This window comes from Actinia tenebrosa, unplaced genomic scaffold (assembly GCF_029948245.1).
Source record: "Actinia tenebrosa isolate PJP-AT-01 unplaced genomic scaffold, QUT_ActTen_1.0 PGA_scaffold15__27_contigs__length_11533743, whole genome shotgun sequence".
NCBI lineage: Eukaryota > Metazoa > Cnidaria > Anthozoa > Actiniaria > Actiniidae > Actinia > Actinia tenebrosa.
The window spans coordinates 10009315-10291434 of record NW_028292575.1 but is presented as its reverse complement, the minus strand read 5'-3'; the positions used below and the strand labels follow the sequence as shown (position 1 = coordinate 10291434).

General features: G+C 38.4%; 29 protein-coding genes and 1 non-coding gene across 40 annotated transcripts in view; 15 read left to right on the top strand and 15 right to left on the bottom strand.

Annotated features, from left to right (window-relative positions):
* The window catches only part of LOC116287971 (uncharacterized), a 9156-nt gene extending 8073 nt beyond the window's left edge, over positions 1–1083 (top strand). Inside the window, exon 4 of the mRNA XM_031694687.2 lies at positions 125–1083. Coding sequence (XP_031550547.2) covers positions 125–209 — 85 coding nt within the window. The 3' untranslated portion in view covers positions 210–1083. The remainder of the gene's footprint in view (positions 1–124) is intronic.
* Positions 1084–1189: 106 nt separating this feature from the next.
* On the top strand, positions 1190–6052 carry LOC116287972 (tubulin beta-1 chain). Its single transcript, XM_031694688.2, has 7 exons — positions 1190–2260; positions 3412–3520; positions 3627–3737; positions 3836–4293; positions 4377–4643; positions 4800–5027; positions 5229–6052. Exons 1-7 carry the CDS (start codon positions 2096–2098, stop codon positions 5355–5357), a joined length of 1467 nt encoding a protein of 488 aa, XP_031550548.2. The 5' UTR covers positions 1190–2095; the 3' UTR covers positions 5358–6052.
* LOC116287973 (uncharacterized) lies at positions 5556–7402 on the bottom strand. The gene is made up of 3 exons (XM_031694689.2): positions 7221–7402; positions 6733–6939; positions 5556–5986 (listed from the first exon to the last, which is right to left on the bottom strand). The coding sequence occupies exons 1-3, from the start codon at positions 7282–7284 to the stop codon at positions 5703–5705; spliced, it is 555 nt and encodes a 184-aa protein (XP_031550549.2). The 5' UTR covers positions 7285–7402; the 3' UTR covers positions 5556–5702.
* A 363-nt stretch (positions 7403–7765) lies between these two features.
* Positions 7766–9395, bottom strand: LOC116287974 (cilia- and flagella-associated protein 144). The gene is made up of 4 exons (XM_031694690.2): positions 9158–9395; positions 9018–9077; positions 8770–8873; positions 7766–8275 (listed from the first exon to the last, which is right to left on the bottom strand). The coding sequence occupies exons 1-4, from the start codon at positions 9288–9290 to the stop codon at positions 8162–8164; spliced, it is 411 nt and encodes a 136-aa protein (XP_031550550.1). The 5' UTR covers positions 9291–9395; the 3' UTR covers positions 7766–8161.
* Positions 9396–13764: 4369 nt separating this feature from the next.
* Positions 13765–23797, top strand: LOC116287936 (ATP-binding cassette sub-family D member 3). 2 transcript variants are annotated; one of them, XM_031694643.2, is made up of 29 exons: positions 13765–13926; positions 14063–14099; positions 14551–14600; positions 14876–14927; positions 15157–15245; positions 15365–15434; positions 15704–15730; positions 15831–15901; positions 16041–16110; positions 16229–16282; positions 16522–16578; positions 16899–16951; positions 17061–17150; positions 17590–17659; positions 17729–17798; positions 18527–18624; positions 18870–18961; positions 19051–19163; positions 19235–19307; positions 19622–19685; positions 20080–20157; positions 20476–20541; positions 21288–21401; positions 21796–21846; positions 22197–22241; positions 22499–22603; positions 22679–22735; positions 23031–23149; positions 23566–23797. In XM_031694643.2, exons 1-28 carry the CDS (start codon positions 13781–13783, stop codon positions 23106–23108), a joined length of 2040 nt encoding a protein of 679 aa, XP_031550503.2. In that variant the 5' UTR covers positions 13765–13780; the 3' UTR covers positions 23109–23149; positions 23566–23797. The 2 variants fall into 2 exon arrangements, with proteins under 2 accessions (XP_031550503.2, XP_031550502.2); XM_031694642.2 differs by having other exon boundaries at positions 23031–23797.
* A 60-nt stretch (positions 23798–23857) lies between these two features.
* LOC116287935 (protein patched homolog 1) lies at positions 23858–40189 on the bottom strand. The gene is made up of 26 exons (XM_031694641.2): positions 39633–40189; positions 38030–38222; positions 35556–35745; positions 35158–35227; positions 34980–35077; positions 34433–34553; positions 33594–33686; positions 33280–33401; positions 32815–32968; positions 32477–32611; positions 32087–32245; positions 31834–31932; positions 31499–31624; positions 31132–31250; positions 30183–30858; positions 29853–30089; positions 29611–29686; positions 29269–29525; positions 28791–28860; positions 28579–28667; positions 27994–28185; positions 27557–27694; positions 27131–27273; positions 26768–26867; positions 25923–26420; positions 23858–25468 (listed from the first exon to the last, which is right to left on the bottom strand). Exons 1-25 carry the CDS (start codon positions 39693–39695, stop codon positions 25923–25925), a joined length of 4218 nt encoding a protein of 1405 aa, XP_031550501.1. The 5' UTR covers positions 39696–40189; the 3' UTR covers positions 23858–25468.
* An 11070-nt stretch (positions 40190–51259) lies between these two features.
* LOC116287959 (uncharacterized) lies at positions 51260–58521 on the bottom strand. Of its 2 annotated transcripts, XM_031694670.2 has the most exons (14): positions 58325–58521; positions 57587–57668; positions 55836–57294; positions 55399–55483; positions 54910–55166; positions 54131–54182; positions 53803–53887; positions 53641–53709; positions 53344–53403; positions 52833–52904; positions 52494–52613; positions 51959–52063; positions 51659–51750; positions 51260–51561 (listed from the first exon to the last, which is right to left on the bottom strand). In XM_031694670.2, exons 1-14 carry the CDS (start codon positions 58360–58362, stop codon positions 51423–51425), a joined length of 2715 nt encoding a protein of 904 aa, XP_031550530.2. In that variant the 5' UTR covers positions 58363–58521; the 3' UTR covers positions 51260–51422. The 2 variants fall into 2 exon arrangements, with proteins under 2 accessions (XP_031550530.2, XP_031550531.2); XM_031694671.2 differs by lacking the exon at positions 57587–57668 and having other exon boundaries at positions 58325–58518.
* A 408-nt stretch (positions 58522–58929) lies between these two features.
* On the top strand, positions 58930–70313 carry LOC116287952 (glucosidase 2 subunit beta). The gene is made up of 19 exons (XM_089030801.1): positions 58930–59083; positions 59775–59891; positions 60491–60586; positions 60876–60933; positions 61178–61235; positions 61560–61619; positions 61847–61910; positions 62206–62271; positions 63250–63334; positions 63617–63683; positions 64300–64392; positions 64985–65033; positions 66337–66492; positions 66762–66821; positions 67230–67299; positions 67642–67731; positions 68482–68556; positions 68864–68960; positions 69731–70313. Exons 1-19 carry the CDS (start codon positions 58972–58974, stop codon positions 69866–69868), a joined length of 1611 nt encoding a protein of 536 aa, XP_088886927.1. The 5' UTR covers positions 58930–58971; the 3' UTR covers positions 69869–70313.
* A 4994-nt stretch (positions 70314–75307) lies between these two features.
* On the top strand, positions 75308–97982 carry LOC116287951 (uncharacterized). The gene is made up of 12 exons (XM_031694659.2): positions 75308–75514; positions 75834–75910; positions 76030–76075; positions 76146–76331; positions 76785–76840; positions 77177–77339; positions 77517–77613; positions 95125–95200; positions 95401–95526; positions 96120–96287; positions 96516–96573; positions 96755–97982. The coding sequence occupies exons 1-12, from the start codon at positions 75308–75310 to the stop codon at positions 96896–96898; spliced, it is 1404 nt and encodes a 467-aa protein (XP_031550519.2). The 3' UTR covers positions 96899–97982.
* Trnat-agu (transfer RNA threonine (anticodon AGU)) lies at positions 95652–95724 on the bottom strand. Its single transcript has one exon. It is a non-coding gene; the product is annotated as a tRNA-Thr (tRNA).
* Positions 96466–100637, bottom strand: LOC116287961 (ubiquitin-conjugating enzyme E2 U). Of its 2 annotated transcripts, XM_031694673.2 has the most exons (7): positions 100523–100637; positions 100104–100219; positions 99913–99997; positions 99685–99777; positions 99037–99261; positions 97984–98385; positions 96466–97630 (listed from the first exon to the last, which is right to left on the bottom strand). In XM_031694673.2, the coding sequence occupies exons 2-7, from the start codon at positions 100167–100169 to the stop codon at positions 97482–97484; spliced, it is 1020 nt and encodes a 339-aa protein (XP_031550533.2). In that variant the 5' UTR covers positions 100170–100219; positions 100523–100637; the 3' UTR covers positions 96466–97481. The 2 variants fall into 2 exon arrangements, with proteins under 2 accessions (XP_031550533.2, XP_088886605.1); XM_089030479.1 differs by lacking the exon at positions 100523–100637 and having other exon boundaries at positions 100104–100348.
* A 500-nt stretch (positions 100638–101137) lies between these two features.
* Positions 101138–103037, top strand: LOC116287966 (radial spoke head 1 homolog). Its single transcript, XM_031694680.2, has 2 exons — positions 101138–101508; positions 102373–103037. The coding sequence occupies exons 1-2, from the start codon at positions 101303–101305 to the stop codon at positions 102863–102865; spliced, it is 699 nt and encodes a 232-aa protein (XP_031550540.2). The 5' UTR covers positions 101138–101302; the 3' UTR covers positions 102866–103037.
* Positions 103038–105263: 2226 nt separating this feature from the next.
* LOC116287939 (pancreatic lipase-related protein 2-like) lies at positions 105264–110698 on the top strand. 2 transcript variants are annotated; one of them, XM_031694647.2, is made up of 9 exons: positions 105264–105520; positions 105655–105763; positions 107547–107786; positions 108030–108338; positions 108765–108950; positions 109035–109277; positions 109621–109738; positions 109815–109964; positions 110304–110698. In XM_031694647.2, exons 2-9 carry the CDS (start codon positions 105670–105672, stop codon positions 110476–110478), a joined length of 1515 nt encoding a protein of 504 aa, XP_031550507.2. In that variant the 5' UTR covers positions 105264–105520; positions 105655–105669; the 3' UTR covers positions 110479–110698. The 2 variants fall into 2 exon arrangements, with proteins under 2 accessions (XP_031550507.2, XP_031550506.2); XM_031694646.2 differs by having other exon boundaries at positions 105652–105763.
* Positions 110699–111028: 330 nt separating this feature from the next.
* On the bottom strand, positions 111029–145438 carry LOC116287949 (hemicentin-1). 2 transcript variants are annotated; one of them, XM_089030384.1, is made up of 51 exons: positions 145329–145438; positions 141166–141447; positions 140771–141055; positions 140078–140356; positions 139503–139787; positions 138759–139037; positions 137757–138041; positions 137047–137325; positions 136676–136957; positions 135363–135653; positions 134907–135197; positions 133101–133400; positions 132732–133028; positions 132179–132478; positions 131798–132097; positions 131419–131718; positions 131049–131345; positions 130474–130773; positions 130093–130392; positions 129711–130010; positions 129329–129628; positions 129145–129247; positions 128025–128221; positions 127643–127942; positions 127262–127561; positions 126893–127189; positions 121095–121394; positions 120726–121022; positions 120149–120448; positions 119768–120067; positions 119398–119694; positions 118848–119150; positions 118467–118766; positions 118086–118385; positions 117717–118013; positions 117169–117468; positions 116799–117095; positions 116370–116663; positions 116012–116293; positions 115543–115655; positions 115156–115214; positions 114897–115075; positions 114282–114721; positions 113737–113932; positions 113457–113567; positions 113098–113273; positions 112775–112900; positions 112479–112549; positions 112311–112351; positions 112073–112169; positions 111029–111609 (listed from the first exon to the last, which is right to left on the bottom strand). In XM_089030384.1, the coding sequence occupies exons 1-51, from the start codon at positions 145369–145371 to the stop codon at positions 111474–111476; spliced, it is 12684 nt and encodes a 4227-aa protein (XP_088886510.1). In that variant the 5' UTR covers positions 145372–145438; the 3' UTR covers positions 111029–111473. The 2 variants fall into 2 exon arrangements, with proteins under 2 accessions (XP_088886510.1, XP_088886511.1); XM_089030385.1 differs by lacking the exons at positions 127262–127561; positions 127643–127942; positions 128025–128221; positions 129145–129247; positions 129329–129628 and having other exon boundaries at positions 145329–145437.
* Positions 145439–145776: 338 nt separating this feature from the next.
* LOC116296354 (hemicentin-1) lies at positions 145777–157799 on the bottom strand. The gene is made up of 22 exons (XM_089030386.1): positions 157662–157799; positions 156164–156451; positions 155672–155971; positions 155272–155574; positions 154483–154785; positions 153655–153954; positions 153110–153409; positions 152740–153036; positions 152307–152600; positions 151949–152230; positions 151615–151727; positions 151301–151359; positions 151042–151220; positions 150402–150853; positions 149953–150148; positions 149703–149813; positions 149261–149436; positions 148939–149064; positions 148665–148735; positions 148499–148539; positions 148276–148372; positions 145777–148093 (listed from the first exon to the last, which is right to left on the bottom strand). Exons 1-22 carry the CDS (start codon positions 157714–157716, stop codon positions 147958–147960), a joined length of 4479 nt encoding a protein of 1492 aa, XP_088886512.1. The 5' UTR covers positions 157717–157799; the 3' UTR covers positions 145777–147957.
* Positions 156976–167911, bottom strand: LOC116287948 (uncharacterized). Its single transcript, XM_089030173.1, has 19 exons — positions 167740–167911; positions 166304–166603; positions 165923–166222; positions 165541–165840; positions 165176–165467; positions 165119–165141; positions 164464–165039; positions 163320–163432; positions 163157–163215; positions 162305–162483; positions 161771–162216; positions 161418–161616; positions 160822–160932; positions 160550–160725; positions 160333–160458; positions 160132–160202; positions 159887–159927; positions 159306–159402; positions 156976–159114 (listed from the first exon to the last, which is right to left on the bottom strand). The coding sequence occupies exons 1-19, from the start codon at positions 167795–167797 to the stop codon at positions 158976–158978; spliced, it is 3606 nt and encodes a 1201-aa protein (XP_088886299.1). The 5' UTR covers positions 167798–167911; the 3' UTR covers positions 156976–158975.
* A 221-nt stretch (positions 167912–168132) lies between these two features.
* On the bottom strand, positions 168133–173846 carry LOC116287938 (RNA 3'-terminal phosphate cyclase). Its single transcript, XM_031694645.2, has 11 exons — positions 173172–173846; positions 172385–172554; positions 171619–171860; positions 170930–171068; positions 170602–170660; positions 169948–170089; positions 169749–169873; positions 169117–169175; positions 168749–168843; positions 168538–168642; positions 168133–168358 (listed from the first exon to the last, which is right to left on the bottom strand). Exons 1-11 carry the CDS (start codon positions 173599–173601, stop codon positions 168263–168265), a joined length of 1662 nt encoding a protein of 553 aa, XP_031550505.2. The 5' UTR covers positions 173602–173846; the 3' UTR covers positions 168133–168262.
* Positions 173847–174727: 881 nt separating this feature from the next.
* Positions 174728–176887, top strand: LOC116287947 (sterol 26-hydroxylase, mitochondrial-like). The gene has a single exon (XM_031694656.2). It carries the CDS (start codon positions 174770–174772, stop codon positions 176372–176374), a length of 1605 nt encoding a protein of 534 aa, XP_031550516.2. The 5' UTR covers positions 174728–174769; the 3' UTR covers positions 176375–176887.
* An 805-nt stretch (positions 176888–177692) lies between these two features.
* On the top strand, positions 177693–224004 carry LOC116287937 (uncharacterized). The gene is made up of 57 exons (XM_089030171.1): positions 177693–177901; positions 179891–180172; positions 180283–180567; positions 180982–181260; positions 181551–181835; positions 182300–182578; positions 183296–183580; positions 184012–184290; positions 184380–184661; positions 185053–185340; positions 185570–185857; positions 186531–186818; positions 187490–187777; positions 188264–188551; positions 188949–189287; positions 192950–193249; positions 194883–195182; positions 195661–195960; positions 196438–196737; positions 197215–197514; positions 197997–198296; positions 198370–198666; positions 202581–202880; positions 202963–203262; positions 203501–203803; positions 204258–204557; positions 204825–205106; positions 206076–206178; positions 206432–206640; positions 208082–208284; positions 208607–208745; positions 208906–209091; positions 209292–209479; positions 209673–209960; positions 210030–210063; positions 210475–210711; positions 210828–211162; positions 211274–211399; positions 211583–211734; positions 211800–211935; positions 212139–212212; positions 215112–215343; positions 215405–215552; positions 216314–217486; positions 217575–217853; positions 218228–218527; positions 218775–218883; positions 218960–219192; positions 219333–219671; positions 220177–220550; positions 220765–221052; positions 221128–221398; positions 221575–221909; positions 221987–222112; positions 222195–222346; positions 222451–222586; positions 222780–224004. The coding sequence occupies exons 1-57, from the start codon at positions 177847–177849 to the stop codon at positions 223458–223460; spliced, it is 15258 nt and encodes a 5085-aa protein (XP_088886297.1). The 5' UTR covers positions 177693–177846; the 3' UTR covers positions 223461–224004.
* A 439-nt stretch (positions 224005–224443) lies between these two features.
* LOC116287970 (cochlin) lies at positions 224444–227586 on the bottom strand. 3 transcript variants are annotated; one of them, XM_031694683.2, is made up of 4 exons: positions 226700–227586; positions 226180–226262; positions 225398–225757; positions 224444–225266 (listed from the first exon to the last, which is right to left on the bottom strand). In XM_031694683.2, exons 1-4 carry the CDS (start codon positions 226714–226716, stop codon positions 224938–224940), a joined length of 789 nt encoding a protein of 262 aa, XP_031550543.2. In that variant the 5' UTR covers positions 226717–227586; the 3' UTR covers positions 224444–224937. The 3 variants fall into 3 exon arrangements, with proteins under 3 accessions (XP_031550543.2, XP_031550545.2, XP_088886564.1); XM_031694685.2 differs by having other exon boundaries at positions 226489–227585; XM_089030438.1 differs by lacking the exon at positions 226700–227586 and having other exon boundaries at positions 226180–226374.
* Positions 227587–227919: 333 nt separating this feature from the next.
* LOC116287969 (uncharacterized) lies at positions 227920–230284 on the top strand. Its single transcript, XM_031694682.2, has 2 exons — positions 227920–228996; positions 229678–230284. The coding sequence occupies exons 1-2, from the start codon at positions 228192–228194 to the stop codon at positions 229749–229751; spliced, it is 879 nt and encodes a 292-aa protein (XP_031550542.2). The 5' UTR covers positions 227920–228191; the 3' UTR covers positions 229752–230284.
* Positions 230285–230575: 291 nt separating this feature from the next.
* LOC116287945 (intraflagellar transport protein 25 homolog) lies at positions 230576–232716 on the top strand. The gene is made up of 5 exons (XM_031694654.2): positions 230576–231251; positions 231353–231459; positions 231577–231645; positions 231723–231766; positions 232359–232716. The coding sequence occupies exons 1-5, from the start codon at positions 231160–231162 to the stop codon at positions 232461–232463; spliced, it is 417 nt and encodes a 138-aa protein (XP_031550514.2). The 5' UTR covers positions 230576–231159; the 3' UTR covers positions 232464–232716.
* Positions 232713–238787, top strand: LOC116287943 (endoplasmic reticulum metallopeptidase 1). Of its 2 annotated transcripts, XM_031694651.2 has the most exons (9): positions 232713–233617; positions 234405–234902; positions 235019–235248; positions 235515–235925; positions 236492–236638; positions 237497–237693; positions 237773–237888; positions 237964–238139; positions 238344–238787. In XM_031694651.2, exons 1-9 carry the CDS (start codon positions 232849–232851, stop codon positions 238518–238520), a joined length of 2721 nt encoding a protein of 906 aa, XP_031550511.1. In that variant the 5' UTR covers positions 232713–232848; the 3' UTR covers positions 238521–238787. The 2 variants fall into 2 exon arrangements, with proteins under 2 accessions (XP_031550511.1, XP_031550512.1); XM_031694652.2 differs by lacking the exons at positions 237773–237888; positions 238344–238787 and having other exon boundaries at positions 232820–233617; positions 237964–238095.
* Positions 238670–243543, bottom strand: LOC116287944 (uncharacterized). Its single transcript, XM_031694653.2, has 3 exons — positions 243424–243543; positions 240995–241672; positions 238670–240877 (listed from the first exon to the last, which is right to left on the bottom strand). The coding sequence occupies exons 2-3, from the start codon at positions 241653–241655 to the stop codon at positions 240573–240575; spliced, it is 966 nt and encodes a 321-aa protein (XP_031550513.1). The 5' UTR covers positions 241656–241672; positions 243424–243543; the 3' UTR covers positions 238670–240572.
* Positions 243544–244209: 666 nt separating this feature from the next.
* Positions 244210–247288, bottom strand: LOC116287963 (visual pigment-like receptor peropsin). Its single transcript, XM_031694676.1, has 2 exons — positions 247066–247288; positions 244210–246666 (listed from the first exon to the last, which is right to left on the bottom strand). Exon 2 carries the CDS (start codon positions 246658–246660, stop codon positions 245587–245589), a length of 1074 nt encoding a protein of 357 aa, XP_031550536.1. The 5' UTR covers positions 246661–246666; positions 247066–247288; the 3' UTR covers positions 244210–245586.
* A 2779-nt stretch (positions 247289–250067) lies between these two features.
* LOC116287964 (visual pigment-like receptor peropsin) lies at positions 250068–251508 on the top strand. Its single transcript, XM_031694678.2, has one exon. The coding sequence runs from the start codon at positions 250344–250346 to the stop codon at positions 251382–251384; it is 1041 nt and encodes a 346-aa protein (XP_031550538.1). The 5' UTR covers positions 250068–250343; the 3' UTR covers positions 251385–251508.
* A 25-nt stretch (positions 251509–251533) lies between these two features.
* LOC116287965 (GTP:AMP phosphotransferase AK3, mitochondrial) lies at positions 251534–254695 on the bottom strand. The gene is made up of 6 exons (XM_031694679.2): positions 254243–254695; positions 253038–253144; positions 252892–252957; positions 252539–252589; positions 252397–252464; positions 251534–252286 (listed from the first exon to the last, which is right to left on the bottom strand). Exons 1-6 carry the CDS (start codon positions 254586–254588, stop codon positions 252187–252189), a joined length of 738 nt encoding a protein of 245 aa, XP_031550539.1. The 5' UTR covers positions 254589–254695; the 3' UTR covers positions 251534–252186.
* Positions 254696–254873: 178 nt separating this feature from the next.
* On the top strand, positions 254874–259586 carry LOC116287954 (pumilio homolog 3). Its single transcript, XM_031694663.2, has 19 exons — positions 254874–254914; positions 255055–255308; positions 255390–255510; positions 255782–255857; positions 255956–256049; positions 256292–256358; positions 256459–256528; positions 256609–256713; positions 256837–256940; positions 257035–257110; positions 257179–257277; positions 257360–257413; positions 257487–257567; positions 257656–257798; positions 257871–258016; positions 258094–258167; positions 258547–258634; positions 258715–258811; positions 259335–259586. Exons 1-19 carry the CDS (start codon positions 254892–254894, stop codon positions 259459–259461), a joined length of 1899 nt encoding a protein of 632 aa, XP_031550523.1. The 5' UTR covers positions 254874–254891; the 3' UTR covers positions 259462–259586.
* Positions 259587–259923: 337 nt separating this feature from the next.
* On the bottom strand, positions 259924–263038 carry LOC116287953 (5'-3' exonuclease PLD3). The gene is made up of 6 exons (XM_031694661.2): positions 262455–263038; positions 261486–261694; positions 261244–261391; positions 260957–261152; positions 260596–260758; positions 259924–260337 (listed from the first exon to the last, which is right to left on the bottom strand). Exons 1-6 carry the CDS (start codon positions 262948–262950, stop codon positions 260083–260085), a joined length of 1467 nt encoding a protein of 488 aa, XP_031550521.1. The 5' UTR covers positions 262951–263038; the 3' UTR covers positions 259924–260082.
* A 58-nt stretch (positions 263039–263096) lies between these two features.
* LOC116287934 (uncharacterized) lies at positions 263097–269106 on the top strand. Of its 3 annotated transcripts, none has more exons than XM_089030154.1 (5): positions 263097–263177; positions 267177–267256; positions 267788–267831; positions 267960–268073; positions 268575–269106. In XM_089030154.1, the coding sequence occupies exons 1-5, from the start codon at positions 263103–263105 to the stop codon at positions 268745–268747; spliced, it is 486 nt and encodes a 161-aa protein (XP_088886280.1). In that variant the 5' UTR covers positions 263097–263102; the 3' UTR covers positions 268748–269106. The 3 variants fall into 3 exon arrangements, with proteins under 3 accessions (XP_088886280.1, XP_031550500.1, XP_088886281.1); XM_031694640.2 differs by having other exon boundaries at positions 267788–267883; XM_089030155.1 differs by having other exon boundaries at positions 267960–268096; positions 268575–268801.
* The last annotated feature ends 13014 nt before the right edge of the window (positions 269107–282120 follow it).

Below are 282120 nucleotides of genomic sequence, written 5' to 3'. Positions count from 1 at the left end.
TTGTTTTCGTGTCTATAAGCACAGCACTTTGATTGTCGTCTTCTAGTTAGCATGTTGCAAGCTTTTTTTTGCCACCCGTTCGTCAGAGCGATAAGAATGACTGATTTATTTATTTATTTTGAAGGCATAGTTCTGAGCCCCAGTCCCCAAGCGAGCCTACGTTCCAAGTAGTTGGGTATCGAAAAGTCATTCAAGAACACTACGTCTGACACAGCGTCTGGCACAAAAAATAATGAGAAACATCGGCTACTCAAGCCTGCTAAACAGGATATACTAGTTAAACAGGCTTCCTCGTCCTAGTCTTTTTTTCTCTTCAATGTGCTTCAATGTTCGTTGAGGTCGCACTGTAACGTAATGAATTATTACGATTATTGAATATCGATAGAGACTCATAACTACTGCCACCTCCCTGCTGGTCGGTGAGTCGCATTAAGTTTCTCTTTTCTTATGATGTCTTTGTCATTTTTTTCCTATCAAACACGCTTTTTTCACGGATTTTCCTAGCTATTTTCTTTTCATTTATCATTCATGAAAATGAGTGTACAATAATGTTCCAGTTAGAATACTGCTAGCCGCACTACACCACCGTCTCATGCAACTTTGATAATGAAATCGATATGTTCCCAGACTCTTTACCTTTCACGTCCAGCAAAAGAAGAAAGAGCCTGGTGTAGGTATTGTATTAGTGATATCGGCTAAAGCTAATGAGCTATATTTGTTTGCGAACCATAGTTGTTTCACGTTCCAGCCATTATTTTCACTCAAATATTCACCTGCATTTACGCACTTTACGAGGTGTATTTAACAATTATTCACCTGAGTTGAGGTAGAGAGTCCTAATTTATTGACTCATACTGATATTAATTCATAAGTGAATAACGCTAAATACTTTTTTTTTGATAACCAGAGAAAATATTTTCTATGTCGCGTGCACTTGGTTCAATTAACCGCCGTAAATATCGCCCAATATCCACCTGTATAGTATTGGATATCTATTCCACTTGTTTATATCCGAGAGGTGTAAACTTTGTACTGTATTTTTATGGTATTCTTTTGTAATAAACTGTGCAAAATCTTTTGTAAGTACGAGAACTGTTTGAAGTTTGATAGTATTCTAGATTTCTTGGGGGGAGGGGGTGTGCATGTCAGGGTTCATCATCATCGTGATTGATTCACATGACTTCTCCTCCTCCATCACCTGCTTCGTTATGGGAGAGGTGAAAATTGAAATCACTTGAAAATCTTATCATTTCTAGTGACCCGAGAATCGTTCCGCACCACTAGAAGTTGATATCCTGTCAAACGCAAGTACTCTTTTATCCTTAGGTCGACTTTTTAAGAGAAGCTTCAAGGTAAGGCTCAGGTCAAACGTCGAACTGCACATGAGCCGAACCTAATTGTAACAGTGGATAACAATGCGGTCTTCTTTGATGTCATTAGGTTCGGCTCATGTGAAGTTCGACGTTTGGCATGAACGTAATCTGAGTTGATACTCAGGTTAACATGAACGTAATCCACTGAAGCTTATGGCATTCCTGTCAATATCTTGTCGTGACGTTACACTCCAATAGAAAGTACTAGTCATGATAAGCACGATTATTGGCGGACGTAAAGTCATTCATAAAGAATTAACTCCGCCCAATTGGAAAAAACTCAATCCGCCAAAGGCATTTTTACTGCATATCAAATATTGTAATATGTTTTGCTTGGTATTTTCTTAAGTCCAATAAACAAATGAAATGTTTTGGTTTTAACAGAACAACACGAACGAAGACATTGTTAACTGACTGACGCTGGACATTCTTATCATGAGATCAGTGTTATCCGATTTACAATGTCGACTGATATCATTTACAATATCGAACAACAAAATATATTGAACAGAAAATGACGGCAAATGGTTGTGTTGACTTATTCCTATTTGAAATGACGAATATTGTTTCTACAAATATTATTGGAATCTAGCATGGTTTTGGCACCTAACAGCGAATCGATCGTGCGTACATCCCATCGTTGACACCATGGAACTACCAAACCGTTAAGGCAAGGACATGATGTAACTCGTAACTGATTGGCTGTTACATGGTGCTATAGTATGATAGCCTTCAAATCAACTGACCCAATCAACTTGGACGTCCTTCATTCTGTTTATTGTGAAAACAAGTCAAATATCAAATCTTTGGTGGACTTAAATAAGTTTGATATGAGAGACATTGTCCATCTGCAAGTTGGTCAATGCGGGAATCAAGTCAGCACCAAAGTTAGTATAGTAACAGCGTTTTATAAGCATAAACGAACAGACTTTTTTTCCAGTAACATCTTAAGGCCAACTTGGTAAACAATACAATGAGTGTAGAAAATGGTCTTTAACTTTAGCTTTCAATAACTGAAAACAGTTACATACAAGCTCTAGAAATAAAATACATGTTTTTGATCGATTAATCGCCCTGCGGTTTGTTTGAACACAACCACATTGTTCTCGTTCACTTTTTTCATAAATGTTATATTTTCTTCATTCATTCGTTAGATATTTTGAAAATAATCCTATTGTCTACAACTACGGTTATTGTAATTTCAACTTAGTGTGAAGGAACATAGTTGAATAAGGTGGTAACCAGTTTTTCTTTCAAGATTTTGAATGAAAATAATTTTAAACCATGCAGACAAAGCGTGTAACGTTGGGGGAGCATCACGACTTAGTGCTCAGTTTAGAACTAAAAAAATTTACTTCCCTATCTAGATGTTTAAAAATTTCATTTAGTAAGCGGGTACCACAACTTGGTGTTTAAAATCAGGAGACGCAAAAATCGGTCATAGTCAATAATATTTATACGTTTTTAAATCAAATTTTATATCTTTAAAACTACTACGGTTTATTGTTTTAGGGATAGGAGTGAAGAGTTATAAAATCGTATTGTTCGTGTTTATAATATTTGTTATAGAAGGCGTTTCACCTTGGTGTATTTCTTCATGCTTGAGAAATCTGAGACCCCAGCAGCAGGTGCTTGATCGTTTGCCTGCTGTGGAATGTAACACGCGTTCAACGTCCATGTCAGAACAGATATTTGGACTTTGGAATCCCTTTAGTTCATTTTAAACTGATGAAGAAATTTGCCAAATTTATTAGATTTTAAAGGCTAAAATTGTGCTTTGTAGCATCTAGCTGGAATGGGCTGTCTTTTATCTAGGGGCGTCGACTTAAACTAAAATGCATGAAAGCGTTGATACCGTAGCTTGGCTTAACACAGATTGAGTATCTGCGGGTGACCCGTCAAAACTCCAACAAGAATCTGGGGCTGGATGAATAAATTAAACTCTCTGAAGTTGAAGTTCAGTTATTCATGATGAAAACATATAAACATTTATTATCACCATAAATACTTCTTTAAAATTTATATATATTGGAAATAGTTTTGGGAGGTTATCGCAGAGGAGCATGGGATTGATCCACAAGGTCTTTACCATGGAAACGCTCCTGCGCAACTGGATAAAGTCAACGTGTACTTCGACGAGAAACAAGGTACGGAAAATTTGTCTGTAAATTCTCCTTCCTATTCTTTCCCATGTATTAATAAATTTTCTTTTCTTTTCTCATTTCTTTCCTTCTTTCTCTCATTTTTGCCCAGATGGTCGTTACGTCCCGCGTGCAGCCTGTATAGACCTCGAACCAGGCTCTATCGACTCGTTACGATCGTCACAATATGGACACCTATTCAGTCCTGATAACTGTATCTATGGTAACGATTATTGGTCGAATAATCATCAATTATTTAGCATTGATTTGATATAGAACAAATACAAGCTGAGTTAGTTGTCGATTCTTTTCCTTGTGCAGGTCAGTCCAGTGCGTCAAACAACTGGGCAAAAGGTTTCTACACCGAGGGTTCAGAACTCCTTGAATCAGCGATGGACTGTATAAGAAAATTAGCAGAATTTTGTGACTCGATCCAAGGCTTCCAACTCGCCCATTCTCTCGGCGGAGGGACTGGGTCTGGTTTAGGATCACTTCTGATATCAAAGCTTCGTGAAGAATATCCCGATAGATTGATATCTACCTACAGTGTTCTCCCATCTCCCCGGGTATCGGAGACTGTCACTGAGCCGTATAACGCGACATTAAGTTTCCATCACCTAGTAGACTTGGCGGATGTTGCTGTGTGTGTTGACAACGAGGCTTTGTATAGTATTTATTCTGATGTATTGAGAAAGAAAACACCGACATACAGCGAACTGAACAAACTGGTAGCCATTACCATGAGTGGTGTTACTACGTCGCTAAGGTTTCCTGGTCAGGTAGCATTATCTCTTTTCATCAATGTGGTTAAATAACTAATAAGAAAGGGATGCGGTCTCATTTTAGTTTTTTTCATTTCCAGTTGAACGCAGATCTTCGTAAACTGGCAGTAAACATGGTTCCTTTCCCGCGCCTTCACTTCTTCATCCCTGCGCATGCGCCACTCATTAGTCAGCGGTCTGAGATGTACAGATCATACAGTGTATCTGAACTGACCAATCAGATGTTTACGTCGCAAGGGATGATGGTAGCATGTGATCCTCGTCAAGGAAGGTACTTGACTGTAGCTTCCATGTTTAGAGGTCAACTGTCTATGCGTGACGTGGAGAACGCAATGCTAGAAATGCAGGTAAATCTTAAATCAGTGACGTTTTGTCAAAATTTCACCAAAAAATAAAAACTGTGTGGTTAGGATCCAAGTTCCGTGTAGGACGCCCACTGTTGATGTAAGTCAGCGGTCATTCAGCTAGAAAGACTCGACCCATTCTCTATCTCATTTTTTTAGGACGTCCATTCATCTTCCTTCGTGGAATGGATCCCAAACAACATAAAGACAGCCGTGTGTGACGTACCACCAAAAGGAATGACGTCATCAGCGACATTTCTGTACAACAGCACAGCCATTCAAGAAGCCTTTAAAAGATTTACTGAACAATTTGCCGCCATGTTCAGGAGGAGAGCGTACCTTCACTGGTACACTGCAGAGGGTATGGATGCGATGGAATTCACAGAGGTACCATAACCTTGTGTCACTTACTAAATTAGTATTGTATCAACCCCAACCTACCCCGAAAGAAAGCTAGGCGGGGTACATGACGCGAGGAGTGACCCGAGGAGGGGAGGGGTGAGGGGGAGTTGGGTGGAGTTTCAAGGCATTATTATTAAGATTAGAAATGTATTTGATAGTGAAGAAGGTTTTGTTTGTTTGTTTTAGGCTGATTCCAACCTTAGCGACCTCATCTCTGAGTACCAACAGTACGAGGAAGCTACGCCAGATGATGTGGTGTACCTGGAAGAGGAGAGTAGTGAAGAGGTTGAAGACTTGCAAACTGATATCAACTAGTTTCTACTGATAGTTCGTATTGCCTGCCGGACGGTGTGCATAAAAGTATATTCCACTTCGTACAACAGCTATAGCTTACCTTCAAATCCTGTTAAAGTCAATGCCCTGCGCTGGATTTCAAAAAAATGTTGGGCCATTGGATGATCCCTGTGCTCAGGGTTCTGTATTAACGGTTCTAAGAATTAAGATACACAGAAAAACAAGCCTGGATACCCTTTATTGGCTGCTTAACATTGTCAAAGACTTACGCAACATACAACCCCCAATTAACGATCGTACCCAAAACCTTTAGAATTTTAAGCACAAGACTGACAATCTCGGGCCCAGTGCCTTTTGGGTGGCAGATCAAAGCCCATGTATATACACATCTACACACACTCGACCAAAGTTGTCACTCTCGTAATAGTCTTTCAAATCCTCTCCGTACCAGATCTTCAGCGTCGAGTGTTGAGGGAAAAAGAATGGGTCTAGATAATTGGTGAATACCAGTTCCTTGGAGTAGAGAGTATGGATGAACGGGAGGTTGTACCAGAGACCGCCTGCATGGTTCTTGCTCATGTATTTTTGTAGTGGGTACACGACGTTGTTATGCTTGTCTGTGACTACCACATTGAGAAGATTCAGAGAACCTAGAAAAATGAATTTAGTACTAAAATAAGATGTTTGACTTGAAAGAAAGAGTGTACGGAATCCTATATAGATGTATTGTTCTTGTCTAACTTCTATTGGGAATCTAGCAATTGAAAAAGGGGGGGGTTCCAAAATGGCAGCCACGAAAAAATAGCTGGTAAAGTTGACTTCACAAAAGGAGGCAGGGGCGGCGGAAGCGGGGGGGCCGGGGGGACACTGGCCCCCCCACTAGATTTTTTGGCCCCCCCAGAATATAATGCCTCACACACACACAAAAAAAACCATGAGACTTGGTTATGATTACCATTATTTATTATTTTGATATTACATAATTTTCTGTATCTAAAAAATATACGATATATGTAGCGACGACTTGCATCATTTTTGTGTCTCTCAGCACAATTGCAAGTGGTTTAATGCGCGCAAAATGTTACTGATTGAAATATCACACATACACGTTTGTAATCAAGCTAAACAGGGAGGGGGGGGGGGGGTCATTTCAAGGTACCGTGAAATATTGGAGTGCCCCCCCAAACTTTTTCAGCTTCCGCCGCCCCTGGGAGGATTCAATTTCATTCTACTAAGCGTAAAGAAAATGATTGGTTTCACAAGATCTCATAAAAGGGGGGTTCCAGGGAACCCACGGAACCACTAAATCTGCCACTGAACGTATCAGTTACTGAACTTGGAAATAAAGAAATGAGTAGCCAATTGCTTAACTAAAATAAATGAAGTCTTACTATACCGGGTACGTTACAGCCCCATTTGCTATCATATGCCGGATTAGCAGCGCATCGTATAGTGCCACTTTGATGGACCAGTTTCATTGCACCAACTAACACATTACTAGAGAGATATGTGAGTTCGCCTGGTTTATTCCCTTTTGCTTCAAAACACACTGGAAGAAGGTTGATCTTCTGCCATAAATCATCTTCAGTTGGCTGTGTTTGACCTGAAAGTAAGCATTATCAAAGCTTTTTCATCTACTTAGATTCTTAGTTGAAACTTAATAAATTTGCTTTAACTTTCATTTATGTGGCCTATTCTCCGCATTTTTCAGAAGGAACTTTTTTAAACTATCCCACTTTGGTTGGCGGAACATTCTACACTTTCTATTCTCTTCCTTCTTTTTTGTTTTCAACTTCGTTTTCTCTTTTCTCCTCCTCAGGTGTGTACATCCTTGCCTCTTCCTTTTCTTTTCTCTTGATAAAGTCTTTTAATCAAAACACTAACCTTGAGATTGTGCGAGAAGGACAGCGAAGGCAGCAGCCACGATTAATTGAAATGAATGGACCATCTTGGTACGTGGAATAACAGACCTACCTTTAAGTCTTTTATTCGGATGCACTTTATTAAATACGCAACAAAAGCGAGATTTCTTCAATGTGAATTGAAATAATGCGGGATTGTTCGTCCCTATGAGAAATTTAAAAAACTCTTCAAAATGTGTGCTTCAATATTAGCTTATTAGAAGAAAAATTTGAAAGGATAAACTGTCTAAAACTAACAAACAGAAAAATTATTTCCCCATAATTCTGTATTTATTAATGGTAACTATGGCAACCAAGTGGGATGCAATATGATAGAGCAGTGTTCTGATTAGGTGGAGATATAACTAGCTAAAAACTAGTGTGAGCTGCGTCAGTGTTTCTAATGAAACAGTAATGATGAAAAGGTAAATTATACACCGTTTAGGTGGAGAGGGAAGTGATGGCACATTTACTTTGATTGCTTGTAACTATTACCAGTCATAAGAATAAAGACAAGTATAACCACTGCATGCAAAACAAGTTTTTAAATATTTTCTGTCTTTTGACATATACACTTGTTCAAAACATAACCATTTTCAAACAATCTTCTAACAACTTTGTTTCCTTTTGCTTAATTACGATTCGTTCCTCATTAAATTCTAGCTCTGATTGCTTTGTCAAGCCATCAGTTTGTTTTTCATATTTTTCTTTGGTCAACGAAAACAAAATATTCGATACTAATGAAATATACATCATATGAATGACACTTGGTATGAACAATGCATGCACAAACAAATAGCATATCATATAAAATATAAAATATTCGATACTAATGAAATATACATCATATGAATGACACTTGGTATGAACAATGCATGCACAAACAAATAGCATATCATATAAAATATTCAATCTTCAATTATTCTAGTTCATATTTTCAGACTGTTCTTTTACTCTCCATGCCGCATCCATGTATTTTGTGATCTCAGAATGTGTACGTGGATGGTGAAGACGCTCGTCATACCATGTCTTGTCAATCTAATGAGAATGGGAGAATGATTAGTAAGTTGCTATAGCAACTAGAAGAAATATTTATGTCATCTTTAACTGTCCTTTTATATTTAACACTACTCCATTCACAGTTCCATTCAGTAACCATGAATAATAGTTCCAAGCCAAGGTTGGAGTTGCCAGGTGTAAAACTTATCAATCTACGATAACTGTTTCATTAGAAACACCGACGCAGTCCACGCTAGTGTTTACTAGCCATCATCAACTTGGAACTATTATTCATGGTCACTGATCACAACTGTAAAATGGAGTATGAAGGTGAAGTGAATATGGTTTTATAATCACTGGCTGCTCAACCAATCACAGAGCAAGGAAAGTTATTATAGTCTAAAATCATTGGGATTACTGTTTTATAATAACAATAATAATAAGAATCTTATAGTACATCTTATTTCCAGGCTTTTCCTATTGACTGACACACATTGCATCACACATAATCTGTATAAAAGCCAAATACGTACCAGAGGTGCAGTATTCCATCCATATTCTTGTGACGATGTTTGTGGGAATTCAAACTTTTCTACGGGAGTCTGGTGTGCTCTTTTGATTACCTTTAAAAAATTATCTAGAAAAAGAAATATATCTCTCTGTTAACTTTACTACACTGAAAATATCAAACGGTACGTTAATTTTAGTAAAGAATTGTGTGAATTTGTTTTCAAAATGTCTTCATCTTCCTGTGGATTCCGAGAAGACAAAATAACCTTACCATCTTCCTCGCCGTCCGCAGAATCATGCACTGAATTCGGCTTTCCAGTTAATGTGTACACTGAAAATAAAACAGACGATATCAAATTAATCTCAAGATTCTACTAAACATCAATGTAAGAACACAACCAAGTGACTTACTTTTCTTGAACGGGTTGACGCTGTAGTTGGTGTACAGCTGCTGGTTACGCTGTTCTTTCTGGATTGTTTCGCATAAAATTGCATTTTGATGCACGAAGTTAATTTCTGGTCTCTCTGCCTTCTTGGATGCCATATCTTACAGCGATCAATGCTAAAATTTCAATAAAAAAAACAGAACAAGTTTTCTTTGATGTTCTACTGAATCCTGTTGTTACAAAATGGCGTCTAGCAAAATAATGGTTGCCAAGCAACTGTTACATATCAGCTGGTAGTACCCAGTAATGATGAAAAGGTAAATTATACACCGTGAAAAGATGAAAAAACTTACTGACGTTTCGGACGCTAGTCCTTCGTCGGAGTAAAAGAGAAAGAAGTGGTAGAAAGGAGTGTATATATGATAGAATAAGACAAAAGAAACCAATGAGAGCAAGGTAGGCAAGGAAACAAAAACAAACAATCAAAAGACAAAAGAAAAGGTTAGTTGAAAATAAAGCGTTCATTAATCCCGTTGGGACTAAGAGTGCCCAATAGGTGAATAAGCCGCATTTCTTTGGTCTTGCGACAATCATTGTTGCCGTTAAGCAAAGAAAGACCGAAAACAATGAAGTCAGAAAGAGAATGGTTAGCTAGATTAAAATGGCGGGAAACTGGTTTGGTGGGATCGTTATTGCGAATATCATAAAGATGATTGCAAATGCGATCACCAAGACGGCGGCCAGTCTCGCCCACATACAAAAGATTACAGCGGGTACATTTAATACAATATACAACATTAGAAGTGGTACAAACAAAATGGTCAGTGATTTTAACAGTTGATTTAGGACCGACAACAGAAGTGTGAGAGACTATGTGAGGACAAGTATAACAACGTTTACGAGAACAGCGAAAAGTACCAGGTTCTTTGTTAGAGGGAAGAACTCCCTTGACCAAGAAAGAACGGAGATTACGATCACGTTTATAGGAAAAGAGAGGGCGGTTGTTGAAAATAGCAGAAGTGCGAGTATCAGAGTCAAGCAGAGAAAAGTTGCGGTTAACAATGGGTTTAATGGAAATGTTAATAGGATGATACGTAAGAGTGAAAGGAATGCGGTCATTAGAGGGACGAGTGTGAGGAGTGAGAGCGGTGGTACGATCAATAGTAGAAACTTTAAGAATGGCGCGATCAATAACATGAGCAGGATAATTACGCTTAAGGAAGAAGGAACGCATCTCAGAACATTTAACAGAAAAATCAAGATCATCACTACACAAACGACGAAGACGAAGAAATTGCGAGAACGGAATAGCGTTAAGAGTGTGCTTAGGATGAGAAGACGAGTAGTACCCAGTTTCGTTCTGTCTAAGATCCACAGGGAACCCAAAATGGAATTGTTGTTTTCAAAAATTTGAAAAATTAGAGATAGAATTATTGATTAGTTTGTTTAGTGATTTCGCCACGACCTGTCGCTGAATAAGAGGAATCTTTTTACTTATTTACCACAGGTAACCCATCAGGACGATCCAGAGTTATCGGGCTGTATGCAAGCTAACAATATTCGTGTTGTTTCGTGGCAAACAGATTATCATAAAACTAATTTGTTTTAGGCAAAATCAGATAATATAATCACTCGATGATCTTTTGTCTTGTGGATGTCTTAACTTTGCCGCTCCACTTGATATCATTGTATCGTTGATTGTTAATTAAGAACGCGTTATTCTGCTAAATATGATATACCTGACCCACGTACCCTTTCGTCATACTGATAATCATGAAGGTCTATAGGAGACCCTGGAAACAGTAGATCAAGATTGGTTTGTTAATGAAATGTGCAAACTTTAAACCATGTTCTGCATGCTTCGTCAAATTAACTAATAATGAGTAATCTAGAGCATGTTAGTTTGAACTAGCCAGGTAGTACATGGTGCTAAGTTCTCTCGATGCCAATCCAAACATTGACTAAGGACGTTAGATACTAAAGTCATAGTACAAAGGTACGAACTCAAGATGAAGTAACGTTCCGACAAAACAGAGCTAGTGACTCCGCCTGGACAAAACTAGTGCTATCTGCACCTGGTAATCTAAGTCAGTGCTAAAAGAGTCGGGAAGCTCAGACATTTTATCCTACACACAGGCTGTAGATAATGGGTCAGCAAAAATGCTCCATCGAAGAGTACCAATTTCTTGGCCTTCGAGATGGTATTCTTAACACAAGTGACTTTAATCCTGACCAGAAACATAAAGTTCTGATGGCATTACAGAATGCAAAGTGTCATAGACCATCAATCTACACTAGTGCTAAGATCAACTACAACAAGAACTTGACAAGTCGTATCAGGAAAAGATGCGTACAGCAGCAGAAGTTAAAGCCCATTTTTAACAAGCTAAAGGAGGTAGAAACCTTCAAGAAGAATGAGGTAACAAAGTTGAGAGGACTAGAAGATGAGAAATTGTTGACAAGCTCTGAACAAGGAAGGAAATCAAGCAGCCTTACGAACACAAAAGACATCATCAGAAAGGCAAGAAATGATGAAAGTCATGCCATCACATTAGAAACAACCTTACAACCTGAAACTTTGACAAGAACTTTTGGACATTGTGTCATAACGAAAGAAGAAGAGAAAAGGCTATTCAGGCATCTTCTTTCGCTTCTCCAAGAAAGAAAGAAAGCAATGAAGGAGGCCGAGCGCAAAATTTTGAATGAACTTTGGTGCAATAAAGTTTGCCAAAGAAAGGAATCTTTAACAATCGCTAAAGAAACGACCAAACAGAGAAAAGCATCGGAAAAGACTGAAATTGGTGACAACCAGACTGAAGTTAGCAGAAAGGCTGAGGAGACACAAGCCAATCAACTTCATGACTGTCAAACTGATCCAACAAAACAGATGGAAAATCATTGCAGCGATGCTGAAACAGATGTCAACGCGTCTTCAAAAATTAGAGAAACGATAAAAGGACAAGAGCCATGGAGAATACAACACCGTCTTTTATCGAAGAAATTCAGTCAAACTTCAGCAAATACATTCTATGATTCTCTTTTGCTGTACAAGGAGAGGCCTGGTTCCTGCAGAGAGAACGATATGTCAATACAGGTTGATCTTCCACGCCTACCGCTAACAAGCGCACGTCAAGTTTACATTCGTCATGGGTACAGCGAGATTTCTTCTGTACGGGAAGAATGGGATAGCTTCAAATTACCGTTAATTGAAGGCCAAGATCATGTAGCATGCTGCCAAAATAGCCTGTGTTCTAGATATACAGGGGGGAGCCCAAAGAACTACAGTACCTCGTGCGACAATGCTGCGCGCAATAATAACGAGGAGGAAAAGGCATCAGGACAATCAGTAGTGCAAGAAACAAAACACAGCGAGAAGATGTCCGCATTCCTACCTCCTATCTATACTGAGCATCATTCCTTAAGGCAATCAGTCCAAACAGAAAACAAACAAGTGAATAAAAAGCTTCTGGCGAAGAATTCCGGCAAAAAGGATCCAAGACATCATGAAGGTGATGGCATTTGCAGGAGGCGCAGTGGCGAGAGCAACTACTTTCCACTTAGAAACAAAGAAGATGAACAAGGAAAAAGAAAATACTCCATCACAAATTCGAAATACAAAAAGCAATATGATGATAATAAAAGTTATCTACTTATGAGTACTAAACAAAAGCGACTCACTACACCCCTGAGGGGATTCACGCCTCTGTCTGACGAGTGCTTTGAGTCATCATGGCTTTTGGGTTCATTTAATGATGAAAAACTAGACTTAGCTTCATGAATACTAAATAAAAGGCGTTTTAATGTGTTTTACTACTTTTCTTTAAGGTGTTATCAGAAAGACAATTCATATATTAGGCAGGTTCAAGCCATTGTATCTGTTGTATAGAAGTTTTTACAATTTATTTTTTATCGGTAATTGAGATATTATAGTACAGAATTTGATCGATTTGCCTTATACTGGAGCATAAATAAATTACGTGTCAGGCAACTACTTCTTTCTCCTTTTCCTTGTCCTTTGTAAATTGGTCTATTTAAAAGTTAAAAATATATTCTAGCTTGGAAGCAATTTGTTTTTGGGAAAAGGATTAGATTCTTTTTATTGATTGACTAATTAAGGACCATACCTCCAGACCCTGTGCTGAAGCGCAGTATGGCAGCGCGAAGCATTTACGGCTACGCCGGAGATTTCGACCCCGACACCGCTATCCCTGGATTTACAGACTGATCAGGAAGCTCGGCCGAAGCCTAAGGGAGAGGTTAGTCGGCTCCTAGACCATAGATGATTAACCCCTTGCTATGAACAGCAGACCCGTTGAGACAATTATATCGATGATGGGTAATCATACATAGAAATTCTTTTCCATGTGGGACGCACTTTGAAAAACTAAACTACATATGCATCAGGGGAAAATTCAGATCTGCTTGCGCCTCGCATACAAACGTCAGCGCTCGATTTAAAAGTGTCCCAGCGTATTAACTTAATAACTTCTACAAGACAAAGTTACATTAAGGATAGAAAAAAAAAAAAAAAAAAAAATTGACTTTTTATTTCGATGCGCGCACTTTGCGTCACAACTTTTTGTCTTCTCCCCAGTCTCTCTCTGTTTTCAACATTTGGTCCCAGAATCATTCGACAACGCGATCCAAGATGGTGGCCTTCAGTAAGATCCTCTCGACTAACCCTTCTTCCTTCATCACTCCTAAAGTATCTGGCGCTCTTGTTACTGCAGCTGCTGCTACAATCTTTCTACTATGGAAGAAACAACTCAGGGACCACGAGAAAAGAAAGAAAAAGTATGTTGAATGAGAAGAAATTGCTTCGTCATTGTGATGCAAGCTTATGAAACAAGTTTTGCTGCACTTTTTCTCTTGCTTTCTTTAAAATACCTTAAGTTGTTTATTAGAATAAAACCCATATCTTGTCTTTCAGGATGGATGCTCTGGATTTACACATATCATTAGAGCAGGTTAGCTTCACAGTTTGATAAGTAATGTTAATTAAGTGAGCTATACAACAAGTCTCTATTAAATATAAGAAAAGGTACATCTTTGGGGGGCGGCGGTAGGCTAGGTGGTGCTCAATTGGTTTCAGAGGGGAGGGTATCTGCAGATAGCAAAATTGTTAATGTCTTTAGTTGGGATCTAAAACTTTAAAAAATCTTCAAAGCACTTATCAACTCTACACGTGACGGTGGGTTTTTAGAAAGAAATGTGCCAGATTTGTATCCCATCTGAAGCTCATAATCATTTCCTGAGCTCTTACTCCATATGGTTACCATTATTTCATTTTGATAATGGCAGTGTTGTGATGTGGTAAATTAACAGCTGATTAAAATGTCTTGTGTGTATGCAACATATAGCAATAGACAAGGCTGCAAAAAATAAATTGATTAAATGACTAATTTCTAATGGTTTCAGGACAAGGCTGCTAAAAAGGAGAGAGCTGCAGTTGATGGAGTATTCTTTAGGTATCAGTATTTGTAATTATTAATTATATTACACCCAGGAAGGAAAAACAATGAAAGAGATGACTGAACTTTCACATCACCATTACCCTTTGCTTCAACAAAATGAATGAAAAGAAATAAAAATGAATTTTATGTAGTTTAGAAAGATGAAAATTATAAAATTATTCTTAATGTCTTTTCACCTGTACCAATTTTGATTGGCCCATTCCATCATGAGTTCCCATCTTGCTCTCATTATCCATCTTTCAATTTCATTTTGGTTAGCTAACGTACAGGAGGTTGATGAGAATACTGAAGATCCTTATTCCTGGACTACTCTCACCAGAGGTAAATGACATTGTTTTATTGTCTTATACTTAGAATTTAGTTACAATACAGTGTTGGATGTTCTTTGGATTGAACTGGTACTACACAGACAATGTGGCTTACAAACTTGCTTTGATGGCTGCTCTCTTAAAGATCAACACAGGGATCCCAATAGCCCTCAGGGCTCCCATGATTACAGTATAGTACACAGGAGCATAAATGTATATGTTATGTTATGTTATATTTTCAGACAGGATATCTGTTGCTGGTAGCATGTTCTCTGATCGTAAGAACATACTGCGATGTATGGATGATCCATAATGGAACAGTTATTGAAAGGTACTATTTTTTTTCAGTTCCATATTGCTTCTTAAATGACCACTGTTAAATGTTGTCTTTGTTTTGAGCCTATATTCCTTGGTGACAGATGCTGCGCATTGTGTTATTTTCTTTTTTAGATCAATTATTAGTGGGAATTTTAAAGGATTCAAGGATAATCTTTTGGAATTTGCCTATGCCATGCCTTTAGTAAGTTGCTAAGTTTGTATAATATGTTGATGCTGGTTACCATGCTGTTATCAGACTTAAAACTATAACTAAAATATATATATATACATCTATTTGCTTCTCACTCCTCTATGCCACATAACCATTTATCAATTCGCAGGACTTGTATCGTTGGTGTTCCTATAGTCTACGTACAACACACACATATATGATTGTACTCATGATATAATGAGAATGATAATCAAAACACAACTTTATGGTAACTAAGCTCTATTATTATTCCGTTACAGATATCAATAGTCAATAATCTGTTAAAGGTAAGCGACATTCTGGTCTGCCCACTACGGTATACTCAACAGATTCCCTTTTAGTAGTTTTTTTGTTTTTCAAATCCTGAATATTGTTTATTCATTTTAGTATGGCCTTAACATGTTAAAATTGAGATTCAGGACACAGCTCACATTACATCTTACTGGCAAGTACTTAAGGTATGTGACAGTTTTTCATTTCTCTTAAGGAATTAATAATATTACTTTTGTTTTATTCACATTTTAGTATAATTAATATTTCAACATCAATAAATTGCAAAACTTATGTAAAAATCTTGAAACTGTGTTATTTTCCCAGTGGATTTACATATTACAAGATGAGTAACCTTGACAACAGAATAGCCAATGCTGATCAGCTTCTTACTCAGGTTAGTTGAAAATAAATAGAATGGGTTGCCTGTGGTGGGTTTTCCATTCCTCAAGACACAGGAAACCCAAGCATTTATTTTCCCCATCTTAATCTTTTTACATTTTTTTCATTTTCAGGATGTGGACAAGTTTTGTAATTGTCTTGCAGAGCTTTATTCTAATCTCAGCAAGGTAAAAAAAATAGTGTTAAAACATCTAGACTTCTTGTTTTAGAAAAGGGTGGATATAACATTCTGTTCTTCAGTTTTCCTCCATCTGTAAACCCTGGGGTTAGAATTGACCCAACTTTGATCAGCTTGTTTTATTCCTGTGTTGTGACTTTAGCTTGTGCCAGAACTTTCTGCACTAATATGGAATATATATCTGGTCACACTTTATAATCTCACTAATTTTTTTATCATCTTGGACAGCCGTTGCTTGATATCATAATATATGTCCACAAGCTGAGTGGAGCCATTGGAATGCAGGTAAAGCAATTGATTATTAATATGTGTCCATATTTACTTTAAAATACTTCTATTCCAAAAGAGAACTGAACTATAAGCATAAGGTTTATTATTTGCATTTTTTCCTCCGTACATTTTCCTGTAATTACATTATTTCCATATGAATATAATACATTTCAAGTTAAGTAAGCAACATGCAACACGTAACATGCAGCATGCAACATGCAACATGCAACATTCAACAAAACCTTCAACAACCTTTTTGAAATAGTCGTATTGCAGAGCTATATATTCTATATTCATTCATTCAAGTATTGATGGTTTATATAATATATATTCAGGGTCCAGCAATGATGTTGGGATATCTTGCTTTATCTGGTATAATTCTGACAAGGTATGTCCTAAATCTTTCCTCCATACTGCTGCATACAGTTAGAGCATATTACAACAAAGGTTTTGGTATTCTATCAGTCATTAACCCTGATATATGGGCACTTATTTAGACTTCGTCGTCCTGTTGGTAAAATGACAGTAGAGGAACAACATCTGGAAGGAGAGTTCAGATATGTCAACTCCAGACTTATAACAAATAGGTAACTATTAGTGTATAGCAATCAATTATTATCAACATAAATATCATCATCATCATTAGCAGCAGCAGCTGCTGCATCACCAGTATCATCACCACCATCATCATAAATAGCATGACCATCAGCATCAGCATCAGCATCATCATCAACCATCATCATCACCGATATCATCATCAACATCGTCATCATTATCAACATCATTACCACCACCATCAGCAGCAACATCAATATCATCAACAACACTATCGTCATTATCAAAATCATCACCACCATCATCATCAGCATCATTATCACGACCACCATCACCCTAACATCACCATCAACATCATCAATATTATCAGCATCCTCATCATTATCATCATAATTATCACCATCTTCATGATTAGTAACACCATTCTTATATGCATATTATTGATCAATATTATATTAATTATCTTTTCAGTGAGGAGGTAGCATTCTATCAAGGCAACCAGAGAGAGAAAGTCACCATTGAATCTACCTTTGGAAGGCTGGTAATAGCACTTGAGTCAGCAGCTTCTATCAAACCTCTTGTAATGACTTGTTTTATTTGTCTGTCATAGGTTGAACATCTCAAAGATTTTGTCAAGTTTCGGTTTAGCATGGGAATTATTGATAACATCATTGCCAAATGTAAGAAGTATTTTAATATTTTTCATTATTATGACATATCGACATTTCATTTATCATGATTATTATTATCATTATCATCAGTGATCATCACAGTTTCACCCACATCATTATCATCATTTTATCATCATTACTGTCACTGTGATCAGTGATAATCATCACTATAATCAGTGATCACCATCACCATCATTATCATCACTCATCACTATCATCACTCATCCCCGTCATCACTCATCCCCGTCATCACTCATCATTACTACCATCACTGTGATCAGTGATAATCATCACTCATCACTGTCATCACTCATCCCCGTCATCACTCATCGTTTCTACCATCACTGTGATCAGTGATAATCATCACTCATCACTGTCATCACTCATCCCCGTCATCACTCATCCCCGTCATCACTCATCGTTACTACCATCACTGTGATCAGTGATAATCATCACTCATCACTGTCATCACTCATCGTTACTACCATCACTGTGATCAGTGATAATCATCACTCATCACTGTCATCACTCATCATTACTACCATCACTGTGATCAGTGATAATCATCACCATCATCACTCATCATCATCATCAATATCGTCAGTGACTATCATTACTATCATCACCATTATCACTCATCATCGCTATAATCAGTGACCACCATTACTATCATCAATCATTGTCAACCTGCTGCACCTAATACTATTCCTATTCTAATATTGTTGTGTTGTTTCCAGATGTTGCTACTATCTGTGGTTTTTATGTGGTCAGTAGACCATTCCTGTCAAATTCAAACCCTAAACTAAGAAACAGTGCTCATGATGTCAGGATGGAGGTATGGATGCTTTCTTTTAAGGAACCATTTTGCATCTTTCCCCTTTTAATATTTGAGAGAATGGGAAAGTAAGGTTTAGCTAACCCTCTTCCTCCTCCCCTCCCCTCCCCGTGCAACTGAAGTGATTAAAGAACACATTATAAACCTACAAAATGAAAATTAAATATTGTCAATGCACATGTCTGTACATTTCTCTTGTTGAAAATGGAATAATAGATGGCTTGGTCTGTTGTTTTGATTACCAGGATTACTACAGAAGTGGTCGTATGTTGGTCAAAATGGCTGAAGCTATTGGTCGGTTAGTTTTAGCAGGCAGAGAGATGACAAGACTTGCAGGGTAAGTTACTATATGTCCTTGGTTGAAGGCATTACATACTAATACAGCTGTATTATACAGTCATTAACTGCATTTATCTGTCTTGTTAGGTTCACTGCCAGAGTGTCAGAGCTGATGGATGTGTTGAAGGACCTTAATCGTGGGGTATATCAAAGGACATTGATTGAAAGTAAAAGAACAGATGACGATGAGAAGATGGGAGGTATGTGTAATATATGTACAGCAAACAACAGAAGAGGTATCTTATTCTGAAGTCTTGATTTCTTGATTCAGTGGGCAAGAAAATATCTGCATCTGAGTTGACACGAAAACGAGGCGAGATCATAGAAAAAGACTACCTTATAAGGTAAGATGAAGTCACATGTAACCCTCTATATCTTATGATAAGATGGTCATCCGAGCCACGTGAAGTCTAATTATTTGTAGATGTAATTACAAAGGCAGTACCTTCTACTCAGTTATTTTAAGACCCTGAGCGTTGGTCTGGCCAGGCTTGAACCTATGACCTCCTCACACAACAGGCACTGTGCTCAAGCAACTGAGCCAACTGGGTGGCAGAGACGTTATATGCTGGCTGTGAAAAATACACAACAGCACCTTGCCATTTCACAACCATACAAAATACACTTTTATCTCATGCTTAATTGTGTTTTTTTCCAGGTTTGAGAAAGTCCCTCTTGTAACTCCTAATGGTGATGTACTGGTAGATGATATGACGTTTGAGGTCAGTTTGCTCAATATACCATCATATTCCACACTTCATTCTTCAGATATTCTCACATCTCCTTGTATTCCTTCGTTTCCCTCTACTACACCCCTCTAGATATTATCTCCCCTACTGCCTGGTTTTCTTTTCCTAATGACGTCCCCTGTCTTCTAATTTCCATCATGTTCCTGAGTTCCTCTGTTGTTCATCACTCTTTGTGCCTAATTATCTCTATATTATCCCTTCCCTATTTCACTATGCTGCTGCTATCCCTTCCCTATTTCAGTATGCTCTTTCATCCGTTCCCTATTTCACTATGCTCTGCTATACCTTCCCTATTTCACTATTACTCTTCTATCCATCCCCTATTTTCCTGTAGTCTAGCTCCCTAACCTCTGTATTGCTTTGTCAGGTCGGGTCTGGTATGAACGTGTTAGTGTGTGGTCCAAACGGCTGTGGTAAAAGTTCTCTCTTTAGGATACTAGGAGAGGTAAGAGAGCCGCCTTCCTATGGATGTTAGGAATGTAACGTATGTTATTGTACGCATGGTAGGGTCTTGTGCCATGCTGAGATTATAACGTACATAATAGTTTGAAGACTCGAAAAAGACTTCTTGGTAGAATCAAATTGAGCAACCAGAAATCGAGTTAGGATTTATTTTTACATTTCGAGTCTATATCAGTGTGATAAAGAGCCTATCAGTGAAGAGATAGGATGTATATCAAAATGAAAACGTTATCAAGCTCTTAATGTCTGATAAATTGATCATGTTTAGCTAACAGCAAATATTTTTATTAATCTTTTTCAGCTTTGGCCCTTATTTGGAGGCAAAGTCACCAAGCCTAATCCAAGTAAACTGTTTTATATCCCCCAGGTATGTCTCGTAGTCTTATTAAACCATATCTGATTGTAAAACAACTTGCTGTGATGTGCCGTGCCGTGACTTTGACGATACGTTATCCAAGCATTATTCATTGGACGAGAATTGATCTTGCGCGATTTGATTAGTGGCAAGGATGTTTGTTGAAAGGACGTCATATAAATTATTATATTCTGGTAGTACAAGATACGGTCAAGGTTTGAGATCACTGGACATTGGATCTTGCGCGCTTTGATTAGTGGCAAGGATGTTTGTTAAAAGGACGTCATATAAATGTATTATATTCTGGTAGTACAAGATACGGTCAAGGTTTGAGATCACTGGACATTGGATCTTGCGCGCTTTGATTAGTGACAAGGATGTTTGTTGAAAGGACGTCATATAAATGTATTATATTCTGGTAGTACAAGATACGGTCAAGGTTTGAGATCACTGGACATTGGATCTTGCGCGCTTTGATTAGTGGCAAGGATGTTTGTTGAAAGGACGTCATATAAATGTATTATATTCTGGTAGTACAAGATACGGTCAAGGTTTGAGATCACTGGACATTGGATCTTGCGCGCTTTGATTAGTGGCAAGGATGTTTGTTGAAAGGACGTCATATAAATTATTATATTTTGGTAGTACAAGATACGGTTAAGGTTTGAGATTACTGGATATTGGATCAGCAAGCTTGCATTTATACACCATGATCATATGAACTACTAATGATGTTATTTGTGTTTGTATTACTACAGCGACCCTACATGACGTTAGGTACACTACGTGACCAGGTCATATACCCTGATACCAAGGCAGACCAGGATAGAAAAGGAATATCTGATAAAGAGTTAGAAGAATTCCTTACTCAGGTAAATCTAAAGTACGCACATGTTTACTAGATGTACATCCTTACGGGAAGATACACGGGTGGTGCGCACTGCTAATGCGCCGATTCTCGCCAACGAAGTCAGCTTGATCTATGGACCAGCGCTGCCTCCCAAAAACTCATCCACCACTTTTTGGGGTCCAGTCTATCTGTCAATTAATGTAATCTCATTTCCATCGCTGGCGAAGCTAAATAAAATAAAAATAAAATACTCTTCTACTATTATCTTCTACTGTCATCTTGCTATGAAGATGCTTCGATTAACGACGCATTTTATGCCAAAAACGTTTTTTTCGGACATGTCAATGAAACAGGATTAGCTTGTCGCACACTATTCGTGTAACGACGCTCGTGATTTTATCTTCACTTCCTTGCAGGTTCAACTGAGTTACATACTGGAGAGAGAAGGAGGATGGAACAGTATACAGGTACGTAGTACAATAACGAATAATATTTACTGGTTAATCCTTCGTTCAATGGCGTTGAGAGATCGAGAAAATAGACTCTGGAATTAGGGAGGAAAATGAAAGGTCACTCGGAACGTCGCTCAAGTTTCGCATAAAATTTTCAAAATTTTACAATTTTTTTTCAAAGAATAGTTTTGGCAAATTTCGTGCAGTGCTGACAAATGCACTCGTCGTTCTCAGTGTTGCACACCAACACAGGGCAACCCATTGTAGTGTTTTCCGGGAAGACGACAGCGCTCAAAGGGTAGAATTTATAGAAAGCTCATTGGTCACTTTTTTCTGACGTGAGTAACATGGTCTTGTTTTCTCAGGACTGGATGGATGTGCTCAGTGGAGGAGAAAAACAAAGAATAGCTGTAAGAAACTTATCTTCATACCTTGAATTGTATATCAAAATTATGTGTGTGTGTTGGGAGGAGAGGGTGGGGGAGAGGGTGGAGGGGAGAAGGTGGGGAAGAGGGTGGAGGGGAGAGGGTGGGGGAGAGGGTGGAGGAGAGGGTGGAGGGGAGAGGGTGGGGGAAAGGATGGGGGAAGAGGGTGGGGATGACTGGGAAAGATGCTGATGCGTTTATAGATAAGATTACTGACCGATCTTTTGTCATCATGTCTTCAGATGGCGCGGTTATTCTACCATAAGCCACAGTTCGCCATCTTAGATGAATGTACCAGTGCTGTTAGTGTAGATGTGGAAGGGTTCATGTATACTCACTGTAGGGAGGTCAGTATTGATCACCAAATATTTCACGCAGATTTTCAAATTAATAAGACTAGATGTTAAATCCTAATTTTTTAGGTTGGTATTTCATTGTTCACGGTCTCTCACAGGAAGTCCTTATGGAAATATCACGAGGTATGTAGTACAGCTATGATGATGGTGATGGTAGTGATGACGGTGATGGCGACAATAATGGTAATATGATGATCATGGCGATGATGGTGGTGATGGTGGCAATGATAATGATGGTGATAACGTTGATGATGATAGTGATGAGGATGATGATGGCGATGGTAGCAATTATGATGATGGGGATTCTACTAAATAGTTATCTATATTAGTAACGCAATCCAAAGTTTACAGTTATACCCTTGAGTATTCCCAAAGCATTACGCAACATTTGTCTTGATTGTTGTTGTTGTTGTTGCAGTACGTGTTGTACATGGATGGTCGTGGTAGTTATCAGTTCAACCCGATGGACAAGACATCCATTGACTTTGGATCCTGAAGTCACGTGTCTGCATGCAATCGAGTCTGAGAGGGCAACATGTAAATATCTGTGTGTTACGTCCTCGTGTGGATCAATCATTATTGCACTGTAAAAATGTGTACTATTTCATGTGCATTGGTTTATAGTTTCACCCTGTTTTATTTATCAATTAATAATTTAATGATCTACACAATCAATGAACAACAACTTCCATTCAATCACGACAAAATATTCCAACACTTTAGGCAAAAATCGCTAAAATATCCGCTAAATTTTGACCAGACGTGTAAAAAGTTCGGGTCTAGTTTCGACTTTCCCTTCTGAAAAGTTGAACATCCGATTTTTTTTGGTTTTTCTCAATGGCCGAGACTTGCAGTCGTTACCTTTTGGTTCATACGTCTTGTACTAGTCGTCGTGGGTGTTTTTATGGTGATCATATAAATACGCTCCTCTCCTTAACCTTGGCTTCTGCCAGGTCCAAACACCTGACCCATCCCTCCCACCTTCTTGTGATGGTATCCTACAGTTTTGTACACAATGGTTTCCATGGTAACAGGACTTTGGTTCCTTGGTTCAGCTCAACGCATGAAGCAAGTGCTGCCGGAAGAAAGTCAACGATTTCGTTCGTAGTTTTTAGAAATAGAATATGATAGAAATTCAACCCAATTTGTAATGTTGATGCTTTTATTAAATATGTTGTACTACTATAGGGCTGTAATGTTATCGGTAGGAAACCATTTAATAAGTTAACAATAGTTGAATTAATATTTCAAGAGTATACAAGATGATATATTGATGATCTGCAGTACTTAATAAATAACGTATGACTAACAAACTATCTGTCAGTCCTTCTCTTTCACAGTCAATACATGATACCTGATGCCTTTGTTGAAAGGAAATCATTCGTGCTTCTATCACTTTGATAATACAAACATTCACTAATTATATTTCCTTTTAGAGTTGGAGGAAGAGACCCCAGAAAAGGGTTTCCTTCAAGGCTGTTGGATTCTCATTGATTCAAGCAGCCCTAGATTCTCCGCTCTGGGGTATAACTCACTAATTATTTCACTAAACTTAGAAGTATGTCTGAAATCTCTTTGAAATCTTCTTGAATCAGACCAAGACTGAGAACCAAAATCCTCCTGTACGTAAAAGACCTTATCTACTAGTAAATTGTTTTCTAATTTAACTGGAATTAAATTTTCAGTATATTAACTGTTTTGCAATTTCTCTGTCTTAAATTTTGAAATATTATATATAATTGAGGTACATATATTTGTGAGATGCAATTTGAATAGTTTTAGTTATTTCAAATATGATATTCGATGAAACCGGTTATTCTTGTGAACAGTCTTCCTCATCCAACATGACGGCGATGACGTCACATTCAGCACAGAGTGACCATGGAGAATGTAACCCGGCCTCTTGATACCGTCCTATGATTCCTTTTCGCTTCAGCCAATATCAGGTTTGAATATTCTCGTATTTTTCTTACTATATTGTAGGAATTAATCAATTTTCCTCTTGGTCCATACCGATAAACATTACAGAGGTGACAAACTTGTGTCAGTGTTGAGTATCTAAACGATTCGTCCAAGCTGTCTTATATATGGGATCAGTTTTTTACAACTTATTTACATTCCACTGAATAAATAAATTATACTTGCTTCATAAATCATAATATTTTGTTTCTACTCATTAGGCTAGTGTGTAACGATAGATGGGTGTTTTCCTACCATCTGTTACTCTAAACTGTCATGTACTCCATTAATAATGTCATTGTGTTACTAACAGAACGGGATGTTAGTTAGTGCCGATACGATTGTCTTCAGTCCCTGTTGATGGCTAAATAAAGTAACCATACAGAATCCTTCAACAGTATATGTGCTGTACATGATAGATAAGTATTTGTAGTGTTTTCCATCTTACAGCACTTTATATTCACAATTCAACGCATCTTCAGTAAAATCTAAACATTTTCTGTTTTTCATTATTGTCTTGCCTTGAGAATATTCCAATCCTTGATCTGTAAGTTTCATTGCAAGTTTCTATCCATCTTTGTAGATATTGCACCATTGTATAATATAATCAGTATCATGTTACTTGTTCAATGATGCTGGCCAATAAGACGACGACCATCTTGCATAGTTGGTCAATACTACGTATATATATGATATAAGTACACGTCCATGCATGTAGTATGTACTGTTGCATCACTGTAGTTTATTGTACATGGCAACTTGCTTCACCCTTCCAGAAAGTGTATTATACTTATGGGAAACACTTTATATTTCGTAGGAACCAGAGGTGGTCCAGCTACGCCCTCCGCTTCTTCATTTGCTATTTCCCTAATCCTTTTTGGACGACTCTGTTCCAACCTGTAAAATAGTTTACTTGCTTGTTATGAAAGCAGATACTTTTAGGGAACAAGTTATTTCAGCAATTTATCAGTAGAGTTTATCTTTACAGTATATTCAGTTGCGCTAGATGATTTTCAAACCTAGTTTATCGGTACCCTGAAACAACTTCTTGGCTGATCAAAGTCAGGGCACGGCTCACTAACAGATCGATAGCGTGTTGGGTTTTACAGAGGGAGGGAAACCGAAGAACTTGGAAAAGAACTTCAAGGAAAAAGACCTAAAATTGTAATGTCAGGTAGCGACCCTTAAAATCCCAAAATCCCTTCTATTTACGCTAAGCATTTTCTCTTTCAAGTATAAGATTGTCTCTGCCCGTTTCTTCTCAAGAGTTGGGCAAAACCAGAAATTAATACTAAATGAAACGGGAGGCCCTGAATGTAAAGCCGTTAGGACGTGTTGTAGAAGTACCTACCTATTTGACTTGAGTGTGTTCTTCTAGGTCTTCAATAGTAATCTCTCCATACTGGATCTGACCTGCTGCTTGAGTCGATCTATGAGACGACGACTGTACATTATCCTGAACGCGTTCACAAATCGTCCTTTCATTGGGAATTTGTTCCGCATGTACCTGAACAGTAACCGTAGCTGTTGCCGTTACCCTAGCAACAACAGAACTAGAAGATTCTAGATCATACGTCACTCGTGATGCCCGCGGTGAACTGTTAGATTTATTGGCATTAGACGCATGAACGCGCCGATTGTAATGTCTTTCACCTCTTGGTCGTTTACGATGATGATGCCGGCTATTATCAGTCTTATCGTCTTGTTTGCTGTTATGGTAACCTGAGGTATCCAGGATGCAAACCTGCGAGTCAGTAGGAGGTGTTCCTCTTCTACATGATGACACTGGTAGAAGTTCACGTTGGGATCCTGCTGATGATGCGGTGCCTGGTGGCCGTACTGCTTCCACCTGGAGGGACAAACAAACAACATTTACATTCAATATCGTTTAATAACTTCCGTTATATTGGATGGTATTCAAAAGATGACACCAGTATCAAGGAGTATTTGGTTGACGAAATGAATTCAAAAACTAGTCAGCTTGAGTCTGTTTTTCGTGTCACAAGTATGCTAAAAAAAAAGATCACTTGACGTGCAAATCCTATCGGTCATGTGACGTGTAAGTCCTTTTCAGTCACGTGACGTCCCAGTCCCATCACGTAACACATCAGTCAGGTGGATTAAAAGAAAGTCCATACCATATCATGATACCAACGGGCAGTATTTTTCAAGGAGGGTGTTGTCATGTATACTCACCTCTGGCGCAGGTCCTGCCATGGACAAGAAGACAGGGAGTAATACTAAACCATTTGTAACTCCGATTACGATCAGCGCACAAAGAAGATGAAAGAAATATCTGTAGAGAACAAATATCAAACTTGAGTTTCATTCAGGAATCACTGTGTATATTATAAGTATGGTAAATAAGGTGGAGTAACTAGTTTTGTAAGTACTTTGCACTATGTAAATAATAAATAGTTGGTATCCCTTAGCTCCAACATTACTTCTTCAAAAAATATCAGAAACACAGCTACACTGACTAGAGAAAAAGATCAAGAAAGTAGTGGTTGCTTAACTATATAATCGAATAATGAGGCGTCGTTGAGTATATTTACTGACCTAACGATGAAATCGAAGTCAGAACCAGCTAGCATCACGACACCCAAGAAGGTCGAAACAGCTCCATCCAATACAGGAGAAAACACTTGTTCAATTGCCTTCTGCATTCGAATGTTCTTTTCACCTGTTGCAGATAAGAATGCCTGAAAAAAGAAATCATGGTCAGTCACATTGGCTTTCTCATTCCACAACATGTGCCTTACATCCAGTCAAGTCATTACGCGGCTCAGGTAAAAAGGCGGGAAAATTATGACCCCCATGTTTTATTTCAAGTAATTTCATTGGATGAACGGCTTTTTACTCATTCTGATTGGTTCGATAAGGAAGCCATTCCGGTGTTGACAGATTCTCAAGCATTGTGATTGGATGAATGATATATTATCGCTCTCTGCTTGGTTGAAAGTGGAGCCAATTCACTTTACTCACCAGACACATGTGAACTGTAAACTCGACACCGACTCCCACAGAAAGGATAAGAGTAACAGCAGGAACTGCGCTTAGTTTGATCCCAGTCAAACCCATGAAACCAAATACTTGTACTGTTATCAAGGTAAGAGCGAGAACCTGAAAACGAACATACAACATTGACATTCCATAAAACCACTTTCTTGTACTATATTATCATGGCAAGAACGCACCAAAGCAAGGTCCCAAACCACAAAGCAGCAAAAACAATTCAGTCTGCTGTCCTTAAGTCAGAACTCAAGTCAGTATTTTCGACGCTGTCATGAGCTATGACCATCAGAAGTTCACGTACAAACCTTGGCATGGTTGCATAACACTCTCTTTGGATAAGAGCAACTAGAGAGCTTTATGTAACTGGGCCTAGGAGAGCAACTCCTAAAAAACACTCGATGACTTACGATAATGGCAGCAGCCCACAGGTTACATAGGACGATTACCATGACGATGAAGCTGACTGCAAGGATGACAATGATGGCGATAAAAAGGTTGTGTCTTAACCAAACGTACTGTTCCCAGAAGGTGAAGGGTATTCCAGATGGATACGTTGATAAACCTTTCTCTTTGAACTCGTCACATATCTCACGAACTTCCTGTAACACATCAATAACACATCCCATGAGTTGACTGTAAGACAAAAGGGTTCTCCTCTAATGTAATAATCGTGTCCATCCTTCCATTCCATTACCCTCTTTTCTTTCCATCCTTTTTATTCAATCCAATCATGTTATCTTCAACCTACATGTTCACTCCCTCCTTACATCCTTCCATTTCATTTCTCTACTTTCCATCCATCTTTTTTTGTTCATTACAGCGTTTTTCTTTCTTCAACTGTTACCTTTCTTTTCTCCTTCCATTCCATGCATTATTCATTCCAATTATATTATCTTCATCCTGTGGGTTCACTCCCTTCTTCCATTCCCATCCCTCCCTCCCTTCCATCCATCCATTTCATTCAGATATCAGTAAACTTCAACTAAATGTACCTTGATAACCTTGACGAAATCTGCTGTGTCTTTCATGTTGACCAAGTAAAATGGCAGCTGTGAGAATTCTAATGGTTCGGCAGGCTCGACTGGTGAAAACAATTTGATTGATTGGTTACAGGAACCGCCATCAGTACGACATAGGCATTACCTTCAATGCCTATATGGTGTAAACAATCATTATAGTAATATAAGTATAGTAAGAATCTTACTTTTCATGTTTCGAGGTTCTTTTGAGTCTCTGTTGTTGTTCCAGTTGCTTGGCTTTGGTCTAACATTCCCCTAAAATCAAGTGCAGTACATAAAGGTTATCCAGATGTTGCTCTTCGTAACACCGTTCTTTTGCCCGCTCTCCCCCCACCCTGAAGATAGACAAAGGAGACTGTTAGGCTTGCATCTTGGCAAGTTTGTTATGAGAATTTTTTCGAGTTCCCCAATCACCACTATGTTACTTGATTAAAGACTCGGAGACAACCCTCAGTGCAATGCCAAAATATGCAGCAAAACCAAGGGTAAAGTAAAGAATGCACAACTTCAACGATACAAACATTTTGAAATTCCACGGACCTTCACTAGAACGCTTGAATATTCTCAATTCTAAAGTTGAGTCTACTTCCGTTGAGTCGGCCGATTTTCCTCTGACCACAAACAAGAATACATAAGGATGGATATAGAAGATCTTGAACCTACCTGTGACGCCGTGTACCCCATGGTATCCACGTTATACCACACAGTCAGGTAGTGATAGAACACTTGAGGGCGTATGATACCTTGATCATCAACAAGGCGCACGGAACGAACTTGAGATCTATTGACAGGATAATTTTCATTGCCTGTCTGTGCCAACATCTTGTAACCAAGGATACCACTGTCGCTTGCATTTTCGTACCAACCAGAGTATGTTATGGTTCCTGATGCCCATTCTTCATCGAAAGACGTCTGAACATCTGTCAACACAAGAAACAATGACGGAATTATAAGACTGGTTTTTTAAGGGGAACCTCCCTACACTGGTCCAGGAAACATAAATACCTTTGAGCCAGTCACGAAAGTACATCAACCAAAATGGCTGCAGTTCCATCTCGGGTGTCTTTAATACATTCGATACCTGTAATGAATGTGAAGAGGAAAAGAAATGAGAATTGGAACAACAAACAATCTTGGTATTGAGCAAGAACAACATTGCGGGTGAGTAATGAAGTACTGAAGCAATGATATCGGTCAAGCTATTGATTTGGACGAAGATAAGGGTTAATTAAGTGACCAGTACATACTCGTTTGAAAGCATCATGGTACTCGTACATCAGATTCTGTTCTTTGCTGTAATCAAAGTTTTTCATCGTGACAGCAAAGATGGAATAAAAGGAGAAGTACATGTACTGAGCCGTAACAAACTTGTGCTCTGTGCTGTTCTTGGGGACCAAGTCTGTCAAGTCCAGTCCATCACGTACCAACAGACACCCGTAAGCACCAGCAACTAACATAGCGATGAACAGTAGTATCACAACAGTCTGCTCCAAAGAGAAAACACAATACACATCAGTATACAAGAAAAACAGTCATGTGAAGAAAAAGAAGACGATGACATGTAGAACATTACAAACCTTTGTGGAAGGCTTCTGCAGGAAGGGTCCATAGTAGTGTTTGGCGAAGTATGCAAGAGATAAAACTCGTAGCTTTTTTTTCATTTTCACCCATTTTGAGTCCATCATTTTGTTATGTGATGAATTCCTTGAAGAATCGCGTAACGATTGATCAGAACTGCGTCCCACAGGCCGAGAATTGTGTTCTATTGTTCTAGTATTTACATTATTATTCCTTGATACGTGCTTCTTGGGTTTCTCTTTGTTATCGTAACGTACAGTATTGGTTCTGTTAGGTACTACAACGTCTATGTTTGTGTCAGTGGGATGTTCACGTAATGTGCTTCTTTCAACGCGACAACCAGCACCCACGGCGGTTCGCCCATCTCCTGCACTTACAGTCAAAATATCTTGGCTGTTGAGTCCGCTTACCGATAGAGGAAGTATCGTGTTACACACTGAATTACCTCCATTACTTATTTCAGCAACAGCAGAAGCCTGTACTGTAACAGCCCCAGGAAGAGAAACTGTCCCCAGCGCAGTAGCTTGCATATTACCAGGTAATACAACAGCGCCTGCATTGACACCAGAATTCGTTACAGACGACAACGAGCTGCACGAGTTGTGGAATCTACGAAGGACCATTGCACTATCTGTTGTTGAGCTTGGTGTGATTGAGATCCTTTGAGGTACATCCCTGGACAAATAAGAAATCATATAGATTAGAGATATATCAATCTACTTCTCAGTAGCAGTATACATTCCTTGATCGATAGGAGCGCGTGGCAAGGCAGTTCAAAATGACTGATTATTCAAGCTAAAGAACTAACAAGCTCTTGTTTGAGAATGCAAAATGTGATGCGCTGAGACAGAATAAGTAGTCGGAACGGTTAGTAGGAATGTCACAAGTATAAATGATGTGTCAATAAATTAGAACTGTTTTTACCGACAGATTGAGGAAAGACTGTACCTTTGTATGCAGCAGCATAAGTCGTATCTTTGGTCTCGTTTTCTTTTCACATCGATGGCGATCATCGCAGGAAAAACGATGATAATCGCAAAGTAGTTGAACATCACGATAACAGCTGCCTGTAAAACAAGAATATGATAAGTCAATCCTGTGCTATTTGTAGGCATATCATCGACAAGAACAAAGAACATTTTTTTCGATGACTGTTCTACAAGATTGACTGAGAAACTGATGAGATACCATAGCACTCAAATGGCTTCCACCCTGAACCAATCAAAGGTCATAAAAAATATCAACCAAACCAATCACTGCGCTTGAATTTGGAAGCCATTTAACAGTGACGATGATGCAAGGTTAAATATTTTACCTGGAAGGAGAAAGCCCTTAGGGCTGGGATTGGAATGATAACAGCCATGAGGAACGCTACCATGTTGTTGAAGGATGTCAGGAAGATACTGACACCAGTACGTCCTAAAGTATATCCAACTTGATCCTGGAATAAATCAACAAATACATCGTCAATAACATGTTTTATCGCTTAGACAAGAACAGATATTCGCCACAGTCCCCTAGATTAAATGCGGGCCGAGGAAGACTGGTGAAGAATTCGTTTGGCAAGAAATTGTAGGAGTTAATAAGACTCGAGCAAGCATAGCCCATAATACCCTGCGGAAAGGGTTCCGTATCACGTGTCAGACTTACTGAAGGATGGATTTCACCACGTTCTGAAATCGAAGCATAAGTATGTGCCAACAGAAACATGTCGTCTACTCCAAGACCGAGAGCAAGAAAAGGCAAAACCTGCAAATAAGAAGAAACCAAATAAGAGGAACGCATAAGTAAATAACACATAACGAACCAATCAAATTACGAGATATCGTACATCAACCAATCACAATGCTTCAATATTATTCTTAGATACCAAGAGTCTATTAACACATAGTGCGTGGGTTACCTGTGTGGATGAAGCATTGAAGGCAATTCCACAAAATGTACAGAAACCAAGTCCAGATACAACAGCTACGGTTACCAAGACAACGCCAGCAACCCCTAAAGCACCCTGGGATTGCACTGCGTTATTCCACTTCTTTAAAGTCAAACCCGAGTAGATGAGCTGGAAGTGAAGTGAAAACTTGTTACGTCACAATACAATTACAAATGTACAGTAGAGATGACAGTTTGCATCGCCTAGACCCCGTACATATTTCATCAAACCGTTCAAAAAGTCTAGAGAATCGTATCAATATCCACGTTTTTCCATGCCAAGGTGCTTTGACTAGTTATAGTCGAGTTGTAGTTCAAAGGTGCTGCAATACGAGACATAAATATCATAATATCCACGTACCATCAGCACATATCCCATGGCAAGGCGGACAGTGCTTGTCTTGGAGAAATCTTTCAGGAGTTCGTTGAAAGATGCTGACGTGAAGGCCAGAATACTGAACTCTTCCTCGGTCTCATCGGTCACCTCGTTCATTACCTGGAAAGTGCAGCAAAAATAAATGAGACATTTGATCATTGGTAGAGCTGATTTTGCTTAATTGAGAAAATAATTAATAGGTCTAGGGTGTCGTGTTGTGACTATGACGTTGCGCGCTATGATTGGTTCAACGATTACTTCCCTACCGTGACCGTGTCGTGTTTTCATAGTCAAAGGGTTTTTTTTTTGAGCTGGTAAAATACCTTGGTGAAATTCTTTTGCCATGTCTCCAGAACCTCCCTTGCGATGTCAACATTCCACTTATAAGAACCATCTCCCTTCCAGTATCTATCTTGATGGTAGTCGTAAAGGTTGTTTACGCCCATTAATAGCACTACACTCTGTAGAGCTGAAGCACTGCAGACACAAAGAAAATACTCATTAATTATCAAAGCTGTGATCTGCGCATCCAGCATGGTCTATCACTGGTGCTCTCATGATCATCAAGATGAATGGGAAGAATAAGCAACAGTGCTGTTACATGCTACATCATGCATAGTGTTCTGCGCATCCAACAAACATATGTACTAGAAGCAGTAGTATGTCTACTCTCGATCACTTGACTAGTCAGGAGGATAATCGGCAATACACTAACTCACTCTTACTCATTGCATGATAGAAGATAATGACTGAGAGACATTGAAGGAATACCAAACTGAACACCTTACCTTCTAATCGTTCCTGATCGGTTCTTAATGACACCACCCACAATAATCTCTTCAGGCCACTCCATAAATTTAGCAGCGAAACCATGGCAACCACCTGTTAATTCGGCACCGATGTCTGGAACCTAATATTGATACATTACTGCACATTAGTATTTGATATACGAGTCTGGGGGGAGGGGAGGGGGGAGAGGTAGGGTCGCGGGAAAACTGAGATGAAACGTGAAGCCAAGAATGAAGGGGAGACACGTGGCTTAGCTATGCACGCATAAGGTTTACAGTATAATGAGATCATTAAAAGTGCCATCTACTCATACCTCCTTTGAATGAAAGTTCGGTGCTAATCTGGGACATCCGGGATCTTTAGGGTTGAGACACGGCTTCTCTAAATATCCAGTGGTGATACCAGCCTGTTGACAACCATACAAACCCGTTAACCTTGCAAGAAGGCCTTAACATGTCAAGGTAGCGTGATAAAAACCTCTTGTCTGACTACATTATGATCATGAATTACCACGATGCATGGAAGAAAATGTTACAGATAGATCGTCATAATCTTTGTGGCAGCCTTCTCGTTGACCCTGTCCTTCATTCTTTTGGAGTATCAACAAAGGTATGGACCATGATCCCTGGAATTTTATCTTTGTTTTCCAAGAAAAACGATTTTTGATTACAATTTAATTATATTCAGCCTTTGCTGAACTTTCTGGGGAGAGAGAGAGAGAGAGAAAACAAAACGAAAAAACAAACAAACAAACAAAAAACAAACAAGAAACAAAACAAAAACAAAAACAAAAAACAACAAAAACAAACAAAGACGATAAAATTTAACGTGATATCGAAATAAAGCGAGTCTTTGATAATGCTCGAATGACAGCTAAAATCCACGAATAGGTTTTCCTTGTGACGTTGATTAATGAATGACGAATTCCTTATGAGATTGTTATTCGTTACGATTATTTTGGGAAAACGAAACTGAAGATTTTAAGTGAACCTCCGCACTGATATACCCAGAAGAAATCGTACAAGACCGCGTTACAGATGAAATCCTTTTGCGAAAATCTCAACAGTGCCACGACGATGCAGAAAGAGATGATAGATCGATTGAATGCCATGAATTGTTGCTGATGAAATTGTAGTTATTCTTTCTCGTTACCTCCTTGAACAATGTACGGAATTTCTTCATTTCCCAAGAACTAAAAGATTCCTGGATCTTGTTCAGCAGGTCGATTGGATTTAAATCGGTCCATTTGAGGTAACTTCTCTGTGAATCATCCCTGTAAGAAGGAGACAACGAGAGGTGGATTCATTCATGTGTGACTGGCATCTCAACGACATAAAGATACACTACACAATACGAATAGCAAGAAAAGTTCGAAAACGAGGATTGAAAAAAAGGCGATAGAAAAGGAAAGTAAAATGAAAAAGAAGAACTGAGAAAGAAACTAGTAAAACCAGAACAGGAAAGAAGGAAACTGTGAAAGGAAGGAAGGAAGGAAGGAAGAAAGAAAGAAAGAAAGAAGGAAGGAAGAAAGAAGGAAGAAAGAAGGAAGGAAGGAAGAAACGAAGAAGGAAGGAAGAAGGAAGGAAGGAAGAAACGAAGAAGGAAGGAAGAAACAAGAAAGGAAGAATGAAGGAAGGAAGAAGGAAGAAAGAATATGAGTGAAAGGATAGAATTGAAATGAAATCTATCAATAGCTTACGGTAAAGTCATGTCTATTTCAGGCCCATGAACCTTTGCACCCTCCCAGAAACAGTCCATCGGCGTTATGATGGTACATGGTATTAGATGATGCATTATCTGAAACAGAAAAAAAAACTTATTCAAACGTTACCAAACCACGAGCTACAACATTACAGAACACACTACACTACACTCACCTCCCCTAACATGCTATTGTAAAAGAGTGGAAAACTAGGAGCATAACACAGATCCTTGAGAGACCAATCTCTGCAAATATCAAAATGCTGGTTAACAGAATAAATGTCTGACAATCTTTGCAAATATCAAAATGCTGGTTAACATAATAAATGAGTGCGTCAATGTTGAAGACAAATCCTGACAAACTAGTGGTTTAATATACTGATGGAATTTACCTTATTATAACTAATATTGATCTACACGTAGAGATACATACGCGCTGTAGAATCTTTATAGATACTACTGGTAGAATAGACCTGAGTTTATTAAGAGTCATATAAATCCTTTTCCTATGAGACATCAATGCGCATGCTTAAATATGCCCTAGCGGTATACAAATACATAGAAATCACTTTACCTATTAGCAACATGGACTTTGAGTTTTGCTGCTTGCTTGAGCGCCTTTTGATGCAGCAACATGGCTTCTACTGTAAGAATATTTGTTCCTTTAGAGTTTGGTGTTTGAATCACGATTTCCTGTGTGCTACCGAATTCTTTCCCAAGTGCAGCTTCGGTATAGCGCAGTTCTCTTTCTAATCTTCCACCGGCTGCAAGAACAATCAAACGAACACATTAAGTCAAGGAGTATAAGGTTTATTATCAGCAATATTATCAATTAATCCACGGGAATTCATTTCATAACAGGGACCTTCAAGTCAAAACTATCTTTAAAACTATTAATGCATTATCAACAATGCTAAGTATTTATGTTTCCAATGTCTACAGACTAATGTGTACGTTTCGCGCGAACCAGATTCATTAATGAACTTATGTAAACACAGAATTGACAGAGATTACTCTGGTTGTTGGTTTAGTCAACTAGAGGTGACCAAAGAAGCACTAATACCATTAAATGAATATTTTCACTTCAAACACTAGTATTTCTTCATCAAACTAATCACGTTGATTAAGATACGAAATGTTCTCTCAAAATAGGACTGACCAGTCTAAAGATGGGATAGCGGGGATCTTCACTTCATTGGAAGGGGAGGAAAGGTTGGAAGGGTATCTTTAGTGATGGTAGACTGGATGGGACAAGATAGAGAAAGAGAGGTAGTTGGTGACGGGTTTGGTGAGGTAAGGGCTGGTGCATATTGCTGGGTCAGCTATGTTTATGGTATGGTTGTGGTATGGGTTGTGTAGATCTAGTTTGGCCTTCGGAGCTAGACGTCCAAGGTTCGATCCTTAGGATCTTCACGTCTGTTTCGACTTTTCTCTAATCCGTGTAGCTTCAGCTTTGAATACTCATAAAACAGAGAACTGATGGAGAGAGGGGGTAAAGTGCGCACCGTCGGCTTCCATTGATAGCAGTTGAATTTCAACTGAAGGAACTACCGACGTTAAATATAGGTCCTTAATCCTTAGTCTAGAGGCAGTATGGACAAGCAAAGCGTGCGTTAATATCACTATGGGGTTTAAACCATTTTTATCCACTACAAACCACACTCGGTATTTACAGCAATGGAAATACTTTGGAAAGCATTAGCAAATAAATACCTCACATTAAGAGAAACGACCTCAAACAAGAGCAAGTGTGTTTCGCCTCAAGGCAAGACTAAATAAACACGAACTAAGTCTGAATCAAGCTCGTCAAGTTCACTTTGCATGTGTCAGTTGTTCTAGACGATTCGTGACCTGGATTTGATGGGGACATATAAAAAATAAGAGTTCTAATTTAGTTAGCGATGAGCTCAAAGGTGATGGTTTTCTTTCAAATATCTTAGATATCCGATATCTTTACGAGCGAGAGCCGAGCAACATCTTCTCAATTCACTTTAGTTTTGATCTAAACACATCTCAAGGTGCTCTCATATGCCGCAAAAGAGAGACTCTTATTACCTCTTTAAAAGCACTATCTATGTCTATACAACTTGAGACAAATGATGATGTCGAATTTGTCATTATCGAGAAGACATTTGGATCGCAATTGGAGTTGCCAACAAATCTGCAACATGCTGATTTGGCACGATAAGCTAAAACACTTTCCTGGGCTTTACATTATGACATACACTACATGAATTTAAAGAAGTGTTCTTTGCTTGGGACTTGCTAGAGGAATGTTGTTTGGCGGTCAGTGAAACGACACGGGGTCATTTTTGACTTGATCTCTTCTTGTAACATTAGTTCTATTTTTGGACAAATTAACCGGAACTCCACCAAACGGCTAGTAAAATGATTACAAAATGTACTAATGAAATAATAGCCCGAGTAACGTTAGTTAAAGGGCTGTGTACGAACGCCACAAGTATGTACGAGAATATATCTTAGTATATTTGAAAAAAAAAGGTAGATGAAATAGCGAAACGGTTCTAGTTATGAAGAAATATGATCTGGACGAACGAAGCCATAAAGTATGGCAGTTCTAGCAAGTGGATATCGACTATGTACGCCTGCTTGATTATTGATTATCGACGGCCTTACGGAAAAGAAGTTCAAGAATAATAGGATATGTGTGATTTGAGCAAAGAAAAACACAAAAAACCATCAAGGATCAACTTAATTGTCTGATTGTGAAATGAGAGTCGATATAAAGTATTACTAGTGACAACAGCATTGTTTATACGGGTAAAGACTATTGCATATTCATCTGTTCTAATATGCCGCAGTCTTTACTCTAAATGCTTATAGAACAAGCATGGAAATCAAGCGGTTGCCATAGCTAAAATAGAAGGATAATACGCTATTTTCATGCCGCAACAGAACAATAACAATACCAGCTACCAAACAAAACAACCCTGTTTATTGATCTTACTATAAGCAAACAGCAATACGACTCCTTACCAGAACTTCTGTCTACTGAACCTACTTGAGCGAGCTTAGCAGTCAACTTACCTTCGACCCATAACTTCTCTGCATTCGTTTCTAGCTTTGCCCGTGATAATCCAATGGCGAAGATAGACATTACCAGAAATCCAAAAAGAACAATTTTTCCACAATGACGCTGAGACAGGCATCCGATACTAAACAAGGCGCTCTGGATACGCGAGCGTATTTTTAGCGCTAAGCGGTTACCTCTCGCACGACCCTATATAACAAGAACAAACAAGAGTAAACGCATTAAAATATAATATAAAAAACACATCCACATTCTTGACTAAGAAAAATTCTAGTCTTATTTTTCGTGCACTACATCATGAACTGGCTTTCGTCATTGACTTTCCTTCGCTCATTCTTATAACAGAAATATTTCCCCCCTCTCCTTGTAATTCCATCGTTTGCTCCAATATCCTTTATTGCTCTCTTTTGTTGCCTGTATTTACTCGAAATCAAGCCTTATTTAAGTTTTGACATCAGAAAACATTATCCATGTAAGTTGTTTGCAGATATTTGCATTTAACTTGGAAGAGTTAGCAGGCACGTGCCAGGTAAGACCACCCAACTGCCGTGTTATGTTATGAAAGCCGAGGAAAATATTGCTTTAGAGTCTGGATAGGAAGAGGGCGAGGCGAAAAGACAGGGCTTTAAAATCCAAGGATATTATGAATATCTCTGAGCTTGACTACAGCGTTTTTAAACCATTCCATCTGTATAGATACTGCATTTACTCGAGAAGAAAACCGACTTTTAGTGGCGCTGTTTCTCATTTCTATCTTGTGCGCTCATGTGTAAACACATCTTAACTTGATCTCTGTTATTACAAGCCCTAGTACAGAACTCTGCCGCCTTACATCAATTCGGCCTTTAAGCCCTGCTTGGAACAGCACTTAGTACTAACTTTGAAATACACCAGAACTGATCTACTTTACACCGTGTACTTTAAAATTGAGTGATTCATCACCAACTGAATAGAAACGCCAAGAAAACGAGCAAAACGTCGAAGATTAGAGTATAAAACGGCTGTTTGTGCCTTTGACTTGGCTTAATCTTTGTTCCATTTTGGTAATTATACTAAACGAGGTGTTAGATCCTGGTTCTGGTGTTGCTAATACCTAAGCTGTGAGGAATTTTCCTAACCGCCAACGAAGCTTGTTTAAATCTTTCTTCGTGAACCTGTGCAAAGTGAGTAGAGTTCAATCCACGAACAGAAATATGTGTACTTAATGCACGACCTCCCTGTAGAGGCTCGATTCCATTCGTTTCCCTAAGCGGTTAGCGATATCTGATTCTAAGTTCGATTTGCTGAAAGTGTATCAACGCTGCTCATTATGATGGTTTTACTTTCATTAGGGTTCTAAAACTGACTACAAACCCTAACATCTACAGCAACAGAATGCATTACAATGACCCCAAATACCAACATAACACTTTTAAATAAAGAATCTAGGAATCCGTTGGTCAGATAATCAGTAGACTTAGCAGAAACCAACGTAAACAATATGAGTGCAATCTAAGACGCTACACGGCAACAGTTTCATGATGTTCTCTGTACGGGACGACAGCTAAAATATGAAAGCTATGCCCTTATGAAAGCCTCGAGTAGTTAGTATTAACCAACCTCATCGATATCTTGAAGCACTTCTCTAGCCCATGTGTAGTTTTCAGGAGTCGAACCACTCATGCTGTCCACGGAAGGTCGATATTTGTCTTCGTTCCACGCGCTCAATGTAGAGCTTCAATCCAACACTATAATCACTGCCAAAAATAACCATGTAATCTTTCCAATTCGCCTCCAAATCCAAGTTAGATGTGTTGGTCGAGTAAAGATGTTGTTCTTTGGAAGAAATGAGCCTTTTGTGATGTAGATTCCATAGTTTGTGAGTTGCACTTAGCATAAATGTGCAGTTCCCCTCAGAATGTGTAACATGACCGCTTAGTCAATGCTCCAGAAAGCTAATCTCTATACATTTGGACCTCAAAACGTCACTAACGCGCTGTGATTGGTTGTCGCCAACGAATTAGTCATTGGACTTCTACACAGGTAATGAATTAGGCCTTTTAGGGACCACACACCACGCGTTGACCAACTTGTCAAAACTACAAATGTGTATCGACTAAAGATGCGAGATTGCAAGAACAATAACCGACAAGATGACGAGAAAATGGCTTCAAAATTACGTCAATCCAAACACAACTAGACTGGAAGTAACGCTTTATGCTTCTCTTCGAGACTTAGAAATGAATCTAAAGGTGAATGTATAGATGGATTGAGGTAGAAAGGGTTTTTTTTAGGAAGGTATCAAGATCTGTCAGAGTAAAGGTATCGATGAAGAGTAACGTCAACAACATATGATGGCGCCGGTGTGTGCGCCGGAAGGCAAACCATCTACTCATTGGACGGTAACTGTATTCCAAAGAAAACTGACCTTATCTGAACTCATTTAGGATTTTTACCCCTTATACGAGTTTGATGACTCACTACGTGATGTTGTGACAGCCTGCCCCCACCACTAGTGGGCTGGGGTGCCTTTTGCACTTTCTGCCCTTGGGGTTTGCTCGCATTTCTTCGTGTAAAATTCATTTAACATAAAATCTATAAAAGTTACCATCCCTGCTAAGTTGTTCAACAAGGTTAATCAACTTCGTAGATAAAGAAGAAGATCTTCTGTATGTGTTCTCATTTGTGAACATTTATGGTGTCACTTTTTTTCATTTAATCCAAACAGTAGTCCTGACCTACACCCCCTTAGTAGAAAACTATCCCTATCACTATCCCTCCATTGTGTATATAGCACACGATTACCCTTGAACGCATCCATTTAATTATCGCATTTATTTCCTCATTTCTACTGGATATCAACTACTTAGAATGATGTATGTACCATGATATTGATTTCCATCTCGATAACTGTTCAGTTCAGTGTCTGGTCTCTATGGGGTGGTAAATTAGAAATCAACTGATGTTCAAACTGTATTTGATCTACTATTGGGAGGCTAAGGTAGGGAAAGTGAGGCCTAAACATGAATACTATAGAATACCCTAAAAAAAAATATAAAAAAAAAAAAAAAGACCGAAAAAAAAAACCACTGACAAATAAACTGTCAAAAACCGGGCGATCGAACCCCTCGACATCGACCACTTAGCCATATGTAGATTTTCAGATTTTAATTTTAAAACATCTTTAAAATGTTCTGTACGGTGTGCAATATGTCATCTCATTTCTTTCTTCCTTTCCCGTTCCATTTTTCTTCCATCTTTTCTTTAGTTTACCCATCCTCCCCCGAGGTATACGAGAGCGCGCTACTTTTCTTATTAGGTTAATCACATACAAGCATAGCTGCTGCATTAATCTAATTTGATCAATAACTGACCTATAAGCTTACTCTTATTGAATACCTCTTCTCTCTCCCTGCACCTCGCATTGGATTTCGTTTACATAGAAACTCGACCTTGATTGCACTGATAGTAGTCAGCGATATTATACCACTAAATATTCACTCTTTGAGAATCATTTAGTTGCTCTAGCCCCGGATATATAGAGGCAAACGTTCCCCCTCCCCTCCCCTCCCCTTCCCCTGATACTGGTGGAATTCTTTTCTCCTCAGTTTCAGTCAAATACGCCCGAAGCTAGCATCTTTTATTTCATTATTATTTCTTACGGCTTGAATCACAGCCGGAAGAGTATTGCATGGCTACTGCTGGAATTCCAAGAACGCTGTAAAATAATTAGCCGAACAGGAATCTTTGGTTTCGTAGCCTACTTCAACCTCCTACCAAGACAGAAATTCCTTGCGTGAACGAAATCCATACGAGTAATTTTCGAAAGGCTTCCACTGAGGGATTATCTTGTCGGCCACGTTTCTCGGAGATAAAAAAAAGAACGAGTTTAGTTGGCGTCTAAAAAATTATTAAATTGTTCAGTCAGGAATAAAACACTTGAGATAACGAGTGACAACAATAAATGAATTGATTTATTCGTTGATTGGTGAAAAACAAAAATGGCTGGCTGCTGTTAAGTGGTTTTCCAAGGACAGCACTTGAATGACTTCTTTTCTCATATAACAGCATTTCAACGGCTTCCCCAATCAAATCATGCGTATTTTTCAAGTATGTATTGATACTTTAGACCAGTAAAATAGGCTTGTACTTTCTGCCAAAAAGTTTAATTTTAAAATCTTTTTTACGAAAGAGCAAAATTAGCATCCAAAGGGCTTCTACCACGGACATCAAGAGCTTCCTATTCGCATTCATGATACCGCCTGTCCATTATTTCAGTCCAGTCCGTACTTGCAATGAATTGCATGTTTGTCAGTAAACGATTCGAATGCTCTTGACAGCACCTGAATGGAATCCCAAACATTACGAGCTTGTACAACCTATTTCCTATCATTAGTTTTGTGGTTACAAGACAATGTACCGTGTGGCAGAAAACACTTGCCCAATTAACTGTCAATACACATTCTTTCCTTTTTACTTCTCTTCGAGAATTAATGTGCTCTTCCGTAACATAAAAATCCCGAGTCTTAAGTGCGTTTTGATAGGATTGAACTTAACTTGGACTCGTGCGACAGGCAACGGAATGAAGCTGTTATTTCTATTTATCCTTTGTTTCTTTCTTTCTTCCTCTCTCTCTCTCTCTCTCTCTCTCTCTCTCTTATTCTCTGTTTCTTTATTTTCTTGCGGTCTGTTTACCAAGAACTGTCAATTTTCTTCACGAATACTGTTCAAATTCAGACCAGAGATTAATTGATTTTTTTTCTTTTTCGGAGACACCTCTTCACAACCGACCAGGCGACCACCTCCCGTTTCCGATCACATTGTCAGTCACGTGATACCTTCGTAAGTCACATGGTTTCTGTCGTCATGTTGCGCCTGCCACGTTTATAGATCACAGTTTGTTAAAAGACTTTGTGTTTAAGATAAAGGGATTCGTTTCCTGTCCTGCAGATCAGTAAGTCAAGAATGGAGTGTTTTACATTAGACGTGTACGGTGGAAAAGGTTAAGACGTATTAAAACCACAACTATTTGAACGAATCGTGGCGTGTCTCCGCCAGTTTTTATAAGATATCTTGTCTTTAAAAAAACACTTCTTAAAACGTTTTACAGATTGTCCAATAAGAATGAATATGGAATAAAGTATCGGCCGATATTTGTTGCAATATAGAGGAGCTTCTCTTTACTTATTTATTTCTATATATTTACTGCACTGAGTCAGTTAGTCCCCTGGCACTTGAGATATTTAGAAAAGCATCTTTAAAATCCATCACAGTTATTGCCGTAGTATCGGTATTTTGAGTAATATTGTATATGAGTCATGGATGTGCTTAAAAGAGGAAAAAAACTAAAGACCGTCAAAGGGTAGGAAAAAGATGATTCACTCAACTACTGTTGGTCAAAAAATGAACTTGAAATAAACAGTTTTCACTCTAACCCTGTATCAGGTGGACGTAAAAGTCCCACTGAAGACGCCTGGTGACGACCATCTTCAATGCCTGTGCTCATTAGAATTATTACGTCTTTTTCCTCACGGGAAAACGCTAATAAGATAAAAACTAGAATATACTTCATTAAAGCTAGTTCAAGACAATAGTTAGACACAATAAGGCTGATAGATTCATCACGACCAGACATAAAACCTCGAAGACAGTCCACTCACCTTATGACGTCACATGTTTGGTTTGCAAGGTTGAGTCGTCCTAATCTCGTAATTAAAAAGAAGTGTTTTGATAAGATATAATCGACCTTTTCCTAATGCTGTTATCGATCATCTGATATTTTAATGGTTGTCTGATTTGGAAATTAACCTGTCGACATTTTTCCAGGTTTAATCAAAACCGCACAGATAATCGTGTCACGTGACTGACGTCAGTTCGTCACCTCTCTTGGTAGAAAGTGTATTTTTTTTTCAGGGGTTACTAGACAATAGGTTAGTGCGTGCCTGGTGTTTTTATTAGTTTGTGCAATATATATTAATATGATTTCTATATAAATCGCTTCAGCAAATTTCAATCTTTGGGCTTTCACATAGATTGTAGCTTCGCTCTGTTGTGATTTTCCAACTGAATAAATTTCTAAATTAATTCAAAGCTATTCAAACCGGGTTATATTAAAATATGTACTAACAATACACAGGGATCCCACGGTAGAGTAACACTAAAACTACTTGTTATAGTATGATGAGTACACAGCACACAGGGATCCCGCGGGTTATTATCACCCACTACGAGGATCCTCTTGCTGGATTATGGTTGAGCGGTCAACCGAATATACATGCTCTGAAGCTGGTTACATCATCAGCTTGTAATAGAATCAGACACAGAGTTCCATATATCAGTGAGATTCGTGTGGCACAATTTGAAAATGAGGAGGAAAGGCCGTTTCTTTTTTAAGGCTTTTTTAGGGTGTTTTTGAATCGAATGCCACAAGGTCATTTACAACCTTAAACAGGAGGACTAGCTCTACGATGAGCAAGAGATGGTGAAGTTACTGGTTTGGTATTGGTATCATGGTACACGGGCATGCGACTAGTGTATGATAATAATGATAGCCATGAGACACTGAACAAAGATATTCCTACTTGTGTGTTCTCGGTATATTGGTACAACATCAATGACTTATGGAACGACCTTGTCACTAGCTATCTGAGATTCATGATCATATCTGAATCCAAAACTACTACAGACATGCATCAGTCCAAGGTGGCCCCGTCGGATTAAACCAAATACTCCACTTAAACTTTATTCAAACATTTTCCATTTCAAAGATGTTTCAGATTTTCTCGTGGTAAGAACAACGTGACCGGAAGTCGTTTGAGCAAAATGTCACGTGTTCGTTAAACGAGCACCAATTAGAAACCTTCAATCATCTGAAGTCACGTGACTAGGTGTTGACGTCATTTAGTGACACACAGGATGATGGTGATAATGGAGTGGGAAGCCAGTTGTGGAGACAAGAACTGAATGAAAGAAATAAAATGAAATAAGAATGGAGAGAAAACAAAAAATACATAGAGTGATAATGAAATGATCCTGAAACTGGCCACTTGAAGGTAGAGGTAGTCACGTGGGCATCACTAGCCACGTGTCTGAAGGCTGGTCGACTGTTCAAGTCAATTATTGCTCATCAATATTACATCACTGATCATGGCTGTAGCTAGATGCGGTGAAGATTGTGAACGGAAAATCTGCGTGCTGATTGCATGTAATAGGAAGGCCATAATGTAAACTACTGGGTAATCTATGAAGCTAAAGACATAACACTTATTATTATTATTATGAAAAAGATAAGCCCAGGCCGCTAAATCCCTGTCTCATGCAGGTAATGTATGTATGTGGTATAAATGACGTGCTGTTGTCTGATATCGAGCTCAGGTCGAGTGGTAGGCGGTATGTTCTAAGTGTTTATCTAAATCATATACGGTAAAATTCAAAGACAATGTCAATCCATCTGGAAATCTTATCAGCAGACGAGGCTTTTGCTTTTATTCTTCTGTTTTGTGTGTTTACGAATCTTACTTGCCTCTTACGCAATCTTGCTGTTCGGTCTGATGATACTTTTCATTCGTACCTCTTCAGACTGCTAAAGGTGACTCTGTTAAAGGGTGACAAAAGGGAGATCACTTTTCTTCAATCCGGTCCACGCGACGACCATTAAAATCCTTTGAATGAACCGCACTAACTCTCCCCACCCTCCCCACCCATCCCAATAGAGCAGTATTTTAGCTCCCCTGACATGAACTAATTAAACAACGATCGAGGGGTCTTTTCCATTAGCCATGTCAAGAATAAAAACACAATCAGATCAGATTTTGGCGGTGGAGTGATTTGAATCTAACATGAGGTTTGAGTTTGGTTCAATGGCTGGGCAGACTCCCATCGAGCTAGCGCCTCAGGGGACAGCAGCCTGGTATGCTATTAGGATCGGTGAACCACACGAAATGTCTATTGCCACCGCGGACTTTATTACTTGTTGAAAACTTATTAATTTCCAAAGCGCTTGTTGCCATTTCTCGGGCAAAGATTTTTCTGGCTTCGTCGTGACGTTGTCGGTTCAACTTCCAAATATATCTGCGGTTGTTGTAACCGCGAAACTTGTTTAACGAAAAAACATACAGTAATACAAGACATGACTAAGTTTCTAATTGTGCTAAAGTAACTCACATTTAGCTTAATGATTAATTACAGATATCCCGACATGGATATCCTGCTATCGAATTAGATATGATTCACATCAGTCGTAGTCTGGCTCTATATTATCACACTACGGTTTAAATCAGATCTTTCAAACTTCTTATTTTCAACTTTTTCCTGGCTTGTTACTTTAGTAAATGACTCTAAAAATGTCGAATAATTTTTAGATTGGAATTCTCCAGTTGTATTGCGAACGATTATAACTATATAAAGGTGACACTCCCCCCGGAAGTGCATAATAGAAGCGAGCATTACATCTCGGCACGCAACCAAGAGGCATTAACCAATCCATCGCCTACAGAATAAATCATAACAGTCCGGTGGCTAACGGAAGTGATGAAAGAATAGACGAACCATGTCAAATTTGACAAATTGAGTGATTAAATATAGATGATCGTAGCGATGCACAGGTATTTGGCTCTTTTCATCCAAAGTATTTTGTTACGTCTTTGAATGTTTGAAATATAAACTTGCTGGGATGTTGGTGGATTCATTGGAATGATCCGATGAGCAATCAGAAGCGTTTCTACTTGACCTGATGATATACTGTGTACATCTCCTGTTTACCATACCTGGTAGTAACCTATATCAGGTATTCAAGTCACCCGATGAATACCCATAACGCTGTGCACGCTTCTGGAATCCAAGATGGTGCCCGGCAAGTTGGAAATCACTTGGTACTGATTGATATCCCCGGGGGGGGGAGATACTACCACCCCAACTTGGGTAGGGGTGTGCCGCCAGGACCTCAAAACCCTGACCCTATCCCAGACCTAAAATTCTGATTTTACATATCCTATCCCAGACTAAAACTAAGAATTATACACCCTATCCCAGACTAAAAGACGGAAAATACGGTTTTACAATCGATTGCAAAGTCAATATTTAGTAAGATTTTTATTGTTTTGGTGTCGGCAGAAAGCGTGGCCTATTCGCCAGACAAAAACGACCAAAACGCTAACCCTATCTTAGACTAAAATGATACCCTATCCCAGACAAAAAATGATACCCTACCCCAGACACAAAAGCCGAAAAACCATACCCTATAGGGCGGCACATACCCGTATAGCAAATATAGGGGAGTACCCACCCCGGGTTAATATCACCACCTACCTAATAAAACTGACCCAAGTTTTGCACAGTTTTGTCTTCAGGTGAAATATTATATAAACATTGGAAAAAAATTGGTAGCAGACGTAACTTAACCATGTGGGATGTCATTCTTATAAAAAGACCACTCCAATCACCCATGCGCAGTTAAACTAGAAAGGTAGGTAGGTAGGCATGGTTATGATGTTCGATTCTTATCAAAGAAACATAGGTAAGATCATTAGCCATAACCTGTTTAACCTATTATAACAAATTATGATTAGTATTTTGAGAATGCGCGCGCATGCGGTACTGGTCACACAACGACTAATTCATTCTCTAAAATGAACAGAGAAATCGACTTACAAAACCTATGAAGAAAAGCGAGACAAGCCTCGGGGCCTTACAGACCGAGCACACGCAACACGTCTAGCATGACTATCAAATGGTTACCACCCTGACCAACCAAAATACAGGTATTCGAGCATGCACCAACCAATAACAGAGCTTTACAAACGCATTAGAGGGTTGTGGTACGATAGGTCTTCCTCCGCGCCATATGCAATATATTTTCTATATATGGATAGAAACAACGACTGCCTCGTAAAATACACTTGAATTATCATCTAATTGCTTTGTGTTTTCATCACTTGGATTGCATCTTGATTGATGATATGCATACTACACACCCCTCCCCCCTCAGTAGAGGGAGGAATGGTTTCAATTGGAATAAAACGCATTGCATTGCTTTCATTTATCATCATCTATTATTATGTTAACGTTAAAGCTAAGCTCTGCTCACTTGGGAACCCTGTGGCAACTGCCGGTATCTGATTGGCTAGCTGGACCTCCAACCTCGTATGGATCGTTTCCAGCTCATGATATTTACCATAGCTTTTGTTCGTTCCTATTAAAACATATCTAAAGCTTAAAATAGCATAAAATCTTCTAACTCTCGATGGCACTCCAATCGGCTAGGCTACCAGTCAACCAGCATCTGGCCTAGCATGTTGTCATTAGCGTGTAGGAATCTGAAATATGTGAGCATTTGTTCTTATATCTCCTCTGTCATCTTTATTTAAAATACTCTGCAACCTTTTGTTCCTGAATTAGTGTTTAATATGTAATTAGAAATAATGTATTAATAGAAGGTAAGACCGTCTCGGGAGGTCTTTGCTGTCTGTGTTCTAATTCTGTCCATTGGAAGTGAAGTGGTATTGCAACTTATCAGATGGTTTATTGTGACATTCATCAATCAGATCAATCTTCTAATCTCTTCACTAAAACTTGGATCGGACGTAGTAGTCGGCGCGCGCCCTCTATCCCTTGTGGTTTACCAGCTACAACTAATAGCCACCAGCTGCGATGATCATCAGTATTAACTACTTCTAGTTTTTCCTTTGCTTGGGGAATCCGGCGCGGATCCAGTTGGTGTGTATGAACTAGGAGGAGTCTTTAAATAGCCTCTCAGGTATTGATTCTCACTCTCGGCCGTCCATTCATAGCGAGCTGCGATTCAGCATTACATCATAGTCAGAACTGATATGTGCTTTTGTGGAAACAAAGTTTCAAACCATTGATTTTTGATATTTTCTTTTCTTTTTCTATTTCTTTTAAATTCTTTTTCCATTCCCAGTTTGGTCTCCATGAGAAGAGCGAATACTCCTTTCTGACCTACTAGACTATAACCGTCGGCTCGCGGTTCTGCACATCAGTCAGTTGTGATTCAATAAGTCCATTCTGGTTTTTAGTTTTTATGACCAGCGAGCCGATTAGACCACCGGTGAACTAGTAATAGCATGTAGACACGATCAAACAGTGATTTATGTATGAGCTCACTACTTCTAGATAATCTATAACCCTGGGCTACTTTGTGTTCTGCTCAGCTAATCAGGGTAATGAAGGAAGAACATCGCGTTTTTTTTGAAGTAGAATAATTATTGTGATGGGGATTTCATTGATATGACTGAACGTCCAGTCCAATGGTCACCGGCCGCCCCGCGAATTACGCACCATCATCGACAATGACAACTTTTGTTGAAAATTTTGTCGTTCTTTTCCCTTTTCAGGTTCTAAAGTTTTTCTTCTTTTCCCTCCACCCATCACGTGATACATCAGAAACCCTTTCATTGCCTACGCAGGAAACCTTTCCACTGCTGTTCTAGTCAGTAAATCAAAAAATCTCATTCTATCGAGCTGATAAACCTATCAATCGATTGTGGAAGCATCTTGAACGAAAAGATGAGTCTTATCCGACATCAGAACATCACGCAACAAGAATGCGAAAAGACAAAATGACTGACCAAACACACGGCGCGCTATCTACGCTACTTCAGCAGCACCAACTCTGAACACCCTTCAAAACAATGGAAATATCAAAGGAAAATTTAAAAAAATATCGATGGTCTTTGCTCTCAACCTTTTAAATAACCCCTTGTACTTGTTGAACGTTTGATTGCGCAATGTGGTGTATGCCGGGAACGTTTGTCAACTGATAGGTTACGAAACCTAAAGAATAATCATTATTGGGATATTTTCTGGTTATCTGTAATAATATTTGATTTCTAGTCAGGTTCTTGGCATACCTATATGTTCTAACAAGACTTTAATCCTACATAAGTGTTGCTTTTCATTCTCAGTGAAGTGGTGTTCTTGACGGCAAATCTCGACAAGACAGCCACCTGACACTAACCTCAAAAATTCCTCATTCAGTGAAATAAAAATGATAAATTCTAAAGCTTGTTAATCTTTGGCGAAGTGTACAAGATTTGTAAGGATTTTTCGTCAGGTGTTCATAAGGCAGAGTGTACGTCAGACTAGTGTATTCAGTTCTATATTCCTGTCATAACGCAATTTGTATCTCGTTGACATGTTGATAACCGGACGATTAGATTCACCGGCGCTTACCCTAATAGCTCGTGGCGCCGTTCAGACGGCACGAGAAACGAATCTACTGTTCTGAATGACATAAAACTTACAGAACACTCTTATGTGGTATGTTGCGTAAAGGCAAGATTAGGATGTTCGCACATGACGCAAAAACTGTCGAGATTGCGTGACACTGTGGTAGTAACGCAAAGGATTCCATTCGTTGTCTGATTTTGCAATTGAAAAATCATTATAATCTAACAGTGCTGATAATGCGTTGGTCTAGCGTCTATTCCGTGGCTTGATCAACGTGTGGTTAGCCCGCACGTTCATCTATCGAAAGATCGTGTTGCACTTTTTAATTGTACACCACCTTTTTTACCTTTGATCTGCCGACGTGCCCATCAGTAGATTTATGTTATACATTGTAATGGGATATTAGAGAATGTGTTATGACTTGGGTGGCCAAGCAGCTGCTATTAACAGCACAACACTCGACACGTCAACCCCATTCAATGATATCAAGTACCTGCGCACAACACATGAACACAATATAGCGTAGTGCAGTGTAGGGTAGTGTAGTGTAGTGTAGTGTAATGTAGTGTAGTGCAGTGTAGGGTAGTGTAGTATGATGTAGAATGCATTGTGTTATATATATACTAGTATATTGGCATGTAGTGTAGTGTAGTGTAGTGTGGTGTGGTGTGGTGTGGTGTGGTGTAGTTTGGTGTGTGATGTGGTGAGGTGTGGTGTAGTGTGGTGTAGTTTGGTGTGTGTGGTGTGGTGCGGTGTGGTGTGGTGTGGTGTGGTGTGGTGTGGTGTGGTGTGGTGTGGTGTGGTGTAGTGTAGTGTAGTGTGGTGTAGTGCGGTACGGTGTGGTGTGCTGACATAGTGCAGTGCAGTGTAATGTGGTTTGGTGTGCAGTTTATGTGCAGTGCAGTGCAGTGCAACTAACAACAATTTGTACGACTTTAATAAATGAAGCAATATAACAATAATTACAATATCACTTAAAAACATTTTTTCTTCACTATTTAACTGGAACTGTTCAATAATTTGTTGCGTTTCCATGGAAACAGTCAAAAATACACATGAAATTTTAGCATTTTGCTAGTTTATTTTCGATTGTAATATCAGTGAAAAACTCTTTCAATCAAAAATAATTTTGGCTTATCTACCTTAAGTTGAATGAATCTATGTTTACCAACCAACTACTGTCTATATCTCGAGCCTGGCACGTTGAGAATTACCGCTGAATGCTTATCTCCTCTTTTTTCTTCGCTGGCGCTGCTGTCTGTTTCCCTTATTGCCATGGTTGCCATGGTTGCCATGGTTGCCATGGTTTCCATCGTATCGATCAGGTTGTCCAAATAAGTCACGCCAAAACTCCTCCTCAAATCTTTCAAGACCAGAAAAAAATGTGTTGGTGAATCAAGGAATTCTTTCTGTTGTAGTTATTAATCATTATTTTGTAGTTATTTTATGTTAAGAATTACCTGGATGTAGGAGGGGTATGATGCCTGGATCTTGTGCTGATCCTACCCAAGACTTTGTGTGTATTAGGAGGAAGAGAAAAGCCATTCCGTTCCTGTGACAAACCAGAATATTTATCAACATTTATTATATATCTACCGTGCCTTTTTCATCTTATAATAAACTACCCACTCTGCCTTCTATATATCGTCATTCTAAAATGTCACATACTTCCCCTTCTATCCCACTAATTACTTATCAGTTTTTTTGTCCCAGATTTCCCATGCACACTTCATGACCAGTTTCCAAGATGACAGACTAACCTGACAGTGGCCCCATTCAGTAATATCATAGATTCTTCCTTCCATACAAGCGTAAAATTTGGATCTTCCAAACCCTAAATAAGTGGATTCTTTCCAGAAATCGCCCTGTTAAAGGAGGAATAATTATCATATACGAGGGTTAAAAGTATATCAAGTCGATGTCACCATGGCCAGGCTTAATGTGATTTGAATTCTCAAGGTTTTTTGTCTGGGTTTTGAATTTTTCTTCCCTCTGCAAAATGTCAGCACACATATGGAACATGGATTGATGTAACAGCTTTGTTCAGGGCCATAGCAAGGCCTGGATATCTCGGGGGAGGAGAGGAAGGGTGAATATGTCACAATGTCATTTTGCATTGCTTGACTGTTTTGCATTACAATGTTGGTGCTGATCATATAAAAAAAAAAACAAGCGAGCCTGTCTCCCTATTTGCTACAGTCCCTGTTGTTAGCCACTGGATATCTAGTATACGCCTCATAAATCAAGAGCCATTTACTATTAGTACAGTTAACTAGAATAGATTTAATTACAGACCTCTTTTGTTGGGTGCATCCTGTTGCAATGGTAACAGCGTCGGGCATAAATGACATCTCTATCTGTCAGTATTCTACGATGTCTATCTTTACATACATCACATGACAGGCTTTCTCGTATCTAAAACAAGTTAACAATTGAAAAGTTTATTGAAAACATTTTACAAATCTACAATATTACAGACTGTAACTGACTCAAGGTGTAATTGATGTACAGTCATCCAATAATTCTTGTTTATCGCCCAATAAGCTCTTTCTAGGCGAGGCCAATATGGGAGAGCCATGCTAATCCTATAGTGAAATGGCATCATAATCATTCATTGAGAAAATGTGTACTAACTTCTTCCATCTGTCTTATGAATTCAGCAAAAACTTCTCTTGGATCTGAAAAATCTCTTGGAGGATTATGGCTCTAATAAATAGAAAAATGTAAGAATATCTGCTTAATTGATTCTAAATAAATCAATTATCACACTGTAAATTATGACACAATTGACAAGGTACCAAATATTTGAATTGGAATTTCAAAATTAATCATTGAAGAAAGAGGAAAACCAAAGTACCAATAGAGTAACTTTTGAGGCATAATAGCAGGTCTGAGGATGCAGCATACACTAGTTGTTATGTAGTTATGAGTTTCCTGTGTTGCCCACCCCATAATCCCTTGCGTACTACACACTGCCTTGTGGTATTTCAGGCCGAACTTTGAGGGTGTAGTTTTGGTTATTTTCTCAGTAATAAAGTCCACTTTTATACTCGAATACATCACACTAGTAAAAGGCAATGTGTTGGTTAACAGTGCACACCCAATGTGCTTTCCCAAAACTAGCATCAACTAGCTAGGTACATACTCTGGAACCCTGGAAAGCTTCTCTTCTTGCAACCTCTCTGTCAAATTCAAGACGCTTTTCCTGTAGAGAGAAAAAGTTTAGTTTTCTGTGCAAAACAAATTTATTGCTTTTCATATATCACTCCTTTAAGTATTATATTTTCTTTAACAGCATCAATTCTCAACAAGATGGCTTCTACTGTAAGCTATTTTCTCCTCAATCCCCCCTCTACCTCCCCTTTCGGCTAGTAAAAAAGCTTGAAACATTTATATGGTAGCTGTACTACATTACGATATCCTAATATATATTAAAACCTACCGGGTCACCAATGATATCATAAGCACCACTTAAAACACGAAAGGCGTCTGGAGCATGGAGATGTGAATTCTGTTTAAAACACAAGTATAAACATTGCTATTAGTGTAGTCTACAGCTACAGTAGTACATGGTCAGGTTGTTGTTTTAGATGACAATATGTACCTTGTCTGGGTGCACAAAAACTGCTAGTTTCCTATACTGCTTTCTTATGTCATCGTTACTCGCATCATTTGGAACACCCAGGATACTAAACAAACAGAAGCACACTCTTAATCTTGCTTGCCATACATTTAATATAATTTAATACAGCTTAGATAGTATGCATATGCATATGAAAGTATCATTGTGTGCGGTTTAGTAAAGAAATGCACTTCTTTAGTGAATGGAGCTCACAATTGCTGACGTCATCCTTAACAGCAAACATTGCAAAACAATTGTAAGAAAATGCATCAGAAACTACGAAAGATTATTTTTCTGTTCCATATTGTACCTGTATGGATCACTATTTCTTTTCAGTAACAGCTGTTGTATGGCATCTTCACCTTGAATGAAGAAAAATATAATCTCAAATCAATGTTCACACTGTAGCATACAGATATAGAGGTTCAAGCTTATGTACACATACATGTACCATTCTTGGGGACATCATAATAATTTAATGTCTATTTATTTTATAGAGAACATTGTTATTACTACTGTATGTTAAAAAAAAATGTATTCGATAAAATTATCTCTATAGAACTACAGTGCGGTACCTAGTACCAAGACCTATTTGATTTACATTAATGTTTCTTAGGTCCCGTCCACACGTATCCGGATATTTTTGTATCCGCAAATTTTTTTTTTCTGATACAAAAATGGTTGCGTCCACACGCAGCGTATTCGAATCGTTTTCAAATCGTTTTCAAAGTCTACATGTAGCCAAAAGTTTCATGATCTGCCCTGATGCACGCTAGTGCCTAGTCCCTTTGTCGGATAGTTTTTCTCATTGAGCATGCGGAAAATCATGTTTACGTCATCGTATTCGAAAATTTGTGGATACAACTGTCCACACGTGTCCGTTTTCAAAAATTTCCGGATATGGATACAAAAATTTCCGGATATGTGTGGACAGGGCCTTATATTCATATTTTTTCTCATAGTGATGCTAATATGGTAATCAAGGCAAACTCTATATCATAAACATTTGATTGGCAAGTTTTTGGTTTAGTGTTTATTAATCAGATGGACAACCATGAATTGTCCTTCTGTAGTATCCTATCTGAATACCTGAATTTGGTAGATTGTACGTTTGTGCAGGTCTTCCAGAACCAAAAAAGAATCTTTTCACACCCAAAGTCCTTATTCCATAGTACCATCTGATGCACCTTGCTTTACATGAATAGTATGACCCAATAAACCACACTAGCAAGACTATGAACATTGCAAACAACTTTCCTTTCAGGAGAGATAACTTGTTCAGCACTATAATGGAGATTCTCCAAGACATTATTATTTCCATGAGAAACTTGATGATGGAGAACAAGCTGATAGGAAAAACAAGAATAACAATGTGAGAAAAATCTTTAACATTAAACTTGCTTAAGCTTAAATAGTATGAAATGAATAAAATCTGTAAATCAGCACAGGGTTCTGTTCTCTGAGAGAGCACAGTTTTTAACCAATCAGAGAACACATAGTAAGTAATTAGATTAGTGATGCGCTGCATGTCAAGATGAGTGACCATTTCTTTTAAAAGCATAAATAATCAAAACTCACCACTTGAGGGCAAATAACAGTGCAATCAATAGGATTATGACAGCATAGTAAACCATCCACAGGAGAGCAACACAACACTTTTTACCTGTGAAGAAACAAAACAACAATCATTCAAGGCATACATGAATAAAGCTTGTAACATGGTATAGTTTTCTTACATTTCATGCTGTTTGGACAGGGTTTAAAATAACAGCCACACCAAGGACAATGTCCGTCCAGAATTGGAACTTGTCCGGTCAAGTTTTTTCCTTGCCGGTCATTTTGACAAGTAATGTTAAACCAGAAACGAGGTATGACCAAGCTAAAACTAATTTGGCCTGTCATCATGACCTGTGACTTACTAGCAGTTGTTTATAGTGTAATTAGTGCTACTGAAGTTCTTCCGCACACTTTTTCAATTTAAAGGTACATGTTTTCATGACTCCAAAATACTTTACCTGTCTGCAGCCCATTCCATTCCTTTACTTCACTAGTCTCACTGTGGTTGGGTATCTTCTTTTTAACCTTTTCTTCTTTCGTCATTCTGGTTGTTTTCTCATTTCCAGCAGTTTGCTTGTTTTCTTTGTTTTTTTCAGAAACATTGTGTTTTTGTTTCTTACTGAGCTTTGTTCTAGTGGTTGTCTGTCGGCCACTGCTGTTAACTTCCGATGCAATGCTATTCTTGTTTCCTTTCTTGCCTTTCCTAGTATCAGAGGAATTTCCCCTTTTAGGTATTTCAGCCTTTTCAGTAACTTTCTCTTGGTGTTGATCAAACATCGTTTTTGACTTGTGAGTGTTGCTGCTTCCTGTATCGTGCCTCTCTTCAGTCATCAGAGGTGTACTCCTGTCTGATTCAGATGATGGAATCTTCTTTGAAGGAAACTTATCCTCTTCATCTTTGGCAGACGATGGTTTTTCACTTGCATCAGAAGTGAAGTGTTGCTTTGTTGAGCTTGTTTCTTTCGAAGCAGCTTCCTTATTTCTATTCATAAACTCAGACTTGGAGTCATAAACATTAAAGTAAAATCTTAGATTTTTATAAAAGTCATTTTCTGAAGGGTCCATCTTTGGTTTGCTGCTGGTTGGTTTGCTCTTCGTTGGCTCGTCACTCATGGTATCAGCTGCAGCAGAAGGAGGAATTCCATATAATCCTTTTCCATTCATGAAATATAACCTTTCTTTATCATCATTTTCTGAAGCTTCCTTTCTGCTCTTCGAATGTGAAGAAAAATTTTCAGAACTTTTCGTTGTTTTACTATTCTCCTTACAAGAGGAATTAGGTTCAATTCTTGACTTCTTTTCTTCATCTATTTCACAGGTTTTTGATGAAGAAATGGTTTCACATGAATGATGGGTGTCATCAGCAGAGCATTCATTAATGCTTCCAATGTTCTGGACATTAACATCATCATTATCGTCACTTCCATCACTAGTATTCTCATCATCTTGGCTTACATCACTTAGAAGTTTCATGTAAGTATCCCAACCATCTGCATTTTCTCTTTGCTTACACACTTCTTCAAGAAACCTAGCATCAATATTAAATCCTTCCACATTATACTTTGCAGGATTAGGAAACCAATGTGGTTTTTCACAGTCACTGTTGCCATTCTGCAACTCTTCTTCTTTGTCAATATCATTGAAAAGAGATTCAAATTGTTCTGGATTTTCTGTCTCAGAACTAGATATATTGTGTTTCTCCTTGCAACTAGATGAACATCTTGAACACTTTTTATCACTTGAAATTCTTGGGGAACGAATGTAATTTTCCTTCAAAGGATGACAAGATTCTTGTTTAATTGAAGATGGCCTCATTTTAGGACTTTCACAAGAATCTTCCATACTTGATAATAGAAGCTCCTTCAAGTATTCAGAAAATTCGATAAAAAGTTTATTTCTTGGCTGAAGATTAATAGCCTGAAAAATAAAGAAAGAAACAGTATCAGCTGGAGGGAACAAAATTTTGAGACTTGGTACATGTATGTCTGGTACCGATATATAATTCCTCTTCTTTGAAGTACCTCTGTCCAGTCCCCCTCCCTGCTCTGTCTGCTCCATTTTTCAAACTCCCCATTATTGGAGGTTATGTAGATTTAACACATTGTTGATAATTATTGTCTTAACCTTACATATATTGCAACTTGGATATAGCTAACTACTGGGTGCATGAAACCGTAACCACCCATATAGTTTTTACTGATCAATATACCTTTTCAATTGCCGTAATAGCTTCTAATAATTCATCTTTATCTAATAGATTTAAACATATTTCAAAATGTTTTTTCGCATTTCTGCAAAATATGAACATAATAAATAAATAAATAATAATAAATCAATCACTTTTATTTAAGTGTCTAGTCGTTCTAGCGCTTTCGCACTAATTTGTGTGTGTTAGCAGCAGCTGGTAATAAACAAGCTGGTAAAACGACCACCAATACAGCAGCATCTATTGCTAAAAACAAAACAAAATAAAACAAAATATAAACTGATTAAAGCACATAGCCTACATGTGACGTCAGACTCTTGGAAAAGACACACAAGACTTGGAATAAAACGCAATTCCAGGTGTGATAATAAACTTGGATAATGCAAATTCTCTCTCGATAACACTTATTCACCAAAGAAAACATTCAAATTTATAATTCTTGTTTAGGAAAATAAATACTTTTGTTATTAGTGCAAAGATAAAGTCTCCCCTAATAAGGCCACAAAGACGAATGTAGAACGAGTAAATGCAAAGTATGGCCGAAATATATTTAAATCTAAGTTAACTTAGGCCCTTCCTTCGAACTAAAATCTTCAACGGATCTCTCATTAAGGGAATAAGCTAGACAAAATGATCAAAAATGACTGAATATCAAGATGCTAAGCAAAGTAAAATTAGCGGAAAACGTCGAAGTCTCACATTACAGTAGCACAAGAAGAGAACTTTTCTTTGGATATCCACCTTTTGTTTAACAATTCCTCGTTATCCAACACCTCCATAGACCTCCATCTAGTGTTAGGACTTTGGTGAATTCATAAAGAAACTAATTTGACGAAGAGTATTCCCTCCAAAGTAGGCTCAGATCACAAGATTCTAGAACAGAAACCGCTTGTCTGCTATTATTTTCCTTGAATTTCCTGATTTTAGGTTAACTCCGACCACCGCGCCCGTCGTTTCTATGGACAGCGGTATTTTGGCGCCAATTTTAATTAACTAGTTCCAGTCTCCAAATATTTTGCAATGATTTAACCTCAATATTTCTATAAAATTTAGAATCTTCAAAAAAACTATGAATTCATTTCCACATCGAAATAAGAAGTGACAATCTAATGGAAAGGTAATATTTTTTTAATTAAAAAATACGTCCAAAAGTTCTTTTACTATCTAGTGTTAGAAAATTTTTATCCTTTAAATCCTATAAAATTATAATTTATAATAATATTTCTTTTAAAAAAATAATTTATATAGAAAAAAGCTAAATAATAAAGACACTAAAATACGACAATGTATCGATTGCAACGAAGATGTATCGATGTAACCCGAGTATATATGGTATCGAGGCTGTGTTCCCGACCAGGGCGCGCGCGGCACCGACACGTGTATCCAACATGGCGTCCAACATGGCGGTCTCTAAGGAATTTTCATTTTTTCTATTCTTTCTTCCTTTTTTCTTCTTTAAAACCACCTCTAGCCTAACGGTACGAGGAGTAGCTTTAACCAGTAAGTAATAGCGACATGCTAAGCTTTTTCTGTAATATTCATATGTGTTTTTATGATAGAAATTTGAGTTTCCAAATGCGTTTATTGGCAACCTCTTTTGATCTGTCACTGCGAGTCACTAAATTTAAATTATACAAAACAAATCATTGTGTTTCCTATAATTTTATCATTACTTTGAAAGTTTCTCTGTTCTTGAAAGTTTCTTTGACGTAAACTCAGATTTGCAATCTTTATGTATCATGGAGATTATTTTACTGTATTTGTGGTACAAGCGTACATCAAAGATGAAAAAGCTAAACAATACCCAGAACAATATTAATTGTATCCGCAGACTTCAAGCTTATATTAAGTTAGGATAAACTCAAAACAAACCAATAATACAAGGTTCTAAGTGTTTCTTTATAGCTTCAAGGGTTTAGTACCGAAAAGAAAAGAAAAAAGAAAAAACACCACAGTGGTAAAAGACGGCGCGTTATAAGCAGATTGTGAATAATTAAGCTGCAAGGGGTCTATATAAAAATGCAGAGTACTGTCCTATAGTTATTTTTTTATATTCATGTTCCCTTAGAGACATACACCCAACATTTTACATGCCGTTTTTCTCTCATGCTTGTAATTAGACAGATACCTTAAGGCTTTAAATATTTTCATTTATGGACTGATAAAAGGATATTGTTTGTTGTTGTTTCAGAGCTTCCATTATATGATAGTTCTAAAGACTTTACTTGTTTAGATGGTTCATTAACTATTCCTTTTGCTAGTGTAAATGATGATTTTTGTGACTGTAACGATGGCTCTGATGAACCAGGTAAGAACTAGATCAACAACTACACTGTACAGTATAGTGTGGTTTCTGACGGGGGTGGGGGGGTACACCCATATATGGACTATATAGGGATGATCCGCTGAGCAGGGTATGGTTTTTCGAGCTTCTTATCATAAACAGGGTATGCAATTTCACTCAAGTTCCAAGTTCTTCCTGAGTTTCCTGTCATATTCAGGGTTTCTACTTTCATATTGACCGAAACTGGTCATTATGGTCATAAAAAAACGATACGCGAGCTGACATGATAATTGAAACAGGAACTCAGTGCCATAAATTATATCTTGTCATAAACAGGGTCCACAAATTTGAGTTTTTTAATCTTAAGCAAGGTACCCCTTTCAGAATCCCAGTGGAACACCCCTACCCAAATTCTGGCCCCCCTGAGGGTTTCTGTGGTTCTAGAATAGTATGTACACTATGTACACAATACATCTCGCATACTGTAGTGGGTCACGATAAGACCCATGACTAGAGAGGGAAGGAGAGATGCATTACAGAGCACTAAACTCATGCATCCACACTTGAAATCCATATACAGTTCATATATACAAATTGTAGTTCATTTTGATGTCATTTTACAGGTACAGCAGCATGTCCCAATGGATTTTTCCATTGTACAAATGCTGGCTTTAGACCCAGAAATATTCCTTCGTCAAGAATAAATGATGGTATATGTGGTGAGTGTCTACACTACATACTTACATGCTTGGTAATGTCAGCTGTGTTATTGAGCCTTCATCATTCATACATTGCATTGATCTTTGATTGTTTCATGCTAATAACTAAGTCAAATTTAATTTTCTGTAGCATCCAATTGGTTCAGACATCACACTTATCACATACAAATTGCAAACGCTTAATGCCTGGAAAATTGGTTCAGCATCAAGAAGACAGAATGCTTTTTGTGTGTGTGGTTATAGAAATGCTGTTAGGCATTAGGGATTTCTTAACACCCATCTTTTTCAGATTGCTGTGATGGTAGCGATGAATATGCTGGTTTAAATAATTGTCCTAATAATTGCAAGTAAGTACTATTGTTTGCTTCATTTCCCTTCCTTCCTTCCTCCCTTCCTTCCTTCCTTCTTTCCTTCCTTCCTCCCTTCTCTTCCTTCCTTCCTTCCTTCCTTTCTTCCTTCCTTCCTTCATTCATTCATTCATTCTTTCTTTCATTACCATTCTCATTCCAACACCTAAAAACAGATTTTGACTTAGCAGAGTAGTAAATCTATCTCATAGTTAATTGTACATACTTCTATTTCTTTTTCTAGAGAACTGTACAAAGAAGATTATGAAAAAAGAAAGCAAGAAATTCAGTTTGCTAAACAGGTGAAAAAGCTGTTTTTTGCATTTTATTATATAGTTACTAATTTTATTTCAGTATTAAATTTATTTACGCAAAAAGAAAGGTGGTTATAGGATCTAGCAGCAGTTTGTGCGTGCAGATGGCATCAGCACTATGCTCCGTTCACTAATAAAGGATAGTTTTTTGACCAATCAATGAGCACATACTATCCTAACTATATAATAAAACTAGTTATCTCACTTCAGTCTGTCATTATCTCTCTAAACTGACCATGATAGCTAGTTTATTGCATGTAAAAACATGTAGACTGTTCTTATGAAATTGTTTTTGTATGTGGTCATGCACAGGGTCTAGCTAAGAAACAAGAACACATTGAGGAGGGAAAGCAGAAGAAAGCAGAGAGAAAGGTATAAGAAATTTAAAAAAAAGTAATGCATGTTGCACACTGCCAAATTCAATCAAAAGCTTAACAATATGTACAACATGTTATTGAGTAAGGATAATTTTTGCCTTTGCAATGATGAAGAACTACTGTAGTTTACAGTATGGCAGTGTATGGAAAGAATATTGTATCATAAGTGGTCAACTTGAGTTTTTTACTAATCGTGGGTGTGTGAAAATTTCTATGTTTTAGCAAAAAGTGGAGGAACTTAGAGTGCAGCTTGATGAAAAAACAAAAGCATTGGAGGAATTGAAAGGTACTTGAATGTTGGAGCTTTATCATCCACCAAAGTCTCTAGTTATTCAGTAAATTCTTCTGATCCACCATGTTATAACACACTGCATGCTCATGAAGGACAAGTGCTGTCCTGGAGTACACTTCTAATTCATCAATTATTTGAAACCAGTGGTGACAGAATTGATTCATCATCATACATGTACATCGCGGTTGCAACTTCCACATGCACTTGTTGTTCATATGTAGAGGTAGATATAAAGGATATTGATAATAATGAACATCACATGTAAGGAAGTTGTGTGTTGTGTATTTAGTTGCCAAGGAAACAGCAGAAGCTGAAGAAAAAGAATTGAAAGATAAACATGAGAAGGCATGGGAAGGTAGGTTCATGTCTTTATAGCTTTCCATGTATGATATAATTATTTGCTAAACAAGCATAATAATAATAATAATAATAATAATAATAATAACTTTATTACTGTCTCTATTTCTTCTAGCCGTGCCCTACTAATCGGGGAGACAAAAAAAAAATAAATAAATAGATAATTAAATAATTAAATAGATAAATAAATACTATATGACTATATATATAATTATAAAAAAATAAAATGAAATAAATAAAAAATAAAATGAAATAAAATAAAGATAGATAAATAAAAAAATAAAAAAATACTATATGACTGTATTTATGAACACTTTTCTGGAATATAAATTGAAGAAAGTGCATGTACTATTTGCATTTGTTGACACTAAAATCAAGATGTCACTTGAATCACAAAGCATCCAGTTGCATTTCTCATGTGGTCAATATTATATTTTGTTTTCAATCTTTAGTTTCATGGGGAAATTGTTGTAAAAGGCATATATTCTGTAAGCACATTTTGACTTGTAGTCTGCTTAGTGTGAGGTGTAGTTCCTTTGGGGCCAAACCTAACTGTTGCCACTCATCTTATTTTTTTACTAGTTCACCAATCAGACAGCAAGAATTTATTCATTTGCATGTGAAATCAATCAGCGTGACTTCAAATATTTAAAATTGTTTCGACAAAAACTTAAATAAATGGCTAAGAATTTGCGTACGTGATACCTATTTTGGTCCTTTTGCTGGCTAATACTGGATACTTTTTTAAAAAGTTTTTTAATTGATGGAAACACTTGGCAGGAAATGTTTTAACGGCATTTGTAAATAAAGTAAGTTAGGTAGCAACAGCTAGGCGTGTCGCAATGTAATGTACTAGGTACTATATTCTTATAAAAGAATTAAGACAGACCAGTGAATTCATTATGATAATAATACAAAAGAGTGGGTGATGATACATGGTTTGAAATGACAGATAATGTGTTCATTGCTTTTGCAGAAAAGAAGGCTGAGATTCTTGCTGAGAGAGAGAAAACTGCAGCCCAAGCAGCTTTCACCACCTTAGATATTGATGAAAGTGACAGGTACACACAGAAGCAGTGAACATTATACATGATGACTGCACAAATTAGTTTTCATAGTTTGGTCATACCTTGTTTCTGGCCCAACATTAGACATAAAGTTTCCAATCCTTGACATGCATTGTCCGATTACCAGCCGTTATTTGTAACCCTGGCAGGGTAATTTAAACTACTGTGATTGGTCGATTGGTGGTCCATTTCCTATAGTACAGATGCTGCACACAGTTTAAGAGTGACATACTTTTTGAGTTGAAGATTTAATTTTAGTATTTTTACTATGATCAGTGTTGCAGTGAATGAAATCATGGACACAAAACACCTTGATAAAGAATACACAGCAGAAGAAGCCAAGGTAAGCAACTGTGTAGTTGTAGTTCCAGATATTATCCATACCATACCCCCATCCATAGGGTGGGTGGGGGGGGGGGGGGAGGGAGGTCCGAGAAAGAACACAAATTACAGAGTTCGTAAGGAACAAAATTGGAATTTCCAGGGGTAGGGGGGTGCCTTAAAAAATTCCTCGGGGGGGGGGGGGGGATGGATAATTTTTGGAACTACACAATATATTTTGGATGGTCTGCAATTAATTTTTTTTAAGTACGTACATATGTTTTTCATTCAAATGTAAAACTAGTACATATGACAACTGGTCTGTTTCTAATTTATATGTATCAATGGTATAAATCCTTTCTTTATAATCGCACTCAGTATGGATCCATATTCCTTACCTGAGCCGAGAAGAGAAAGGAGAGTAAATCTTTCTGGCTTATTAATATTCACCAGTATTGATAAGTATACTGGTGCACAGTAACTAGAAAACAAATTACAATGTATTTGTAAGACTTAAAATTTTTGTGAAGTTGGGATTCCTGTGCCTATGTTGATATGAAAATGGACTGGACCCCAATCTCTTTTGCAACACAGGTAACCCATTTTCACATTAATTATTCTATTACCAATTAATATAGGAACTCTTGGGAGGTAATGATGAAGTTGACTTGACAAAATTCTCAGAGGAATTATGGAAGAACATCAAAGACAAGTACAAGGCTAAGCTTGAGGTAGTTATTCATATTATCTACAGTGTATATTGAATGTGATAATGCAAACTTATGAATATATTTTATGGCTGGTTTGTTCCAAATTTATTTATATTAATGTTATGAATCCTTTCTCTATAATCGCACTCAGTATGGATCCATATTCCTTACCTGAGCCGAGAAGAGAAAGGAGAGTAAATTTCTCTAGCTTATTAGTATTCACCAGTATTGATTAATATTCTGGTGAACAGTAACTAGAGAACATCTGCCGCTGCCCAGTTGGCTCAGTTGATTGAGCATCAGACTGTTGTGCAGTACAGTTATAGGTTAATTGTAGGTTCAAGCCCTGGATGGACCAACACTCAGGGTCTTAAAATGACTGAGGAGAAAGTGCTGTCTTTGTAATTACATCCACAAATGGTTAGACTTTGGAGTGACTCAGATGACCACTGACCACTCCTAAATGGCAATCCTGTCTCTCAACACATCATAATTTCTAACCAACATTGGAGGGATGTAAAGTACCCCTTCTTCCTTTTAATAGTTATTCTTGTGATATATTTTGCTATCTTGTGATAGATTACTAAGTATATATCATTGATTTGATTTTCAGGAACCCAAAAAAGAAGAGGAACAACCGGTCGAACCTCCACCAACAGATGGTAAAAACCCCTTTGATTCCACTCATGTGTTAAAGAAGTAATAACAATCAACATCTCTAAGATTAATTCTTGTTGTGGGTGGTGTGCAATGCTAATCTGCTAATGCACCAATCAACATCTCTAAGAATAATTCTTGTTGTGGGTGGTGTGCACTGCTAATCTGCTAATGCACCAATCAACATCTCTAAGAATAATTCTTGTTGTGGGTGGTGTGCACTGCTAATCTGCTAATGCACCAATCAACATCTCTAAGAATAATTCTTGTTGTGGGTGGTGTGCACTGCTAATCTGCTAATGCACCAATCAACATCTCTAAGAATAATTCTTGTTGTGGGTGGTGTGCACTGCTAATCTGCTAATGCACCAGTTAACATCTCTAAGAATAATTCTTGTTGTGGGTGGTGTGCACTGCTAATCTGCTAATGCACCAATCAACATCTCTAAGAGTAATTCTTGTTGTGGGTGGTGTGCACTGCTAATCTGCTAATGCACCAATCAACATCTCTAAGAATAATTCTTGTTGTGGGTGGTGTGCACTGCTAATCTGCTAATGCACCAGTCAACATCTCTAAGAGTAATTCTTGTTGTGGGTGGTGTGCACTGCTAATCTGCTAATGCACCAATCAACATCTCTAAGAATAATTCTTGTTGTGGGTGGTGTGCACTGCTAATCTGCTAATGCACCAATCAACATCTCTAAGAATAATTCTTGTTGTGGGTGGTGTGCACCGCTTATCTTCTAATGCACCAATCAACATCTCTAAGAATAATTCTTGTTGTGGGTGGTGTGCACTGCTAATCTGCTAATGCACCAATCAACATCTCTAAGAATAATTCTTGTTGTGGGTGGTGTGCAATGCTAATCTGCTAATGCACCAATCAACATCTCTAAGAGTAATTCTTGTTGTGGGTGGTGTGCACTGCTAATCTGCTAATGCACCAATTAACATCTCTAAGAATAATTCTTGTTGTGGGTGGTGTGCACTGCTAATCTGCTAATGCACCACCTCTCACCAATGCCAGCCAGGTTCTATCCCTGAGCTCCATGTTGTATGTGAGTAGAGTTGCTTTTTGGTTCTCTCCTGTGCTTCAAATATCTTTTCTCCTGGTACTTCAGTTTTTCCTCCATCCTTCAAATTTAACGTCTAAATTCTACAGCTAATTTGATCTATTACCTGCCTTATTATTGAAGTGGCTTGTAAAACGTTTTAGGCTTTCCACCATCCACCCTTGAAAGGTAAATTCTTTTAGTGAATAGTAGTGGTTATAGTCAATAATGTTCTATTTCTCTTTGTCTGATCAGAACCACCAATAGAACCTCCTCCTGCACCTCCATCAATCGATGACACCATTGAAGACAACCCTGATGTTCCTGATGTTGATGGAGATGATGATGAAGATGATGAGGAAGATGACAAAATACAAGAACCAGAAAAACCAACTCCTCCACCTGCTGATGGTAGGGCACTGATAGAGGCACTGTAAGACCCAAGTGTTTCTGCTGAAGACTGTATGCAATGCAATTATATTGGCTAAGACTCAAAATGTGTGCCACTGAGGCTGAAGTGAAACACATACACAGCAAAAGGCTACATAACTGTTGTGTAGTACAGCAAAAATATTAACTGACAAGTGATTGAATTCTGTCCATCAACTATACAACAGACATGAAGCTAAGTAAAGATCTTCAAAGTGACAGTATAATGTACTGGAATTTTTTATTTTTAGAATCTGAAGAGGAATTGAAAATGCCTGAGTTTGATGAAGAAACAAAGGCGAAGATTGAAGGTGTGTGTATTTTCTTTTATTATCATCAGTGTAAGAGGGGCATTCATATCATAATATTCCTTGCTAGTATATATTCTTATCCATTAAAAACAATGACGTACATGTATGCAAACAGAACCTCGTCCCTTCACTCTTTATTGCGAGAGGGGGGTTGGGCATTTGCTGTCCACTTATGGAAGTCCTGAATTACAAAGAATCTGTACTATTTTTTTTCTTAATTTTGTAGGGTTGTCTTTAAAGTTTTTCCAGTTTTAAAAATGTAGGGGGGTTTGAAAAAATAATATTTTACCAATATTTCCTCCATCTCCCTCCCTTAAAGATGAATTTATTTCCTAATATTGAAAGAAGAGGGCCAGATAAAGTGCCTAAAGGATGCAGAATAAATTCATTGTTATTATTAATTTCCAGCTGCTGACAAAGCAAGAAAAGAATATGATGAAGTAGAAACTGAAAAGAGAAATATTGAAAACGAAATAAGGTACAATATGATATAGATATTTCTAGGCAACCATAGTATTATCAATGAAGGGCATGTTTACTCAGCTATAAATAATAGCTAGCTAGTTACATGTAGTCGCCGATCATGATGACTATTCTATTAATTAGTTTTAGCTCAATCATACCTCGTTTCTGGCTCACCATTTTTGGCAAAAATGAACAGCAATGCAAGGTTTTGGCTGAACAAGCTCCAATTAATGACCTGCTGTTAATTTAAGCTGTGTATGTGCAGACCAAAGTTTAGGAGATCGTGCCCTCCTCTCTTCCTTTTCATTGAATTATGCTATCAATAATATCAATTTGAGGAATAATTTTCTTTCAGTGATATTGATAAAATGTTGAATATTGACTTTGGTGAGCATGATGAGTTCTCTCCTCTAACTGGCAAGTGCTTTGACTACATTGACAGAGAGTAAGTATGACATGTATAGATAAAATAAAGGTTGTTTAAGACCCTTTCTTTATAATCGCACTCAGTATGGATCCTTATTCCTTACCTGAGCCGAGAAGAGAAAGGAGAGTAACTTCTATAGCTTATTACTATTCTCATGTAATGATTTATTTACTGGTGAATATAAGCTGGAGTACATTTCATGTAACACTACCCGAAGGTACAGTAACTACTTGACAGAATATGTGGTAAAAGAACGTCACCATAATCATTATCATTGTCATTATCAGCACCATTACTATCATCATCATTGTTACAGCATCTCTTCATCATTATCGTACCACCACCATCATCATCAACACCTCCACCATTATTAGTATTTATTTTTATTATTATTGTTATATTATTATTATTTATTACCAACATCATTATTACAACCATCATCATTATCAGCATCAATATCATAGTCATCATCATCATTATCACAACAACACCATCACCATCATCATCATCACCACCACCACCACCACCATCATCATCACCATCATTATTTTCATCATCATTCACAATCAACATCACCATCATCATCACTGCCACCACCACCATCATCACCATCACCATCATCAGTATCACCATCATCATCGCCGCCACCATCATATTATAGTTATTATCTCCCAGTAGTTTTGGGGTCCTAAAAACATTGAAGTGATTCATTTCTTTTCTGTAGTTGTCTACAATATATTGACTTTCTATTTTGTTTTATTATAATAGATACCTTTATAAACTGTGTCCATTTGAAAAAGCATCTCAACAACCAAAAGATGGCGGCAGTGAGACGTCACTTGGGTACGCTATCCTTATTGCTGTTATTGTAGTTTTAAAAACCTTTAGATTTTATCCCTGAAACAACCTCTTCGCTGATCAAAGTTAGTGCGTGGTGAACTCACAGATCAAACTTTTCTATCCTATGTTTCAAGATTTCTTTCCTCAAATATGATTTTCCGCTCTAAATTTGAAATATTTTTCCTTGAGAAAAATTAGGTTTTCCCCTTAGGAAATTTCTTTTCAAAAGTAGATTTCCATTAAGACCACTTTTGCCTCTAAGGTCAAACAAACAAACAGACTTGTCATTCTTGTTGGATTTTTCCCATAGGAATTGGGGTCACTGGTCTGGTGAAGGTGACAAGTATACTAGAATGAAGTACACAGGTGGTCAAAACTGCTGGAATGGTCCTGATAGATCCACTGAGGTATGTGCAAACCATATCGTGACTATGTTGAGTGTGTATTCACAACTTCAATGATTGATTTTTGGGTTTTCAGGCTTTGCCTTGCATAGATATGTTTTGCTATGTTATGCTACCCTATACTATGCTATCACTATTGTTGTGCTCTGTTTACATTGCTATGCTGTGATACTCTATACTATACTTTGCCATGCTTTACTCTTTATGCTATGTTTTGCTGTTCTATCCTTTGCTAAACTTTGCTATGCTATCATTTTTTCTGTACTATCATTTGCTATGCTGTGCTTTGCCATACTTTGTTTTACTGTGATGTGGTTACCTTGCTATACAGTCGCTCTATGCTGTCCTTTGCTATGCTATTCTATATTATACTATTCTATATTATGCTAATCTTATGCAACAATATGATTAATGGACTAATCATAATGCACTATGGGTCATCCCGTGGGCAAATAAAGTTACAGTAAAAATGCCAAGAAACTACAAAAAAGATAAATTAAGATGGCACATCAATCACCTTTACCCATAAGAGAAAGACAAATCTGTATATTTTCTGTCATTTCTGCCAAGATGGCCGCCATATAGTCGAAGTAGTCCATTGCTAAAGTATACTTTCCTGTTATCATTTGCTGTGCTATGCCTTGCTATGCTACCTTTTGCTTTTCTATATCTTCCTTTGCTGTAATATGCTAGTGTATACTCTTATTTACTCTGTTCTCCACTGGTTTCAGTCATTGAGTGATTGTCTAATACCAGATATATCTTTTTATCAGGTTATCATGTCCTGTGGCAGTGACAATCAGTTAATAAGTGTCACAGAACCCAGTCGATGTGAATATAGAATGGAGTTTAAAACTCCTTCAATGTGCCAAGACCATCATACTGTCCACACCGACCATCAAGAATTATAATGCAATATGTTTGCAATAACCACAATCAACCAAATTCTCCATTTTATACTTGAAAATTAAAACTGAATTGGAAAATATGTAACTAACTATAGATAGAACTTTTAAAATTTTGTACAATTTGTTCTTGTCAAGTTTTCAAAAGCACAAAATATGCAGAAGTCAAAAGGAAAATATGAATACTTATTTGCATGTGACGCACAAAAGATACTTTAGTAGAATACAAAACAAAAACTTGCTTGCATGAGGCACAGTGAAGGTTATTCTTGCCAACAAATTAGATCAGGAACTGTGATCAGTAGCAATCTTGAATAACGGGTTACATACCTTACAAGATATTCTTGAAACACCTGCCCATCTATTTGTCGTTTCATCTACAGTTAATATTATTCCTTATACTGTATGATTTATTTGTTTGCAATGAAAGTAAATTATTTGCTGATATCAATTTATGGTTAACTCTAATGATACTTCATCTTTCACTTAAAGCTTTATCATTTACCTACAGTTTGGGGTAACAAATATGGATCACATCCATCACATTTTAAAAACTTGAAATTCAAAACTAAGTATTTGAAATAAAACCATGGGCTATAGTCCATGCTTTTTGGCTAAAGATGACCCATTTTGAACATTTTATGAATAATGCATGTTTTTGAAAAAGGTGTAAAAAACACAGCAAATCCATCAAAACCATGGGCTATAGTCAATGCTTTTTGGCCAAAAACGACCTATTTTGAACATCTTATGAATAATGCATATTTTTGAAAAAGGTGTGAAAAACATCCCAAATCCATCAAAACCATGGGCTATAGTCAATGCTTTTTGGCCAAAAATAACCCATTTTGAACATCTTATGAATAATACGTTTTTGAAAAAGGTGTAAAAAACACAGCAAATCCATCAAAACCATGGGCTATAGTCAATGCTTTTTGGCCAAAAACGACCTATTTTGAACATCTTATGAATAATGCATATTTTTGAAAAAGGTGTGAAAAACACCCCAAATCCATCAAAACCATGGGCTATAGTCCATGCTTTTTGGCCAAAAATAACCCATTTTGAACATTTTATGAATAATGCATATTTTTGAAAAAGGTGTGAAAAACACAGCAAATCCATCAAAACCATGGGCTATAGTCCATGCTTTTTGGCCACAAATAACCCATTTTGAACATTTTATGAATAATGCATGTTTTTGAAAAAGGTGTGAAAAACACCCCACATCCATCAAAACCATTGGCTATAGTCCATGCTTTTTGGCCAAAAATGGCCCATTTTGAACATCTTATGAATAATGCATATGTTTGAAAAAGGTGTGAAAACACCCAAAAACGCTCAAAACCATGGGCTATAGTCCATGCTTTTTGGCCAAAAATAACCAATTTTGAACATCTTATGAATAATGTATATTTTGAAAAAGGTGTGAAAACACCCCAAAACGATCAAAACCATGGGCTATAGTCCATGCTTTTTGGCCAAAAATGGCCCATTTTGAACATTTTATGAATAATGCATGTTTTTGAAAAAGGTGTGAAAAACACCCCAAATCCATCAAAACCATGGGCTATAGTCCATGTTTTTTGGCCAAGAATGACCCATTTTGAACATCTTTTGAATAATGCATGTTTTTGAAAAAGGTGTTAAAAACACCCAAAAACGGTCAAAACCATGGGCTATAGTCCATGCTTTTTGGCCAAAAATGGCCCATTTTGAACATTTTATAAATAATGCATTTTTTTGAAAAAGGTATGAAAAACACCCAAAAACGATCAAAACCATGGGCTATAGTCCATGCTTTTTGGCCAAATATAAGCCCATTTTGAACATCTTATGAATAATGCATGTTTTTGAAAAAGGTGTGAAAAAAACCAAAAACGATCAAAACCATTGGCTATAGTCCATGCTTTTTGGCCAAAAATGGCCCATTTTGAACATTTTATGAATAATGCATGTTTTTGAAAAAGGTGTGAAAAACACCCAAAAACGATCAAAACCATTGGCTATAGTCCATGTTTTTTGGCCAAAAACGACCTATTTTGAACATCTTATGAATAATGCATGTTTTTGAAAAAGGTGTGAAAAACACCCAAAAACGATCAAAACCATGGGCTATAGTCCATGCTTTTTGGCCAAAAATAACCCATTTTGAACATCTTATGAATAATGCATATTTTTGAAAAAGGTGTGAAAAACACAGCAAATCCATCAAAACCATGGGCTATAGTCCATGCTTTTTGGCCACAAATGACCCATTTTGAACATTTTATGAATAATGCATGTTTTTGAAAAAGGTGTGAAAAACACCCCACATCCATCAAAACCATGGGCTATAGTCCATGTTTTTTGGCCAAAAATGGCCCATTTTGAACATCTTATGAATAATGCATATTTTTGAAAAAGGTGTGAAAACACCCAAAAACGATCAAAACCATGGGCTATAGTCCATGCTTTTTGGCCAAGAATGACCCATTTTGAACATCTTTTGAATAATGCATGTTTTTGAAAAAGGTGTGAAAACACCCAAAAACGGTCAAAACCATGGGCTATAGTCCATGCTTTTTGGCCAAAAATGGCCCATTTTGAACATTTTATGAATAATGCATTTTTTTGAAAAAGGCGTGAAAAACACCCAAAAACGATCAAAACCATGGGCTATAGTCCATGTTTTTTGGCCAAAAACGACCTATTTTGAACATCTTATGAATAATGCATGTTTTTGAAAAAGGTGTGAAAAACACCCAAAAACGATCAAAACCATGGGCTATAGTCCATGCTTTTTGGCCAAAAATAACCCATTTTGAACATCTTATGAATAATGCATATTTTTGAAAAAGGTGTGAAAAACACAGCAAATCCATCAAAACCATGGGCTATAGTCCATGCTTTTTGGCCACAAATGACCCATTTTGAACATTTTATGAATAATGCATATTTTTGAAAAAGGTGTGAAAAACACCCCACATCCATCAAAACCATGGGCTATAGTCCATGTTTTTTGGCCAAAAATGGGCCATTTTGAACATCTTATGAATAATGCATATTTTTGAAAAAGGTGTGAAAACACCCAAAAACGATCAAAACCATGGGCTATAGTCCATGCTTTTTGGCCAAGAATGACCCATTTTGAACATCTTTTGAATAATGCATGTTTTTGAAAAAGGTGTGAAAAACACCCAAAAACGGTCAAAACCATGGGCTATAGTCCATGCTTTTTGACCAAAAATGGCCCATTTTGAACATTTTATAAATAATGCATTTTTTTGAAAAAGGCGTGAAAAACACCCAAAAACGATCAAAACCATGGGCTATAGTCCATGCTTTTTGGCCACAAATGACCCATTTTGAACATTTTATGAATAATGCATGTTTTTGAAAAAGGTGTGAAAAAAAACCAAAAACGATCAAAACCATTGGCTATAGTCCATGCTTTTTGGCCAAAAATGGCCCATTTTGAACATTTTATGGATAATGCATGTTTTTGAAAAAGGTGTGAAAAACACCCAAAAACGATCAAAACCATGGGCTATAGTCCATGTTTTTTGGCCAAAAATGACCCATTTTGAACATTTTATGAATAATGCATGTTTTTGAAAAAGGTGTGAAAAACACCCAAAAACGATCAAAACCATTGGCTATAGTCCATGCTTTTTGGCCAAAAATGACCCATTTTGAACATCTTATGAATAATGCATGTTTTTGAAAAAGGTGTGAAAAACTCCGCAAATCCATCAAAACCATGGGCTATAGTCCATGCTTTTTGCCCAAAAATGACCCATTTTGAATATTTTATAAATAATGCATATTTTTGAAAAAGGTGTGAAAAACACCCCAAATCCATCAAAACCATGGGCTATAGTCCATGTTCTTTGGCCAAAAACGACCCATTTTCAACATCTTATGAATGATGCATGTTTTTGAAAAAGGTATGAAAAACACCCCAAATCCATCAAAACCATGGGCTATAGTCCATGTTTTTTGGCCAAAAATGACCCATTTTGAACATTTTATGAATAATGCATATTTTTGAAAAAGGTGTGAAAACACCCAAAAACGATCAAAACCATGGGCTATAGTCCATGTTCTTTGGCCAAAAACGACCTATTTTGAACATCTTATGAATAATGCATATGTTTGAAAAAGGTGTGAAAAACACCCAAAAACGATCAAAACCATGGGCTATAGTCCATGCTTTTTGGCCAAAAACGACCCATTTTGAACATTTTATGAATAATGCATGTTTTTGAAAAAGGTATGAAAAACACCCAAAAACGATCAAAACCATGGGCTATAGTCCATGCTTTTTGGCCAAAAATGACCCATTTTGAACATTTTATGAATAATGCATGTTTTTGAAAAAGGTGTGAAAAACACCCAAAAACGATCAAAACCATTGGCTATAGTCCATGCTTTTTGGCCAAAAACGACCCATTTTGAACATTTTATGAATAATGCATGTTTTTGAAAAAGGTGTGAAAAACACCCAAAAACGATCAAAACCATGGGCTATAGTCCATGCTTTTTGGCCAAAAACGACCCATTTTGAACATTTTATGAATAATGCATGTTTTTGAAAAAGGTATGAAAAACACCCAAAAACGATCAAAACCATGGGCTATAGTCCATGCTTTTTGGCCAAATATAACCCATTTTGAACATTTTATGAATAATGCATGTTTTTGAAAAAGGTGTGAAAAACACCCAAAAACGATCAAAACTATGGGCTATAGTCCATGTTTTTTGGCCAAAAACGACCCATTTTGAACATTTTATGAATAATGCATGTTTTATAAAAAGGTGTGAAAAACACCCCAAATCCATCAAAACCATGGGCTATAGTCCATGTTTTTTGGCCAAGAATGACCCATTTTGAACATCTTTTGAATAATGCATGTTTTTGAAAAAGGTGTTAAAAACACCCAAAAACGATCAAAACCATGGGCTATAGTCCATGCTTTTTGGCCAAAAATGACCCATTTTGAACATTTTATGAATAATGCATATTTTTGAAAAAGGTGTGAAAACACCCAAAAACGATCAAAACCATGGGCTATAGTCCATGCTTTTTGGCCAAAAATGATCTATTTGGACATTTTATAATTGAAAAAACATATAATGATGGTGATATAACTGCAAAATCGATTTCTTTTAATCTTCTTACTTAATATAGATCGTTTTCACGCAGTCCTGACAGATGTAAGGGACAATAGAAATGGTAGCCATTTCGATGTATCAAAAAAAAAAAGAAATTAATGACAAAGTTTTTTCTCATAGGCATACTAATATGGCGGTATTTGCCGTCATGTGAAAATGATATAGGTCATTGATGAAAAGGATTAAATTCAGAAAGAACAATAAAAGTACGTCATAAAGAATATCTCCATGACAATTGAATATTACGTCATCAATCACGTGTTAAGTTAAAAGGAACATTATTAAAAGATGGCTCCGCCAAAAGAAGATGGAAAGAAGGAGACGATTCAATTTATTGATCCTGTGACATCCGTGTCGAAGTCAGATGAATTAAGGGCTCACCTTCAAAAGATGTCACTCAAGGGAGACACAGAGGAACCTGTTCCTATAAGCTTTGAGGATATATGTGCAGCAGCATTTCGTATTTGTAAAGGAGTTGCCAAAACCCCTTGTGAGGTACATGATCATTGCTTGCACAATTCAGCGATTGTATTCTATCTTCTATATATAAATTTTACAAAAAAGGCACGGAATCCATAGGACGGCGCGAGCACACTGCTTCATCTATTATTTTCTAGAAACCTCATTAGAACTTCAACTATGGTTACCACTATGGCTCGTGCCTGAAAAACCTGCTCCCGCTGTCACATTTGTGAAAATTTTTAACTAAATCATACAAGTGCGCGCTGCTAGCATTAGACCAGCTAAAATTTCTCTTCGTGTGTTAACTCAACAATTTCTATTTAAAACATTTTGTCGCTTATCTTAATAACAGAAAGCAAGCATTTCGAACTCTGAAGTCGCAGATATGGACATCTTCTTCAAGAAAGAATATCTTCACCCCACGGGAAGGTAAGATGAGGAGAACACATCATACCCGCCCTTCTTTTTTCAGCGCTATTGGTTTGCTCGAAACTTTGCGAGATTTTAGTATTTGAACTTTTTAATGATTGCTCTTTTACCTGTTTTAGTTTCAAAGAGCGCGGAGCTCTTAACACACTTCTTCTTTTAAGTGAGGTAAGCTTTTTTGAAGACCATTTATCGATGTTGTTTGTAACTTATGTCCTCAATACCTTTGGGTCCTCAGGAACAAAAGCGTCGAGGTGTGATTGCGGCGTCGGCGGGTAACCACGCCCTAGCCTTAGCATACCACGGCCACGCCCTACAGATACCAGTGACAGTCGTCATGCCTGAGAATGCACCGATAGTCAAACAAACGATGTGTAGATCATATGGAGCTAACATATTGCTTCAAGGACACAACTTGTATGAGGTCAGTAGGAATGATCCTTTTCTCTGTCTTTCGGAAAAAGATTTGTTTGATCATGAATACATCCAATGAGAAGCGAAGACGTTTCATACCCTCCAATATAATATTACGACTAATATCATGATAAAGCTCGCATAATCTTCCTATCGTATTATCCACAGGTATTAGTACTGTAGTTAGTAATGGATGCTACACGTTGTTGTGACTTAGGCCCCGTCCACGGAAATTTTTGTATCCGCAAATTATTTTTTTGCGGATACGAAAATGTTTGCGTCCACACGCAGCGTATTCGAATCGTTTTCACCGTCCACACTTATCCGTTTTCGTAAAATTTGCGGATACGGACACAAAAATTTGCGGATACTTCCCGTCACAGGACGCATTTTAAGCAAGAAAGGGTAGTGAGGATAAGTTCTTAGCCCCTAGTATATTACTAACTGAATGTCATTTGGTTAGTCTAAGGAAAATGCCTTGCTTATGGCCCGTGAAAAAGGCTTGGTCTACATCAATGGGTAAGTCCATATAATGGGTAAGTCCACTTGACGGAGGGTGAAAAGGATTATATAGACGTCCCTTTTGACTTGGGTGTAATTTTGACCATTTCAGACTACGTGTCATTCTCTTGAGAGTAAGATTTTTTGTTTTAGTTGTATCCATATTCATGTGTCTACTCATGTGCAACCGTTGGAAAAAAAGATGATACTAGCTCTAGTTACTTGAATCTCACCTGGTCCGAGTGGAAAAACATTACACCCAAGCATAAGAGGTTTAATCCCGGACGCGAACCATTCCAAGCAATATCTCTAATAGTAACCATAATCAATTGAGAGTATTACCTTTCTTCACAGCTACGACCATCCACACATAATAAGCGGCCAGGGAACCATTGGCCTTGAGATCATCGATCAAGTTTACCCACTTGATGCCATTATTATACCCGTTGGGGGAGGGGGGATGCTAGCAGGAATAGCAAAGGCTGTCAAGACCGTCTACCCTCATGTCAAAATTATTGTAAGTGAACAACTTTTCCGGCTATTCTAGTATAATATTGATTGTCATCGTTAATATACACAGGATCCGAGAGTAAAAGTCATAAAAACAGCTGCCATAATTCAAGCAGCAATCATTGGAAACAAAAATGAAATCAACGATTTTAACGACATTTTTAATGGTTTTCTGTTGAAAAAGGCCGTGGAATCTGAGCGTTGCCCCAGCTTCAAGGCAGCCATGGAAGCAGGAAAACCCGTGAAGGTAGATGCGCATCATTCAGAGACATTAGCTGATGGTAAGTTCAACTCTCCTCTCCTCTAGTAGTATAGGGAATGGGGGTTCCAGCGCAATCTCAACACGGGGCAAGACCCGTGTCAAAAATCCACTTACGGACGACCCCCACTCCAAGTGTGGTTGAGGGCAACAGCGCACTTAAATATGTTAGTCTATATATGGAGTGCGAAGAATGTAAGAGAACTTTTAAGAAAGAAGCGGATTTGAAAAAGCATTTGAAAATGAAGACGAAGTGTATGAGCAGTTATGATTGTGGATGTGGTAAGAAGTTTGAGACTAAGGTTAAATTGTTTTGGCATTGTCAGGACTGTGAGTACGACTACGACGACCTAAAAAGTGCTTGGTATTAGGTATAAAATATTTCCTATTATATAGATGGAATCCCAAAGCAACTTCAGCACGGTGTCAATACCCGGTAACGGTGAGATTGACGTTAGACAGTTTTGGCGTCAGTCAGAAAGGAAGGTTAAAAGGACTCTCCGAAAAGGTATAGAAGAATTAGGAGCCCTGAAAGCGAGCATAATGGTAGAAGTAAGTTTGTCAAAAGACGAGGTAATGACGACAGCAATGTTGCGATCAAAGTCGTTAGTGATATTAGAATCCACGAATCTGGATAGGTCACTCAGTGAAGCCTTAGAAGCAATAATGGAGTCGCTGTCTAACTACACGAAAGAAGGATCGGGTTGGACAGTAGAGGAGGTTGAAGGAATAGAGATAAGTATAGCTAGGTACGTACCCATACGAGGGGGGAGTTACGTACCGCTACCAACGTGGGTAGAAAGGAAGAAGGCTATTGTAAACGTGAAGAATGAAGACAATCGATGCTTTATGTGGGCAATCAGGTCTGCACTGTATCCAGCAGAGAAGGATCCCTGTAGGACAAGTAAGTATCCCACAGATGATTTAGAGTGGGATGGTGTGGAATTTCCCATGCAGTTGATAGACATCCCCATATTTGAGGAAATAAACGATCTAGCAATTAACGTTTACGGAGTCAGAGAGCAGACGATAGTACCGTTAGTTCTGTCAAAAAGTAAAGGAGAGCGCGTACATTTATTCTACCACGGCGGACACTACTCATGGGTTAAACACATTAGCAGACTATTCTACAGACATACTAAGCACAAAGGCAAAAAGTACTTCTGTGACTGCTGCTTGCTGTCATTTACATCCTTAAATGCCCTAAAGAAACACGATGAGATCTGCCGCGGAGTCGAAGAAGTGGCGCAACGGATCCAGATACCCACCAACAAAGAGCTTTCATACGCAGACCATCAAAAGCAGATGCAAGTGCCTTACGTGATATATGCAGACTTCGAAGCGTTGATAACTAAGGAAGAGCAGAAACGTGGTGCCACGAATAAGGTAGGATTACACGAGATCTGCTCCTTTGGTTACATAGTAGTCAGATCAGACGGTAAAGCAAACCCTCCTGTGATTTACCGAGGTAAGAACGCAGCTAATGAGTTTCTAGAAGCATTGCGAGAAGAGGAGGGGGAGATTAGAGAACAATTAAGACGTCCAAAGAAGATGGAATTTACCAAAGAGAACCAGGAGGCTTTTAACAAGGCAAAAAAATGCCACATTTGTCAACATACGCTTCTTCAGTTTGGAAGACGAGCCAAGAAAGCGTGGGATGAAGATGGAAAGTATCTAGGAGAAGCTCATTTTAAATGCGGGAAGTATGCTAAGAAAGGTGAGAAGCCGGGAAAGCCCTCCACGCACTGCATTCACTGCCACAAAGCATTTGTTGAGGATTTCTATGTGGATAAGGTTAGGGATCACTGCCACATCACTGGTAAATACAGAGGAGCGGCTCATTGGAAATGCAATATAAACTTCAAAGTAAATCCAGACATGGAGATTCCGGTGTTCTTTCACAACCTCCGCGGTTACGACTCCCATTTGCTACTACAAGGAACAGACGGCTCCGACGTCAAATGCATACCCAACAACAAAGAGCGCTACATGTCCGTAACTGTGGGTAAGCTAAAGTTCTTAGATTCGCAGCAGTTTATGGCGGACTCCTTAGCAAACCTCGTAAAGTATAACACCAACTTTCCCATTTCCAGTCAATATGGCGCGGAAAGGAAAGGAGTCTACCCATATGAATACATGGATTCCTGGGATCGATTCAAAGAGTCCCTACCACCCAAAGATCGCTTCTACAGCACCCTAAACGAGTCCGGTATAAAGGATGAGGAGTACCAGCATGCGTTAGACGTGTGGGAAAAGTACTCCTGTGAGAACATGGGGGACTACCACGACATCTACCTAAGGTCTGACGTAGTGCTGCTTGCAGATGTTTTCCAAAGCTTCAGAAAGATGGCTATGGAATATTACGGATTGGATCCCGCTAATTTCTACACGGCTCCTGGGCTCAGCTGGAGTGCTTTGTTAAAGAAGACAAATGCGCAGTTGGATCTCCTAACGGAGTACGACATGTATCGGTTTATGGAAGACGGTATTCGTGGCGGCGTATGCGGACCCAGCCGACGTTACGCCCGCGCAAACAACCCCTTAGTAGAGCACGACCCAGAGAAACCAACCACATACATTTACTACCTGGATGCGAATAACCTTTATGGTTGGGCAATGTCACAGTACCTACCTGTGAGAGACTTCGAATGGGATCCAGTGAAGCCGATAGACTTCTACATGCAGGTAGGAAAGGAGGAAGACAAGGGCTACGTTTTAGAAGTGGATCTGGAGTACCCAGAGCGCCTGCACGACGAACACAATGAGTTCCCCTTAGCACCAGAAGCGATAGAGATACCATTTAAGCAGCTAAGTCCGCTGCAAAAGCAAATGTGCCCTGGTTACAAACCGTACAGGAAACTAACTATGAACCTGATGGATAAGAAGAAGTATGTGGTACATTACCGCAACCTGCAGTTCTACGTGCGACACGGAATGCGCGTAGAGAAGATCCACAGAGTCCTAAAATTCACGCAGGAACCCTGGATGCGCCCCTACATTGACTTTAACACGCAAAAGCGTACCGCCGCGAAAAATGACTTCGAGAAAAACCTCTTCAAACTGATGAACAACAGCGTGTTCGGAAAGACAATGGAGAACATCCGCAAGCGCGTAAGCGTAAAAATAGTCAGCACCAAAGAGGAAGCAGAAGCATACGTGTCACAGCCAGGCTTCGTTAGATACGTAGAAATGCTGAACTTCTACGTGATTCACATGAAAAGGGCAAACCTCTTACTAAACAAGCCCGTTTACACAGGCTTTACGGTGCTGGATCTATCGAAGCTGCTTATGTACGAGTTCTACTACGATAAGCTTAAGCCAAAGTACGGAGACCGCTGTCGCCTCCTGTACACAGACACCGACTCCCTAATTCTAGAAGTGCAAACGGAAGACGTTTACAAAGACTGCCTCCCCGACATAGACGAGTACGACACCAGCGGTTACCCGAAGGAGCACTTCCTTTACTCTGCGAAGAATAAGAAGGTAATTGGGAAGATGAAAGACGAAATGTTAGGAAAACCCATAGTAGAGTACGTGGGTCTGAAACCCAAGATGTACAGCGTGCTAAAGCTGGATGGTGTAGAAAAGAAAGCTAAAGGTGTAAAAAAATACGTGGTTAAGAAGGACATAACCCACGAGTCCTACTTGAAGGTCCTGCGTACGCGTAAGGAACAGCGGCATAAGATGAACAGCCTGCGCAGCTACGGACATCAAATACACAACGTTACACAGGAGAAGGTGTCACTGTCTGCATTTGACGGTAAGCGATGGATGTGTGATGACGGAGTGCATACGATAGCATTCGGACATCACACGATAAGCAGTTCTTCCATGACGAACCCACGTGTGGGGCCATCGTGAAGATAATACAAGATGGGCTGACCCTTCTTAGCTATTACGCTTCGGATCTGGTAAGTTTCCAAAGACCAATTAGGATCCGTAGCTCTTTTGGATCCTCCTTCTAATTCACCCGGTCCGTAGAGATATCGGACTGTGACATTACCTAATTTTTTTTCATGGGGGAAGACCGCCCTCGAACTTCTGACGTAGGACTTGTGCTCCACGTGTTTCTTTTTTATGGCATCCTTGGGTTTTATTCCCGTAGCCCTGGCCGCCTCGTTGTTCAAAGCCGCGATGACCTGGGGGAGCCTCTGAGTCCATTCCCTGTTGCGTTTGGAGGGATCTTCCAGCTCTTTCCAATACTGGTACCCAAAGAGACGCTCGGCCAAGGTCTTATTGAATCTTTCGACGATGCTCTGACCCCTGTGGTACTCAGCTTTGGCTCTCCTAATCTTAGTGTCGTGGTCTTTCAGGGTCTTGGTAACCACGCCCATGAACTCCGTTCCCGCATCCACTTGCAGCAGCTTAGGCCATTTCAAGACGCGCTTATAAATCCTACCTAGGGCTTCTGCGACTTCCCCAGAATCCTTGCTGGTTATGGGTTCGGCGTCCTTGTATCTGCTTGCGATATCAACTACGGTCAAAGCGTATCTATAGGTCTTTTTTCTCACCTTGTCATGTGGTAAGAAAAGCAAGTCCGCCTGATGAACTTCATTAGGGACATTTACGGTAAAGCTGGGCCTGGGAATGTACTTGGGCACGGGAAGATAAACCTGCCAGAGGGTTTGTTTTCTTAGCCAATTCTTAGCCGTTTCTTCTGATACCCTGGCCGCGGTCGCGAGTTTCTTAATAGCCGACGCTCCTTTCCAATAGCCTTCAGGCCCATAGTAAATCCTCTTGAGTTTGTCCTCTACGCGGCCCATTATATGAATTCCAGGACGAGATTGATCTTGCGTCCGTTGAAATCCACCGTCTTTCCGTCCACCTTAATGGTGATGTTTATGCTTTCTACCAAATTAGACAAGTCATAGCTCAAAGAAATGGGAGTGTATTCTACTGGGTCAAATGGATTACCTTTGGGTAGAAACTTGGACATAAGAGAAGACTTTTCTCCATCGTTGTAACTATGGACCAAGTCGCAATAGACTTCGTAAGAGGATGCGACTTTCCATTTCACAGGTATGGCTGTGTCGGTAATTGTCTTGCCTGAGGCACATAATAATGACCCCAATGGGTCAGACTTTCCAAAAGTTACTGAATAGTTTGGCATATTATGTTTGAAGGTCATTTCGTGCGGCAATCCTGTGGTGAGCGTATAACCGTGTTTTGCTAATTCCTTAGCAAGGGTGATTGGTGTGTAATGTCCATCGGGCAGCAATACGCCTTGATAATTGCCGCCGCCTTTATGCTCAGTGATCAAGGCATTGACTAAATTATACCAAGAATTGTACAAAGAACAACTAACCAGCCTAACCTTATGGGCTTTGATGGGAGGATTCAAGTAAGTGGTAAAGTCATTTTTATCGCTTTCCAAAAAGACGATCATATATTTCAGGAAACACAGTTCCCTTCGTTAGAGCAGATACGCCAAGGCCACGCCTCCCGCCAGCCCTGCGACTCCTACGAAGACCAATTCGCTATCTTTTTGTTTTTTAGAAGGCTGGTAGTAATTCTCGAACTGAGGCTTTCTTAACCTAAAGTCGGGGTGTGCTTGCGCATAGAGCTTAAAGGCGTAGTCTGTATTTTCAAAGTTCTTATCCGCCTGCATTTTGTCTTGGTAGTTCTTGTCCAACCAATCCCTGTAAGCTTGTCTTTTTTCATTCCAAGCCGCCACGTCTCGCTGATATTTCTCCAGCGCTAAGTCGTGTCTCTTCCTTTCGGCGGCTAATTCTCCGCTTTTGTCGCCTCTGACTAATCTATCCAAATATTGACCACCATAATTAGCTCCAGTGAATGCTAAAGCTGCAATGACTCCACCTGCGACTAAGCCAGCCATTATATATTACGCCGTAGGCAGGTACTTTTCCTTTCGTAGGTAATCCTTTAGCATGATAGCCCCGCCTACGGCAGCGGTCATTTTAGCAAAATTAGCGAAGCTCTTGCTTGGGTCTTCAGTAAAGTCTTCTTTGAGCACTTTCTTACCTACCCAACCAATACCCGCAACGATGGAAGTAATAATAGCTGCTTCTTCAACAGTTTTTAACAACGCGGTCGACATTATATTACAGAGCGAGAAGGAAAATCTAGGTCGCCACGGCACGTGGTGATAAATCTACTCCATTTCAGGGATCTTACTTTTTCTAACAGCCGGTTCCACAGGTGCGTGCACGGGCGCGTGATATGTTGGTGGTTCTACTTTTGGCTTCGTAGCCCGCCATTGTAAGTAAAGGCTGCCTGCTGCTATAGCAACTCCTAACGCGCCGATGACGTACCCAGGATTAATAAAGGATTCCTCTTCTCTTTCCTCCACCTTTTCTTCTTTTTTGGCTTTGTTCTTCCTATTCATCTCCGCGAGCTTCTTTCCGGCAGCGACTCTGCCTGGAGATTTAGCCTTGGTAATCTTCTGCTCCTCTTGGGGCTGCTCTACCTTCGACTCTGGTTCCATTTATATCTAAGGACTTGAAGGACTTGATAAGTAACTTAATATGACCTGAGCAAGTACTTAAGGACGACTTGACTAAGTACTTGAGGACGACTTGACTAAGTACTTAAGGACGACTTGACTAAGTACTTGAGGCGACTTGATCAGGTACCTCAGCAAGTGCCGCCTGGAAGACCTTTTCGACTTCTCTGTCCTTCTTGAAGTCCTTCCAAGACACCAGTACCTCCTTCAAGTCGACGTGCTGAGCTACGTGAAGTGCCGCAGAGGCGACTGCCATTAACTTACCGCACTTCAAAGACAACCAGCCGCAGGTTATCTTAAGTTCCTGGGCGATGACATAGTCCTCGCTTATGTCCTTCCGCAGTTGCTCCACGTCGTCTATGGGCAGTGCAAGTCCAAGCAATTTAGTCGCAAGTCGGATAGCGGAGTCTGCTACGGCGTCCGTGGTCTTACTTGCAAGGGCGGCCTCGTATCTCTTATGGAACTTCTTAACTTCCTCTTCTGACAACTTATTAACTTGCTCATGGGTAAGTTCCTTACCTATCATTTCTTTACACTTCCCCGAAGACACAAGGATGTTAAGTTGTTCCTTAAGGTTACTTTCGTCTAACTGCGCGGGGACTTCATCTAAGAGCTGCTCAATGTCCATATATCTTTATGGAATACGGAAACCTCAAAGGGAAGATCATCTTGGAATGTTGGTGCGTTTTTAGGTGCCGCATGTATTCGTGTAACTGTTCCTTAGATATCTCACCGCCGTAGTCGCTTAAGATGGTTTCCAGGTCTGACTTGCTCGGAGTATAAAATACGACAAGTGAACCTATGTTTTCCCTGAAGGGCTTAGAGACGCTGGTAAGCTGCTGGGAAAGCAACCAAACGCTGATATTGTCGTGTCTACCGCTGAAGGCGAGTTTAACGAGCTCGGAAGTGCGTCTTTTTACGTCGTCCCCACAGGCAATGTCATCCAGTATAAGGAGGGTTTGCGTATTCTTGGGGAATTGTTTGTGCCAAAACTTAAGATGGCCGGATAACTCGTTAGGATCTAAGATATCTACAAAGAAGTCGTCATCTTTCACTCCTATGCCCGTCCAGGTGCGGTTAGTTCACGTAGGTGGGGCATAATAGCACGACGTAGTCGAAACGGTATCTAAAGGGTCCTAATAGCTGCTCCACTACGAATTGGGTCTTTCCGCAGCCGGTGGGTCCTACTATCAGGGCATTGCAGGGAATATGGTTCGGATCCATTATATATACGATGGACCCAGTGGACGCAGTAAGAAGGATTGCCGGCGACGCAAAGGATAAAAGAGACACCATAGAAATGCAAAGGGAGGAGATCGATCGGTTAAAAGAGCGCGTGCAGGAATTGTACGATGAAATGTGCGGCCTGAAGCGCGCGGAAAGGTTTGGTGCGCTTTTGACGATGGCCGGTTGGGCTAAGGAGTCCGTTAAGGACTTCATGCGATATCCCCCGTAGAATGTTAACAATAAGGTTAAATCTTTGTTAAGACACCACGGAAACTATTTCAAAGAGTGTCTCAGAATGTTGACAATAAGGTTAAATCTTTGTTAAGGATGCCTGGAAACTATTCCAAAGAGTGTCTTAGCTTTACTATTTTGAATCCTGCAAGCGCCCTTTAAAAGGGGTCCTTATTTTTATTTATTATTATTAAATATCCTTAATTATTCTTAATAATAATAAATAAAAATAAGAATGGGATTTGAGACTCTTTGCGCAAACCCTACCTTACTATCTTAAGCCGCCTACTAATCCTTACGGGCTTTCCAGGCATCCTTAACAAAGATTTAACCTTATTGTTAACATTCTGAGACACTCTTTGGAATAGTTTCCAGGTATCCTTAACAAAGATTTAACCTAAACGTCAACATTCTGAGACACTCTTTGGAATAGTTTCTGGCCGTTGAGGACTTCATGCGGTATCCCTTATAGTGGTTATTAAATCCTTATTATATATGGAGTGTGAGCGGTGTAACAAGGAGTTCAGCTCGAAGCAAATGTTAAAATACCACCTGGAAAAGAAGGTGTGCGCTAAGAAGGCACGCGAAAGGCGTTGTAAGGAGTGTAATCGCCTCTTTAGCAGCGCGCAGATGTTGGATTACCACGTTGATAACCGCGTTTGCCTAAAGAACGTATGTGAGCGATGCGAGGAGGACAAGAACGATGAATGGCACCGACATCGGTGCCGCGGCAATTACGACCTACTGAGCGTAGCCTGTGAGGAACACGGCGACGTTGCTGCACGATGTTGCCCAAAGGAAACCCAAAGGAAGTTAACGCGCCGGAAGAAGGAAATTGACCAGCGCTTTGCGGAGTTTGACTGCGTCGAAGGCGTAAGGTGGGAAAACAGGGAACATTGGGAGGCGCTTTGTGAGCGCTGCGGCTGTCAAAGAAGTGACCAACATATTTGGCAGTGCCTCTACGACGGTCAAGGCGGCTTTAAGGAGTACTTAGATCGCTTTGAGGCCTGGCATGCCGGCAATGAGGCCGCAAGGAAAGCCCGTAGAAGTTAGAAAGGACCTAAGATAGTAAGATAGGGTTTGCGCAAAGAGTCTCAAATCCCATTCTTATTTTTATTTATTATTATTAAGGATATTTAATAATAATAAATAAAAATAAAGACCCCTTTTAAGGGCGCTTGCATAATCTAATAATAATAAATAAAGATAAAGACCCCTTTTAAAGGTATATGCTAGCCTACGCAGCTGCCTTTCTGGGAGGCATTCTAATTACCCTTTCAATATATGGACTGTATTACTTGCGAACTACCTGCCGACTGCATTACCCCTCGTAAGCCGCGTAAAAAATACACCTGCCTTCATTGCGACAGGGTATTCTCCGAAGGATCCTTTGTGGGGCATTGGTGCTCCGCGGATCCTAAAGCGCAGCGGGCGCTTAACTACAAAGAGGAGATGGAGTGACTCTTCTTTCAATGTCAAACTTCCATCGGCCATTTACCTTACCATAGCTGCGTAAGTGGGTGAATTCCTCGCCCTGAATTACGTACCGCACGCAATCCGGCGCCCAAAGGGAATATTCCTTACCTTCTAAGTCTTTGAGGACTAACCATAAACGGTCGATGTCTTCGAAGACGACGTAATTTTTTATTTCGTATGCTTTACCGTGGGCAAGATCACGCCAGTGAGCCAAGTTGAGCTTCATTATACCTATGGAATATCTTTAGGTGTGTTTTCAAAGTGTTTTCAAAGTGAGCCAAGTTGAGCTTCATTATACCTATGGAATATCTTTAGGTGTGTTTTCAAAGTGGCGTAGGACTTAAACCGCTTCACACAGCCCCTACAGGGAATACGAATGCCATCCGCGTAATCCATCAGGGCACGGCAGATAATGTCGTAATCGTTGCTAACCATCGTTAGGTAACCATTTACGTCAAGCTGTGAGATTTTCTTAGATTGCTTCGCGGATAAGACGCCGTTTCCTTTTGGGGTTTTCAACTCAATACACAACCCGCGGTATTTCTTATGCGCATTTAGGATTAAAAGGTCGGGTTGACCGGCTTGGTAGCCTTTTCGCCAGCAGGTTATTCGCTTGCTGTCTGAATCTTGAAGTTCGCCAAGACCCGGCGCTATGATGAAATCGGGGTAAAACCTACGTATGTAGTCGACGACCTTCGCGTGTAGGTCGGCTTCGTTTTCGATCTTAAATACTAACTTGTTTGGACCGTCAAACCGCCTTTCTATTGCATATTTACCCGTTTTCCTTAGCGCGGGTAGGACTTCTTCGAAGACCCAATCACGAAACTCCACAGCTTTGGGTAGTTTGGAGCTAAATATCAGTTCATACAAGCCAGGTTCGGATATAAACACGGCATTTGGTTGCGTAGTAAAGGAGCGGTGATTCGCAGCCCCTTGTAGATCAACCCATTTTTTCTGGTATTTCTCAGATACGTGTGCTCTAATTGCATCTCTAGGGCGCTCATAGCCCAACGCCAAAGCCACCTCCTTTGCTTTGAAGTACAAAGTTTCGCCTTGCACTATGCATTGCAGTTTGGTGTCGTTGTTTTCAAATACGCGAAGCATTGTATATTAGACAAATATTTTATCATCGATGACTTCGTTCCTCAGTCATCCTAGTACGCGACGCTCTTTAGCTGATTCATTTCTACGCTCAGTTGCGCGTCAGACACGACGAAGACGTAGCAGTTTATTTTGTCGCCGTCGCCCGCGGAGGCATTCTTGGTGCGTTTGATCTCCAATGTTATACCATCCTGCGTATTTACTAGACGTAAACCCTGACCATGTAGGTCTTCGTCGTTAATGGTGCGCATATCAATCCACAGCGCGTACTTATCCTTAAAGAATTCCTCGGGGCTAATTTGGTCGCCAAACTTGCGCATGGCCTCTCTGTACACGTCTGCGGGCTTTATCCCCTGGGAGTAGACCTTGTTTGGAACGCCGTTGATATTCACGCCAACGTTAGTAATGTTGGGGTTGTGAAAGGCTTCGCTGTCGCGCTTACCAGCCTCATAGGGCTTAGCAAACACCAGCATCAGCCCCGTGAGACTTCTTCGGGGGAGGTTAATGCTTTGGTTGATAACCTCATCCGTCTTATCCAGGAAGCTGAACGTCTTATACATCACTACGTGGTCGTATAAGAATGCCTTCCCGGAGCTGTATTCCATGCCAGCGCTACGGGCCAGCTCTTCGCTGTACACCGTTTCGTACTGTAGCTCTAAGTTGGTAATAGAGTATGGGGTTGTTGTGGTAAGTGCAGTGCTTAGCCCACCAATGATGTTATTAGCATCTGCTAAAGTTACTTCAAACTGTAGCTCGGATAACTGTCTTGGGTAATACACACCGTGATTCGTAATCACTTCAAAGTCCAGTGGTATGACATACTTGCTACCATAGGCGGTCTTTATTCGCTTTGCGTCTGCCACTGCGGTTTCTCCGCTGCCGTCAGTAGGTTGCGTTTTCGTAGGTGTGCGAACCTTACGTAGAATGACACTACCAATTCCTTGTTCTATCCTTTGCGCGCGGTCAAATGCTGTTAACCACAGATCCTTATAGGTGGTATACAGATCGTACCTATTTAAGTCCAGCAAGGATTCCCCAGCAAACTTGATTCTCATCTTAGAAACGATGTTGCGACCCACGTTGTTAACGATAATCCTTTCATCTGTGGGGCTTGACTGCACCGCTAGGTCAAACCTCAAAGCCAAGGTGCCAGGAACTAAGACTAGGTTATCCGTTAGGCGGGGCACGCCTACGTACAGGGTTTCCCCTGGCTTAGCGCTGCTGGGGGTAAAGGTGACCCGGTGAAAGGTGCGTTCTGCTTTCAGCCCGCCAACCTGCTTAGGTAATACGTTGGGATTTAACTTTGAGCTTATCATATATAATGGAAGTAGAAGGAACAGACCCCGACTTTGATCCCACCACTGAGGAAGGTCAGGCTGACATTAACGACGGCGATGAAGAACCGCTGCTTCCCACCCAACAAGTCGACGATTCACTAAGGGATAGGATTGCAAAGGCCCTAAGACATCCCAAAGCACGCGAGTACACGTTTCCGCGTGAGCACATAGAGCTTCAAAACATGGGCGAGCCGGAAGCAGCCGCGCGGGAAACCGTAGAGTGGGCAAAGCAGGAGCTAGAGCTGCGCTACACCCACCTTGATGCTGATGAGGTAAGGCTCACGGAAAAGGGAAACAAAGTCCTAATAAGCGTCCAAGACCTAAGATTTTCTGACAAAGACCGCTGGACGAAACCACAACCCCTCTTTGATGATAATGGTGACGTTAGGGGCGACGTCTCAAGATTAAAAGGCTTTCAGCAGGCTACTAGGAGCATGTTAGAAAGGTTGCAAACCCTGAATGAAAAGGTTGCGCTAGAAAAACGCGTCGAGGAACTACAAGAAACGTTAAAAGAAAGGGAGGAAGAATACGCAAAGCAAACTCAGCTAATTGTCGATGCTGAAAAGAAGTTCGGCAACGAAAGAATGGTAGAAATGAGGAACCAGTTGGATAAAGCCCTGCGTGAAAGAGATAAAGTACAAAGGAACCTGGAGGAGGCCAAAAGCTCAGGCGCCTCAACGGAAGCGCTGCGGGAAACGCTGGAAGAAAGGGAGGAGGAATACATGAAGCAAAACCAGCGGCTTGCCGACGCGCATAGGAGGGAGGTCGAATTTAAAAATCAAGAAATAGCTGAGTTGGTAGACCAAAGAACCCAAATTCGACGTGAAAGAAATCAAACTCAAAGGGCTCTTAACCTCGCCCTGCAAGAGTTAGACTTAATTAAAGACGATACCGATAACCTGCAAACCACCATAGCCGGCTCTTTAGTGGAACGGCGACGGTTGATGGCTGAAATCAATGCTAAGGAGGAACAAATCCGGCAAAGAGATCAGGCCATCGAAGACCTGGAGGGGCAAATAGAGCGGCAGCAAGAAGTAATCGAGGACCAAACTCGTCCCGAAGAGGAAAGGGAGGCAGCCCAAAAGGAAGTAGATACGCTTGAAATACGCCTTGCGGAATTACGGGCGCAAAAGGAAAAGCTGGAAAAAGAGCTCGGGCTTACCACCAAGGAAAAGGTAAAAAGAGCCCTTTTGAAGTATGGCGTTCCACTGGCATTTGCGGTTGCTATTAGTACCGTAGTAGGAGTCATCCTATCCACGCTTAAGGCTACAGGCGCGGGCGTAAAGAAATTAGGTAATGGACTAACGGACTTGGGAAAAAAGATGGCAGCCGGTCTTCCTGGGCTGCTTGGTAGCGTTTTAAGCCTGGCACTGAAGACCGGCGGCGAACTGTTGAAGTTCGTGGGGAATAACATTTGGATCTTGGTCGTCGCTATTGGCGTGGTCCTTTTGAAGAAGATGCGGGGTTGATCTTATCCTTGTGTATTACTGGCGGCTTATAATCGTCGTCGGGTGCGCGGGGTGTTCTCGACTGGGGATAAGTAAAGATAGTATTCGCACCGCCTTGATAATGCGGAACTAGCGGTATGGCAGTCATAGTAGAAATGGTCTTATGATTAAAAGTAGAATCGCTTGGCGCAGCTGATTGTGAAATAACAGCGTTTATCTTAACTTCGACATTAACGTTAGATGTTGCGTCAGTATTGATCTGAAGCTTTGCGTATTGACAATTAGCTACCATGTGAAAGGTTATTGGTACTATATCGTCTAGACTATTTGGCGGTTCATATGAAAAATGAGCTGACCGTCTAGTATTTTTCAGTGTTCTGTATGGTAACAATGGATCGTTATTCTCATCTACTACTCTAAATCCAATACCATATTCCTCCCTTACGCTAATACAAATTGTGCACATAATCAATCCCAACCCACCAACCTTCACCCACAATTCCGTGTCAACCCAATTAGCATTACGCAAGTATCTATCTTCCTCCAGAAAATAAAGGAATGAATCCTCCTTAGTATGTGGGTTCATATATACCAGCAAATAAATTTGCTTCTAGAGACTCATTACCGTAAGAGTGCAAATGGTTGCGTGGTTATATTTTTCATCTCTCTGATTTTCTATGCTATTTATGCAAACGCTCCCGGTGTCATCTACGCGCATTTGCAGCTTTACCTTCCCATGGCAATCGGCGACCATATGAAAAGTCCAAACCGATAAATTCTCAGCGCTGTCGGTGTTCGGCTCTACGGAGAAATGCACAGGCTCCCTGTTGTTTGTCTTCACACGCATAGGCTGCAGTACGCCGTTGTCATCCAGGAACCTAAAGCCGACGTTGGCGTGACTGCTCGCGCCCATGCAAATACTACAAAGGATCAATTTCTTTCCTGAGTAATTCAAATTCACGGACATGCCCGTGACATCAACCCAAGATGCCTGGGTGTATTTTTTCTCACCTGTGTAAGTCGTATAAACGCAATCTACTCCAGCCATGTAGGGGTTACTCACCGCCATATATAATAGCTCAGACCAATGCTTGCAGCTGCTAAGCCGGCCTTTAGTAAGTTATGGTCATATTCCTCAGGTATCGCAGGCAGGGCCTTCTTTGATGGTTTCTTAACTACGGGTAGCTTCGTTTCGTGTGACTTTTTTGGCTTCTCTACGAAGTGAGGAATGTTCCTAAGAGTGTCAGAGTTCACGTCGTTCACCCCAAACTTCATATCCTTAGTAGCTCGTTGAAGTTTGTTGTTGTATCCTACTACAGAACCAGTATTAATAGATAAATTACTAGGCATTAACCAACAACCCGGGGCTACTGCATAGTCCAACCTCGCCTTAGAATTTTGTATAGCTAGTTGGTAACGCTGTACGCCCTTGCTAATGTCGCCCTCCAAGATCGAACTTTCGAATAAGATCAAGGCTTCGGCTCGCGTCTCTTCTGCGGCGCCCGTATTTCCAATTATGCTTGATCGGGTATTTACTTGGGCTCCAAGGATAGAATACACGTAAGCTTCTATGCTGCGGTTCAAACGGGCAAGGCCGGCTCTAGTTAGTCCTTTACCTTCTGGGGGTATGAAATTAAGATATTGCTTCGTTTGCTCGTCGTTGGTAATCTTAATAATCAGCGGGTTAGCCCCTGCATACTTACCGCCCTCGTCTTTAAACAGAGGCCCGTCTCTGACTTCCTTAGTGGCTTTGGCATTTGGTTCAAAGAAGGTGCTACTGTCGTGAGTTTCCTTATGATATCCCGTGTTCCATCGCAACTGCAGCGCATGAACTTCCCTGTTGCTTAGCTCGTGCCCACCAATCCCCCAATAAGCCCAAATGTGCCCCAAACCATTGTTAGCACCGGTAGTGCATCGGAAATCCTTCCCTACAACACCGAACTCCTTACAAAGTCGGTCGTAAGCAGGAACGTTGTATTTATTATCTCTTGGATAAAACGTGGCATCTCCCGGTAATGCAGTAACGCCCATCTCATGCAGTATTCTTCGGACGGTAAAGTGGAAGTGAAACATAAATATCGAATTCTTCATCAAGTTTGCACTTACACCGCAGCCGCTAGTGGCACACCAAACCGCAAAGTTCAGCTGCTGCGGCCAATAACGCATGTTAGGACCACTTAACCATTCGTGGGCTTCTTTTGCGGTGGTATGATTGATGGGCACGTTTTTGAAGATATCTCGCACCTTTAACGGAAAGGAATGGTTGTTAGAGATCCGCATGTTCAACGTTAGGTCCAAACTTGGATGTTCATCAAATGAAACCGCGGGTATCGGATAAGTACCGGTACCAAGCAATAATTCCTTTGACCAACCTTGCACGGGTTTAGGCTTAGGATGCTTCAGCTGAGAGTCTATCTGATCGACCAGCGTAGGTTTCAAATCCTCATTGCTGTACATCCTAGAGCCGTTATAGTAAATCCCATCGGGTCTCCTTTCGAACTTACTAGGGTCTGCATGCGGAAACATCTTCCTGAAGGCCCTCCAGTTCCAGTAATCCCGGTTGTCGTGATGTGGCTGCTCCTCAATATCATTCCCAAAAGCGTCGTACATTAGTATATATAATGGATGTTATACCATCAGCACCTAAGTTGTACCCAGATGTTCCCTATACTACACCTAACGAACTAAACGGTGAAAACTTTAGGCTCAACAAAGCAAATTTAATTCTGGCTTACTTGGAAGGGCAGGCAAAACACTACGAAAAAGTCCGAAAAAAGTACGTCAGAGCCCGGAGTACGCTACATAAGATTTCGATAACTTTGGGGTCTATATCTGTTGTGTTAACGGGCTCCGGCGTTGCTACTTCGCTTACTGGGCCGGGAATAATCGTTGGAGTTCCTTTGGCCGGCGTTGGGGCAGCCTGTGGTATTATCTCGGCTGTTGCTACGGGTATTATGAAAAAGCTATCCACGAAAATATCCAAGCATGACACGACAATAGCTCTGTCTAGGGCTAAAGTAAATACTATTACCGACCTTGTCTCAAAGGCTTTGCGTGACAGAAAGATAGACGACGTAGAATTCTCGCTTATTCTGACCGAAGAAGACAAATACGAGAAACTAAAGTCGGACATAAGGAACAAAAAAACAGTCGTAAAAGATCTTTCCGAGGAATCTCGCAAAAAGATCTACCAGGAGGCAAAAGAAGAGCTTCAAAGAAAGCTTGCTCAGTAAACATCTGCTTTGAAAAAAGCAAAACAGGATTCTATTTACATATTGAACGCCGGCTGTCTGGTTCATATGCAAATTAGTTTCACAAAATATTACGCAGCCTGCATCGTTTTCACAAAATATTACACAAATGTGAAAAAACTTGTGTAAAATCATCTTCTCGGAATCCATTCTAACAGCGGGTGACTGGGGTCTATTTTATAAAATATTTCGTAAATTACGTCAGGATAATAAGGAATATCCTTATTCAGCCGACAAAACATCCACTCGGCTTTTGTCATATCAGAAACCTCAGGAATAGACTTACCGGTAATTTCAGACAAAAGATAGGGAATAGCTTTGTAATATTTCCCTAGCTTTAATTTTTTCAACGTTTTCCGTAGACTTTGTGGGGTTGGCTCTTCTAAATGGTCTATGATTTTCTTCTTTACTTCGTTGTCTAAATATATCGGATGTAAACCTTGGATATGACTCATCCAGTCCCTGAAGTATTTTATTCTCTTATATGGCGTTTTCTTACGACCTCCATTGGCGTAATACTGCTCTCTGGTAGCATTTGGTACGGCATTACGAATATTCTTACCACACTCGTAACACTGTGCTGACGTGTCGTCTTCTATTTGCATTTTCTTACCACAACAAACATACTTATTTGGCTTAGTAGGTACAAACTTGGGTTTCAAGCACTTTACACAGAAATCATAAGCAAACTCTTTACAATCTTCGCACTCCATATATAGACTAACATATTTAAGTGCGCTGTTGCCCTCAACCACACTTGGAGTGGGGGTCGTCCGTAGGTGGATTTTTGACACGGGTCTTGCCCCGTGTTGAGATTGCGCTGGAACCCCCATTCCCTATACTACTCCTCTCCTCTCCTCTCCTCTCCTCTCCTCTCCTCTCCTCTCCTCTCCTCTCCTCGCTCAAACATAATGAGGTGAGTCTCTTGCCTTGGTAGGAGGGACTTTAAGAAAGTCTGCCGGCTTGTGGTTTTTTTTTTTTTTTTTTTTTCAATTCCAGGTCTGTGTGTACCTCAGGTGGGAACCTCTGCGTTTGCTAACTCGAAAGATCTGGTGGATAAAATTATCACCGTCAGGTATACAATGAATGGTTGCTAAGAAACGGCTCAGTAGTCGCATACACGCTATAATAAGTTGTTTCGAGTATCTGTATGACATTACAGTGTAATCCCGAATCCCGAACATGCTGTGCTGTCGTGGACATCCCTGTGGTGAACAAGTGACATTATCCGAACTTTTTTTATCAACTAATTTTCCAACTTTTTTTCTTTTTAAGTGAGGATTACATAGGTCTTGCTATCCTTTACCTAATAGAGATGGAGAAGGCTGTTGTTGAAGGAGCTGGAGCGACTGGCTTTGCTGCTGTTCTCTCTGGTCAACTACCAGAACTCAGTGGTAAAAGGTATATATGACAAATTATTTTAAGATTACTTTTAGAATTTGAGCCACAAAAAGTTAGGCTACTTTTAAAACAGTTCAGAAGAGGATTTGTTGGTTGCATGCTATTTTCTGAGGATTCGAAAAGTAAGCCTTTGGAGAGACTCGAACTCTCGACCCCTGGTTTACTAGACCAGTGCTCTAACCACTGAGCTACAAAGGCCCGGGTTGATTGGAAGTGTGTTATAATAGTACAGATCCTTTTGATAACTCGTGCCCGGTTTTTAACTTCTCTAATATTTTCAATTTCTAATTAAAAGCGTATGTACGATAATAAATTATTATTATTATTTGAGAAATAATTAAATTTTTATAAAATCACTTCATCTGGTAACAATAACAATGCGATTTATTTATCTATTTTTATATGGAAAGGTTAAATCCATCTTAAAAAGGTTAGTTATCAAATTATTTTTTGGTTTTCTATCCAAGAAATTCATATTTCACTATTAAAGTTCTTATTTTAAAGTTTAGATGGACTAAAACATTTTAGCGCGACTTTCGTATTGCGTGACGCTAAGATTGATAGTAACGCATTCACCACTACTGTTTTTGCAGGGTTGTAATCCCTTTATGTGGAGGTAACATCGATCCAGCTGTAGTTGGTAGATGTATAGACAGGGGTTTAGCTACTGACGGTAGGCTGGTACGGTTTATTGTGACAGTCAGTGATCGACCCGGTGGTATTGATAGACTTGTCAATGTTTTAGCTTCATCTGGGGCAAGGTACGTGAAGAAATCCAATGTGAAATTTTAAATACGTTCTCAAATCAATGAATCTCTAAGCTAAATACTGAAAAGGATTATAGAAAAGAAATGGAATAGAATAGAAAAGAAAAGGAAAACAAAAAGAAATGAAAAACAAGGAGAAAGAGAAAATGAAAAAAAGAAAAATCGTGGAACATTACATTGTTATGTCCTATTTTTATTTTGCATTATTTCCTTAAATCTTAGCATTAAAGACATGTTTCACGAGAGAGCTTGGTTGAAAAGTAGTGCCTTCAAAGTACAGGTAAATAACATTTAGGCTGTGGGTCAACATGCCCTTACCCACCCCACCCCCACAAACACCAATGTACACTTATTCTGTCTATAACTATTGATGCATGCTTGTTTATTTATAGGATTTATGATCAATAATAATTATATATACCTGAATTTAAATTTGCTATTATATACTGTTAAATTTCTAGTGTAAAGTTGTGGCTGAAGTAAGAGACGGAGATCATGCCAGCATGTTGAGAACTCTACTAGAGAAGATGTACGATGATGTGCACTGGAATACTGACCATTCTTCAGCATATACTAATGACCCACCATACACTGTCGATACATGAGCACAGATTTACACACTAATATGACACACATATACTGATTACAACCTCTACAAAACCTTCATCATAGCTGATTATACATACACCAATGACACATTACACACTGGTTCAACACCTATATACTGATAACAACCTATACAAACCCTCCATGATAATAGTTACGACAACCCACTGGGCAGCTATACAAAAAGATAGCATATACTAACCATCATAATATGGAGCCAGGAGTTCTATAAATCAGAGGAAACTGGCAGCTTATACGTTTCATACTAAAGATATGACATGATGCTCAAATGGAGTCTTGACATTACTGAAAGACACTATTAAATGATGGCTTTATTTAAAGTATTTACACATATATCTACAGTAATAAAACCTATATACAGTATATTTCAAAATACAAAGTTATGACCCATTTTAATGTATGAGGATCGTTGGGTCTTTGATGTTACCTAACCAATGATGGGAACTCCACAAATGTAATGTACAGTACTTGTTGCTATGGTTATCATCATGATTATAAGGTGTTACTATGTCCCATAATAATATTATCGCCATGGTAACCTGAACATCTCATCACATAACTTCATGAGAATGCTACATCATTGTTGCCAAGGTTACTAGACCAGTTTAATAAGTCTTGTACCTCCTGTTCTGAGGGCTCGATCTCTTTTGGTATTGATGCTGATAATGATGCAGATGAAGGCTCAAGAGATTGAGTAGATTTATCTTGACCTGGTTTAACATTGATAAAATAGATCTGCGTAAGATTTAACATAACTAACTGAGGGGGAGGGGTAAACATCAAATTCAATACAAATGGTAAGCAAGAACTTTGTTTGAGGGAGAAAACTAAGCAGTGTGGGATGCACGATTTTAATATTAGGGGTTCCAGCAGCCACAGGTAGCCCAAAAGAGAAAAGTTTTACCATCCAAAACCCATCCTGATTCCTAGTAGTGCCCCTCAACCAAATTTTATGCAAAAGATGAGTGGGTACTAGAAACAGGGATGTGGTTTGTTGAATAAAATGATAAGTCTGGTAATATATGTACTAAAATAAGACAAAATAAAGTGTTGTAAAGTGTACCTTGGTGTTTTGGAAGATAAATTTGCTTGAGCATATTGATTCTAGTAGCTTTTAACTCCTCTAAATCCTTTGCTTTTTCGGTGCTTTGATCAAATTTTCCATACATGAGTGAATTATGCTCAGCTATTTGTTTTTTTATTTCCTCTTGTAATTCTTCCTGCTCCATTCCAAAGTGAGCTGCTTGTAGCTTTGAATCAGATTTCAACATTTCATTGAGTGGGTTCTTAGAGCTTGGTACAGGTCTAGTGGTTGCTATACCACTCCAAAGAGAATGATAATCATCGAATGATATCTTGGCAATCTGAAGTCGTTTATTACTTTGCTCCGTGTTTTTAGCCGGTTGTTCTTGTTTCTCAGGTTTTGTCACTTCAATTTCATTCTCCAAATGTGGCTTCAAGCCAGCTGAAAGAGTTAAAAAGTAAATAATCAAGTCAAGTCACATATGTATCACCAAGAACGACAGATTAACAAAGAGAATTAAGTTCTAAATCCAGATTTAGTCATTGCTTAAGTTGCTCTAGTTTCAACCAGACAACATTAGCCCCCTTTAGCTTGGGCTCAATGTTTTCATATTACTGATCTCATTATTCCTTTGAGAATCAGATTTTTTTGTTTGAATTGTATCTACATTCACATGTCTTCCCATGCACAAAGATGAAACAAAGGAATGATATATGTAATGAGGCCCTGTTAGGGGTAAAGTCAAACAAGTGAGATGGCCTTGAAACAACAACATGAGAGTCACAAACAAGAGATCAATGACAGTCTACTCTAATGAATTATCAAAAGTGATGCCCTGTTAGGGGTAAAGTCATCCAAATAACACAAGAACCTTCTGAAATCGCAACATAGACAGTCGTGAAATTTAGACTGTGGACATAGGTACCCCCCTCCCCCTATAGGGCCTTTGTAATTGGAAAACATATTTGCACCACAATTAATAAGGTCTATTTGGAGCATAATGTTTTTTTTTGTTTGTTTGTTTCCCTATTGAATCATTGCTGTACATCCTTAAAGGTAATATCCTAATGGCATCACATAAGCTGAACCTACCATCAACTCTTTTACTGGCCAGAACATTTTCCAGTATCATCTGCTTGTAAGCACTAGGAGCAATGTGACACATTTTGGCAGCTTCTACATTCACAGAGTAGTCCAGGATTGGGTTGGACAACATCATTTGTATACTTAGTAGCATGTAGTTAATGGAGTAATATTCCTTCCATTCCTCTTGATTGTCCAGGAAATCTATACATGGGATCCCTGACACTGGATCGACTGAAGATAATATATTTATCCATCAATAGCTTGTAATGATAGTTAATCATATTAAAAAAAGGATACTAATTTGCTTGTAAATAAGAAACATAGTTACAGTACCCTCTAAACCCTAGGCATCCACCCCCCTCTCCATCCCTACACATTTTTACTCCTCCTCCTTCTCAATCCTCTCTGTGACTCCCTTTCATATGTAATCATGTAAACATGCTTTCACTGTAATCCCTTCTTGCATCCAATGTACCTTCTTATCTCTGAATGTATGATTGAGGAGGATAGCTGAGAGAGAATCATGGAGGAGAAAGTTCTCCTTAACTGTGCCTTATATTTATTTCCAGGTTTTTTTCTGTTGACTTGTTACAAACACATTCACCACAGTTAGGACAGCAAGTCTAAAGTAGGCTGGCTGATGATTATACTCACCATTAGGATGGAAAGGCACAGTATGGAAATATATCTTTGGAGGAATACAATTGTAGTTTTCATTAAATTGTAAATATAGCTTGAATATTCCACCTGAAAGTCGAAACATTAAAATATATCAATAAATTGAAAGGGCTGGCGTATGCATTGCTGTGTGAAGACCGTGTTTGTACCATGAGCATTTTACAGTCATACATAAACATACTGCTCTATGATGCTAACACATACCTTCCCATAGAGTATCTTTTGGTCCTTTAACAGTTGCTTCCCATGTGAACCAGTCATCTTCGTTAAGAGGCTGTGCTGTTATTCCCTGAAACAAGAATACAGTACTGTAGTTCATTCGATATCAGAACATTTAACCCTATAGACTCAACATATTACTCTTAGATTGTTCTTAGAAATACTACATGACTTACCCATACTGGATCTTTCTTCATTTTAAACTGTTCCTTTTCAAGAAGCAAACGAGCCCTGGACTGCATGTTCACACTTCTTGTAATGGTAAAAACAAATGTCGAAGTCTTTTCTATATCTTGGAACCACAAGTGACGAAATAAGAGTTACATTTTATTTTGGTTGTAACAAGTGAGAGATAAAGTACGACATACTTTAATAGACCATCCAAGTCGTTTGGGAGAAGGGAAGACTGATAAAAAAATTAAGTTAAGTTGGGCAAATACCACTACTAAACTAGGGGGACTAGGGAACTATAAAGTCATAAGTGCCTTATTGAGCTCATTTTTTCCAGTTTTCTTTTTGACTCAAATGATTAATACCTGCAGGCTGTAATAGAAATGTCTACCTTAATCTTCAAAATCCTTATTTCATTACATACCTATTTATTAACGGACGTTATCTGCAAAGAATTCATGGAATAAAGACAAGAGAAGCTTCTTGTTGCTCGTCCGCCATCTTGGATGGTAATATTAACCGGTTGCTAAGCAATTACGCAGTCCCTCGCTGAACCATATACCACAGGAACTCCAAGAGTAATATTACAACAGATAGGCAGATATGGTAACAGTTATAGATTAAAGTAGGTCTCCACAAAACCCTAAAGAATGTAAAACATTTTTGACTAATAAAATACAGGGGTTTAGGGGTTGTTTTCCTTTTTTTATTCTTTTTATAGCATTGTGGTCAGGATCTGTGCGTTGGTCCACTGTCCCGGCAGCAAGCCACGTTAAGACCACATCCAGCACTTAGTAGATCTGAAAAAAGCCTTTTTTAATGATCATCGAAGATAATCCGTGATTATACGATGACGTCGAGTTAGGATGGCCGTGCAGTAGCCTTGTCTAGCTTATGCAAATGAAAGAAATCCTAAAGTCAATAAACTTGCTTCTGGAAGCCATTGTGATGTTACGCATTATTTGTTCATGTCGTCTTCTCGTCCAATCAACATCTTTTTCTTATTTACACATTTTTGACGCTCATGAATTCATATTCAGTGTGTTTTCATTCCTTAGAAACAACACATAACAACTGCACAGTTTATAAACTCAAAATTTAAACAGCAGTTTCTTCATTGCCGAACAAACTTTAACTCACACTCCATCAAGCCGACCGCCGACCGGCTCAGTTTATTACGATCGAAGTTTTTCAGTCTTTTCTTATGGTTGTTAAATTTTCTCAAGAACAGCCAATGTCTGATTCAGAGGAAGAGTCGGTGGAGGACGAAGGATTGTATTTGGGTGAATACGAAGGAGAAAGAAACGAAGACGAAGAAAGACATGGTAAAGGGAAAGCTACTCTACCTAATGGTGACGTTTATGAAGGACAGTATGTGCACGGTAAAAGACATGGTCAAGGAACGTACAAGTAAGTATGTTTAAATCAATCCGATTTGGCTCCCGTTGTTTGGCGGAGGGACTAATCCGCTTTTAGTTTAGCATTATAAATATCAATAAATAACGCTAGAATTCTTTGGTCAAGCCCGGCAAGGGATGCTAATGAATTGGTCAAAGGTTTTTTGAAACTTATTTTGAAACATCCGTTCAGCTAGTGTATAAAAAAATCAGTCAACAATACGACTTCCTACGCTTATATTCTTCATGCTTAGCTGCCAGAAATAGTCTTGTTAATGATCTTGGTGACTTAAAAACAGACAGGTGACGTGTGCGCCAAATAGTACCGTTTTCCTGAGATACGACCCGTCGCGGCAACTTGCTGAGAGAAACAGTCTTGATGAGCAGTGAAAATAGCCCTAGAAGAGAAAGGAAAGAAGAAAAGGAAAAGCCGACTAAACTATTGCTCATCGCTACAAGTTGAATTGCTCTAAATTGCACTAATTACAAAAAAAACACAACAATCTCCAATGCAGAGCCTTGAGCCATGACCTCAGCTGGGAGAGAAAAAAGCTGTGATAAATGATGCTTGACTGTTTCTTGTCTTCTTTGTCAACACGATTTACAATACTGCAAGTATTCCTAAGAGCCTATTCACACCACTTTGCAGATTTTGAGTGACATACTGATTGTTCCGTTACAAAATTCAAGAGTGTAGACGGAATAGGTCTCTTCTCAATTTGTGACTGACAAACCCACTATAATTGGCGAAAGCTGTTGTGGTGTCCCTTCCATTCAATGACAGGCTATATATTTTTACTGATACTAAATTGATTCAATTCGTAAAAGATCGAAGTTAAATGAAAAAGAATTTTATCATTGTTTGATTTATTTCCAGGTTCAAAAAGGGAGGCAAATACGTCGGGAACTACGCCAATGGCAAGAAGCATGGCGAGGGAACATTTTTTTACCCCGACGGAACCAAATACGTAGGGTTCTGGATCAACGACGAGAGGCACGGTCAGGGCACTTATTACTATGCTAACGGTGATACGTATGAAGGAGAATGGTCCCAAAATCAGCGTCATGGTCAGGGCGTGTACACATATGCAGAGACTGGCTCAAAGTATAAAGGGACGTGGGTGAATGGCCGTATGGAGGGGGCTGGTGAGTTGATCCATACAGATCACCGTTACACCGGTATTATGCAGCAGGACCTACCAAAAGGAAGAGGGAAATATACGTTTGACTTTGGATGTGAACAGAGAGGAAAATATGAACTCATTGAAGTCGTGCTAGAACCAGAAGATCAATTTGAAGGCGAAGAACAAGAAGAGATGGTTGTTCTTGAACCCAAATGGAGATGTGAAGATCTGGTACAAATACAGTGACTGAAATGACTTTTTTCTCATACTAATCCCTGCCCGGCCTATGCATCATAAACCTTCGCTCAGTGCCCCATAAGATAGTGCCTATCGGGCCAAGAACTGCTTTAGCACTACTTACTTTCAAAATGTTTTCAGATAACAGCCTAAAGAACCGCAATAAAGTCATTTTTCCTTACGCGTACAGGGTTAATGTCAGTCTAAATCATTACATTTGTTGACCTCTTATTCAGTAATATCGCTCGTTATATTATCGTTATACGCGCTGCTAGTATATTTGTGCAAATCATATTTGTATCATGTACAGTGAGAAAAAAAAATTAAAAAAAAAAAAAAAAAAACCAGTGAGAAATGGGCCATCGTTTAGTACACCTATACTCTTTTTTCTTTTACTTTTTCTAGTCTTGTCTTCTTCTTCTTCTTTTTGTTCTTCTTTGTCTGTCATTGGTTTGCTCACCATCAACTAACCTCTTCGCGCTCGGTCTATTCATTCAAGTATATAAAGATGTTTTCAGAACCTTTACTGTAATGGAACTCATAAAGTTTCATCTATCGGAAGTCCTCGCTTAACATCTCTAATCCCATTGTTCAGGCCCATTGTCTTGCCCATTGTCAAACTTTTTGGAATATTTTCACGTGCACTCCAAATGACAAATCAAATTTTCTAGTGACTGGGAAACATACGGTATTGTCACTATTCATACTATCCAAATACCAATGCGTAAATGAGCGATCCATTTCCCGTGTGTACCATCATTAACATCCGTTATGCCGGAAAAACCCCCTGCCAAGCGGAGATTAATCATAATAACTGTCAGTAAAGAAGAGTTTTACGTCCACAAGGAAAGTAATAAATGTTCGTGTTAATCAGCTCACATGTAACGACGGAAATCCTACAACTTCCTGTTAGGCGTGTGCCATTCTCAACTGTTAAACATCGCGCGTCCAAGAGGAAGGTAGTGTTCCAAATCGGGAGGCCAAGAGAAGATTTTAGAAACTCAGGAATTTGTCTTAAATTTCAACCCGTTAAAACTAAGTTGCACCACGACACAGTTGTATCACAGTTGTATGTGTACTTGATCATGATATATCAATAGCGCACATCAAATGGAACAGGCAATTGGCCAGGCATTGGGTCATCATGATAAATAATATGTATCAATCACAGACGGTTCTGTGCTAAAAGTACCTTGTCCCTTAGGGACCTAGGGCTAACCAGATCCAACACCTTGAGGCGTCGAGTATCATCTACAGATTAAACGCAGCTTGAGAGCAACTCTATCTGAGGGCAACTCTACACGTGCTTCCATTTATTGTATAAACTTCAATTATAAGTCGTGCCACTTTGGCTAGTAATCATAGGCATCACTAGACGCAAGGAGATTTGCACTACATCTTTCCATTTAATAGATTATTAACACTACTCAGTATAACCACAATATCATAAAAAGGCACATCATCAACATCACATTAGTGAAGTCTTCATTTAGATTACATATTGACCTTTTATACACTAAATACGCGCAGCTATCTCTATTCTACCAAATGATACTATCATACACTCGACGGTACTGACTGTGAGACAACAGAAGACCTTTCTAATCATGAGTGAACGTGACCGCTCTCTTTTGCGCATGCTTGGAGAAGCCTTCCTTCTGAAGTGTGACGGAAAGATCTAGCAAATTAGTCAATTTTTATAAACTCATGAATTTACAGATAATTTGTTTTAAAAAACTATGAAGTGGCATAATTCCTCTTTTTCCTTCTATTCAAGGTAAAAATACAAAGGAAAAACTTGGGGAACGTGCGCAAATTTCCTGTTATTAATACTGCAACAAGTGATCCACGTAACGGGAAGTTCACCTCATTGTTTGAATACAATGTGTAATTTTAATACTAGGCATCCGCTATAGGGTCATTATCAGCATTTCAATTCATTAACTAATTAGTTTTATCACACTATTAACGGGATTACCTATTAGTTTCATTACTTCCTTCCATAAACACCAGGTACAAACCGCTACTGCTGTTGGCGGTTTGTCGCACATCCTGTGCAAATAGTGAGAAGACCTTGCTGGGGAAAAGGCATACTTGATGTTATTAGGTCTAAAAACAAAATTAGTAGGCTGCACGGTTCGCTTTCAAGCTGATTCTCTGAATAAATCGGTTCCGAAGTTTAAAAAGTTGCTTGTAGCAGTATTTTTTTTTCAGAAGAATTTATAAAGTTGTAACCATTTGAGTGGTAAACGGGCTTGTTTTTCATCCATTTTCAAAATTCCACTAGCTAATCTAAACCATTTTTGTAGCGTATTAAATTCGGGAAGGGCGAAAATCCTGATCGCCAAAATATCGATGGCAAAAGGTCACATACTTCTATAAAAAGACCTTTAAGAAACGACAACCTTTCTCCTGCTGCTCTAGACGTTGTTTGGGTTCGTGATTAATCTAAACCAACAGCCCTTGAAGTGTTTTATTTGTCCTCGGAAAACATTATCCGTAAACCACTCCAGTCATCAACAGCCCCAAACCAGGATGCACCATACTTGATGAGTACATGTTTGGAATACCCAGAATATTAATAAGATCAACTGTGTTTGTGCAGTGGAGTATATCAACTACAGACTTGATCGACTGACAGACCCCAACTCAGTGAACAGACCAGTAAGTACATAGCCATGATTTTATCTCATAGCTCATTGGTAAAATACTGAAATCAGTGCAAGGATTTAGCTTTCTTGAAGTTTGAGGCACGTCGTAAAATGTTATTAATTGCTGCCTCATTTAATTCACAGTAGATTTAATACTACAACATGTCATGTCGCTGTGGTTGGACGCGAAGCATCAGAAGTCTACCACTCTGTGGTCTTGCTATCCTCACAATTTTAGGATTTGATGATGTGAAAGGTAAGCGATTTTCCTGTATTTTACGACAATTTTCGTCAAGTGTTTTCCTACTCTGCTGCCTACTATTAAAATATCTTAAGTTATCTTAAGATCCCGTCCGGCCCCAAGCTGGTCAGTATGCACCATCCAGTGATAATAAAGTCATGACATTGTACAACAGTAATCCAACTATCTTGTCATAAGTTTCTACTATAATTGTCACTTTAGGTGACCTTTTGTTGTACGCGAATCATAGTGTTTCTTGCACTCCTCTGTTCCCTGTATATCCTTTACTGCACGCATTAGACACGTAAACACCGTGAGCTAGGCTCTTTCGTGCTTTAAATCACCTCATCATGCAGTAAAGCCGTCGCTGTTGTAGTCATCAAGAATCACATCAAATTAGCATTTTGCCTCAAGGATTCTACACGCGTCACTAGTTAGTTTATGTACACATTTTTCATCCATCTTATAAAACGCTATCACACATGATTTTGATTTAATCATTTACTAAAATTCCTTTTGCAAGAACACCGTGTATTCTTCGTTGGTCATGAACAAAGAAGTCGGGTCTTCGTTCATACTCTATGATGTCTGCTCTTTTATGTCGATCTAGGTTATCGTTATTAGACCGATTACAGTGATTCTGTATTTAAACATACGAGCTCTTTTAAAGAAAAATCGAAAGAAAGCAATAGCACAATAAGAACCCTACTGTTAAAGCTATCCATCACGCCGGGTATAATAGCGCCCACCTCAGTACTTATTCTAGAAGAACAATCCCATTGAAGTACCCCGAGACATCAGTGGTGATGATACAATAAATTAGTATATGTAATAGGACTTCATGCTGTCCAATTAAGAAATAACTGGACGAGGAAATTCCGAGGACTTCCAAAATTGGATGAGGCCGTAGGCCGAGTCCTATTTGGCAGTCAGAGGAATTTTTCGAGTCTAATTATTTCTTGATTGGGGAGGATGAAATCCCATTACCTATTAATTATATAGCTGTCTAATTAATCCCATATCAACAGACCTGTCTAATTAAGAAAATAATTGGACGGTTACCTATATGGGATTAATGAGAAGCTGTATCATTATTGAGAGTAATTGTGTAGCGTTTTTCCATTTACCATCATCACTTGATATGGTCCACTTTGCTTCTGGCAATACTCCTACGCGCCTCTTTACTCTGGGTCTATTTTTCTGAATGTCTTTGGGGCGCATGTGTAGTATAATATTCTAGAGCCAACTTCTTAATTGCATTCTATCATGTATTGCTATTAGGACTATAAGTAAATCGGCGCTAAAAGACTACGTTCGCTGATATCGATGCTGTGTTGTTCCTAGTATTTCTGTTGATTCTGCTCTGCAAACAGACTGAGGCATTCAGTCAAATCTACTCTATTATATTTCCTGTTTCCTGTCATCATATCTCACCGAGTACAGTCATTCGCATTATCCCATGAATCGAGTCTTGACATCACTATGACCTCCTTGTAAAACACTTGTAAGAATCACTTGTTACATGAAGAACGTATCACACAAAAGGTCACGCATGTTTGACCTATATGTGGTGTTACACTTTGTCTTAGGACTCGTAATATCGAAGAACTTGCCACACAAAAGATTCGCACGCTCGCAATGCATCATGGCCTAGGAAACACGATTGTTTAGTAACGTCGTTCTCAACACTTGATATCTAGTTGTACTTGCTTCGAAAGTCACATGACATGAATACCAGAATCCTTTGTGCGCGACTAAAATAGGAAGCTTATATCGGTTTTTGTTGATGTTGTTTCAGGTCAGGAACCTTCCGTCTGTTATGATTTGTTTGGTTGTTTTTCAAACGAGTACCCGTTCAACAGGACGCATATCCCTCTACCTGAATCACCAGCAGCTATCTCCACCAGGTTCCTACTGTTCACCAGACAAACAGCTTATCGCGGTGAATGGGTTAATGACATCCAAGCCATAAGGAACTCACATTTCAATGCTTCACGCTCTACTGTTGTCATTATCCACGGATTTGCTGGTTTCACCTGTGAGTACATATAACTGTCTTCTTCGATATTTCTCTTAGTTGTTATAGTTGTACTTAAACCAACAGTAGATCACCAACTTGGAGGATTTTCTCGCTCATAAGCTCTTGAATAACTTACAATGAAATACCAAAAGAACGACGGCCATTTTAAAACCAGTCGACAATGACGTCACTTTATTAAGCAATGATGTCACACTTTAGCAAAAACTTTGAGGTTCACGTGAAATGCTCTTTTTTTCATAGTCAAGACGAGTATAACCCAGGAAGCTGATTGGTGGGGAGTTCCTATGAAGAACCAATTACTGATCAAAGATGATTTTAACGTCATCATCTTGGACTGGATGCGCGGGGCTTGGTTTCCGTTTACTCGGGCTGTGGCAAACACTAGGCTTGTTGGTTCTCAAGGCGCGCATTACCTAGAGACATTAGAAGAGCTCTATGGACGTCGCTTGCCGTTTATTCACATCATCGGGTTCAGTTTTGGTGCGCATGTCGCTGGGTACATTGGTCAGCAGATGAAACGTAAGGGACGATTGATCAACAGAATAACAGGTACTAGCTGCTCATACGTACAATAATACGCTAATACATCAATAGTGTAGATCGGTAACAAAGCAATAGTAGATCGGTAAAAAATCAATAGTAGATCGGTAATAAATCAATAGCAGATCGGTGATAAATCAATAGTAGATCGGTGATAAATCAATAGTAGATCGGTAATAAATCAACAGTAGATCGGTAATAGATCTGGCACTAGTACATTGGCCACTAAATCAATAGCACTTCGGCTACTAAATCAATAGCACTTCGGCTACTAAATCAATAACACTTACATTTTTCGTCCGTCTTCATTTTCTTCAAGTTCTAGATTATTGATTTTTTAACGAGATTACTTTAATATTTAAATTAAGACAAAGAGATTGCGCGTACCTCTATTCGGCTTATCAATATAGTGGATTTTGTTCAATTCCTTATCAGGTCTGGACCCAGCAGCCATGTGGTTTCACGGCCAACACGAGGACGTCAGGCTCGACACAAGCGACGCTTTCTTTGTTGATGTCATTCACACCAGCGGTGAATATGGAATCACTAGTGGCATTGGTCACGTGGACTTTTTTCCTAATGGCGGGAAAAAGCAACCCGGATGTAACACCATTTTAGCAGGTAAGGCATTTGGTTTCCATGACAACACATCAGAGACAAAAGTTTAACAAAGCGAATCCTTGTGTTTCAATTTTTTTTCTTCAGGATTATCCACGTATCTGTTCTGCAATCACAAAAAGGCTCCTGCCTATTTCACCAGTTCCATCTTATCCCAGTGTCCACTTCATGCCTATGACTGTCGACTGGAGAGTGAATTCAATAGTGGTAAATGTCTAACATGTGAGGGGCCGTGTATCAAGATGGGATACCATGCTTATGAACAGAACAAGAATGGAACAATACAAGGCAACTTCTACCTTACGACTAAACCTCAATCTCCATATTGCTGTAAGCGGATATTTAACTTTTGACAAACGAGGTCGATATGCACCGAATCGAAATATGGCGACCAATTTGAATTACTATTGTTCTGGACTGAGTAGCCTCTCATACATGTGAGAACGCTTTTCTTTTCGCGTGGACACGATGCTAGTCAGTCCAGAACAATAGTTATTCAAATTGGTCGCCATATTTCAATTTGGCGTATCTGAAACTAAGTTCTGGTCTAAAATATAATTTTGATTTCAATTTTCCAACAAGATATTGTTATTGGTGAAAGTCTTTCCTTTTCCCACATTCTGGTTTTTGGAACATTTCAATGCATAACTTTTTTCGTTTTCCCCCTCATCAGTGTACCATTATCAAATATCCTTCAAAACCCTGGATTCCTGGTTTGCTGGTGTTTATGGACCTGTGTTTGTGAAGCTCAAAGGAACCGATGGCAGATCGTACACCACCAAGTCAATGAAGTAAGTTTTGTACTCCGTCCCAGACCCTTATGCACCAATAAACGTTGAAAGGTCTTTTTTCTTCCTACACATACAGATACATCCCAGGCTGTGCCGAGATAACCTATCTTTTTACTTGTCCATTCAACCTTGGAAAACTAAAAAGGATTACCGTGTGGCATCACGGGATATTCCAGTCCTGGGGACTGGATCGAGTTATTGTGAGGCCTGCCTGGAATCAATACAGGTATGACTTGACACCAATGTTCTGGTAGACATTTTTCATTTGTTTTTTTACGGAATTGACAACATCCTTTAAACCAATCACAGCGCACGGGATCACTGATCAGCCAATAAAAAATGCTCACGACACCGTCACGGTCACGGTAATGCACGGCACGGCACGGTCGTGAGTTTTTACAGTACGAGATATTCTCATATTAATTTCAACGTATTCTGCTGAGATTTATATGGCACTAAAGGATCTTTTGCGTGTGCATTTATATCTCCGCTTGACCGCTGGCCAAAACATCAATTAAAACTAATGCCAAATAATTCTGTGCTAAAGTATTTTCCTGATTGGTAGATACGTGTCACGTGTAAACGAATGGTTACGATACGGCAAGAAAATCAGCAAGCACCTCCTCACGTGGGAGAAAGATAAACGACGACAGAGGAAAATGAGTCGAAGAATGACTGAAAAACTGAGAAAAACTAGAAGAATGCAAAAGAGTGTCCAAGAAATCAATACAAAGGATTAAAGTATATAATCTATCACATGTGCAAGGCCTACAAGTTACCGTCCAAATACATAATGTTGTGAATCGCGGCCAAGACGTCAAGCCTAGAAGAAAAGTGAACTTAATACTTCGTTGCTTCTAGGTAACCCGTGAATCGAAATATATGCAGTAATAGCGACCGTTAATCATCTTTTAAGTAGAGAAATCGATAACGGTGAAGAACGGGAGGACTCTTTTTTCGAAGTACTTTTCCACAATACTTTAATACTGCTAGGAACGTCAGAGTGAATCGAAATATGTGCAGTAATAGCGACCGTTAATCATCTTTTAAGTAGTGAAATCGATAACTGAAGAAGGGGAGGACCCTTCGAAGTACTTTTCCACAATAGTTTAATACTGCTAGGAACGTCAGAGTGAATCGAAATATATGCAGTAATAGCGACCGTCGGAAGACACAATACACAATAGTTTAATACTGCTAGGAACGTCATAGTCTTCTATTGTTATCTATTTATATTTATATTAACGATAATACTATTCTATTAGAATTGCAATAATTGCAATAGCTTCATTTCCATTTCAGTTTACTTATTGATTAAGATATTAATATCTGGTGACATGGCATATCTCTTCTCCCTTCCCCCACATCAAAATTTCTACTAACAGCCCTACTCTCTACTCTATATTGAGAAATATCAGCCATAAAGCTGTTTATAGTTATACAGAAACTTGTCCGTCCTTAATAGTTATATAATTCTATAGAAATATGTAAATATGAAAAATAAACTATGTAGCTAATATAAAAACTGTACTATAAATAGTTTCCAACATGATGTCATCAAGATGACGTCAGACTACATTAAAGTATATCAAACACTAGAGGACATCTAAGTTGTGCATTCAATTAAACATGGAAAGTTCTCTTTTCTTTCTAATCATCATACGCATCTGTAGTATATGATATTTGATTAAGGAAGTCGTAAAAACAGACTCCAACATGACGACACCTTATTGGACTAAGCCATAGAACTGTCCAGGTTGTTTTCGTCGTTTCGTCTCAATTGCAGCTGTCTGTCCAGCACTGTGGCGAGGAGGTCAATAGATGGACGTTTGAGAGGACTGGAAAGCCAGCAACTCATCATTATAGCATATCTTCAAGAAAAAAGCCAAACATTGATGAATTCGTCCATCAGCAGCAGTATTGTTGCACACAATCAAGTTTGATTGAATAGAAATGCACAAATTTGTATCGCGCACATTAATAGACGACACGCTTGATTATAACATCACCTTTTATCATATTATACGATCTCGTACCCAGAGCCTGCGTTTCTTCTGGCCTGCGGCGAAGAACGAGGGCTCTGGCATAATCCATTTTTGGAGACAAGGTTTTCTTAGACTTTCGGCATAACGGCGCACGCGTTCAAAGACTTGTCAAAAATTAAAAATATTTTTTCCCCCGATTTTCAATTTTTACTTTGATTTTGACTTTCCGAAAATTGCGCATGCGCCAAAATATGGATTATGCCAGAGCCCTCGTTCTTCGCCGCAGGCCAGAAGAAACGCAGGCTCTGGGTACGAGATTGCATATCATATCATTATATTCATTGCTTACATTTCATCTGAGCAGTCGACCGGCTGGCTTAGTCTTGTTCCTTTCTTAAGTGTCTTAAGAACTTCTTTTGCTGATAACTCAAGATATGGCAGCTTACCTGATAACAGTGAGAAAAATATAAGATGAGCTATCTTTCACTAACACGGGTTCTTTTAGTTAATTTTTATCATCCATTGGTATCCTAGAGAGTGCATATCTTTCGATGCATCTTGTAAAATATAAATATAGGAATACACACCTCCAGTATAGATTTCCCACATCAAAACTCCAAACGACCATCTGAGAAAACATAATCATAAAGATTATACAACAAATCAGCTACAAATAAAGAAAAACTACAAGCTAGGAACAACTTTGACTGATTAGTAGAACTGGAATAAGAACATTTCAAACGGCCAAGACTTACATGTCACTCTCCTTAGTAGCCACCATCGTCTCGATAGCTTCGATTGACATCCATCGCACTGGTAACTTTTTCTACAGAAGAACGCAGAAGATAGGAAAAACGATATTCGTGATATATGTCAAAGATATTTTTTCATTGAGCTCTTATTGGATATCGTTAGTGGTCAGTTCCGCGCAGGCGCATTATGAAACCATCTAAACTGTAACTGTAAATCAAAGCCAGAAAAAAGTCAGTGAGACACTGGCTTATTTTCTTGTGTTTTCTGGTGGGTGTTTTGCACTAGAATCATACAATACCATGTTTGATAACTGCTGATAGTGTCCTCTTTCATACACATCTCTTGCCAGTCCAAAGTCTGACAACTTAGCAGTCATGTTGGTGCCAAGCAGTACATTCCTTGCCGCCAGATCCCGATGAACGCACTACAAACACATAAATATTAAACGATTAGAAACGTATTGTTATTTGGATTATTGGACTCCCAAAACCATTAGCAGTTCCGTCGCGCGACTCTCTCATTCCCTTCTGTATCGCGAGAGTTTTTTTCTGCTTCCAGAAAAAATAACACCTCCAAATTCCAAACCGACCGTTGGAATGAGGGCCACAGTTTAGTACTTACCCTATAACCTGCCAAGTGTTCCAGTCCTCTAGCCACATCACGGCTAATCCTGATCTTTTGTGATTCAGTTAAAATTGACACCTTTTCTCGATGGCTGATCGAGTACATCTGGTTGTTACGAAGAAAATCCAACAGACTGCCATACTCTGCGAGTTCAACGACCAACCACACTGGACCTGTTACACGCAGAATCATAGAGCGTGGAATTAGCTATTAGACTACGTGGCCACTTCACAACCAATCACAGAGCGCGCGATAAACCGTTCCAACCCTATGTGTGAACACTGACCTCTTGACCAATTAGAGAGTAAGTGATCATACACTAGCCACGGGTATTGCGTTGTATTATTGATATTTACCTCCTCGTGTGCAGGCACCAATGAGATGAATGATGTTGGGATGTTCCTCTATTGAACTCATTATATCCAGTTCGTTCATCAAATCCATGTAATCTGTATTAGAGGCATTTTCTGGGGGAAAACAAAGAAGTGAACATAAGTGAATATTTACTAGTCGTCAAGCGGCAAACAAAACATTCACTGACTATCAATGAGTCTGAGGCAAAGTATGGTAACATACACAACAGTGAGACGTCATTCCATATATAACTGTTTCGATGGATAATTCTTTGTTCAATACCTTTGAGCATCTTTATAGCGCAGTGCTTTTCATCATATTTAAGGTATCCTCTAGTCACCAGGCCAAACTGACCAGATCCCAGTTCTTTTCCGATCATGATCTGTTCACGTGGTATCTCTCTAAACTTCGATGCGAGCTGAGCCATCTCAAATCCGCTGTTCATGAAGCTCTGACCAGGTATGTCGAATTTATCTCGCTGAAAGAGCATAATAATGGTTTATTCGCCACAACAAGAATCACGTCACCTATTGGTAGGTATCTGCTATAACTTATAGTAAACAACATAGGGGCCCCTGAAGGTGTGTGCTAATCCCATTTCGCAGCACAAAATTTTTGCATAATGCTATTCCGGCCACGTTGACAATGTACATCAAGACCGCTGACCAAAAGACTCGCGGGAACTAAAAAGGAGACTTGACGACCGGAAGACGTAACTTCTGACTCTATTTGCCATTCGTAATGGCTAAATTCCAGTGTATTAGATGCCAGCTACAATTTTGCCCTTTCAGGACCCTCAAGATTAAGTATATACAAGTATTACGTACGTTGCTCCTCGTGATCTGTTGCTTCATCACTTTTGTTTTTTGTCTTCGTCTCCGGCGACAACACAGGAATATCCCCGTGAGGACAAGAAGAAACAGGACAATACCAACAGCTACTATCACCCACTTGTATTCTGTCCAAAAGCTCTGTCTATCGGTTCTCACTTCTAATTGGTTGCTCGGGGGACCGTTACCTCGTTTGTTAACTGCAACTATTTTCATTAAATATTTTGTCTCTTGTTTCAGATCGTTGATTACATAGTCATTCACATCTTTACCCTGTACAGGGATATTATTCCATTCTTCACCGGCGAACTCTTTGTATTGTACTTCGTAGCCCGTAACACCGTACGTTTGATGGTATTCAGGTTTATTCCAAGTAATAGAAATCTGTTCAAGTTTGACCTCCGTCTTTGTTAGATTTTGAGGTGGTGGAGGTGGAACTAGAGAACCGTTAAAAAAACGCATTATAATCAGATTTTCATTCAGATTATTCAGAAACATATGCTCTTACTGAATAACCACCTGAGTATGTATCAAAGACTCAAATGCGGAACATGGTGGTTACCTCATGTCTAATTCAGGCAAAATAGAAGTTATCAGTAGGATTCGACTCACCCAAAGGAGTAAGAGAACCGGGTTTGAACTTCAAAGTCCCAATGAAACCATTCGTCTTGGAAATCTCCTCGATTGCGGTATTGGCTACTTTCTGTCTGACATCAGTTGGCGGCTTTTCAATTGGTTTATTGACTTTTATTTCAAATATAACACGAAAAACTACTTGAACGCTGCCATTTCTGAGTGTTGTGGAACAAAAGATGAATGACCGTGGATTAGTTATGAGATAAAGAATAATGATAACACGATCAATACTCACGAGAATCCAAGTACTTGTACTTCTTTGAATCCCTCCATGTCTTTATAAATAGTTGAGATCTAAAAAAGAATAGTTGGTTTGCTGCCCATTAACTTATAAATCATTGCTTCATCCTTAAAATGCACCCATCTGTACGAGATACTTCTAATCGATTACTATTAGTTTCTCCTCTATGGTGTAATGTATATATCATGATATAAAGCATGATTTACATGGTACGATGTAGAAGTACAACTGTCACATGCCATCAGCTACGCCATTATTTACCCACATCAATTACATGTTGTAAAACAAACCTACGATTTTATTCGTTTGCTTTAGAGGACGAAATATAAGTTGTACGATTTTAAAGGTTGATTTGGTACAATGCTGATCAAACAAACAAACCTCTTTCTTGAAAGTGTTTGACAAGTTCTGGAACCGTGGTGAAGACTTGTTGTTGAGTTCTGCTGAAAACTCCATGTTTTCTACTGTGATATCCATATCGACTTCGATGGGTACTATAATATAAATATTACACTATTACAAAGCAAAATAAGTAGGAGTTGAATAATCTATTTATTTTTTGAAAAATATATGCGAACCATCAAACGTCCAAACGTTATCGATAGAAATGTTGGTACGCGCTTTTTGTTGCCTGAAAACTGCCTATGAGCCTCTTGTGTTTCGCGCAAAATTTCGTGCCCAATTTCGTGCGTACTCAGCGCGGTATTTTTTGTTCTTATTTTCTGTTATGCGCTTAATCTCATGCACACTTTATGTTTCGCGAAATTTTATCGTACGTGTGTACGCTTTGTCATGTTGGTGTTTTAGGTTCAAGAAGCAAAATCGGACAATAACACAACAGTTTCCTTACCGCTTACAACAAGAGTCATCTGTGTACTAATAGATCTTATGCTATTACTTGCAGTACACGTGTAAACGCCTGAATTCTCCGCCTGTACATTGTTGAATGTCAGTTCTGCTTCTGTTCTTTTACCGCTAGGAATAGCCCTAATACGAGTCGCTTCCATGCTCTTCCCGTCTCGGTACCAGGTAATGTCAGGTGACACGCCCCACACCTCACAGACAAGGGTTACATTTTGTCCTACAGTTACCGTGAAGTTGGTTTCAGGGTTTACGAACCATAGGTCTAATGCTAACCAAGAAAAAAGTAAAAAAATGTTAGAATAATCATCTATTCGTCCAAACAGACGCTCTAGATGTTTACTTACAGATAATAGTTAAGCGTCCAGGGAACGACACCGCTGCATTCAGTGTATTGTTCACCATACACTTGTACGTGCCCTTATCACCCACAACAAGATTACTGATGGTCAACGTAGAGTACACTCGCCCCACGCTACTCGGCTTAGTGATATTTATTCTCCCATCATGCACTATCGTCCCTTCTCCTTTCTTCCACGTGACTTCAGGCACAGGGTTCCCGTCTATCCCACACAACATCACCATTGAATCTCCTTCCCTCTTCGTCAAGTTTAGTGGATTTTGAAAGATAACTGGTGGATCTACGATGATTCAAAAGATGGTGCAAAAATATTTGTAAGTGAACAGTGACCAAGAGAAATAGAGGGACTGCTTACAGTCCAATATGGGGCACGGTAGTTCAACGATGAAAAATGTGTAATACGATAATAACTTACAGTACACTGCTAAAAAAGCAGGCGTTGACGTCCGTTCATCAACGAAGTTGTTAACCTTGCAATTGTAACTACCCTCATCTGTTCTCTTCAAGCCATTGATCGTCAGATAAACAGCCGTCCTGTTGTGTGTAGTGGGTTGAGTGACGTTCATCCTACTCGTCTCTATAGTCAATGGGATATCGTTTACAAGCCAGGTTACATTAGGAGCAGGTTTGCCTTCCACTTCACATGTAAATGTGACCGATTCTCCTTCAATCCTTTTCTCGGGTTGTGGATTCACGAATATGGTTACGCCGTCTGCAAGAATAATGTTGAACATGTCTAGGACCACTTTTACACATCAAAATAGGGATACTTGCTTGTTACTTACAGTTGACTGTCAGCAATGCTCCAGATGAGGTATCATTACCGACATCATTCACAGCCTGACAAGAATAGTAGCCCTCGTCAGTACGTTTCACATTAGTGATAGTAATTGTAGCTCTTCTTTTATTGACTGAGGATGGTAGCGTTACAGATATTCTGTTGTCATTAGCGGCTATGATTGGGTGACCATCTTTCAACCAGGTTACTTTAGATACTGGTTTGCCTTCCAAGTAACACGTAAGGGATACACTGCTTCTTTCAACTACTGTTTTATTTGTTGAAGGAACCAATATCTTTGGAGGATCTGAAGAAAAAAAAAATTATTTGATGGTTATTGAATAGAAATAAACGTTGACACCATCGTGATTAAAGAAAAGTTTAAAAGGTTTAGCACGAGGAGTAACGTATAGGACTTCTTAAGATCAAATCAAAGGTATTGTGAATAAATGTGGCGGTACACGTTTGTTAACCACTCACTGATTGACTCCCAGAAAGCAAAACACCATTAGGGGACCATTCAGTTTAAGAACTTTCATTAAGATATACACTTACAATTGACCGTCAATGCTGCAGCAGTTGAATTCTTTTCACCATAACTGTTTTTCACGTTACATCTGTAACTACCCTCATCTGTTCTCTTCAAGCCATTGATCGTCAGATAAACAACCGTCCTGTCGTGTGTAGTGGGTTGAGTGACGTTCATCCTATTGATCGATTTAGTCAATGGGTTGCCGTCTTTAAGCCAGGTTACTATGGGAGAAGGTTTGCCCTCCACTTCACATGCAAATGTGACCGAATCTCCTTCATTCTTTGACTTGGGTCGTGGATGCACGAATATCGTTACACCATCTGCAAGTAGAATGTTGAACATGTTTAGAACCTGTTTTACACATCAAAAACGGAAGATGGTTCTTTACTTACAGTCGACTGTCAGTAATGCTCCAGATGAGGTATCATTACCGACATCATTCAAAGCTTGACAAGAATAGTAGCCCTCGTCCGTACGGCTCACATTGGTAATAGTAATCGAAGCACTTGTTTTATTGACTGAGGAGGGTAGCGTTACAGATATTCTGTTGTCATTAGCAGGTATGATTGGGTGACCATCTTTCAACCAGGTTACATTAGATACTGGTTTGCCTACCAAGTAACACGTAAGGGATACATTGCTACTCTCAACTACTGTCTTACTTGTTGGAGGAACCAATATCCTTGGAGGGTCTAAAAGAAAAAAATATTAAACGAACGAAGACTTAGGTAGACGGAATATAAAAATGCAAGTTTATCTTAACAATTACTTACAGTTGACTGTTAGCAATGCTCCAGATGAGGTATCATTACCGACATCATTCCAAGCTTGACAAGAATAGTAGCCCTCGTCCGTACGGCTCACATTGGTAATAGTAATCGAAGCACTTGTTTTATTGACTGAGGAGGGTAGCGTTACAGATATTCTGTTGTCATTAGCAGCTATCGTTGGGTGAGCATCTTTCAACCAGGTTACATTAGATAACGGTTTGCCTTCCAAATAACAAGTCAGGATTGCATTGCTTCTCTCAAGTACTGTTTTACTTGTTGGAGGGAGTAAAATCTTTGGAGGGTCTGAAAGAAAGCAATATTGAGATAACGTCAAGATTTAGGTACCCAGAACATAGAAATGCAAATTTTACGATTAAGCCTTACAGCTCACTGTCAGCAATGCTCCAGATGAGGTATCATTTGCGACATCATTGACAGCCTGACAGGAATAGTAGCCCTCGTCAGTACGGCTCACATTAGTGATAGTTATCGCAGAACTTGTTTTATTGACTGAGGAGACTAGTATTACAGATATTCTTTTGTCAAAAGCGCCGGCTATGATTGGGTGACCATCTTTCAACCAGGTTACATTAGATACTGGTTTGCCTTCCAAGTAACACGTAAGGGACACATTGCTTCTCTCTACCACTGTTTTACTTGTTGGAGGAACCAATATCTTTGGAGGATCTGAGGAGAAACAAATTCTTTGATGGTTATTGAATAGAAATAAACGTTCACACCATCGTGATTAAAGAAAAGTTTAAAAGGTTTAGCACGAGGCGTAACGTATAGGACTTCTTAAGATCAAATCAAAGGTATTGTGAATAAATGTGGCGGTACACGTTTGTTAACCACTCACTGATTGACTCCCAGAAAGAAAACCACCATTAGGGTGCGATTGAGTTGAAAAACTTTCATTAAAATATACACTTACAATTGACAGTCAATGCTGCAGCAAATGAATTCTTTTCACTATAACTGTTTTTCACGTTACAGCTGTAACTACCCTCATCTGTTCTCTTCAAGCCATTGATCGTCAGATAAACAACCGTCCTGTTGTGTGTAGTGGGTTGAGTGACGTTCATCCTACTCGTCTCTAGAGTCAATGGGTTGTCGTTTATAAGCCAGGTTACATTTGGAGCAGGTTTGCCTTCCACTTCACATGTAAATGTGACAGATTCTCCTTCAATCTTGGACTTGGGTCTTGGATTCACGAATATGGTGACGCCGTCTGAAATAATAATGTTCAACATGTCTAGAACCTGTTTTACACATCAAAATAGGGATGGCTGCTTGTTACTTACAGTTGACTGTCAGCAATGCTCCAGATGAGGTATCATTTCCGACATCATTCACAGCCTGACAGGAATAGTAGCCCTCGTCCGTACGGTTCGCTTTAGTGATAGTAATTGTAGCTCTTCTTTTATTGAATGAGGAGGGTAGCGTTACAGATATTCTGTTGTCATTAGCGGCTATGATTGGGTGACCATCTTTTAACCAGGTTACATTAGATACTGGTTTGCCTTCCAAGTAACACGTAAGGGATACACTGCTTCTCTCAACTACTGTTTTACTTGTTGGAGGGAACAAAATCTTTGGAGGGTCTAAAAGAAACAAAATGTCAAAAGAACGAAGATTTAGGTAGGCAGAATGTAAAATACAAGTTTTCCATAATAATTACTTACAGTTGACTGTCAGCAATGCTCCAGATGATGTATCATTACCGACATCATTCAAAGCTTGACAGGAAAAGTAGCCCTCGTCACTACGGCTCACATTGTTAATACTAATCGAAGCACTAGTATTACTGACTGATGAGGGTGGAGATACAGATATTCTGTTGTCATTAGCAGCTATCGTTGGGTGACCATCTTTCAACCAGGTTACATTAGATACTGGTTTGCCTTCCAAATAACACGTAAGGGATACACTGCTTCTCTCTACTACTGTTTTACTTGTTGGAGGAACCAATATCTTTGGAGGATCTGAAGAGAAACAAATTCTTTGATGGTTATTGAATAGAAATGGAAAATATATCACGAAATAAACGTTCACACCATGGTGATAAACTAAGAAAAGTTTAAATGACGGTTTTTAGCACGAAGCGTAACGTATATGACTTCACAAGATCAAATCGAAGGTATTGTGAATAATTGTGCAGGCGGTACGTTTTTCTCAAGCGCTCATTAATTGATTCTTAAAAAGCAAAACACCATTAGGGGACCATTCAGTTTAAGAACTTTCATTAAGATATACACTTACAATTGACCGTCAATGCTGCAGCAGTTGAATTCTTTTCACCATAACTGTTTTTCACGTTACATCTGTAACTACCCTCATCTGTTCTCTTCAGGTCATTGATCGTCAGATAAACAACCGTCCTGTCGTGTGTAGTGGGTTGAGTGACGTTCATCCTATTGATCGATTTAGTCAATGGGTTGCCGTCTTTAAGCCAGGTTACTATGGGAGAAGGTTTGCCCTCCACTTCACATGCAAATGTGACCGAATCTCCTTCATTCTTTGACTTGGGTCGTGGATCCACGAATATCGTTACACCATCTGCAAGTAGAATGTTGAACATGTTTAGAACCTGTTTTACACATCCAAAACGGAAGATTGTTCTTTACTTACAGTCAACTGTCAGTAATGCTGCTGACGAGGTATCATTACCGACATCATTCACAGCCTGACAAGAATAGTATCCTTCGTCAGTACGGTTCACATTGGTGATAGTAATCGAAGCAGTTGTATTACTGTCTGAGGAGGGTAGCGTTACAGATATTCTGTTGTCATTAGCGGCTATGATTGGGTGACCATCTTTCAACCAGGTTACGTTAGATACTGGTTTGCCTTCCAAGTAACACGTAAGGGACACACTGCTTCTCTCTACCACTGTTTTATTTGTTGGAGGAACCAATATTTTTGGAGGATCTGAAGAGAAACAATACAATACAATACAATACAATTTTATTTGCTCATACAAGAAAATTTACATGAAATGTGAAAAACAACTATAGAAAACAACTAAGAAAATAAAGAATAGATAATTGTCAAAAGAACATAATTCAGAGCCTGGGGTCTAAATTAACCATAAGGTTTTCGAGTTAGACCCCAGCAATTTAAAATTTAACATTGGAGTAAACTGAAGAAGAACCAAGTACATAAAAAATAATTACAATTTAACTGAACAATAAAACTGTTAATCCACAATTAGAGTAATGACATGTATGGTATATATTAACATATATGAAGAAAGAAATAGAATATTTAGAAAAAGGAAAATCTAAGGAAGAACTAAATTTTTATCTGTAATTGGTCGGCAAGTAAAGAACTTTTTAATTTTTTCGCAAACGAAAATACATTAACATTTTTTAAGTGGTTAGGAATTTGTTCCCAGAGTTCAATCGCCATATTAGCCGTCATTTGCTTGCCTATATTGGTACGCACTTGTGATTTATGCAAGTTTTGCTTTGCTGCGTACCTGGTATTATAAGGATGGATATCTTTTGCATATTTGAAAAAAGAGGAAAGTGTCTCTGGGAGCTTACCTTTGTGCCATAAATGAGTAAATTTTAAAGCATGAAGACGATAAATATTATTTACTGTGAGAAGCTCCAAGAGATTTAGCAAGGGAAGAGCGCTTTCGGTGTTTTCGCCAAAAGATACAGCAAAGAACATTATTCTTACAACTATATTCTGTTTGACTTGCACTTTCTTAATGTGCGTTTTATAAGCGCTTCCCCAGGCCAATATTGCATATGATATGTAGGGATAAACAAGGTTGTAATAAATTTGTTTCAGTTGATGAATGGAGAGATAATGCCGTAATTTTGATATCACTCCAATATTTCGTGAAATTTTTGAGCAGACATAAGAAATATGGTATCTCCATGATATGCAGTCATCAATTATGACTCCTAAATATTTTATGTGGTCTTTTCTTTGTAAAGAATTGCTTGAACCATCTCTGTTTTGAAATTTCAGATCAATTACCGCGTCTTTCTTTTTACTTGATTTCACGATCATGAAATTTGTTTTTGTATAATTAATTGATAGTTTATTTGCGTCACACCATGTCTTAACTTTTTGGAGCTCAGAGTTCATTAGTTTTTCAAGTTCCCTTAAGTCATAGTGCGAGGCAAAGACATTCGTGTCATCAGCAAATATTCTAAATTTCAGAGTATCAGAGCAGTTTGGCAAATCATTAACATATAATAAAAACAAGAGAGGTCCAAGAGAGCTACCCTGAGGAATTCCACAATTCATCGTTTGTTTTGAGGATACGTTGTTACCAAAAGCAACATATTGTTGCCTATTTGTTAAATAACTGGTAAACCAATTTAGCGCAATACCTCTGACTCCATATAGTTCTAACTTTTCTACTAGAATTTTGTGATTAACAGTATCAAAGGCCTTTGAAAAATCTAAAAATGCACCACAAGTATACATTTTATTGTCTATTGCTTTCCTTAGGTTGTCCGCTATTTCAGTAATGGCTAGTGAAGTTGAGTGGCCTTTTCGAAATCCAAACTGAAACTCGAATAAAAAATTGTGTTTTTCAATGTAATTGATCAGCTGTTTGTAGACGAGCTTTTCGAAAATTTGAGTAAAAGCTGATAAAGTTGAAATTGGGCGATAATTAGCTGGATCCATGGCATCTCCTCCTTTGGCGACAGGTGTTACCTTAGAAATTTTAAGAACATCGGGAACAATACCTTGAAGCAGGGATTGATTAAATATTATTGTTAATGCTTCACTAAGGTGGTTGCTCGATATTCTTATGCACTTTTGCGGAACACCAATGCATGATTTGTTCAATTTCAGGTTTAGAATTTCATCGTGTACCTCATTTGAAAGTATCCCACGAAACATGAAGCTACTTGGATTCGATGTTTTTATGTATTGGCTTGGATTGACATCAACCTCCGGTATTTTCCCAGCAAGATCTTGGCCAACATTTATAAAATATGAATTTAACTGATGACAAATGCTAGCTTTATCAGTATGACATTTATTGTTATGAATGATCTTTTCGATACTTGTTACTGACGATGCTTTTTTCCTTTCGATAATCATACCAATGAGCTTCCATGTAGTTTTTAAGTTTTCTTTGTTTAAATCAAACTGTGCTCTAAAGTAATTTGTTTTAGCAGCTTCTTTGATTTTATTTAATCTATTGTTATACGTTTTATAATACTTAATTTTTTCCGGGTCATTACTTAAGAAGTGTGTTTTAAAGAGCTTTTGTTTTTTCTTAATTGAGTTAAGTACAGCAGCGGTAATCCATGGTCTTTTCAATTGTCTTCTTTTTTGCTTAGTTACCTTCCGTATTGGAGCGTGACAATCAGATATCTTCTGAAGCGTTTCAACAAGTCTATTCATACTTTCGTTAACATCATTTGTAATAAGGCTTTTAAAATCAACATTTTTTATGTCTTTCAAGAAAGCATCATTATCAAAGTTCGAATAATCTCTATAATACTTATTTTCGCCTGTCACAGGGAGCCTGTTTGATACTGTACAAAATACCGGAAGGTGATCGGTAATATCAGCTAAACAAATTCCTGCTTTCAATATTTTATGAGGTACATTCGTATAAATGTGATCTATTAAAGTTGAGGTATGATCCGTGATTCTTGTTGCTTTAGTAATAAGAGGAAAAAATCCAAGGTTCAACAACATATCAAGAAACTCGGATGTTTGATTATCGACATTATATTTCAAGAAGCTGATATTTATATTTCCTAAAATAAATACCTCATACCCCTTATTGTTAAATTTTTCCAATTGGTCCTTCATAGTTTCACTAAAAAGCTCACGGTCACCAGAGGGATGCCTATAGATACAACCAATCATAATGTTTTTTTCTTTCTTACGCATAATTTCAATCCAGCATGACTCGACGTCAATTGTTGATAATTCAAGGTCTTTTCTTCGGACAAATTCCAATTGATTAGACAAATAAAGGCCAACACCTCCAGCCGAAGTTTTGGAATTTGTATTCAAGAATTCGTATCCTGGTATGCTAATATTTAGCCGACTATTTTCGTTAAGTTTCGTTTCAGAAATAGCTATAACATCTGGAACCTCTTTTGTTATAGAAAGAATATCATGCAGCATAGATATATTTTTAGATAGACTGCGTATATTGCAATGTATCATGGAGAATCCATTCTTCCTGCTGGTCTCAGTGAAAAAATTTCCCATTTGTTTAATGGTATAATATTTAGATTCGATATTACTCCCATAATCCTGAAATCCTGGATCTTTATCTGGGCTTTCAATTACATCTTGGAAAAGATCTTTTGAGTCTAGCAAAGTGGCAGAGGAATGATAAATCCATGCCCCAGTTGCTTTAAGAAACTCTTCTAAGCCTAAACCGTAGAAAGGCAATTCAGAAAGAAAGTTATCCGCCGTTGGCATTAAGTGATCTTAAATTAAATTAAACCTGTTATATAAACCTTTAAGCACATAATAAAGAAAGAATATTAACAGTTATAGTACCTTATACTCTTACTTGACTCGATATTGGAATTTTAATAAAAGTTCACAGCATATGTACGGTGCCCATCGGCGTTCAAGCTTGAAGGATAGCAACTGTATATTTCTATTCATATCGTGATTCAAAGTTTTCAAAGTCTTCTTCGGTGTCAAAACTGTACGTTGGAGTTCCCTCTGCTTGCTTTAGAAATATTCTTCCATTCCAGGTCCAGATAAATTTCCAGTGCAAACGTTTTTTCAGCTTATTCACATCGCCAAAAAGCTTTTTCTTGTACGGGGTTAAAGATTCGGATATGAATACACGATGGTCAGAAGTTAATTGAAGATCTGGTAGATCTTTGATCTTCTTATTTGCAAGGTTCTTGCGCTTCGAATAGAAATTATTCCTAACATCTCTTCGAGTGAATTTGACGATGATTTTTGGGGGCGCATCTTTGTTATAGGAAGGTAAAGGATGTGCGATAGAAATATCTTCTTGTGTGATAGGCACACCAATGGCTTTACCAACCGATCCGGCAATGGCTCCAGCAGTACAATCCCTCGTTGCTTCAATCCCAGATATTTCTAGGCAATCCCTTCTTAGGTACTGGGCTAGCTCTTCTATTTGATTCTTTGCTTCTGAGGCAGATTTTTCGACATTTTCCATTTGAAGCCTCATATACTTGATACTCGAACTGTGAGTAGAGATTTTCTCGTTCACAGATTTGACTTGAGTAAGTAACTCATCGTATTTTGCCGATAGAAATTTAACAGTTTTGTTCATTTCATCGAAGGTTTCCTTCAAGTTTTCTAATGTAGAATGAATTGGCGATAGTTCAATCTTCAGTAACTCCTTTATCTCTTCCAAAGATGCCATAATGGCCACTTAGCGTCGTTTTTTAGGAGGAACGTGTTAAACACGTCCATCCACCATTACGACATATGCTAATCGCCAAACAAATTCTTTGATGGTTATTGAATAGAAATAAACGTTCACACCATCGTGATTAAAGAAAAGTTTAAAAGGTTTAGCACGAGGCGTAACGTATAGGACTTCTTTAGATCAAATCGAAGGTATTGTGAATAAATGTGGCGGTACACGTTTGTTAACTACTCACTGATTGACTACCAGAAAGCAAAACACCATTAGGGTACGCATCGCCAACTATTCCCGCTATGCGCCGCTCGCCAAGTCAGCGGATATCATGTATAAAATAAAAACCACAGGAAGCCCAAGCTCTCTCAGGCCCGGACTTAGAGAAACAAAACCTTTTGCTACGGTATTCCTGTGCTTTAATAGGCATCCTATTACAAACGATGGCAAACGAGAGCTGAGGATTCAAGCTTTATTTTGGTACCAAACACGCCGTATTTTGCGAATAATTTTCAAGGTTTTTGCTTCACAAAGTGCCTGTTCTTGAAGCTGGATCTCACAAATATTCGTCTCAAATCGGAGCTTTTTGAAAGTAAAAAACGAAAAGTATAAATTCGTTCAATCGACCACAGATTCGACATCAGTAATTTAGAATGTGTGTATTTTAAGGATCGACTCCGGCAAATGAGGTAACTAGTTCTGATTTTGAGAAATCCTGTTTATAATATTTGACCTTTTTTTTCTTTCTTGCAATTTAATAAAGCACTTATGGCAAGAAGGCTGTTAAAATCTAACTATCGAGACGAAAAGGTTTTTCCAAACAAATTAAAGTATGTTTGGTAAAAATCAAATGCTTTAATGTTATATATTGTTCTTCTACCCCGGTAAGTGCAAAACTGTTTACACAGAAATTTATAAATCCAAAACTATCTTGACTCTCTATACATTTCTTTGTAAAATCTGACTTAACTCGCTTAACACTTTCAAACGACACCGCTGCATTTGTACGCGGGCGCATGACCGGAATAGTTGGCGATGATTCAGTCGAAAAACTTTCATTAAAATATTCACTTACAATTGACAGTCAGTTCTGCAGCAGTTGAATTTGTTTCGCCATAACTGTTTTTCACGTTACATCTGTAACTACCCTCATCTGTTCTCTTCAGGTCATTGATCGTCAGATAAACAACCGTCCTGTCGTGTGTAGTGGGTTGAGTGACGTTCATCCTATTGATCGCTATAGTCAATGGGTTGCCGTCTTTAATCCAGGTTACTATGGGAGAAGGTTTGCCTTCCACTTCACATGCAAATGTGACCGAATCTCCTTCATTCTTTGACTTGGGTCGTGGATCCACGAATATCGTTACACCATCTGCAAGTAGAATGTTGAACATGTTTAGAACCTGTTTTACACATCCAAAACGGAAGATTGTTCTTTACTTACAGTCAACTGTCAGTAATGCTGCTGACGAGGTATCATTACCGACATCATTCACAGCCTGACAAGAATAGTATCCTTCGTCAGTACGGTTCACATTGGTGATAGTAATCGAAGCACTTGTTTTATTGACTGAGGAGGTTGGAGACACAGATATTTTATTACCATTAGGAGCTATCGTTGGGTGACCATCTTTCAACCAGGTTACATTAGATACTGGTTTGCCTTCCAAGTAACACGTAAGGGATACATTGCTACTCTCAACTACTGTCTTACTTGTTGGAGGAACCAATACCCTTGGAGGGTCTAAAAGAGAAAAATATTAAAAGAACGAAGACTTAGGTAGACGGAACATAAAAATGCAAGTTTTCCTTAACAATTACTTACAGTTGACTGTTAGCAATGCTCCAGATGAGGTATCATTACCGACATCATTCCAAGCTTGACAGGAATAGTAGCCCTCGTCCGTGCGGCTCACATTGGTAATAGTAATCGAAGCACTTGTTTTATTGACTGAGGAGGGTGGAGACACAGATATTTTATTACCATTAGCAGCTATCGTTGGGTGACCATCTTTCAACCAGGTTACATTAGATAACGGTTTGCCTTCTAAATAACACGTCAGGATTACATTGCTTCTCTCAAGTACTGTTTTACTTGTTGGAGGGAGTAAAATCTTTGGAGGGTCTGAAAGAAAGCAATATCGAGATAACGTCAAGATTTAGGTACCCAGAACATAAAAATGCAAATTTTACGAATGAATACTTACAGTTGACTGTCAGCAATGCTCCAGATGAGGTATCATTTGCGACATCATTCAAAGCCTGACAAGAATAGTAGCCCTCGTCCGTACGGCTCACATTAGTGATAGTCATCTTAGATCTTGTTTTATTGACTGAGGAGGGTAGCGTTACAGATATTCTGTTGTCATTAGCGGCTATGATTGGGTGACCATCTTTCAACCAGGTTACATTAGATACTGGTTTGCCTTCCAAGTAACACGTAAGGGACACACTGCTTCTCTCTACCACTGTTTTATTTGTTGGAGGAACCAATATCTTAGGAGGATCTGAAGAGAAACAAATTCTTCAATGGTTATTGAATAGAAATAAACGTTCACACCATCGTGATTAACTAAGAAATGTTTAAATGCCGGTTTAGCACAAGGCGTAACGTATAGGACTTCTGAAGATCAAATCGAAGGTATTGTGAATAAATGTGGCGGTACACGTTTGTTAACCACTCACTGATTGACTCCCAGAAAGAAAAACACCATTAGGGTGCGATTCAGTCGAAAAACTTTCATTAAAATATTCACTTACAATTGACAGTCAATGCTGCAGCAGTTGAATTCTGTTCACCATAAATGTTTTTCACGTTACAGCTGTAACTACCCTCATCTGTTCTCTTCAAGCCATTGATCGTCAGATAAACAAACGTCCTGTCGTGTGTAGTGGGTTGAGTGACGTTCATCCTACTCGTCTCTATAATCAATGGGTTGTCGTTTACAATCCAGGTTACGTTAGGAGCAGGTTTGCCCTCTACTTCACATGTAAATGTGACTGAATCTCCTTCATTTTTTGACTTGGGTTGTGGATTCACGAATATGGTTACGACGTCTGCAAGAATAATGTTGAACATGTCTAGAACCTGTTTTACACATCAAAATAGAGATGTCTGCTTGTTACTTACAGTTGACTGTCAGTAATGCTGAAGATGAAGTATCATTTCCGACATCATTCACAGCCTGACAGGAATAGTAGCCCTCGTCAGTACGGTTCGATTTAGTAATAGTCATCGTAGATCTTGTTATATTGACTGAGGAGGGTAGCGTTACAGATATTCTGTTGTCATTAGCAGGTATGATTGGGTGACCATCTATAAGCCAGGTTACATTAGATACTGGTTTGCCTTCCAAGTAACACGTAAGGGATACATTGCTACTCTCAACTACTGTCTTACTTGTTGGAGGAACCAATACCCTTGGAGGGTCTAAAAGAAAAAAATATAAAAACAACGAAGACTTAGGTAGACGGAACATAAAAATGCAAGTTTTCCTTAACAATTACTTACAGTTGACTGTTAGCAATGCTCCAGATGAGGTATCATTACCGACATCATTCCAAGCTTGACAGGAATAGTAGCCCTCGTCCGTGCGGCTCACATTGGTAATAGTAATCGAAGCACTTGTTTTATTGACTGAGGAGGTTGGAGACACAGATATTTTATTACCATTAGCAGCTATCGTTGGGTGACCATCTTTCAACCAGGTTACATTAGATAACGGTTTGCCTTCTAAATAACACGTCAGGATTACATTGCTTCTCTCAAGTACTGTTTTACTTGTTGGAGGGAACAAAATCTTTGGAGGGTCTAAAAGAAAGCAATATTGAGATAACGTCAAGATTTAGGTACCCAGAACATAAAAATGCAAATTTTACGAATGAATACTTACAGTTGACTGTCAGCAATGCTCCAGATGAGGTATCATTACCGACATCATTCCAAGCTTGACAGGAATAGTAGCCCTCGTCCGTGCGGCTCACATTAGTGATAGTAATCGAAGCACTTGTTTTATTGACTGAGGAGGTTGGAGACACAGATATTTTATTACCATTAGGAGCTATCGTTGGGTGACCATCTTTCAACCAGGTTACATTAGATAACGGTTTGCCTTCTAAATAACACGTCAGGATTACATTGCTTCTCTCAGGTACTGTTTTACTTGTTGGAGAGAACAAAATCTTTGGAGGGTCTAAAAGAAAGCAATATTGAGATAACGTCAAGATTTAGGTACCCAGAACATAAAAATGCAAATTTTACGAATGAATACTTACAGTTGACTGTCAGCAATGCTCCAGATGAAGTATCATTTGCGACATCATTCAAAGCCTGACAAGAATAGTAGCCCTCGTCAGTACGGCTCACATTAGTGATAGTCATCGTAGATCTTGTTTTATTGACTGAGGAGCGTAGCGTTACAGATATTCTGTTGTCATTAGCAGGTATGATTGGGTGACAATCTATAAGCCAGGTTACATTAGATACTGGTTTGCCTTCCAAGTAACACGTAAGGGATACATTGCTACTCTCAACTACTGTCTTACTTGTTGGAGGAACCAATACCCTTGGAGGGTCTAAAAGAGAAAAATATTAAAAGAACGAAGACTTAGGTAGACGGAACATAAAAATGCAAGTTTTCCTTAACAATTACTTACAGTTGACTGTTAGCAATGCTCCAGATGAGGTATCATTACCGACATCATTCCAAGCTTGACAGGAATAGTAGCCCTCGTCCGTGCGGCTCACATTGGTAATAGTAATCGAAGCACTTGTTTTATTGACTGAGGAGGGTAGCGTTACAGATATTCTGTTGTCATTAGCGGCTATGATTGGGTGACCATCTTTCAACCAGGTTACGTTAGATACTGGTTTGCCTTCCAAGTAACACGTAAGGGATACACTGCTTCTCTCTACTACTGTTTTATTTGTTGAAGGAACCAATATCTTTGGAGGATCTGAAGAAAAAAAAAATTATTTGATGGTTATTGAATAGAAATGGAAAATATATTAGATAATAAACGTTCACACCATGGTGATTAACTAAGAAAAGTTTAAATGACGGTTTTTAGAACGAGGCGTAAGGTATAGCACTTCTTAAGATCAAATAAAAGGTATTGTGAATAAATGTGGCGGTACACGTTTGTTAACCACTCACTGATTGACTCCCAGAAAGAAAAACACCATTAGGGTACGATTCAGTCGAAAAACTTTCATTAAAATATTCACTTACAATTGACAGTCAAGGCCGCAGCAGTTGAATTCTTTTCACTATAACTGTTTTTCACGTTACAGCTGTAACTACCCTCATCTGTTCTCTTCAAGCCATTGATCGTCAGATAAACAACCGTCCTGTCGTGTGTAGTAGGTTGAGTGACGTTCATCCTACTCGTCTCTATAGTCAATGGGTTGCCGTTTACAATCCAGGTTACGCTAGGAGCAGGGTTGCCCTCTACTTCACATGTAAATGTGACCGAACCTCCTTCATTTTTTGACTTGGGTTGTGGATTCACGAATATGGTTACGCCGTCTGCAAGAATAATGTTGAACATGTCTAGAACCTGTTTTACACATCAAAATAGAGATGGCTGCTTGTTACTTACAGTTGACTGTCAGTAATGCTGATGATGAAGTATCATTACCGACATCATTCAAAGCTTGACAGGAATAGTAGCCCTCGTCAGTACGGTTCACATTGGTGATAGTAATCGTAGCAGTTGTATTACTGACTGAGGAGGGTGGAGATACAGATATTCTGTTGTCATTAGCGGCTTTGATTGGGTGACCATCTTTTAACCAGGTTACATTAGATACTGGTTTGCCTTCCAAGTAACACGTAAGGGATACATTGCTACTCTCAACTACTGTCTTACTTGTTGGAGGAACCAATACCCTTGGAGGGTCTAAAAAGAAAATATTAAAAAAACGATGACTTAGGTAGACGGAACATAAAAATGCAAGTTTTCCTTAAAAATTACTTACAGTTGACTGTCAGCAATGCTCCAGATGAGGTATCATTTGCCACATCATTCAAAGCCTGACAAGAATAGTAGCCCTCGTCAGTACGGTTCACATTGATAATAGTAATTGTAGCAGTTGTATTACTGACTGACGAGGGTGGAGATACAGATATTCTGTTGTCATTAGCGGCTTTGATTGGGTGACCATCTTTTAACCAGGTTACATTAGATACTGGTTTGCCTTCCAAGTAACACGTGAGGGATACATGGTTTCTCTCAACTACTGTTTCACTTGTTGGAGGGAACAAAATCTTTGGAGGGTCTAATAGAAAAAAAATATCAAAAGAACGAAGATTTAGGTAGACAGAATGTAAAATACAAGTTTTCCATAATAATTACTTACAGGTGACTGTTAGCAATGCTCCAGATGAGGTATCATTACCGACATCATTCCAAGCTTGACAGGAATAGTAGCCCTGGTCACTACGGCTCACATTAGTGATAGTCATCTTAGATCTTGTTTTATTGACTGAGCAGGGTAGCGTTACAGATATTCTGTTGTCATTAGCGGCTATGATTGGGTGACCATCTTTCAACCAGGTTACGTTAGATACTGGTTTGCCTTCCAAGTAACACGTAAGGGATACACTGCTTCTCTCTACCACTGTTTTATTTGTTGGAGGAACCAATATCTTTGGAGGATCTGAAGAGAAACAAATTCTTCAATGGTTATTGAATAGAAATAAACGTTCACACCATCGTGATTAACTAAGAAATGTTTAAATGCCGGTTTAGCACAAGGCGTAACGTATAGGACTTCTGAAGATCAAATCGAAGGTATTGTGAATAAATGTGGCGGTACACGTTTGTTAACCACTCACTGATTGACTCCCAGAAAGAAAACCACCATTAGGGTGCGATTGAGTCGAAAAACTTTCATTAAAATATTCACTTACAATTGACAGTCAATGCTGCAGCAGTTGAATTCTTTTCACCATAACTGTTTTTCACGTTACAGCTGTAACTATCCTCATCTGTTCTCTTCAAGCCATTGATCGTCAGATTAACAATCGTCCTGTCGTGTTTAGTGGGTTGAGTGACGTTCATCCTATTGATCGCTATAGTCAATGGGTTTCCGTATTTAATCCAGGTTACTATGGGAGAAGGTTTGCCTTCCACTTCACATGCAAATGTGACCGAATCTCCTTCATTCTTTGACTTGGGTCGTGGATCCACGAATATCGTTACACCATCTGCAAGTAGAATGTTGAACATGTTTAGAACCTGTTTTACACATCCAAAACGGAAGATTGTTCTTTACTTACAGCCAACTGTCAGTAATGCTGCTGACGAGGTATCATTACCGACATCATTCACAGCCTGACAAGAATAGTATCCTTCGTCAGTACGGTTCACATTGGTGATAGTAATCGAAGCAGTTGTATTACTGTCTGAGGAGGGTAGCGTTACAGATATTCTGTTGTCATTAGCGGCTATGATTGGGTGACCATCTTTCAACCAGGTTACGTTAGATACTGGTTTGTCTTCCAAGTAACACGTAAGGGATACATTGCTTCTCTCAACTACTGTTTTACTTGTTGGAGGGAACAAAATCTTTGGAGGGTCTAATAGAAACAAAATGTCAAAAGAACGAAGATTTAGGTAGGCAGAATGTAAAATACAAGTTTTCCATAATAATTACTGACTGACGAGGGTGGAGATACAGATATTCTGTATTCTCTCTACTACTGTTTTACTTGTTGGAGGAAACAATATCTTTGGAGGATCTTAGAAGAAAGGAATGTAGAATCGAGAAATGCTGACTGGGTAATATTTATGACTCAGTTTTATCAGTTCCTAATCTCAACCCTATTACCCTAGATGGAAAACGAATGGAAAACTGGGTACTAATCTGGTGCTTGGAGACTTCGCAAAACATTTGGGTATACAAGAATAGGTTACGGTATTGCGAATAAGCCTGAAGCGAGATGACGTTTTACCCCCGTCTCTAGACCATAATCCTTTTCACACTGTTTTTGTTCTTCAATTATGACTATTGTTTCTGTATTCTCTTAGGAATCAAAAAATTTAACATGAAAGAATTTTAAAAACTATTATGGTATAGAGTCGGGGGTAAAACTTCAGGCTTATTGCAAGCATCATTAAAGTCCAAGATTTTCCAATCGGACAACGGCTCCATAAAATCAACGCAACAATAGCCGTGCCAGGAAAACAATGCGTGAGATAACCTAAAATATCCCTTCAAATCGATGTGCCTAGTGCGCGACAAAGTGTAAGGGAAATGTGTATTTATGGTCTAAGTGGCCGGCCAGTCTCCCCTGATGCTTTCAAACTATAACATTATTGTCTTGCGTAATTCACACATTTGTTAGCGGATCGGCCTTTTAAATTGCCGTCAGCTTCGAAGTCCATACGACGCCTCAGCTTCTTATTATAACATTATAATTCCAAATCATAATATTAGTACCCTGTGTGATAACAATAAGCAATTATTTGACTTCCAAGTCAATCATTGCTTATTAACACAGAAATAACCAATAAAAAGTTACGAATATTTTCTGATGTTTAGTAAAATTAAAGCTATTATTTTGATATTCATTTTTCATCCACCACACGGTGGGGACTGATGATGATTCATTGTTTTTTTAAAACAGACAGCGGTTTTTCCTTCGAATAAACACGTCAGTGTATGATTGCTACCTTCCTTCAAGGTTGTTGACTTGGGACTTTGAAGGAAACTTGGTGAATCATTTTGTTTTTAATACCAAAAAAGACACCATCAAGAAATGTGAAAACTAATGCAGTACAAAAGGCTAGAAAATGCTGCGAATAGCTAAGAAAAATCAACACTTACACTACCGATCCTAAAAATAAAATAAAAATCCTCAGTGAGAATAGATGAGTAGCGAATCAAAAAACGTGGAACAAAATAAAACAAAGTCAGTTTATGTCATTCTAAAAAATAAACCAATATTTTTTATTTATACAGTAACCTTGAAGCTCGTGGGCCCGTGTATCCTCCATACAAACTCCCTACTAAGTTCAAATATCCTATACACACGACTCTCAAATCATGTGTTGATTTTTATGGAGGGAGTCTCGGTACTTACAGTTGACAATAAGCTGTGCTGATAATGATACAACACTACCGACTTTGTTGGTTGCTTTGCAACTAAAGCGGTTTCCTTCGTCACTTCGTACCACAGCAGTTATGGTTAAAATCCTACCATCACCAGAGACATCGAACCTTGAAGGTGCTGTCGTGTTTAGTGCAGCGTTGTTTTTCAGCCACTGGATGGACGGTGAAGGCTTCCCACCAACACCACAGGTAAATGTTACTGTGTCTTTTTCCGTCACTTCTTTTGTTCCATTTGGTTGAATGCTTATCAATTCTGGTCGATCTGTTTAAGTGGGAGGACACCACAAACAATAAAAATTTTCAACAAGACACTGCATAAATGTATACAAAATGATATATAAGACTTACGGATTGATCATGTAATAGATCATTGACAGAATGAATACAAAACCATTGTATAAAGTGCGCATGTCTATGCAGTACTTACAGTTGACAATAAGCTGTGCTGATAATGATACAACACTACCGACTTTGTTGGTTGCATTGCAACTAAAGCGGTTTCCTTCGTCACTTCGAACAACAGCAGTTATGGTTAAAATCCTACCATCACCAGAGACATCGAACCTTGAAAGTGCTGTCGTGTTTAGTGTAGCGTTGTTTTTCAGCCACTGGATGGACGGTGAAGGCTTCCCACCAACAGCACAGGTAAATGTTACATTATCGTTTTCCGTCACTTCTTTTGTTCCATTTGGTTGAATGGTTATCAATTCTGGTTGATCTGTTTTTATCCAAAATCAACAGTAACAAAACACGTATTTCTAGTTGTATATAGGATAGATAGGGTTATATCATAGACTGACCACGTAGGGATAACTACGACACGTTATGGATAAGTAAGAGCGTTAGTTGAAACTGGATAAAAGAGTTGTGCCACACAACCTTCATGGGTCTTTACTTGGCGCGGTTATCTTTAAAAACTAATCATTTTTTAAAACTTTTAAGGGATTAAGAGCATATGGTTTCAGCTAAGGTGGCTGACTTCTTGGTAAATAATAAACAGAAAATTGAAAATTGAATCTTCTTTAACCTGAAATTTAATGCTGATTTCAAAAATGGAAAGAAAAATGGGGTGTCCCCAGCTTGTTTTTGAGATAATCACTCCGGAATGACATGCGTTTCAAGTATAATTTTGGAAGAAAAATAGCGAAATTCATGCTCTGTATCAAACGGAAACTAAGGAAGAAAGATGAATAATTTTTTTCCGAACACGTTACTTACGCTATATTTATAAGATATTGATAAAAGTTGTTTTAATAAACTATTGTAGACATTGGAAAAACCTCTTGTGTTCAGGTTCTACGGTGTGCAAGTTATCGTAAAAATGAGTAAAAATAAAAACAAAACAGAACGATATTTTACATTGTTCTGATAAACAGAAATGTCTTAAACTTTGAAAAATAATGGGATATTACCTGTTATTCTGGAAAATAACAAAGAAATATAGGGTTTTGCCCTCTTGAAGATTAAAACGTGTACGTATGGTTCTTCAATAAAATCGTGAAGATTATTCAGCGGTTCTTGAGCGCGCGCACATCGTGGGCTCAAATCGAATGTTGAAAAGTAGTCAGCCACCTTAAGCGAAAGAATTCAACATTATAATAATCATTAACCAATGTCATGATATCTTATTATTATTCTCTGAAGTAATTGTTTTAGGTTTAAGTATTGAATGAAAGACAATTGTGTTGATCAATAATATGCCATAAAATAAGTATTTTACACCTAAGTTATTGTACTTACAGTTGACTATTAATATTCCTTGAGTTGATTGTATTGTCTTTTTGTTGTTGTGAACGAGACACACGTAATATCCTTCATTTGTTCTGTTCACACTCGTAATGTTGATTATACTAACAACAGAATTGCCACTCTTTGTCTCGTGTGAATGGGATGTTACATTTGTTCCGTTCTTCTGCCACCAAATAGTGGGTATTGGGATCCCTGTGGCATGGCAGCTGATAAAGACCTTGGTTCCCTCGACTGCAGTCTGGTTGGCTGGATGAGCAAGAATGGCTGGATTTGCTAAAACAGTGAGATAGAAGGATAACAGGAGGTGTAAGTAATCATAAAGAAAACTAAATAACAATCTTATACTTATGCTAATTACTTACTGTGGACAGTCAACCTGCCAGGATAAGACTTCACACGTACACCATTATCAGCAACACACACGTACGATCCTGAGTCTGAAGGTTGGACTGCTGTTATATCGAGCTGTTTACCATCAATACTGTAGTGAAACCTCTCGTCTGACGAAACATTGAAAGGACTGTCATCTTTTTCCCACGTGACCACTATTGGAAGAGTTCCAGTGACGTCACATGTAATGGTTGCGTTTTCACCTTCGACCTTTGTTTGATTGGCGGGATGCGAGGTGACTTTTGGAGCGACTATAGACATTGAAAGGAAACAGTTTTGAGTGTATTATATCGAACTTGACTTAGTACTGTCACTAAGAAATCCCCAGGTAAGTTTCTTTAATTAACCCGTCAGTGGATCTTTTCTGTCTCTTTGATGAAAGGATTCCGTTAGAAAGATAAGACAACAAAAACTACACCCTCTGTTTTTTAAATGCAACGATTGCTGCATGTTCTGGCCACAGATTAAACCAGACATGACGAGTAGACAGTGGAGGATCGAGGAATTTTAGAAGGGGGAGGGGGGGGGGGGGGGGTGGGGGGGGGGGGTGAGTATTACAAAGGTTTTACTAGGAATGCGAGGAAAATGGGATGGCTTACTATGGATAATACCAAAACAATTGAGCAAAAGGGGAGGTGGCTAGTCACGGCCTTTACGTCCCTGGTAGATTAAAAATACTCACGTTTAAGGGTTAAGGATGCAGTATTGGATGTCACACTTTTATCGCCGCTCTTTGCAACACATGTGTAGTTTCCTTCATCTATGGTTTTGCTGACCTTGATTATAGTCAGACTACTCTGTCCGTTGGTTGTTTGTATTATCAATCTATCACTAGATGTAAGAATCGTTCCTTCTTTTTTCCAGGACAAAGAGGGTACTGGGTTCCCTGTGGCCTTGCAACTGAGTGTTGCATTGGTGTTTACGAATATGTACTGGCTGTTGGGGTGGGTTAGAATCGAAGGGTTTGCTGAAATATACCAAATGTGAGTTAGATGAAATGTTTTTCGATAACGAGCAATAATGGCAAAAAGCGCAAAAAAATAGACTTTCGTATGAGTTTTGTTCCAATTTTCGTTTTGGGTTAACACTCAAAACCTTTTTTTAACAGTTAAAAACTGATGTACTTTGATAAAATGCCTGTTTGAAGCGATATTTTCAATCTTACAAAGATGTTTTGTTGCATTTGTGTTAGAATCTTGCTTTGTCGGGTTTTTTTTATATAAAATATATGGGAAATTAACAAATGAAGACCTAAACCTCATTTACGAATAAAAGTTTTGCCTTGGGTTAACACTTTGATTCCACTTTCATCGGTCATCTCCGGCCACTTCCAATCAAGTTCAACTTTCTGAATAACGAGATTTTAGCCTTGTACAACAGCCTTTCTTCAAGAAAATAGTTTTTGGCGCTCACTGCTTGAATACGAAAAGAATTCTCTCTCAATATATCGAAAAATAAAAAATGAAAGAACGAGAAATGAAAGAAAGAAAAGACAGTTTATAGATTTGTTAAAAGACGAGAAACTTCATCAGACACTCTTCGCGTGACTTTACTTTGCGCGGTTATCTTTAACAACTAAAGAATGGCTGGATTTGCTAAAACAGTGAGATAGAAGGATGACAGGAGGTGTAAGGAATCATGAAGAAAACTAGATAACAATTTTATACTTATCCTAATTACTTACTGTGGACAGTCAACCTGCCAGGATAAGACTTCACACGTACACCATTATCAGCAACACACACGTACGATCCCGAGTCTGAAGGTTGGACTGCTGTTATATCGAGCTGTTTACCATCATTACTGTAGTGAAACCTTTCGTCTGACGAAACATCGAAAAGATTGCCGTCTTTTTCCCACGTGACCACTATTGGAAGAGTCCCAGTGACTTCACATGTAATGGTTGCGTTTTCACCTTCGACCTTTGTTTGATTGGCGGGATGCGAGGTGACTTTTGGAGCGACTATAGACATTGAAAGGAAACAGTGTATTATATCAAACTTGACTTAGTACTGTCGCTAAGTAACATGGAAGGGGAGGGAAATCACCGTAGCAGCCAACAGAAATTCCCTTGGTAAGTTTTTTTAATTAACCCGTCAGTGGATCTTTTATGTCTCTTTGATAAAAGGATTTCGTTGGAAAGATAACCACAAAAGCAACACCTTCTGTTTTTTAAATGCAACAAATGCTGCATGTTCTGGCCACAGATTAAACCAGACATGCCGAGTAGACAGCGGAGGGTAGAGGAATTTTAGAATGGAAGAGGGGGGAGGGGGGGTGGGGTGAGTATTACAAAGGTTTTACTAGGAATGCGAGGAAAATGGGCTGGCTTACTATGGATAATACTGATAAAGGTGAGCAAAAGGAGGTGACTAGTTATGCCCTTTACCACCCTCGGATCCGTCTCTGGCAGATTAAAAATACTCACGTTTAAGGGTTAAGGATGCAGTATTGGATGTCACACTTTTGTTGCCGCTCTTTGCAACACATGTGTAGTTTCCTTCATCTATGGTTTTACTGAACTTGATTATAGTCAGATTACTCTGTCCGTTGGTTGTTTGTATTATTAATCTATCACTAGATGTAAGAATCGTTCCTTCTTTTTTCCAGGACAAAGAGGGTACTGGGTTCCCTGTAGCCTTGCAACTGAGTGTTGCATTGGTATTTTCGAATATGTACTGACTGTTGGGGTGGGTTATAATCGAAGGGTTTGCTGAAATATACCAAATGTGCATGACTTAGATGACTTAATAATATATATATATATATATATATAAGAAATAAAAGAATGAGAAATGAAAGAAAGAAAAGACAGTTTCCAGATTTCTTAAAAGACGAGAAACTTCATCAGACACTCTTCGTGTGACTTTACTTTGCGCGGTTATCTTTAACAACTAAAGAATGGCTGGATTTGCTAAAACAGTGAGATAGAAGGATGACAGGAGGTGTAAGTAATCATAAAGAAAACTAGATAACAATTTTATACTTATCCTAATTACTTACTGTGGACAGTCAACCTGCCAGGATAAGACTTCACACGTACACCATTATCAGCAACACACACGTACGATCCCGAGTCTGAAGGTTGGACTGCTGTTATATCGAGCTGTTTACCATCATTACTGTAGAGAAATCTCTCGTCTAACGAAACATTGAAAGGACTGCCATCTTTTTCCCACGTGACCACTATTGGAAGAGTCCCAGTGACTTCACATGTAATGGTTGCGTTTTCACCTTCGACCTTTGTTTGATTGGCGGGATGCGAGGTGACTTTTGGAGCGACTATAGACATTGAAAGGAAACAGTGTATTATATCGAACTTGATTTATTACTGTCACTAAGAATCCCCAGGTAAGTTTCTTTAATTAACCCGTCAGTGGATCTTTTACGTCTCTTTGATGAAAGGATTTCGTTGGAAAGATAAGATCACAAAAGCAACACCCTCTGTTTTTTAAATGCAAAGATCGCTGCATGTTCTGGCCACGCGTTAAACCAGACATGTCGAGTAGACAGTGGAGGATCGAGGAATTTTAGAAGTGGGGGAGGGGGGTGAGTATTACAAAGGTTCTACTATGAATGCGAGGAAAATGGGCTGGCTTACTATGGATACTACTGATAAAGGTGAGCACAAAGGGAGGTGACAAGTCACGCCCTTTACGTCCCTGGATCCGCCCCTGGCAGATTAAAGATACTCACGTTTAAGGGTTAAGGATGCAGTATTGGATGTCACACTTTTGTTGCCGCTCTTTGCAACACATGTGTAGTTTCCTTCATCTATGGTTTTGTTGAACTTGATTATAGTCAGACTACTCTGTCCGTTGGTTGTTTGTATTATTAATCTATCACTAGATGCAACATTCGTTCCTTCTTTCTTCCAGGACAAAGAGGGTACTGGGTTCCCTGTGGCCTTGCAACTGAGTGTTGCATTGGTGTTATCGAATATGTACTGGCTGATGGGGTGGGTTAGAATCGAAGGGTTTGCTGAAATATACAAAATAACAAACAACAAATGAAAGAACGAGAAATGAAAGGAAGAAAATATAGTTTATAGATTTGCTAAAAGACGAGAAACTTCATCAGTACTGACTTACATTTTACAGTTAATATCGCATCGTTCGATGTTGAAATATTTCCGGTGTCATTAGCAACACAAGAGTAATTGCCTGCATCTGAAGCAACGAGTCCAGTGATTACCAGTGTACTCGATTGATTGTTTGATGTGACATTATATCTAGAGTCAGAGGCAATGTTTGTCGAGTCTTTCTTCCATGTGAATGTAAGCGTTGGGCTTGCTGTGGCAGAGCAATTAAATGTGACGTCGAACCCTTCGAATTGTGATTGGCTGATTGGCTGGGTTGTTATGACTGCATCACCTGTGTAAGAAATCGCATGAACAGTTTTGAATATATAAACATTAACTTGGTGACTTTGATTAAACAAACAACCGACCATGCATAAATAAATCATCATTAATCATAACTTTTACAATTTCCTTAAATCCAATTGGTTGATCCTATTGAGCATCAAAACCTTATAGTTTTTTGAAGGTAAAGGAAGAATTCCGATGGAGAAAATGCTCAAAACTTTGAGGATTTTGTTCTGCTTTATAATAATGTTTGGGACTCACAAACTTGGATGAAGAGAGCTCGCTTCGGACGTCATCATAACGTGTTCGAGCGCGCGATTATAATTTTTTCTCGATATTTTTTAGGAAACAGACATCAGAATTTTATGTGTCTGCCCTCTTATTGACGATAAATTGCGTCATCACATTGTCAAATGACATTGTAGTATACATTTATACATTTATACAAATATCTAATGAGATGCATAATACGAAATAACCATTTTTAACGCTTAAAACCAACTGATTTATAATCTGTACGATCTAATAGACAAGAAAAAAATGTTTTGACAGTCATTGAATGAAACAAACAATAAAGCGATTTTTCTGTTTTGTAATGTCATTAAACATACTGAATAAATTAGATATATGTATAAATGTATACTACAACGTTTCTGCAATCGAGTGTATAAATATATATATAAATGATGCTTGATAAGAAAATTGGTAAGAAGAAGAAGAAGAAGAAGAAGAAGAAGAAGAAGAAGAAGAAGAAGAAGAAGAAGAGAATGAGAATGAGAATGAGAATGAGAATGAGAATGAGAATGAGAACGAGAACGAGAATGAGAATGAGAATGAGAATGAGAATGAGAATGAGAATGAGAATGAGAATGAGAATGAGAATGAGAATGAGAATGAGAAGAAGAAGAAGAAGAAGAAGAAGAAGAAGAAGAAGAAGAAGAAGAAGAAAAGATAATCAAAATAAACCCCTCAGAGTCCCCCCATTCAGCCTCCACCCCGCTAGTGTAATAAATTACCTATTATTAAAAAACAACGAACCACTATTTATAAATTCTGTCAAAAGATAAGTCAAGAACAAGAAGAGAAGCCAGTACAGGATCAGACAGTACAGTAGCCAATCACATCACACCTATTCATTACTAGTGCGCTTGCTATCACGCAATCGCTACACGCAGCCATCGAGCGCACAATCATGAGATTCCCTTAACTTTTCTGTTGTTTTTTCCCCCACCAAAATATTACATTGCCTTTACTGTCTAGTACACAGGTAACCCAGGCTATCCACATTTATGAAGAAGTGTCTGGAGTAAATAGATTTTGCTAAAGTTTTGTAGGTTTTGCTAAGATTTAGGAAATAAAACTTCGAGTATGTAAAAACCAGAAGTGTCTCTGCCGTTTCACATTAAATGTTTTCGATTTTAAGCGTTTTTTTTTTTAGCGATTTTAGGTACCCCTCCACTTCTCCTCCCTATATAATCTGAAGGTTGGAAACTTTGGCCGATTCCAACTCCAAGTCACTCTACTTAAACTCGATTTTTTCCACCAAAACGCGGTCTCTCCGAGATTTAGCGAAATGTGGAAGATTGATGCCTATGCCTTTTTATTTCAACCAGAGTCTGGCCTCTGCTTTTCGAGAAAGAGGTCGTGGTTTTGGAAGAGCCTTTGGCTCAATCTCGTACCCAGAGCCCTTATTTCTTACTGCGCATGCTCGACGAAATAATTGGGCTCCCAACTGACATCATTTTACTAGTATAATCTAAATCACCGTACTACAAAATAAAACGCTATTGAAAGAACTGCCATATTATGGTAAGAACTAGGCGTCTTAATTGATGAACACCTAATTGGAAAAACCACATTGATCTCTTGTGTAATAAAATTAGTGGGATTGTTGGGATATTATCAAGGCTGAGACATTTCTTGCCTACTGGTATTCTACTTAAAATGTATAAACCATTACTACATCCTTTACTTTTATATGGAATAAGCATTCGGGGCCAAGCAAATAAAAAGTATATAAACAAATTGTTAATTCTCCAAAAGCGAGCTCTCAGAGTGATTTTCTTTAAAAAATCAACTGAAAGTGCAATACTCTCTGTTTTTAGAAAATAACATCTTACCGGTTACTTGATGTTCGATGTTGTTGGTAAAATAGCACTTTGCATATTCGAAATATGTTTGTTAAATTAGATGTTATACATTCTTATAATACCAGATCTCGCACAGCTAAAAGATTGTATTGTAAATTTTCAAGACTTGAAATACAACAGCGTTCTCTTTCACGTGTTAGCGTAAATTTGTGGAATAAAATTCCAGGATATTTAAGAAACAGTACAAAAAATTCTTTCAAAAAAGAATTTAAAGATACTTTACTTAGGGATTTAAATTTAGACGGGTATTTTGTTGAAATCTCCAAGCTTAACTTTAATTGAATATTAGTGATATTTATATATACAATATATTATGATATTATTTAATTTGTATTATATGTCTGCATGTCCTGCCAAGGGCATTTGATATTTTTCTCTTATTCTCTCTACTTCATTATATACACACCGAACGCATAATTTATTACTACTATATATATATATATATATATATAATTCATAATTTACTTCAATTGCCTTTAAAATCAAAGCAATAACAAAACAAATTTAAAAATTTGCAAATCATGTGCAATATCATAACCGTCCTTTCTCCCAATACGTTTATATTATTAATTATCATAAATCTATTTTTCAGTAGTTGTAAATATTGTATTCCTATAACCTTCCTCTTTTCCAAAGACATATACGCGTATACACTTATATATTATAAATTATTTATTAAGTAGTTGTAAATATTGTGTTCTTATAACCACATAACCTGCCTGGACTATCCATAGCTACTTTGCAGGTTACGTGTAATTGTATCTCGTAATGACTTCTTGAATAAAGTAAAAGTCTATTGATGGGTTACAGGCATTCCCAAGAGAGTTAGAAGGCAATAGCATGGCGGCCATTGTGGTGCCGTTAACAATGGATGCTAATGAGAAATCTTTTGTTAAATGGCACCAACGCTCCCCCGAGAGGCCGCGATGACGTAACGTGCAATCGAAGAATAGTAAAGTAAAAGTATTTAAACAAATCGGACAAAATAAAGATGTCCAAAGAGTCCTAGAAGTATTTTTACCAAGCTTTATTGAGTTTTCAATTGTCGAAAGACTTCCAAGAGGTCACAGACAGATGAGTGCTTCCTTCCGTGAAGTGTCCCGTGGTCAATGTACAAACAATCATTATGCAAATGTGAAAATAAGTCAAGTCAAAATAAAGAACCTATAAAACTTTAGTCAAATACTCCCCCAAACTTTTTCTTGAGCTGAACTAACTCTAGCACATCTGGGCCAGTGAGTAAACTTTCATTTTGAAATATGTTGAAGTGCTTCAATGATGAATGACTTTGGGTCGTATGATTTCTTTATGGAAGCAGGAAATAAACTTAAATATTTCAAAAATGCAAAACAATTTGGAGGGAAAAAAGGAACCAAAACGAATGAGTATGCGAGTTTTTCAGCACAAACATAAAATCTGATCGAGTTATCAATAAATTGAGATATAGTGCAATATGCATGCATAGTAGTGCGCATGCAATATATCCGTGAGACAATTACTAGCTATTTATTAAGGACTTAGTATTTAGTTTTTATCAACTATTTAGTTTGCGAATTCACTCGGAGATGAGCTAAACAAAGACGAGTAGTGGTATTTGCGTTTGTTCCCAAACTTCTGCTCCAATAATCTACCATTTCGTACAAAATAGGTTCAATTAGACATTGCATTTTGAGTTTCGTTTCACGGATATATCGCGCGTACTCTATTACTATAATTTATAACTCAGTCTACTTCTTACCTTGAAGAGATAATGCTAATAGTATCACGACAAACAGCAGCATGATCGTAGTACTTTACAGACTTGACTTTACACACGCGTAGAGTTTGTTTGTCCGCTCAATTGCAGCCTTCACCTATCTGGTGTGCGCGTGTGACGTAAATCATTCATTCTCTAGGGATCCTTCTGGTACTCTGCTTACCATGGCGTGACATAAACTGTCCGCGCTCTAGTTGGTTGAGGACGTTCATGGGCAAAAGATCCCATTGTCAGATTTTTTAAAAACTTTGCATGATGAACGTACATTATTACTAGAAGTAAAATAAGAAACTAAAAAAATGGGAGTCACCGACTTCGGTTAGCAGTCAGAATACGTGAACGTATATGCTTTTTACGGTATAAATGCGCGAACATCCGGGTAAGTAAGGAAAGCTGTCAAAGATAAGCCATATTTTACTGAAAAGATAAATCGATCGGCCTCAATGTTTTAATATAACTCAAGAAAATAACCAAATAATAAGTTTACATTTAAAATTTGCTTTAGAAATGTTAGAAATATAAAATGTTATTGGGCTACAAGCGTGGACTTGGAGCCTTCACGTTACGTGAAATTCTATTCCAATTATGCACAAATTATGTAAGTTCGATTGGATGCTATCAATATATTTTTTAAAGTTTTCCTCTAAAGTTCGGTATTATGGAGTACTTTCGAAAAACGAAATAAAAAATGAGGGTGCCCCATTTCGTTTTAAATTGTAAGAGATAAGAGACGTTTCCATGTGTTTTATCAAAATATTGGAATGACGTCATCACGATGAGCGCGCGCGCACTAAATTCATGCATAGAAAGGATGCACGCGAACAATGCCTGCAAACGTCGCTAAATACTAATTGGTAGTTTGTAAGGTTAGGAGAATTAATATTTTTTTAAAGTTTCCCGTTCTTATTAGCATGTATATTTTTTACGTGCGCCAAGCATGCGCAGTAAGAATGACATGGCTGAATAACCTAAGCGGATGCGCTAAATGTATATATTAGAATGCGATAAAACGTAACGATCAATGACCAGACAGAACTGAGCCAAGACCAAGACTAGAAAGGAAGTGAACTTAATACTCCGTTGCTGCTAGGTAGGTAAAATGAATAGAGTGCACGCACTAAATCCGTGAACATTAATTAGTACTAATTAGTACTATTTCATACAGAATCCTTTGTTTTCTATTGTTTATTTATCACTAAAAGTTAGTATTTGTTTCACGGGTTTAGTGCGTGCACTCTACAGTAGTAGCGACTATAACTCATCTGTTGAGTAGAGAAACCGATAAAGAACAGTAGTACCCTTTGAAGTGCTTTTCCACGTCATACTGTCTTCAGTGCATTCTATTGATACATATTTATATGTATATTAACATTACTACACTACTATTAATACTATTATTCTATTAATATTCTATGCTATGCTAATATTCTTTTTTCAGTAATATTTCCATTTAAGATTAATAGCAGACATTTTAATGTTAGACATTTCAATATTCTGTGACATGACCAATCTCGTACCCAGAGCCCTTATTTCTTACTGCGCATGCTCGACGAAATAATTGGGCTCTGGAAAACTCCAATATTTCCTGTGCTGTGATTGGTTCTCGAGAACGAAGGAAGATACCGGAAGTAAAAATTACAGTACTAGGGAAAATAAACAAGATGCCGTCTCGAATTAAGTACACCAAAACAGCCTGTAGGGCCGGATTTTTCAAAGTTTTGCCGGTTTTGTAATGGAAATTGTATTGATATCCATCCAATAGATATTTTCGGAGTTAATTTAACTGAAAACCATCTTCAAAACCTAATTTTCCAAGCGCAAATTCACATGCTCGTTGAACATCGTCCGCCATTTTGAATTTACCTAGTCTGTCATAATGCGCATGTGCGAGAAACCCAGAATCTGGGTCTTCCGGTTTGGAGTTTTTCAGAGCCCAATTATTTCGTCGAGCATGCGCAGTAAGAAATAAGGGCTCTGGGTACGAGATTGTGACATGACATTTTTACCCCCACACTCCCCATCTCATTTCTTTTCACCTTTACCCTCCCTACCCCCACAGCAAATTCCCTAATTACTACTCTACTCTATATAAAAAAAGCCAACCATGAATGTACATTAACAGTTGGTATGAAAATAGAAAATACAGATAAGATCGGATTACGGATAAACGCCAGCAGTTCAACGAAATTCAAAATGGCTGACACGCGATAAAACGAATACCAGCTGACCAAAATAGATTGCTCTATCCATGATATTTAAACCATTCTATAAATATTTGTATATATGAGTACATCAAATATAAACTATGTAACTAAAAATAAACACTGTACTATTAATAGTCTTCGCCATAACGTCATCAAGCTATTCAAGTTGACGTCTGACTACATTTGAATATATCAACCACTGTGAGGACATCTGGGTTGCTTAATCATTCAAGGAGCTAGTCTCGTACTCGGCTATGCCTCATGCGAATTTTAAGCTACCTTCGTGCTAAGCACCCTCCGTGCACCCAAAACTCTATAAAAGCAAGTTAATCAATGGCCAATCCTTTTATATTTGCTTAAGATAAAAAAAAAAAAAACAGACTCCAACATGACGACACCTTATTGGACTAAGCCATAGAACTGTCCACGTTGTTTTCGTCGTTTCGTCTTAATTGCAGCTGTCTGTCCAGCACTGTGGCGAGGAGGTCAATAGATGGACGTTTGAGAGGACTGGAATGCCAGCAACTCATCATTATAGCATATCTGCAAGAGAAAAAAGCCAAACATTGATGAATTTGTCCATCTACAGCAGTATTGTTGCACACAATCAAGTTTGATTGAATAGAAATGCGCAAATTTTTGTTGCGCACATTAATAGACGACACGCTTGATTATAACAGAATGAACATCAACGTTTATCATATATCATTATATTCACTGCTTACATTTCATCTGAGCAGTCGATTGGCTGGCTTAGTCTTGTTCCTTTCTTAAGTTTCTTGAGAACTTCTTTTGCTGATAACCCAAGGAATGGCAGCTTACCTGATAACAGTGAGAGTTGAATGAGAGTTTTAGTTGAAATGTATGACTGGCTCTTATCATCCATTGGTATCCTAAAGTGCATATCTTTCGATGCATCTTGTAAGATATAAATATAGAAATACACACCTCCAGTATAGATTTCCCACATCAAAACTCCAAACGACCATCTGAGAAAACATAATCATAAAGATTACAACAAATCGGCTACGAATAAAGAAAAACTACAAGCTAGGAACAACTTTGACTGATTAGTAGAACTGGAATAAGAACATTTCAAACGGCCAAGACTTACATGTCACTCTCCTTGGTAGCCACCATCGTCTCGATAGCTTCGATTGACATCCATCGCACTGGTAACTTTTTCTACAGAAGAACGCAGAAGATAGGAAAAAAGATATTTTTTCATTGAGCTCTTATTGGATATCGTTAGTGGTCAGTTCCGCGCAGGCGCATTATGAAACCATCTAAACTGTAACTGTAAATCAAAGCCAGAAAAAAGTCAGTGAGACTCTGGCTTATTTTCTTGTGTTTTCTGGTGGGTATTTTACACTAGAATAATACAATACCATGTCTGATAACTGCTGGTAGTATCCTCTTTCATACACATCTCTTGCCAGTCCAAAGTCTGACAACTTAGCAGTCATGTTGGTGCCAAGCAGTACATTCCTTGCCGCCAGATCTCGATGAACGCACTACAAACACATGAATACTAAACGATTATATACGTATTATCATTTGGATTATTGGACTCCCAAAACCATTAGCAGTTCCGTCGCGCGACTCTCTCATTCCCTTCTGTATCGCGAGAGTTTTTTCTGCTTCCAGAAAAAATAACACCTCCAAATTCCAAACCGATCGTTGGAATGAGGGCCACAGTTTAGTACTTACCCTATAACCTGCCAAGTGTTCCAGTCCTTTAGCCACGTCACGGCTAATCCTGATCTTTTGTGATTCAGTTAAAATTGACACCTTTTCTCGATGGCTGATCGAGTACATCTGGTTGTTATGAAGAAAATCCAACAGACTGCCATACTCTGCGAGTTCAACGACCAACCACACTGGACCTGTTACACGCAGAAAATAGTCCAATAGTTTTGCATGACTGGAAAACATATTTATAAGATATAAAGCATGGTTACATTCCTGAAATGATTACAAGGCAAACTGCTCACTTTTCATTAAGTCATTAGCTACACAAGTTAAACCCAGAACGCTTAACAATTAGATTGAGCGGATCACTTTTTAACCAAGATTACTCGACACCGCAAGTCACGTTAAATCATATTGTATGATTGTCTACCAGCTCTTCGGTTGTATTATTGTTATTTACCTCCTTGTGTGCAGGCACCAATGAGATTAACGATGTTGGGATGTTCCTCTATTGAACTCATTATATCCAGTTCGTTCAACAGATCTCTGTAATGGGAGTGAGGAGCGCTTTCTATTAAGAGAAAAAAGTATACTTAGTGTAATATGTAATGTATACATGCCAGTGTACCTTATATTATAATATTGAGGGATTCACAGTGTGACGTCATTTCATATATAAATGTTTCGATGGATAATTCTTTGATCAATACCTTTGAGCATCTTTATAGCGCAGTGCATTCTATCCTGTTTAAGGTACCCTCTAGTCACCAGGCCAAACTGACCAGATCCCAGTTCTTTTCCGATCATGATCTGTTCACGTGATATCTCTCTAAACTTCGATGTGAGCTGAGGCATCTCAAATCCGCTGTTCTTGATGCTCTGACCAGATATACTAAAGTTCCCTTGCTGAAAGAGCAAAATCAGTGAGTTAATCGGAGTAATCGTTTTGCATGAGCGAAATACCTTATCGCCAGTACCCCTGTGTACCGCCATGTTAGGTGTCAAATATGACCTTTTCAACAATCAACATTTTAATGATGATAAAGTAGTTATTAAAGAGAGTTCCACCAAAAGAGGGACGGAAAAATATATCACGTGACCCATTAGTTGATATTGATATTATTAATATTATTGATAACGAAACACGAGTATTACGTACTTTGCGCCTCACGCTCTGTTGTCTCTTCACTTTGTTTTTTTGTCTTCGTCTCCGGCGACAACACAGGAATATCCCCGTGAGGACAAGAAGAAACAGGACAATACCAACAGCTACTATCACCCACTTGTATTCTGTCCAGATTTTAGTCCAAATATTCTGTTTATCGGTACTCACTTCTAATTGGTTGCTCGGGGGACCGTTACCTCGTTTGTTAACTGCAACTATTTTCATTAAATATTTTGTCTCTTGTTTCAGATCGTTGATTACATAGTCATTCACATCTTTACCCTGTACAGGGATATTATTCCATTCTTCACCGGCGAACTCTTTGTATTGTACTTCGTAACCCGTAACACCGTACGTTTGATGGTATTCAGGTTTATTCCAAGTAATAGAAATCTGTTCAAGTTTGACCTCCGTCTTTGTTAGATTTCGAGGTGGTGGAGGTGGAACTAGAGGACAAAAGAATATCAACTGATTTAAAGTTACAGGAAATTTCTAATCAAAAAAAATTATGGATTAAATGATGACCTGTGCGCGTTATGGAAGATTCAGCGGTTGCTAAGTACGCATGCGGAACATGGTCATTACCTCATGTCTAGTTAAGGCAAACAGAAGTTATCAGTAGGATTCGACTCACCCAAAGGAGTAAGAGAACCGGGTTTGAACTTCAAAGTCCCAATGAATCCATTCGTTTTGGAAATCTCCTCGATTGCAGTATTGGCTACTTTCTGTCTGACATCAGTTGGCGGCTTTTCAATTGGTTTATTGACTTTTATTTCAAATATAACACGAAAAACTACTTGAACGCTGCCATTTCTGAGTGTTATGGAACAAAAGATGAATGACCGTGGATTAGTTATGAGATAAAGAATAATGATAATACGATCAATACTCACGAGAATCCAAGTACTTGTACTTCTTTGAATCCCTCCATGTCTTTATAGATAGTTGAGATCTAAAAAAGAATAGTTGGTTTGCTGCCCATTAACTTTTAAATCATTGCTTCATCCTTAAAATGCACCCATCTGTACGTATACAAGATACCGGTGCAACAGCATTTTAAAAATCTTCACCCAATACATCTATACATCTACTTCAATCATCTAATAATACACAGGTTCCTGTACATACAACACTTTAAGGATTACGAAACTACAAATTTACCAATAAATTAAGCAAAACATAAGATAAGTACACCAAATAAACATACTTCTTTCTTGAAAGTATTGGACAAGTTCTGGAACCGTGGCGAAGACTTGTTGTTGAGTTCTGCTGAAAACTCCATGTTTTCTACTGTGATATCCATATCGACTTCAATTGGTACTATAACATAAATATTACACTATTACAAAGCAAAATAAGCAGGGATATTCTCATTCGCAAGTGCGTGATACAAACGACAATTTTCCGAACGATCAAACGATTAATTTGTTCATGCACGTCTTCTGTTTCGCGCCACATTCTGTGAGTGTTTTTTTTTTTTGCGAGAAATTTTATGCGCGTTCTATTTCGGGCAACATTTAATAACAATACAACTTCCTTACCGCTTACAACAAGAGTCATCTGTGTACTAATAGATCTTAAGCTATTACTTGCAGTACACGTGTAAACGCCTGAATTCTCCGCCTGTACATTGTTGAACGTCAGTTCTGCTCCTGTTCTTTTACCGCTAGTAATAGTCCTAATACGAGTCGCTTCCATGCTCTTCCCGTCTCGGTACCAGGTAATGTCAGGTGACTCGCCCCACACCTCACAGACAAGGGTTGCACTTTGTCCTTCAGTTACCGTGAAGTTGGTTTCAGGGTTTACAAACCATAGGTCTAATGCTAACCAAGAAAATAGTAAAACAATGTTAGAATAATCATCTATTCGTCCACACAGACGCTCCAGATGTTTACTTACAGACAATAATTAAACTTCCAGGAAACGACACCACTGCATTCAGTGTATTATTCACCACACACTTGTACGTGCCCTTATCACCCACAACAAGATTACTGATGGTCAACGTAGAGTGTACTCTCCCCACACTACTCGGCTTAGTGATATTTATTCTCCCATCATGCACTAAGGTCACTACGTCTTTCTTCCACGTGACTTCAGAAACAGGGTTCCCGTCTACCCCACACAACATCACCATTGAATCTCCTTCCCTCTTCGTCAAGTTTAGTGGATTTTGGAAGATAACTGGTGGATCTACGATGATTCAAAAGATGGTGCAAAAATATTTGTAAGTGAACAGTGACCAAGAGAAATAGAGGGACTGCTTACAGTCCAATATGGGGCACGGTAGTTCAACGATGAAAAATGCGTAATACGTAATATAATAACTTACAGTACACTGCTAAAAAAGCAGGAGTTGACAACCGTTCATCAAGGAAGTTGTTAACCCTGCAATTGTAACTACCCTCGTCTGTTCTCTTCAGGTCATTGATCATCAGATAAACAACCGTCCTGTCGTGTGTAGTAGGTTGAGTGACGTTCATCCTACTCGTCTCTAGAGTCAATGGGTTGTCGTTTATAAGCCAGGTTACGTTAGGAGCAGGTTTGCCTTCCACTTCACATGTAAATGTGACCGATTCTCCTTCAACCCTTTTCTCGGGTTGTGGATTCACGAATATGGTTACGCCGTCTGCAAGAATAATGTTGAACATGTCTAGAACCTCTTTTAAAGATCAAAACAGGGATGGCTGCTTGTTACTTACAGTTGACTGTCAGCAATGCTCCAGATGAGGTATCATTACCGACATCATTCAAAGCCTGACAAGAATAGTAGCCCTCATCCGTACGGCTCACATTGGTAATAGTAATCGAAGCACTTGTTTTATTGACTGAGGAGGGTTGAGACACAGATATTCTATTACCATTAGCAGCTATTATTGGGTGACCATCTTTCAACCAGGTTACATTAGATAATGGTTTGCCTTCCAAGTAACACGTAAGGGACACACTGCTTCTCTCTACCACTGTTTTATTTGTTGGAGGAACCAATATCTTTGGAGGATCTGAAGAGAAACAAATTCTTTGATGGTTATTGAATAGAAATAAACGTTGACTCCATCGTGATTAAAGAAAAGTTTAAAAGGTTTAGCACGAGGCGTAACGTATAAGACTTCTTAAAATCAAATCGAAGGTATTGTGAATAAATGTGGCGATAGGCGTTTGTCAACCACTCACTGATTGATTCAGAAAGCAAACCACCATTAGCGTACCATTCAGTCTAAGAACTTTCATTAAAATATTTACTTACAATTGACAGTCAATAGAGCAGCATTTGAAATCTGTTCATCGAGGGAGTTTTTTACTCTGCAACTGTATTTACCCTCGTCTGTTCTCTTCAGGTCATTGATCGTAAGATTAACAACCGTCCTGTCGTGTGTAGTGGGTTGAGGACTGACGTTCATCCTACTCGTCTCTAGAGTCAATGGTTTGTAGTTTATAAGCCAGGTTACTATGGGAGCAGGTTTGCCTTCCACTTCACATGTAAATTTGACCGAATCTCCTTCATTCTTGGACTTGGGTTGTGGATTCACGAATATATCTACGCCAACTGAAAGAAAGTAAAGGCTATTTTTACCTCTATTATATCATAATGATCAATTCGCACATCCATGGCTGATAGACTTAATCGACATGAAACCAGGCTAACCATGTGCCGTATCAAGCATTGTAAAGAGAAAAGCCCTGTCTTTGCTTTCAGCTCTTTTGATTCAATTTTGTTTAGACTGACGAATTTCCCGGCTTGCTAAGCTTTCTTTTCTTGCGCGTTGCTTACGTCACAAGGTCAACCTCATCAACCTTCCTATCAAACCGAATTGATACATCCTTGATATGGCGATCACATTAATATAGATCCCTGATTAAACATTTCACTAACAGACCCGGATTATACATCTAGTTTGCGCCTACTGTCAGGACCACCGCTAGCGTTACTGAAAAACCCTGTGTCCTAATAGTGCTAGCACCAACTCCATCTTTTCTGAGGAACTGTGGAGAAACTCTGCGTCCAATTACCTGAACCACGTCTCCAGTTGTTTACTCGGCATTGTATAAAAGCAATTCCTACAGATAAACTTACATAACACTTTCAAGAAGGCAGCGACTTGTGAAGTTGCCGTCCCAATCTTGTTCTGTGCTCTGCATGTGTAGTTTCCCTGGTCAGATCTGTGTAAATCGGTTATTGTCAATGAAGCCGTGCCTTTCTCCACTGATGTTGTGCCACTTACATGATATTTCTTACCATCGGGAACTATATCTGTGTTATTAAACATCCATGTAACATTTGCTAATGGTTTGCCTTCTAAGGTACAGTTGAACGTCATGCTATGGTTCTCATGCTTGGTTTCATTCTGGGGTGAAATGCTGAATATTCTCGGTGGATCTGAAGAAAATCGATTACACAAATATTAATAAGAACTAAGAAATTTTCTGCATAACGGCGCGGACTTTTTAAAGCATTGGTGGATCTGGCGTAAAGAAGAATGAATACGTTAATAGAAATACTTTACACTGTATATTGTAAAAAAAAAAAAAAAAAAAAAAAAAAATCCAGAAAAGCGTCTATCTGGATCTTTTAGGATACATCAACCTCATGAATAGAAAAAGGAGTAACAATCTCGTACCCAGGGCCCACGTTCCTCTTGGTCAGTACCGAGAAACGTTTCGTTTCCTTGAGGTTACTATTTACCGTCATCATAGGGGCCGGAAAACGTTTACTTTTACTCTTTCTTGCCCTTTTACGTTTTTAGACGAAGCGCAATTGACAATAAAGTTTCACGAGAAAAAAAAAAAAAATGCATTGGTGCCCTATTACACAACAACAACTTCTTAGCAAAACCAAATATTTTCCGCACAGGAGGAAACTTACAGTTGACGGTCAACTTGGCAGACTCTGAAATAACGGCGGCACCAACACCGTTATAAGCAACACAAACGTACCACCCCTCGTCAGACCTGTTCACATTAGGAATGGTCATGGTTGCAGTAGAGTTTCCGTAGCTCCAAGGGTGCGCTGTCGATATCCTGCTGTCACCGTCAACATCGACATTAGTTCCATTTTTCTTCCAAGTCACGTCTGGTTGTGGTTTTCCTTCCATCAAGCAGCTAAAAGTAACACTGTTCGTTTCGTTGGTCGTGAGGGCCAGTGGTGGAGCAAAGATAACAGGTGCATCTGGAACATTTAATAAAATGCTGCGTTATAAGCTGTATACATGGCATACCTTACGGCTTTGCAAATATTGCCACCGTTGTGAAATTGAAGTACTCACAATTCACTGTCAGCTGTGCCTCTTGTGACGTAGCAGGACCTCCAACCGTGTTGTTAACTTGACACTTGTATCTGCCTTCGTCTTTTCTTAGGTTAGTGATGGTCAGAGATGATTCCGTCAATGAAGCATTTCCTGAACGTACGATTCCTATTCTCGAGTCTGAGGAATCGCTTAGTAAGGTGTCGTTCATATACCACACTGCATCGGCAACTGGTTTACCTTCATAGCGACAGCTCAACGTCACATTCTGTCTTTCATTCCTTATCTTGGGGAAAGGATCCATCAGAATCTTTGGCTGAACTGCAAAATTAATTTGAATTAAAAAAGAAAAATTCAGCAAAACACTGAATAACAAAGTTAACTAAGTCAGTTGTATGTTTAACTAAATAATAGCAAAAAGAACAGATTCGTTATAAACATAACGTAACAAATTAAGATGCATAATATTTATAAGACTAATCTGGACTGCATAGAATTGAAATCTAAACTTACAGTTAACAGTAAGATATGCTTGATTAGAAGTCACCGATGATACGTTGTTAGTAGCATTGCAAGCATAAAAACCCTCATCATTCCTTGTAAGGTTAGTTATTATCAGGCTGTTTGAGCCAGGATCTTGGGTAAGTCTTGGGTTGCCTGATATATTGTTGAGGAGTAGACCATCTTTATACCACTGAACAGTTGGAGTTGGATTTCCAGTCACGACACAAACAAGAGTAGCATTCTGGCCTTCGTGTGATGTTGTGTTGGAGGGATTGGTTGTGATTGAAGAATTTGGAGCTGAAAATACACCGACATTTTTTTTCCGTTTCGTTTAATATAATGTTTGGCCGGGATTCTTTACTTTGTTTAGAAAATTCTCGTCACCGCATTAGCATATGGCATGGAAAAACCTTCATAACTTCAAGAAGCTGCACTCAAACTATGAATTTTTTTCAGGTTATTCGACATCTTACCCCATGTAGAATCAATACTGTAAATATTGTCAGAAGGGTGATAGGCACTTTAAGTTTACACTTGAATTCCTCAAGATAATTGCATAAAAACAATTATTCTTTTAATGTCAAATAAACTTGTATTATATTTGCGATTTTGATGGGAAAAGTGACAAGACTTTACAAAAAAGAGGCCGATTTTCAGTTTCTATTGATATGAGCCTCAATCCAGCCTAACAATGCCTCTTGTTTTAGTAGGGTTTTCTACGCATGGATTGGTTGCTTTTCAGTCGTCCGTGAAGCGTCATGTTGTCAATAGAATCTCCAAGCAATTATTATTCGAAAGTCAAAATAAAAATATACCTCGAGTCAAATTTTCCCAGAATGTTTATTGATCGTTGAACTGAACTAACTTTTACCATCTGGACATGTTCACCATTACAAATGTTAGACTACTTAATTGAATGACTTCACATCGTAGAATTTTGTTTTGGTATAGTAGTAGTCACTGAAGTCAACTTTAAATGTTTTAAAAACGATAAATAATATAACATTTACATGACTTGCTCAATATTATTTTACAACGCTTTGATCGAGAATTAAATCCGTTAACATTTCCCCATTTTTAAAAACTTTGAAAAACTTTCATAACTTGACAAAACATCTTAAAGAATATTATAAATAATTAAATAAGTTGGCTATTTTGAATAACAAATCATGGAATAGCTAAAATTGAAGGCAAAGAAGAAGAAAAATAAACAATTACCCATATCAAATCACATGGAATTAGTAATATAACGAGAGTATTTGTTTTGGCAATGAAGAATATTCGATATATCAAGATATGAATCGTCTTACAAGTTGTTGGATTATTTATCGGATATCAATAATAATTGACCAGAGGTTCAGTTTGTAACAAGTTGTATAGTCTAGTCAAGTAAAATGATATTCTGGTGCTGTATTGACATCTTAACATATACGTTTTCCATAGGAAGCTTTCTTTCGCGATGCATGTATTTACTAGAACATTCTTTCTCACTCAGTCTACTACTTACCTTGTTCGCTGACATGAAATGATAACGCTAAAAGAATAACGACAAACCGTAGCATGATCGTAGTACTTTACAGACTTGACTTTACACACGCGTAGAGTTTGTTTGTCCGTTCAAAAACTTCATGATTTCATCAGAACTTCGTGAAAAAAGTTTATAAAAGAGTAAATCGTCACGCTACTTGCAGCCTTCCTGTTGTGCGTGACGTAAATCAGTTTTCTCTAGAGATCCCTTGGGTACTCTGCTTACCGTGCGCACGCTCTAGTTGGTTGAATATGTACCAGCATATGTTAAGTTGGACGACAAAAAGATTTAAAGTGTATATCAAGGAAAATTTTTTTCTTTCAAAATCACTTAAATGTGAATAGTGTAGTAGTATTGTTGCAGTATTTTTGTATGTAACATTTTCTTTTAGGAGATATAAGCATCTGAAATATCAATATGCAAATAAGATGACATAACTTCAAGACTAATTTATTATACAAAAATGCTTTCGTGGAAAGTACTGCTGTTTTTTCATTTTCAAATCATCCTTATGACTGAAATATATGGCTTTGTACACTTTTAAGTTATTGAACTTAAGAATACACGTAAATTACACTTCAAAATGTAACTTATTCTTGAATTTACGTCATCTCATTTGCATATTGATATTTCGGATATTTTCGGAGTTAATTTAACTGAAACTCATCTTAAAAACTTTATTTTCCAAGCGCAAATTCACATGCTCGTTGAACATCGTCCGCCATTTTGAATTTACCTAGTCTGTCATAATATGCATGTGCGAGAAACCCAGAATCTGGGTCTTCCGGTTTGGAGTTTTCCAGAGCCCAATTATTTCGTCGAGCATGCGCAGTAAGAATGACAGGGGTCTGGGGTCAAGAGTAATATGACACGTCACAATGCTTTCACAAGGCTTAATAACTCAACTCCTAAATTCCAATTGGAATTACAGTGGATGAATAGCTACTCTGTAGAAATGCCACTGTTAAATCCCATTTATTTTATTTATTTATGTATTAACTTAAGCGCATGCGCTAAATCTACTATTTATTAAAATACGATAAAGCTTAAAAATCAAAGGCCGACGAGAACCCAGGATTGAACAATGGGCTAAAACAGGCATTCAAGCCTGCTGTCAACACACTAACTAGTTTGAACGATACATCAATTATATTGTGTTTAGGCTGTTACTTGGTTTTTAAAATAGCGTTCATCTAATATCTGTATACAGCATAGTGTGAGGAACCAATGACATTTCCATAAGAATTTCATTAGTTTTCTTTAACTGTCAAGATTTATCAAGTGAGGATGACCCTAAGCATCTGAGGTTTGTGGATTGGTTAAATCAATACCGGAGAGAAGTGACAACTGTTCGTCTAGTGCGGTGATAAGATGTTCTATGGTTGGACGTTTTCGAGGATTAGACTCCCAACAGCTCATCATCACAGCATACCTGGATTGTGAAATACATTCTCAATTCTGGTACACAGAACCCATCGGTTATGGGATAACCGATTTCTATCGACTTGCTAACGATTAGGCGCGTAGTTTTTTGAGGATAACACTCAATAGCAGCAATTTGTCGGTTATGAAAATTTGAGTTTTGATCGAAGATCTGTGAGAGTTATGACGTAATGTACTTACATTTGATCGGAGCATCCGATTGGTTGGTTAAGCCTCGTGCCCTTTTTAAGAGACTTGAGTAGTTCTTTGACTGACAATCCAGAGAATGGCATTTTACCTGTGAACAAGTATTGAACAACCAATCTTAAAGGAGTCTTGTTTTTAAAAGAAAAAAGAAGCACCCATTGTTCAAGCAAAATCATATTGTGAATCAGGGAATCAAGGGTAGTTAAGGGGTAGTACACTCGCCTCTCATGAACTCTGAGGTCTAGGGTTTGATTCCTGGTCTTGGCATCACATGTGAATAAAATCTAACGTAACTCGCTAAATTCCAATTTGATCTGTGAGGATTTGTGAGTTAACCGTGCCCTAACGGCTTTGATCAGACCAACGGTTATTTCAGGGTGTTGGCAAAATTTGAAGGATTATTTGTAAATCACTAAAGTTCAATTTCATGTTATGTAAGACGACAAAAGGCAATTAGGGCTGTAGCTCTCTCTTCCTTCTTCCGTCTTACTAAAATACTTTGACTCTCTCTTTAAGGAATCTTGCATGTGCATCTTGTATGTCTTATCGCCTTGTCATAACCATAAAATACCAACCTCCAGTTTGGATTTCCCATAGCAAAACTCCAAACGACCATCTGGAAAAACATGATTGATTAAATATGTCATTTTAGTTCTCGTGTGGAATGAATGGCATTAATGACTGAGCATAGACGACAGCTTTCAGCTGATTGATATACGAAAATATATTAAAGCAATGTTCTGATTTGGATTTAAAACAAAAACGGATATAATACAAATGAAAATGTATAACAAGTAAAAAGAGTTGGGATGATATTTACATGTCACTCTCCTTGGTAGCTACCAACGTCTCGATAGCTTCGATTGACATCCACCTTGCAGGTAGTTTTTTCTATGAAATAATGACTCAATGTTGGACAGAAACAAGTACTGAATGCTTATATATATATATATATATATAAATGTCAATATGACAGAAATACAGTACGCACAATGGTGCACACATGTATCAAGTGCAATACCATGTTTGATAACTGCTGGTAGTATCCTCTTTCATACACATCTCTTGCCAATCCAAAGTCTGACAACTTAGCAGTCATGTTGGTGCCAAGCAGTACATTCCTTGCCGCCAGATCCCGATGAACGCACTACAAACACGACAGTAATATTATTAAACCTTTATCTTCAGAGACAAATAATCTGTAGAAGAATGATTGATTGGAGCTGTGCACAAATTACCTTGTGACGCGCAAGATGTTTCATTCCTCTAGCAACATCAACTCCAATTCTAAGTTTAATATCTTCAGACAACGTACACATCTTGTCTTTATAGTGTTTGGAATACACTTGGTTCTTATGAAGAAAGTGTAAAAGGCTTCCGTATTCTGCTAGTTCAACAACTACGTACAGATGACCTGATAAAACAGTTTGACAATAGAATTGTGAGTAAAGAGAAACAAAATGTTCAATATCGATATACAAAGCCTTAGCCAAGAACTGGCGATATTTACCTCCTTGTGTGCAAGCACCAATGAGATGAATAATGTTGGGATGTTCCTCTATCAAACTCATTATATCCAGTTCGTTCATCAAATCCATGTAATCTGTATTAGAGGCATTTGCTGGTAAAAAAAAAAAAAAAACGTCTTAGATCAGTACTCTCCATGCCTATGGGCTATCGTAATTAAAGTTAAAACCTTCTAATAGTCTATCACAATTCCTGCGCTCTGATTGGCTGAGCTACTACATGTCTTGTAGTGATAGATCACTAGTAGTGAAAAGTGCCGGTTTTGAAAACGAAAACAAATTCAGCTAAAACACAAATCACGTTTTCTACTTAATTTTGGTTTCAAAATTATTTGTATTCAATTACTTGACCATTAGTAGGTTTAACCTAAAACAATTAGACCATTTGGGCTTTGAGTGTAATTGCTATCTGAAATACACCAACTTCAATACCTTTGGGTATCTTTACGGTACAATGGTATTTTTATTGTTTAATGTACCCTCTACATATAACATGATGTATGGTATCATACACCACAGTGTGACGTCATTTCATATATAATTGTCTCGATACAGCGTCAAAATCGTCAATAGTCCATACCTTTGAGCATCTTTATAGCGCAGTGCTTTTCATCCTGTTTAAGGTATCCTCTAGTCACCAGGCCAAACTGACCAGATCCCAGTTCTTTTCCGATCATGATCTGTTCATATGGTATCTCTCTAAAACTTGAAGCCGGTAACTGTGTCATGTCCAAGGCATCATTGTCAAATCCCTGGACTGGTAAAACGAAATCGTCGTACTGTGAATTAAACATAGTTAGATTATAACCAAATTTAATTTATGAGGCAGCTCGATAGAAGCGCATGCAATCGCGCTTCCCATATTCTGCTAATAACTAAATCTCTATCAGAAATGAATGCCCGAGTTAGACACGGTGTTCATATTCTACTTACAGTCCGTCCAGAAAAGCTGTTTCGCCTTTTAACCGGTCTTCTTCTTCTTCGACAACATAGACAATACCAGGTTAGTAAAAGAATAAACAGGGCTACTGCTATACAAACTATTAACCATTTGTAAGTATTCCAGATGTGTTCTAGAAGACCTTCTCCCTTCGTTTTCAACTCCAGCGGCTTATCTGTGGGTGGTCCTTTTCCTATTTCATTAACTGCTACCATCCTCACTAAGTAATTTGTCTCTTGTTTCAGATCGTTGATTACATAGTCATTGACATCTTGCCCGTGTATAGGATTATTAATCCATTCTTTACCGAACTCTTTGTATTGTACTTCGTAACCCGTAACACCGTACGACTGATGCTGTTCAGGTTTATTCCAAGTAATGGAAATCTGTTTCACATTGACTTCACCGGCCTTTAGATTTCGAGGTGATGGGGGTGGCACTAGGTAATATTACAATGTTACAACCGTGAGTCATGCAATACGCATCATTCAACTCTAAAGTAGTGATTACTTACTATACCAACTTACCATACGAAACGAAAGAGTCTGGATCGAACTTAAGTGCACTAAAAACAGCATTTTTAAATCCCTCGATAGCAGTATTGGTGAGGTTTTGCTTGATGTCGAGGGGAGGTTTATTACTGGGTTTGTCAACTTTTAGCTCGAAGACAACTCGAAAACGTGAGCTTACTCCAACAGTGGAATTTCTAAGAGCGAGAAATGAAAGTTATTAAGAAACTCTACTTACCATAATGGCGATGGTGGTGATGATCAGTGATGATGGTGATGGTGGTGATGATCAGTGATGATGATGATGGTGGTGATGATCAATGATGATGATGATGGTGGTGATGATCAGTGATGGTGGTGATGGTGGTAATGATCAGTGATGATGGTGATGGTTGTAATGATCAGTGATGATGGTGATGGTGGTGATGATCAGTGATGATGGTGATGATGATCAGTGATGATGGTGATGGTGGTGATGAACAGTGATGATGGTGATGATCAGTGATGATGGTGATGGTGGTGATGATGGTGATGATGGTGATGGTGGTGATGATCAGTGATGATGGTGATGGTGGGAATGATCATTGATTGTGGTAATGATCAATGATGATGGTGGTGGTGGTGGTGGTAATGATCAGTGATGATGGTGATGGTGGTGATGATGGTGATGATCAGTGATGATGGTGATGGTGGTGATGATCAGTGATGACGGTGTTGGTGGTAATGATTAGTGATGATGGTGATGGTGCACACACTTTCAATATCAAAGATTAACATTCTTATTATCCGTAGTGAACAAGAAAGTGCCACTGTAAACATGCATGCCCGTTATTTCATTAAAGATATGCGGAAGATAACATGGACACTTACGAAAACCCCATCACATTTACTTCCTTGAACCCGTTAATGTCGTTGTAAATACTTGAAATCTGTAAAAACGAAATTATTAGTGCTCTCCATGTGTACTAATAGCGCATGACTGTAAAGATCAAGCAGGATTGAAAATTAGCTTGTTTCCTATTTACTGACAAACCTCGTTTTTTAAAGTGTTGGATAAGTTCTGGAACTGCAAAGACGACTTGTTGCTGAGCTCAGCTGAGTATTTTCTGTTTTTGATCGTGATTCCCATATCAACTTCCACTGGAACTGTTACGAAAATTAAGAAAAGAAAAAAGATTGTAGCAGCAAGTTGTTTAGTACACTGAACACTGACTGCCAAACACAGTTCGGAGAATTTAAAAACAAATACCAACAACACATGCACTCTACTAAGGTCAGTGTTAGAATGTTTTCCCGTTTCAGAATGATTCTCATTCTCATCAATATTCTTTGCTCGATTCTCATTCTCATCTATATTCTTTGCCCGATTCTCATTCATAGTAAAGAATCTTTTTAAGCAAAGAAACAATACGCAAGCGAATGACCTGTGATGTCAAATGGGAAAGAATGGATTGATCTAAAGATAAGACTGCATCCATAGCAAACCCTTCTTTGATTTTCCAGTCCAAATTCACCATACTATGACTAACAGAATGTTAATGATTAACTGTCTACCATTAAAAAAAATTATTATTGTACATCAGGATCCATGAATATAATGTAATTATGTTTTTGTCTTAGCTGACTTGATGTTCATCTAATAGATCAAAAACGAGTGCGAGTGTTTCATCGGGGTTCCAAAAACCTAGAAGCTGATGAAAGCACGAGGCTTAAAAGCTAAACATATAAAAGTTCCAAAACCTCCTTGTAGTAGCGTAGTGCATGGCAAGGAAAGAGGTTAAACGGTATAGTTAGTAAGGGGACCCCCGTTCGATTCTTGCATACATTCATAAATATTTTAAGCAATTTAATTTTTCACTCTATTTACAAGTCTAAAAAAATTCTAACTTCGTTATTATAAGGTATAGGTGTAAAAATGCAAATTAAAATTTCACATGGATCTTCTTCTGGACTCTGATTGGCTATCAGAGGTGTCTTGATCAGTGTTTGATCCAGTATCAAGACTCCTCCACCACCTGACCAAATACGAAGTTCTTATTCGTGGTTGCTTACGAAATTTTCATGTAATGAGTTTGAGAATAGTATCTACGATATTTAGATCTTTATGCCTTGGTGTCTTGAGATCCAAGCAGGTACTGATATACGAGGAATGTCAATGGTATGTCATATGTTCTTACCTTTGACAACAAGAGTCATCTGTGTACTAATAGATCTCATGTTACTGCTTGCAAAACAGGTGTAAACTCCTGAACCCTTCGCCTGTACATTGTTGAGTGTCAGTTCTGCAATGGTATTACTACCTTCACGTTTGGTGTTGCTGCCTGGAATGTTGCCTTGGCCGTCTCTGTACCAGGTGATGGTTGATGGTACACCCGACACCACACATACCAAAATCGAACTTTGACCCTCAGTTACTGTGAAGTTGGCTTCAGGATTAACGAAAGCAATGTCAAAAAGAATAGCTAATTGTAGAGTACCAGGTAACGACACCACTGTATTAAGTGTATTATTCGCCGTACACTTATACGTGCCTTCGTCATCCCAACCAAGATTTCTGATGCTCAACGTAGAGTACACTCTCCCCACACTACTCAGCTTAGTGATATTTATTCTACCATCCTGCACTAACGTCCTTCCTTCTTTCTTCCACGTGATGTCAGGCACAGGGTTCCCGTCTACCCCACACGACATCACCATTGAATCTCCTTGGCTCTTCGTCAAGTTTACTGGATTTTGGAAGATAACTGGTGAATCTACAACGATTCAAAAGAAGGTGCAAAAACATTTGTAAGTGAACAGTGACCAAGGGAGATTGAGGGACTGCTTACAGACTAATGAGAGCCACGGTAGTTGTACTAATGTTTAATACGCGATAATTACTTACACTACACTGCTAAAAGAGCAGGCGTTGACGTCCGTTCATCAAGGAAGTTGTTAACCCTGCAATGGTAACTACCCTCGTCTGTTCTCTTTAGGTCATTGATCGTCAGATAAACAGCCGTCCTGTCGTGTGTAGTGGGTTGAGTGACGTTCATCCTACTCGTCTCTAGAGTCAATGGGTTGTCGTTTACAAGCCAGTTTACGTTAGGAGCAGGTTTGCCCTCCACTTCACAAGTAAATGTGACCGATTCTCCTTCAATCTTGGACTTGGGTTGTGGATTCATGAATATGGTTACGCCGTCTGCAAGAATAATGTTCAACATGTCTAGAACCTGTTTTACACATCAAAATAGGGATGGCTGCTTGTTACTTACAGTTGACTGTCAGCAATGCTCCAGATGAGGTATCATTTCCGACATCATTCACAGCCTGACAGGAATAGTAGCCCTCGTCCGTACGGCTCACATTAGTAATAGTAATCGAAGCACTTGTTTTATTGACTGAGGAGGGTAGTGTTACAGATATTCTATCACCATTAGCAGCTATTATTGGGTGACCATCTTTAAACAAGGTTACATTAGATACTGGTTTGCCTTCCAAGTAATACGTCAAGATTACATTGCTTCTCTCAAGCACTGTTTTACTTGTTGGAGGGAACAAAATCTTTGGAGGGTCTGAAAGAAAATAATAGTGAGATAACGTCAAGAATTAGGTACCCAGAACATAAGAATGCAAATTTTACAAATGAATACTTACAGTTGACTGTCAGTAATGCTCCAGATGAGGTATCATTTGCGACATCATTCAAAGCCTGACAGGAATAGTTGCCCTCGTCAGTACGTTTCACATTAGTGATAGTTATCGTAGCTCTTGTTTTATTGACTGAGGAGGGTAGCGTTACAGATATTCTGTTGTTATTAGCGGCTATGATTAGGTGACCATCTTTCAACCAGGTTACATTAGATACTGGTTTGCCTTCCAAGTAACACGTCAGAGATACATTGCTTCTCTCATGTACTGTCTTACTTGTTGGAGGAACCAATATCCTTGGACGGTCTAAAAGAAAAAAATATTAAAAGAACGAAGACTTAGGTAGACAGAACATAAAAATGCAAGTTTTCCTTAATAATTACTTACAGTTGACTGTCAGTAATGCTCCAGATGAGGTATCATTACCGACATCATTCAAAGCTTGACAGGAATAGTAGCCCTCGTCAGTACGGTTCACATTGGTGATAGTAATCGTAGCACTTGTATTACTGACTGAGGAGAGTGGATATACAGATATTCTGTTGTCATTAGCAGCTATGATTGGGTGACCATCTTTCAACCACGTTATATTAGATAATGGTTTGCCTTCCAAGTAACACGTCAGGGATACATTGCTTCTCTCAACTACTGTTTTACTTGTTGGAGGGAACAAAATCTTTGGAGGATCTAAGAAAGGAAAAAAGAAAATGCAAAAAAGAAAAGATTGTTTATCAGTAAAATATTTTAATGAAAAATAAATATTTTGTTGACAGGAAGTAATTGGTTATTGCATTAGTGTAGTTTTCGTTTGACTGTGAAAAATTCACGGCACGAACACGGCCATGACACGGCAAGTGATACGCCAGACCAATCATATTGCACGAGAATTTACTCTCCATCCAATCAAATACCCGGATCACGGCATAAATACGGCGCGGACACGGTCACGCCAAGATCACGGCAATGCCAGACCAATCACATTGCGCTTGAAAAAATCAGCCAATTAAAATTCTAGAAAGCATTACGGTCACGGCACCTGACGCTTACGGTATTGAGCTTTTCACAGTCATACGAAAACTGCACTACCCTTTGGCCTTGTGATGCTTCTGGCTAGGAAAAAAAAAAGGTCTAATGATTAAATGGTCTATTGATTAAAACTAGAATGTTCTTTCGAATACTGCACTACCCTTTGGCCTTGTGATGCTTCTGGCTAGGAAAAAAAAAAGGTCTAATGATTAAATGGTCTATTGATTAAAACTAGAATGTTCTTTCGAATAATTAAAGTATGTTCAATTGTTAAATGAACCTTCTCCTCAGTTTTGTTTCATAAAAATCTTGGGCGGAAATTGAACTTGTATTCACAATAAATTGATAAAGTGAAGTGGAAAATTAGGCCAGCTCAGTGAGGAACAGATAGTAGATTCTATACCACAGTAGATCGTACTCCCAGGAAAAAAATTACATGCACAGACAAAAAGCTCTAGTTTTCTTTTCCGTTTATGTTATCAAAATAGGTTGCTGAATAATTTATTCATTTTAAATAAAAAAGAAGCCAGCAAAAAAGAAAAGAAAATTAATAATGAGTAAAACATTTGTAGAGTCAAAAAGATTTTAGTATTTTAGATTTGACTCATCTGGATTACAGAAGTGATATTGGATGTTACTTCACAGTGTTTGTTCCGGAAGCCACCCACAAGGTACGAATACATTATGCTCACTACAAATATTTTCTATCTTTCAAGTATTATATATTTTGTATCCTCAGGTCAAGTTTTTTTCTAGTGTCGATCAGCCTGCAATTATTACATATATCAAGGACGTACCTTGCTGCTCGCTAGGATGAAGTAATGATGCCAACGCTATCACGACAAACCAGTACATAGTTTGAGGAGGATGTTGTAGTCTATATTTATAGATGAAGCATTTGCTATCCTGTCAAACACTTACGATCTTATATGTAAGTCCTCCATGCTACGATAGGCCAATGCTAACCCACGTGACAATACAATACTAAATCATGTGACCATATTATTGATTACGGAAATGAATTTTTTATTAGTTCATATAGAGTTGTCAAAATCAAGACGAACTAACAGAAGGCGGACATGTATTGAAATAAAGGCTCTGTTATTTATTAGAAAACGTTTTTTTGGCATTGCTTTTTATTTCTCCTTTGGCGTTGCTTGCAAACAGCGTTGCTTGATATGACGATAACCAAACATGTATCATAAATTTATTATTCATCAGTCTTTTTTTGCGAAATATTTCCATCTTTTCAGTGACCTTACGAGATGTCAGTAGTCACTTGGAATGCAGTTTTTGATAATTACTTATATTTGACCAGGTTCACAGTTCGTTGCAGTTTTCATTTATTAATCCAAGGCCATCACATGATATGAGAGTCGTCCGCGAATCAGTATCCTTTGTAATTGTGAACCGAACCTGAAAACAGAAATGATGTCAAGTCGATAAGAACACTGTTTGTAAAGTAACAGCTGAAGATATTATAGAACCGTGAAAGGAAGAAGAGCAATCTAACCAAGTGAACAGAGGATGAATTGAAATGAAACGAAAAGGAAGATAAAAGGGCGAAAAAAAACCCTGCTGTTGAGGATCAGTACCTGAGAGAGTGTTTCTATAGCCATTATAGCGGCTCTTGTTCTTGCTGTAACTGAACTACATCGAAGAAAAGACCGACCTGAAGCAACCGCCATCAATAGAACTACCTAAAATATACAAATACGAGCAAGTGTTACTACTGTTACTATCTAGTGTACTGTAAGTACAACAAGACATACATGACCCGGCACCACTTGGCTGTACAGTACGTACCTTATCCTGGAGTTGTTCATCAACACAAGAGCCACTTTCTATGTTACTAAGAAACATATTTAATGCTCTGTCCACTACTTCTTCACTTCGCATGCCTAAAATGAAAGAGAGGAGATAAAATAAATAAACAAGGGAAACAAGAATCGACTTTCATTAGTTATGCAGTAACAATGGAAGAAAAAGGGCCAACGAGAAGACAGACAGACAGACAGTAAATGGATGGAGACAGACAGTAAGACATTGACGGACGGATGACAGAAAGATGGATGGATACACAAATGGTGACAGAAAGACAGACAGTTCGACAGGGGCTGCAGAGAGAGAAGTAAAGAAATCATATCCGCAGTAGTCTATATCACTGTATGCACCTTTTTGCCACAACGCTGTTCCACTTAATACAAGTCCTGTGGAGGTCTCCCCTAAAATCCTAGAATAAAAATGATAGCTTTCTTGCACAGACTCGAATGACATCATGCTGGATATCATCATCATCATCATCATCATCATCATCATCATCTAAATCTTTATATTAATCATTACTATCATCTTCATGATTCATGACTTTGCTTCATCATCAATCATCATGACCATCATCACTATCATTATCACCACCCCTATCATCATATCCACCACAATAATGACCACTTTGTACATCATAACTACCATCATAATCATCAATATCTTTATCATCACCATCATCACCATAATCACGATCATCATCAATTATCATTATTACAATTACAATCACTGTCATCACTCCTGTCACCCCCATTACCATCATTATACATTATCGGCACCATCATCATCATCATGCATCAACACCCCCATCATCATCATCATGATGCATCAACACCCCTATCATCATCAACATTGTGCAACATCACCTCTAACATCATCATCATGCAATATCACCCCCATTACCATCATTATACATTATCAGCCCCATCATCAACATCATCATGAGAGCACAGATGTTAGTTAATAGTCATGCAGTACTCACAAAACTCCCTGTCCATTCCCTTCACTTCTACTGTCACGATCTCTTGTAGCATCCATATTAATCAAAGAAGATGGAAATCTCTTCTTAAGTTGTGAAAATAGATTCTTAGACATGAGTTGGGCTACCTGTGTTAAAATAAAATATATATTAGACTGAAGAGCATGACATCAGAGGATATTTGAGTACTGTTTCAACTTACCCTGATTGGTTTTGACCCTGCAACAAAAGACCATCCTGAAATCTTGGTTAGGGTTCCGCAATTAGTTAAAGAAACTGATCTCAGCTGGGGAGAGGGAAGACTGCGCAAGATGACTTTACCATCCCAATGAGGTATGTGTGACCTGGGATAACATAAGAAGACTGGATTCTTTGCTCAGTAATTTCCCAGGTTCTGTAGAACATAACTTTCAAACAACACCAGTTTCATTCTAAAATAAAACCCTCTTAATAATACCATAGAATCCCAGTTTTAAGCCCTGGGCTTATACAATGTCGTAAGAGTTTTTGTAATTGGGGGAAGGGGGTAGGCTTATAACAAGGGGGTTAAATCTGAGCATTAATTAATGTGCTATGGGGATGCAAGGTTGGTCATTGGGGGGCTTATGACCAGGGGAGCTTATGACCAGGGGTGCTTCTGACTGGGGGGGAGGGATTTCTGATGTATGGATGGACGGTCTTATAATCAGGATTCTGTGGTATTTTGATGTTGTCATCAAATAGAGAAAGTAACCATACTGAATAGAATGAACTAAGTACAGATCAGGAAGCTTCACAAATACATCTAGACATTTAAGGTCCATTAACTAAGATTAATATTAAACAATGAATAATTTGTAACAATAATACAAACTACTTTTTTCTTATTTCCACTGTAAAGTCACATCCAAACTTCTTTACCAAAGGTCTATAAACCTGCAACACATTATAACCACAAAAAAATCATAAATAAATATAAGAGAAAAGTTGAAACAAGGGTAATTGTGTGGCTGACACATGTTGACACAATTGGAAAATAGAGTAGGATGGGATATACTAGACTTAAAGTGGAAAGCTGAGAATTTAAAATGTAGGAGATATATTAGGAAAACGTAGGACCACTACCCCCATGCCTCTCTGAGATCCCTCAAGCACTTAGGATCAAACTACAACTATCAACTATCTATAGAGACAGTAATCTATACCTTGTCCATATAATCAACATGTAGTCCATAGTTAGAGTGTGTGGTTCCTTTAATACTTAAAATATTGGTTTTTGAGTACCGTGGGTGTGGTCCAAATGCCAGACATGGTAGGGCTGATTCCAATAACAAACTAATACTCCTGTAATAATATCACAGGCAATAGAGTCAAAGTATTGGCAAGAGTATTAAGTATTCAACCATTTACTGTAATGGCAACCAAACTATAAAAAGCATGATTTCTGGTGTTTGGTTTTCCCTCAATCAGGATTTCCCTCAAATATGGGTAGCATGGGTGGCGTTTGCGGCTAACGTGTCGTCTTTCACCACTGTGAGTCCAACGGGTCGGGTCAATGGTTCGAGCCCTGCGGTCGCCACATGTGAATTGAGTTTGTTTGATGTGTTGTTCTCTCCTGTGCTACAAGGGTTTTCTCCGGGTTCTCCAGTTTCCTCCCTCCATAAAAATCAACATGTGAGCTGAGCGTTGTGTGCATAGAATATTGAATGTAGTGGTAGTGTGTGTGGAGTGAACCTCAAGGAAGAGCCCCGTATGGGGAGTGATGGTTGTAAAATATTTTATATATATTTATTCTATGTACTCTAAGTAATTATTTTGATTGATGGAAGCCTATATCTGTCATCTGAATTGGGACACAATATTTAAAAAATTTAAATCAATAGGTATTATTTACCCAAAACGTCCTGTCTCTGATGAAAACATGCCACTTTGAAGATCACTTGGGATAAATGTTACAGTCGTAGACCCTTTGTTTGCAACAAGAGTACCATTACAGACCTGTCTTTGCAGCTGCAGCATGCGAAGGTCGCGAGACTGTATACCATGAGGACTCTTATTGCATTCAATGTTGCTTAATCTTACAGGTGCTCCCAGTATTGAGCTCAGTGATACCACATTACATAGAAAGGTTGTAGACTAAAATAAATAAAAGGGAATGCAAGTATAAAGATTTTATTACTAGAGAAGCACGGGTGGTGTGCACTGCTAATGCGCTGCCTCTCATGAATGCAACCCGGGTTCGACCTCTGCCAGTCTTGGTGTCGTATGTGAGTAGAGTTGTATGTTGGTTCTCTCCTTGGCTTCAAAAGTTTTTCCTACGGGTTCTCCTGTTTTTCCTCCCTCCACAAAAGTCAACATCTAAATTGTAATTGGATCTACTGGCTGCCTTATCAATTGGGTCGCAAGGCCTGTTAGGCACCCAGGAGTGGTATATGCATTAGATTTTTTTTAGAGATTTTTAATATGATTAATCTGAACATTAACGCCAAGAGTGAAGGGAGTCCATGTTCAAGTTTCTTCTTCCACTATGTTCCATAGTATTCCAAACTAAACATTGATTGGTTCAGGTTATGTGTTAATTAACTATGCACCTGGTCATACATGCATGCATGGGTGAACACAATCTTGACTTTAATGGTAGATAGATTCAAGAAGCATACCTGTTCAATGTTTTTTACATCAATTTCAACCACATCATCCATCAGTCTTAACACTTTCTCTCCACTCTTTCTCTTTTGATAACTTCTCATCATGTAATATGTACCAATTTCTTTGTCATATTCTCTTCTTGTTTCTAGTTTACTCAAGACTGAATATGCTTTGGTGATATCTGAGGTGATAGTTGAATCAATACAGTTATAACAACACTGCATTCAAAGTCTTTTTGTTTAGAACTTACTGGCATTAGATATTATTGGAAATAAATGATGATAGGGTAGGTGGAGCAGATTTTAAAGTGGGAGAGTAAGCCCAGGGGGTACTCTTGCCTGTTTAGGGTTTAGGGTAGGGATGTGCCACTGAGCCCACTGAACCCTGACCCTGTTCCAGAGTAAAATTACTGAAATTTATGCCCTGTTCCAGAGCAAGATCGCTGAAAACCTTACCCTGTTCCAGTATTGCGAAAATAGATACCCTGTCCCAGGGAGAAAAGAGCGTGATTTCATATACCCTGGCCAAGAGCGAGTGTGATTCTATATACCCTGTTCCAGAGTAGAATCACTGAAAACCATACCCTGTTTGGTGGCACGTACCCGTATAGTGAATATAGGTGAGTAAACCCCCCCCCCCCCCCCCCCTGGGAGCAAGGAAGAATATATCATATATCATTGTTTGTTTTGAGGAAAATAATACATGTTTGTTCCTCTCCCCTGCAGTTAAAGTCCCTGGGGATCAAATGATTGACCTCAGTCTAGGAAGGTACATGTAGAGGTAGATAGGCTTACATACCTGTAAAGTTATCTCTTATTCCATCACTCCTTCTGACATCTGGGTGGTATTTCATTGACTGTTCATAGTAAGCAGACTTGATTTCTGATTGAGTTGCTGACGGATGTACCTCTAATATATCGTAAAACGTCTTTTCTTTCTTTCTATTTAGTTTCTTTACTCCTTGGCTAGAACATCTAGACTGACTGTAACACAGGGAACGAGGTCTTTGTAACAATTTATGAACTTTTGTTGAAAGTGGAAATGTAGAAAACGCTTGAAATAAATTTAGCTTCTTAAAAGCTCTTTTGCCGTGAGTAAATTCATTTATCAAAATTCGTGTATAATCGTTGGATAAAAATAATTTTAAGATATTAGAAGTTCTTGTTGTTTTGTGAATACTTTGTTGTTGAACTTGAACAAAACGGGTAACAGATACCGGAAAATTCATTGTCTAGTTGCTAGAAAATACAAAAAAGGCCTGCATGGAAAACTTTAGGCTCCATGAAAGTGCATTTCCTCCATGAAATATTCAAATAGAAACTCGAAAAATCACAAATAATAATATCTAAACGTCCGCCATCATGTTTTTCTAATGCAAGGGTCTGGGAACTAAATACCACAGGCTACCCGTGCATTCATCCTTAAATTTCGTTGTGTTTGCATGTGGTTATGATTTAAAAAAAAAAATCAGATCTGGTAGAAGAAATGGTAGAAAGCTAAAATATCGTTTAATTTGTGTTTTATGGCATTTACTAAATTGGAAGAAGTTATTTTGTTACTATTTTATATTACGAGATGATTACTTAACCGTGCATGACGAAAGCTGTTTAGAGAATTATATTTGCACCTTCAACTGAACATTATTATTATTATTATTATTATTATTATTATTATAAATCGATTGAAAAAGTATTATGTTTTATATTTACATTGGGCTCCATTTTGGGCTCATACTACTTCTAGTCAGCGGCATTCCCTGTTTTACCGCCTTTTGTCAGACTACGTGAGGATCATCGCCATGAAAACCAGGGAGATGTGAAAACTAAACAAGAAAGACTTTAAAATCAATTAACCTAACGATAATAGTAAGTAATATACTCAATATAGCTTATATGAGATAAGCATTTCAAACAAAAATTAGAGACAAAAATATTGGACGTTTTGAGGAAGTTTTCTCTCTGATTTTTCTCGCACTGAAATGTTTTTACTAAACCACTACTCATATTATTATATATGTAAAGTAAATACGACAAATTAATTGATATCACTCGACAGTATGTATATTGAATATCAGCATCTAAGGGACATTTGTTGATGTCTGGAGAGGTGCAGTACAATCAGTTGAACGGACTTATATGAGTGAGTACCGTGACCATATAAAGTAGTTTCTAAAGATGCTCAGAACAGAGGGTTAATATTATTCCTACAGCCATACTTCTCTCTTCTCTCTCTCTCTCTCTCTTTCTTTCTTTTCTTTCTTTCTTTCTTTATTCTTCTTTCTTTCTTCTTTCTTTTGTTCTAAAACGCCTTTAAATGAAAAATGCATGGACTGGGCTACCTGTGTTTCCCTCCGGGTGGGCAGGCACGCAACTAGGGCATGGTATCACGGCTTCAAGATGTCGTTATCATATCTTCGTTCATGTTTTCGTCTGCAAAACCACCTTTTCAGACAGGCAAAAGCACTTCGAACTTTGACTACTGCAGGATCAGATAATCAAAAGCACCTAAAAAGTGTAGATGATTTACCTGGACCGCCAAGTGTTCCTGTATTTGGAGCAGGATGGCGTTTGATCGTTGATGGGATGTTGTCGAAGAAGCCACTTGGTAAGATTTTCCTCGACTCACAGGCCGAGGACGTCAAGAAGTACGGACCTATATTTAAAATCGATATACCAGGTATAAAACTCATTCAGTTAGCTGATCCCGATGAAGTTGCAAAAGTGCTACGAAATGAGCCAAAGTATCCCAAGCGTTTTGACTTTCCAGCTCTCAATTATTATCGTGAAATAAGAGATACGATTCCTGGTGTTTTCTTTGCTAATGGATCAGACTGGCACAAGCTACGAAGTACCGTAAGTAAACGTATCCTGAAACCTCGAGAAGTTGCTGAATATGCACCTACCTTCAATGAAATCATCACTGACTTTATTGAACGATTAGATAAGCTACGAATAACACCTGGAGGAGAAATGGAATACGAGGTAAAAGATATTGATAACGAGCTGTTTAAGTGGTCGTTCGAGTCAGTTGCCCATGTTTTATTTGACAGAAGGTTTGGCTGCCAAGGAGACGACGTGAATCCTGATGCACAGGCCTTTATCACTTCTGTTGGTGGGTTTTTAGCCACTGCAATTCAAATTGGTTTCCTTCCAGTCTGGTTTTACAAGATTTACGAAACCAAAACCTTCAAGGAATTTGTTTATCATTTTGATACGATGAACAAGTATGCTGAACTTTTCATCAACAAGAAAGTACAACAGCTGGAGAGAGAAGGAAGGTTGAAAAGTTCTTCTGCAGACAAAGAAAGCCAAGACGTGGAGAGAGTAGGATTCGTGGAATTTATTCTGTCTAATGATAACATGACAAAAGATGATCTCATGGCAAGTATCATTGATTTGCTGTTTGCTGGTGTAGACACAACTTCTAACACAATGCAGTGGATACTCTACATGATGGCCAAGAATCCAGACAAGCAAGACAAACTTTACCAAGAAATAACTTCAGTGTTGAAGACAAATGAGCTTCCAACTTCAACTAACCTAAACCACATGCCATATCTAAAAGCTTGTGTAAAAGAAACATTGAGATTGTATCCAGTACTTTCATCCCAGAATCGACAAATACCAACTGATATGGAAATCCTTGGATATTGCCTACCAAAGGGCTCACAGGTTGCTTTCTTGAGCTTTTACATGAGTCGAGATGAAAAGAATTTCAAGCAAGCCAACAAGTTCATTCCAGAAAGATGGTTACGTGATGAGAATAACCAGATATCGGAGGCACTTCATGCATTCTCTTCCATTCCATTTGGTTTTGGGACAAGAATGTGTGCTGGGAGACGTATTGCTGAGCTTGAGCTATACCTGCTCACAACAAGATTGTTACAGAAATATGAAATAAAGTACCCCGAGGGTGAAGAGGTTGAACCATTTATGCGTGGTGTCACTATCCCAGACAGACCTCTTCGAGTGAAGTTCATTGAAAGATCAGCCACATCTTAAACATTTTCTCATATTGCCCAGTGATTGGGATTGTAACCCTTGCACTTGAAAATCCACCCTCTTATGCGTATTTTATAATGGACACTTCAATATGTATTTATTAAGGTTTTTAATGATCAATTTGAACTTGTAAAATGTTTTAATTAGAAAAATATACACCTGTACAAATTATGTAAGTAGACTCCCCTATCCTTTAGCACCAAAATCATAAAAACTTCTTGCGACACTTGAATCTGTCCATAAAAATATACTTAGTATGCAAGCAGGTTAGTAAATCATAGTATAATAGCACAGGGTTTTAAATATTCCCTGGAGACTGTACATGTAATTCAATGAATTAATTAGTCAATATTTTAGTGTGGTACAGTAGTATTTTCATCCATGTGATTAGATAAGCTTTATTTTTGCAATGTATTTAATGTATTTATTCAGGCAATATCTTGTATCCATCCTACACCAGCTTATAATTAAGACTTTCATATTTGCAATAAAATAAAGAAATGTTACCCATTATGTACACATGAAATAAACAATATAAATAAAGACTGTATAATAAAAATGTGGGTGGTAATTAATGATAGAAAAATAATTAAATAAGTAATCAATGTTTAAACTTGAATAAATCGGGAAATGAATAATTATGATATAAAAAATAATGATTATCATTCATTATGATAATGATTTATTATAATTATGATTATGATTTATTATAATTATGATTATGATTTATTATAATTATGATTATTATTCATTATGATTATGATTTATTATAATTATGATTATGATTTATTATAATTATGATTATGATTTATTATAATTATGATTATTATTCATTATAATTATGATTATGATTTATTATAATCATGATTATGATTTATTATAATTATGATTATGATTTATTATAATTATGATTATTCATTAATTATATTATGATTATATTATTATTGTTATTGATTAGTTATATCTATTACCATTATATCAGTAAATCATTAGGAGAGAGTTAAAGAAGGGATAGCATGATGTAGAAGGAAGGGAAGGAAGGATGTTTGTGTAAACAGTAGGACCTTAGCATGATACGCTACCAAACACTACTAATTAATGTTTGCGGACTCCGTTAATGTCGACTGGTATGCGGACGTGTTCTTAATCGAAAGCAAAAGTTAAAAATAGCAGTTGTCTAAGAACACCAATCAGAGTGCTTCTTTGCGTGACTGTTTAGATATTGTTAGGACGCGCTAGGGCATGATATGACCTAAATATCTGTTTAGCCGGCCAATTATTAACGGACTGTTACTACTGTTTAACTTGTTCAGCCATGTCAGTACTGACGACATTCAATATATCCTAAGCATCTCAAATATCTCTGTGTGACATAAACTAGTGTTTGCTGCACAGCCATTGTTCATAGAGAAATATCATGGATCAAATCGGTTAAAGAGGATCAAATCCAAGTCTTTTAATATAGAAACACGATGATCAAAGGCTTAGGGATCATCCTTGGTGTGTTGTTGCTTGTAAGCAAACAAGGTACAGAATATATTCACGGCATTAATGCCACATCATTACCAGTTTAAAGATCATACCATATTCGGCCTAGTTTAGGTTGACCATATTCTTTAGCTATACTAAACAGAGCTTGTTCAACTCTTAGTTCTTTTACTATGGATACCTTAATTTTTTGAATTTGTGGTTCCCTGTAAGTGGAATTCAGTTTGTGGTCCTTCTTTTGTATTTGAACTAAACTATGCCTTAAACTTCCGGGGTCTTATTTGAATACCTATTAAAGGGTATAATGCAATTCACTCCTAAAGCAGTCTTGGCAATTCCCTTTATCTAACTTGGTGTACCATATTATGCTACTAGAATGAGTCTTGCTTCATACAAGCTCAGTCATATCTAAACCATTCTAGATTTCTCGGAGTGATTGTTCACATAGCACATCAATACTTCACTAAAATACCTTGGTTTCTGACCACCGCTCCGTTATGAATATTTTACAATAAACACTGCTGACAGCCTTCTTTTCTTTCGCATTCCTATTACACAAGTGAAATCAACTTCAGTTTCGCTAAAGGGATTGAAGAAACATTCACATCAACGATGTTGTATTTATGAACCAAATGACATCTCTAGACAAAAAGTATTTGACCATGTCACTAATGCTAATGGACTTTATGTTCACTAAACTAAATCATAATTGTTAGAAAAGACTAAATTAATCAGTTATTTGGTCAGCATTTATGCTTATGTGTTTCAACGAAATAAATTCCTATTACATGGGTATCCTAATTTGAAAATAATATATATATGATTATCTCAATCATTTTGACAGAATGATTTAACCATTTTCGTAACTTTTCAGTAATGTTAAAAAATACTTAAATCTCGTGGTTGTTCCAATACATCATCCTAATTGATTTTTGTGTTCAAAAACAGCCACTAGACGGATCTTGATTCAGTACGGTTTAATACTATGAACTGTGATCTGTCGGTGATATGCTTTATGTCCTCCGCGGAGTTTGAGAAACTTTACTTTCAATGCACTGAAAGTTAATCTTCATTATTTATAACATAACGTTTTGGCTGCAGCGATTCCGAAACGTTCAGCACAGTTGCAAATAATGTTTTAATGTTTCCTTCTTATTTTCAGTACTCAGGGGTTACTATTTAAACTGGCTGTAAGTCGGTGGTCGGGTCTGGCATATGAGCAACAAAATCAACTTGACTTTTTATTACTTGCTTTACCTCTATCGCAGTTTCTGAAGGGTTGGAATAATAGCTTTCGTTATCTTTCTTTCGAAAGTTGCGACCAATTCGCTTGTTTATTAGGTCACAAGTTAACTATAGTCCTGTCTGTGACTGCATGTGACGCATACATGGTCATTTATTTTAATAGTTCTTTTTATTAACAGAGGCATTTTATAATATTGCTTTTGAATTTTGATGGATAGATTCTTACTTCAGGTTAGATCTGCCCGAAATGCGATTTAGTACTAAGGCTATCATGCGCATGCGCATTACATCTCTTACTTCCTTTTGAACGCGTAATACGATTGGCCCAGTTAATGCGCCTATATTAGGACCAGTTTATTTCAAAAGGCAAGGCAACGTTTTATGTAGAAACCTGTGTTTAATTTGAGCGTTGTAAAACAAGTCAGTTTGAGAAGGAAATACACTGTCTAAAACCGCTTCTTTTCAATATATATTGCTTCAATTTTGTGCCATTTCCGTTCCTTCTTGTTGTTGTTTCATTAATGTTAACAATGAACCAATCTTCAGAAGCTATTAATTAGCTGAATGCATTTAGCTTCTACTTAGCTAAATCTGATTTAGTTCTGGTGGGACTTAATCAGTCCAAGTCCGTATATTGTTGGTTGAGTGAAATTCAACCTTGGTTTCATTTGGCATTTATCATCTTTTCGATGGATTATGCATGCATGGTCGGTTGTTTGTTTAATCAAAGTCACCAAGCTAATGTTTATATATTCAAAACTGTTCATGCGATTTCTTACACAGGTGATGCAGTCATAACAACCCAGCCAATCAGCCAATCACAATTCGAAGGGTTCGACGTCACATTTAATTGCTCTGCCACAGCAAGCCCAACGCTTACATTCACATGGAAGAAAGACTCGACAAACATTGCCTCTGACTCTAGATATAATGTCACATCAAACAATCAATCGAGTACACTGGTAATCACTGGACTCGTTGCTTCAGATGCAGGCAATTACTCTTGTGTTGCTAATGACACCGGAAATATTTCAACATCGAACGATGCGATATTAACTGTAAAATGTAAGTCAGTACTGATGAAGTTTCTCGTCTTTTAGCAAATCTATAAACTATATTTTCTTCCTTTCATTTCTCGTTCTTTCATTTGTTGTTTGTTATTTTGTATATTTCAGCAAACCCTTCGATTCTAACCCACCCCATCAGCCAGTACATATTCGATAACACCAATGCAACACTCAGTTGCAAGGCCACAGGGAACCCAGTACCCTCTTTGTCCTGGAAGAAAGAAGGAACGAATGTTGCATCTAGTGATAGATTAATAATACAAACAACCAACGGACAGAGTAGTCTGACTATAATCAAGTTCAACAAAACCATAGATGAAGGAAACTACACATGTGTTGCAAAGAGCGGCAACAAAAGTGTGACATCCAATACTGCATCCTTAACCCTTAAACGTGAGTATCTTTAATCTGCCAGGGGCGGATCCAGGGACGTAAAGGGCGTGACTTGTCACCTCCCTTTGTGCTCACCTTTATCAGTATTATCCATAGTAAGCCAGCCCATTTTCCTCGCATTCATAGTAGAACCTTTGTAATACTCACCCCCCTCCCCCACTTCTAAAATTCCTCGATCCTCCACTGTCTACTCGACATGTCTGGTTTAATCTGTGGCCAGAACATGCAGCGATCTTTGCATTTAAAAAACAGAGGGTGTTGCTTTTGTGATCTTATCTTTCCAACGAAATCCTTTCATCAAAGAGACGTAAAAGATCCACTGACGGGTTAATTAAAGAAACTTACCTGGGGATTCTTAGTGACAGTAATAAATCAAGTTCGATATAATACACTGTTTCCTTTCAATGTCTATAGTCGCTCCAAAAGTCACCTCGCATCCCGCCAATCAAACAAAGGTCGAAGGTGAAAACGCAACCATTACATGTGAAGTCACTGGGACTCTTCCAATAGTGGTCACGTGGGAAAAAGATGGCAGTCCTTTCAATGTTTCGTTAGACGAGAGATTTCTCTACAGTAATGATGGTAAACAGCTCGATATAACAGCAGTCCAACCTTCAGACTCGGGATCGTACGTGTGTGTTGCTGATAATGGTGTACGTGTGAAGTCTTATCCTGGCAGGTTGACTGTCCACAGTAAGTAATTAGGATAAGTATAAAATTGTTATCTAGTTTTCTTTATGATTACTTACACCTCCTGTCATCCTTCTATCTCACTGTTTTAGCAAATCCAGCCATTCTTTAGTTGTTAAAGATAACCGCGCAAAGTAAAGTCACACGAAGAGTGTCTGATGAAGTTTCTCGTCTTTTAAGAAATCTGGAAACTGTCTTTTCTTTCTTTCATTTCTCATTCTTTTATTTCTTATATATATATATATATATATATTATTAAGTCATCTAAGTCATGCACATTTGGTATATTTCAGCAAACCCTTCGATTATAACCCACCCCAACAGTCAGTACATATTCGAAAATACCAATGCAACACTCAGTTGCAAGGCTACAGGGAACCCAGTACCCTCTTTGTCCTGGAAAAAAGAAGGAACGATTCTTACATCTAGTGATAGATTAATAATACAAACAACCAACGGACAGAGTAATCTGACTATAATCAAGTTCAGTAAAACCATAGATGAAGGAAACTACACATGTGTTGCAAAGAGCGGCAACAAAAGTGTGACATCCAATACTGCATCCTTAACCCTTAAACGTGAGTATTTTTAATCTGCCAGAGACGGATCCGAGGGTGGTAAAGGGCATAACTAGTCACCTCCTTTTGCTCACCTTTATCAGTATTATCCATAGTAAGCCAGCCCATTTTCCTCGCATTCCTAGTAAAACCTTTGTAATACTCACCCCACCCCCCTCCCCCCTCTTCCATTCTAAAATTCCTCTACCCTCCGCTGTCTACTCGGCATGTCTGGTTTAATCTGTGGCCAGAACATGCAGCATTTGTTGCATTTAAAAAACAGAAGGTGTTGCTTTTGTGGTTATCTTTCCAACGAAATCCTTTTATCAAAGAGACATAAAAGATCCACTGACGGGTTAATTAAAAAAACTTACCAAGGGAATTTCTGTTGGCTGCTACGGTGATTTCCCTCCCCTTCCATGTTACTTAGCGACAGTACTAAGTCAAGTTTGATATAATACACTGTTTCCTTTCAATGTCTATAGTCGCTCCAAAAGTCACCTCGCATCCCGCCAATCAAACAAAGGTCGAAGGTGAAAACGCAACCATTACATGTGAAGTCACTGGGACTCTTCCAATAGTGGTCACGTGGGAAAAAGACGGCAATCTTTTCGATGTTTCGTCAGACGAAAGGTTTCACTACAGTAATGATGGTAAACAGCTCGATATAACAGCAGTCCAACCTTCAGACTCGGGATCGTACGTGTGTGTTGCTGATAATGGTGTACGTGTGAAGTCTTATCCTGGCAGGTTGACTGTCCACAGTAAGTAATTAGGATAAGTATAAAATTGTTATCTAGTTTTCTTCATGATTCCTTACACCTCCTGTCATCCTTCTATCTCACTGTTTTAGCAAATCCAGCCATTCTTTAGTTGTTAAAGATAACCGCGCAAAGTAAAGTCACGCGAAGAGTGTCTGATGAAGTTTCTCGTCTTTTAACAAATCTATAAACTGTCTTTTCTTTCTTTCATTTCTCGTTCTTTCATTTTTTATTTTTCGATATATTGAGAGAGAATTCTTTTCGTATTCAAGCAGTGAGCGCCAAAAACTATTTTCTTGAAGAAAGGCTGTTGTACAAGGCTAAAATCTCGTTATTCAGAAAGTTGAACTTGATTGGAAGTGGCCGGAGATGACCGATGAAAGTGGAATCAAAGTGTTAACCCAAGGCAAAACTTTTATTCGTAAATGAGGTTTAGGTCTTCATTTGTTAATTTCCCATATATTTTATATAAAAAAAACCCGACAAAGCAAGATTCTAACACAAATGCAACAAAACATCTTTGTAAGATTGAAAATATCGCTTCAAACAGGCATTTTATCAAAGTACATCAGTTTTTAACTGTTAAAAAAAGGTTTTGAGTGTTAACCCAAAACGAAAATTGGAACAAAACTCATACGAAAGTCTATTTTTTTGCGCTTTTTGCCATTATTGCTCGTTATCGAAAAACATTTCATCTAACTCACATTTGGTATATTTCAGCAAACCCTTCGATTCTAACCCACCCCAACAGCCAGTACATATTCGTAAACACCAATGCAACACTCAGTTGCAAGGCCACAGGGAACCCAGTACCCTCTTTGTCCTGGAAAAAAGAAGGAACGATTCTTACATCTAGTGATAGATTGATAATACAAACAACCAACGGACAGAGTAGTCTGACTATAATCAAGGTCAGCAAAACCATAGATGAAGGAAACTACACATGTGTTGCAAAGAGCGGCGATAAAAGTGTGACATCCAATACTGCATCCTTAACCCTTAAACGTGAGTATTTTTAATCTACCAGGGACGTAAAGGCCGTGACTAGCCACCTCCCCTTTTGCTCAATTGTTTTGGTATTATCCATAGTAAGCCATCCCATTTTCCTCGCATTCCTAGTAAAACCTTTGTAATACTCACCCCCCCCCCCCCCACCCCCCCCCCCCCCTCCCCCTTCTAAAATTCCTCGATCCTCCACTGTCTACTCGTCATGTCTGGTTTAATCTGTGGCCAGAACATGCAGCAATCGTTGCATTTAAAAAACAGAGGGTGTAGTTTTTGTTGTCTTATCTTTCTAACGGAATCCTTTCATCAAAGAGACAGAAAAGATCCACTGACGGGTTAATTAAAGAAACTTACCTGGGGATTTCTTAGTGACAGTACTAAGTCAAGTTCGATATAATACACTCAAAACTGTTTCCTTTCAATGTCTATAGTCGCTCCAAAAGTCACCTCGCATCCCGCCAATCAAACAAAGGTCGAAGGTGAAAACGCAACCATTACATGTGACGTCACTGGAACTCTTCCAATAGTGGTCACGTGGGAAAAAGATGACAGTCCTTTCAATGTTTCGTCAGACGAGAGGTTTCACTACAGTATTGATGGTAAACAGCTCGATATAACAGCAGTCCAACCTTCAGACTCAGGATCGTACGTGTGTGTTGCTGATAATGGTGTACGTGTGAAGTCTTATCCTGGCAGGTTGACTGTCCACAGTAAGTAATTAGCATAAGTATAAGATTGTTATTTAGTTTTCTTTATGATTACTTACACCTCCTGTTATCCTTCTATCTCACTGTTTTAGCAAATCCAGCCATTCTTGCTCATCCAGCCAACCAGACTGCAGTCGAGGGAACCAAGGTCTTTATCAGCTGCCATGCCACAGGGATCCCAATACCCACTATTTGGTGGCAGAAGAACGGAACAAATGTAACATCCCATTCACACGAGACAAAGAGTGGCAATTCTGTTGTTAGTATAATCAACATTACGAGTGTGAACAGAACAAATGAAGGATATTACGTGTGTCTCGTTCACAACAACAAAAAGACAATACAATCAACTCCAGGAATATTAATAGTCAACTGTAAGTGCAATAACTTAGGTGTAAAATACTTTCCAAACAAATCTCATGGCTTATTATTGATCATCAATAATATTTTATTCTTTTATTCAATACGTAAACCTAAAACAATTACTTCAGAGAATAATAGAAGTATAACATATAACATGACATCAATTATGTGATTCTTCAAATGTTTAATTCTTTCACTTGAGGGAAAACATATGCTCTTAAAACCTTTAAAGTCTTTTAAAATGATTACTTGTTAAGGATAACCGTGCCAAGACACACGAAAAGTGTCGGGTACAACGTTTTCATCCAGTTTAAACAACCTACATGGTCAGTCTATGACATATCCATCCTAAATACAACTAGAAATATGTGTTTTGTTGCTGTTCATTTTGGATAAGAATAGATCCACCAGAATTCATAACCATTCAACCAAATGGAACAAAAGAAGTGAAGGAAAACGATAATGTAACATTTACCTGTGCTGTTGGTGGGAAGCCTTCGCCGTCCATACAGTGGCTAAAAAACGACGCTGCACTAAAAACGACAGCACCTTCAAGGTTCAATGTCTCTGGTGATGGTAGGATTTTGACGATAACTGGTGTGGTACGAAGTGACGAAGGAAACTTTAGCTGCAATGCAACCAACAAAGTCGGTAGTGTTGTATCATCATCAGCACAGCTTATTGTCAACTGTAAGTACTGCATCGACAAGAAACATTCGGTAATCATAAAGTTTATATTGCATTCTTTCTATTAAAAAACACCATTAATGTCGTGCGCTTTATACCATGGTTTTGTATTCACTCTGTCAATGTTCTAAAACATCATCAACCCGTAAGTTTTTTTATATCATTCTGTATACATTCATGCCGTGTCTTATTGAAAATTCGTATTTTTTGTGGTACCCTCCCACTTAAACAGATCCACCAGAATTTATAACCATTCAACCAAATGGAACAGAAGAAGTGAAGGAAAAAGACACAGTAACATTTACCTGTGGTGTTGGTGGGAAGCCTTCACCGTCCATACAGTGGCTAAAAAACGACGCTGCACTAAAAACGACAGCACCTTCAAGGTTCAATGTCTCTGGTGATGGTAGGATTTTGACGATAACTGGTGTGGTACGAAGTGACGAAGGAAACTTTAGCTGCAATGCAACCAACAAAGTCGGTAGTGTTGTATCATCATCAACACAGCTTATTGTCAACTGTAAGTACTGCATCGACAAGAAACATTTGTCACCAGTTCGTAATGCATTCGTATTCATCACTGACCTCTTCTATTAATTTATCATTCGTACAAAACGTCGACTTGTGTGCTGAATTGACTCAGGATATCATTTACAATAAATTACTAATAATAAATAAATCTAAAATAAAGTATATTCTCTTTCATCTTCTTACTTGCCAACCCTTGACATATTCAGGAATACAATCTCAGTACTACGATATAAACCGTTCTATCGATCTTTGTCTTGACGCATATAAGTATTCCTCACTTCCTTCATAAATTCAACTAAAAAATGCATAATGTTATCAACCAATAATAGCTTAATTATAAGATGTTTATGGGAACCTTTTCCTTGTTAACCGTTACTTATATCGTCATGGATCAAACGAAAGAAAAAGAAAGTGACAAAGATTCTTCTTTTTTTAGTCGAACATCACTGTAATAAACACATTTCCATTTACACTTTCTCATCTCAATATTAATCTGCATCGTAAGTCGCCTGATCCATAACCTTCAATACGCGATGTACATCTAAAACTAACGGTGGATTATAAAAGAAATTAACTAGAACTTCTAACATCTATGCAGTGTCTTATGGAACTTTGTAAATTGTATTAATTGTATTATTTGTGATACATTCCCACTAAAACAGATCCACCAGAATTTATAAACATTCAACCAAATGGAACAAAAGAAGTGAAGGAAAACGATAATGTAACATTTACCTGTGCTGTTGGTGGGAATCCTTCACCGTCCATCCAGTGGATGAAAAACAACGCTACACTAGACACGACAGCACCTTCAAGGTTCGATGTCTTTGGTGATGGTAGGATTTTGACGATAACTGGTGTGGTACGAAGTGACGAAGGAAACTTTAGCTGCAATGCAACCAATAAAGTCGGTAGTGTTGTATCATCATCAGCACAGCTTATTGTCAACTGTAAGTACATGGACAATAAGCATTCGTTACCAGTTCGTAATGCATTCGTATTCATCACTGACCTCTTCTATCCACTAATCATGCGTACAAAACGTCGACTTGTGTGCTGAATTGACTCAGGATATCATTTACAGTAAATTACTTATAACTAAGAAAGCTAAAATAAAGTATATTCTCTTTCATATTCTTACTTGCCAACCCTTGAGATATTCAGTACTACAATCTCAGTACGACAATGTAAACCGTTCTATCAATCTTTGTCTTTACTTATATGTGTATTTCTCACTTCCTTCATAAATTCATTTAAAAAACGCATCATCTGATCAACCAATAATAGCTTAATTACTAGCATATTTATGGGAACCTTTTCCTTATTAACCGTTACTTATATCGTCATGGAATCAAGCGAATGAAAATAAAGTGACAAAGATTCTTCGTTTTTTAGTCGAACATCACTGTAATAAACACATTTCCATTTACACTTTCTCATCTCAATATTAATCTGCATCGTAAGTCGCCTGATCCATAACCTTCAATACGCGATGTACATCTAAAACTAACGGTGGATTATAAAAGAACTTAACTAGAACTTCTAACATCTATGCAGTGTCTTATGGAAATTTGTAGATTATATTAATTGCATTATTTGTGATACATTCCCACTAAAACAGATCCACCAGAATTGATAACCATTCAAACAAATGGAAGAAAAGAACTGAAGGAAAACGATAATGTAACATTAACCTGTGCTGTTGGTGGGAATCCTTCACCGTCCATACAGTGGCTAAAAAACGACGCTACACTAAACACGACAGCACTTTCAAGGTTCGATGTCTCTGGTGATGGTAGGGTTTTGACGGTAACTGGTGTGGTACGAAGTGACGAAGGAAACTTTAGCTGCAATGCAACCAACAAAGTCGGTAGTGTTGTATCATCATCAGCACAGCTTATTGTCAACTGTAAGTACATGGACAATAAGCATCACCAATTCGTAATGCATTCGTATTCATCACTGGCCTTTTCTATCCACTAATCATGCGTACAAAACGTCGACTTGTTTGCTGAATTGACTCAGGATATTATTTAGAAAATTATTAATAACTACTAAAGCTTATAAAATGAATTATATTCATCTATTTCAACTTCTTACTTGCCAGCCCTTGACATATTCAGTGCTACAATCTCAGTACTAAAATGTAAACCGTTCTATTGATCTTTGTCTTTACTTATATGTGTATTTCTCACTTCCTTCATCAATTCATTTAAAAAAGCATCATCTGATCAACCAATAATAGCTTAATTATTAGCATAGTTATGGTAACCTTTTCCTTAAAGCGTTAATTATAAAAGAACGTAACTAGAACTTCTAACATCTATGCAGTTTCTTATGGAACTTTGTAAATTGTATTAATTGTATTATTTGTGATACATTCCCACTAAAACAGATCCACCAGAATTGATAAACATTCAACCAAATGGAACAGAAGAAGTGAAGGAAAAAGACACAGTAATATTTACCTGTTCTGTTGGTGGGAAGCCTTCACCGTCCATACAGTGGATGAAAAACAACGCTAAACTAGACACGACAGCACCTTCAAGGTTCAATGTCTCTGGTGATGGTAGGATTTTGACGATAACTGGTGTGGTACGAAGTGACGAAGGAAACTTTAGCTGCAATGCAACCAACAAAGTCGGTAGTGTTGTATCATCATCAGCACAGCTTATTGTCAACTGTAAGTACACATTAAGGCTCCCTCCATGAAAAACAACACGAGTTGAGAGTTGTGTGTATAGAATTTTGAACTTAGTAAGGAGTGTGTATGGAGGATACACGAGCCCACGAGCTTCAAGCTTACTGTATGAATAAGAAAATATTGGTTTATTTTTTTAGAATGACTTAAACTGACTTGGTTTAATTTTGTTCCACGTTTTTGCTTCGCTACTCATCTATTCTCACTGATGCCATTTTTGTTTTATTTTTAAGATCGGTTATTGCGGTCTAAATTTCTCCGCTTTTTCTCGCATAGAGTGTTGATTTTTCTTGGCATTTCGCACCATTTTTAGTATTCTGTACTGCATCCGTTTTCACATTTCTTGATGATGTCTTTTTTTGGTATTAAAAACAAACAGATTCACCAAGTTTCCTTCAAAGTCCCAAATCAACAACCTTGAAGGAAGGTAGCAAGCATACACTGACGTGTTTGTTCGAAGGAAAACCGCTGCCTGTCTTAAAAAACAATGAACCATCATTAGTTCTTACCGTGTGGTGGATGAAAAATGGAATTGAAATACCCATACCCACAGAAGAAGGTCTGATTGACATTACCTATCGTAAGGTTACTGACACAACTGCATCCACCACTTTGACCTTCAATAATATCAAACGAGTTGACGAGGGAGAATACTGGTGCAATGCGACTAATAAAATTGGAAGTGTTAATTCTTCTAAAGCGTCCATCACGGTTAACTGTAAGTCTTCAACCTGTGTGCATTGTTAACTATCCAGTATCATACTGATAATCTACATGTAGGTGGCTTACTTATCGTTAGAACAGATCAATTCTTGACAACCTGTGTGCATTGTTAACTATCCAGTATCGTACTGATGATCTAGATACCAATTTAAAGTTGTGAGAATAACAAAATATTTTTTAGTTTAAGAGAGAATTCGTTTCGTATTCAAGCAGTGAGCGCAAAAAAATATTTTCTTGAAGAAAGGCTGTTGTACAAGGCTAAGATCTTGTTATTCAGAAAGTTTAACTTGTTTGGAAGTGGAGATGACCGATGGAAGTGGAATCAAAGTGTTAACCCAAAGCAAAAGGTTTATTCGAAAATGAGGTTTAGGCCTTCATTTACTTATTTCCCATATATTTTCTATAAAAAAAAGCCTGACAAAACAAGATTCTAACACAAATGCAACAAAACATCTTTATTCAATTGAAAATACCGCTTCAAACAGGCATTTTATCATAGTACATCAGTTTCTAACTGTTTAAAAAAGGTTTTGAGTGTTAACCCAAAACGAAAATTGGAACAAAACTCGTACGAAAGTCTAGTTTTTGGCGCTTTTTGCCATTATTGCTCATTAAAAAAAGTTTCTCTTAAGCTTTAGTTTTACTAAACATCAGAAAATATTCGTAACTTTTTATTGATTATTTCAGTGTTAATAAGCAATCATTGACTTGGAAGTCAAATGGTTTTAGTTTATTCGTTTGTTTGTTTTTTCCTTGTTAAGTTGATTTTTATGATAATATGTAATAGACAGATAATTGATTTATGATTTATACGTCATCAATTTAGTGACGCAAACTTGCTTATAATGTGTGCCTATTTTCATCATAACGGCGTCTGCTAACTCACTGCTTTGTCTTAAACACATCGAATTTTATTATTTAAGCTTTCAAGAAATAACTCAGACTTTACATAGAGAAAGACAGTGAGCTATTTATAAGGTACAACGTTTACAAAGAAAATGAATACCGAACAAAACGTTGCTTTCTTTAGAGTAGGATTAGTATAGATTACGTATGACTGAAGCGGCACGACAATCACCGTTTTCTATACATCGGTTCACTGGTCATACACGAACTGGCATTTAATCGAGGCTGTAGGGTTCAAATTTGTAGCCTCTACTGAATACTTCATGTTTGAACAGTGGACCGATGTATGGAAAATGGTGAATACGACACGGCCACGTTACGCATTGACAACGAACTAATGACAGCGCACGAGATCACTGCTCAGCCAATGAAAATGCTCATATACGACAACGTCACAATCACGGTTCGACACGGCATGTTTCGTCAATGGTTCATATTCACAGAAATTCGCAGAATAGAAAAGACGTGATTCTGTTGGTTTTACGACACAATAGAATTACTATTCAGTTTTTTTTAACTTTAAAATAAAAAACAAGGGAACTAAAATCTGACGTTTATAAGCACCCGGAAAAAAAAACGTTTGGGAGGAAATTTAGAAGGACGTGACGTCCGCAGCATTCGTAAATATGAATCACCTGGTTTGATATTACGTCGTAAATATTCCACTGAAGTCATCAAAAGACGTCAAAACAACATCATCTTGATTCTAGTTCCTTCTTTTTCTCTCATATTTTTGCTACCTTATTTTTGTACTTTTCTCTGTTTTAAATTTCACAGCCCAACAGGGTGTTATGAATAAGCAGCCAGTTGTCATAGCACTAAACCTATTTCGGAGTTAACTGTCTAACATGTCACTGTCAAACCAGGAATCATCTTGACGTTTATAGAGGAAAGACTGATTCTAAAGCACTGCAAATTATCATATTTTAACCTGGCAACTGCCGTATCCATAACAAATTAACGAATGTTTCATGTAGTCTAGTCTATTTACTATTATCTGATAGTAGTGGGGTGTGATTTTTGGTGGGATTTAGCGTGTTTTTGAAGTTAGGATTAAAGTGTCTAGTCTTCCGCGTGTTGAATCCAGCAAATCGTTCAAGCAGTCACTGAAACTGGCTTTCAAAATCGTTTCATATTTGTCAAAACATCGTTTGTATGATTATAATTCGTTTGAATAGTTAAAATTTCTTTGCAAATTTGATTAAAAACCCGCAATAATGTTTATTGCTATCATTTATTTCGATTGATAACGTCATCATTATATCATACTTGCGTGACAGAACTGACTGAGTAGGGAGGGGAGGGGACGTTTGTTGTCTTGAATGTAGCTATAATAAAAATGGAAGAGAAGTCCAGTAGGAAGTTTACGATTTACTCGTCCATTTCAACTTTTCTCTTCTTCATTATACTATCACTTTATACAGAAGCAATCAATGGCGATAGTAAGTATCGTGAACGGAAAATAATTTTAAGATTTTAAAGAATTTAATCGAAAGTTTAATTGGGTTTATGGTTCGATTCTGTTTTAACGCTTGTTGAAGGGTTTTCTGAACTTTGTCAAAAAAACCGATTGATTCTTCGATTTGTACTAGACTGATGTATGATTTTGGTTACTAAGGTGCACTTTCTTTCTGTTTCCCTACTCTCCAAAGTATCCTATTTCTCTTTTATTGTGTTTTTTGTGTTTCTTCTTCTTTGTAAATTCAGGTATGTTTCGTTTATGGTGTAAACAAAGTCTAAACCATAATATTACTACAGACCTAACAAATGATCGCAAGTTTTACTTACAAAACCTTTCTAGTATCTAGCTCAGTCGAACAGAAGCAATTCTAACCTCACTGAATTGTGTTTTTTTCTGTGTGGTTGACACTCTCATAATTATTAAAATACGATTTAAATCATAAAGATATATAACTTTCGCTTTCCCTTACAATACAGAAATTATTGCTCTGATATTTATCACTGATAATAAAGAATGTCATATAATAACAATAATCGTTGATTTGACTCAATAATATCTAAGTCGTTTATTTAGTTAGAATCTAGAGTATCCCATGGGTAGTAACAGCACAGTTAATAGATAATTAACTATGGTGACAGTGATGGGATAGACTTTTAAAAACCAACTCAAACATTCAAAAAATGAAATTAGAAATATTAAGTTTGAGAAAGATAGCTCTGTAATTTTTAACAAAAATCCTGATTATCATTATTATTGATTATTATGTATATATATATATTTAATATTTCATGCTGTTGTTAATTTTTTAGATATTGATATTTGTATGTGTGTATAATTCATTTAATTACTTATTATCAGACTATTATCTTCTATATAGTTTATTATTAGTAGGTCCACGTCAGCTATATGTTGCCTATCATTGACCTGCTTTACCAAATAAAGTTATGTATGTATGTATGTACGTACGTACGTATGTATGTATGTATGTATGTATGTATGTATGTATGCTTTTGCTTTTTCGATTTATCTTGTATCAGTTATATAAGTAGATGCTATATTTTTGTACAATAAACAGTGTAGTGTTTACTAAATACAATTGCATGATCATAGTAGTTAGCTTGATGGAAATATATGTGAGATCATCCCAAATTAAATGTTTTAATATGCCGACTTTAGTAACAGATAGAATTAAAGGCATTATCAGTATGACTCATATGCATACACCAGCTATTCAGATAACTATGTGAAACTTGAGTGTTGAAGTGTTCTATAATATTCCCTGCTTTCAGATCCTTCAAAGATATTGGATGCCCCAACAAGTAAAACAGTAGTTGAGGGAATCAATGTAACCATAACGTGTAACTTGGAAGGCAAACCAGTATCTAATGTAACCTGGTTGAAAGATGGTCACCCAATAATAGCCGCTAATGACAGCAGAGTATCTGTAACACTACCCTCCTCAGTCAATGCAACAAGTGTTAAGATTACTATTATCAATGTGAACCGTAATGACGAGGGCAACTATTCCTGTCAGGCTGTGAATGATGTCGGTAATGATACCTCATCTGGAGCATTGCTGAAAGTCAACTGTAAGTACTAAAACACTACCTCAAACTTTAGGTGTTATTGATTCCCATGATCTGAAAGAGTTAGTTTAACTGTATAGTAAGTAACTGGTAAATAATCATCCCGTTGATGATTACTTGCTACTTACAATTCATTCAGGTTCCCCTCTCTGTAGTTAGCATTGTTGTCCCGCAAACTCAACATCCATTATTCTTACTTATTACTGATTTACTAATTTACTATATTTATATACAGCTATTTCAAAAATGGTTACTAAGGTTCTGTTGCTTGTTGCTAATACTAAACTTGAAATGTATTTTATTTATATATTTAAATAATGAAGCACAGAAGAAAATATATACTCGAAAAATGGCAGACAAAGTTTAGGAAAGTTTCATATATTTATAATTTTTTGCTAATTTTATTCACATCACCCGTATTGGAATTTGAACAGAATGCAACAGAACCTTTGCCAACCTTTTTTTTGAAATAGTTGTATATTTTTTTGAAATAGCTGTTTACATTTAATCAATCAATCAATCACATTTTTCAAAGTGGGTAAGCAAATTCAGTATAATACTGGTTTCATATTTTGCCCACTGTCATTCACACACACTACCAGTACATTAGTTATTCTATGTATGTGAATATATATATTTATACTGTGGTTGTAATGTATCAAATTGAGCTGATTCTCGCAGTATATGAAGCAACTTATGCAGCTGCAAATTGAAAGACTCAGAAGAAATTCTGAGTCTTGAACAGGATTTGAAACCATGCCCTGGCGATTCCAGTGCCATGCTCTAACCACTGAGCTACCAAGTCTCATATGAGATTTCAAGGACACATTAGATGGGCTTATCATAGTTATTCTATGCGTACAACTCTTAAATCACATGTTGATTTTTACGGAGAGAGAAAGACCAGAGAACCTGGAGAAAAAACTTGTGACACAGGAGAAAATGACACATCAAACAAACTCTACTCATAAGTTGAGCACAAAGGGGTTGACCACCGACCCCAAACTCAACATTAGACTGATTTTGAAAACACAACTCAACATGAAAGAGGATGGGGCACACACAAACGAATGGATTTTAACACCATTAACATTATGACATCCTTAGCAGGCCATGAAAACAGGCGAAATGGAATCCTGAATTGTGTTTGCTAAAAATCTGTCTATATTGGTGAGAGAATGATGCATTAGGAGCATAGACCACCCATACATTCATTTCATGTTTATTTAATCAGTTCCAACTTTTTTCAATTCCTGAAATATCGATAAGATGGCTAGCTTAGGAATTGGATCACTGGATCTCACTACTGCAATGCAGGTTTCATTCCAGGACTCCCATAATTAGATAATTGCAAAATATGGAGGAGCAGGCATAGCTCAGTTGTTTGGTGCGCGGCCTTCAGAGCTAGAGGTCCATAGTTCGACCCTCACGAACTCCACGTCTGTTTCGACTACTCTCTGTTCTATGTAGCTTTAATTAGCTTTAAATACCCATAAAAAGCAGCACTGATAGTAAGAGCGCATTAAACATAAGCCTCTGGCTTGGGAGATTTGGGCAAACACGCCCCACATTATAGTACAACAAATTACCTTTACCTTTTTAAGTGTTTGGAGTGTTTATGTCTTTTTCTCTTCAGATCCTCCAAGGATATTGGTTCCTCCAACAAATAAAACAGTAGTTGAGAGAAGCAGTGTATCCCTTACGTGTTACTTGGAAGGCAAACCAGTATCTAATGTAACCTGGTTGAAAGATGGTCACCCAATCATACCTGCTAATGACAACAGAATATCTGTATCTCCACCCTCCTCAGTCAGTAATACAACTGCTACGATTACTATTACTAATGTGAACCGTACTGACGAAGGCTACTATTCTTGTCAAGCTTTGAATGATGTCAGTAATGATACCTCATCTGGAGCATTGCTGACAGTCAACTGTAAGTACTAAATCACTACCTTAAACTTTGGGTGTTATCCCAGGGGGTATACTCGGGTGGGTAATATGACGGGGAGGTGTGACGTATTTTTTTGGGTTGACAATTCGTTCCTGGTATTTTTTTGGGTCAAGAGACCAGCCACGTATTTTTTAGGTCTCGAAATGAAACCCGTTTTTTATGGCTCGTCACATCTCTGAGTTCGATTTTTGTATCAGAAAATTATTTGTTAGATTTTTTTTTCAGCAAGGCGTGTGTGAGTTCCTAAAGGAACGTACTGATGTCATGTATTTTTTTGGGTGTAAAATTTCAGGTTTGAGTCTTTTTTTGGGGGGGGTTGCAATATGAAGCTCCGTCGGACTCTCTCTCCCCCCCCCCCCGTCATGTTACCCACCCAAGTACACCCCCTAGGGGTGTTATAAAATTGATTTCCATTATCTCAAGCTTAAATCTCTGTGATCCTAATGTTCCTTGCTTTCAGATCCTTCAAAGATATTGGTTCCTCCAACAAATAAAACAGTGGCAGAGAGAAGCAGTGTATCCCTTACGTGTTACTTGGAAGGCAAACCAGTATCTAATGTAACCTGGTTGAAAGATGGTCACCCAATCATACCTGCTAATGACAACAGAATATCTGTAACGCTACCCTCCTCAGTCAGTAATACAACTGCTACGATTACTATTACTAATGTGAACCGTACTGACGAAGGCTACTATTCTTGTCAAGCTTTGAATGATGTCGGTAATGATACCTCATCTGGAGCATTGCTGACAGTCAACTGTAAGTACTAAATCACTACCTTAAACTTTGGGTGTTATCCCAGGGGGTGTACTCGGGTGGGTAATATGACGGGGAGGTGTGACGTATTTTTTTGGGTTGACAATTCGTTCCTGGTATTTTTTTGGGTCAAGAGACCAGCCACGTATTTTTTAGGTCTCGAAATGAAACCCATTTTTTATGGCTCGTCACATCTCTGAGTTCGATTTTTGTATCAGAAAATTATTTGTTAGATTTTTTTTCAGCAAGGCGTGTGTGAGTTCCTAAAGGAACGTACTGATGTCATGTATTTTTTTGGGTGTAAAATTTCAGGTTTGAGTCTTTTTTGGGGGGGGGTTGCAATATGAAGCTCCGTCGAACTCCCCCCCCCCCCCCCCCCGTCATGTTACCCACCCAAGTACACCCCCTAGGGGTGTTATAAAATTGATTTCCATTATCTCAAGCTTAAATCTCTGTGATCCTAATGTTCCTTGCTTTCAGATCCTTCAAAGATATTGGTTCCTCCAACAAATAAAACAGTGGCAGAGAGAAGCAGTGTATCCCTTACGTGTTACTTGGAAGGCAAACCAGTATCTAATGTAACCTGGTTGAAAGATGGTCACCCAATCATACCTGCTAATGACAACAGAATATCTGTAACGCTACCCTCCTCAGTCAGTAATACAACTGCTACGATTACTATTACTAATGTGAACCGTACTGACGAAGGCTACTATTCTTGTCAAGCTTTGAATGATGTCGGTAATGATACCTCATCTGGAGCATTGCTGACAGTCAACTGTAAGTACTAAATCACTACCTTAAACTTTGGGTGTTATCCCAGGGGGTGTACTCGGGTGGGTAATATGACGGGGAGGTGTGACGTATTTTTTTGGGTTGACAATTCGTTCCTGGTATTTTTTTGGGTCAAGAGACCAGCCACGTATTTTTTTAGGTCTCGAAATGAAACCCGTTTTTTATGGCTCGTCACATCTCTGAGTTCGATTTTTGTATCAGAAAATTATTTGTTAGATTTTTTTTTCAGCAAGGCGTGTGTGAGTTCCTAAAGGAACGTACTGATGTCATGTATTTTTTTGGGTGTAAAATTTCAGGTTTGAGTCTTTTTTTGGGGGGGGGGGTTGCAATATGAAGCTCCGTCGGACTCCCCCCCCCCCCCGTCATGTTACCCACCCAAGTACACCCCCTAGGGGTGTTATAAAATTGATTTCCATTATCTCAAGCTTAAATCTCTGTGATCCTAATGTTCCTTGCTTTCAGATCCTTCAAAGATATTGGTTCCTCCAACAAATAAAACAGTGGCAGAGAGAAGCAGTGTATCCCTTACGTGTTACTTGGAAGGCAAACCAGTATCTAATGTAACCTGGTTGAAAGATGGTCACCCAATCATACCTGCTAATGACAACAGAATATCTGTAACGCTACCCTCCTCAGTCAGTAATACAACTGCTACGATTACTATTACTAATGTGAACCGTACTGACGAAGGCTACTATTCTTGTCAAGCTTTGAATGATGTCGGTAATGATACCTCATCTGGAGCATTGCTGACAGTCAACTGTAAGTACTAAATCACTACCTTAAACTTTGGGTGTTATCCCAGGGGGTGTACTCGGGTGGGTAATATGACGGGGAGGTGTGACGTATTTTTTTGGGTTGACAATTCGTTCCTGGTATTTTTTTGGGTCAAGAGACCAGCCACGTATTTTTTTAGGTCTCGAAATGAAACCCGTTTTTTATGGCTCGTCACATCTCTGAGTTCGATTTTTGTATCAGAAAATTATTTGTTAGATTTTTTTTCAGCAAGGCGTGTGTGAGTTCCTAAAGGAACGTACTGATGTCATGTATTTTTTTGGGTGTAAAATTTCAGGTTTGAGTCTTTTTTTGGGGGGGGGTTGCAATATGAAGCTCCGTCGGACTCCCCCCCCCCCCCCCCCCCCCGTCATGTTACCCACCCAAGTACACCCCCTAGGGGTGTTATAAAATTGATTTCCATTATCTCAAGCTTAAATCTCTGTGATCCTAATGTTCCTTGCTTTCAGATCCTTCAAAGATATTGGTTCCTCCAACAAATAAAACAGTGGCAGAGAGAAGCAGTGTATCCCTTACGTGTTACTTGGAAGGCAAACCAGTATCTAATGTAACCTGGTTGAAAGATGGTCACCCAATCATAGCCGCTAATGACAACAGAATATCTGTATCTCCACCCTCCTCAGTCAGTAATACAACTGCTACGATTGCTATTACTAATGTGAACCGTACTGACGAGGGCAACTATTCCTGTCAGGCTTTGAATGATGTCGGTAATGATACCTCATCTGGAGCATTGCTGACAGTCAACTGTAAGTAACAAGCAGACATCCCTATTTTGATGTGTAAAAGAGGTTCTAGACATGTTCAACATTATCCTTGCAGACGGCGTAACCATATTCGTGAATCCACAACCCGAGAAAAGGATTGAAGGAGAATCGGTCACATTTACATGTGAAGTGGAAGGCAAACCTGCTCCTAATGTAACCTGGCTTGTAAACGACAACCCATTGACTCTAGAGACGAGTAGGATGAACGTCTCTCAACCCACTACACACGACAGGACGGTTGTTAATCTGACGATCAATGGCTTGAAGAGAACAGATGAGGGTAGTTACAGCTGTAACGTGAAAAACAGTTATGGTGAAAAGAATTCAACTGCTGCAGCATTGACTGTCAACTGTAAGTACCTGATATCAACGTTCAGTAATACACTCTACAAAATTTCTCCATTCTGATTGGACAAGAGGAGTACAATTAAATCCCAAATTGTACTCTGTAGGGTCCCAATAAAGATGCTAAATTTTTTTGAGTGTATTATAAACAAAAAATCGCTTACCGCTTTTTTTGGCCGGAGTTAGGTGAAATTATGGTTGATGGCTTCAATTATAGTTTACAGAAGGGCGAAATGAGTATAGAAATAGAATAGAAAAGGTATTGCCTTGTATAATAAACCCTAATCAAACTGGATATGTTAAATCGCGATACATTGGAGAAAATATTCGATTAATCTCGGATATCCTGCAGTACACTTTAAAGCTAAACATTCCTGGAGCAGTCGTTTTCGTTGACTTTAAAAAAGCCTTTGACTCTTTAGAATGGGATTATATGTTTAATGTTCTTAAAAAAATTAATTTTGGTCCGCAATTAATCGCTTGGGTTAAAACGTTTTACAGTGACATCTCAAGTTGCGTAATAAACAACGGATATGCTTCAGATTTTATCTCTTTAAAGCGTGGTGTTCGACAAGGTTGTCCCCTGTCCGGCCCACTTTTCGTGCTTGCTGTTGAGATGTTAGCATATGCCATTAATAATAACTCTGAAATTAAAGGCATCAATATTAGATGCAATGAAATTAAACTTACGCAATACACCGACGATACAACATGTTTTAAGGAAAATGAAGAATCTATACAAAATCTCCTGAAGCTATTAGAAAGCTTTAAAACCATTTCGGGATTGGAAATAAATATCAATAAAACCGAAGCGATGTGGATCGGCTTGGATAAGGGCAAAACGTCTCATCCCTTCGGGTTGAATTGGACCTCGGAACCCATTCTAGCTCTCGGTATTTGTTTTACGTATAACAACGAGTTAAGCAATCAATTAAATTTTTATGAAAAATTAAAAAAACTAAAGAGCTCCCTCTGTGTTTGGAAAAAACGTAATCTATCCCTTTATGGTAGAATTAATATTGTTAAAACGTTAGGGTTGTCAAAACTTATTTATAACGCGTCCGTTCTACAGGTACCAAATAACTGTTATGGGACGACCGCTCTCGGTACGAGCTACGGGATCTTTATTCTACTTTCTCTTCTTCTTCACTCTATCTCTACTCTTCTGACTTAAACTAATTACATAAGCTCTATTTATAATAACTTCATGACAGGTGTCATTCTACAATCAATATGATATTATCGCTGAGTCTTGATTGGCTAATGGAAATAGTGAATTCCTAAGTGTGATATCTTATTTAAGAATAATACAAGTGAAAATCTTAGAACTAAAAATAGCTTAAACTAAAGGTAATATGTGAATATATTGTAAATGTATAGAAAGGTCTACGAGGAATAATTATATCATAAGATTTAAAAGAATAGTGCTAAAATAACTAAGCAAAGAGGTAAAGAGTGTTTAGGGTGTAACCTGAGGTATACATGCTAATGGAGGAGCTAAGAGGTTTACTTGTAAATTCAAAGCATACCATCATCTAAACTTGTGCGTGATGGTAGCCTTACTGAAATCTTCTATCGATATTTTTAATAACTAATTGATCGTTCTTTATCTTGTTTTCATACGATAAGAAATAGTAAATAGAAAACTGATGTCTAGCTTAGTCTGTAAAAACAATAATTTTCTCTCTCATAACATAACTTTGCTACGGAAGTAGATAAGATCACGTTTAATTTCATTTGGAAAGACAAACCAGCCAAAATAAAGAAAAGAACTATAATTGGCGCTAGAGAGGAGGGAGGGTTGAATATGGTATCTTTTAATCATATGGATAAAGCCCTCAAACTTGCTTGGGTCAAACGGTTATTAGATGGAAGAGAAGCGGAATGGAAAGTAATACCACATGAAACTCTAATTAGATATGGAGGACTTTTCTTGTTCACATGCGATTTTGATGTAAAGATGCTAAACACAACCGGTATACCGCCCTTCTATGAGAATATTCTGAGATATCTTCAAGATTTCAACTCAAAAACTTCTTCAAAGAAAAGTATTCTAGAAAAAAGTATTTGGAACAACAAATTAATTAAGGTCGGTGATTCATCAGTGTATTATAAATCATGGTTTAACCAAGGTATCAGGACTACAGAGGATCTTTTAGATGCTGAAAACAGATTTTTAAGTTTTTCTGATTTCAAGAATAAATATGGCATTCACACTGATTTTCTTACGTACCAAGGAGTAGTGAGTGCAGTTAAGAAGCTTCTAAACACGGCCTCCAAATTCGAATATGAAAAAACTTATTGCGATTTATCCAAAATGAGTGCAAGATCCATAAGACAGATTTTTGTGTGCAAGGATTTTTTACCGCCTACAAATCAACCTATGATTCTTCAGGAAGGTGTCAGCCCTTCCGAACTAAGTACGGTATATTCACTCCCTTTCATTGTAACAAAGGAAATTAAACTCTCGATGTTTCAGTTGAAAATTATTCACAATATACTCCCTTTAAAAAGTTACTTATTTAAAATTGGCGTCACTGAAAACGATATTTGTCCGTTTTGTACTGATCGTGAAAAACATACTTCTAAGCACTTCTTTATTTTTTGTAAAAGATCTCAATCTTTTTGGAACAAATTTAAAGCATGGTGGTCAGAAATTACTCCTACAGCTGAAACTGAAATCACTACAGCATTGATAATGTATGGTTATCTAACCAACATCAAAAAAAATATTTTGATGAATCATTTAATTTTGATTGCAAAGCAAAACATGTTTTACGCTTTTATAAGTGAGGAAACTTTTCTCAAGCACGCAAAAGCTAAATTTGATTTAGAAAGAAAAATTGCTTTATCCAAATCAAAATGCGCGCAACTATCTTTCGAAAAGAAATGGTCCCCTTTTTCCAAATTTTTGAGCAAAGACATTTCAAATAGTGTAGATTGATTAGGATAAGTTTCTCTTTTGAGTCTTTACAGTGCAAAAATAATAATATATATTCTTTTTGTTTTTGTTTTTGTTTTGTTTGTATTGTGTATTATATACGACAATAATAATTAGAAGAACAAGCTAAATTTAATAGAAAAATAATAATAATAATAAACAATAAATCGCACAATCTTCTCGTAGAATTCGGAATTTATAGATGCTCGTGATGTTTTGAAAGTTCTCAAATTGAACTCGCTCAATAGCTTGCCCAATTTTCAAACCTTTCATCACTCGTACCTATAAATTCCTAATTGTACGAGAAGATTGTGCTATTTCCTATGCTAATATCATTCACATAATAATCTCTTGTAAACATCACCCGCATCCAAGATCACCAAGTCTTATCCTTTATCCTTTATTTCAAATGTTAGTACAAGTTCAATGCTGGAATCAGGCTAGAGTACTGAAAACACCACTCGTGCACTCGTATTTATTCTATGGTGATTGTTCCACAGTGGTTATTTCTCTTCTCGTTTCTTCAACAAAACGAAGACTTTAGAACAACTGAATTAAGTAGCAAATGGCCAGGTGTTGGCTGTCGTAAAAAAAAATCCATTAAATAATGAAACATCCCAGATACTACTATCTTGCGTAGAATGGTGGTGTCCGAACCATTAAGTTTCACCTTGTCAGTTTCTCAATTGCAGTCTCCCCTTGGTACTTTTCGACTTTATGTATCATGTTTCACTACTTATGGTTGCGTAGTCATTCACAGGCAGCCCAAACAAGGTTTCTGTGTATGGTTTATAAGGGAATGTATGGGAGTTATGATAAAGTTACGAAAATAAAATGTTTCACTCAACAATTTGCCTCAAAACTTGCTGCAGTTGTTGCTTTTACTTTGTTCAGTCTTCTGGCGAAGTTTCTGCCTGTGAGTCATTGCATGTTCCCACGAAGTTTAAGCTTATAATTTCCTCTCTGTCTTTTCTTCTCAGATCCTCCAAAGATATTGGTTCCTCCAACAAATAAAACGGTGGTAGAGAGAAGCAATGTATCCCTTACGTGTTACTTGGAAGGCAAACCAGTATCTAATGTAACCTGGTTGAAAGATGGTCACCCAATAATAGCCGCTAATGACAGCAGAGTATCTGTAACACTACCCTCCTCAGTCAATAAAACAAGTACTTCGATTACTATTACCAATGTGAGCCGTACTGACGAGGGCTACTATTCCTGTCAGGCTTTGAATGATGTCGGTAATGATACATCATCTGGAGCATTGCTGACAGTCAACTGTAAGTATTCATTAGTAAAATTTGCATTTTTATGTTCTGGGTACCTAAATCTTGACGTTATCTTAATATTGCTTTCTTTCAGACCCTCCAAAGATTTTAGTCCCTCCAACAAGTAAGACAGTAGTTGAGAGAAGCAATGTATCCCTTACGTGTTACTTGGAAGGCAAACCAGTATCTAATGTAACCTGGTTGAGAGATGGTCACCCAGTCATAGCCGCTAATGACAACAGAATATCTGTATCTCCACCCTCCTCAGTCAGTAATACAACTGCTACGATTGCTATTACTAATGTGAACCGTACTGACGAGGGCAACTATTCCTGTCAGGCTTTGAATGATGTCGGTAATGATACCTCATCTGGAGCATTGCTGACAGTCAACTGTAAGTAATTGTGTTTCTTATTTTACTATTTATTCATTTCATGATATTCAATATTATTCCAGTGTTTGTGCCGAAAACAGATTCATCAAAACTGTGATTAACAAGCTGTATCACTTTGAATTGTCTTTGTTAAATTAAAATGCTTTAAAAAGTCCGCGCCTTTTTTTCGTTCACCGAATGTCGTTATGCAGAAAATTTCTTAGTTCTTATTAATATTTGTGTAATCGATTTTCTTCAGATCCACCGAGAATATTCAGCATTTCACCCCAGAATGAAACCAAGCATGAGAACCATAGCATGACGTTCAACTGTACCTTAGAAGGCAAACCATTAGCAAATGTTACATGGATGTTTAATAACACAGATATAGTTCCCGATGGTAAGAAATATCATGTAAGTGGCACAACATCAGTGGAGAAAGGCACGGCTTCATTGACAATAACCGATTTACACAGATCTGACCAGGGAAACTACACATGCAGAGCACAGAACAAGATTGGGACGGCAACTTCACCAGTTTCTGCTTTCTTGAGGGTGATATGTAAGTTTATCTGTAAGAACTACTTTTATACAATGCTGGATGAACAACTCAGAAACAATAGAGGTGGCCCTATCAGTAGGGACAACCTGCCTACTTATGTAATTCAGGGTCTGTCAGTAAAATGTAGAATCAACACGGATCTTGTATAAACTTGATCACAGCATCAATGATGTATTGAAAAGACCCTTCCCCGCGGAGTACGAACAGCAATTGAGAATCGGCACTATAAAATCGAGGTTGACTTTGTGACGTAAGCAAGCCGGGGAATTCATAAGTATAAACAAAATTGAATCAAAAGAGTTGGACGCAAAGAGAGTGCTTTTCTCTTTACAATGCTTGATACGGCACATGGTTAGCCTGGTTTCATGTCGATTAAAAATGTCTATCAGCCAGGGATGTGCGAAGTGATCATGATGATATAATAGAGGTAAAAATAGCCTTTACTTTCTTTCAGTTGGCGTAGATATATTTGTTAATCCACGATCCGAGAAAAAGAATGAAGGAGATTCGGTCACATTTACATGTGAAGTGGAAGGCAAACCTGCTCCCATAGTAACCTGGCTTATAAACGACAACCCATTGACTCTAGAGACGAGTAGGATGAACGTCAGTCCTCAACCCACTACACACGACAAGACGGTTGTTAATCTGACGATCAATGGCTTGAAGAGAACAGATAAGGGTAGTTACAGATGTAACGTGAAAAACAGTTATGGTGAAAAGAATTCAACTGCTGCAGCATTGACTGTCAATTGTAAGTAGTCGTTATCAATAGTAACTAGTAATGAATCGGTTACAAGTCGCTTACTACTCGTGATAGGTTGGGTGACGAAGATTTCAGAAAAGAGGGGAGGGGAGGTGAAAGTTATTTGCTTAGTTTTTGCGTCTATTGCGCAAGAAAGAGGACTTGGTAACCTGTTTTGTATCCATGTGTAGACATTTGTGCTATGTGTATGTGTGGTATGTCTATTGAAAAGAAGTAAGCGAACTAAGAACAATTTACTGACCTGTTTCATTGCAGATCCAGCAGAGAACACAACACTTGTAATAATAGAGCCATTGAGTAGAGGAATTGTGAACATCGGTGAAAAACTTGTCTTGCAATGCAGTGGAGGCGGGAAACCAAAACCTAACTTTGAATGGAAGAGAAATAACCTGAATATAACTAGTGATTTGAGTGGAGACAAGACAAGACTGACTGTGAAGAAAGTACAAAGACAAAACGGTGGAAATTACACGTGTTCTGGCAACAATGGTATTAAGGGCAGCAGTATTAGCTCCAAGGTCGAAGTAACTGTTAATGGTAAGCGGCAGATGTCTTTGTATTTATTACTAGGGTTTGAACGAGGGGAGTGATTATAATGTTCTGCTCATAAAACATCAGCGTTATTTCCACTGATACGATATATTCGAGCGATGATATATTCTAATAACATATCTTCGAGTGACTACATGGATCAAGTTTTTTAAAGAGTGATACTTTTGCACCATGCGAAGATTTGTTGGTCATAAATTTCTTTTTTTCGATAAAACATCGAGAAGCGTTTCTTTTTTAACGTAATTGTCGGGAAAAACAAAATAGCTTTTATAGGAAACTTTGAATTGATTATTATATCGATGGGCATCACCAAAAATATACAAATATATGTCAAATGAAATTGCCAGGTAGTTCAGGTTTATTCGACTTAGTGAAGTATCAACATGGTCCCATGGTCCCATGGTCCCATCTCATTTGCACGGCCAAATGAGTCGCGTTAAGTCACTGTAAGAACTCGTGTAGTATCGTGAAAACCGACATATAAGTAAGTAAGGACAGAAATAAACGAGTGAGCTGGTCAATATTGTGTGGCTAGTAGCCCGAACAACAAAGTTGCAAGAACAGTGGCTGCTAGTCAAAAACACCAATATCTCTTTTCATACATTCCCTAAAAATAAGAGAAAATGGTTCAATAAAACTGTCGTCCCTTTGGTTCACATTTGCGACACCAATAGCAAGAGGTAAGTACTTGTTGGTTTTTATACAATACATTGACCGGGTGTAACATTTTGGAACATCTAGTTATATTACCTATGGACTCTATTATTTGGCAACTATGAATCCCCGCCGATAGTGTTGATACTTGGTAGTGTTTTAGACTACAGAAAGTAAAATCTAATCGCTTGGGAATTGTATGAATAATCAATTGTTTCAGACAAGATGGCTGCCGCGTGAGCAGGGTCATACATTTTTTTTTTGTGATACTCATACTTGTTATAATTTTACTTTCTACAGATACTAAAGTGATTTTAAATACCCCTTCGGTAAATAAAGATAATAATCAGATTGTCATTCCTGTTCATGACGTTACCTACACTAGCAAAGGGAAAAAAATCTGGTATGAATACTTTTATTATTGATGATATATTGATGTTATTAGACTAGAACCTGCAGTACATTTTTTTTTGTATCTCTACTATACTGTCTATGTTACTTGATTGAACTCGAACAGTCTCCACTGTGTAGAGATTATTATTAAATATTTATTCAGCGGAGTAGTTATTCCAGAGAAACATGTTTATGATATTGCTTGAAGTTCACTTCATGTTTATTACTCTGATGATAATAATTGCCTTCTTTTGTATTTTTAGTTATTATTTTATCATCGCGTATAAAGGGGATGGTCAAAGCCAGTACCCTGACACTAATTTGATAAGCAACGACAACGAGGATATGTACATAACAGGCAAGATTGGTGTGGGAAAAATGAAGGACTTCACAGCAGGCGACGGCAAGAAATACCCTATACCTGGGTTCACGAACAAGTGTGAAAAGAACACGAGAAGAAAGAGACGAAAAAGTAAGATAAGACATCATGTTGTTCTTACACTGTCTCCTGCCAGTGTTACACACAGTAGTAATAATATGTTAATAATATCTCTCTGTTTTGGTGTGTTTGTCACATGACAAGTGTAAGAAAGTCAACCAGCAACAACGACTACAGTGATGAGAACCAATAATAATAATAATAATAATAATAATAATAATAATAACAAAACAAAACAACACCCAGGATACACGATCTTGCAAGTGAACCTCATTTTGGACGCTCTTGGAGGATGGTCTATAGAGATGGAGCCTGAGATGAAGAATATCTTTGGAGCAACATACAAAGATGTATTACTTAGAATGCAGAAAGCGGTATTAAGCTGCACAGTGAACATTGCAAGAACATTTAAATTAATCACATCTTAAGGACATTTCAAACATTCTAAGTATTTAAACTGCATCTTAAGAACATTACAGTTAATTCAAGTTTAGTAAATCTTATTATGAACTTTTTTTAATTATTTATTTATTTTTATTCTTTTTTTAAGTGAGTACCATCTTAAAGAGCACTATATGAGAAACATTTAGAAACTATTATTAGAAATAAGACATTTTACGATAAAGCTATATACATATATTTTTTCCTCCTCTATAATTGGTTTTAAGTGATTGTATTATTAGTCCTGTCTAGCTTACCTAATTAGCATTCAAACGTGTTTACTGCTGATAATATAAATAATAATAATGATAATGATAATAATAATGATTTTATATAGCGCCTTTTCCTAAAGTCCCAAAGCGCTTTACAAGTGTTAAAGTTATCTATAAATATTTTTGTATATTTACAATCAAATTGGTCCTCGGCCGGACCAACACTCAGGGTCTTGAAATAACTGACGAGAAGGTGCTGCCTTTGTAATAATATCTGCAAATGGTTAGACTTTCAAGTCTTCTCGGATAAGGACTTTAAACCGTAGGCCCTGTCTCCCAACCCTTCCTAACCTACAGTAAATGGGGAACATAAAAGAACCTGTTGAATTATTCGTGAAAGAGTAGGGGATTGTCTCCCGGTTCAACAGCCTATCCCAATTTGGAGGCATAACACTAATGTACTAACAAATCACTCATGATTGTAAGCTGCACGGCTGCTAATAGCGCCTTAATATGCAGCCCGTAAAGTCATTAATCAACTGGTCATTAATGTAAAGCGCATTGAGACCATGTGAAATGCGCTATAAAAGCACCCCATTATTACTATATTATTATTATTATTATTATTATTATTATTATAAATTATTAAAAGTCTGAATAATATAAAATAATGAATATAAATATAAATATGTATCAGAGTCATCTATCAATTAGTTGAAACAACCACGGCATGAGAGCCAGCCTATAAGATGCACAGACTCACCATTTTGTTTGCAGCCTTTGTTTCAGCTCATTACCATTTTAACTTTTCATTTTTTTAGTTGAACCCGACGCAGAATCATTCAATAACAAGAAACTCGAGTCAGAGACTAAGTACTCGTTCTTTCAGCGATCAATCGCGGAAGATGGTTCGACAGAATCCTACGCGTGGACACCAGCTGTAACGACTCCGGAAAAACCAGGACCACCGATTGGAGCAATTGTTGGTTCTATTGTGGCAATTATTTTATTAGCATTAATCTTGGTAAGCAAACAGTTAGCTTAAGAATAATGTATTGTGGTCTAGCTTGGGTACAAACACCATATCAGGAATGATGAAGAAAAGGTGTTTGACCGCGATCTCAAAAACAGTCTATGAAATAAGGAGACCCTAAGTCTTAATAAAGACGAGTGTGTTGTTGCCTTTATCATACAAAGCAAAAGAATTATCCCTCCAGTTTGATCACTGTACCTTCATGTAAAGAGGGTAGTGAGAGTAGCATTGCTAGTAATGCGAGCTTCTATATGAACAATAAATAAGAATATTAGTAACCACACCAATTAATCGGTAACATTTGTTTGTTTAGTTTCTTTTCATATGGTTCAAAAAAAGACGAAAAGCAGAGGAACAGGGAGATGACATTGGATTAAGAGAACACAGATCACGCAGCCGATTAAGTAGCATTGCACAACGTCTCTCTCGTAAAGATCACTTCGCTGCTCACGGTACGATTGTCCCTGCATGCTAATTGCATTTGGCCCTTTTTTATAAATTAACCTCTTTTTGTCCATACGTTAGCGTCTTCCATTAGGATGACACACTGGCAAAAGATGTTCTCTCTGTTAGTCATGTATTATGACTGATTGAATGTGATTATCTGTTTAGAGCAATACGAGCCTGGTGAAGTACATACTGCAGCAGAGTTTGAAAGGCACGTTCGTCGATTACACGCCAACAGTGATCTACTGTTCTCTCAAGAGTACGCAACTGTCAAGTCACCTGATACAGTGACGTCAAATGCATCTATAGATCCAAACAATAGGTTTAAAAACCGATACAATAACATAACAGGTAGAGTACCTTGATATCTAACCTAGAAGTATTTGTACAGACTGAGCATTCTTATTGGATGGGAGTGATGTCCGTACCGTGACCGTAATGGGTGTCGGGGTTTTTTTACGGTTAATATTCAAGAAAGGTAGAATAAGGTTGCCAAAACATCCTTGTTTTACATCTCGTTTTTAACGTTTGTTTTATGTTTTTGTTGACAGCTTTCGACCACACCCGTGTTCTTTTAAGTACAATAGATGGCGATCCATCCTCTTCGTACATCAATGCAAACTACCTGGATGGATTCAATAAGAAGAAGGAGTATATAGCAAGTCAAGGGCCACTACCTGACACTTGTGATGACTTCTGGAGAATGATCTGGGAAAGAGGATCTAGACTGATAGTAATGGTAAGACAATGTTGGGTTACCTGTGCTTCGGGGACAACAGGTTAGATAACAAGTGCGCATACGCTTACACTATGTACAGTGGCAAACTCAACGATACAGATAGAAACAGTACATTAGCCGTTTGGGCGCGGAAAGTGGGTAAGCATGGTATACTACATGATTTCTTTTACTAAAACATATTAACATGATGCAGGTTACGAACTGTGAAGAAAAAGGGCGAGTCAAGTGTCATCAGTATTGGCCTTCATCAGGCTCTTCACTCTATGGTAATCTTGAAGTAATCAATATGAGTACAGTAGAACTGAGTGACTACACAATCAGATCGTTTGCACTCAAGATGCAGAATTCCCCCGAAGAACGTATGGTTACACAGTATCACTACACAGCCTGGCCTGACCATGGCGTGCCTAGCAGCGTCACGTCAGTATTGAACTTTGTACGCAGAGCAAGTGCTGCTAATCCACCTGACGCTGGACCAATGGTAAGAGCTCTGAAATCCCAGCCATTTGCTTTGATTTTCATATTTACCTTGTAACTTTTTTTGTTGTAGGTTGTTCATTGTAGTGCTGGTGTGGGCCGAACAGGTAAGTTAATAAAACATTCATCATTCCAAGATACCTCTAAGTGAACTGGTTTATTCGGTGTCGTACGTGTCATATTTATTTGCCCCATGCACGGAGTTGCGTCACTCTTGGATTCAACACGGTGATCAGCGATGTAACAGGACTTTCATTGTGTGGTTTTATTTAACACGGTGATCAGCGATGTAACGGGACTTTCATTGTGTTGTCTTATTTAACACGGTGATCAGCGATGTAACAGGACTTTCATTGTGTGGTTTTATTTAACACGGTGATCAGCGATGTAACAGGACTTTCATTGTGTGGTTTTATTTAACACGGTGATCAGCGATGTAACGGGACTTTCATTGTGTGGTTTTATTTAACACGGTGATCAGCGATGTAACGGGACTTTCATTGTGTGGTCTTATTTAGGTACGTTCTTAGTTATTGATGCACAGCTGAAGAGAATCCAACAACAGAACACGGTGGACGTATACAACTATGTAATGTTACTGCGATCTCAACGCAACCTGATGGTTCAAGTAGAAGACCAATATATTCTGATACACGATGCGTTAGTAGAAGCCATAGCATGCGGCAACACAGAGATACAAGCACGTGATCTAAGGAAAGAGATAAAGAACCTCTTGGAACAAAACCTTGAAACAGGTAACAAACAGGTTCAGCTCATTGTCCTGGCTAGTCTACGCTCTGCTGTATTATCAAAGGGATTTTTGCATGACAAATAGGATAAGACTGATCAGGGTTTTCATCGCTTGTTGTAGGTCAAACAGAGATGGAGGCTCAGTTCCAGAGATTATCTCGTAACAAGGCGCCTCCTTCTAAGTTCCAAGCAGCAAATCTACCAGTGAACAAACACAAGAACCGTTACGCCAATGTGTTACCATATGATGACACACGTGTCAAATTATCTATCCAACCAGGGGTTGATGGCTCGGATTACATCAATGCCAACTATATTGGCGGTTACATGTCCAAAAGAGCTTTCATTGCTACCCAGGCCCCTATTCCTGACACCATCCCAGATTTTTGGAGAATGATCTGGGAACAAGAATGTCATGCTATCGTCATGTTATCACAAGAAATGGAGAGCGGAAAGGTACCTTGCAAATACAATGATATTCAGTGTTAAAAGATATACCTTTAAATTTACCTAACTCCCTCCATCAAAGCATGATGGGATAGTAAGTATAACATTTTGTTTTGATAGGTTAAGGTACATCGCTACTGGCCTGGTAATGCTCCAACAGCCATAGCAAACCTCGTAGTCGAGATGACACAAGAAAAGAACTTTGAGGACTATATTATGAGAGAATTCAAAGTCACCAATACAGGGGTTAGTAGGTGGTATATTGGTAGCCGACTGGCGTTGCACTCTTTGGGATGGGAGGGGTAGGCGGGGAATAAGGAAGAGTGAAGGGGAGGGGGAATGAGGAAGAGAGTAAAAGAGGTAGAGCCTGCAATGATAAAGTATGCCAATATATCACCAGTAGATGTGACAACTTGTTTGTACCTTCAGGAAAGTGCGTCTAGAGTCGTCAGACAGTACCACTTTACTGCATGGCCTGATGTTGGTTCTCCTGATTCAAGTGCTGGACTCACTGATCTTATTGGACAAGTACAAAGATGGCAACAAAGATGTGGAAACACCTTGGTGACGGTTCACTGCAGGTTGGTATCCCTGTGGTTTGCTGACTTTTCTTGACACGTGATGTAACCTGACATGTTTGTTTCAGTGCTGGTGTTGGTCGTACTGGCGTGTTCTGTGCTGTCAGTTCTCTGATAGAAAGGCTCAAGGCTGAGGCAGTTGTAGACGTCTTTCAGACTGTCAAACAACTGAGAGAACAAAGACCAGCGATGGTACAAACCAAGGTAGGGATAACCAGGAATAAAGACAGACAGATGGACGGACAGACAGACTTACAGGCAGCTAGACATATGGACAGACGGACGGGAAGACAGACAGACTTACAGGCAGCTAGACATACGGATAGACAGACATACCGACGGACGGACAGATAGACAGACAGATATTACTATTTGTTAAAATCTAATCCATATTTCATTATTTTCAGGAACAATACGAATTCTGCTATCAAACACTGGGAGAGTATTTGGATTCATTCGATCCTTACAATAACTTTGACTAAACATTCAAGCGGCTTTGTATTCTTCACCTTCACTATTCGTTCACTTTTCATTTTATAAAACGAGTGAAGCGAAAGAAGATAACAAATACTCATAACTTCACCCTCATTCCAAATTTTTTCGCTTTACATCCTGGTCATCCTTTTCGTACCGGGTTGCGGAGAAAGTCTCACAGATTTATACTTTGAGATACCTCCTATAGCTAGACATTGATTCAGTTAGTTGGCTAGATCCCAGGTCTAGACTGACTACAGACGATTGTATACTCTATATCCACAAGTTATGCCAACTGAAATATATGCAGAATCTATTTTGTATAGTTTTGACACAGCCAATTTCTATAGTAAAGATATTGTTTTATATAATTTACCAATTACAACAGCTAAATATCTGCTAAATATACACTAGGACAAAAACGAATTGTAGATAGATTCAGAGGTCATTAAGTAATAATAAAACAAAACTTATAATACTATTATTGCACGTAAAACTAGATAAAAAAAAGCTTATAACGAGGATATCTTACAAATGTAAAAGATATATCATGTAATTTAAATCACACTTTTGATAAATGATCGCGATGCCGCAATAGTCAAGTACAATAGTTCAGTAAGAATGCTATGACTCTAAAGGTCTGTAGTGCTATATATACATATATATATATTTCACTTTTCTATATCTTTTGATAAAAGCTTTTTCTAGAAATAAACATAAACAGAGAAAGGAATAGACCAATAAAATAATGATGTTTCGTACTGTTTGTCTTGTAGTCTTTCAATCGTTCTTAGCTCAAACTATTTTGCCCCACACAGACTTGTTCGCAGTAACACTGGTACCTAACCGGTCCCGCACAGACTTGTGGGTAGAACTTCACAGGGACAATGGTACCAAATCCGTCCCGCACAGACTCGTGGGCCAGAACTTCACAGGGACACTGGCACCTTATCCGTCCCGCACAGACTTGTGGGTACAACTTTACAGGGATACTGGTACCTTATCCGTCCCGCACAGACTTGTGGGTAGAACTTCACAGCGACACTGGTACCCAACCGGTCCCGCACAGACTTGTGGATAGACCTTCACAGCGACACTGGTACCTAATCCGTCCCGCACAGACTTGTGGGTAGAACTTCACAGCGACACTGGTACCTAACCGGTCCCGCACAGACTTGTGGATAGACCTTCACAGCAACACTGGTACCTAATCCGTCCCGCACAGACTTATGGGTAGAACTTCACAGCGACACTGGTACCTAACCGGTCCCGCACAGACTTGTGGATAGACCTTCACAGCGACACTGGTACCTAATCCGTCCCGCACAGACTTGTGGGTAGAACTTCACAGCGACACTGGTACCCAACCGGTCCCGTACAGACTTGTGGATAGACCTTCACAGCGACACTGGTACCCAACCGGTCCCGTACAGACTTGTGGATAGACCTTCACTGCGACACTGGTACCTAACCGGTCCCGCACAGACTTGTGGGTAGAATTTCACAGGGACAATGGTACCAAATCCGTCCCGCACAGACTCGTGGGACAGAACTTCACAGGGGCACTGGTACCTTATTTGTCCCACACAGACTCGTGGGATAGAACTTCACAGGGACACTGGTACATAACCGGTCCTGCACAGACTTGTGGGTAGAACTTCACAGGGACACTGGTACATAACCGGTCCTGCACAGACTTGTGGGTAGAACTTCACAGGGACACTGGTACATAACCGGTCCTGCACAGACTTGTGGGTAGAACTTCACAGGGACACTGGTACATAACCGGTCCTGCACAGACTTGTGGGTAGAACTTCACAGGGACACTGGCACCTTATCCGTCCCGTACAGACTTGTGGGTAGATTTTTACAGGGATACTGGTACCTAATCCGTCGCGCACAGACTCGTGGAACAGAACTTCACAGGGACACTGGTACCTAATCCGTCCCGCACACACTAGTGGAACAGAACTTCACAGGGACACTGGTACCTAATCCGTCCCGCACAGACTCGTGGGACAGAACTTCACAGGAAAGATTATTTACCAATTATTCGCTGAAGGCGAAATGAATATCGTTTATTAATAACCGAAACGAAATTGAGGTTATTATTCCCGATATTCACTGAGCCTGAGGTGAATAATTGTTTTAGTATAAATACACAGGTGATTCTTTCAAAAAAAGAAAAAACAAAGATTTTGCTTATCGCTGGAGGTGACTATTTATCGTGTCGGATAATCTGAGTTTCTCGACCAATCAGCGCGCGAGATTTTCAATAATCACCTGTGTATTTATACTAAAGTCACATAATGTTGGGATATGACACAAATCTTCTCGATTCGAACTAACTGTTTAGCAGCAGCATCGGGTCATAAACATGACAACGATCTAGAACTTGATAGAAATCATCCTAATAAAGTACATTGGGGTGGGGTGGGGGCCCGAATTCCTATAATTAACATTCTATATCGAATCATAAGATCTCTTGCTTTAACAAACATCCTGGTAAATATATCAGTACAGATTCTGGCTTGGAGCCAAGTCTGGCTTAGTCATCACTTCCGTCGGGATGCACGAAAATTCTAGTAACTGAAAAAAAAAAAGATAAGTAGCTAGATTCTATTCTACTACTAATATTACTAACCATCTATATCATAATAACACATTATTTATCCATTATGGATTAATAGTTATGAATTAATGGTTAATTAGTCTAAACGTTAACTAACTTCCACTTTCCAAAACAAAGCGAGTTCATTTCCGGTTCAAAATAAAAAAAGCAGCTTTTTGTTTGTGAATAAAACAACTATTTTGATTAGGTTTCTTTTTCGAACTCTCACGAGTTGTTCTACTTTAGAATCAGCAACACATTAATGCATAAGTCAGTTCTCTATCTATTTGTTTAGTCGCCTATCGTTGTCTTGCATGTCTCAGTCTTTTAATCCACAGTTGAATCCTATTGGTTTACAAGCACAGGCATGTTTCCTCACCAGCAGCAGTAATCGCCAACTTTCTTGGCTTCGCATCACTTCCGTTGTTAAAAAAGACACAGATGATTTGACCTTACTCTCGTTTGCTGAAGCGTTTCCTTTATCCATTCTCCTGCCTCTATCACTGGTCAAGACACCCAACACAAGCGTTAGTTTCACTTATGATGCGTTGTGCAAAACCGTCATATTTCACTTTCATTCAGAAGTAGCAAGTTGGGGAGGAAGGCCCTGCTGAAGGAGAAATTCCTCTTTTGACAGCCATGAAAACGATAACTGTTCTGTTGAAAATGAAGGAGATTACGGTGTGTTTGTTGTTGATTCTATCCATAGTTGTTTCACAGTCAAGCAAGTCAAATGGTAAGTAATATTTACATAATGTTTCTCTTGTCAGCTATTGCTTTATTTGGTACACGCTATCAATAGGATCCACTGTCGTCCACTAGGTGATTTAAACATTCATATTCTGCTCACATGTCATAAGATCAGAGGTCTGGTATTGTAAGAAAGGTTAATCGGGAATCGATGCCTGTGAATAACATTCGTTGATGACAGTAGTATAGGGCTGATTTACATGTATCATGATATATCAACACATACAATATTTGTGATCTGGAAGCTACTGATGCTCATACTTGATATACATATGTAGCTATTATGAGTCTCATGATCATTCTTAACAACAGAACTATGAATAAAACTAAAAAAACTTGTTCATCAACATGAATTTATTTTTTTCAATTAGCTTTTTTGGCTAGATTTTTTTTTTTTTTTGACGGAGTGTTTTAGATATCTATGGAAGAAAAGATTCACAACTGAAGCGAATCATTTCTCTTTCGATACCTCAATCGAAACTTGAAACATCTTCACCTTTCATCGTTTCTTCTGTTTGCAAATATTTAAGAGTGAACAACCTGTTTGTATAACTTTATCTTTATACAACCTTAGAATCTGTTAATGAACACCAACCCCAGGTTATTGCGTTTGATAAGTTCGTTACCCGATTCATTCCATTCTCCAGGTTAGGTGGGTTAGTAGGCTTGCTAGGACACCATAAATATTACTAAAACCACACTGATTATGTAATTAATGTATTAACAAATCATATATATTTCTTACAGTAAGCAACACAATTAATGCACAGTTTACTAGTTCAGTCATCGGTCAAGTGGGAGTGACCACCACTGCCGCTGCTGCTGAAGACAAAAGGAAATCAATTTCCTCCTCGGTTCAATATTCTACGAGCACTATGACAGTGACATCATCTTCACCTATGGATCTGGTCTCTACATCGTCTTCTCTATCAGATTTCTCTGTTAAAACCTCAACTAGCACTCCTGGGTTGGATACCACGGTATATCGCATGACAAGCACTGCTGACCCATCAGCGCCCACAACACTGACTCAAGCGATGACGTCTGCTGCAGCAAATAAAACCATTACATCTGCAATGTCAAGTGTTGAAGCAACAAAAGCAACGCAAGTAGTGACTTCTTCCTCAGTAAATGAAAGCAATAAAACTGATAAGTCAACAACGACACCACTAAGCGTAACGTCTGAAAGTGAAAGCGTTGCACCTGTCATGTCACGTACAGCCACGAAAACAACCCAATACGTGACGTCTACCCCAGAAAGTAAAAGAGTCACACCTGTCGTGTCATATACTGCCACGAAAACAACCCATTACGTGACGTCTACCCCAGAAAGTAAAAGAGTCACACCTGTCGTGTCACCTACTGCCACGAAAACAACCCATTACGTGACGTCTACCCCAGAAAGTAAAAGAGTCACACCTGTCATGTCACATATAGTTACAAGTGCAACCAAGAGTACAGCTCAAAGTGAAACGTTCGTACCAGCAAGTGAAAGTGTCACAGTTGTCGTTTCGAATGAAACATCAAAGACAACTGAAAGCGTGACTTCGAAAGCCATCACATTCAGCGTAGCATCAAGTTTTATAAGCACTTTCGTTACTACATTTCAAAGAGCCACTGAAATTCCAAGTAGATTTACAGTCAGCATTAACGCAAACGTGACAGACGTGCCAAGCGTGACGGTAACGACATCTACAACAGCTATTCCAGTTACCTCAACTTTGGCTCCAAACAAAAGTGTCACAACTTCATATTCTGTAAGTGAAGCAATTTCCAGACCATCAGTTACCAAGACAACTGATATTACGAGCAGTGTTGCCATAGTAACAAGCGTTACCCATTCTAGTACCGTTACTACTTCGACCCAGCCTCCCACCACAATTCCAAGCACCACTACTAAACCGACTACTAAACCACAAGGTACGTCACTAACAAAATTAGTATTTGATTATTCAATAAATGAATTACTTTGCTATTATTTTAATATCCTCTTGTTTCTTGAATGTAGTGGCTCCAGAGTTTAAAACACCTCCACCAAATAATAAGACTGTCAAAGAAGGAGAAACATTGAAGTTGACATGCACAGCCACAGGAACCCCAACACCAGTCATTACTTGGAAAAAAGAAAAAATGAAACTGCATAATACGAGTAGGATTGCCATTAGTCGGGATAAGTCAACGATAAGAATACTCGGAACTACAAGAGAAGATGAGGGAACATATCAATGTAATGCTTCGAATGGTGTTGGACGAGGAGTGGAAGCAGGAACTAAGGTCAAGATTTCATGTAAGTAACACTTTACCATGTCTGTTTAAACAATTTCGTTTTTATCTATACTTATTTCAATAAAATTAGTCACCTGAAAAGCCGACAAGGATTATTGGTGGATACATTTTACATGTTTCAATCGTTTGATAACAGTTGATGGAATTGCACATCTTTTACCAGTTATAGTCTCACCTCTCCTGAGCATCCTCAAGCTGCAGTTTGTATTAAAAAAGCTTTACTTGTTTGATACGAAAAGTTTCCCATGATCCTCAGTGATCTCAGCTTTCTACGTTTTTGGTGACTAACTTTATTGAAATAAGTATATATCATTATTATTACATTGAGGAAGGATGTCTGCGATCATCTTGACAGTAAGTCATCTCTTTTTGAAGATTTTTCAGGTTTGCAAGTTAAGGTTACTAAGCCAGACGCTAATCAGTCTATCAGGGAGGGAGACGTCGTCAAACTTACTTGCTCAGTGGACGCATATCCCCGTCCATTTTTCACGTGGAAGAAAGACGGCAAAGAAGATGGCGTTGAATTAGGAAGTAGTCAGCATTCCAAAGGTTCAAGACGCTTCTCTGTTCTTTTTTTTCCAAACATCAGCCGCAAGAATGGAGGAAACTACACGTGCTTGGCTTGTACGGGAAAGGTTGTGTTGGGAGTCGCCAGTAAAATGCTGAATGTAGAGTGTAAGTATACGTATATTTATAGTAATGAATGCTTTTGCTATTCATCTTGATGTATCTATACAAGATGAATACGTCATGAAATATTTGGCATCTAGGAGTTAGTTTTGCATTAGTTTCCAATGCAATGTTTATTGTTAATTGGAAATATAAACATGGCCAATGATGATCAAGGACTACTTTGTTGTTCCTTTAAACATTAGTTTTTGTTTGTTTAGAGCAGGAAGATATTCTCGTTTTCTTGTTGTAGTATCACTTGTACCTACCTACCCACCGCCTAATGCAATGAAGACAACAGACCACACCATTACTATACATATCCACAAGATAGAATACCTTGGAAATGGCAAACGAGTCAGGTAAAAAAGATGAACCATTTTATACGCATGCATACCATGTACATGCAATGAATACTAATAATACTTCATTCATTAGTTACATACAAGTAATTGTAAAGCAGCTCAAGAATCAAACACTTCCAACGAGACAACCTTCACATCTTGAACCATCAGAACTTGGTCCATATTCAAAGAACAGAACAGAACTGTATATTGCAGCAGTTATCTTGCTTAAAGATATGGGACGGGGACCGACAAGGTTGGTGCTGGGAGATGAAAGCATGTCTTATACTCCGACAAAGGCCAGAAGTAGGCGAAATCCTCGTGAAGGTGAGTATGGATATCTTGTACTGAATACATGGTTAGATACGATGTTCATCAATAGATTGCCAAGCTTAGATATACAAAGGTTCGGCATTCAATATCCGCTTGAAGAAAATGATAAATAAAAGTACTATTATTTCTTTCAGAGCATGAAGAGTATTACAATGCGCCGTTGCTTCCCGAGACATATTACACAGCATTCCAAAGGATGATGTCAAAAGACAATTACCACGAGTCACTCGGGTGGATCACAGCTACCAAGACTACTACACAATCACAGGTCGTTGATGATTCTGATCTTAGCACGATACTGTGGATCGTGTGTGTCTCTTTATTAGTGCTGATCATCCTCATCGTAGTTATGTCCGTATACATTATAAATAAGAAAAAAACACATGAGATTGACATTGATGATGGCAATTCTGGTAAGAACGCCTTTGGTAAGATGGCACGTTCATTATCCATTCACATGGCGAGACTACACGGTGAGTCACGGCTAATGATAATCTTCATGCGCATGTGTGGATTAAGATAACTAGTCTAGCATATTCCATTTTTTTCTTTTTTCTTTTATTATCCTTTTTAATGGATGTTTAAAATTATCTCTTGTCAAAGTGTCTAACATAGCGAGATAAGACTTTTCAAAATGCATCCCACACGGAAAGGAGTGACCTTGGATACTTAGTCACAGAGACGCAAACGAAATATCGGGTCTGCTGGTCATAGCAAGGGGTTAATCATCTACGGTCTAGGGACCGACTAACCTCTCCCTTAGGCTTCTGCTGAGCTTCCTGACCAGTCTGTAAATCCAGGGATAGCGTAAATCCGGCGTAGCCGTAAATGCTTCGCGCTGCCATACTGCGCTTCAGTACAGGGTCTGGAGGTATGGTCCTTAATTTCTTGATAAAAAACATAAAAAAAACAGTGTTCCAGAACTAGGTGAACTTGAGGCTCCTAGTATTGTTAGATCTCACGCTATTTTTGTTCCAGAGCATTATCATCCTTCTGGACCGATTCCAGTCGAGAATTTCGCTCATCACGTGGCTCGGATGCATAAAAGTGGAGACATGCACTTCTCGACAGAGTATGAGAGAATCCCTGAATATGACAGTATCCCAGCCACCCACAGTATCGATCCTGCCAACCAATGGAAGAATAGATACTCCAACATTGTAGCTTATGATTATAATCGAGTGAAGCTCATTCCTTATGATGACGAACCCGCATCAGACTACATCAATGCCAGTTATATTACTGGTTACAACAACGAGAACACTTACATTGCAGCACAAGGACCCTTAGATGAAACGTGTGGTGATTTCTGGCGTATGATCTGGGAGCAGAATACCAGAGTGATTGTAATGGTGTGTATAAACATGTTTTATAAGTACTCCATGTGCCCAGGCTTGTGTCGAGAGTTATTTTTCTACGAGGAGCAATTCCCAGGGAGTTATATGTTATAATGATGATCACATGAGCAAGTTTTCATGTTGAATGAATACGATATTCTCGGCTTGTGTTTAGTGTTTATTTTCACCTGTGCTGTTTTATGATATACATTCATATTTATCGTGACAGCTTACCAACGTACGAGAACGTGGCCGTCTCAAATGTTCTCAATACTGGCCAACATCCGGGAAATCAAGATATGAAGTAATTTACGTATCCCTGGAAGACGTTGTCGAACTGACGTCATACACGATACGTGTGTTTCGTGTTGCAATGACGGGCCAGAAAGAAACAAGAATGATAAAACAGTTTCATTTTACCGGCTGGCCTGATCATGGAGTACCCAAAAGTGCGACTTTCCTACTGGCATTTGTTCGTCAAACAGCTAAAATGAATCCACCAGATGCTGGTCCAATGGTACGACTCTCATACTGAGTTCATATAGTAATAGTCTTCATTGAAGTAAAAAATTATTATCTATATATATTGCAGGTTGTACATTGTAGTGCTGGGGTTGGTCGTACAGGAACATTTATCGTCATTGATACAATGCTCCAACAAATCGCTCAAGAAAAAAACGTTGATATCTTAAATTGCGTAACACAGCTGAGGAAACAGAGAAACCTGATGGTCCAGACAGAACAGCAGTATATCTTTATCCACGATGCTTTGCTTGATGTGATTATCAGCGGTGACACGGAAATACATGCTAGTAATCTACGCAAACACGTGCAAGAAATGATCGAGCCTTTTAAGGAAACAGGTTAGAAGTTCAACGAGAGACTGGTAACAACCTCTTGGAGTTCCGCCATATCTAGATTATCGCCAAATTCAATCCCATAATCCAATGCATCCAATCCGAGCTTGTTATCAGTCTTTCTTTTGATTTCGGAAATTAATAAGGCTAGTTAATCAAATGCGTTTCTTATTTCATTTTAGGCGAAACAAAGATGGCCTTAGAGTTTCAAAGACTGTCACGAGGTGTGCGCCCACATTACACCATTACAGCGGCAACAACCCCCGCTAATAAAAGTAAAAACCGTTACGCGAATACTCTTCCGTATGACAACACCCGCGTCCCCCTTGTAGTCCAAACAGCGGTGAATGGGTCAGATTATGTGAACGCGAACTACATCGACGCATACATGAAAAAAAGAGCATTCATCGCCACTCAAGCTCCACTTCCTGAAACTTTTGATGACTTCTGGAGAATGATCTGGGAACAAAAATGCTATACTATCGTGGTTCTAGCACAAGAAATGGAAAATGATAAGGTGAATCAAGAAAATTCTTTTGGGATTATCAGTAATGACTTAATATTAGCTTAATATTATTTAACTTCAATTTTCAGCTTAAAATGAACCGTTATTGGCCAACAACTCATCCAATCACGTTTGGAGTACTCCAAGTAGCATTGCTAGAAGAAGAAAAGAAAGAATACCTAGAAACAAGGGTTTTTAACATCACTAACACGATGGTAAGCAATATACAGCTTCGATTATTTATATATCTACTGAAGGACAGTACTGCTATTGATCATTATCATCTATCTGTTGCAGGACAATAGTTGTCAAATAGTACACCAGTTTCATTACACCGCCTGGACATCAGAGGACCTGACCGACTCGGGAATCAACATTCTCAGTATGATTGAACAAATACAGCAATGGCAGAACGCCTCGGGCGATCACGTCATCACAGTACATTGCAGGTGACTGGGGAATGGGATGGGGCTTGATTGTAAACCCACGCTGGAAAACTAAATCTTTCAAGATTTATTAAAACATAAAACTAATATTGGTCTTGTTGTTTCAGTGCTGGTGTTGGTCGTACTGGCGTGTTCTGTGCTGTCAGTTCTTTGATAGAAAGACTCAAGGCTGAGGCAGTTGTAGACGTCTTTCAGACTGTCAAACAACTGAGAGAACAAAGACCAGCGATGGTGCAAACCAAGGTAGGAACCAGGAATAAAGACAGACAGACAGATGGACGGACAGACAGACTTACAGGCAGCTAGACATATGGACAGACGGACGGACAGACAGATAGACTTACAGGCAGCTAGACATATGGACAGACGGACGGACAGACAGACGAACGTTCAGACAGACACGAGCGTATTCACTAACACCTTCATTTTTTTCTAGTCGCAGTATGAATTCTGCTATAGAATTTTACTCGAATATCTTGATACACATACATCTCTGGAAGAATTGGATTCATCTCCAGCCCTCTCTCAGTCTTACAACACAGGAAATCCACCAGAAAGCGAAAAAACTCAAAACGAAATTTCAGAACAAAGTTCTCTTGAGTCCGCAAAAAGCAACGGAAAGTCTGACCTTGTTGATAATGGCATAGCATCTGATTCTTTAAGCGAAGTAAAGCAGAAAAACTCTCCAAACCACATCGTACCGTCAACTGATACATCAGAAAATTTCAAACAGAGAGATGTCACACCCGAGGATAAAGCACAGGTGAATGTCACACCTAAAAAAGAAGGCCTAGAAAATGTTTGTCTAGAAGTCACGCTCGAAAACGGAGTGTCACAACAAAATGCAACACGTGAAAATATCACACAAAAGGATATCTCGACCGAAAATAACAGGCAAAAAAGTGTGACACTTGAAGATGATGTCACGCTGGAAAATACTGCGCACGAAGGTGTGACAGAACACGAGTTCATACAAGATATCACGCCAGAAACACATCAAAAGGCTGACGATGAACCTTTGGCTAATTCACAAGCAGTTCTACGAAGAGCAGATTCAGAAGAGTCTGACCCATATGTTTCTCCTTTATCAAGTTCCTTAAACTTAAACGGCTATTGAGACGAGTGTTGAAGAAAAACTACAATATATAACACTGACAAGCTACCTCTCTCAGTATTACAAAGAAGTCAAGCATGAGAACAGGTTTATGGCTTTTCTTGCACTTTCTGGGTTTAGGCTTTAAAATGTGAACTTAAAATACATTAAGAAATATTAGTTTAACTAACCTTTCATCTTTTCATTTATGAGCAAGTTTCTTATGCTTCTTCACTGCGATATTCGAGTTTGGCTTTCACTGAAACACCGTACACTAGTAACCTCGCCTTGTTTGGTGTACAGGCTTGGCTGCTAAGTGTGAAAACGAATCATTGATGTTTGTTCTTACTGATATTGTGACATCAGAAACTCATGAATTTAATCAATATCAAGCAGTAGTTTTACATAAGTTATTCAATAGTCTAGTCTGTTTGACAAAAAGCGTAACATAGTACTAACATACTGAAGCACTGTACATAAAACTATACACTGATGCAACTTCGTACTTTTATATCACGTAAACTAATTATTTGACTTGTCAAAGAATAAAATTTCAGTCCCATATTCATTGAATTTGTATGTTTTTGGAAATTATAAGTGCTTGGGCTTCCTGTGTACCATTACAGCAAGCTACCAAAATCTGCTACAGTATGAAAAGAGCATTATAATCGTTAAGAAATATCAATTTCAATGACTATATCAATAGCTGTCTTCGAGAACTACATCTGCATCTTCCGGCTTTAAAGCGCGCGAACACGACTATTCAAACTGAATATCAACCTCGTTCCCAGGGCCCTCTCACGCAGGTAGAGAAGACCCTGGCGTTGGCTGGTCACGTGACGAATCCGACACCCAGCATATTCGGGTGTTTTGAAAATACCGTTGAAGAAATAACTGGAGGAATGCGGACACATTGAATGAGCATAAATTAAATGTGGCTGTCAACTCGAATAAACCGGTTGAGTTTTTAACAGTGCTTCGTCGTGTGGAATTTGCTGTAAAAACGGTAATTTTCCATCTTTGAATTTTGGATCTCTTCAAGCTTTTCTGAGATTTTCACCGGCCGTAGCTACTGTTTTCGTATTATTACTTCCAGTCTTGCCTACATCTTGTTTAAATCTGTCATTATATTTCTCGCTCAGGCGTGCCATGGTGCGCCAAAAAAATCATAACAAAGCAACAACCAATCAAAATTTAGGATCAAGTAAACCAATCAAAACCTTTATTTGACCAGCCAACGCCAGGGTCTTCTCTCCTCTGCGTGAGAGGGCCCTGGGAACGAGGTTGACTGAATATGCGTATTGAACATCTTCGACAAGTGCACGCAGTTATGTTAAAAAGCTGGGCGCGCCATAATCTGGCCTGAAACTGTTACAACTATTTATTCTTCAAAGTAATACATATAGGTCCGTAATTTAAGAAGACGGAAGCCGTTAAAAACAATATCTTATAATAGTTCATTAATCAGTATATATGTATAGAATTTATTGAAAACGGCGAGCTATTTGGTTTGGTATTGTTGAGATGTTAAGACCTGGTTGTTTTCTGTAACGCTAAATTCTTTCATTTCTGGTTTGATGTCGTTACAAATGGCCTTGGTGAGTTTTGCGGTCACTTTCGACAACTCTTCTCCTTTCTTCACCACAAAACAGTGATTTCCTTCTGGCTCACTAGCCATCATCTTCAGGTTTTTAATGTATTCGTGTTTTCCAAGACCAACAACAAACACTCGTTTGCCAGAGTCTTTGAGTGTTTCAGCTGAGTGTAGAAGAGAGTCTATACCAGTACTACTACCTCCATCCGTCACCACCACTACGGCTTGAAGGACTTCTAACGAACGTAAATTGTTGTATCAGTACTCACACTACGAAAATATAATAAGATTTGGCTCGTTTGTGAATGGCCAATCAAAAGCCTGTACAGTGTTTTATTCTGGTATTTGAATACCTTAATTTACTTACCATCTATCTCAGTTTTATCTTTTGTTCCTATTTTTGCTCTAGCCCCGTTTTCAGGATTAAATAATTCCACTTGTGTTACCCTCAATGCAGAGGATAAGGACGATCCAGCACCTTCATATGGCAAGTTATCAACAGCCTTACTGAGTTCACCCAAGTCTGAAAACTGGTCAAACTTGATGGATACCTTGTAGTAATGAGAAAAGGGTATGACTCCCACACGCGTTCCATCAGACGACACAGCAAACTGTTTGATAACATCTTGGACAAATTTCTTGATGTATTTGAAGTTGTTTTCTCCCATACTAGCTGAACGATCAATAACAAACCCTAGGTCGATTTGACGTTTGCATTTTGATGAAGCTAAGTCGTAAAAAAATATTCAGAAAACAAGTTAGCCGACCATGAGATATACTTATTTCAATAAAGTTAGTCACCAAAAACCTAGAAAGCTGAGATCACTGAGGATCATGATAAACTTTTCATATCAGACAGGTAAAGCTTTTTTGATACAAACTGCAGTTTGAGGATGCTCAGAGGAGAATTTCACCAACAGAGTATCAAGCGGTTGATACATGCAAAATGTATCTACCCATAATCCTTGTCGGCCTCAGTTTTGAAGCTTTTCAGGTGACTAACTTTGTTGAAATAAGTACACAATACATAAGCACTAGAGTTGAGCAACACCCTTATATATAGACCTCCTAGTAATTGTTGTTATATCTTGAATCTATATTAGACTTGTTAGATCTGCAAGGAATTAGTGTGGTCATGAAATTACTTACCAAATGCGTCTCCACAAAACATAAACAATACCAAGAAAGCAGTTACTAATATTCCCTGAGCTGTACAAGACATTTCTATTGACCTACAAGGATAAAAAAAAAGAATCATCATTAATAAATCATCTTCGTTGATAGAAACCACCTCATATATCCCAATATGTTTTACTTCACAAAAAGGTCAAAACTGGTGATGGAATGCTTTCTTTGTTTTTCACCAAATTGAATATTGTTTTTAGGACTGTTCTGATTTTAACCAAATCATGTTTTTTACAACAGTCATGCATCTATAAACAATCAGTAAAAAATCACCTTATCACTCTGTGAATTGGCCGTGCTCTGACTTAGACCACCCAAAAAGGTTAGATTTTATAGCTTTCGAATAAATAGATGATAGTTTTTAGTTTTTTCTCTCTCTTCACTGGATTATGACTCACAATATCTGCCCATATTGAATTATTTGTTTATCGTGAAATATAAATCAACCCTTAGCAAAAATAGGATTGTTGACCATTTGACGTACCTTAGTTTCTTATCCATCCATTAATAACTAATAAGACAAACTACGATGAGAAAAATAAGATCAGGGAAAGTTTGTAGACTTCCTGTTAAATAAATGACAACAAACAAAAAGCGGCTTGTGATTCTGAACGCTGATTGGTCAGTCATGACACTCCTCGGCAGGTGACTAAATCATTAAATTTGACGGAAATTAACCTCAGTAAAAATAACTATTTATCTTGCAATGGTGTATTTTTAAAAAGGACTTTTTACCTAATTTTATTGGAAAGCTATAAAATAACTAGAGAGGTTGAAATAAAATCAACGGTTACCCGTAGAAACCTCCGAGCAAAAAACTCAAGTTTTTCCTTTTGTTAAAGTTGTCTGTTGAGTAAAATTTAAAATGTTAGTGCACCCACACGCGCTATTAAATGCACCTATCATGCTAGTCATTCGACTACGTGCCTGTTCGTTTATCAGTGAACATCGAGTATTGTCATGAACGTGTAGCTGGTGTATTCAACTCATCATGTCAACTAATTCCCTTCATCATTAGTAACATCGCTGGCTTGAACGTCGGAAGCACTAGTGGGACTTGTGGGAAGCAAGAAACGTGTGCGCTAGTAGTACGTCGACCCTCACCAATGAGGTGTCGATGTTCACATATGAGTATTGCTGTTTAATTTTTGTTGGTTTTCTCCTGTGTTTCGGGGTTTTTTCTCGGGATTCTCCAGTTTTCCTCTCTCCGCAAAAATCATCTTCTAAATTCCAAATCGATCTTAGGAGATACTCTCCATAGAATTAACCTCTTATATCTCCTTTCTGACTATAATAATGCGAATAAATAATAATAAGCGTCATCTATACGTGTATACCTGATATATAGCACGCGTATAATAATCTAGATGGCTAGTTAGAGCACCTATGTTCTACATCAATAAAAATAAGTTATATTGCGAGGATGCGAATTTTAATACTCTGTATGACATCAGTAAGTTGTGTTTTGGCACCAGGAAACTTGTCCACACTTAAGCTGAAATATTCACTCACGTACGGTGCTCTTTTTTATTTCAGTATTGTTCCTTCTTTTGTTTTCTTTTTTCGATTTCTTTTCATTCTGATCAAAGTAATCTCTTCCTAAAGCATTAAGAAAGTAATATATTTATATATTAGTCATTATGAAGATATTTTGTCTGATTTTTCCCCATTTTCTTATTGTTTACGTTTGCGTAAAGTATTCGAGCACCATGAAAACGTAAACACATTAAATCTTATCATAGTTGGATGAAACTAATTTAAAATTCTAATTTCTAACGTAGACCATCGCTTTAAATAGACATGTAACAGGCCAAGCTATCACGACACTTCACATACTGCAACGATAGCTAACACATCGCGAATCGATCTTGCTGCGCGATAATACGTATGCTAAGCCGCTGATGAAAAGTTTACCGTGTCGCTTTTGTTTGTCGACGAACAAGTGTTGAGTCAAGACGAGCGAGGCTGTCGTCAACATGGGAAGCAAACTTTGCTCTAAATTTCGTAAATTCAAGAAAAAAGTGTTTCTCAAAAAGGAAAAATATGAACGTCTTGAAGAAGCAGACAAACCAGAAGACTTTCCTCCAGAAATTTCAAGCGTCACCAAACCGTTAACTGAATCTAGCAGGACAACTAAGAGGTCTATCGTCAAAAAAGAAAAAAACAATCAACGAGACGATAAAGAATTGATTAAAAAGGAAGAGACTCACGAACCATCGACTTTCGAAGACATTGAAAGCTCGATTGTAAATTTACTCGAACAATTGAAAAAGGTGTCCTCGGCGACTCGTACCGCAGACAAGGTCACCGAGAAGGCAGAAATTATCAATAATCTTGGCGCTGCTTATTATAAAATATGCGATTTTCAAATGTCCAAAAAGTATTACGAGATGTATTTGAAAAACTTAGGTAAGAATGCTTCTCCTTTTTTAATGCAAAGAGCACACTGTAATATTGGCTGTGTGTACCGGAGACTTGGCGACTTTGATCAGGCTGAGGAGCACTTTCAAGAGGGCTTGGAGATTTCCGAACAACTACAAGATATGAAATCCAAGGGAAGACTTTTGAATAACATGGGAAACATTTGTGAGATGAGAAAGGATTTTGAAGGAGCTATATATTATCATGCACAACGAAGGAAAATAGCTGAAACAATGGGTGACTGGGAAACAGAAGCCAAAGCGTGTGCTAGTCTTGGCAACTCTTATCAAATCACTGGTAATCTTCGTGCTAGTATCGTGTTTTACGAGCGAGTCGTCATTTGGCTTAAACGAAAGTACAGTAAGTACATGTTATATTCTTGAATATTTTACTGACACAATGCATGAAGGTAATACAAACAAAGCAGATTTGCCACTAGATATTGACTGCTTTTTTCCCTCATCGAAGCCCCGCAACAAGACTCACGGTGGGAATTAACCGTGACATTAAGCTCAATCGCTAAGCCAGCTACTATATAATAGAAATGAATAATTTCGAAAGAATATCCGCTCCGTACACGCCAGGTACACTGATTACTTAATCGCAACCCCAATGTTCAATTCATTTGAACTGAGTTCAATAAAATAATATCAAAATGAATGACATCATCAAGCCGGGGTTTTTTCTTCTTCTCGCATATCGTCTACTCTTCAGTATTACATCATTTTAGAACTATTCGGCCTCGTATCGCGTTTGGTAAAAAAATTTTCTTTTGCCAAAGAAGCAAAGCTGTTAACATGATTGTAATGTAAATGGACAGATCTGCGTTAAATAACCATTGCCAGTGCTGTTTTTTGTTACCCTAGCAACGAAAAGTGCTAAGGAAATTTGCCTGAATGAAAAAATGAATAAAATACAACTAAATGAAACATCTGGCAATGACTGATATCAGAAAATTTGTGTTTGGCCGTTGTTAAGGAATATCTATATATATATATATATATATAAGTCATTAACATTACTTCTGTTACTTTTCCACAGTTTTTGAGCAGAAAGAAGGCAAAAGAAGATCTATCGTTTCCAGTTTTTCTCTTGAAGACGAGCAGTGGGTTTAAACCAGATATGTACCTAATGTATCTTCTGGGACAAGCGCTGAATACTAGCTCAGTTAAAACATTTAACGGATAATAAGAATATATATATATATAAATATAAACGTAATAAAAGGCGTAATTTCTCCCCGCAAACTGGGTGCTTTCTTATTTTAGAGTGACCCGGGTGTCAGCAGTGGTTGCGTACTTGCCCGGTACATACTGACTTGATAAGAGTACGGCACCCTCGGGAAACTGATTGTCTATCAGTCGGTACTGAGCGAGGTATCTGAACTTTGAACAGTCTAACAGACTCGCGGCATCACAAGCACTGCCATCAGATCATTCTAGTTCCGAGAGCCTGCGCTTTTGCCAGCCAGCGGAAGGCAAAAGGCAAAAAGGCGACAAAAGCGCATGCTCTAGGAACGAGAACGCAATCAGATCTGAACTCAGTTTTAGGTGTTTGATCCTAGTAGCTAGGGGCCAAGTGCCCTATTTTGTTTTCATCTCCCTTTGAGAAAATCTTTAGATAAATAAAATAAATAAATAAATGGTAACTGCGGGATTCATTCACTCATCAACTGTTCTGACAACTTTTGATCGGAGAAAGCTAGCTATACCACTCATTATCGAGTCACTATTAGATTGGTGGACGACCTCATTTAAACCAAATACTCATAGTTTTAGGGATGGGGATAATTGAGTTTGGGGGGGGGGCTAATTGAGTTTCTTCCGTCAACACAACGGAAAACAATATAAAAAAGCATCGTTTTTTTCTGCTGTAGGGGAGCTTCAGCCCCCCTTTGCCCCCCCCCCCCCCCTGGATCCTCCCTTGTGCCTGCCCTGTGTCAGTCCGTATACAGACGTATTTCAGTTTTGAGGATAGGATCCCGCTACAAGCGGTCAATCTCCGACGTCATGATCAGTACCCTAGCAAACGCCAAATACACTGAAAAAAATCGGTTGCTCAGCTCAGAGTTAGCGAGGATTTAAGAGAGTTTTCGATCACCCTCCCTTTATCAGGTAAAAGTTGTAAAGCATCCGAGTATAGTGTACCTAGTCCATGGTTTAAATGGCGAGGAGTTGCTCCACCTACACTGGGTTGGACGCAAACTAAAAACTGCCGGGCTAAATACAACACATATATAGTGTCAATCAATCATGAACAGTGTTTCCTGTTCAATAGACCTCTCCTGTAACATAACTTCTTTTTCGGTTTTTGGTTGCACAGAAACTGAATATTAGGTAATAAATAGCCTGCGATGGACTTGGTAATGTTACAGCGGCTTTTATGATTCGCGCAAGCGTCGTCTTATAATTCATTACCATTCCTTCACGGTCATTCTTGTTTATTTCTCATCGATCGATTTTTACTGACGATTTTTCTTGCAGTTTTCGGTCTCGTTTTCTTTCCTATTTAAAAAACTTCAAAATGCTTGATATTGCTTTAGAGTCTGCTGGAGCTAAAATCGCTCAAGCATCTTCATACGATGAACGGTATATCCCAGAAAATATTATTGATGGGTAAGAAAACATTATATAAAGTCTAGAAGATCACCATTTGTTTATATTTCCTTGGAAACGACATTGAAATATTTCAAACATATTTATTGTGATTTACACAGAACACTGGACACTTTGTGGCCTACTTCCGGCATGTTCCCTCAAGAATTTGTTATCAGCTTTCCATCACTCATGAGCATCGGAATGGTTAAGGTTATATGTTCAAATGGTAAGCATCATATATTATGGTATCAACTATCATTGCCAATAATGCATTTACATGTTATGTATTTTATATTCTATTTCTCTATAACGACTTCGGTAACTGGTAAACTTTTTCATGCAGTAAAGAATCTTCAAATCCAGAGGAGTATTAAATCAGAACCTATTGAGTTTGAAATGTTGGCTGAAAAAGGTAAAGTGCTAGAATGATATGGAATTGTCCAGTTTCTATTTTAAAATCTCTAATTGTTTGTGTATTTTGTATTAAAGAGCTGGAAAATTTAGAGGGACAGATGCAGTTAGAAGACATCAAGGTTCGTATCATTAGAATGTTGATTTTTTTATTAAAGATGTGTAACTATACTTTACAGGGCCATAGACAATATGAGATAAGCAAGGTAGTTGCCTTGTTAAAGTCTCAATGATGAAGTTCAAAACTCTGGAAATCACATCTCTAAGGGTCTCAATCTTTTTTCTGTGGGTGCATGACCGCAACCCTCCTATTTGCTTGTGCCTTTGCCACTCGTTTGCCTTGGTAAACATTTATTTTAGGTCTGGCTATGGTCCTGCTATACTAGCATACACCTATTTCAAAAAACATTGTCATCACCAAAGGCGATAGGGGATAGGTCATTCAGACATGGTAATGGTTTCATTGAATACAAAGAACATCGATTCAGTCTCAACACTAAGGTCCATGTTCTTGATGAGAATAAGAAGCAGAAACACAAGTCATTCCAGCTATTCTTGGATCTTGGAATGACGTATCTTCTATTGCTTTTTACCTATTGCCTATTACCTTTTACGATGACAACCTCTTTTGAAATAGGTATATACATATCCTGTTCACCACCAAATTGACCAAAGCATGGCCCTAATAATTGCATACTGTTTTTATTGTTACAGGTACCTATTACTTCAGCAACTCATGTGCGATTTGTTATCAAAAGTGGATATGATCATTTTGTTTCAATACATCGCATCAGTATTGATGGTACAGCAGTACAGTAACCAACATGTAAACACTAACCCATTCATGCAGTGTTTAGAGCCTAATGACTTGTAATATACAATAGATAACATTCCTCTGTATACATGTAATAGCATAGATGTAGCCTAACAAGTTATTATCACGAGAAGATTTCTGGTTAGAGCAAGAAAAACATTAATTTATTTATACACTGTGAATACAAATGACAGAGTGTTGTGTACTCCAAGGCATAAATATAGTCATCATGTTAATAAATGCCATCTATTTCATCAACCTTTGGTAACATTTGAACATGTTTTGTTGAATTTATAATATTGCATATTACACTGACCCCCTCCCCCAGGACAACCCAAACACTTGGGTACCCTGTGGAGCCCTGTGGTGGGTCTTTGTTCTCAAGTCAAAATGGCGGATGTAAGATTGAGAAAAGGAGGCCTTAAAAGTTCTCTTGAATCTAGTGAAGCCGAAAACAAAAGCTATAGAAATAAGGAAGAGCTCACAGTTAAAGAAAAGCGAGGTTATTCGTGGATATTTGTATCTACCTTGTGTTTTTACGGTGTAATATTAGGCATTTCCTACCTTGAGTCACGTTCTGTTCCTTCGCCCAAAAGACACGTCGACAGCCATATCGGAGAATTTTCCGAAGAAAGAGCTAGAGTTCATCTAGATGCCATTACCTCATTTGGCCCTCGTCCTACAGGAAGTGTAGCCAATGAAATTCATACAGTAAAGTACATCCTGGATCAAGTAGCAAACATAAAGTTGTCAGCCAAGAAATCTGTGGTTATTGAAGTAGACGTTCAAAAGCCGTCTGGTACTTTCTTTCTTGATTTTCTAGACGGATTTACAAGCCACTATTACAACATTACTAACATCGTGGTACGTGTTAGTCCTGTCAAGAATTCCCCTCCAGAACATTCAGTGTTAATCAATGCTCATTTTGATTCTGTTCCCAATTCCCCTGGTGCAAGTGATGATGCTGTCAGTTGTGCTACAATGCTGGAGATTTTAAGGGTGATGGCTCAATGTCCTGCAGCAAACCTTACACATGCTGTTATATTTCTGTTTAATGGAGCAGAAGAGAACGTTCTTCAGGCTAGTCATGGTTTTATTACGCAACATCCTTGGACAAAGAGCATTCGAGCATTCGTAAATTTAGAAGCTGCAGGAGCAGGTACTGTATTTTAAATGCATAATATACACAATGACCAATTTTCGGTTGCCTTAATTCAATCAGAAACATATTGAAACCTCTTTACCTAAGGAATTAAATAAAGTAATTGCTGATGTTATTTAAAGTCATATATATTTTTTGAAAAACATGACCTTGATCAAGTTTCAAGAATGATCGATAGTTTCATTTAAAGCTGAGAAGAGATGAGGTTGGTAGGTGATTAAAACAAATTTAGTCATGGAAATTTGATTATGTATTTCTTTGTGTTTGCTGCTAAATTCTAATTCAATGTGGCCTCAAAATGTTTAGTCATGTGCCTTTGGCTTGGCCTTCAGACACTGAACAATCACTTTCATGGGTAGCATGGGTGGCATTCGCAGCTAACGTGTCGTCTTTCACCGCTGTGAGTCCAACAGGTCAGGTCGCTGGTTCGAGCCCTGCAGTCGCCACATGTGAATTGAGTTTGTTTGATGTGTTGTTCTCTCCTATGCTACGAGGGTTTTCTCCGGGTTCTCCGGTTTCCTCCCTCCATAAAAATCAACATGTGAGTTGAGCATTGCGTGCATAGAATATTAAATGTAGTGGTAGTGGGTGTGAGTGAAAAGTGTCCCCAATTAGTACGAAAGCACTAGAACGACTAGACACTTAAATAAAAGTGATTTATTTATTTATTTGTTTATTTATTATTTCTTCATATTTGACATAAAATAAATTATGAAAAAATACATTAATTGTATCTGATGGAGATCTGATGGATATATTGATGCATTTTTGTTGTTCTTCCAAGGTGGTAAAGAAATAGTGTTTCAGACAGGACCAGAACATCCATGGCTGGTTAAAGCATATACAGAAGTTGCTCCATACCCTAGTGCTCAGGTGATTGGACAAGAGATCTTTCAAAATGGTCTTATTCCCAGTGATACAGACTTTAGGATCTTTAGAGATCATGGCAACATTCCAGGTATTGATATAGCATACCACACCAATGGCTATGTGTATCACACATATTATGACACCCCAGCGGCAATAACACCAGGTTCTATCCAGCGTGCAGGAGAGAATGTTCTAACTGTTGTCATGGAGATGGCTAATTCACCATTATTGACAGATCCTGGAGAGTACAGGCATGGTGCTATGGTTTTCTTTGATTTCATGGGCCTGTTTATGGTACACTATCCTGAGAGAATCGGTGTTATCATTAATGGCATTACTTTCATCTTTACTGTTGCTTTGATTGCAAAGAAAATGTTCATTTCAAGAAAGAAAGGAGAAGGCGGGATGCAAGGTACTTAATTCAAATCTTTTATCACTGTTGTATCAAATATAAAAAGGTTTTTCAGTTACTTTTGTTATCTTTGATTAAATTATTAAAGCATACAATATTATATTTTCATATCCCAGTGAACAGAATATCGATCACCAGTCTTTTGTCATCATTTGGTATACTACTGTTGTCTTGGGTAGCTGGTTTGACATTTCCCCTTACTGTAGCTGCTATTCTTACAACATCTGGACATTCTTTAACATGGTTTTGCAGGCCGTATCTGATAGCAGGTCTGTTTGTATCCCCTGTTCTACTGGGTATCGGCAGTGTTCATTGTCTGGTGAAACATGTCACTCTTCTCCCAAAGGTAAATAAAATAAATAACTTCATTCATTCATTTATTCATTCATTCAGAGATTTAAAAATAGGTCAAGTAACTACGTCTGTAGTTCCTTCAGCTACGAGGCTGATATCCCAGGAAGCTGACGGTGTGCACTGTACCCCCTCTCCATCAGTGCTCTGTTTTAAGAGTATTTAAAGCTGTGAATGCCAAACACTAACCAGCTGAGCTATGGCTGCTCCTATTGATGCATCCTACATTCATTCATTTGACTGGTGTTTATTTGATTATAGGAAAAGTCAAGTGGGGATAAGACTAATGCGTTAACACAATTATGGCAACAAGAGACAAATGTATTTTATTCATCTCTTATCATATGGACTGGCCTTTTAGGTGTTATGACGTATTACAACCTTGCTTCAGCCCATCTCCCTCTCCTATGGGTCATCTTCCCTCTTTGCATAAGAGTGTTTATCTGGGAAAACATGTTACGAAAGAACTCTTGTGGCACAGGAAACATTGTTCAGTTTCTAATAATGTATCTCAGCTCAGTGTTAGTTCCAGTATGTTTTACATCCTATTCATGTGTGACTGTGCTGGATCTTTTCATGCCAATCATGGGTCGTAGTGGTTCACAAACCATACCTGATGTATTCATTGCTGTTATTGTTGCTATCTTGGTTATTGTCTTGACATCTTATTTGGTAAGTGTACAATTGAGAGAAAATGTTATGTTGCTCACTTGGAAGGTTGCTGGGAAAGTGGGGAAAATCATGTGGCACCCTATTGTCCAATGAGAAGAGAGAGAAAATAGACTTTGGCACTTGGTGTATAACAAAATAATATTTTAGATCAGGAAATAAACTTAGGGTAGCTGCCTTCTAAATCTTTATATGTAAATTTGATAGTCAGGCCTCCGAGACCTCCTATATATCCTATATTTCCTATAATTTGTATAGGATCCTATAAAGAGCATTTGGAGAAGGTAATAAAATGGTGCTCCTTTTTTTTCATTCTGTTTTTTTTAATGGCTTTTTGGTTCTGCAAATCATGGCCTGTGCACCCTCCCTGCAAGATCTCTGGTTACGCCACTGAAAAGCTATTTTAGCTCCTATAAAGTGCATATATTCTTGGGGAAAAATCCTATATTTTCCTATATTTAGAACTTGTACAGCCTATATTTCCTATCGAATTTGTCTAAAAAGTAGCTGGGATGCCTGGATAGTAATAATTATCTTAATTTGATTGTGTTTTGTTGCTTCTTTCTCAGGTGAGTCTTCTGTACTTAATGCGCAACATGAACTGGGCTGGTTTGTTTCTTTGTGCTTTGACTTTCTTGTCTATTAGTATTTCACTCTCTGGCTTGGCTTTTCCTTACTCAGCAGAAAAACAATGTCCTAAAAGATTTTTTTACCAGGTAAAATCCAGATTCATCATACATACATTTTTTCCCCTTATTTCTCATCATCAAACTCCTCTATTTCCTCCATGCCATCTTCATTATTACCCTCCTCATCTTTCTCCATGTCACACGAAGCATGGGTGGCATAGTGGCGAGAGCGCATGCCTCTCATCAATGCAACTTAGGTTCAAGTCCTGTTTGGCTCAATGTTGTATGTGAGTAGAGTTGCATGTTGTTTCTCTCCTGTGCTTCAAATATCTTTTCTCCTGGTTCTCCAGTTTTACTCCCTCTGTAAAAATCAACTTCTAAATTCCAATTGGAATCCAGTGGAAGAAGAGCCACCCTGTGGAATCATTTGTTTAAATCCATTATCATTCCCATCATTTTTATTATCATTATCATAATCATCATAATCATATATCATCATCATCATCTTGTATAATGTATTATTATCATCATGTATCATCATCATTATTATTAATATGTCATCTTCCTCATCAGCACCCTCTTTCTTCATGTCATGTTCCTCATCGTCACCCTCCTCATTCTCCATGTCACCTTCCTCATCGTCAACCTCCTCATTCTCCATCTGGTCTTCCTCCACATTTCTCTTCTTTCCATTTGTCCTTTATCTGGATCACCGTCCTATAAATATATTATGAGAGAAGTTCATAATTTACTGCCAACCATATATCATAGCTGCCAGTATTGGCCATTAGCTCACCAAGAGTCTTCTGTAGTTCATTTGTAGAGCATCTGACTAGAATATGGAAGACAATGGGTTCAATTCCCATTAGGGACTTTTTTTGAGTTCCCTTACTGTTGCTGTGACATGATGAAAATAAAATATTGAAATTCCTCTTATTGTCTTAGCATATTGTGAGAACATTCCATGGGATGGATGGAAGTGTTGTCAAGAAAGACTCTGGTATCTGGTTGAACCCACTTGACTACAATGGTATTACTCACTTAAAGGACGTACCTCTGATCAAGCAGGCCAAACAAGTCATGACTGATGATGGTGTCTATCAAGGCTTTCCATATTATCTTCCAGCAAGAAATCTTTTCAAGTTAGTAAACTGTTGTTTTCAAACATATTCAGACATCTTTACATTATCTCTTTATGAGAGAAATACATTTTGTCATCAGAAAGTCATTCTACATTCCTGGTCCTCCGCCGGATGTCAGGTCTTTACTATGGGACTGTAAACTTTTATCAAGGACCCAGGAAGGGAGGACGTTTCGATTCACCTTCTTAATTAAAGGTACTTCATAGCTAGAATTATTTTATGGAGATTCTAATCAAATCATTACTTATGTTTTGGTTGTATGTTCTGCAGGACCTGATCACATGACTGTATACTTCTCAACTGCACAAGAGGTATATTTTCTATCTTCATCATTAGGACACTTGGAGTCTACTGATGACCCATCACATACTCATGGGACTACCTACTTTATATATTACTCGCATGGTACTCGAACTGTTCCTTGGGAATTTTGGGTTGAATTTCAGGTACGTTCAGTATTTATTTATCCCCAGACATAATGTCGTAAGTTTGTTATTTGTGTTTTGAGGTCCTTTGAATCTTTTCCCTATTTAAAACTGGCCAATTGGTTTCTTGACCTAAAGTAATAAGCCTTTTCATTGATGGAAAGCAACTAGCACACTATACAAGTAAGAAGTGATAATTTGGATGATTTTTTATTGTGTTTTCAGGTTGAGAGAGACCTCCCAAAGAATTCCCCCCTGATGGATCTAGCTGTAGCAGCACATTTCTTGAATGGAGAGCAGTCCAGGACCCCATTTTTGAACCAGCTAATCAAGGAAAGTCCTGATTGGGTCTTTGCTCATTCTTGGGTCAACGTTTATGAAAGCTGGTCCTTTGGTGTCTAGAAGGTCATTCTTCGTATTCATTACTTTAAAAAACCTTTTCCCAACTGTTAATAAAGCAAAATTATTTTTATATTTTACCATACATTAAAATATTTTGGGAAAAATACTAGACTAGTTTCTTGTTACAATTAAATGAGACAGCAAGAGTGTTACGTACAACCTTGTTTATTTATACTCAATACAATACACTTTGTACAATGGGAATTCTGAATGTTTTCTGAATCTTCATCTTTAATGGTGGTTTGTTTTGGTAAGATTAGGTAGAACTAACAGCACATACATACAAGAAAGACTGTGCATTGCAATAGTTTTTATAAACAAGAAGTGCAAAGGGCAACATATATTGCCTCCTTAAATGAAGAGTTATATACAGAGCAGCAAATTATGAGGGCTGTATATACAAAAAAGACTAAAATAATGTGCAGTTCCAAAAATTATCCATACCCTGCAGAGGAATTTACAGGTAGTACAGAGTGCTACAAATAATGTCCCTATACAGGTAGTACAGAGTGCTACAAATAATGTCCCTATACAGGTAGTACAGAGTGCTACAAATAATGTCCCTATACAGGTAGTACAGAGCGCTACAGATAATGTCCCTATACATGTAGTACAGAGTGCTACAAATAATGTCCCTATACAGGTTGTACAGAATACTACAAATAATGTCCCTATACAGGTAATACAGAGTGCTACAAATAATGTCCCTATACAGGTAGTACAGAGTGCTACAAATAATGTCCCTATACGGGTAGTACAGAGTGCTACTGATAATGTCCCTATCCAGGTAGTACAGAGTGCTACAAATAATGTCCCTATACAGGTAGTACAGAGTGCTACAAATAATGTCCCTATACAGGTAGTACAGAGTGCTACAGATAATGTCCCTATACAGGTAGTACAGAGCGCTACAGATAAAGTCCCTATACATGTAGTACAGAGTGCTACAAATAATGTCCCTATACAGGTTGTACAGAATACTACAAATAATGTCCCTATACAGGTAATACAGAGTGCTACAAATAATGTCCCTATACAGGTAGTACAGAGTGCTACAAATAATGTCCCTATATGGGTAGTACAGAGTGCTACTGATAATGTCCCTATATGGGTAGTACAGAGTGCTACTGATAATGTCCCTATCCAGGTAATACAGAGTGCTACAAATAATGTCCCTATATACAAGTAGTACAGAGTGCTACAAATAATGTCCCTATACAGGTAGTACAGAGTGCTACAGATAATGTCCCTATACGGGTAGTACAGAGTGCTACAAATAATGTCCCTATATACAAGTAGTACAGAGTGCAACAAATAATGTCCCTATACAGGTAGTACAGAGTGCTACAGATAATGTCCCTATACAGGTAGTACAGAGCGCTACAGATAATGTCCCTATACATGTAGTACAGAGTGCTACAAATAATGTCCCTATACAGGTTGTACAGAATACTACAAATAATGTCCCTATACAGGTAGTACAGAGTGCTACAAATAATGTCCCTATACAGGTAGTACAGAGTGCTACAAATAATGTCCCTATATGGGTAGTACAGAGTGCTACTGATAATGTCCCTATCCAGGTAATACAGAGTGCTACAAATAATGTCCCTATATACAAGTAGTACAGAGTGCTACAAATAATGTCCCTATACAGGTAGTACAGAGTGCTACAGATAATGTCCCTATACGGGTAGTACAGAGTGCTACAAATAATGTCCCTATATACAAGTATTACAGAGTGCTACAAATAATGTCCCTATACAGGTAGTACAGAGTGCTACAGATAATGTCCCTATACGGGTAGTACAGAGTGCTACAAATAATGTCCCTATACATGTAGTACAGAGTGCTACAAATAATGTCCCTATACGGGTAGTACACAGTGCTACAAATAATGTCCCTATACATGTAGTACAGAGTGCTACAAATAATGTCCCTATACAGGTAGTACAGAGTGCTACAGATAATGCCCCTATACGGGTAGTACAGAGTGCTACAAATAATGTCCACATCTTACTGTTGCGACGTGTTTTTAAATGAGCATGTCGTTCATGCTGATGGAGCCACTCTATTAGACTTGCAGCGACAGCGGATCATGACATCAACAAAAGCCGTCCTGACGTTGTTGCTCACTGCCAAGCACACAATGGGATTCCAAAGTCCACGACCAAAGAACAGGAAGAGGAATGCGAGATCCACCTTGAAATTGACCTTTGACCAATGTTCATTCCATTTTAAGTTCATGATTGTCAAGGCAAGCCATAGGACCTCAAAGATTCCCAACTGTATGGCAGTGATGAGGATGACATCTTGCTGAGGAGCGGGATTGTTCTGAGCAGGTTGGTTTGCTCTACCTGTATGAGATAGTAATGCACATGCAGCTTTAGGTAATGTTTGAAGAAGAAAGCGATCAGAATTATACCGAGAAAGTTAACGTAATCGAGAAAACGGAATGCTAGCTTAATGAATACCTTTTTTTGTGAAGACGATGGCAAGAATAGTAAATCCAAAGGCTGGTCCCAGGGTCAGGAAAACAGAGATGATGTTGTAACTCAAATCTACATCGCTATTCGTCGTCCATTTTATCCAGCATGTGGACTCGAACTGATCATACGTTCCCCATCCACCTTTATGGTTAAGAGGAGCAGTTGCCAACAGCCCACCTACGGCCCAGACTGCAAGAAGGATTATCCTCGTCACTATAGCGTTGACAAAGATCTTGCCATGCAAATTCGGAGAAAAGTGTAGTAGAAACTGGCTGAATGAGATAACAGCGATATTCAGCAGGAAGGCGTTGTACATAAAGGTATGCAAGAATCCTACAGATCGGCACACAAAGTCAACTATGATACCCAAAGAATCGGTGAGCAGGGCCAATGCCCAAATGAATCCAGGTGTTATGGCAGTGAAAAGATCCAGCACGAAGATGTTTTGAAGCAACAAATAAGAAATGGAAGACCGTAGACGCTGGTGAAATACGGTAATCATGATGCAGGCTATGATGATGATCAAACCATTCATAGCAACTGATGTATAAAACTGTATCATTATTGCATCAGCTTGTTGTGCGGGACGAAATGGAGCTTGCTTTGCCGGTGCGGACGTAGTATTAGTGCTTGTCTGATTTCCCATGATGACTACGAGCAAACCTAGCAACGAAAGGAGCGAGTATCACAATGAGAAAAGTATCTTATTTTACTAACAGATATATTAAACAAAAATATGTCAAATAATAGTTTACTGTGCACGATGTCGATCGGAATCTTCGTGCTCTGGCAACTGACTATCAAAAACTGCACCGATATCGTAACTGAATAATAATACACAACTCACACTTTACATTTAATCTGATAGGCTACACGAAATACAATTATGAAAGAACAGTTCGATTCCAACGTGTAAACGAATGGCAAAAGCCACACCTGCTGATGTATATGGAGAAAGCAGATGGCCATGGTACTGTGAAAAATCAATTACTTCCGAAGACCGACATGAGGTCCATGCAGCCAGCAATGTTATGATGAATTATAGTTTCAAGTTTATTCAAATAAAGTAAATGTACATTGCAAATCAGCATACACCACTGACCCGCAAATAGCAAAAAATAATCGAGGCAAATTATTGTTCAGAGGACCACTCAAAGAAAGTTCGATGACCTTTTCTTCATTTTTGTTCTTAGGGTTTTAATTTGAATGAATTTTTTTTATGGAAATATTGGTTCTATATGAGTTTCATAACTGTGAAGACTTTTAGATTTTAGAAGAATTTTAGTGACGTCTGAAGTACCTTTGATTTAAAGTAAATAAAGTGTCAAACGAGTTTGACGGAGAAAGCCAGTACCGGCCGGTATAAAGATTCAAATTAGGTTTTTCGTTTTCTCTATTTAGTTTTTAATTGCAATCATTGGCGGTAGTATGCTATGATTCCTTTAGCGATACTTCGATTCATATTTCATCGTTGGTTTCAAATACATAAGGTCTATATACGACTGAACATATTTAACAGTTTCAGTTTCACATTTTGTTTCTCGGTTTTGTTTATACTTAGTTCAGTTTATTAAACATTAGTGCAAATGTCTAACCCAAATAAATACAAATGCACATTTAGTTAGTAGATTTTAATCTTACTACTTAAAAGTTTTATCTTTTTTTAAAGTGCAAATGAACTCTTTGACAATACATTCAGTACTGGTTCTGCATAAAGTAAATAGTTGTTTGGTAAAATATTTCTTGATTTGAGTGATGCGTCTCTAAGTTATGAAGGTATTTAAGTGTTTTAGTTGTAACTAGTAATACTAAATGCTGGCCATTTTGAAAATACAAATTCTAAATAGCTTTCATGTAAACCATGAGTAAAATAATGATGATTTTAAAATACTGTATCTATTAACGATGTCACAGTCCTTAGCATATTGGAAGTATAAACCGTCATGTTAGAAACGCATCACTCAAATCAAGAAATATTTTATCATTCAACTATTTACTTCATGTGGAATCAGTACTGAAAGTATTGTCGAAGGGTTCATTTGCACTTTAACAAGAAAAACAAAGGTATAAAAGTTACGACGTTTCGGCTTTAAACTTAACGTCATTATCAAATAAAGATAAGATTTTTCAAAAAGTTCCCTCTCTTTAAGTGTCTCTATGAACTTGTGAGGTTCTTATCAGTCACGGTAGTCTATTTTAAGTGTAACATTTTTCTTAGCTTATACTACTTAAAAAATTGAATAAATTCTATGTCTAGAAAACGAAAGCCACTTGAAAATCATTTGTGGTTACAAATCTCAAACTTATTTGTTAATAAACTATTATTTATTATTATTTGTTGTTAAAGTCATAGTATGTGCACTAACTATTTGATAGATTTTATATGTATATATACTATATATCATGGTACTCACCTCGAGAGAGAGATATTCCAGCCACAAGACTGTCTTCTTCGCGCGAGAGAGAATTAAGTAGATATCAAATGCTTACTGGGTCTTATAACCAGCAAGAAGTGTTTAGTGACAGTTGCTTGGATATACTTACACACATGACAGCATGTGATATGGACTCTGGTTTAGTACCTCTGCATGATCAAAGCAATGTATTATTTATTTTCATTAGTTAAAGTTTTAATTAAAATATGTCCCTAGCACTTTCTTTGGTCCTCCCATCTCATGTGACGATTTCTTTCGCAATACATGGTAATATGTAAACTCATCTCTGTTGAATTATCATATGACCCGTATCTGCCCGGGCGCGCGCTCTTAGAAAGACCTTCGGGAAAATGGCGTGAGCAGGGCCGTACGAATCCGTACGGCCCTTCTCGAATCCGCGCGCTTTCTTTTTTTAAAACTATTTTTCTTTTCGTGAGGGTCATATGATAAAATGCTTATTGACTGAGTTAGGTCGGGTCGTACGGGAAAATATCGCTGTGCTCGGTCCGTACGTCATCACCTCGAGCCAAATATTTTCCCGTACGGCCCTCCCACTCAGTCAATAAGTACATATTGCGCATAGAATCTTTATTATCCCTAAAGCAGATTTAGGGGGGGTTACACACAATCCTCTCTTCTCCCCCCCCCCCCCCCCCACCCACCCAAATAACAGTGTTAAAACAAAATCAAAGTAGAATAATGTAATGACAGTTTCAAGGGCGTGGTTTTATGCCTTATTTTACAAATCAATAAAAAGCGCACCAATTTACTTTGCATCCAGCAAATTTGCAATATTTTTATTTCTACTTTACACCTACGTAAATTCTTGTTTTAGCATAATCATAGCCAATTCACTGAATAGTAGGGCAGCTGATCAGTTCATATTATCGTACTGACAGCACGATGGGACAGGGAACATCTGCCATGTACGCTTTATGGAAATTAAACTGCCTTGTAGTACATGATTTCTACTCCGCTAGATATCAGGAGCGAATTTTATAAAAAGATGCAAAAAGATATACAGTTAAAGTAAAAAGTCAGGAATAGATACAATAAAAAAAATCACTAAATGGATATTCTTTAGTTACTAGAGTAGTTACTGAGTGGAACCAAGAAGCAGCTATACAGGCCAAGATGGATGGTCGTCAAATCTCTATAGCAACGCTATATATGTGTACATAAAAACAAAACTTAAAAAGTTCAGATGTTACTGATGAAGATCTAGAAATCCAATGAGTAAGTGCAATAACAAGCAGTTATTGTACGAGGTTCAGCAAAATATCGTGATTTGTTATTGGCAAACGAATTGAATTATTTGCCGATGCCAGAAGTTCATAGCTAACATAGACATAGTTATGGACTATTGCCGATGCCGAGGTAAAATAATTGCTTGCAAGACACTAACAAATTATCGATATTTTGTGATAATCTACTTCAATAATTGTTTTATCATTCGAGTTATTTTTTTTCAAGTTTCCTCTGTGTGCTTTGGCTGTTTTTGCTGGCTATCGAACATACCAAGTCATTGGGAAGCAAGCCATGATGACAAATGCAAGGTTACTGCGCAGGAGCAAAATATAGTGTCACTATTATTTGCAGCAAACGGCTTTGCACGGTAATGCGCATGAGCAGGTAGAATATATTTTGTAGGCAGTTATCTCGGCCAATCAAAACGACGGAAAAAGTAATTTGATTGATAATTATATTTATCCTAAAAATCATGCGTTCTGATTGGCTATTTGCGTGGGCGGTATTATCTCCAGCAGTATCGGTCCAGATGATCCAGACGTCATGTGTACGCGGGCATGGGATAACGGGGAAAATAAATGTTATTTACAGTCTTAAAGTCGGTGCCCTCGGTCTTGTGCTGCCTCTAAAAAAGTCTTTAAGTGTGGCTGCTTGTTTAATCAAAATTCTTACGACTTTCCGATTTCAGCAAAAATCATGTAACGCGTCCGTTACCGACCTTTAAAATTTCGTTTCTGATTACAGTTACATGCACTATTAAGATAATTATTATATACGAACATGATTATCGTACTATTTCAAAAATAATGCTTTAGATGTGGCAAGTTCTTTTTTGACCGAATCGAAGCCATCATCGAATCGAAGGTGGATCAGAACGCTTACAGCTTCAGTCTCTTAACCCACTGAAGTTGGAGCCAAAGCATTTGGGGGCTTTTCACAGTGTAATGTTGACGTCTGGGCCGTTGCTCTACTTTGCGCAAAGATATTGGATGTGGAACCCTCATCAGTGGCGAACGATAAACGACATTTAAATACAGATAAGAATGCTCGTCTGAACTGAGGATTGAGTATTCCGTATATGATCGGATTACCGCAACTACTGGTGAACATCAGAAATATCACGGATGCAAAGACAAACCTTGGTGGTCTACCGCCTACAGTTTCATAGACAACAACAAGAGAAACAGGCATCCATGTTGCCAAGAAGAAGCAAACGACTGCAAAAGTGGATTTCAAGAGCTTGATGTCTGTCGCATGAGATGCATTATTCTGAAGATGGGCCGCGACATTCGTCGAGCTTGACTTGACTGTCTTGTAGATTTTGTAATAGCAATAGAATATCACCACCGTTGTACCATTGATGACTCCCAGGATTATAGTAAGGACATAAGACAAATGCTGTTTATCCCAGATTAGAGTGCACAAAGCGAACTTGTCGTGATATCTCATGACTCCCCACCCGTACAAGGGTGGTGTAGCAAGCAGAGCAGCTGCCATCCACACCAACAAGCAATAAAATACAGCAGAACGACGGCTTTTGAAATACTTTGCATAAGAATTGCTCTTGACGACCTTGAAGAAACGATTGACTGCGATGAGTCCCATTGTAAGAATGGAACAAATCCCGAAGGTAAACTGCATGGCTGCAGCCCAAGGACAGAATGTTTGGCCGGCAACCCATCTTCCAGTGATGATAGAACCAACCCAGAATGGCATATGAAGGAAGGCCATACACACATCCGTCCATGCCAGACTTTCAATAAACACATTTGTAATCGTTCGTAAACGAGAATCTTTGCGAACCACGTAGATGACAAGAGCATTACCTAGGAGAGAGGCTGTAGTAATAGCTAAGGCGAAGATCGTTTCTATGGCAACAAGAGCGACTGCTCGGCCTAAAGGATCTTCATTATGTAGACCAGTACTCTTGTGATTCGAGAGGTTCGATACGTTGGTTAGCGATCCCATTTGGAACTAGATTTCAGAAAAAAAGTTTAAATATAAAGGAAATATTGATAGGTTTATTTTCTATACATGTACTAGTTCTTTTTAATGTCCAGCTCCGAGCGACAGAGAGATATATTATATATGTTGCTTTAAAATATACCCGTCTTTAAAGTTGGTGGGAAAGGAGGAGGGAGTCGATCGTCTTGGTTTTCTTTGTCTTCTACGCCTTTTGCTGCTCATATATCTCTCTGAACAAGGCGGTAAACGCGCGCTGCATGTATGAAAAACTGCCTTCAACTATCAAAACGACTTACAAACGTCAAAGTCGAGAGTTTTTTTGTCATAAAATTAGCCGGCGATTTTTCGTCTTTCTCATTCGAGTTTGTTCGTATCAACGGGTAAAACTGAACAAAATAAAACTCTTACCCCTTGTATGCCCTACGCTTGCTTTTAGTTCCTTATCCGTCCACGGCTTCGTTAATCCAGTCAGTGATCTATTCTTTTCCGCACTTGACTGAAGGCGTTTAAAAAGTTCAGCTCGCTTGTTTGCTTGGTTTATTTGGCTACTGTTCCAGCCTGTGCGTCATTCAATCTGTATATGGGTTTTGTCCTAATGTAAACACAGTCGACAATTCAATATCCACTGATGTCCGTTAACCAAATGAACAAAGGCTATAATCATCTGAATTTCCTTTTTTATTGGTTAAATTCTTTCTAGTGTGTTCGCCGGTCTAAATTTCATCATTTTCAGTTTCATCAAAGCCGCAATACTGCACAAAAACAAGCTGCCTTACGCCAATAAAGCTGTGACAATTTCCATTGAACTGAACAAACAAATAAAATGCAAAGTCCGTCAACTCATCAGTAAAATTAGAAATGAACGATTAAACCCCGGATATTTTGTTTTTCGATATCAAATGTTTTATTATAAATAATGGATAAATGTATTCTACTTTGAACATGCATGTGTATTTGTTGCCTCTAGGCTATAATATTCCTCTTGCCGAAACAACGTTATATTGTGTAATTCCCATAATTAATTCTTGTTAGTAAAGCCAAGCCCCTCGGCAGTTGTACGATCAGTTCCGTTCAGAATTACCTTACGACAATTGATCAAATAAAACTGCATGACTTATTGTCAGTAAATACTTACGAATAGTTAAAAAACTGTGCAAGGATTGAAATAATGGTACTCAGTCTAAATAACGATTATAATCCGATAACTCGATCACAAATCCATTTTGTGTTCCACTTTTATTAAATCTGCGTGTTAGTCGAAGTCTACGGTATCTCCAGTAAATATGTACTTATCATATTGAATTACGCATACAGATGTAGCCCAAACCACCAATTATTGATTAGAGATTATTGTTATTATTAATTATTGATTAAAGACTATATATTTCTGTTATTCAAAAAATTAAAAAAATAATAATAATAAAAAAAAAAAAAAACGATGATTACAAACGTGAATGAATTAAGTGTGTTGTGGTTATCAAAGTAGTAAGTTTAAAGTCTAAACTATCGATAAGAGTAAATGGTTTGAACCACGTGTTGAAGCTTGTTGTGAAATGTGATCGTCCGTGTGAAACTATTGAGTTAACCACCACTAACAATCAGAAACAACAACAAAAAAATTTCAGTGAAGAAGTTTGAAGTCAATTTTCACCACCTTTTGGTGATGATCGATGCCATCATTTTCAGGAACTCTAAACTCTGAATGGTGGAAATTTACGAAAAAAGCAGATATAAAGATTTTCTGATAATTTGATTGTTATACCCGCCCAGCAAACATTATGGAGAATGTGAACGTGGTGTACAATAGACATTTAAGGAATGATTTTACTTGACTTCAGTAGACTGAGTATAATACCCTCATCATAACAAAACGGATTCTAATTAAACATGCTGTAATGAAAATTAAGGCCGGCTTACGATTAATGGTTTTTGATATAGATAGTAATCAGACTCAATAAAGTTCAAGTGAGTCTACTAAATGTATTGTGGAGTGAGCTCCTTGTCAGTGGAAACTATATGAGAAGCTATTATGACTTTTCTTTTAATAATGTTTTTCTTATCCGTCTTCCTGTGTTACGTGTCTAATGTCTTTTAAGCGTCGCTAAAAGCAAATCCATCTCTTGGAATCAGGTAAAATGATGTCGGAAGTAGTCATCACAAAGCGGTACAACAATACTTTTGTAAACTCTCAATAATTAATCGGTAAGTCATATTTGACAGAAGATATGTTGTTTTAAAACCAGTTGCAATTATTGATTATATTAAACTGAGTATATAACAAGAGACCTGAAGGCGCTGCTCAGTAATAGAGAGCAGTGGCGGAACTTTGTGCTGGACGACACCCTTCAGTTAACCTTCAGGGAACACGAACACGCCTTCAGTTAGTATCTCACGAGATCCTCTCTAGCCTGCATCCATCCGCGGTTTGAAATGCAAACATCACATTTAGCCCCAAGGAACAGCCAAACTCTGTGCGCATAACTGTGACAGGTAAGTTCAGTTTCTTTTTATATGATAAATAAAATAAGAAAAAGCAAGGGCTGAGTTTAGCTTCACGTTTTTGAGAAAGAAAAGAGAGAGAAAAAGGAAAGCAAAGGAAAGAAAAACACAAATAGAAAATAGAAGTGACGAGAATCCAAAACAGCCTTACACGAAAAGTAAAAGTAATAAGATCGTCTAAGCAGACCTGCACTAGCCATCCTTACTTCATTAAAATAACACGGCTGACAAGGCAAGCCGAAGTATATTCCGTTATGTTAATGTTATCTAGGTGCAAGTGAAGAGCCGACTGTCAAGGGTTTTACTTATGTAAGGTAAACATGGAACATTTTAATATTTAACAAGAACAAATATTAAAAGACAAAACAATCAACCACCATTTATCAGTTCTTAATGCAATCTTCGCCGTAATAACGAAAAATAATCAACTGATCAACGTAACGTATTTAAAGCAATCGATAAGATGGTATAAATCATGCTTTTTTCTTTTGCTGCCAATTTCGCGCAGTCCGCGTTGGCATACCCCCATAAACATAGCCACTAACCACTAACAAAGTGCCCTGCCCTGAGATGATGCATATATCATCAGGACCGTCAGATTGATATTCCAAAAAAATTCTGACTGACTTCTTTATTTATATCGCGCATTTTCCAATGTGCCCAAATGTGCCTGTCAGATGGAACTCTACAATATAAAAAATGATATATAGCAAATATATAAACATTATATAACTAATATTTGACTAATATATAACTAATATATAACTAATATAGACTAATATATAACTAATACATAAAAGTAATATAACTTATGCCCAGTTTAAACGTCGCATCTCACACGCGTCACATCCAACACAAACAAACTAGAAACAAACTAGAAACAGCCGTTATTTTTATGACTATCTGATCAATACACAATTAAGTCTATTTATCACTGTTATTATTACATCACCCAAATGTGAAGAAAAATAGGAAAACAAAAAGGACTACATTGATCAAGAGACTTAAAGTCCATAAAAACAGCATTAATAGACCTGATTTTGTCATGCAGCATCCCATATTGGGCGAGATGCTGACAGAGGAATTTAAGATAGGTCCAAATTTCATTCTATCAAACTTTTTCGGCGAGACATACTTTTATGCTTACCTTTTATGAACTTTAGAACTCAGACCCATCGGTTTGAAATATGGAGTGGACAACAACCCAAACGTCTGGCGACTCTGCAGACAACAAAGTGTCTTCCCATTATCAACGAACTCGAGTAATCGTAGAGATGATTTTCTGTGCTGTGATCATTTTTACCTCTTTTACTGGAAACGCCCTGGTTGTTTTTGTTGCTTGTAAAGATTCCACACTGCGAACCACCACAAACATCTTTATTCAGAATCTTGCGCTTACAGATATCTCCATGGCGATATTCAACATGCCATTCTGGATGGCAAGTATATATCATGACAACTGGATATTCAGCCAGTTAGTCTGTGAATATCAAGCAGTTACGCTCTTCACCTTTGGATCTGCTTCGATTCTCACTATGGCCTTGATATCCATTAACAGATATTTTAAGATCGTTCATCCACAAATATATCACAATTACTTTGGTTCGAAAGTGATTGTATGCATTTACTGCTTACTATCATGGGTGGTAGGGGTTATTTTTGCTACTCCACCCATCTATGGCTGGGGTAACTATCAATACCATAGGAAATTCATGACTTGTTCTGTGCTTTGGGATCTAAAACATATCTCATTTGTGGCGATATTCCTGGGTGGATTTGTCAATGCAGTCACTATTACGATCTTTGTTTGTTACTACAAGATTTACAGAGAAGTCAAACAAAGTTCAAGGAACGTAGCTGCATACGCAAACAACGTCACTTCAGAAACGGATATCAAAATTCTCAAGTCAACATTCACAGTAGTTTGTGGGTATATCATTTGCTGGATGCCTGTCTCTGTTGTCTGTTTGACAGAGACACTTGGTGGGTTCCTGCCACAGGCTTGTTATGGCGTAGCTATATTTCTGATGTACTCAAGTTGTTGCATCAATCCAATCATTTACGGCATTTTGAATCCTCAGTTCAGGAGAGCTTTCATTCAAGTCTTCAAATGCAAAAGTTTCCATCATGACAACAGCAGCAATCAAGATGAACGCCAGGAAAATGCTTCAGCAACATTGCCGTCACTTGCCATCCGACGCATAGCTTCAGCAAACAAAATCAGTTAAATATTATTATACAAAATCGCGTTTTACCACCAAATAGTAATTATTAGTTATTGCAATTTTGAGCCGCCAATAATTAAGGGTTCATATTGACAGCTCTCTATCTCAAACATATAGATGAATTGCGATACATAAAGGAAATGAACATGGAGTAACGACAACCAAGTATTTTTTACTTGCTGTAACTTGATAATCAACAACTCCAACATAGATCCCAAACTCCATTTATAATCGGCTTCTATTCTAAAGACTGACTCTATGTGAACCATGTATGTTAGAGTATTGCATGTGTGTCATCATGGACATACACTACATCCTCACTGTGTACTGGACAATTCATTTTATTCCTACTACGTTTAAACACTATGGTTTATTATAGTTATTTAAAAAAATACATATTTTATTTTATTTAGACTATATTGTACTATTCATCTAATACTTGTTGTCTATTTAAAACATTAATGGGTTTTGTGTACCATTATACCAATCCCTTTTACATGAAAGGGATTATGAAAAATTCAATTTAAGGCTAAGAATATATTACACCCAATCTCTAAAACTTTGACACATACTATAGCGATATATATACATATATGTTTTGTTGCTATTTTTGTTACAAAATAAACTGTAAACAAGGAACAATTTAGCATCAAACATGCTAAAAAGCCTCATTAAGTATTCTATAACAATTTGATAACAAATTTTGTTCAAAAATGGTTGTTATCCTTCGTATATATGGATATTATATCTCAAATATGTTTAAGTTTTAGGGCTGCTGTGTATATATATACACACACAAATGGTATTACTTGTTCTTAAAGTAGTTTTCTTCCAGATATTTCTTTACTACTGGCCAGATAACATTTGTCTCAGTTCCAGCAAATGACTGTACTTTGCCAAGTATTCTTTAACATGAGAAATGAATAAAGAAATATCACAAAACATATTGGTTGATGATAGAAAATCATGAAATTTTAATGTTTAAAAACATAATAGATGTATTTATTGTGATTACCTGTAATATTCAATCAGAGGCTTGGTTTCTTCTTCATACTTTTTTAATCTTGCTCTCACAGTCTCAGGCTATTAATCCATTAAAAATGCGCACATAAGTTTTACAGCATACCTATATATCATAGCACACCATTAAAGACTACCTTATCATCTTCTCTTTGTGTCAAAGGTTCACCAGTAATGTCATCCTTTCCCTGTAACAGTTCCAATAAGCAATGATGTTGTCACAATTCTTTAAAATGGAACATTTTAGATCAATGAGGGGGAAAATAGTACAAACCCAATGCCCAAGCGCATCTACTCTCAGCAATACTCTACCTACTCTATCCATTCAATATTCACAATACTCTAGCTATTAATGGAACATAATAGGTCCATTATATAGTGAATGCCCTGTGCATGGCAAAAATGTCCGGTGCTCAGTCTCTTTTTCTCTCCCTTTCTCACACCTACCCCACCCCAACAAAATAGTGAATAATCTTTGAATTACACCTACTGGTTGTTTTGGAGGATTGAACTCTAAGTTGTACACTCTTCCACTGGCAAAGTGAATCCATCTTTGCTAAAATAAAAAATAAAAATGTAACCTTAGTATAATATTGATCATTAGTTAGAAAACTGTGTACCTTAGAAGGGCCTTACCTTAATTCTTTCAATGATTGTTTCAAATGGAACATCAAGATTGATGACTACATCTATAGTTTGATTCTTGGTTAGTTCTTCTGCTTGACTAACAGTTCTTGGGAACCCTGTGTACAATTTATGTCATGTATGTCTTACATTCTTAAGGTAAAGTAAATATAGCTATTACAAAAAGTTTGTTGAAGGTTTTGTTGTTGCATTCTGCATTTTGCATGTTGCATTCTGCATCTTGCATGTTGCTTAATAATCTTGAAATGTGTCATGTTCATATGTAAATAATGTCATCACATAAGAGTTCATGCCGTAGAGTGCAAACCATATATATCTTATAATATAGCACAAAAATTAAAATAGCACTAAATACAAATATTTCTTTTGTTTTCGATTGTTTCATTGATGTTATTTTGTACTTTATTAGTTGGTACTATTTCACAAATATATGTTTTCCATGTAGTTGACCTTTTGATCAGATTGAATAGTTCCCTTCACAGTTCCATGTGCCATCTTGAAAGCTAGCTGTGCCTTTGCATCTAAGTAAGATGAACGATGAGCTTGCAATGATTCAAAGTATGGTTACTTTTCAAGACAGTGAGGGGAACTGTGAAAGGGACTATTCACACCTCTCTAAGTGCATTTCAGACTTGGTATACGCAACATGCCAGGGGCGGCGGAAGCTGAAAAATTTTGGGGGGCACTCCAATATTTCACGGTACCTTGAAATGACCCCCCTCCCTGTTTAGCTTGATTACAAACGTGTATGTGTGATATTTCAATCAGTAACATTTTGCGCACATTAAACCACTTGCAATTGTGCTGAGAGACAAAAAAATGATGCAAGTCATGCTAGATATATCGTATATTTTTTAGATACAGAAAATTATGTAATATCAAAATAATAAATAATGGTAATCATAACCAAATCTCATGCGTTTTTTTTGTGTGTGAGGCATTATATTCTGGGGGGGCCAGGCCCCCCCAAAAAATCTAGTGGGGGGGCCAGTGCCCCCCGGCCCCCCTGCTTCCGCCGCCCCTGCATGCAACAAAACCTTCAAAAGCTCTTTTAAATAGCTGTATATGCAAAATATTCAATAATATTCAATAAATAATACAGTTCTTGGGAACCCTGTGGTTAAATCATGTTATGTATGTCGTACGCTGTTCAGATAAAAATATGCAAAATACTCAATTAACTATATATGTATTACCGTCCAATAACCAGCTGTTGGTTCTTTGCTTTAGTTCGGTAAGGACAAGATCCACCATTACTTCATCTGGAACGAGACTCCCTTGTTCAATATACCGTTTAGCTTTTTTCCCCACCTCTGTTTCATTTTGCACGTGAGATCTTAATAAGTCTCCACTGGACAAATGGCTGAGGCCAAAGTCTCGTACGATTCTTCCAGAAACTGTTCCTTTACCTGATCCTGGTGGGCCCATGATGATAGCATGCACATGACTACAACTAATACTTCCTATGTGTAATGACCTTATACATCTAAGGGAATTACTGACCACGTGAAACCGAAAAATTGAAACCTTCGAAATCATCATGCACCTGTGTGTTTGAATGCAACTTTACAGGCTTGTAACTTATGAATGCAATTCCACAGGTAGCCCAACACAATGCTTTTTATCGCTCCTACTTTTTTATTGCTCTGAGTAACTTGAATTTCCAAGTAATATTTCATAGATTTTTGCCTAAGGATGAAAGAAAACGCAAAATGTTTCGAATCCTTAAAGAAAAAAGGAACATTTTGAGAATATTAATATCAGTAATAATAGGGGCTATTTGTTTTAGTATAATACCGCTGATTATTCATCATGCTGGCTCAGGCACGTGGTTCAACAAACAAGATGGCGTCCAAAGGACAGTTAGGGTAGGTTCTATGAATAACTATTGATTGCTGTACTGTAAGCTGGTTTATACGGTAGTTGTATAAGTGTAGGGCTTAAAGAATTTCATGAAGTTTTATTATGGGGTTATAATTTTTGTAAAATAACTGTTTTGTGTATGTAGTGTTCAAGTGAAGTCAGTAAAGAATAGGAAGAGACCAGCAACTGGTAGAGAAGATAATACGCAAAGCAAGAAAACTAAACACCAATCAAAGGAACGTTACAGCTTGAAGAACAACAAGAAGAAATTTGTGAAGAATGATTCACATGTTGGCAAGAAAAAGACACCTCTCCCGAAGAAAAAAACTTTTGATAATTCTAGAAATAAAGCTGCACCTACGAAGAAGAAATCAAAACATGATGATTCCCATCCTGAAGGTACATGACGAATAGGATTCAAGATATCCAATCAACAACTACTGATAGATACATATGTATTATTTATTCCTTGACTTGTAGATGAGGAAAAACCAAATATTTGGCAGATGAAAAAGAAAGAAAGGAAAACCTACAGAAAAAAACATGATGTTCACTACAACCTGATCCACTCCATCAAACAGCATTATGAATCCCTCAGAAGGTTTGTTTATATTCAGTTTATGTTCATTACAACCTGATCCACCCCATCAAACAGCATTATGAATCCCTCAGAAGGTTTGTTTATATTCAGTTTATGTTCATTACAACCTGATCCACCCCATCAAACAGCATTATGAATCCCTCAGAAGGTTTGTTTATACTCAGTTTATGTTCACTACAACCTGATCCACCCCATCAAACAGCATTATGAATCCCTCAGGTTTGTTCAGTTTATGGGGCAAAGTTATTTATATAGGATATTTATTTTCTAGGAAAGATGTCTCTGTGACTGAAAAAGTCAAGATAATTAATGAGATATTGCAGTTGATAAATGGTCACACCCATGAGGTATTTATATGGTATAATCTTATAATCATATCTAGATTATAATATGATACTGATGAATGTTAAGAAGTAAGATGGGTCATTTTCCATGTATGTTTCAGGTGATATTCAAACATGATACAGGAAGAGTTATGCAGTGTTGTGTGAAGTATGGCAACAATGAACAGAGGAAAGCACTTTTCATGCAGTTCAAAGGTGTTGAATTATGTAGATCCATATACAGTCTTTGAATGATACTTTGTATTGCTAGACATTACTGCATACATGTCATTCCTTGTCGTTATTCAAACCACAAGTTTTTTTCCTGTATGACATAAGATGGTCAGTGTTTGACCACCATTTGCCCCATTCAGTAAAGTTCAAAAGTTTTGTTATCTATATAAACCTGTTGATCAAGTTGTATAAACAATTCACATACTGACATTCTTATTATGCAGATGATTTTGAAGCAATGATAAAAAGTAAATACTCCAAGTTTTTTGTTAAGAAGATGCTTAAATATGGGTAAGAACTATATGTAGTTCGCAGTTTGTTTTATTTTCATTGATATTGGTCAATTTAATGATTAATTGTGTAATAATCATAAATTCTATCTTTCCTAAAGGACAAAGGAACAAAGAAGTGTTATATTGAAGTGCTTTTATGGAAAAGTTAGAAAGCTAATTAAACACAAGGTCAGTAAACCAATAACAACAGGCCAACGTCCTGGCTATAGCTTTTTTTCATCTTCTAATTCCAATGTTTAAAAAAACAGGAAGCATCAGAAATTCTGGAGACTATCTATACAGATTATGCAGTAGCTGCCCAAAAGAGTTCTTTAATACAAGAGTTTTATGGACCAGAGTTCGCTCTTTTCAAGGTACGGTACTAGATAACACCACAAACTCTGCAGTTGCTTGGTTGTCAATAAATTATTTTATTGTTAGTTGCTAAGATTATGCAATACTTTATCATTTAATTAATATTCTGTTTGTAATTTAAGACAATGGACAACAGGAAGCTTGAGCAAATTATCAAAGATGAACCAGGAAAAAAAGACATCATTCTTAAGAACTTAAAGGACTCTTTGAATCCTTTAGTAGACAAGTAAGAAACATTTGAATGTTCTTATTGAGATAATGTTCTTATTGAGATAATGTTCTATTATTATTGTAATCTTCAAATGTTTTGTGTTTCCCAGATCAGTCATCACACACAACATTATTCATAGAGTGTTGTTGGAGTATCTTATGTTATCAGATGACAAGGCACAATCTGTAAGTGACTATCAAAACTGAATTGCTATAATCTGATCCTCCACTTATCCCATTATTATTGACTTCAGGAAATGATAGAAAGTATTCGTGAATATGTTGTGCTCATTCTTCACACGCACGATGGAGCTAGAGTTGCTATGCAGTGCTTGTGGAATGGAACTGCCAAGGTTTGTAATGCAAAAGTATGCAATGTGGATTCTATTTTACTCCTAATATTATTAACACTATTTAAATATATTCTGTTTACAGGATAGGAAGATCATTCTCAAGACTTTCAAGACGTACATTGCCAAAATCTGCAAGGTATTTATTTACTCATACTATGTACACGATTTGCTTTTGCAATGTCCAATATTTAAAAAAAATTCCATTTCAGGAGGAGTATGGTCACTTGGTTTTGCTTTCATTATTTGATGTTGTTGATGACACAGTCCTTGTCAAAAAGATCATTTTTCCTGTAAGTTCTGCTCGCATTTATGACTTTATTGCATCTGTGGAAACCTGCATCTTGCTTAAAAATTTCAATGTTGATTGTTCTGTATCAGGAAATGGTTGCCAGTCTCAAGGAGTTGGCTATGGATACATATGGTCGCAAAGTTTTGCTTTACTTGTTAATGCCAAGAGCACCTACACATTTCCATCCAGATGTTGTCAAGTTGCTTCAGGCAGGAGATGACAACCTACACAGGTAAACACTGTATTATACTAAGCAAGTATTTACTCTCCAGAGTAGGCCTCATAATAATCTTTTATTTTGCAGTAAGAAGGATATAGTTCAAAGAAGAAAAGAACTTGTTGATGGTATATCACCAGGATTACTGGAGCTGATATGGGATCATGGCGAAGAGCTAATGTTTGATAAAGGTGGCTGTCAACTTGTTCTTGCCATAATGCATAAGTGCTCAGGTATGAGTATTACTTTTGTTCACAATCATTTTGTAGTGTGTTTTAAGCCATTTACATCATAAGCATATATCTTTAAGGTGATTTGGTTCCAGCCATGGAAGCCATTGCCAAAGCTGCCAGTAAACCAGTAGAAACATCAACAGATGAAGAGGTAGGTTGAAGATTCACCCAACTATAGCCCACATCCCTAACCCTCTATCCTAACCAAGTATTTAATGTTCAAGCATGCTTAACAATTAGTATAAAATAGTCAGAACACATGTACAGTTGCATGATCAGTGAAGCTAACGGTTGTACTGTATGAGGTGTACTGTAACATGTCAAGGAGGTAGTTTCTTCTAAGTAGTTATTTTTGATGAACAGGGAACGTCCTGACATAACTTTACTTCCAATTTTCCTACCCTCCCTTCCTTACAGTTTAGCATATCTGGTGGCATTATGCTCCCTTTACTGCAGACTCCCATTATCCCCATAACTCTTTCACTTTACTGAAGAACATTGTATCAAAACATCACATCACATTGTTTCAGGATCACCTAGTGAAGAGTGCAAGTGGACATTTTTCTCTCAAGAAGCTTATTTTACAGGATAAAGATCATATGGACATAAACAATGAAGGTGCATAACTAGCTTCCTTGCATAGACGTGCATTTCTTTTCACCGTTAAAAATTGACTCAGGCCACTCTGTCTTTTTCAGGTCAAACATTCTTTTCTCAGCATCTCTTAGAGACTGTGGAACCAGAATCTTTGTTTGATTGGTGTAAAATTAATCGTGGAGCTTTTGTAGTGACAAGGTATGTCCAACCTCTTGTTACTTGTTATAATCACACATTTTGAATATAATAGTTTACAAGACAAGTCTGGGGTGAGAGGAGGGGTACTCCCCTATATTCGCTATACAGGTACGTACCACCAAACAGGGTATAGTTTTCAGTGATTCTACTCTGGAACAGGGTACATAAAATTGCTCTCGCTCTGGGACAGGGCATATGAAGTCACATTCTCTCCTCTGGAACGGGGTATCCATTTTCGCTATGTTGGAACAGGGTATGATTTTCAGCGATCTTGCTCTGGAACAGGGTATGAATTTCAGCGATTTTACTCTGGAACAGGGTCAGGGTTCAGTGTGCTCAGCGGCACATCCCTACCCTTAACGGGCAAGAGTCCCCACCCCCCTGGAAGACAAGCCCATCATTTAAGGCTTAATTCTGAAGCACTGGTAGATATGCTTTACAATCAATCAATCAATCAATCATTTTTTATTACTTATACTATAAATATTTACACTGAACTATTTGCTTCTCTCTTATTTTCCAGTTTACTTGAGAGCCCTGTACCAGGAGTTGCCAACAGAGTTAAGACTATTCTAAAACCAAGACTTAAAAAGTTAGAAAAATACAAAAGCAAAGGAGTAGAGATTGTCTTGAAGATATTACACAAGTAATAATTATAAAATAAAGGTCACATTTTCTAAATACATATTCAATCCATAAGCAAAGTTCTATCATGTGATATTGTGAGCACTCTAAAGTTACTTTATTTGCTGAATGTTCATTTATTACAAATCTATGATTTGCTCTTGTTAAAATGTCTTCTCATCACTTTTGGGGTATTTGAATTTAGGGACCTTTTTTCATCAGCCGGGGGAGGAAGGCGGGGGGGGGGGGGGGGGGACCGGGGGAGGAAGGCGGGGGGGGGGGGGGGGGGGGTAGTGGTGGGATTTGCTTGGTAACTCATACAAGAATCTGTCCTCCCCCTCTCCATTATTGTATTTAAAAAATGGTCCTTTCCTTGTTTTCTATTCAGGTTTTTGTTTGCGTGAGAACCCCCTCCTCAAGCCTGATTTTTCAGATCTCTCCCCCAAAGAATCCCGCTGCACCCTCCACACTAGAGAGTTAATGGTTCCTTATGGGCTAATATTGGTTTATTCCAAAAAGCATTGATAGTGTTTCTTTCTAAATCAAAGTGTTTTTTGTTTTGTTTCTGAGATTGTCCATGGATTGCTATTCCCACTTTCTCTCTTAGTTGCCTTGTCCTGGAGTAGATTTCATTTAATTTTGCTGATTTAAGCAGGAACAACATAAGCTGAGTACCAGTCTCGTTCAAACAAAGCTTTGAGCTTTTTACGAATACTTGAATCCCCTTTAGACTGGTCTTGTATGACGTAGCCAATACCTCCGGTATAAAGGAAGTAATCTGCTGCCCAGTTAGATGTACCTACATATGCTGTGGTTTCCGTCACCATAAATTTGTCATGGTTGACACGAGCATAAGGTATATGAGCCTGAGCCTCACTGTACGTTGGTACCTTGAAAAATTGCTATTAGAAATAAATAAATAAATAAACAGGTATTAAAGAGAGTAAAAATGACAGGTGATGTACAGTTAGCTGGTACTACTGCATCAGTATGGTTTGAGTCAGAAGCAGTAATGTTAAATGAAATGCTAACAAGTATTTATACTTACTGGCTAGTGTAGCTGGGGCATGGGAAGATGGCATGGAAAAAGCCACATAATACATTAATCCTTAAGACCTAACCTTATAAGACAACATAAAGTATCATAGATCTATACTTACTGTTTCAACAACAGCTTTGTTTGAGCCATTGATAGCTGAAAGAGACTTCAAGAAGTTCTTGAGGTCTGGTCTGGTGTGTTTCCATAGACCAGCAAGTAGTCTTACATGGACACCACGGTCAAAGGCTGCTTTACGGAGAGCATCATCAATTATTGGCCAATACCTAAAATGGTTGGTTAATATTAAGAACATATTAATATTATCCCTGTCAAGCTAGACTTGACATTACTCAGGTGTCAATTCATGAAAAACCATCAGTTTTTGCTTGGTAATTATATGAAAAACGTTTAAAATATGCATGCGCTAATACTAAACATACTTTTTTTACTGATGCTCAAGATAACCCAAAACATGCACTTACATTCTATGGTACTCATAGAGAGTTGTTGGAAAGTAATCCATAACTTCAATGTATATATACTCATTTGCACTGTTAATGACATTCAAAATAGCATCAATGTCCGCAGATCTTCCAGATGGGCAAAGTTTGGCTGGAGATGAAGCCAAATATATACCAGTAGCGTATGTGGTATTGATGGTGATGTTTGCAGGGGTATCTACGAGATAATAGATAATAAAACATTCATTATTTTCTGTGCTGAAGTCCAACTGATAAAAACCAGGTTTTTTGAGGGAAAGTTATTGTACCTAAATTTATATTTGTACTATAAGCTTTGGGCCAAGGCTTGGGTATTTTTGAATCTGGAAGGGACAGCATCCAGTAAGCTTCAAATATCTTAGAGATATCATTCCCCAAACAGGAACAGTTGTATGTCATGAAGCCAAGTTCCTTCACCTGGTAAACAAAACATATACATATACTTTATTAATACCAAGAAGACACAGGTAGACCAAGCATAAGGTGGTGAAAACTTCCTCATCAAACTTGCCTGGGTTAAAGATCGCCAATCAAGGTTAGCACTTCCTAGATAGAAGTGCTTGCCATCTACAAGCCACATTTTGGTGTGTAGAATACCACTGCCGACAAGCCTCGTGAGATTCAGACTACGTACTTCAGCCAAACCCATTTGCATCAAGTCTTTTGTATCTTGGTTTTTGTCTGGTTCAGCAGCTGATTGAACAATTCTTATCTTTACTCCTGAAATAACCAAAAATGCTTATTTTACAAATTAGTATTCAAACAGCTTCATTCTCTCATTGAGAAAGATTAAAAACTGAAATTCTGACACAAAAGAATTCAGAACAAGACAGTGATGTTTTATAGAATGGTGGCATTCAGTGTAGATGTAAATGTCACTCATTTGTAAGTTGGAATATTGAAACAACACTGAGTCTACTACAAGCTTAGTAATATGCTCCTGTGGCAGGAATGTCGGCAGAGTAATGTATCCCAAGCTAGTGTCCATCAAATTACAGTAAATATATGGAGTTTGTAATTTATTTTTACAAACTCCATATATTTACTATAATTCAATCACCACTACAATTGAGCTTGGATACCTTTGGGGGGAGGCTGATAAAAAACTTGCATTAGATATTTTACAACTATAACCACTAAATTCCATATATTTATGTTCTTACAACACTCACATATTGATTTTTATGAAGGGAGGATACCAGAGAAAACCCTTGTGGCAAGGGAGAGAACAAAACATCAAACAAACTCAACACACATGATCCAGCCTGATTGAATGTGGACCACAGTATGTGCCGCGTGCAAGTGGTAAATCACTAACGTCACCCTCTAATCTCTGTTTTTCTTCAAAACAGAACTCAAACTAAGACAAAATAGTATGCCATTCTTGTTAAAAGTTGGGGTGGTGCTAAGCCCCTGCCCCCTTCCTGGCTCAGCTGTCCCTGTGTGGCATGGAAATAGCATTACCCAGATTTTGAACTACCTCTTTTAGCTGTTGCAACAAGTTCATTGAAAATATGTTCTCCCCATGCTGTAGAAGGGTCGTCAGTTTGTGTGTCTTTTCCTCTTAAGGTCCAGTAAGATGAAGCTATATTCAAAGAATGCTCAGCTGATTTGAGGAGGTTTAACCATCCACTGTAAACACTGGGGTGAATAACCTCTGAGTGTGGGTAAGTTAAATTCTCTGGAATACTTTCCACGATTGAAATTGTACAAGAATCTTTGCAAGACTTTGAAATAGGCCCTTTGAATACCCCTCCGTGAGAAGGCTGGGTCAGGGCTAGGTAGGAGTGTAGTGCAACTACGGTAATGATCAAACAAGCAAGGAAGAACAAAAATGCAAAGATGGAATAACGTGAGCTTTTCTTGAAATCTTTCTGGAGAAATTTTGTGTCAACTGGAGTTTTCATGCTTGTGTATTCTCCTAATAACCTGCCCCATCCACTGTAATAGTATACTTGTCGTTTTTCACTAGCCATTCTTATCCTTTGTTCGTATCTCACATGCCTGTACGAGTTCCTTTCCACAAGGCGTTCTATGGGAACTGTTAATGGGAACTTGGACGAAGGTCACTTGCCCAGCCCTCCCCTGCCCTAAGGAAGTGAGTTGTTAGATCCCAGTAAAATCCAAGATGGCGGTCGCACGAAAATTTATTGATAAAAAATTACTTCACAATGTCATACGAAACACTGATGCTCATAATAAGGTAAATCAATATATCTAATCTAGTATCCATTATCAACTAACAAACCTTGCTTTTATTGTCTATAGCTCTTAAATAAACAATATTCGCGGATGATAATAAATGTATATTAAAAGCTCAACTAAAAACTAGACTTTTGCAATAGTTGTACCTTATCAAATACTACCTACCGTACTCAAGTAAGTCTTATAAACATGACTTTTTCGAGTTTGCACCGGCTTTTGACGATGTGTTACGCAATAGATTATATTGTATATTGCAAGTGAAGTGTGTATATGCGTGTAAATATTTAAGTGATTGTGCTTACAAGGAATTTTAAGCTTATATATGTTAAGTGCCTCTGTAGCTAAAACAATACCCATCCATTTTTTTATTATTAAGTAGTGCTTTGTAAATAAGGAAGAATGGGGTTTTCCGTTTTTTTATATTTTTTTGTTCCACAAATATTTAAAAAATTGAATATGCAAATTAGACAACTGATGATGTCATTTGTTGTTAAAGTGTATGTCAAGGAAAAAAATTATTTTCGAACTCACTTATATGTATTAGTATGGTGCAGTATTTTTAGATGTAATCACTTTTCAGTTACAAACATTTGAAACATAGATATGCAAATGAGATGACGTTAATTTCAGAATATGCTTACATTTTGCAGTGTAATTTATGACAAGTGTTCTGAGAAGTGAAATAATCTAAAAGTGTACAAAACCATATGTTTCAGGATGATTTGCAAATTTTAAAAAATGGCAGTACTTCACACAATAGCATTTTTGTATAATAAATTAGTCTTGAATTTATGCCATCACATTTTGATATTTTGAATATTTGTATCTCTGAAAAGAAAATTCCAAATGCAAAAATGCTGCAACCATACTACTACACTGTTCTGATATAAGTGATTTCGAAAATGAATTTTTTCCCTTGATATACACTTTAAGGGAAAATAACTCTTCAATTATAAAGCAGATTCCAATGAAACTTAGCACATTTATAGTCACAGCGATAGTACCCACCATCATCAGTAATAAAAGGCATTGCTATGGTAAGGGGTTTGATTCCAGTTCTCCCACTTATAAAAATCAAGACCACTCAAGTGTCTTGATATGTGATACCCCCTAACCACTTTCTCAAAATAACATAACCCCCCTACAATTTTGATGCCCCCTCTCCCCCTCCTTACTTCTCTTTTATGAGGTGTACTGGAAACCTTTAACAATACCAAATGCGAGGTGCCAAAATATCTAGAAGACATAATCCAATGTCTCGTACTTACACCATTGGCTTCCACGCCTTAAAAGAGAGTCGCTCCCAAAAAGACCTGGGGATTATTACTCAGGGCCGTAACCAGGGGGGAGCACAGGGTGCACGTGCACCCCCCATAAAACCTTAAGGTTCGCTCATGCATCTCCTTTTTTTTTGGTTCTGCTTTTTTTTGGTTGTGCAAATCATTGCCTGCAGGGTTCATGCCTGTGCACCTCCCTGCAAGATCCCTACTTACGCCAATGAAATGGTAATAAAAACCGATTAATGGTCCGATTTTATTCGATGTGCACCCTCCCTGTAAAAGTTCTGGTTGCGGCCCTGTTACTTCACATGACTTAGGCTGGCATAACCACGTAGTTTACAATAATAATAATAATAATAATAATAATAATAATGGTTTAATCAATAGAATCCACGAGGTGGCTCTTCTCCTATTGATAAAACTATCTAATTTACAATAACATACACACAAAGATAAATTTACGATAAACTACTTACTCCGACGAAGGACTAGCGTCCGAAACGTCAGTAAGTTTTTTCATCTTTTCACGGTGTATAATTTACCTTTTCATCATTACTGTTTCATTAGAAACACCGACGCAGCTCACACTAGTTTTTAGCTAGTTATATCTTTTTATTATGATAAACTATGAAGCTATAAAATAAATTAGACATAATAAGAAATAAGATTGACATAATTACTATTGGATTATTCTAAGCTAGACAATTATTATAAATAAAAAGGACAAAAACTGAAGATACTGGGGCTACGCCCACCGCCCCCAAACAACCACCCCAGGTCGAGACATTCGGGGCAACAGACAAAGAGAAAACTGTCCCAAATGCCACGACCCAATAATTGCCCAGGGTACAGCAGCGCAGCACCAATATCCATCAATCAGGTGAAAGATAAATTAATTAATAAAAATCAAGTAATGTCATATCGCTTCTTTAGCTCTGCTTTCACTTTAGAACAAAGTGAACTATAGCTAGAAATGTCTTTTATATTATTTGGCAAATTATTGAACAGTTCTGAGGCGATATCTTGAAAAGTTCCCTTTTCCAAAGGTCTGACCAAATTCAAGGTGGAACTTTGACGTAAAGTTCTTGATGGTTTACGAACTTCCAGTGCAACGTAGTTAGGCCAGTGCTCTGAGTTAATGGCTTTATAGATGACTTTCAGCAAGTTATAATCTCTTTACGTTGTTGCTAAATGCAATAAGGTTCTGGGTTTCCTTAGACGCAATAGTCCTTATTCTGTACGGGTTTCTCTCAGACTTCAGCTTTATATTACGCTTGTGCGTTCAATCCTTTTTAATGGCAGTCAGGTTTGGGCACCGCAATCAAGCTCGCAGGATATCCTACTCCTCGAACGTGTCCAGCGCCGCGCCACAAAATGTATTCTCAAGTACCAATCAGATCTATCTTACAAAGGCAGGCTTGTCAAACTCAACCTAATCCCACTGTCTTACTGGTTTGAGTATTTAGATCTATATTTTTTCAAGTGTCGCCTTAAGGTGGCTTGATTGGATAATTTCGGCGCGCTACCTTTCAACTTCGAAGCGCAATTACGCGGACGCAAACAAATCATTAGAAAATAAAACTTTCCCAGGTTTAAAGAGAAGGATAGAATTTTCGAATTAACAAGTTTTCACGAAAATCACATTTAACTCTCAGCCGCTAGTCAGCGTTGGTGGTTTTGCTATACTGCTCTTTTTCTCCATTTTTTGACCAAAGTTTTAAAATCGCGCTTTATATAGTGGAGTAAATATGATTTGCTCAAAGTTCAGAAAATTCGAAGGAAATTTATATGGGCGTTTACGAGATATTTGACGTTAAGGTGACTGCCTACTTTTGGAAATTGATTTAAGCTTTTTTTAAAACTTCGATTTTCCGAATTGAAATTTAATGCTGATTCCAAATCTGGAAAGAAAAATAGGGTGTCCCGAGCTCGTTTTCGAGATAATCAGCATTTAATGGAAGCCTACGCACGAGCTTTTGGAGTAAAAATTGCGCCACCGGAAGTGATTAGAAAAAAATTAAGATTCATAAGATAATAGTTATTTGCAGACTCTATGATTGCACGAACGAAGGCTAGTCAATCCTTCTACAATAATACATGGATATTTTCGACAAAAAGACAGAGAAATACATTGATTTGTCATATTTTGTAGTTTCGGTGCTCTTAAAAAATCTCATAAAGTCGAACAAAAAACCCTACAAAAATCTATTTTTTCACGTGTTCCTGATTTAAAATTTTCCTAAAATGTTGATATAACCTAGATTTTTATGAGTTTTTTCGAATGAGCTATCAAAAAATATAGAGTCCCGTGCAAAATTTGAGGGTTTTGCCCTGTTGAAGCTCAAAACGCGTATGGTTCTTCAATAAAATCTTGTAGATTTTTCAGCGGTTTTTGAGCGCGCGCACATCGTGGGCTCAAATCGAACGTTCAAAAGTAGGCAGCCACCTTAAAGCTTTTAGACATAATAATCTTGCAAATTAAAAGCCGAAAAACCATACCCTATAGGGCGGCACATACCCATATACATAGGTTACAAAAATGTTTTGTTTTTGCAAGATTATTATGTCTAAAAGATTTTTTTTTTCTACAATTATGTTTGATTTTTTTTCCTGGTCTGCTGTCTGCAGTCTGCGTGTTTCGCACTCCGTCGCACACCTTCAAAAATGCAAATGAATGAGCTGATTTAGCTCACAAAGTGAGGTATTTTTGTTTTAAGATTGAAGAAGAAAAGATCATGTGGAGAGTTCATCGAGCGAAAAGTAAGCGTGGCTATTCCACCAGGCACAACGACGCAAGGTACACTCGCTTTTCTTTGTCATTCATGGAGTCCCTGCTGATTGAAAACTCCAATGAATGTGTTATTAGTAACAGGTCTTTGTCTGAATATAAACATTGAATTTGTAATGAGGAATTCTTTGCCTCCTTACAAACTCAATGTACCAAATAAACAGATTACGCGACCTTTAGGCTTTCTGTCTCATTGCCTCAACTCAAGGTATTTAACTCTCACAAGAGTTATACTATTAAAAATCACAAGATTAGCTAGGTAATCGAAAGCACCAAGTATTCTTGTGAGTGTGTTTTGTTAATTGCCAATGGTATATTATTGAATACCCCCACTTGTTAATAGTTTTACCGGCCTCAATCAGGCCACGTGTTGTTGAGTGAAGGTGCCACTTTGACTTGTGTGTCATCATTTTAATATAATCAGGAAAAAAAATTGTCCTTTGTGCATTCTTGGATTTCAAGATGAGTCAGCCAAATTATCATGGTTACTTACTTAGTGTTAACAATTGTGACTTGTTTTGTATTTATTTTGTTGAACAGAAAAAGTTCGCCAAGAAAGAATGCATGCTCAGAGAGAACTAACGGTACATACTGGATGAAAGAGTTAACGAGTTATGAAAGTTCTTTGTCTGATAGGTAAGACAACCAAACAGGTTGACAAGCTTTGGAAAAAGCATCATTGTTCAAAGTTATGGTGTTTGTGTGTTTGAAGGTGGGGACATAATGGATACAAAGAACTTTATCCTGAAGAATTTGAAGATAAAGAAAAAGACAGCCATAGTGATGAAGAGAAGAGGAGACGAAGAAAAAGAAAAAAAGAGAAAAAGTAAAAGTCAAAAATATTACTCGGTACATATTCTTATATAGTTTGTACCCCAGGATTTTTGTAAAGCAAATGCTAGAACCACGAATCCCTGACTTTAGCCCCGGAGACTGTTTTAAGTTTTCGTTCCTCAAATATCCTTCGCAGGGGCGGATCCAGGAATGGGTTAAGGGTTTGTCCCAAATGAAGAGTGTATATAGATATATTATGCATCGTAAATGTTTCTTTTAAGAGCCTTCACACGAGTCATTCTTCAAAAAAGTGTAAGAGTAATTACGGCATGAGAGGGGTGTCCGGAGCAGTACACTCCCCTGGATCCACCCCTGCTTCACATTAATTCCTCCCCTCGTGAATCATTAAAGCGAGTTGTTTGTACTTGGCTTTGCTCCGCCTAAAATGATAACGTTTTTGTTGTTGTTGTTGTTAATTACTGCTGTAGGCAAATGTTCTTTGATGTTTTCTCGTGTAATAGTCATAACGTTATTTGTCTTGTTTTCTTTAAAGGGATAGAAAAAACAAAGCTAGAGACAGCAAAAAGAAATCAAGAACCCCAGATAAAATCCACAGGAAAAGAACATCTAGAAAAGACTCTGAAAGCTTTAATCACAAAGCATCCAAGAGAACAAAGAAATCACAAGTTAGTGCGCCGTCAAAGAAACTATCGGCCCATAAAATAAAGAAAGAGGGTGTAAAACGACGAAAAACGAAACATGAATGACTATTGTAGTAAATATTTGGAATACTAAATAATTCGTTATTTATGTTTGTTGACATTTGAATTGATATTTTAAAACAAAACAAACATCTTTTCATTAACGATATCTCGGATATCATGCAATAAAATAAACGTCATGTCTGTACTTTTTTACATTTCTGCTCGACTTTTTGTCAGACTACATACATGTAATTTACGATTCTTTAAGCCCTTTGTCGTACTAGTCACGTAGGATGTTTAAAGGAAATCAATAAATGCTGCTAGACCGAGCGCATGCAGCAAAACTATGAAATAAAAACCATTTGTGTCTCGTGTAAAGAATGTTCTGGATGAGTGATAGAAACTATTAGTCACTAAATAGCTACTATTCGTCATGTCAGCATCAACTTTGTTTTTACTGCATGCGCTATAATATAGTTTATGTTTAAAAGCATGTTCATTATCATCTTTTAGCAATCTGTGACAATTGCTAGTGTTCTATTGTTTTACATGTTTCACGTATCGGGATCGTATTACACGCAGTTTTTTGTTACTACGCAAATAATTTGTTAGAACTTGCTGAAAACCAGGTACCCGGCAAACGTGGAAACAACTTATCGAACAATTTAGCGCGTCCCCAGGGCCGTTGGACTTTCAACCGTGAAATACGACGCAATAAGGGCGTACACCACCCGTTGGTTACCTAACTAATAATGATACTAAAGTGCTTTTATTTGGCTTCTAGAATTGATATAAATATTAACAGTTCAAAAATAATCAAGTTTTCGAGAATAAAAAATATTGGAAAATAGAGCACTACGTAGGTTTTCAATTCTCAGGAGATTGTAGCTGCGTTTACACGGTAACGGACGAATTTTTAACCGCTCAAAAAGTTGTCTCGTTCCGGACTGAGCTATCCGAACAACAATTCGTACCCCTAACAGTGCAAATTTGGATCCGGTTACGTGAAAACAGGAAGTCATGATTTTTTTTATACGATTAAAGAGACGGTTCCGTGTAAACGGTTATTGTACAGGTCAAATTTTTGTTCGGTTAAAATGCGTCCAGTACCGTGTAAACCGGCAGCCTGAAATTGTTTTTTTTGTTCTCCAAAATGAGCCGCTTTGACCTCACATAAGCTGTCCAAAAAAGCGTCAGATTATGACTGATGGGGAATTTTGACCTTTTGCTTTATAAAACCTTGCTTTTGCTTAGATACTTTCAAACTTAGGGTTTTGTCGGATTTTTATTTCCAAAGACTAGAGGGAAGAGGGCGGAGAGAGGTGTGGAAATTCCTAGATCTCGTGGTATTCACGCGGCCATTAATCTCGAGCTTCGCCGTATTCAATAAGCAACCGACTGCATCTAGATTTAAACTATTGTCTCATTGTTCTTTACTGCACTTGTAATGATATTTGCATGTGTTTGAAGCACTTCTAACTGAACTAGCCGATGATGTTGACGAGATGACAATGAAACTAAAGTGTCTTGTTTCGTTAGTTTCCAACTCTTTGATTACAATAAGTGTCATTATTTTCATAGATCCTGGCAGGCATGAGTGGATCCCTCTGGCTCATCTTTAATGGACTTCTAATAAACTCGTTGTCTTCAACACTCTCAATATCTAGATTTTTAGGGTACGAAATACCACACTTACACGAGCAGCAGGTAGGGGGACTCGCGATTACTGTTCGGAATACGCCGGGGATTACCTGCCCCCACGTAACGGGGGCCCCCTCGGGAATTATTCGAGCCAACTCTACGGACTTTTAGGCAAATATCCGATTTGTCCACTTTACCCGTACCCAACCCGTAGGCAGATATTTTGTTTAAAATATTTGTTGGATATACGATGCATGAATGTAAAGAGTTTGTAAATGGTTTCTGCGTTGGGTGTTTAACTGCGAGGGTGTGCATACCCAAGCCCAAAGGTTTCTGGTGTTGTGGTAAGAAAATGCAAATAGAAGACGACACCTCCGCACAGTGTTACGAGTGTGGTAAGAATATTCGTAATGCCGTACCAAGTGCCACCAGAGAGCAATATTATGCCAACGGAGGTCGTAAAAAAAACCCCATACAAAAGAATAAAATACTTTAGGGACTGGATGAGTCATATCCAAGGTTATCGACCGGTATATTTAGACAACAAGGTAAAGAAGAAAATCGTAGACCACTTAGAAGAGCCAACCCCGCAAAGTCTAAGGAAAACGTTGAAAAGACTAAAATTAGGGAAATATTACAAAGCTATTCCCTATCTTTTGTCTGAAATTACCGGTAAGTCTATTCCTGAGGTTTCTGATATGAGCAGAGCCGAGTGGATGTTTTGTCGGCTGGATAAGGATATTCCTTATTACCCTGACGTAATTTACGAAATATTTTACAAAATAGACCCCGACCACCCCCTGTTAGGATGGATTCCCAGGCGATGATTTTACACAAGTTTTTTCACATCTGTGTAATATTTTGTGAAAACGATGCAGGCTGTGTAATGTTTTGTGAAAACGATGCAGGCTGTGTAATATTTTGTGAAACTAATTTACGTATGAACCAGACAGCCGGCGTTCAATATGTAAGCAAAATCCTGTCTTGCTTTTTTCGAAGCAGATGTTTACTGAGCAAGCTTTCTTTGAAGCTCTTCTTTCGCTTCTTGGTAGATCTTTTTGCGAGATTCCTCGGAAAGATCTTTTATGACTGTTTTTTTATTCCTTATGTCCGACTTTAATTTCTCGTACTTTTCCTCTTCGGCTAAGATAAGCGAGAATTCAACGTCGTCTATCTTTCTGTCACGCAAAGCCTTTGAGACAAGATCGGTAATTGTATTTACTTTAGCCCTTGACAGAGCTATTGTTGTGTCATGCTTGGATATTTTGCTTGACAACTGTTTCATAATGCCCGTAGCAACAGCCGAAATAATACCACAGGCTGCCCCAACGCCGGCCAAAGGAACTCCAACGATTATTCCCGGTCCAGTAAGCGAAGTAGCAACGCCGGAGCCCGTTAACACAACAGATATGGACCCTAAAGTTATCGAAATCTTATGTAGCGTACTCCGGGCTCTGACGTACTTTTTTCGGACTTTTTCGTAGTGTTTTGCTTGTCCTTCCAAGTAAGCCAGGATTAAATTTGCTTTATTCAGACGAAAGTTTTCTGCGTTTAATTCGTTAGGTTCCTTAGGAAGTTCAGGATAAAGTGAAGGTGCTGATGGTATAACATCCATTATATATACTAATGTATGACGCTTTTGGGAATGATATTGAGGAGCAGCCACATCACGACAACAGGGATTACTGGAATTGGAGGGCCTTTAGGAAGATGTTTCCGCATGCAGACCCCAGTAAGTTCGAAAGAAGGCCCGATGGGATTTACTTTAAAGGCTCCAAAATGTACAGCAATGCGGACTTGGAGCCAACGCTGGTGGGGCAAATAGACAATCAGCTGCAGTATTCCACGCCTACGGTATCTGTGCAGCATCCCACGGTAACGCCTAAGCCTAAACCCGTACAAGGTTGGTCAAAGGAATTATTGCTTGGTACCAGTACTTATCCGATACCCGCAGTTGCGTTTAATGAACATCCAAGCTTGGACCTAACGTTGAACATGCGGATCTCTAACAACCATTCCTTTCCGTTAAAGGTGCGAGATATCTTCAAAAACGTTCCCATTGTTCATACCACCGCTAAGGAATCTCATGAATGGTTAAGCGCTCCTAATATGCGTTATTGGCCGCAGCAGTTGAACTTTGCGGTTTGGTGTGCCACTAGCGGCTGTGGTGTAAGTGCAAACTTGATGAAGAATTCAATATTTATGTTTCATTTTCACTTCACGGTTAGAAGAATACTGCATGAGATGGGCGTTACTGCATTACCAGGAGATGCTGCGTTCTATCCAAGAGATAACAAATACGACGTTCCGGCCTATAACAGGCTTTGTAAGGAGTTCGGTGTTGTAGGGAAGGATTTCAGGTGTACCGCGGGTGCTAACAATGGTTTGGGGCACATTTGGGCTTATTGGGGGATTGGCGGGCATGTGCTAAGTGATAAGGAAGTTCATGCATTGCGGCTACGGTGGAACACGGGATATCATAAGGAAACTCACGACAGTAGCACCTTCTTTGAACCAAACGCTAAGACCACTAAGGAAGTCCGCGATGGACCTTTGTTCAAAGACGAGGGTGGTAAGTATGCCGGGGCTAACCCGCTGATTATCAAGATTACCAACGACGAGCAAACGAAGCAATATCTTAATTTCATACCCCCAGAAGGTAAAGGGTTAACCAAAGCCGGCCTTGCTCGTTTGAATCGCAGCATAGAAGCTTACGTGTATTCTATCCTTGGAGCCCAAGTAAATACCCGATCAAGTATAATTGGAAATACCGGCGCCGCGGAAGAAACGCGAGCCGAAGCCTTGGTCTTATTCGAAAGTTCGATCTTGGAGGGCGACATTAGCAAGGGCGTACAGCGTTACCAACTAGCTATACAAAATTCTAAGGCAAGGTTGGACTATGCAGTAGCCCCGGGTTGTTGGTTAATGCCTAGTAATTTATCTATAAATACTGGTTCCGTTGTGGGTTATAACAACAAACTGCAGCGAGCAACCAAAGACATGAAGTTTGGGGTGAATGACGTGAACTCTGACATGACCAAGGGCATTCCTCACTTCGTAGAGAAACCAAAAAAGGAACACGCAGAAAAACCATTAAAAAAGGTGTATGTAGAAAAGCCACCAAAGGAACCAGTAAAGGTTACCGAGGAATATGACCACGACTTACTAAAAGCCGGCTTAGCCGCCGCAGGCGTTGGTCTGAGCTATTATATATGGCGATGAACAACCCCTACGTAGCTGGAGTAGATTGTGTTTATACGACTTACACAGGCGAGAAAAAATACACCCAGGCATCTTGGGTTGATGTCGCCGGGATGTCCGTGGATCTGAACTACTCAGGAAAGAAGCTGATAATATGCAGTATTTGCATTGGTACGAGCAGCCATGCCAACGTCGGCTTTAGGTTCCTGGATGAGAATGGCGTACTGCAGCCTATGAGAAATAAGACAAACAACAGGGAGCCTGCGCATTTCTCCGTAGAGCCCAACCCAGCCAGCGCCGAAAACATCTCGGTTTGGACTTTCCACATGGTCGCCGATTGCCATGGGAAGGTAAAGCTGCAAATGCGCGTAGATGACACCGGGAGCGTTTGCATAAATAGTATAGAAAATCAGAGAGATACGGTTTATAATCACAAGACCATTAGCACTCTTACGGTGGTGAGCCTTTAGGAGGATCTTTGATTCTTGAAATATATGAACCCACACGCGAAGGAAGATTGGTTTCTACATTTTTTGGAGGAGAAGGACTACTTAGAACAGCATTGGCATGACACCGGGCTGTGGGTGAAGGTTGGGGGCCTGGGATTGATCATGTGTACCATTAGCATTTCGACGGGGTATTCGTGTAATGTCGGGTTTAGGATCGTCGATGAGGATAACCACCCATTACTACCCTACAGAAAAAAAGATAATAATAGGAACCCAGCTCATTTCTCGTCGGAGCCCCCACCGTTAAGCACAGAAGACTTAACGCCGGTAACTTTTCACATGATAGCCAATTGCTAATATGCGAAGCTTCAGGTTCTTCCCAACGACGTTGCCTACCTTCGGATAAATGCCGCCCCGTCAAAAGATCCTCCAACGGATGCTATTTGGAATCATAAGCCCATTAGCACCATGAGTGTGCTGCCGCTAGTTCCGCATTATCAAGGCGGCGCGAATACTATCTTTACTTATCCCCAGTCGAGGATGCCTCGGGCGCCCGACGACGATAAGCCACCAGTAATACACAAGGATAAGATTAACCCTTCATCTTCTTCAGGAGTACCACCCCAATAGCGACGACCAAGATCCAAATGTTGTTGCCCACAAACTTTAGCAGTTCTCCGCCGGCCCTAAGTGCCAAGGAAACAACCGAACCCAGCAGCCCAGGAAGACCGGCTGCCATCTTTTTTCCCAAGTCCGTCAGCCCATTGCCTAATTTCTTTACGCCCGCGCCTGTAGCCTTAAGCGCGGACAAGATCACGCCTACTACGCTCGAAATAGCGACCGCAAATGCCAGCGGAAGACCATACTTCAAAAGGGCTCTTTTTACCTTTTCCTTGGTGGTAAGTCCCAATTCTCTTTCCAGGTTGTCCTTTTGCGCTTGTAATTCCGCGACTCTTTCCTGAAGGGCTTCTAATTCCCTTTGTGCTGCCTCCCTTTCCTCTTCGGGACGAGTTTGGTCATTGATTATTTCCTGCTGCCGCTCTATTTGTCCCTCCAGGTCTTCGATAGCCTGATCTCCTTGCCGGATTTGTTCTTCCTTGGTGTTAATTTCGGCAACCAACTGCCGGCGTTCCTCCAAAGAGCCGGCTATGGTAGTTTGTAAGTTTTTGGCTTCTTCCTTGCTCATGTCCAGGTCTTGCAGGGCGAGCTCGAAGGCTTTTTGGGCTTGGTTCCTATCGCGCAGGGCTTTGTCTGTTTGTTCTCTCATTTCTATCATTCTTTGGTTTTTGTCGTCAAGTTCTCTTTTTTGAGCATCGAGGAGTAGTCGGTTTTGCCTCATGTATTCTGCTTCCCTTTCCTCCATTGTTTCCTTTAGTCCTTCGACTTCCCTTATCGCTTCGATGCCTTTTTGTTGCCGCTGCATTAGGGTCTTGAACTTTTCAAAGGCTTCGCTGGTGTTTTCATCGTTTTCTCTTAGTCTTTCCACCAAATTAGGCCTTCCTAATGCGTCTTTGATTTCTTTTGGGAGGTTACTGGTAAGCCTGTCGGAGTCTCTCCTTTGGTAGAGATTATACCACTTATCCCTTCCTCGGTACTGGATTTGAATTTGCCCCTTATCTCCGGTTTGGAAATTAAGGCGGGCCAAGTCCACATTTGGAAATTTCTCCCTTACGTCGTCTAAAAGCCCCCTTAGCATTTCAGTTCTTAGGTCCGTGGAATCCAAGTTTTGCAATTCCAAGTACTCCGGAATAGATCTCCCTGGGTTCCTCGATTGCCACTTGTCCTTTAAGGAACGCCAGGCCTCGCGGGCCCTGCTGCCATACTTACTCCTTAATTTCTCAAAGAGACTTCGTCCGTCTACGTTGTCATTAGGAAGTAAAGACTCATATTCTTCATCGTTAATGTCGACTTGGCCTTCTTCGGTAAGGGGGTCAAAATCCGTTCCTTCTACTTCCATTATATATGATAAGCTCAAAGTTAAATCCCAACGCATTACCTAAGCAGGTTGGCGGACTAAAGGCAGAACGCACCTTTCACCGGGTCACCTTTACGCCTTCTAGCGCTAAACCTGGAGAAACGCTGTACGTAGGCGTGCCCCGCCTAACAGATAACCTAGTGTTGGTTCCTGGCACCCTGGCGCTAAGGTTTGACCTAGCAATACAACCAAACACTGCGGACGTGCGTTACGTCGTCAATAACGTGGGTAGAAACCTCGTTTCCAAAATACGCGTAAAGTTCGCCGGGGAATCCCTCTTGGACTTAAAATGGTATGATTTGTATACCACGTACAAAGACTTATGGTTGACTGCATTTGACCGCGCGCAAAGGATAGAGCAGGGAATCGCCAGTGATGCCATACGCAAGGTAAGAAGCGCAACCTCTGGCGCCTCAGGAGAAGACGAAATAAAGACGGCTTATGGTACTAAATATGTCGTTCCATTAGATTTCGAAGTTATCACGAACCACGGTGCATACTACCCAAGGCAGCTAAGCGAACTGCAGTTCGAAGTAACCCTAGCAGACACTACAAACATCCTGCAGGGAAAGGACGTAAGTTCCTCAGCCGTCCACCCATACTCCGTTACTAACTTAGAGCTGCAGTACGAAACGGTATACAGCGAAGACCTCGCACGTAGCGCCGGTATGGAATACAGCGCCGGGAAGGCTTTCCTTTACGATCACGTCGTGATGTACAAGACGTTCAGCTTTACAAACAACGTCGAAGAGGTCATCAACCAAAGCATTAACCTTCCCAGGCGCAGCCTCACAGGGATAATGTTGCTGTTCGCAAAGACATACACGGCAGGATTGCGTGACTCTGAGGCGTTCTTTAATCCTAACATCACTAACGTAGGCGTTAGCATTAACGGAGTGCCTAATAAGGTTTACTCACAAGGGATAAAGCCCGAGGACATGTACCGGGAAGTCGCGCGTAAGTTTGGCGACCAAATTGGCCCAAAGGAATTCTTTAAGGATAAGTATGCGCTGTGGATCGACATGCGCACAACGAACGACGAAGACCTACATGGTCAGGGTTTACGCCTGGTAAATACCCAGGACGGCATTACGTTGGAGATCAAGCGCACCAAACATGCCAGCGACACTACTAAGATAAACGCGTACATTTTCGTGGTCTCAGACGCGCAGCTAAGCGTGGAAATGAATCAGCTAAAGAGCGTTGCCTATTAAAATATTCCTTACGTATAATATGCTTCGCGTATTTCGAAACAACGAAACCAAACTGCAATGCATAGTGCAAGGCGACAAACTGTACTTCAAAGCAAAGGAGGTGGCTTTGGCGTTGGGCTACGTTAACTCTAGGGACGCAGCTAGAGCACACGTCTCAGAGGAAAACAAGGTAACTTTGAGGCACATAAAGGGTGTCAATCTGGCCGACACCCTTAATGCGCAACCGCATTCCGTTTACGTAACAGAAATGGGCCTTTACGAGTTAATATTTGGATCTGAAAAGTCCGCAGCCAAGGAGTTCAGGAAATGGGTGTTGGGCGACGTTCTCCCTACGCTAAGGAAAACAGGTAAATACGAGATCGAAAGGCGGTTTGACGGTCCAAACAAGTTGGTATTCAAAATAGAAAATGAATTTGACCTGCATAAAAAGGTGGTGGACTACATCCGCAGGTTTTACCCCCAAATGCTCGTGACCCCTGGTCTAGGCGAACTGCAGGACGGCGACGGTAAACGCATAAAGTGCTGGCAGAAAGGATATCAGCGAGGGCAACCCGACCTGCTCATCCTGAATGCGCACACCCATTACCGCGGTTTCTGCATCGAGCTGAAGACTCCAAAAGGCAACGGGGTATTATCCGAGGATCAACGCCGCCTCTTACAGAGGTATGAAGAAAACGGTTATAAGGTAATGATTAGCAGCGACTACGATGTCATTTGCAGGGAGATCACGGAGTATGCACAAGGAATTCGCCTGCCATGTAGGTGGTGCTGCAAGCGATTTAAAAGCGCGCAGACTCTGGCAACGCATTTGAGAATATTCCATAGGTATAATGGATAAGGATAAATTTAACGAGTTAAAGTTCATACAAACGCACTGGCGCGATTTGGCGGTGGGGGAAATCTACGAGATAAAGAATTACGTGGTCTTTGAAGACTTGGACCGCCTGCGTTTGGTCTTAAAGAATAAAAAAAGAATATACACCCTTTGGGCGCCCGATAGAATAAGGTACGCCATCGAAGGGCAGGACGTTACCCATGTTATGAGTCATGGTAAAAAGGATGGCAGGTGGGTATTTGACGTGGTGAAGTATGAGCCCGAGAGTCCTCTGCATAGCTAAGCTTCGTTCCTCAGCTTACTAGCGCGTCTGCTAAAGTCCGCTGCGCTTTAGGATCCGCGGAGCACCAATGCCCCACAAAGGATCCTTCGGGGAATACCTTGCCACAATGAAGGCAGGTGTATTTTTTCTCCTCACGAATTGCGGGGGTTTCAGGGATTATGCAGTCGCTTGGTAGTTCGCATGTAATACAGTCCATATATTGAAAGGGCGATTAGGAATCCTCCAAAGAATGCGGCTGCGTAGGCTAGCATATACCTTTAAAAGGGGTCCTTATTTTTATTGTTGTTTTGTTAAATGTTGATGATACTTAACAAACAACAAGAAAAATAAGAATGGGATTTGAGACTCTTTGCGCAAGTCGTACTTTGCTACGACATCTCTTGGGACACAAGAACCGCTCTTCTTTCAAAAGGGTTCCTATTCTTATTCATTATCCTGCAACCTCCTTTAAAAGGGGTCCTTATTTTTATTGTTGATTTGTTGAGGTATTGTTGATCCCTAACAAACAACAAGAAAAATAAGATCAGGATTTGAGACTCTTTGCACAAACCCTGCTTTACTATTAAAGGCCCCAAGAAATGCTATTGCGTATCATATATTCCAAAGAGTGTCTTAGAATGTTGACAATAAGGTTAAATCTTTGTTAAGGATACTATTCCAAAGAGTGTCTCAGAATGTTGACGTTTAGGTTAAATCTTTGTTAAGACAGTTGAAGATATGTTCCTCTTCTCTAACACAACCACAACGATCGCACTCCTGCCTCCAATACTCCCTTTTAGTCCACGGAACGCCTTCGGCGCGTTCAAAAGAGGGGAAAGTACGGACTATCTTCTTATGGTAATCTATGCGATTCCTTAAGTAATCCTCTTTATGCGGGCAGCGACACATCAAATCCGCACATTGGTAGCAATCCACGCCTTCCAAGTCGTAAGCGCGGGAGAGAAACCTATAATTCACTTCATGCGTTCTCCGGTGCGTCTGTAAACGTTGACGACTACTAAGTATCTTATTACAGAAACTACACTGTCTGGTTCGATTACAGACGCCCCTTTTCAGATGCTGCTGCATTTCGAAGGGGTTGTGGAATTCCTTATTACAGTCCTTACAAAGCCCACAAATGCGTTTATCCTGATGTTGTTGCATCTTTTGAACGGTGCTGAATTCCTTACCGCAATCCTTACAAGCGCGGCTAAGGGGTTTCTTTGTACAAACGCCGCGACGAACGTGGTATTGAAGTCTTTGTTTGGTGCTGAACACCTTCTTACACAACAAGCAGTCCATATATACTTAACAATATCTTAGCCTCCATTTAACATCCTTAACAAAGATTTAACCTAAACGTCAATATTCTGAGACACTCTTTGAAATAGTTTCCAGGCATCCTTAACAAAGATTTAACCTAAACGTCAACATTCTACGGGGGATATCGCATGAAGTCCTTAACGGACTCCTTAGCCCACGTTGCCATCGTTATCAGCGCGCCAAACCGTTCTGCACGCTTCAGACCGCACATTTCATCGTACAACTCCTGCACGCGCTCTTTCAGCCGATCGATCTCCTCCCTTTGCATTTCTATGGTGTCTTTTTTATCTTTTGCGTCGGCGACAATTCTTTGCACTGCTTCCACTGGCTCCATATATTTTAGCGAATAAGTTTAAATATAAATGAACCCAGATCACATGCCTTGTAACGCTCTGATAGTAGGACCCACCGGCTGCGGAAAGACCCAATTCGTCGTGGAGCAGCTATTAGGACCCTTTAGATACCGCTTCGACTACATCGTGCTATTATGCCCCACCTACGTGAATAACCGCACCTGGACGGGCATAGGAGTGAAAGACGACGACTTCTTCGTAGATATCTTAGACCCTAACGAGTTATCCAGCCATTTGAAGTTCTGGCATAAGCAATTCCCTAAAGATACACAGACTTTACTCATATTGGATGACATTGCCTGTGGGGACGACGTAAAAAGACGCACTTCCGAGCTCGTTAAACTCGCCTTCAGCGGTAGGCATGACAATATCAGCGTTTGGTTGCTTTCCCAGCAGCTTACCAGCGTCTCTAAGCCCTTCAGGGAAAACATAGGATCGCTTGTCGTATTTTATACTCCGAGCAAGTCAGACCTGGAAACCATCTTAAGCGACTACGGCGGTGAGATATCCAAGGAACAGTTACACGAATACATGCGGCACCTAAAAACGCACCAACATTCCAAGATGATCTTCTCTTTGAGGTTTCCCTACACGGTTGGAATCTATGATTCCTAATGTATATGGACATTGAGCAGCTCTTAGATGAAGTCCCCACGCAGTTAGATGAAAGTAACCTCAAGGAACAACTCAACATCCTTGTGTCTTCTGGGAAGTGCAAAGAAATGATAGGCAAGGAACTTACCCATGAGCAGGTTAATAAGTTGTCAGAAGAGGAGGTTAAGAAGTTCCATAAAAGGTATGAGGCTGCCCTTGCAAGTAAGACCACGGACGCCGTAGCAGACTCAGCCATTAAGTTCGCGACTAAATTACTTGGACTTGCGCTGCCCATAGACGACGTGGAGCAACTACGGAAGGACATTAGCGAGGACTATGTCATCGCCCAAGAACTTAAGATAACCTGTGGGTGGTTGTCCTTGAAGTGCGGTAAGTTAATGGCAGTCGCCTCTGCGGCACTTCACGTAGCTCAGCACGTCGACTTGAAGGAACTTACGACATCTTGGAAAGACTTCAAGAAGGACAGAGAAGTCGAAAAGGTCTTCCAGGCGGCACTTGCTGAGGTACCTGATCACTTAGTCAAGTCGTCCTCAGGAATTACCCAGGTCGCCTCAAGTACTTAGTCAAGTCGTCCTTAAGTACTTACTCAAGTCGTCCTCAAGTACTTAGTCAAGTCGTCCTTAAGTACTTGCTCAGGTCCTATTAAGTTACTTATCAAGTCCTTCAAGTCCTTAGATATAAATGGAACCAGAGTCGAAGGTAGAGCAGCCCCAAGAGGAGCAACGAATCACCAAGGCTAAATCCCCAGGCAGAGTTGCCGCGGGGAAGAAGCTCGCGGAGATGAACAGGAAGAACAAAGCCAAAAAAGAAGAAAAGGTGGAGGAAAGAGAAGAGGAATCCTTTATTAATCCTGGGTACGTCATCGGTGCGTTAGGAGTCATCATAGCTGCAGGCAGCCTTTACTTACAATGGCGGGCAACGAAAAAGGTAGAACCACCAACATATCACGCGCCCGTGCACGCACCTGTGGAACCAGCTGCTAGAAAAAGTAAGATCCCTGAAATGGAGTAATAACCTTCTCGCTTTGTAATATAATGTCAACCGCGTTATTGAAAACTGTTGAAGAAGCAGCTATTATTACTTCCATCGTTGCGGGTATTGGTTGGGTAGGTAAGAAAGTGCTCAAAGAAGACTTTACTGAAGACCCAAGCAAGAGCTTTGCAAATTTTGCTAAGATGACCGCTGCCGTAGGCGGGGCTATCATGGTAAAGGATTACCTACGTAAGGAAAAGTACATCCCTCAGTGAGCGTAGCTCACTTTTAGAAGGCAATTTATTGTCTGATATATAAATGGCTGCTATGATAGGAGGTTCACTAATTGCTGCTTTAGCATTTACTGGCGCCAATTACGCGGCTAAGTACATAGAAAAGGCAGCAACTGGCGGAAGTAGTCTCGAAGCCGAAAGGAAGAGACACGACTTGGCGCTGGAGAAATATCAGCGGGACGTGGCAGCTTGGAATGAAAAAAGACAAGCTTACAGGGATTGGTTGGACAAGAACTACCAAGACAAAATGCAGGCGGATAAG

Coding starts and splice junctions, on each gene's coding strand:
- LOC116287972 (XM_031694688.2), top strand. CDS start 2,096: ATGATAGCCTTCAAATCAACTGACCCAATCAACTTGGACGTCCTTCAT. Junction 4,294..4,376: donor CGCTAAGGTTTCCTGGTCAG/GTAGCATTATCT, acceptor TTTCATTTCCAG/TTGAACGCAGATCTTCGTAA. Junction 5,028..5,228: donor ATGCGATGGAATTCACAGAG/GTACCATAACCT, acceptor TGTTTGTTTTAG/GCTGATTCCAACCTTAGCGA.
- LOC116287973 (XM_031694689.2), bottom strand. CDS start 7,284: ATGGTCCATTCATTTCAATTAATCGTGGCTGCTGCCTTCGCTGTCCTT. Junction 6,940..7,220: donor CCTTCTCGCACAATCTCAAG/GTTAGTGTTTTG, acceptor GCTTACTTTCAG/GTCAAACACAGCCAACTGAA. Junction 5,987..6,732: donor ATGGGGCTGTAACGTACCCG/GTATAGTAAGAC, acceptor TCATTTTTCTAG/GTTCTCTGAATCTTCTCAAT.
- LOC116287974 (XM_031694690.2), bottom strand. CDS start 9,290: ATGGCATCCAAGAAGGCAGAGAGACCAGAAATTAACTTCGTGCATCAA. Junction 8,874..9,017: donor TGCGGACGGCGAGGAAGATG/GTAAGGTTATTT, acceptor TTCTTTTTCTAG/ATAATTTTTTAAAGGTAATC. Junction 8,276..8,769: donor GATGGAATACTGCACCTCTG/GTACGTATTTGG, acceptor CATTCTCATTAG/ATTGACAAGACATGGTATGA.
- LOC116287936 (XM_031694643.2), top strand. CDS start 13,781: ATGGTGGCCTTCAGTAAGATCCTCTCGACTAACCCTTCTTCCTTCATC. Junction 16,111..16,228: donor CTGATCAGCTTCTTACTCAG/GTTAGTTGAAAA, acceptor TTTCATTTTCAG/GATGTGGACAAGTTTTGTAA. Junction 22,736..23,030: donor CCTTATGGAAATATCACGAG/GTATGTAGTACA, acceptor TTGTTGTTGCAG/TACGTGTTGTACATGGATGG.
- LOC116287935 (XM_031694641.2), bottom strand. CDS start 39,695: ATGAGTGGTTCGACTCCTGAAAACTACACATGGGCTAGAGAAGTGCTT. Junction 33,402..33,593: donor CGAACTTTCATTCAAAGGAG/GTATGAGTAGAT, acceptor TATCAATATTAG/GTTCCAGACATCGGTGCCGA. Junction 31,933..32,086: donor TCAATGCTTCATCCACACAG/GTAACCCACGCA, acceptor TCTTATTTGCAG/GTTTTGCCTTTTCTTGCTCT.
- LOC116287959 (XM_031694670.2), bottom strand. CDS start 58,362: ATGGAGGTGTTGGATAACGAGGAATTGTTAAACAAAAG. Junction 57,669..58,324: donor GAGGAATTGTTAAACAAAAG/GTGGATATCCAA, acceptor CATATTTTGCAG/AAATGCGAAAAAACATTTTG. Junction 54,183..54,909: donor GTACAATCTACCAAATTCAG/GTATTCAGATAG, acceptor TCTTCATTCAAG/GTGAAGATGCCATACAACAG.
- LOC116287952 (XM_089030801.1), top strand. CDS start 58,972: ATGGCGTCCAACATGGCGGTCTCTAAGGAATTTTCATTTTTTCTATTC. Junction 61,236..61,559: donor AAATTCAGTTTGCTAAACAG/GTGAAAAAGCTG, acceptor GGTCATGCACAG/GGTCTAGCTAAGAAACAAGA. Junction 66,493..66,761: donor AACTCCTCCACCTGCTGATG/GTAGGGCACTGA, acceptor TTTTATTTTTAG/AATCTGAAGAGGAATTGAAA.
- LOC116287951 (XM_031694659.2), top strand. CDS start 75,308: ATGGCTCCGCCAAAAGAAGATGGAAAGAAGGAGACGATTCAATTTATT. Junction 96,288..96,515: donor TTAGCTTCATCTGGGGCAAG/GTACGTGAAGAA, acceptor CTTAAATCTTAG/CATTAAAGACATGTTTCACG. Junction 96,574..96,754: donor GTAGTGCCTTCAAAGTACAG/GTAAATAACATT, acceptor TTAAATTTCTAG/TGTAAAGTTGTGGCTGAAGT.
- LOC116287961 (XM_031694673.2), bottom strand. CDS start 100,169: ATGCAGTCCAGGGCTCGTTTGCTTCTTGAAAAGGAACAGTTTAAAATG. Junction 99,778..99,912: donor AAAAGATACTCTATGGGAAG/GTATGTGTTAGC, acceptor TTCGACTTTCAG/GTGGAATATTCAAGCTATAT. Junction 97,631..97,983: donor TTATCTTCCAAAACACCAAG/GTACACTTTACA, acceptor ATGTTAAACCAG/GTCAAGATAAATCTACTCAA.
- LOC116287966 (XM_031694680.2), top strand. CDS start 101,303: ATGGTTGTTAAATTTTCTCAAGAACAGCCAATGTCTGATTCAGAGGAA. Junction 101,509..102,372: donor CATGGTCAAGGAACGTACAA/GTAAGTATGTTT, acceptor ATTTATTTCCAG/GTTCAAAAAGGGAGGCAAAT.
- LOC116287939 (XM_031694647.2), top strand. CDS start 105,670: ATGTCATGTCGCTGTGGTTGGACGCGAAGCATCAGAAGTCTACCACTC. Junction 105,764..107,546: donor AGGATTTGATGATGTGAAAG/GTAAGCGATTTT, acceptor ATGTTGTTTCAG/GTCAGGAACCTTCCGTCTGT. Junction 109,965..110,303: donor CCTGCCTGGAATCAATACAG/GTATGACTTGAC, acceptor CCTGATTGGTAG/ATACGTGTCACGTGTAAACG.
- LOC116287949 (XM_089030384.1), bottom strand. CDS start 145,371: ATGCTGCTGTTTGTCGTGATACTATTAGCATTATCTCTTCAAG. Junction 121,023..121,094: donor AGCATTACTGACAGTTGACT/GTAAGTAAAGAA, acceptor TTCTACTTGCAG/ATGGTGTAACGATATTCGTG. Junction 117,469..117,716: donor TGCAGCATTGACGGTCAATT/GTAAGTGTATAT, acceptor TTTTTTCTTCAG/ATCCTCCAAAGATATTGGTT.
- LOC116296354 (XM_089030386.1), bottom strand. CDS start 157,716: ATGCTACGGTTTGTCGTTATTCTTTTAGCGTTATCATTTCATGTCAGC. Junction 154,786..155,271: donor TGCCAAGTTGACCGTCAACT/GTAAGTTTCCTC, acceptor GATTTTCTTCAG/ATCCACCGAGAATATTCAGC. Junction 151,728..151,948: donor GATGACTCTTGTTGTAAGCG/GTAAGGAAGTTG, acceptor TTTATGTTATAG/TACCAATTGAAGTCGATATG.
- LOC116287948 (XM_089030173.1), bottom strand. CDS start 167,797: ATGTACTGGTTTGTCGTGATAGCGTTGGCATCATTACTTCATCCTAGC. Junction 163,216..163,319: donor CCAACACTTTAAAAAACGAG/GTTTGTCAGTAA, acceptor TCGTTTTTACAG/ATTTCAAGTATTTACAACGA. Junction 159,928..160,131: donor GCTACCAAGGAGAGTGACAT/GTAAATATCATC, acceptor ATGTTTTTCCAG/ATGGTCGTTTGGAGTTTTGC.
- LOC116287938 (XM_031694645.2), bottom strand. CDS start 173,601: ATGAATTTTCCGGTATCTGTTACCCGTTTTGTTCAAGTTCAACAACAA. Junction 170,090..170,601: donor ACAGTGGAAATAAGAAAAAA/GTAGTTTGTATT, acceptor ATGTTATCCCAG/GTCACACATACCTCATTGGG. Junction 168,359..168,537: donor CTATAGAAACACTCTCTCAG/GTACTGATCCTC, acceptor TTCTGTTTTCAG/GTTCGGTTCACAATTACAAA.
- LOC116287947 (XM_031694656.2), top strand. CDS start 174,770: ATGTCGTTATCATATCTTCGTTCATGTTTTCGTCTGCAAAACCACCTT.
- LOC116287937 (XM_089030171.1), top strand. CDS start 177,847: ATGATCAAAGGCTTAGGGATCATCCTTGGTGTGTTGTTGCTTGTAAGC. Junction 204,558..204,824: donor TGCAGCATTGACTGTCAATT/GTAAGTAGTCGT, acceptor GTTTCATTGCAG/ATCCAGCAGAGAACACAACA. Junction 215,553..216,313: donor ACAGTCAAGCAAGTCAAATG/GTAAGTAATATT, acceptor TATTTCTTACAG/TAAGCAACACAATTAATGCA.
- LOC116287970 (XM_089030438.1), bottom strand. CDS start 226,291: ATGATGATTCTTTTTTTTTATCCTTGTAGGTCAATAGAAATGTCTTGT. Junction 225,758..226,179: donor GTTTTGTGGAGACGCATTTG/GTAAGTAATTTC, acceptor TTTACGACTTAG/CTTCATCAAAATGCAAACGT. Junction 225,267..225,397: donor AGATAAAACTGAGATAGATG/GTAAGTAAATTA, acceptor TACGTTCGTTAG/AAGTCCTTCAAGCCGTAGTG.
- LOC116287969 (XM_031694682.2), top strand. CDS start 228,192: ATGGGAAGCAAACTTTGCTCTAAATTTCGTAAATTCAAGAAAAAAGTG. Junction 228,997..229,677: donor TTGGCTTAAACGAAAGTACA/GTAAGTACATGT, acceptor ACTTTTCCACAG/TTTTTGAGCAGAAAGAAGGC.
- LOC116287945 (XM_031694654.2), top strand. CDS start 231,160: ATGCTTGATATTGCTTTAGAGTCTGCTGGAGCTAAAATCGCTCAAGCA. Junction 231,252..231,352: donor CCAGAAAATATTATTGATGG/GTAAGAAAACAT, acceptor TGATTTACACAG/AACACTGGACACTTTGTGGC. Junction 231,767..232,358: donor TGCAGTTAGAAGACATCAAG/GTTCGTATCATT, acceptor TTATTGTTACAG/GTACCTATTACTTCAGCAAC.
- LOC116287943 (XM_031694651.2), top strand. CDS start 232,849: ATGGCGGATGTAAGATTGAGAAAAGGAGGCCTTAAAAGTTCTCTTGAA. Junction 234,903..235,018: donor AGGAGAAGGCGGGATGCAAG/GTACTTAATTCA, acceptor TTCATATCCCAG/TGAACAGAATATCGATCACC. Junction 235,249..235,514: donor ATGTCACTCTTCTCCCAAAG/GTAAATAAAATA, acceptor ATTTGATTATAG/GAAAAGTCAAGTGGGGATAA.
- LOC116287944 (XM_031694653.2), bottom strand. CDS start 241,655: ATGGGAAATCAGACAAGCACTAATACTACGTCCGCACCGGCAAAGCAA. Junction 240,878..240,994: donor CATCGTCTTCACAAAAAAAG/GTATTCATTAAG, acceptor TATCTCATACAG/GTAGAGCAAACCAACCTGCT.
- LOC116287963 (XM_031694676.1), bottom strand. CDS start 246,660: ATGGGATCGCTAACCAACGTATCGAACCTCTCGAATCACAAGAGTACT.
- LOC116287964 (XM_031694678.2), top strand. CDS start 250,344: ATGGAGTGGACAACAACCCAAACGTCTGGCGACTCTGCAGACAACAAA.
- LOC116287965 (XM_031694679.2), bottom strand. CDS start 254,588: ATGATGATTTCGAAGGTTTCAATTTTTCGGTTTCACGTGGTCAGTAAT. Junction 252,958..253,037: donor CAATCATTGAAAGAATTAAG/GTAAGGCCCTTC, acceptor TTTTTATTTTAG/CAAAGATGGATTCACTTTGC. Junction 252,590..252,891: donor TCAATCCTCCAAAACAACCA/GTAGGTGTAATT, acceptor GAACTGTTACAG/GGAAAGGATGACATTACTGG.
- LOC116287954 (XM_031694663.2), top strand. CDS start 254,892: ATGGCGTCCAAAGGACAGTTAGG. Junction 257,278..257,359: donor TGTGGAATGGAACTGCCAAG/GTTTGTAATGCA, acceptor TTCTGTTTACAG/GATAGGAAGATCATTCTCAA. Junction 257,799..257,870: donor GGAGATGACAACCTACACAG/GTAAACACTGTA, acceptor TTTATTTTGCAG/TAAGAAGGATATAGTTCAAA.
- LOC116287953 (XM_031694661.2), bottom strand. CDS start 262,950: ATGGCTAGTGAAAAACGACAAGTATACTATTACAGTGGATGGGGCAGG. Junction 261,392..261,485: donor ATTGGCGATCTTTAACCCAG/GCAAGTTTGATG, acceptor TTTGTTTACCAG/GTGAAGGAACTTGGCTTCAT. Junction 261,153..261,243: donor TAGTACAAATATAAATTTAG/GTACAATAACTT, acceptor ATTATCTCGTAG/ATACCCCTGCAAACATCACC.
- LOC116287934 (XM_031694640.2), top strand. CDS start 263,103: ATGGCGGTCGCACGAAAATTTATTGATAAAAAATTACTTCACAATGTC. Junction 263,178..267,176: donor ACACTGATGCTCATAATAAG/GTAAATCAATAT, acceptor TTTTGTTTTAAG/ATTGAAGAAGAAAAGATCAT. Junction 267,884..267,959: donor GAAAGTTCTTTGTCTGATAG/GTAAGACAACCA, acceptor GTGTGTTTGAAG/GTGGGGACATAATGGATACA.